General features: G+C 39.6%; 2 protein-coding genes, 1 long non-coding RNA gene, 1 other non-coding gene and 1 pseudogene across 9 annotated transcripts; 2 read left to right on the forward strand and 3 right to left on the reverse strand.

The window, feature by feature from the left end:
• The first annotated feature begins 62,795 nt into the window (after positions 1-62,795).
• On the forward strand, positions 62,796-70,383 carry LOC105493494 (uncharacterized). The gene is made up of 3 exons (XR_011608755.1): positions 62,796-63,077; positions 67,168-67,219; positions 70,227-70,383. It is a non-coding gene; the product is annotated as an uncharacterized lncRNA (long non-coding RNA).
• Positions 70,384-103,872: 33,489 nt separating this feature from the next.
• On the reverse strand, positions 103,873-150,084 carry LOC105493492 (solute carrier family 30 member 10). 4 transcript variants are annotated; one of them, XM_011761171.3, is made up of 4 exons: positions 149,538-150,084; positions 120,055-120,132; positions 111,335-111,574; positions 103,873-109,064 (listed from the first exon to the last, which is right to left on the reverse strand). In XM_011761171.3, the coding sequence occupies exons 1-4, from the start codon at positions 149,986-149,988 to the stop codon at positions 108,565-108,567; spliced, it is 1,269 nt and encodes a 422-aa protein (XP_011759473.1). In that variant the 5' UTR covers positions 149,989-150,084; the 3' UTR covers positions 103,873-108,564. The 4 variants fall into 4 exon arrangements, with proteins under 4 accessions (XP_011759473.1, XP_011759471.1, XP_070937014.1 ...); XM_011761169.3 differs by lacking the exon at positions 149,538-150,084 and adding an exon at positions 120,963-122,109; XM_071080913.1 differs by lacking the exon at positions 149,538-150,084 and adding an exon at positions 120,963-121,262 and having other exon boundaries at positions 103,877-109,064; positions 120,055-120,170.
• Positions 150,085-152,909: 2,825 nt separating this feature from the next.
• Positions 152,910-153,108, forward strand: LOC112428855 (small nucleolar RNA U3; annotated as a pseudogene).
• Positions 153,109-158,784: 5,676 nt separating this feature from the next.
• Positions 158,785-242,846, reverse strand: EPRS1 (glutamyl-prolyl-tRNA synthetase 1). Of its 3 annotated transcripts, XM_011761172.3 has the most exons (33): positions 242,670-242,846; positions 236,420-236,504; positions 226,920-227,019; positions 225,524-225,680; positions 224,408-224,547; positions 222,675-222,769; positions 217,430-217,556; positions 216,557-216,749; positions 214,614-214,785; positions 212,297-212,530; positions 211,310-211,394; positions 210,770-210,829; positions 210,447-210,467; positions 203,320-203,430; positions 199,646-199,782; positions 198,559-198,766; positions 197,729-197,841; positions 193,414-193,531; positions 189,020-189,379; positions 180,643-180,876; positions 179,228-179,490; positions 176,061-176,112; positions 175,060-175,269; positions 174,636-174,708; positions 173,243-173,322; positions 172,638-172,739; positions 171,966-172,121; positions 171,298-171,495; positions 170,429-170,602; positions 164,754-164,914; positions 163,669-163,747; positions 159,238-159,302; positions 158,785-159,142 (listed from the first exon to the last, which is right to left on the reverse strand). In XM_011761172.3, the coding sequence occupies exons 1-33, from the start codon at positions 242,713-242,715 to the stop codon at positions 158,992-158,994; spliced, it is 4,560 nt and encodes a 1,519-aa protein (XP_011759474.2). In that variant the 5' UTR covers positions 242,716-242,846; the 3' UTR covers positions 158,785-158,991. The 3 variants fall into 3 exon arrangements, with proteins under 3 accessions (XP_011759474.2, XP_011759475.2, XP_070937017.1); XM_011761173.3 differs by lacking the exon at positions 210,447-210,467; XM_071080916.1 differs by lacking the exon at positions 236,420-236,504 and having other exon boundaries at positions 242,670-242,845.
• Positions 179,593-179,696, reverse strand: LOC112428878 (small nucleolar RNA U13). Its single transcript, XR_003020940.2, has one exon. It is a non-coding gene; the product is annotated as a small nucleolar RNA U13 (small nucleolar RNA).
• Positions 242,847-260,154: the final 17,308 nt, after the last annotated feature.

The following is a 260,154-nucleotide window of genomic DNA, read 5'->3' on the forward strand; positions in this document are numbered from 1 at the left end:
TTTAAAAAAAGAGTCTAACAATATCAAGGAAAAATGAGCACAGAAACTTACAAAGGTTGTGCCACGGTGGTGTGGCATGTTGATAGAGGGGGAAGTCATGGGTGTGTGAGGACAGGGGGTAAATGGAAACAGTAGACTTTCTATCCAGTTTTGCTGTGAGCCTCAAACTGCTCTTAAAAATAAAGTATTAATATTTTAATGTTAAGAAGAGAAAAAAACATACAGATGTCCTACTCTGTATCGATCTAATATCCTATCTACTTCTCCTCTGTCCTCCCTTCATGCCCTCTTATCACCTCTTTGTCATTCCCATCTCCAGCTTGGAACACCTTTCCTCTTTTCTGACAATTGTTACAAGCCTCGTTCCATGCCCATCACGTAAAACAAAATTCTTATGCGAATTACATAGATTTGTAAAGCTCCTCCTGGAGCCCCACCATGTTTAGAGCCACCTGTCAGGCACATTCATTTCCTAATTGTTCATGTGTTTATTCTATTTCCAAGAATATGATTAGTTCTTTGAAAGTATTATGTTTAATTATGTTTCAGGATTCTTCCAGCACCTACTTAGCCAAACAACATTGTAGATGCTTGGTAAATAGCTGATTACCGACTTTAAGTTCTAGATAAACTGTAAAATTTAGCTTGAATTGGACCTCATGCATCTGAGGTCCTGGGATGTGGCCAGGGTCGGGTACGCATAAGGAAATGGTTATTCCGTCTAAAACAGGAATGAGTTTACCATGACTTTTAATCATTTACCATGGCCTAAGCTGGAGATTTTTCTTGTCTCATGCTCAAAAGACTACAAATTATCTCACACATTTGAAAAAAAAAAAAAAAGGACATTCTATTCTACCCCATTTTCATCTAAAAATTTAGAGCCATCGGCCAAGCTCAGTTCAAATAGCATGTGCATGAAAGCAACTGGCAGAATTGGGACAGATAGAAGAAATCAGTGCCCAAGCCAAGAAAGAAGGCTTTTCAAGGCAAGGTTCTGTGTCCTAGGAAGCCTAGGAATCTCACAAGACACTGCCACTTGCTATGGGACAAAGATCTCTGCTGTAGAGGAGAACTAGCTCTGCAGAAAAACTAACACGACGGAGAAGCCAGACTTGAATCGAGTCAGATCATGTTTAATGGAGCAGAGTCAGTTGAGGAACAATTTTTCCAACAGGCAAAGTTGGTCCTGAGCTCCCTTGCAACTCCCACCTGCACCTATCCTTCCTCTTCCTATCAAGCACCCTCCAGGTAGGTCTCCCTGCAGACTGATGGATTCCAGGGCTCCCAACAGGGCCCCACCCAGTCCTGCTTTGGTTAGTGATCACTCACATTCTCTAACTCTCATTCCACATATCAAATGCCCAGTTTGTGAAACATTCCCCACCACCCCCCCCCCATTTATAAAGCAATCGGATAAACTCTCTGAACTGTGAAACTTCTGAGCAAAAACGTTCCATAGAGATTATTTCATCTCAGTCCCTTAGACCAAACCGAGGCCACAGAGTTAGCGTGATTTGCTCTAGGCCCCCACAGTGAAGTAGTAGCCAACTGGGACCACCCTGAAGCCTCATGATTGGCTAACAATTGCACCATTGCTCTTCCTGCCACACTATTCAGTAACAGTCATCAGATATTCACTGAGCACCAACTACATGCCAAACCCTGTGCTAAACTGCAAAATTGGGATCACCAAGACATAAGAGACTAATTGAACCTCAATATTGTTCATCAAATCATTTATCATTCAATAAAAATTAAGTGAATATATGCTGTGTTATAGATTCTGCTTAAATGCTCATCCCAGAAATAGCTGAAATTGAATTATTGCAATGGCTTTGTACTGTATTCACTTAACTAATTTTGAGCTGAGATTCCCAACACTCCCTCCTACAGTTGGTGCAGGTTAGGGTTAACCTCAAGAGAAGTTTGCCCATGATTCAGAGGGCAGAAGCGAAGTAGCAGCCATTATGTTCTGAAGGTGGATGTAGGTACCAGAGGCTATGGTAGCAAATCTGTGGGATCAGCTTGTCAGTGTAAGCCTGCAGCCAAACCTGCAGCTGTCCCAGACACCACCACATTTCCTGCTTCAGGTTCTGCATATCAGGTTTGGAGGTGGTAGGGGATGGTGGTAGGTTCCAGACTGTCTTCTCAATTGCATTTGTTCTTTGCCTTCTGTGCTACTTCATGCCCAGCTTATTATTCCCCAGCTGCCAGCTCTGCAGAGGTACAGCAACTTCAGGTTCACTATCAGACCAGACAAAAAGATAACAGTCTTCCTTAGACTTCTTCACCAGCTCCCACAGTTGCATAAGATGGAATAATAAACCCCCTATTCCATATCACTCATACTGGATCTCTTTTTCTGACTGAACTTTGATACAGAAAAGCATCCTATTAAATATCCTTTAATTTAGTCTCTCTGAAACATGAGTAATGCATGATGAACTCATTTAAAAAAAAAAAAAAAACCTTGTAATTTCCTAGTGTTTACTTAAATTATTATTATCATGACCTTACCTAAACAGGTACAAATATTAATCAAAACATGTAACTATAAATGAAAATAAATTTTATAAATAAAATTTAAAACCAATAATATTCACATCAGTTACACTAATTTAATGTGCCTGATAATGTCATTGTGCTGAAATGAAGTCATGAATGAATCCACAGTACAGGTTCTTTTGCTATCCCAAGCCTGTACCACTGGACACTATGTGGTGTCTGAATACTCACGTCCTTTTCTGTGTTTGAATTACTGTAAAGCCTTCTGTCACACAGCTTTCTGGTATGTAATTTGGCTCACTTCGTGCAAACACATCACGCAGTTACCAGCTGAAACTCTAGCCTCTTTAGTAAATATTAAAAAGTTAACTTTACCAGAGCCCAGGTCTTCTTGTTCAACCCTCCCCACCCCCCAACCCCCACCCCCCGCCTCACATTGCTCCCTGGAGACCCCACCCTCTCCAGGCGTAGCTGGATTCCTCATCCTGGCAGCTAAGTCAATCTTTCCCAAGAGAACAAGGCATTCAGCCTCCTACGCACAAGAGTTGCTGGCCAAGAGAAAGTCGATTCTTTATTGGAGATGAGAGAGCAACACACCCAACCCTGCCATATGTTGGAAAATCCAATAAAAGAGTAAATAATGTCTTCCCTGATTCTTTGTAATAATCCAGAATAACCAATGGCCATGATCACTATGTAACTTCCAATCATCTGGAAATTGCAGCTTGGAAGAGCTAGCCCTGGTAAGTTCCACACTCACACTAAGAAGCCTGTGATAGGTGTGAAAACCTCAGCACCTCTACTGGGTCCCCTTTCCTGCCTGGAAAGCCACAGGGCATGTAAAGGCATGTCAGCTATACAAAGCACTGTGAGGCTGCTCTGAAGTTGTATTTAACCTCCATGCACCTCTGCAACATACTATCCTAACAGAGACACTTGCAAAGCCTCAGACACACATTACATTTGTGACAATGGCCATTTCCAAAGGCTAGCTTACTTGTTGCATTTCTATATGTGAAGTGTGATTAAAACTTGTGCTTAAATCTGATTCTTTTCTTCCTTTGTTTCCCTTGGCTCAAATGATCATCAGTGAAGCAATACAGCAGTTTATGGGACTCTGCCACCTCCCAAGATAAAATTATAAATCAGAGCTAATTTGTTCAGATGCATTAATGGATGGCTGGCTCACAATGAGCTCGAATGTAGCAAGGGCAGCACCAGATCTCGGTGACAACCAAGCCACCCTGGTAGGTTCTATTCTCACTCTCAAGGGAGGACGCTACAGGACTGGGACTCCCAAAGCCTCACTGTTAGATCCTCAAAACAAACAAGCACAGTTGTTTCCCTGAAAAATCTGCTGTCATTCTTGGGACATTCAGGCACCCCCTCTAAGGTTCATCCTCATTGTGGGAAGTTATTGAATGAGGTGAAGTCAATTACCAAAAAGAAGGATGATCACAGTCAATAGCTGACATGTTCCTCGGCTTTCTCATGTGCCAGGCATTACCCTTGATCTTTGGCCAACTGTCTCCTATTTCATATTCATTTTTCAAATAAACAGCTGGGGCTTAGGAAGGTGAGGCACTCTGCCTGCCCTCCTAGGTAGGTAGGTGAGGAAGCTGGCTCACTCTAACCCCAAAGCCCCACTCTTGACCACCAACTGCACCATTCTTCACTGAGAACAGTGGGTTTGCACAATTCCACTCTTCTCTGGTGTTTTTGAACCCTGTTAGAACTTTAAATCCCTTTCACCTGTGCATTTCTAATTAAATGAAAAACAAGCCTCCTTGTATATATTTTTTATATTTCTTTGGAAACATCTTTTTTATGTCTACAGCCAAGAGAGGTCTGAGCCCCAGTATGTGCCAGATGAGGTATGTCTTCTCTTTGCACATCATGCTAACATTTGCTTATTTCAGTAAGTGCAATGGCTAATCATGTGGCTGTTATGCTTACTCCTTCATACTGGTAGTTTTAGCCAAAATATTATTTAACCTGTAATCCTATGAGAGCAGGGACCATATCCTCCCTAATGCCCATCCTGATTCTTGGAGCAAAAGCCTGTATAAACGAATAAAGGAAGGGAGGGAGCAAAAAAGAAGGGAGAGAAATGCTTAGAATTCCACTGTTCCCTGAATGCCAGGTATAAAGATACACAGTAGCTGCCCTGCAAGAGCTCTAGTCAAATGAGGGAAGCAGACTTGGAAACAAATAATAAGAACACAACCAGAAAAAAACTATCAGGTCAGTGCAGAGTAGTACGAGAGCGAGGATGAGGGGATCTGGAAGGTTTCTCAGCGGAGTGACATTTGGCATTGAGGAAAGAGTGGCATTAGGCATTGGAATCAACCTCTGGGAAAAGCTGGAAGGAAGACAGGCAGGTGCTTGGTGGGCCATACCAGGCCCATTTCTACAGAGGAGAAAAAGATTCAGAGAGGTCAGCTGACTAGCCAAAGATTGCAGCTTATAAATCTTAGACCCAGCAGTCGGCTGCTCTTCTCTGGATGGTCTGGCCAGCAAGCTGGTCACTTAATGCACGCCCCTCTATTGTTCTTGAGAGTTGCCAGGTTTTGCAGATCATCTGATGATTTGGCCTCTAGGTGAACAAAGAGGAGTTTGTGTCCGTGGCAGGTCCTCTTCTCATTCTTTAGGCTCTCCTGCCCTCTTGTGGTTTTGCAGAGCTACAGCCACCTGAGCGGTCTTCATACATCAGAGAGAAAACATCTAATAATGAGTGCTGGATTGCAGCCCGATCCCTTCCCAGTTCCAAAACAAAACAAAACAACTCTTGAGCCAAGAATCTTTTAAAAATATTTATCAAAGAATACACTCATGTTTTTAACTGATCATGCATATTTTAAATAGCAAAAGGTCCAAATGGTGGTGGGAGGAAGTAAGAGGAGGCATAGGTATATCAAATTCTGTTTCTTTACACAGAGGTAGTGCATGCATGTTTAGAAAACCCAACTCAAAATGAGTAGACTGTCAATAAATATAAAAACTAAGGCGCAGAGTGGTAGGGAAAGGATTGCCCTAGACAAAGCTACCATTTTAAGTTCTGGACCCCAGTTGAACTGTCCACCTGGTGAGAGTTTTGCAGGGTGGAAACAATGCCTTCAGCCAGTTATGAAATAAGAAAAAGTCTGTTCCCTGAGAGGAGACATCTGCATGAAACCTACAGGCATGTGGGAACCAGATCTTAACCTTGGTTTCAATGCAAGTATTTGAGAAATGACTGCAAACAGCAGTAACTACCAGTTTTGTCTTTTATTATTCAGAATTCTTGTTAACTTCAGAGGAGTGCAAATGTGAAATGGACATTGCCCCATCCCAGCAGAGGAAAACATAACATACAGCTAACAGAGACAAAGACTTTCTATTGCCAGGAACAATGGCCAACACTCATCACTCTTGGTGGAGACAGTAGGAAACTGGGATTCAAACACACAGTGAAGAATTTCAGTTAGATGCAAGGGAGAAATTTCCACAGGGACTGTGAGTGATAATGTGGTATGTTGCAAAGAAAACCGAACTTAAAATATAGAACACTGGATCTTAGTTCCTGCTCTGCCACAAACCAGTCATGTGACCTTGTGAGAGCCATTTTACTATTCTGGGTCTCAGTCCCCTCAACTGCTAAAAGAGTATCACAATAAATCTCTAACTTTCCATTCAACCCTAAATGTTTATAAGTCAAATGTTCTATGATGCTTCCCTTTGGAGGCTGTCAAAGGAAGGAGAATATTTCAAGCTATTTCCATTTGTTTGGACACGGATGTAGTTGGAACCAGGAGAATAACTAAAATGGCTTCTTCAGATGGCCTCCTCTTCCAAAGTCTAGGGAATTTGGGGATGCTTACCAAATTACATTGTTAGCCTAATTAATTGATTTTAACACCTCAATGTTTTAAACCTCAATGATCATCTTCCAGAAAATAGAGCAAAAATTCAAAGCAATGGAAAGCGAAAAAAACACATAAGAAAATCTAAGGTACAACCCAAGGAGTTTAGTATCTATAGATAAATTCAGAGAGAACACAGAAAACAGATGAGTAGAATCATCAGCTAAATAATTCACCAAAAGTGAAAAAATAAATCCCAAACTAGAAGGCACAAATTTCAGATGGAAAGTACGCATTTTCATCAAGTGTTCACCCAGCACAATAGATGAAAATGGAAAGAGACACAAACTAAGGCATATCATTGTGAAATTCAAAAAAAAAAAAAAAAAAAGGAAATTCCCAGAAAAATATTACTGGGAGACCACAAGCTGACAGCTCTGAAGCAGACACAGAGAGCAACCAGTTCAAATTGAAACAGGTCAGAAGGGATCTAAAAGACACTTCCTCAGCAAAGTACGTGTAATAGAACACATGATGGACTCCAACAGACTGAACGAAGATTTTGACAATTGATAAAAATGGTTGAGGTCAAATTGGTAATATGTAAATAGAAACTGAAGCAAATCAATAATTAAGACAAGTTTATGAAGTCTAGAAAAAACAAAACGTTGTGCAAGAAAGGAAAAGTACTTGCCACCATTATAGACCAGTCCCTCTGTTTTGTATTTATTTTGTAACCATTGTATTGAGAGATTGGAATTTCAAATCAGTGGGAAACAAACAACATTTTAAAATCACTGTTTTCATTCACACTCTGTCAAATCTTCCTTCCCCGCTCAATAGTAAATCCTTTAACACCTCGAACAAGTGCCATAACTTTTCAGTTATTAAAATCAGCTCCATCCTGTTAATAACTCTGGACTCATACTTGATTCAAAACCTTTCCTCTCCCTCATTGCAAGTCAGACCTATGGCTTGAGGGACTTGGAGAGTGAAGGATGACACTTTCATTAGCGTACCACCTCTGTGCTCAGGTCTGGATTCTCTGGTGATGGGAACAAGGAAGGGAGATACGGGAGATTGGTGAACAGCAAATGACTCCTTACTTAACTGGAGTCGTTGCAGTCCTCTCTCTGGCCAACCCTGATTGGCCATTAAGGCTGGGCACGTGGGCAGGCACCCAAAGCCAACTCTTTTGTGAGGCTCATGAATATGTTGACTGGAGAGCACTGAAGGGGCCTTCTGACTACATGTTTTGTTGACATGGGAAATGCTACTCTGGCCACCTCTTCTATCCTCCCATATCCTGTCACTCATGCTGCATCTCTCACAGTCCTTTGCTGATGGGGTCCCCTTATCCTGTGTGTATCTCCCTCAAGTGGAGTAGCATCAAAAGGGCTCAAGCCCAGCCACCTCCACAGGTTCCACTCCATCCACTAGAGACTCACAGACCCCTGCCAGACTAACTGGTGGTTGTGCTGATCATGGTACTCTTTCTGCAGCCCTGTAGTCTCCCTCCCGTTCTTTTCCCTTTCCCAGGTACTCACGGACAGATCAGCAAGTCTGATGACTAAGGAATGAGATGCCAGTCTCCCTGCCCTGCACAGTCACACCCAATCTCTCCACAGGATTGTGGGGAGCCCCTTCACTTGATGATGGGGAAGGAGATCAACCCCTGTGCCACCCAAAGGGAGAGTGGCAATCACCTCTTACCATGAACACGGCACTCCTCACAAGGCTAGTGACCCAATTCCTGTGTCTCCCATTCCTTCTCAAGGCTTCTTATGTAAGGGACCATCATTTCCCTTCCCACCCCTTCATCCTGTGTTTGGAGGGTGGTAGGTGCTAACAGGGAAGTTCTGCCTCCTCCTTGTAAGCCCTGGATGGAGATGTCTGGCTCCCATTTGCCTATTCTTAAAAAATAGGATTACTTGAGCATCTTCCTTTCAGGTTGGGATTTTAGTCACAATTCTGGGACAACATGCTTTTACATCTGTTCTAATATCTGTCTCCCTGATTAAACTGTGAACTTCCTGAAGACCACATCTTGTGATCTCATGCAAAGGCCATATCTCATTTCTCAATGTATCCCAACCCCTAGCATAGCATCAGGCATATAACAGATTCTCAGTAAATATAGAGTAAATGAAGTGGGAGTGAAAGAATAATTCATAGGTGGATGGATGGATAGATAGATAGACAGACAGATAGACAGAACCTCTTTCCTGCTTCCATTGACATTGACAAATAAGAAACTACTACTGGTCTTGTGTGTTAATATCAGCCTCAGGCAGTAAGGGCACAACATTGACTCCGTCATTTAGGAACTCCCAAGAATTAATTGTTTCAAGTTCTCTTTCTGTCCTCTTGCACTCCTTTTCATCCTCATTCTCTTGGGTTTCATTAAAGAAACAATGTTATTTATTCTGTATTAAGAAGAAAAAACACTCTTTTTTATCTGAAATATCTGGATAATAAAATGTTAAATATCTCTGATATCACAGATAGCGTTAAGAATTGAGTCTTTTTTTTTAAAATGTCCACCATTCACATTTAAATGTGAGAGGATGGTACAAAATGACCCTTCAACAAATAACTGCCAGAATTCTATCTTGCAAATGTTTCCTATCTGGAAGGAGGCAAAACAAAAGCCTGGCTTTCCAATTGCTGAGACTTTTCATTTATTTCTTCTTAAGAATTCACCCTTTCAATAACATACTCCATCATCATTTCTGAGTATCTGAGCCATGAAGGACCTCAATGATCATCTTCCAGAAAATAGAGCAAAAATTCAAAGCAATGGAAAGCGAAAAAAACACATAAGAAAATCTAAGGTACAACCCAAGGAGTTTAGTATCTATAGATAAATTCAGAGAGAACACCGAAAACAGATGAGTAGAATCATCAAGAAACGTGGGAGGTACCACGGACACTTTTGCCAGTCTCCTGTAAGAGTAGGCAAGTAATTCCATTTGACTTCCTCATCTGTGAAATGAGGAAGTTGAACCTCATGAATCTTAAGATGCCTCTAAAATTCCTTAATTTTAAGATTCATCCAGTAACTCTAGGTACTTAAAAGCCATGGAAAATCTGATGACTGTAAGAGCTCTTCCTTAAACAGCAAATAATTTCTGGACCATGTTTAGCAGACCGATTAATGGCCCTCCAAAAATACCCATGCCCTAGTCCCTGGATCCTGTGAATATATTCCATTACATAGCAAAAGAGACTTTGCAGGTTGCTGACCTAATGCTAGAGATACTATCCTGAATCATCTAGGGGGTCCAATCTAATTAATTACATGAGCTCTTAAAAGCAGAGTAATTTCTCCAGTGGGAATGAGAGAGAGGTTGGCAGAAGGAGAAGTTAAGATTCGAGGGGTAGGAGAGACTCAATTAGTCGTGGGAGGGAGTGCCATGGGAAGCATGAGGAGGAATGCAGCAGCCTCTAGGAGAAAAGCCTGGTCCCTGGTGGGCAGCCAGCTAGGAAATGCGGACCTCCATTCTACAACTGCAAGGAACTGAGTCAGGCCATCAACCTGAAGGAGCTGGGAAGTGGATTCATCCCGAGACTTCAGAAAGGAAAGCAGCCCTGCCAACGTGTTGATTTCAGTCTTGTGAGACTCAGAGCAAAAGGACCACTAAGCCATGATGTGCCCGTACTTCTGACCCATGAAAACGATAAGATAATCAATTTGTGTCGTTTTAAGCATCTAAACTTGTAGCAATTTGTTACGACAGCAGCAGAAAACCAGTGTACCAACCATACCTTTAACATCTCCTTCACTCTTAATTAATGTTCTACTTGTTTCTGCAGAAGGAAAGAGATAAGAAAAGGATGTTCTACCATCATCTAGAGGATAGAAACTCAGCAGGCCCTACCTTTTTCTGCTTTTAGTTAACTGTATGTAAACAACCTCCTTGGATTTTCTCCCCTTTAAGCATTTATTGTCCAAAATTGTCAATATGAACCATTCTGAAATCAGTCTTTAAGTTAGAAATTTTTAATTAAATTATTTTAAGAAAAAGCTCATCATGTTTTGTTTTTAATTTTTCCAGTCTCTATGCCTCATTTTTTTCCATTTTGTGCCTTAATCAGAAGAAGGAGGAGGAGAAGGAGAAAGTGCTTTTATCATATTGGCAACCTTCATGCTACTCTCATTAAGAAACTTTTAGCGTTTTATTACGACTTCCTTTGGCCAAAGAATTATGCCTCAGTAAACCTACTACATGACATCATTCCTTCCCCAGAGCAGTGTTTATTCCTTACAGGTCAATGACTGTGTACCAGACACTGTTCTATGTGCTGGATTCACGTTTTTCAAACTATGGGTCAAGACCCTTTGGTGGGTTGTAAAATAAATTTAGTGGGTCATGACCAGAATTTCTGTAAATGTGAAATAGAATAGAACAGAAACTATCAGAGTATGTCATTAGTGAGAGTAAGCAGTGTTTCATGAAATTTTTGTTAAAGTCACATGTGTCTCTGTGTGTGTGTGCGTGTGTGTGTACATCTAGGAACACCAAATAGAAATGTAAAAAAAGGGAAAAGGATGTCCTACTGTATATTATGGGTTTAAAAAGATAAAAATTAGTGCTCTTGATTCATCATTTTATTTAATCCTCACAACTATACATAAGGTAGGTGCCGCTATCCTTGGTTTGAAGATAAGGAAACTGAGGCTGAAAGAGTTTGAGCAGCGTGCTCAGGATGCAGCAGCTAACAAATGGTAGGCTTGGGACTCAAATCTAGATCTGTCCAAGTTCGTGCTTCTTCCCATACCCCATATATCCTTCACAGAATTGAGAAACAAAACCAGAAGCCATGTTCAAAGCCATGTTCGCACTTTTTGATAAATGACACAATACAAAGAAAATGTATATAAATGTTTGTTTGTTTGTTTGAGACAGAGTTTCGCTCTTGTCACCCAGGCTGGATTGCAATGGCATGATCTCGGATCACTGCAACCTCCGCCTCCTGGGTTTGAGTGATTTTCCTGCCTCAGCCTCCTGAGTAGCTGGGATTGCAGGTGCCCACTACCACGCCCAGCTAATTGTTTTATATTTTTAGTAGAATCGTGGTTTCACCATGTTGGCCAGGCTGGTTTTGAAATCCTGCCCTCAAGTGATCCGCCCGCCTCAGCCTCCCAAAGGGTGGGGATTACAAGCATGAGCCACCGCGCCCGGCCATATATAAATGTTTAAGCCTACTATGTTCATGCTAACATAGATCAGCTCTGCCTTCTGCCTTATCAGAGTCATTTCACATGCAATCATGTTTAGGATGAAGGTCGGTTGGTGATATTTATGTGTTCTGTTACCATTTTACTCCAAAGCCTTTGCTGAAATTGGATATCCGGTAATGACAGCAAAGCCAATGAATTAGCAACAATATATTTTCCCATCGTTTCATTTACGGCTTATATGGAGTGACTATCTGTATCAAATGTTATTTGGGCTTCTCCTTTATTCTTCATCTCACCCTTCCACTGCTATGTTGATTTTTCTCAAACCACACTGCACTCCCTAAACCCTTCCTCCAACCTATCCGGAAGGCTGCTCAGCAGCTAGTTTGTAGAGCCGTGTGCTTTTTCCAGTGGTCAGCCACCTGGCCATTTTCAAGCTGTGCTCCTACAGACTCCAACTCAACCACATACACAGCAGTGAACATGGAGACACTGCAATCCAAAATATTATCAGCATATTTTGCAAATTGCGCAATTCCTTAGAAACAGCATGAAATTTTCTGATATTCCTCTCCATGTCCTACATTTCATGTCCCAGTTTGCTTCTGGCAATCTGAGTTCATGAGGTCATCAGGGTGCAAATCATTCACATGGAGTCATTATGCCGCATTAACATTTCTTCCTCATCATTCCTAATATTGGCATTAGAAACATACACAGAAAAGGTGTGCACGGCAGCTCACGCCTTTAATCCCAGCACTTTGGGAGACTGAGGAGGGTGGATCACTGGGTCAGGAGATCGAGACCATCCTGGCTAACATGGTGAAACCCCGTCTCTACTAAAAATAAAAAAAATTTGCGGGGCATGGTGGTGGGAGCCTGTAGTCCCAGCTACTCTGGAGGCTAAGGCAGGAGAATGGCGTGAACCTGGGAGGTGGAGCTTGCAGTGAGACGAGATCACACCACTGCATTCCAGCCTGGGCGACAGAGTGAGACTCCATCTCAAAAAAAAAAGGAAACATACACAGAAAAAAAATATTATAAGGGAATGTGATTTATATGTCCTGATATCATCGTCCTATCTTTCCTATGTTTTTGTGGAGAGAAGTGGAGGACATATTACAAAGAAACGTCTGAGAATAGTTCACAATTTTCCAAAGTCTCTGAAAATAATATAGTTTTTCTGTAGAAGCAAAATCAGTTCTTTTCCCTGCACTATGTGGCAAACAGAACGAGTGGTTGGCTTTTTTAGTGGTTTTACAGATCAGATCCAAGCAGATAAAAATGATTTTAAGTATCTGATTCCCCTTGCACTCCAACATTTGACTTCTGCCACTTGGTTAGAATTCAAGAAAAACTAAAATTTTACTGTGCAACCAGGGCTCGGATCACGGTAAGCAGCCAGACCACCTCACCCTGACAGTAATACCCTGGGAAAACCTGCACAAGAATAAAAGCAGACCTGTTTAAGGCTCAGTGATTGGCACTTGAGTTCTATGCATGTAAAAGGGGTAGAGCGTTTGTGGCATTTAAGTTATATTATGTTAAATACAGCTCTGATTTCTCCAGTGCTTCTCATGGGGGTTTCAGGGGATGAGCAAACCCCTTTTATGTAAACTCAGGAAGTCTTTATTCACAGCCAGAGACAAACTTAGCCCCACTTCAGAGCCAAAGAGCCTCACTGACTACAAGGTTGGCCAGCCTCAATGCCAAAATACACCATCTCCTTCATCCCTCAAGAGTTTCAGGACTGTAATCAATGAGCTCACCATAGAAAAAAGAATCCTAAACAAAACAGCATGGTACTGGTACCAAAACAGAGATATGGACCAATGGAACAGAACAGAGCCCTCAGGAATAATACCACTCATCTACAGCCATCTGATCTTTGACAAACCTGAGAGAAACAAGAAATGGGGAAAGGATTCCCTATTTAATAAATGGTGCTGGGAAAATTGGCTAGCCATAAGTAGAAAGCTGAAACTGGATCCTTTCCTTACTCCTTATACGAAAATTAATTCAAGATGGATTAGAGACATAAACGTTAGACCTAAAACCATAAAAATCCTAGAAGGAAACCTAGGTAATACCATTCAGGACATAAGCATGGGCAAGGACTTCATGTTTAAAACACCAAAAGCAACAGCAACAAAAGCCAAAATTGACAAATGGGATCTAATTAAACTAAAGAGCTTCTGCACAGCAAAAGAGACTACCATCAGAGTGAACAAGCAACCTACAGAATGGGAGAAAATTTTTGCAATCTACTCATCTGACAAAGGGCTAATATCCAGAACCTATAAAGAACTCAATCAAATTTACAAGAAAAAAACGAACAACCGCATCATAAAGTGGGCAAAGGATATGAACAGACACTTCTCAAAAGAAGACATTCATACAGCCAACAGACACATGAAAAAATGTTCATCATCACTCGCCATCAGAGAAATGCAAATCAAAACCACAATGAGATACCATCTCATACCAGTTAGAATGGCGATCATTAAAAAATCAGGAAACAACAGGTGCTGGAGAGGATGTGGAGATATAGGAACACTTTTACACTGTTGGTGGGACTGTAAACTAGTTCAACCATTATGGAAAACAGTGTGGCAATTCCTCAAGGATCTAGAACTAGAAATACCATTTGACCCAGCCATCCCACTACTGGGGATATACCCAAAGGATTATAAGCCATGCTGCTATAAAGACACATGCACATTATGTTTATTGTGGCACTATTCACAATAGCAAAGACTTGGAATCAACCCAAATGTCCATCAGTGACAGACTGGATTAAGAAAATGTGGCACATATACACCATGGAATACTATGCAGCCATAAAAAAAGGATGAGTTCATGTCCTTTGTAGGGACATGGATGCAGCTGGAAACCATGATTCTCAGCAAACTATCACAAGAACAGAAAACCAAATACTGCATGTTCTCACTCATAAGTGGGAATTGAACAATGAGATCACTTGGACACAGGAAGGGGATCATCACACACCGGGTCCTATTGTGGGGAGGGGAGGGGAGGGATAGCATTAGGAGATACACCTAATGTAAATGACGAGTTAATGGGTGCAGTACACCAACATGGCACATGTATACATATGTAACAAACCTGCACGTTGTGCACATGTACCCTAGAACTTAAAAGTATAATAAAAAGAAAAAAAGAATCCTAAAGTCATTACAAGTCCTCACAGGCTTCCTTCCTGAGCAAAGTGAAACCAGTTCATGTGCAGAATGCCCCCAAAATGCCATATTGAGAGGGTAGGATTCTTTCTGGACCTCAGCGCTTTCCATCAAACTCTCTAAGTGGCCTGGTGACAAGCTAGAGTCACCTTCAAGCAAATGGTTAAATCATTATAACTGACATGAATGAGACTATTTGACCAAGTATAAATCAAATCAATCAAATCTGATGTTCAAATTGATCAATAAGTTCAACCAAATCAGAAAAAGTCAGTTGGGAGTAAAAACACACCCTTGGTAAAATCCAGAAGGATAACAAATTTTCCAGGTATGGGAAAAAATAAAAGTTTTTGATACCAAATACTACTGGAGCATTTCTGGTAGCCAGAGAGTACATGACCACCAACCACGAGAACAGTCATTGCTTCAGTTGCTGCTGCCAGGGAATTCCTCTGACCAGGCATTTTAGGAAGCTGCCATCGCCAAAGTAGTGGCTGTGCTCTGACCTCACTCCCAAGCTGCCTAGACCACTTCATTTGTTAAATATACCCCAGAACTATCCTTACTTCTGAAAAAGCAGCATAATTGTAGCCAATGTTGATCTTGCAGAAGAGGCCAACAAATCAGGCTATACAAGTACTAATCCAGCAATCCAACTAATTAAAGAGCTTCTGCCCTCAAAGGGACGTGGAGACATGCTTAGAGGCCTTTGCAGGGACCTTGCAACTCTCTTTGTAGCAACACATTTCACAAAAGAAAAAAAAAAAAAACCGAGTGTAGATACATGTAGGGTCATCACACTAACTCTCTGCCTTCCTTCCTGTCTTCCTTCTACCACATGGGGATGAAAACAAAAAATGTAGCCTGTCTTAAAGCTAGGACTAAAGCTCCAGCTTTAACCATCACCTATCATCTTAACACAACCCAATTCTTCTAGCAACAAAGTATGACAGCTGCAACTGCCAGCAGACAATTTTACCCTTGCCTGACCTTGGCAACATTGAAAGAGCACTGCTTTCCCACTGATTTGATAGTCACTATTGGAATAATGATTCCAGATAATCACTACAAATAAACTTTCTCTACATAATAGTAGCCATTCCATTTCTGGTTTTAATGTTATTCACCTTCTTCCAAATAAACATCATTTCCCAATGCCTGGAAAGTTCCAACCTTGTTCCAAATTTATATATTACTTTTCCATTATCTCAGGGCAGCAATAATAATAATAATAACAGTTATAACATCTTCCTTCTCCTAGAAGAATCCTGGCCACTTCTTGCACTTTTCTGGTTTGGAATTCTCTGATGGGCTTATTTTTTTCTTCCTCCTCCTCCTTAGTGGAAAATGTTACTTCTAACTGCTGGATTTAATTTAATTTAATTTAATTACAGCATTTTCCACACATGCCCACAGGCTCTTGGTAATAGTTGCATTTTTAATAAATCTAATATATAATAATGACTTTGTTTTTAATTTTCCACTGAGAGTTGGATCCTGAGTTGAACACAGAGCTCCAGACAGGGGCGTCTGGTTCACTCCATGTGATTGGATTTCAGGGAACCAAGGGGCTCCTAATTGGAAAATGGCTGTGCTTTCACCCTCTATCCCCACACACCTGTGTTTAATGTCCTCAGCAAGCATCCCATAGGACATGAAATGACCACTTGTTTCAGTCAAAATGATCAAACTGGTTGAGCAGGCATTCCTCAGCCTGGACTGTGAAAGGAAAATGAAGGTAAGCGAGCGGTGCCTGGCCAAGACCACTATACTAAGAGATTTTGTGGACAGCACTCTGGTGGTGGCCTTTACGGAGTGACCCACTGCTCTCTGCCTTTATCCACAAGTCACTGGGCCAACTTAGAACTGTAATTAAACAGTTCAACCAAAGGATGAATTTTATGACTACTGACCTCTCCTTTGCAAAGACCGTGGTGGATATTCATCGGTAGGCTATTTTATGACTGTCCATGTTCAGTTCATTCAACTATATGGTAAGTTAACAATGTTTGGGGTTTTTTCCCTTGTCTTTCTCCCCAGTCCCATGTGCTCAGTAAAAAGCTCAGCACCAATAGGTTCCCAATAACATATAGGGCTACTTTTATTGGTTATTACCCTGTTTCAGGCACCATTCTGAGCCTGTTACCTGTACTATTTCGTACAAGTTTTCTTATGCTGTTGTCTTCATTCTGGGGATGACAGAATGGAGACTTAAGGAGGTTAAATATCTGGCTCAAGTTCACCCTCCTAGTAAATGGCAGAAACATCCAACTGCAGAGTCTAAGTTCTTAACCACTAGACTGAGGTCACCAACTAAAGCCTTTTATGGCAAAATCTGCACCAAATTTTTGTGCTTTACTTTCTTAATACATTGGGCATCCTCTTGGAGTCAAGTGTAAAATGTGATCCAGTGGACCTAAGCTATCTTAGTAACTGAGATCTGCCCATAAGAAATCTTCTCTGTGGATTCCAAGCAGCTACAAGAAATTTGGGCCAGCAAGACAAGCCAGTCTTCAAAATAGAGTGAGAGATGCTGCTACAATCTATCTCACTTGACCATTGTAGGAGATGGCTACTTCAGAAGGATGGTGTAACAGATAGCTCCACTGTGGTTCCCTGGTGGCCTTGCACGTGTCCAGATGGGCCGTGCAGGCAAAGGCTTAGACTGCAGCTTATCTATGTCTTCAATGAATGTCTCACAATCGTCCCTGAACATGAGTGCAGGGGAGGCTTGCGATGAGCTGCTGGGAGACCCACCTACCTCCCTCTCTCTACTGGGAGCTGTCACAAGGTTGTTTCTCATTGCCTCAGAGGTTCTGATGAGGTATGAAGAATTTGGGGCTGCCTCCTTCAAAGCAGAGATGCAGGATATAAATCCATTGTACTGTAATTCAGAACTGGCTCCTTAGCAAAGGGGAATCCCTTAAGTTGTGTTGCCATTGTCCAGTCCATTTTGTTTCTGTGGTGTTCCTTTCTGGTGTGTAGGATAAGGACTTCAGGGAGCCAACTATCTTCAGCTACTTTTCCTTTTGCTGTCTATGTAAGTAATGGCCTGAATGTAAAAGTGACTTGTTCTGCTTTATAAGTCAAATCACTCAAGCCTTGGCCTTATATAGCATTTTGTGTGTGTTTGAAGAATTGTCCCATCAAGTCGGTCACCTACAAGGACAATGCAATGAAAATTAGCCAAAAGGAATATATAAATAAGAGCTCCCTCATTTCAAGTGACACTGTAAAATGATACCAAAAAATTTTTATATATGTATAAATAGCACACACGTGCACACATACACACACATACACACATACACGCACATACACACACACAAGGGTCTATGAAAAGCATCCTGGGGAAAATAGAAAAGTCACTAACTGAGGGATTTGCCTCTGTGTGTCTTTTGTTAAGCAAGCTGGTGGTAATTTGGGGAAAGAAATGCAAATGCATTCAGTTTAACAAAATTAATATTTATTTTCTATAAACAAACCCAGTAGAATTCTCAGTGGGCACATATTTCCACATCAGAATTTAGCATTAAGTATTAATTCTGCATTTCAGAATCTGTGTAAATCCAAATGCTAAGATGTGTCTGAGGATGGATCCCATTTACTCATCAGGTCTCATATGGGCCATAACAATAAAAAGAACGCAGGGAACTCCCTGTTACATGGCAGGACTTGAGAATGGACTGTTCTGGTTAATAAATACACAGATTGCCAATTTTTAAATACTTATGTTCAAAGAACATGTAAAAGAGGATTAACACTAAGCTCCATGACCTTATTTTAAACTAGTTTTGATCATTCAAGACTCACAAGACAAAGTAAATGAGGAGTTATTAAATAATCTAATTACCATATTATTAGTTCATTTTCATGGTGCTGATAAAGACATACCAGAAACTGGGGACAAAACAGGGTTTAATTGGACTTACAGTTCCACATGACTGAGGAGATCTCAGAATCATGGTGGGAGGCAAAAGGCACTTCTTACATGGCAGAGGCAAGAGAAAATGAGGAAGAAGCAAAAGCAGAAACCCCCAGTAAACCCATCAGATCTCGTGAGACTTACTGTCACGAGAATAGCATAGGAAAGACCAACCCCATGATTCAATTACCTCTCCCTGGTCCCTCCCACAACATGTGGGAATTCTGGGAGATACAATTGAAGTTGAGAGTTGGCTGGGGACACAGCCAAACCATATTGCCATGGAATACTAAAAACAAAAGAAGAAGAAGAAAGAAGAAAGAAGAAAGGGGAGAGGGGGAGGGGGAGAGGGAGAGGGAGAGAAAATAATCTTTGTCCTGAAGACCAAAGCAATCGTTGGAGAGGTAAGATTTTCACTGATCACAATAGAAAACAAAAATGTTATCATCAAGGGCCTCGGAATTACCTCTGGAAAAAACAACTCTCATGTATCAGGTTGGCAGGAGCAGTTAAAGATTATCTGATGAAAGAATACTAAATAATAACCACATTTTTACTCTTTAATTCTTTCGAGTGTCTTTCCATTTCACTAAATTGATCAGCTGTTATAAATCTCAGCTATAATTAGCTTCAGGGACTTCATACACAAAGGAAAAGTGAAATCACTCCCTTCTACAAAATATAAATGTCTTTGACCCACCCTAATCTCACTGGTATATTCACACACACACACACACACACACACACACACACACACAAAGTTACTACAAAGTCATAAACCTTTCCAGTTGGACTCCTTAACTCTGTTTTATTAAGAATGATGTCATGCACTACTCCTTAGTTTACTTTTAAAAATTTTGCTTTTTTACGTTTCTTTCACCATAGAATCATCTAACAATAAAGATAGTATTTAGACTGTATTCATTAGAGGCCCATCCAGTTGGTTTCAAATACATGAGGGAGAAGGCCAGAGAGCTGGGGAGAGGCCAGTTGATTCGGATGAAAACAGCAATAGCTCCCATTTACGAAGCACTTCAACCTGCAGACACCCTGCTGAACCCTTAACAAATATCTCATTTAATTCTCACAACAAATCCGAGGTGTAGATTTTATTATCTCCAGTTAGTGATTAGGAAGCTGGGGTTTGAATGGTTTAGTAATTGATCTAAGATGAAAATGCTTCACACCTAGGTCTGTCTAAGTCTCTTTCCTGCTTTCATCTATTCCACAGAAATTGATTTAGAGAATAATTTCACTCAGTGGTAGAAATGAAAAAAAGTGCACAGATTCAAAACTTCAAATCCTATTAGCCAACAGGCAATTAGTTTACACCACGCAAATGTCTTAGCAGGAATTCTCATGAAAATAATTTTCCCTTCTCCACTTTGAATTAGTCTTTTGGAGCTTTTAAACTTAAAATCGTAAGTTTCCTTTTACTAAGGGTCAGCCCTGGAAAAATATCTTTCTAGCCCACAAAACGAGCTCCCTTTTGGGATTCCCAAGCTGAAATTGATTTCCTAGATTTACCAAGTGTTTATTCTCATTACTGTTTTATGTCCTCTGATTGAGGAAGTTCTCCCTTTCCAAAGACGTAGTATTCCCAACAAGATCCCACTGCTTCTCTGTGAGAAACGTGCCAGGAGAATTATTGCTATACCTTTAAATGCATTCTTATTTTTGCCAGCTAAAAGCAGAAACTTCAACAATGTCCTCCCCTCCCTCATCAGGCTTTACTTCTTTCCAAATGCATAATGGGAACCCACAGAGGGTAACCTGCTGATTCCCTTGAAGCAAGAGGCTCACAGACCAAAGGTTTAAATTTCTGTTATTTATCCTTTCTTTCACTGATGATAAAGTACATCCCCACAGTTATCTCTATCTCCTCACCCACCAAAGTAAAGAAACATAGGCTTGGGGCAGGGGGATGGTGGTTGGAGGCACTATAAAAAAGTACTAAATCACCAAAGTGGTGCATCTGCAGAGAGCAGAATGCTTCTAGACTATTGCCATCGTTACAACAACTATTATCTCAATAGATGTGTATAGAAAACACCAAGCTTAGAAAATGAAAGAAAAACTCAGATAATTAAAATGACTTCCCCATGGCCACATAGCTAGAAAATAGCAAAATATGGGTATAGTGTCTTATAGGCTTGAGGCTGCCTGACTCCACATCCAGTGTTCTCCCCAGCGTGTTCACCATAGTAAAGAGGTAGTGAGCATTCCCTCTGCTAAGTTCTGATTGGACCCATGGTTACATTATAGCAAAATACGGCTCTTAATAATTAGTGCCATTTAAATTAATACCCCAGATTTACAACAACCATCTCAGTCATTATATGTTATGATACTACTCTATCACTAAGTCCTTTGTAAACTGAAATGTAACCCTTTTGTCATTTCTCTATTCAAATAATTTCACTATAATGTCCCATTATTATATGATCAAGTTCAAATTCTTTGGTGAGTATTTAAAGCCCTTCATTTTTTAATTTTTATTTATTATTATTATTATTAGAGACAGGGTCTCACTCTGTCACCCAGGCTGGAATGTAGTGGCTCAATCATAGCTCACTGCATCCTTGAACTCCCAGGCTCAAGCAATCCTCCCATCTCAGCCTCCCCAGTAGCTGGGACTGCAGGTGCATACCACCATGCCTGGCTAATTTTTTTTTTCTTGGAGAGACAGAGTCTCAATATGTTGCCCAGGCTGGTCTCAAACACCTGGCCCCACAGGATTCTCCTGCCTTGGCCTCCCAAAGTTCTGGGATTACGGGTGTGAGTCACCACTCCTGGCTTCAAAGCCTTTCATTTATATTTGTTTGCTTTCTTTAACTTTATTTTAGGTTTGGGTGTACGTGTACAGGTTTGATACACAGGTAAACTCCAGTCATTGGAGTTTGTTGTACAGATTACTTCATTACCCAGGTACTAAGCCTAGTACCCAACAGTTACTTTTTCTGCTGCTCCCCCCTCCTCCCACCCTCCACCCTCAAGTAGGCCCCAGTATCTGTTGTTCTCTTCTTTGTGTTCATGGTTTCTCATCATTTAGCTCCCACTTATAAGTGAGAACATGCAGTATTTGATTTTCTGTGTCTGTTAGTTTGCTAAGGATAATGGCTTCCAGCTCCATCCATGTTCACATGAAGACATGACCCTATTGTTTTTTATAACTGCAGAGTGTTCCATGGTGTATATGTACCACATTTTCTTTATCCAGTCTGTCATTGATGGGCATTTAGGTTGATTCCATGTCTTTGCTATTGTAAACAGTGCCATAATAAACATTCACGTGCATGTATCTTTATGGTAGAATGATTTATATTCCTCTGAGTACATAACCAGTAATGGGATTGCTGGGTCTAATGGTGGTTTTGTTTTTAACTCTTTGAGGAATCGCCATACTGCTTTCCACAATGGTGGAGCCAATTTACACTTCCACCAACAGTGTGTAAGTGTTCCCTTTTCTCTACAATCTCACCGGCATTTGTTATTTTTTGACTTTTTAATAATAGATATTCTGACTGGTGTGCGATGGTATCTCATTGTGGTTTTGCCACTTGCGTTTCTCCAATGATCAGTGATATTGTTTTTCATATGTTTGTTGATCACGTGTATGTCTTCTTTAGAAAAGTGTCTTTTCGTGTCTTTTGCCCGCTTTTTAATGAGGTTATTTGTTTTTTCTTGTAAATTTCTTTAAGTTCCTTGTAGATGCTGGATATTAGACCTTTGTCAGATGCATAGTTGCAAATATTTTATCCCATTCTGTAGGCTGTTTATTCTGTTAATTGATGGTTTCTTTTGCTGTGCAGAAGCTCTTTAGTTTAATTAGATCCCATTTGTCAATTTTCGCTTTTGTTGTGATTGCTTTTGGCATCTTTGTCGTGAAATCTTTGCCCATTCCTGTGTCCAGGACGGTATTGCCTAGGTCATCTTCCAGAGTTTTTATAGTTTGAGATCTTACATCGAATCTTTAATCCATCTTGCTTTGATGTTTTATGTGGTATGAGGAAGGGGTCCAGTTTCAATCTTCTGCATATGGCTAGTCAGTTATCCCAGTACTACTTACTGAGTAGGAAGTCCTTTCCTTATTGCTTGTTTTTGTGAGCCTTGTTGAAGATCAGATGGTCCTAGATGTGCAGCCTTGTTTCTGGGCTCTCTATTCTGTTCCATTGGTCTATGTGTCTGTATTTGTACCAGTACCATGCTGTTTTGGTTACTGTAGCCCTGTAGCATATAGTCTGAAGTTGGGTGACGTGATGCCTCCAGCTTTGTTCTTTTTGCTTAGAATTGCCTTGGCTCTTCAAAAGCCCTTCATTTTTAAACAGGGGCTTGGGGGCACTGAATTCCTGTGGGTTCTCCTGGTTGACTAAGCTGGAGTAGACTGGTGAGTCAGAGGGACCTTCAACCTAGACATAAGGCAACTCTAAGCTGAATGACAGGTTTATTCTCTCTATTTTTGGTATATTTAAATTTTACAAAATGAAATATACTTTTAAAAATTATCCCCTAACAGTACAGTATTTCTCCAGCTCCAGGTTTTCATGTTCCACCTTCATCATATTATTATTTTATAATATATTATATAATATTTTTCTTTATATTGACTTTAAACTGGTCCACTATTTTACCAAGATTTACACTAATGATAATACTAATGTTATCACAGGTTTGATGAACTAGTGTTGTCATTTTCTAATATACATTAAGATCAGTGTATAACTATCAAAAGAAAAATATTTCTGCCAGTACGATTTATAGCAACTATTCAGATCAACAGCTATATACAGACCCTATTTTGGGAAACACCAATAGAAAAAAAGTTAACAGTCACAAGTCTTTCAATTAGACTGAAACAAAAGAAACACTGAGGAGAGGAGCAAATACTGCCTTTATAAAGTATGATGGGACCAAGCTGAGGAAGACCTCGAATGCCAAGTCCTTTGGTGGTAACATCTCAACTACTGAAGAAAGGAAATTATCAGCCAGGGAAATGGAATTATCAGAGCTACACTTGAGGGAAAGCAATTGAGTTGCAAGGTGTAATAGCTGAAATCTTGATCGTCCCCCACCCCCAAAATACGCTCCTCTCAGGATCTTCCCCTTTCAGTTAAGTGACAGTCCCTCCCTGCCTCCATTCCCCCAGTTGCTCAGGCTAAAATCCTTGTCTCTTTTTCTCAGTCATTCATAGCCCATCCATCAGCAAACCCTTTTGGTTTTACTTTCCAAATAGAACCAGCCTTTTCTCACCATTTCTACAGGTACCACTAACTACAGAAAAGCATCATCTTTTTAATTTTTTAATTTTTTATTTTTTAGGAGCAGGGTCTCACTCTGTCACTAAGGCTGGAGTGCAGTGGTGCAATCATAGTTCACTGCAACCTCAAACTTCCAGGCTCAAGCAATCTTCCTGAGTAGCTAGGACTACCGGTGCGTGCCACCATGCCCAGCTAATAATTTTATTTTTGTGTGTAGAGACTGGGTCTCACAATATTGCCCAGGCTGGTCTTGAACTCCTGACCTCAATGGATCTTTCTGCCCCAGCCTCCCAAAGCGCTGGGATTACAGGCATGAGCCACTGCACCAGGCCTCATTTGTCTCTTGCTTGTATTATTAAATAGCCTCCTAATGGCTTCCTGCTTCCTTCTTATCTCCCCTGCAGTCCTTTCTCCACAAAGCAGCAAGAGGTATCTCTTTTTTAAATAAAATACTTGGGTGTGTATTTTATAGAAACATATGGCCTTACATAATCTCAGCACAATTATCAAAATCAAGAAAATTAGCACTGATAATGTCCTTTAATAGCTCCCACCCACCCCAGTGCAAGATCCAATTCTATATCACATCAGCTATTTATCTGTTATGGCTCTCTGTTCCCTTTTAATCTGAAACAATTCCTTAGCCAATTCTTTTGTTTCTTAGCCTGAATGTTTATTAAAATATATATATAAACTGGTTATTTTGGAAAAGGCCTCTCAGTTTGAGTTTTTCTGATATTTCTCCATGATTAGGATTCAGGTAGTGCATTCTGCAGGGCGGGAAAACCATGAAAGTGATGTGGTGCCCTCAATGCATCATTTCCAGAAGCACACAACACCAGTTTGTCTATTTTTGGTCATATTAATGATGATTCTTTATGAACATCTGACAATTTTCTTCAATCATAAGTAAGTTCCTGCTTTCCCCTCTGTACTTCCTTTGCAGGTAAATACCTTTACCTTAAGATTATGCAAATAAATGTTCATCATCAAACTTTCAGTCACTAGTTTTAGCATCCATTGATAATTTTCTAAATTCACTGTCCCTTCTACATTTATGAATTGGCAATATAATGTAAAGAAAAAAATTTTTGTGCCTCCAATTTATTTATTTATTCACCCATTCATTCATTTACCTTAGTACAAACTCATGAACCTTAACTGAATTTATTGGTTTATAATCCAAATTTTATGCTAAAATTGGTTCATATTTGGTAAATAAAACCTCTTTAAGCTAGTTGTTATGTCCTGTTTTTCTAGTATTATTATTATTATTATTATTATTATTATTCTACTTTAAGCTCTGGGATACATGTGCAGAATGTGCAGGTTTGTTACATAGCTATACACATGTCATGGTGGTTTGCTGCACCCATCAACCCATCATCTACATTAGGCATTTCTCCTAATGCTATCCCTCCCCTATTCCCCAACCCCAGACAGGCCTAAAACCATAAGAACCCTAGAAGAAAACCTAGGCAATACCATTCAGGACATAGGCGTGGGCAAAGACTTCATGACTAAAACACCAAAAGCAATGGCAACAAAAACCAAAATTGACAAATGGGATCTAATTAAACTAAAGAACTTCTGCACAGCAAAAGAAACTATCATCAGAGTGAACAGACAACCTACAGAATGGGAGAAGTTTTTTCAATCTATCCATTTGACAAAGGGCTAATATTCAGAATCAACAAGGAATTAATCGAATTTACAAGAAAAAAACAACCCCATCAAAAGTGGGTGAAGGATATGAACAGACACTTCTCAAAAGAAGGCATTTATGCGGCCAATAAACATGAAAAAAAGCTCATCATCACTGGTCATTAGAGAAATGCAAATCAAAACTACAATGAGATACCATCTCATGCCAGTTAGAATGGCGATCGTTAAAAGGTCAGGAAACAACCGATGCTGGAGAGGATGTGGAGAAATAGGAAAGCTTTTACACTGTTGGTGGTAGTGTAAAAGTTGTGGAAGACAGTGTGGCGATTCCTCAAGGATCTAAACCAGAAATACCATTTGACCCAGCCATCCCATTACTGGGTATACACCCAAAGGATTATAAATCATTCTACTATTAGGACACATGCACACGTATGTTTACTGAAGCACTGTTCACAACAACAAAGACTTGGAACCAACCCAAATGCCTATCCATGATAGACTGGATAAAGAAAATGTGGCACATATACACCATGGAATACTATGCAGCCATAAAAAAGGATGGGTTCATGTCCTTTGCAGGGACATGGATGAAGCTGGAAACTATGTCCTGTTTTTCCAAAAAAAAAAAAAATGAATTTTTTATTTTGGAATAATTTTATATGTATAGAAAAGTTACAAAGATGGTAGAGAGCTTACATATATCTCTTACCCAACTTCCCCCACTATAACCATTTTACATTACCGTGGCACTGTTCTCAAAACTAGGAAACCAGCAGTGGTACATTACTATTAACTACACTCCAGACTTTATTAAGGTTTACCCCTTTTTCCACTAAGGCCCTTTCTCTGCTCCAGGATCCAAGGCAGCGTGCCATGTTGCATTTTGTCCTCATGTCATCTTAGTCTACTCTACTCTCACAGTTGTTCAGTCTTTCCTTGTATTTCATGACCTCAACAGTTCTGAGAAGTACTGGTCATGTAATTAGTATACCTCAATACAGTTTCATCATACTTTTTCATCATGATTCGACATGGGCTATGAGATTTGGGAAAGAATACCACAGAGACAAGGTCCTTTTGTCATTATATCAAAACGGGAAGTAGTGTGGTAGCAACATGACTTACTACTGGTGATGTTAAACTTGATCATTTTGGTTAAAGTAGTGTTTGCCAGTTTTCTCCACTGTAAAGTTACTATTTTCCCCTTTCTATTTCTACTCACTGGAAATCAGTCACTATGTCCAGTTCACACTTTTGAGGAGTGAGGAGAGGGTAGATTATCCACACATACTATTTGAAATTCTTCTGTAAGGAAAATTTATCTCTCGTCCTTCATTAATTTATTTATTTGGTTATTCAATTATTTATGTATAGCAACATAGGCTCATGTACATTTATTTTATACTTGTGTTTGTTATTATTATTCAATGCTACATTTTTTTAAAAAGTTACTGTTCAAATTCTTCCAGTTTTGGCCCCCAGGAGCTCTTTCAGGTTGGTACCTCTGTCACGTGCACATGCCTCCATGCTTTCACTTTTTGAGCACTTCCTTATTTCCTGACACTACAAGACTCTCCAGGCTCATCTTGTATTTTTCACGCTCTTGCCCTAGAATCAGCCATATCTCCAAAAAGCCCTGGCCCCTTTCACTGAAAAACAATATTTAGAAAGCAAGATCTGAGTGTTGGGCATGCTCATTGCTCCTGGAGTGGCACTGGCTCTACGCCAAGAAACTTCCTTTTAAACCATAAGCGAGAAAGGGATGGTGGTGAGAGATGAGGCTTGAACACCCACTGGGTTTTTGTTGTGCTGATCTCAGCAAGGGCCAAAGCAGTAATTTACATTCTAGATCCTCTGGGAAAACAGAATAAATCCCACAGATGATTTAGTTGGGAGAAAAACGTGAACATAGGTGACGGAGTGCATGCCAGAATTGAGAGAACGAGATGAAAAAGGAGTGTGCAAGGACAGGCCTGGTGTATGCCTGTGCCCAGTGAAATTATAAATCGCATGCTCTTCACACCCAAGTGTACCCATTTGGACAATAAATTACCTGCTCAACTTAGAAACTGCCTTGAGGATGAGATTTGTGATAGAGGAGCCACTGATTAAGAATATTACAGTGTTTTGCTGTGTCAAACAATGTAATCATTCCTTTGCACATTTTATAGAAATTTTATAAAGATTTAAACCGTATTTCAGTGTTTCTTAGATTTCAAATGTCTCTCTGTTAAATGTACTTCTTTTCTTTTTGGCACCTAACTGTCCTCCCCAGGGTAAGGCCTCCCACCAAAGAGGAAAAGAACTCCAACTGAAAAATCCATCTGCTACAAGAGATAGAAAGGAATTATTTAGGCAGATAGTATGAGTAACAGAGTCCTCAGCAGAATTTCCCTTTTAACAAAAAACAACCTCAAAATAATTTCTTTTCTAACAAAGAACAGCCTGAAAAGTCAAGCTGCAGACATAGATATAAGCAAGCTAGAAGCTTGCACAGGTGAATGTTGCCAGCTGTGCCAACAGGAAAGGGCTACCTACCTGAGGGCCAGGCATGTTCCACATGGAGGCTCCATCTTCCCTTTTCTTTGTCACCACGTGTACAGTAAGGAAACAGGCAACATGGCACGAGCCAAATAGAGAACTCTTCTGCATAATAAAAGATTAGAGTGGAGTGGCCAGCTTTTTCATGCCCTATGCAAATGGCACATCTAGCCCTAACCAGTTTTTCGCACCCTATGCAAATGACACACCTGGTCCAACCAATCTTTTGTGCCCTATGTAAATTGAACACCACCTCCTCAAGCTCATCTATAAAACCCACTGCATTTTGCCATGGACCAGAAAATCTACTCGGGACCCCTCTCTCTGCAGGATAGAGCTCTTCTCTTTCTTTCACATATTAAACCTCTGCTCTTAACCTCACTCCTTGTGTGTCCATATCCTTGATTTATTTGGCATGGGATGGTGAACCTTGGGCATTACTCCAGATGAACGATGTCGCTTTGCATTGTTTCTATAGTCAACTAACCTCATCAGTTTTGTTCAGTTTATAATCTCTGAACTTTTTCTACCTGAGGCCTTTTTGGACGAATAGGAGGAAAGAAATTTAGAAATTTACCTTCTTTTTTTTTTTTTTTTTTTTTTTTTTTCCTTCTTGAGATGGAGTCTTGCTCTGTCGCCAGGCTGGAGTGCAGTGGCACGATCTCGGCTCACTGCAACCTCCCCCTCCCAGGTTCAAGCGAGTCCCCTGCCTCAGCCTCCGAAGTAGGTGTGACTACAGGTGCACACCACAACACTCAGATAATTTTTTTGTATTTTAGTAGAGACGGGGTTTCACCATGTTGGCCAGGATGGTCTCGATCTCCTGGCCTCGTGATCTGCCCACCTTGCCATCCCAAAGTGTTGGGATTACAGGCGTGAGCCACAGCGCCCGGCCAAGAAATTTACCTTCTAACCATCTTTTCTCACTTACCCAATCCTCTTTCAGCCTAACTTGTATCTTGGGTAACATCTTAACCTTATGTCCACACCTTCCTCCACTGTGTGTCCTCGCTTCACTTCAACACACCATCTTGAAGGACACAGGCAGAGAGGGAAGTAAGCTTCAAACAAGGATCTAGAGTTCAAATTTTGACATTTGAAACCACTACTGTTTATGCAGCCAGAAAAAAAAATAAAGTTTTCATCTTAGATTTTAAAATGCAGAGCAAACTATACGGTGTAATTTGAAAACTCCAGCTGTCCACCCAACCAGAAAAAGGAGTCCAGAATTTCTTGGCAATGACAGAAATTTGGTGAACATACATAGTGGCTAATTTGGAATCTAGGTGAACACTCACTTTTAAATAGATTTTATGAAGCAATGCTTGCTCTAGAAAGTGTGGTCCTAGAAAATTTAATCAACTGCAAAAGAACCACTAGAGTTTGTGAAGGCTTGACAATTAAATGGTTTTAAATATTTGACTAAAAGGGTCTCCTGGTTTCTTTCAAAGTTGCACCAGCAAGGGTTACCTAAGTGCAAGCAAGCCCAGGTGACATTTTTATATTTCCAGGAAACTCTTGTGCCAGGATTCAGCCCTTAGAGAATGATCAAATCTTCATTAAAACTCCCAAAAGTAGGAATTGAGACCAAGAAATAAGACATTCTCACTCTACCAGTGTGTCTAGTGCCAGAGCTCAAACTGAGAGCTGCTCAGGAAAAGGTCTCAGACCTGGCAAAAGGATGTGTTGTAAAAACCCACAGCCCCCATATGTAAAAACCCATAGCAACCTGCCCCGTTTCCTGCAGAAAGAGGCAAGGACCTGCCCAGAGCCAGAGGTCAGAAGGTAGCTGCGGAGCAGCCCTGCTCAAGTGACCTCCTCAACCTGGGGCGTCCTGAGAATGTGGCTCAGAGCCAAGCCTGGAAAAATCTGGAGAGCACATCTGAGATTCAAAGTACAGTCCCTTCCTCTCACCAACTCCTTCTTTTGGGGGCCCGTGGTCAGGGGGGCAGTTTCAGAAAGCAGGGTCTTGCTCTGATACCCAGGCTGAGTGCAGTGGCACAATCATAGCTCACTGGAGCCTCGACCTCTTGGGCTCAGGTGATTCTCCCACCTCAGAATCCCGAGCAGCTGGGACTACAGGCATGCGTCACCATGCCTGGCTAATTTTTTTTATTTTTTGTAGAGATGTGGTCTTGCTATGTTGCCCAAACTGGTCTCCAACTCCTGGGCTCAAGTAGTCCTCCCACTTCAGCCTCCCAAAGTGCTGGGATTACAGGCATGAGCCATCTTACCCAGCCCCTTTCTTCAACCTCAGGGCCAGGCTCTACCCTGGAGTGACTGTACCAATGTCAGGTATCAGAGTCAATTGAAAAGACTTTTCATGCTTCACCTGCCTGCATTCACAATTCAGAGCAATAATTCCAAAGAGAGTTTCATCATCACCTCTCTATTTTTCACTGATAGTGTTGTCATTGTTGGGGTTAGGGCAAAGTGGGGCACAATAGCAAAGATATGAATTCAACTTAAGTGTCCATCGACAGAGGATTGGATAGAGAAAACATAGTGTATATACACAAAAGAATATATGTAGCCATAGAAGAGAACGAAAAGATGTGAATCTTTTGCAGCAACATGGATGGACCTGGAGGTCATTACCGTAAGTAAAAACATCTCAGAAACAGAAAGCCAAATACCTCATGTTCTCACTTAAAAGTGGATGCTAAATAATATGTACACATGGACGTAGAGTGTGCAATAATAGTCACTGGAGACTCAAAAGGGTGGAGAGGTGGGAGGGGTGAGGAATGAGAAATTAATTATTTGACGGGCACGACGTATGTTATTTGGATGATGGTTACACTAAAAGCCCAGACTTCACCACTGTGTAATATATCCATGTTAAAAAAAAAAACTGCACTTGTACCCTTTAAATCTATACAAATTTTATAAGAAAGTGAAGAAGCAGAGTTGTCAATGAGTGCCGACTGATAATTAGGAGACTCTTGTTCTGATACTAGTACAACTTACCATTGGATTTGAGGGATGTTGCTTAGATTCTTTGGGAGTCAGTTTTCCCATCTATAGAATGCGAGTCTGGAGCAGGTAAGTATAGTGTAATGGAAAGTCCACAACACCGAGTCACAATTCCTGGTGTGAAAACTAAACCACATAATTTAACCTTCCTTTGCCTTACTCTCATTTCATTTAAAATGGAGATAATAAGATCTGTGTTGTCTATTTTATAGGGCTACTTTCAGGGTCAAATCATGTGAGAGTTCTTTAAAAACTTTTCAACGATATGTAAACATACAGCTTTATTCCAACTCTTGCTGCTTTACCATTGTCTTCTAAGTTCCCTTTACATTCTAAAATCATGATTTCAAAGTCTTTCAACATGAAATACTGTCCATGGCATTCCCTTAACTCTTTCATGGTCTTTCATCTATTCAGCCTTGGAATGTGATCTTAGAACAAATGAACCAAAGACAACACCAACATCCACCTCTGCTTTCTCGCTCTTTTAAGTTCTAACAGTCGAGAATGTTAATGCTCCGTGTTACTTAAAATAAAGATTGTCCAGTAGATGGTGCTGCTGTCTCTGAAAATGGACTGAGAAACCAAAGCAACTTCACCTTCCCTACTAAAAAGTTTGGAGAATACAGTTGAGGCCAGTCGATGGAGAGCCTTGACTGGCAAAGAATGTTTGAGTTATTGTCTACTCAATGTGAGGTCAGTCCTCAGTGTGAGCCAAAAAAAACAATGATGAAAGGCTTTAATTGGAAAAGTTAATTTGGTAGAAAACCAAAGGATAGGATGTAGAAGACAGTGACCTGTTCAAGAGTGAAAAGACAGAAGGACCTTGAGTTTCCAGAGTCTATAGATAAGTAATAAAATGTATAAAATAATAATTTAAGTAATATTAATTTTTAATAATTTAATAATATCCACAATAATTATTATTATGAAGCACTGTTCTAATCTCTTTACATAAAGTTTACTATTTAATCTTCACAATAAAGCTATGAAGGAGGAATTGTTATTATGCCCATATTATAGAGTAAACTGAAGTTGTGTCAGTTGCCGAGAGTCACTCAGCTCATACACGGACTGAAGCTGAGATTCCCGTCTAAGCAGTAGGCTCCGGAGTGTGTGCTCTGGTGACCTGCACTAAAATGGCTTCATATTTTACAGCCTCCATGGCAAACAGCAATAACATTGAACAAATCATCAAACAATAACATTCACTAAATGGACGATTAGGAAAGAGAGCAAGATGACAGTCCGGCCTTTCCCACCCTGAATTTAAGGTGACAACAGCGTATACATCATTTAAACCACTGAAGTCATTTGGACCAATCAACATGGGATTCCCTTTTACAACTTTTCAGAATGGTTATTATATAGTCGAAAATGAAAGTCAAGGTCATTTTCTCCTAAGACCTCATCTTTTCCTTATAACTAAATCAACCTTTGTTTGTCAGGCTTAAAATCAAGGTGAAAGGTTCCTTCACTGTTTCCTCTATGTATGAGAGATAGCTTTGGCTCCATATCTGCTCACCCATCCACCCATTTTTTTTTTTTTTTTTTTTTTTTTTTTTTTTTTTTTTGAGACGGAGTCTCGCTCTGTCGCCCAGGCTGGAGTGCAGTGGCCGGATCTCAGCTCACAGCAAGCTCCGCCTCCCAGGTTTACCACCCATTTTTTTTTAACATAGCCACATCTTGACTTCTTACAGGAACAAGGACAAATTGGAGGTGGAGAGGGGAAAAGTCTAGTGCATAGCATTTTTTTTTTTTGAGGTAACAGTGTATTTTGTCATTTTTTCATTTGTATTTTCATGTGCATCTCATTGCAAAGTGTTCAGGTCACTTTTCTCCTTGAAGGCTGGGCTGTCTAATTAACATTAAATCCATAATGTATTGAGATAGAGTGAATTACAGGAACCTAACAGTAAGAGAAAGGAGAGAGGAACCCCTTATGAGTTGAACTGTCACTGAGCTGCCCAAATAACTACATATAAATAGGAAGTATAAGGATCTGAAATTCTCAAGAGCTGTTCTTTCAGCACTACCGAATGCAAATTCTTGGTATGTTCCTAACTAAGGACCCTAGACTTCCCAGTCTACTGAACTTGAGATCTTTCTGTTGAAAAATAAGAAATGTTATATATATTCAAATCACCTTAACATATCATTCATTCAAATGCATGCTCTGCTTCTTGCTAGCTATTTAACCCTGGGATAAGATACTTGCAGTCTTCTTCCCTCAGTTCCCTTGTCTATAAAATAGAACTGTCTAACTTGTAGGATAGTTTTTAAAAAAGTAAATGAATTAGTGTATGTAAAGCAGTTAAAACCATACCTGATATCTAATAAGTGAACTGTAAATTTTAACTCTATTTATGTTACTTAACATCTCATTTGAGTCACATAACAACCTTATGAAGTAAGATGGGTACACAGTATTATTTTCATTTACAACTAGATTTCAGAAAGATAATGGGACTTTCCCACAATCATACAGCTAGTAATTCTGTGAGAAAATTAGAAAAAAGGCACTTGACATATGGTAAGTGCTCAATCAGTGTTTGCTGCCACTGTCACTCAGCTTTGACAACGCTGTTTCAATCCCAGATTTTCTGACTCCAGTGCCAAATTAATTTCTTTCTTTCCTTTTTTTTTTCTTTTTCCCTGCACTCAAGTTTCTATGGTGAATAGGAATACAGTTTAGAACTGAAATACTAGCCAGACCTTGCAAGCAACATCATTACTTACAAGGTACTTCAATACCCAGGTTATCCAAGTCTTAACAAAATAAAATAAACTTGATGCCTCAAATTAAGACCAAGACTAAAAAAAAAAAAAAAAATAGATCACACAAAAGTTCTCGTGGGTATTAGGAGGGAGATGGCAAATAAGAGACAGGGCTAACGTGCAGTTCCCACTTGGACCAACAGAACAGTGTGTGGAGACTCACACCATTTTTCTCCAAGAACCACCACAGGAATGCACCAGGAAAACTGAAAGAATTCATGGATCCTTTGAAGGAAACAGCATGACATAGCAAATTTCATGAGACAGGCAAAAAACTGTGAGTTCCCAAAGTGTGAGAAGGGAAAAATCTTCCTCCAAACATACATCCCCATGGGGGAATCTGAAAATCCAGATCACAGGGGAAGGACTTAACCTTACCTGGAGCTGAAATGGATTTAGGGGGCCTCACAAAATATAAAAGTAGAAGCCGCAGCAGGAAGAGCCCTGTAGGGACTCCTAGTCTCCAGCTTGAGCCCAAGGAAGCCATCCCTGACTATAACTCACAGAGGTCCTTGGGAAAGACAGCCAGCTGAACTGGGGGATGGAGAGGTCACAGGGTGAAATGAGCTTCCAAATGAAATTTGTAATACTTTTGACCAGGCACACATTTTCTTGAGCAGAATCCGAGGTGTGAACAGAGACTGCTGCATATACAAGCACAGGAGGTGCTGCCAACATTGTGGGCAGACAGGGAGGGGCAAGGCCTGAAAGCATGCTTGCTTTCTCAGCAAAGAAACGTAAGGCCTGGAACAAGGTCTGAGCAGGGCACCCACCAACTGTGTGGCAACTGGGTGAAGTCTTTCACTACCAGCTATCTCCTAGTTTTCTGGCAAACTATATGACACAGCAGAGGCAGCTTTAATCCCCTCTGGAACATAACCCCATTGACCTTAGAAGCACACCCCTATCCCTGACAGTGGTTGTGGCAAGTCCCACCCAAGGAGAGCCTGAGCCTAGACCCATCTAAGCCTGCCCCCATCTGATGGTATTTCTCTGCCTGCCCTTGTAGCCAAACACAAAAGACATAAACTCTTGGGAGGTTTATGACCCCACCCATCACCTGAGAAACCAAAATACTTGCCCTGGCCAACTTAGGGCAAGCTTAGATCCCTCTACTACCATTGTAGGTGGTGCTCTCTTGAAAGTGCCACCTCCTGGCTGGAGGACAACCAACTTTGGCCATTATAGCAACTCATGACAGAATAACTCTACTCCCAGGACTAAATCCAATGCCTGCAACACCCTAGCTAACAGTGGTCCTGAGTGTGTCCACCTGACTTCACTACTAGCATAACCAGCATTAGAGCAAGCCAGCACACAGATATAAACACATCTACAACCAAGGACATTCACAGTCTACTTCACTCTCCTGCCACCTCCACCAGAGCAGGTGCTAGTATCCATAGCTGGGAAACCTGAAGATGGATCACATCACAGGACTCTTTGCAGACATTCCCCAGCACCAGCCCAAAGCCTGGTAGCCTTACTTAGTGGCTAAACCCAGAAGAGCAATAACAATCACTGCTGTCTGGCTCTCAGGAAGCCCCATTCCTGGGGGAAGGAAGAGAGTATCATATTAAGGGAACAGTTTGTGGGGCAAAAGAATCTGAACAGAAGGCCTTGAGTTCCAGACTTTTCCACTGAAATAGTCTACCCAAATGAGAAGGAATCAGAAAAGTAATTCTGTTAATATGACAAAATAGGGCTCTATAACACCCCTGAAAGATCACATTAGCTCCACAGAAATAAATCCAAACCAAGAAGAAATCTTTGAATTGCCAGAAAAAGAATTCAGACACTTGATTATTAAGCTATTCATAGAGATACCAGAGAAAGGTGAAAACCACCTTAAAGAAGTTTTAAAAAACAATAGAGGATGTGGATGAAAAATTCTCCTCAGAAATAGATACCATAAAGAAAAAACAATCACAATTTCTGGAAATGAAAGATACTTAGAGAAATACAAAATGCACTGGAAAGGTTTAACAATAGACTATAACAAGAAGAAAGAACCTCAGAACTCGAAGACAAGGCTTTCAAATTAACCCAATCAGACAAAGACAAAGAAAAAAGAATTTTTGAAAATAACAAAAGCCTCTAAGAAATTTGGGATTATGTTAAATGGCCAAAGCTAACAATTGGTGTTCCTAAGGAAAAAGAGAAATCTAAAAGTTTGGAAAATTTTTGAGGGAATAATTGAGGAAAACTTACCCAGCCTTGCTAGGACCTAGACATCCAAATACAAGAAATTTAAAGAACATCTGGGAAATTCATTGCAAAAAGATCATTAGCTAGGCACAGGTTATCTAATGTCAAGATGGAGGAAAGAATCTTAAGAGCTGTGAGACAAAAGCATCAGATAACCTATAAGGGAAAACCTATCAGATTAATGATAGATTTATCAGCAGAAACCTTACAAGCCAAAAGGGATTTGGATCCTATATTTAGCCTCCTCAAACAAAATAACTCTTAGCCAAGAATTTTGTATCCAACGAAACTAAGCTTCATAAATGAAGCAGAGATATGATCTTTTTCAGACAGACAAACAAATGTTGAGAGATTTTGCCACATCCAAGCTACCACTATAAGAAATGTTAAAAGGATTTCTAAATCTTGAAATGAAATCTTAAAATGCACCCGAACAGAACCTTTTTAAAGCATAAATCTCACAGGGCCTATACAACAATAACACAATGAAAATTTTTTTTAAAAAAGGTATTTAGGCAACAACTAGCATGATAAAGAGACCAGTACCTTACATCTCAACACCAATGTTGAACGTAAGTGGCCTAAATGTTCCACTTAAAAGATACAGAATGGCAGAATGGATAAAAATCCAACAAGCATCTGCTGTCTTCAAGAGGCTCACCTAAAACATAAGAACTCACATAAGCTTAAGATAAAGGGGTGAAAAAGATATTCCACACAAATGGAAATGAAAAGCAAGCAGGAGTAGCTATTCTTATATTGGACAAAATAGACTTTAAAAAAAAAAACAATTAAAGAAATACAAAGAGGGACTTTATATAATAATGAAAGGATTAGTCCAATAGGAAAATATCACAATCTTAAATATATATGCTCTAACACTAGAGTCCCAGATTTATAAAACAATTACTACTAGACCTAAGAAGTGAGATAGATGGCAACACAATAATACTAGGAGACTTCAATACTCCACAGACAGCACTACAGGTCACAAAGACAGAAAGTCAAAAAATAAACAATGGACTTAAACTATACCCTAGAACAAATGGACTTAACAGATATTTACAGAACATTCTACCCAACAACTTCAAAATTTACATTCTTTTCATCAGCACATGAAACATCCTCCAAGATAGACCGTATGATAGGTCACGAATCTCAATACATGTAAGAAAATCAAAATTATATCAAGTATCCTCTGAGACCACAATGGAATAAAACTGAAAATTAGCTCCAAAAGGAACCCTCAAAAATACACAAACACATGAAAATTAAATAATCAGCTCTTGAATGATCTTTGTGTCAACAATGAAATTAAGATGGAAATTAAATAATTCTTTGAACTAAATGATAATAGTGATACAAAACCTCTGGGATACAACAAAGATGGTGCTAAGAGGAAAGTTCATAGCATTAAATGTCTACATCAAAAAGTCTGAAAGAGCACAGAACATACAACCTAAGGTCACACCTCAAGAGCAACAAGAACAAACCAAACCTAAACCCAGCAGAAGAAAAGAAATAACAAAGGTCACAGCAGAACTAAATGAAATTGAAACAAACAAAAATACAAAAGATAAATGAAACAAAAGCTGGTTCCTTGAAAAGGTAAACAAAATTGATACCATTAGTGAGATTAACCAAAAAAAGGAGAGAGAAGATCCAAATAAGCTCAACTAGAAATAAAAAGGGAGATATTACAACCAATATCACAGAAATACAAAAGATCATTCAAGGCTATTATGTACACCTTCATGTGCACAAACTAGAAAATCTAGAGGAGATGGATAGATTCCTGGAAATATACAACCCTCCGAGATTAGTCAGGAAGAAATAAAAACTCTGAACAGACCAATAACATGTAGCAAGATTGAAACAGTAATTTTTAAAATTGCCAACAAAAAAAGAGTCCAGGACCAGATGGATTCACAGTTGAATTCTATCAGGCATTCAAAGAATTAGTACCAATCTTACTCAAACTATTCCAAAAGATAGAGAAAGAGTGAATCCTCCCTAAATCATTCTATGCAACCAGTATCACCCTAATACCAAAGCCAGGAAAGGACATAACAGAAAAAGAAAACTACAGACCAATATCCTGCATGAACATAGATGCAAAAATCCTCAACAAAACACTAGCTAGCTGTATCCAACAGCATATCAAAAAGATAATCCACCATGATCAAGTGGGTTTCATACCAGGGATGCAGGTATGGTTTAACATATGCAAGTCAATAAATGTGATACATCACATAAGCAGAATTTAAAACAAAAATCATATGATCATCTCAGTAGACACACAAAAAAGCATTTGACAAAATCCAGCATCACTTTACAATTAAAATCCACAGCAAAATTGGCATGGAAGGGACATACTTCAAGGTAATAAAAGTCATCTATGACAAATTCATAGCCAACATTATATTGAATGGGGAAAAGTTGAAAGCATTCCCCCTGAGAACTAGAACAAAACCAGAATGCCCACTTTCACTACTTCTATTCAACATAAAACTGGAAGTCCCAGCCAGACCAAACAGACAAGAGGAAGAAATAAATGGTAAAGAGGAAGTAAATCGGAAATAAATCGGTAAAGAGGAAGTCAAACTGTCGCTGTTCATAGATGTTATGATTATATACCTAGAAAACCCTAAAGACTTGTGCAAACAGCTCCTAGGTCTGATAAATGAATTCAGCAAAGTTTCAGAATATAAAATCTCCATGTACACAAATAAGTAGCACTGCTTTATACCAACAGCAACCAAGCTGAGAATCAAATCAAGAACTCAATCCCCATTACAACAGCTGTGAAAATAAAATAAAATATTTGGGAATATACCTAACCAAGGAGATGAAACATCTCTACATGGAAAACTACAAAATGCTGCTGAAAGAAATCATAGTCAACACAAACAAATGGAAACACATACCACATTCATGGATGGGTAGACTCAGTATTGTGAAAATGACTATACTGCCCAAAGCAATCTACAGATTCAGTGCAATTCCCATCAAAATACCATCATCATTCTTCAGAGAACTAGAAAAAAACAATCATAAAATTCCTATGGAACAAAAAAAGAGCCTACATAGCCAAAGCAAGACTAAGCAAAAAGAACAAATCTGGAGGCATCACATTACCCCATTTCAAACTATACTACAAGGGTATAAAAATAGGAATGTAGACCAATGGAACATAATAGAGAACCCAGAAATAAAGCCAAATACTTACAACCAACTGATCTTCAACAAAGCAAACACAAACATAAAGTGGGGAAAGAACATCCTATACAACAAATGGTACTGGGATAATTGGCAAGCCATATGTAAAAGAATGAAACTGGATCCTCATCTTTCACCTAATGCAAAAATCAACTCAAGATGGATCAAAGACTTAAATCTAAGGCCTGAAACCATAAAAATTCCAGAGATAATATCAGAAAAACTCTTGTAGACATTGGCTTAGGCAAAGAGTTTATGACCAAGAACCAAAAGGCAAATGCAACAAAAACAAATAAATAGATGGCACCTAATTAAACTAAAAAGCTTCTGTACAGCAAAAGAAATAATCAGCAGAGTAAACAGACAATCCACAGACTGGGAGAAAATATTCACAAACTATGCACCGGACAAAGGACTAATATCAATAACCTATAAGGAACTCAAACAAATCAGCATTAAAAAAAAAAAATCTCATCAAAATGTGGGCAAATGACATGAAAAGACAATTCTCAAAAGAAGATATACAAGTGGCCAGCAAAATAAGAAAAAATACTCAACATCACTAATTATCAGGAAATGCAAATTAAAATCACATTGAGATACCACCTTACTCCTGCAAGAATGGCCATAATTTAAAAATCAAAAAATAATAGATGTTGGTGTGGATGTGGTGAAAAGGGAACACTTTTACACTGCTGGTAGGAATGTAAACTAATATAATCACTATGGAAAACAGTATGGAGATTCCTTAAAGAACTAAAAATAGAATTACCATTTGATCCAGCAATACCACTACTGAGTATCTACCCAGAGAAGAAGTCGTTATATGAGAAAGACACATGGATATGCATGTTTATAGCAGCATAATTCACAAATATAGACTCAGCCTAAATGCCCATCAACCAACAAGTAGATAAAGAAAATGTGATATATATATACACACATATGTAATATATATACATATATAATATATACACATATAATATATATACATACATACACATATATAATATATACATATATAATATATATATACGCACCATGAAAAACTACTCAGCCATAAAAAGAAATGACATAATGGCATTTGCAGCAACCTGGATGGAGTCAGAGACCATTATTCTAAGTAAAGCAACCCAGGAATGTAAAATCAAATATCGTATGTTCTCATTTGTAAGTGGGAGCTAAGCTGTAAGGACACAAAAGCATAAGAATAATATAATGGATTTTGGGGACTCAGGGAGAAGGGTGGAGGGTGGATGAGGGATAAAAGACTACATATTTGGTACAGTATACACTGCTTGGGTGATGGGGACCACCAATATCTCAGATATTGCCGCTAAAAACTTATCCACGTAACTAAAAACCACTTGTTTCCAAAAACCCATTAAAATAATATAAAAACTCATACTCAGACCTCGGATTAACTTTATATTTTTGTTTCTTATTTAGAGGCAATGCATATTTTTTCTCTACACTTTCAGAAGCAGACCAAAAACATTCATACTGATAAGTAATGCATGGGTTTGTTTGTTTGTTTTAAGTTACATCCTTTTGGGTGTTGATGGATTGGAAAAATTAATGTTAAGGGGTGAGGAGAGTGTGGAAGAAAGAAGTGATGGGAAGAAATTAATAAAACTGGAAAGTATCAGGATACAAAATCAATGTACAAAACTCACAAACATTCCTTTACACCAGTAATAGCCAAATCATGAGTGAAATCCCATTCATAATTGCTACAAAGAGAATAAAATACCTAGGAATCCAACTTACAAGGGACAGGAAGGACCTCTTCAAGGAGAACTACAAACCACTGCTCAAGGAACTAAGAGAAGACACAAACAAATGGAAAAAAATTCCATGCTCATGGATAGGAAGAATCAATATCATGCAAATGGCCACACTGCACAAAGTAATGTGTAGATTCAGTGCTATCCCCATCAAGCTACTATGAACTTTCTTTACAGAATTAAGAAAAAAAAAAAAAAACTACTTTAAATGTCATACGGAACCAACAAAGAGCCTGAATAGCAAAGACAATCCTAAGCAAAAAGAACAAAGCTGGAGGCATCATGCAACCTGACTTCAAACTATACTACAAGGCTACCAAAACAGCATGATACTGGTACCAAAATAGATATTTAGACCAATGGAGCAGAACAGAGGCCTCAGAAATAACACCACACATCTACAACCATTGGATCTTTGACAAACCCTACAAGAACAAGCAATGGGGAAAGGATTCCCTATTTAATAAATGGTGCTGGGAAAACTGGCTACCCTTATGCAGAAAACTGAAACTGGACCCCCTCCTTATTATCTTTTTTTATATATATGCTTTAAGTTCTAGGGTACATGTGCGCAAAGTGCAGGTTTGATACATAGGCATACATGTGCCATGTTGGTTTCCTGCATCCATTAATTCATCATTTACATTAGGTATTTCTCCCCAGCCATCCCACACCCCAACAGGCCCCAGTGTGTGATGTTCCTCGCCCTATGTCCAAGTGATCTCACTGCTCAATTCCCACCTATGAGTGAGAACATGTAGTGTTTGGTTTTCTGTCCTTGTGATAGTTTGCTGAGAATGATGGTTTCCGGCTTCATCCATGTCCCTGCAAAGGACATGAACTCATCCATTTTTATGGCTGCATAGTATTCCATGCTGTATATGTGCCACATTTTCTTTTTCTTTTTTTTTTTTTTCCATTTAGGGTACAACTGTATTTAAATGCAGTGCAAGTTATTTATTTAAAATGTGCTGATTTGTAAAATATTGTGTTTTTTTTTTCTTTTTTTTATTCTTATACTTTAAGTTCTAGGGTACGTGTGCATAACGTGCAGGTTTGTTACATATGTATACTTGTGCCATGTTGCTGTGCTGCACCCATCAACTCGTCAGCACCCATCAACTCGTCATTTACATCAGGTATAACTCCCAATGCAATCCCTCCCCCCTCCCCCTTCCCCATGATAGGCCCGGTGTGTGATGTTCCCCTTCCCGAGTCCAAGTGATCTCATTGTTCAGTTCCCACCTATGAGTGAGAACATGCGGTGTTTGGTTTTCTGTTCTTGTGATAGTTTGCTAAGAATGATGGTTTCCAGCTGCATCCATGTCCCTACAAAGGACACAAACTCATCCTTTTTGATGGCTGCATAGTATTCCATGGTGTATATGTGCCACATTTTCTTAATCCAATCTGTCACTGATGGACATTTGGGTTGATTCCAAGTCTTTGCTATTGTGAATAGTGCCCCAATAAACATACGTGTGCATGTGTCTTTATAGCAGCATGATTTATAATCCTTTGGGTATATACCCAGTAATGGGATGGCTAGGTCATATGGTACATCTAGTTCTAGATCCTTGAGGAATCACCATACTGTTTTCCATAATGGTTGAACTAGTTTACAATCCCACCAACAGTGTAAAAGTTTTCCTATTTCTCCACATCCTCTCCAGCACCTGTTGTTTCCTGACTTTTTAATGATTGCCATTCTAACTGGTGTGAGATGGTATCTCATTGTGGTTTTGATTTGCATTTCTCTGATGGCCAGCGATGATGAGCATTTTTTCATGTGTCTGTTGGCTGTATGAATGTGTTCTTTTGAGAAATGTCTGTTCATATCCTTTGCCCACTTTTTGATGGGATTGTTTGTTTTTTTCTTGTAAATTTGTTTGAGTTCTTTGTAGGTTCTGGATATTAGCCCTTTGTCAGATGAGTATTTGCAAAAATTTTGTCCCATTCTGTAGGTTGCCTGTTCACTCTGATGGTAGTCTCTTTTGCTGTGCAGAAGCTCTTTAGTTTAATGAGATCCCATTTGTCACTTTTGGCTTTTGCTGCTGTTGCTTTTGGTGTTTTAGACATGAAGTCTTTGCCCATGCCTATGTCCTGAATTGTATTCCCTAGGTTTTCTTCTAGGGTTTTTATGGTATTAGGTCTAACATTTAATTCTCTAATCCATCTTGAATTAATTTTCGTATAAGGAGTAAGGAAAGGATCCAGTTTCAGCTTTCTACTTATGGCTAGCCAATTTTCCCGGCACCATTTATTAAATAGGGAATGCTGTCCCCATTTCTTGTTTCTCTCAGGTTTGTCAAAGATCAGATGGCTGTAGATGTGTGGTATTATTTCTGAGGACTCTGTTCTGTTCCATTGGTCTATATCTCTGTTTTGGTACCAGTACCATGTTGTTTTGGTTACTGTAGCCTTGTAGTATAGTTTGAAGTCAGGTAGTGTGATGCCTCCAGCTTTGTTCTTTTGACTTAGGATTGTCTTGGAGATGCGGGCTCTTTTTTGGTTCCATATGAACTTTAAAGCAGTTTTTTCCAATTCTGTGAAGAAACTCATTGGTAGCTTGATGGGGATGGCATTGAATCTATAAATTACCTTGGGCAGTATGGCCATTTTCACGATATTGATTCTTCCTATCCATGAGCATGGTATGTTCTTCCATTTGTTTGTGTCCTCTTTTATTTCACTGAGCAGTGGTTTGTAGTTCTCCTTGAAGAGGTCCTTTACATCCCTTGTGAGTTGGATTCCTAGGTATTTTATTCTCTTTGAAGCAATTGTGAATGGAAGTTCATTCCTGATTTGGCTCTCTGTTTGTCTGTTACTGGTGTATAAGAATGCTTGTGATTTTTGCACATTAATTTTGTATCCTGAGACTTTGCTGAAGTTGCTTATCAGCTTAAGGAGATTTTTGGCTGAGACAATGGGGTTTTCTAAATATACAATCATGTCATTGGCAAACAGGGACAATTTGACTTCTTCTTTTCCTAACTGAATACCCTTGATTTCTTTTTTTTTTTTTTTTTTTTCCAACATTTTATTATGAAATTGATATACAGAAAAGGTAAATGATACAGCAAGTAGTATGTGTCTAACCTAAATTCTACAATAAGTATTTGTTCACTTAATTCAACATTTTAAAAATGCATTTCCTAATTTTAGAATCAGACATTTTACCTCTGAACCACGTAAGAATTTCACATTTGTATAGTATTAGTTAAGATACAATACCCTTGATTTCTTTCTCTTGCCTGATTGCCCTAGCCAGAAGTTCCAACACTATGTTGAATAGGAGTGGTGAGAGAGGACATCCCTGTCTTGTGCCAGTTTTCAAAGGGAATTTTTCCAGTTTTTGCCCATTCAGAATGATATTGGCTGTGGGTTTGTCATAAACAGCTCTTATTATTTTGAGGTACGTTCCATCAATACCGAATTTATTGAGCGTTTTTAGCATGAAGGGCTGTTGAATTTTGTCAAAAGCCTTTTCTGCATCTATTGAGATAATCATGTGGTTCTTGTCTTTGGTTCTGTTTATATGCTCGATTACGTTTATTGATTTGCGAATGTTGAACCAGCTTTGCATCCCAGGGATGAAGTCCACTTGATCAAAGTGGATAAGCTTTTTGATGTGCTGCTGAATCCGGTTTGCCAGTATTTTATTGAGGATTTTTGCATCGATGTTCATCAGGGATATTGGTCTAAAATTCTCTTTTTTTGTTGTGTCTCTGCCAGGCTTTGGTATCAGGATGATGTTGGCCTCATAAAATGAGTTAGGGAGGATTCCCTCTTTTTCTATTGATTGGAATAGTTTCAGAAGGAATGGTACCAGCTCCTCCTTGTACCTCTGGTAGAATTCTGCTGTGAATCCACCTGGTCCTGGACTTTTTTTGGTTGGTATGCTATTAATTATTGCCTCAATTTCAGAGCCTGTTATTGGTCTATTCAGGGAATTAACTTCTTCCTGGTTTAGTCTTGGAAGAGTGTAAGTGTCCAGGAAATTATCCATTTCTTCTAGATTTTCTAGTTTATTTGCATAGAGGTGTTTATAGCATTCTCTGATGGTAGTTTGTATTTCTGTGGGGTCGGTGGTGATATCCCCTTTATCATTTTTATTGCACCTGTTTGATTCTTCTCTCTTTTCTTCTTTATTAGTCTTGCTAGCGGTCTATCAATTTTGTTGATCTTTTCAAAAAACCAACTCCTGGATTCATTGATTTTTTGGAGGTTTTTTTATGTCTCTATCTCCTTCCGTTCTGCTCTGATCTTAGTTATTGCTTGCCTTCTGCTAGCTTTTGAATGTGTTTGCTCTTGCTTCTCTAGTTCTTTTAATTGTGATGTTAGAGTGTCAATTTTTGATTTCCAGCTTTCTCTTGTGGGCATTTAGTGCTATAAATTTCCCTCTACACATTGCTTTAAATGTGTCCCAGAGATTCTGGTATGTTGTATCTTTGTTCTCATTGGTTTCAAAGAACATCTTTATTTCTGCCTTCATTTCATTATGTACCCAGTAGTCATTCAGGAGCAGGTTGTTCAGTTTCCATGTAGTTGAGCAGTTTTGATTGAGTTTCTTAGTCCTGGGTTCTAGTTTGATTGCACTGTGGTCTGAGAGAGAGTTTGTTATAATTTCTGTTCTTGTACATTTGCTGAGGAGTGCTTTACTTCCAATTATGTGGTCAATTTTGGAATAAGTGCGATGTGGTGCTGAGAAAATGTATATTCTGTTGATTTGGGGTGGAGAGTTCTATAGATGTCTATTAGGTCTGCTTGCTGCAGAGATGAGTTCAATTCCTGGATATCCTTGTTAACTTTCAGTCTCGTTGATCTGTCTAATATTGACAGTGGGGTGTTGAAGTCTCCCATTAATATTGTATGGGAGTCTAAGTCTCCTTGTAAGTCTCTAAGGACTTGCTTTATGAATCTGGGTGCTCCTGTATTGGGTGCATATATATTTAGGATAGTTAGCTCTTCCTGTTGAATTGATCCCTTTACCATTATGTAATGGCCTTCTTTGTCTCTTTTGATCTTTGATGGTTTAAAGTCTGTTTTATCAGAGACTAGTATTGCAACCCCTGCTTTTTTTTGTTCTCCTTTTGCTTGGTAGATCTTCCTCCATCCCTTTATTTTGAGCCTATGTATATCTCTGCATGTGAGATGGGTGTCCTGAATACAGCAGACTGATGGGTCTTGACTCTTCATCCAGTTTGCCATTCTGTGTCTTTTAATTGGAGCATTTAGTCAATTTACATTTACGGTTAAGATTGTTATGCATGAACTTGATCCTGCCATTATGATATTAACTGGTTATTTTGCTCGTTAGTTGATGCAGTTTTCTTCCTAGCCTCGATGGTCTTTACATTTTGGCATGTTTTTGCAATGGCTGGTACCGGTTGTTCCTTTCCATGTTTAGTGCTTCCTTCAGGGTCTCTTGTAAGGCAGGCCTGGTGGTGACAAAATCTCTAAGCATTTGCTTATCTGTAAAGGATTTTATTTCTCCTTCACTTATGAAACTTACTTTGGCTGGATATGAAATTCTGGGTTTAAAATTCTTTTCTTTAAGAATGTTGAATATTGGCCCCCACTCTCTTCTGGCTTGGAGAGTTTCTGCCGAGAGATCTGCTGTTAGTCTGATGGGCTCCCCTTTGTGGGTAACCCGACCTTTCTCTCTGGCTGCCCTTAAGATTTTTTCCTTCATTTCAACTTTGGAGAATCTGGCAATTATGTGTCTTGGAGTTGCTCTTCTCGAGGAGTATCTTTGTGGCCTTCTCTGTATTTCCTGGATTTGAATGTTGGCCTGCCCTACTAGGTTGGGGAAGTTCTCCTGGATGATATCCTGAAGAGTGTTTTCCAACTTGGTTCCATTTTCCCCCTCACTTTCAGGCACCCCAATCAGACGTAGATTTGGTCTTTTTACATAATCCCATACTTCTTGCAGGCTTTGTTCATTTCTTTTTCTTCTTTTTTCTTTTGGTTTCTCTTCTCGCTTCATTTCGTTCATTTGATCCTCAATCGCTGATACTCTTTCTTCCAGTTGATCGAGTCAGTTACTGAAGCTTGTGCATTTGTCACGTATTTCTCGTGTCATGGTTTTCATCTCTTTCATTTCGTTTATGACCTTCTCTGCATTAGTTACTCTAGCCATCAATTCTTCCACTTTTTTTTCAAGATTTTTAGTTTCTTTGCGCTGGGTACGTAATTCCTCCTTTAGCTCTGAGAAGTTTGATGGACTGAAGCCTTCTTCTCTCATCTCGTCAAAGTCATTCTCCATCCAGCTTTGATCCGTTGCTGGCGATGAGCTGCACTCCAGTGCCGGGGGGAGATGCACTCTTATTTTTTGAATTTCCAGCTTTTCTGCCCTGCTTTTTCCCCATCTTTGTGGTTTTATCTGCCTCTGGTCTTTGATGATGATGGTGACGTACTGATGGGGTTTTGGTGTAGGTGTCCTTCCTGTTTGATAGTTTTCCTTGTAACAGTCAGGACCCTCAGCTGTAGGTCTGTTGGAGATTGCTTGAGTTCCACTCCAGACCCTGTTTGCCTGGGTATCAGCAGCAGAGGCTGCAGAAGATAGAATATTGCTGAACAGCAAGTGTACCTGTCTGATTCTTACTTTGGAAGCTTCCTCTCAGGGGTGTACTCCACCCTGTGAAGTGTGGCGTGTCAGACTGCCCCTAGTAGGGGATATCTCCCAGTTAGGCTACTCAGGAGTCAGGGACCCACTTGAGCAGGCAGTCTGTCCCTTCTCAGATCTCAACCTCTGTGTTTGGAGATCCACTGCTCTCTTCAAAGCTGTCAGACAGAGTCGTTTGCGTCTGCAGAGGTTTCTGCTGCTTTTTTTCTATGTGCCACATTTTCTTAATCCAGCCTATCACTGATGGACATTTGAGTTGGTTCCAAGTCTTTGCTATTGTGAATAGTGCCCCAATAAACATACGTGTACATGTGTCTGTATAGTAGCATGATTTATAATCCTTAGGGTATATACCCAGTAATGGGATGGCTTGGTCAAATGGTGATTCTAGTTCTAGATCCTCGAGGAATCGCCACACTGTCTTCCACAATGTTTGAACCAATTTACACTCCCACCAACAGTGTAAAAGTGTTCCTATTTCTCCACATCCTCTCCAGCATCTGTTGTTCTCTGACTTTTTAATGATTGCCATTCTAACAGGCATGAGATGGTATCTAACTATGGTTTTGATTTGCATTTCTCTGATGACCAGTAATGATGAGCATTTTTTCATGTGTCTGTTGGCTGCATAAATGTCTTCTTTTGAGAAGTGTCTGTTCATATCCTTTGCCCACTTTATGATGGGGTTGTTTGTTTTTTTCTTGTAAATTTGTTTGAGTTATTTGCAGATTCTGGATCTTAGCCCTTTGTCAGATGGGTAGATTGCAAAATTTTTCTCCCATTCTGTAGGTTGCCTGTTCACTCTGATGGTAGTTTCTTTTGCTGTGCAGAAGCTCTTTAGTTTAATTAGATCCCATTTGTCAATTTTGGCTTTTGTTGCCATTGCTTTTGGTGTTTTAGTCATGAAGTCCTTGCCCATGCCTATGTCCCGAATGGTATTCCCTAGGTTTTCTTCTAGGGTTTTTATGATTTTAGGCCTAACATTTAAGTCTTTAATCCATCTTGAATTAATTTTTGTAAAAGGTGTAAGGAAGTGATCCAGTTTCAGCTTTCTACTTATGGCTAGCCAGTTTTCCCAGCCCCATTTATTAAATAAGGAATCCTTTCTCCATTTCTTGTTTTTGTCAGGTTTGCCAAGGATCAGATGGCTGTAGATGTGTAGCATTATTTCTGAGGCCTCTGTTCTATTCCGTTGGTCTATATATCTGTTTTGGTAGCAGTAACCCACTGTTTTGGTTACTGTAGCCTTGTAGTATAGTTTGAAGTCAGGTAGGGTGATGCCTCTAGGTTTGTTCTTTTGGCTTAGGATTGTCTTGGCAATGCAGGCTCTTTTTTGGTTCCATATGAACTTTAAAGTAGTTTTTTTCCAATTCTGTGAGGAAAGTCATTGGTAACTTGATGGGGATAGCATTGAATCTATAAATTACCTTGGGCAGTATGGCCATTTGCATGATATTAATTCTTCCTATCCATGAGCATGGAATATTCTTCCATTTGTTTGTGTCCTCCTTTATTTTGTTGAGGAGTGGTTTGTAGTTCTCCTTGAAGAGGTCCTTCACATCCCTTTTAAGTTGGATTCCTAGGTATTTTATTCTCTTTGTAGCAATTGTGAATAGGAGTTCACTCATGATTTGGCTCTCTGTTTGCCTGTTAATGGTATATTGGAATGCTTGTGATTTTTGCACATTGATTTTGTATCCTGAGACTTTGCTGAAGTTGCTTATCAGCTTAAGGAAATTTTTGGCTGACACGATGGGGTTTTCTAAATATACAATCATGTCATCTGCAAACAGGGACAATTTGACTTCTTCACTTACTAATTGAACACCCTTTATTTCTTTCTCTTGCCTGATTACCCTGGCCAGAACTTCCAACACTATGTTGAACAGGAGTGGTGAGAGAGGGTATCCTCGTCTTGTGCCAGTTTTCAAAGGAAATGCTTCCATTTTTTGCTTGTACAGTATGATATTGGCTGTGGGTTTTTCATAAATAGCTCTTGTTATTTCAAGATACTTTCCATCAATACCTAATACCTAGTTTATTGAGAGTTTTTAGCATGAAGGGCTCTTGAATTTTGTCAAAGGCCTTTTCTGCATCTATTGAGATAATCATGAGGTTTTTGTCGTTGGTTCTGTTTATGTGATGGATTACGTTTATTGATTTGCATATGTTGAACCAGCCTTGCACCCTAGGGATGAAGCTGACTTGATCGTGATGGATAAACTTTTTGATGTGCTGCTGGATTCAGTTTCCCAGTATTTTATTGAGGATTTTCACATCAGCGGTCTAAAATTCTCTTTTTTTGTTGTGTCTCTGCTAGGCTTTGGTATCACAATTATGTTGGCCTCATCAAATGAGTCAGGGAGGATTCCCTCCTTTTCTGTTGACTAGAATAGTTTCAGAAGGAATGGTACCAGCTCCTCTTTGTACCTCTGGTAGAATTCAGTTGTGAATCCTCCTGGTCCTGGACTTTTTTTGGGTTTATAAGCTATTAATTATTGCCTCAATTTCAGAGCGAGCCTGTTAGTGGTCTATTCAGAGATTCAGCTTCTTCCTGGTTTAGTCTTAGGAGAGTGTACATGTTCAAGAATTTATCCATTTCTTCTAGATTTTCTAGTTTATTTGTGTAGAGGTGTTTACAGTATTCTCTGGTGGTAGTTTGCATTTCTGTGGGAATGATGGTGATATCCCCTTTATCATTTTTTATTGCATCTATTTGATTCTTCTCTCTTTTCTTGTTCATTAGTCTTGCTAGCAGTCTATCAATTTAGTTGATCTTTTCAAAAAAACAGCTCCTGGATTCATTGATTTTTTGAAGGTCTTTTTGTGTCTCCATCCCCTTCCGTTCTGCTCTGATCTTAGTTATTTCTTGCCTTCTGCTAGCTTTTGAATGTGTTTGCTCTTGCTTCTCTAGTTTTTTTATTGTGATGTTAGGGTGTCAATTTTAGATCTTTCTTGCTTTTCTCTTATGGGTATTCAGTGCTACAAATTTCCCTCTACACACTGCTTTAAATGTGTTCCAGAGATTCTGGTACATTGTGTCTTTGTTCTCACTGGTTTCTTTTGAACCAAAGAAATTTCTGCCTTCATTTCGTTATTTACCTAGTAGTCATTCAGGAGCAAGTTGTTCAGTTTCCATGTAGTTGTGTGGTTTTGAGTGAGTTTCCTTTTCTTTTTTTTTTTTATGCTTTAAGTTCTAGGGTACATGTGCATAACGTGCAGGTTTGTTACATATGTATACTTGTGCCATGTTGGTGTGCTGCACCCATCAACTCGTCAGCACCCATCAACTCATCCTTTACATCAGATATAACTCCCAATACAATCCCTCCCTCCTCCCCCCCTCCCCATAATAGGCCCTGGTGTGTGATGTTCCCCTTCCCGAGTCCAGGTGATCTCATTGTTCGGTTCCCACCTATGAGTGAGAACATGTGGTGTTTGGTTTTCTGTTCTTCATGGTTCTAATTTGATTGCACCATGGTCTGAGAGACAGTTTGTTGTGATTTCTCTTATTTTACATTTGCTTTGGAATGCTTTACTTCCAATTACGTGGTCAATTTTAGAATAAGTGCAATGTGGTGCTGAGAAGAATTGGTATTCTATTGATTTGGGATGGAGAGTTCTGTAGATGTCTATTAGTTCTGCTTGTTGCAGAGCTGAGTGCAGGTCCTGGATACTCTTGTTAACCTTCTGTCTCGTTGATCTGTCTAATGTTGACAGTGGGGTGTTAAAGTCTCCCATTATTATTGTGTGGGAGTCTAAGTCTCTTGGTTGGTCTCTAAGGACTTGCTTTATGAATCTGGGTGCTCCTGTATTGGGTGCATGTTTAAGATAGTTAGCTCCTCTTGATTAATTGATCCCTTTACCATTATGTAATGGCCTTCTTTGTTTCTTTTGATCTTTGTTGGCTTAAAGTTTGTTTGATCAGAGACTAGGATTGCAACCCCTGCCTTTTTTTGCTTTCCATTTGCTTGGTAGATCTTCCTCTATCCCTTTATGCATCCCTATGTGCATGTTTGCACTTGAGATGGGTCTCCTGAACACAACACACTGATGGGTCTTGACTCTTTATCCAATTTGCCAGTCTGTGTCTTTTAATTTGGGGCATTTAGCCAATTTACATTTAAGGTTAATATTGTTATGTGTGAATTTGATCCTGGCATTATTATGTTTGCGGGTTATTTTGCCCATTAATTTATGCAGTCCCTTCATTGTATCGATAGTCTTTACAATTTGGCATGTTTTTTGCAGTGACTGGTACCAGTTGTTTCTTTCCATGTTTAGTGCTTCCTTCAGGAGCTCTTGTAAGGCAGGCCTGGTGGTGACCAAATCTCTTAGCATTTGCTTGTCTGTAAAGGATTTTATTTCTCCTTCACTTATGAAGGTTAGTTTGGCTGGATATGAAATTCTGGATTGAAAATTCTTTTCTTTAAGAATGTTGAATATTGGCCCCCACTCTCTTCTGGCTTGTAGAGTTTCTGCCGAGAGATCCACTGTTAGTCTCATGGGCTTCCCTTTGTGAGTAACTCAACCTTTCTCTCTGGCTGCCCTTAACACTTTTTCCTTCATTTCAACTTTGGTGAATCTGACAAGTATGTGTCTTGGGGTTGCTCTTCTAAAGGAGCATCTTTGTGGTGTTCTCTGTATTTCCTAAATTTGAATCTTGGCCTGCCTTGCTAGGTTGGGAAAGTTCTCCTGGATAGTATCCTGAAGAGTGTTTTCCAATGTGGTTCCATTCTCCATCACTTTCATGTACACCAAGCAAATGTAGATATGGTCTTTTCACATAGTCCCATATTTCTTGGAGGCTTTGTTCATTTCTTTTTACTCTTTTTTCTCTAACCTTGTCTTCTCACTTTATTTCATTAATTTGATCTTCAATCACTGATACCCTTTCTTTCACTTGATCAAATCAGCTATTGAAGCTTGTGAATGTGTCACGAAGTTCTCACGCCATGGTTTTCAACTGGAGTCCTGCTATCCTACACTGCCATGCACTCCTAGGAGCAGAGGCCTTGAGGAGGTCTCCAGGAAATCACAAACTTCCCACTGCTGACATATGCCTGAAATGAGGGATCCTAAGGAGCAAAGGCTGGGTTTGCAAACTTCATTCCTCCAATTCCCAATAAATATAAGAGGAAACTTGGACCTTCTTCAAATTGGCTCAGCTGTTATATGGGTTTTATGCAGGAAGCTGTTCACATATAGATTGCTCTTTGAAAGTATTTGAGAGTCTTCCAACAAAAACTAAATTCACACACAAAGTATGTCTTTTTCATCAGTCCCTTCCACCTCAGTATCCCAGGTTGACCCCTCCTTCCCTGGAGAATTGCTTTTAGGGATCACTTTAAGCTGAGTAAATTGGCTGACAGCTCTATCTCCTGGGTAATTCCAATTCAGCAGCTTTTATGGGCTGTTATTACATTGGAGTCTCACACCTAAGGTCAACGAGTCTGTCTCTTATTATCCTCAGTATTTGCTTTGGCAATACCTTGGTTGTAAGGCTAAACTACTTACACACAATCAAAATATAAAGTTTTATATATATTAAGCAAGGCTGAATTCACTATTCACAGTTAAAGTTCATCCCTACTTTAAGACCCAGGAAGGTAATAACTGGGGTTCATTGTAATGTCCACACACACATCCCCACTACCACCTCCAGTAGTCAACACACCATTCATTTATCCCAAAATACTTACTGATCATTTATGAAGTGGAATTGCAAATTTATCTCATTCTACAATTTGATGGTGCAAACGAAATATTTAAGAACATAGGCTTGAGTTTCAAACTGCCTGGTTTTGAATTCTGGTTCTATCATTTCATATCTGTGTGCTTTGGGAGAAATTTCCTAGCCTTTCTGTGCCTTAATTTCCTCATAAGCAAAATAGGGACAGCCATAGTGACTACTGCAGAGGGTTACTGTGATTCAGTCTGGCACATTCCTCATGCATAGTAAGTGTTCAGTAACTGTTAGTAAGCATCGTTATTATTCTTTATGTAATCCACACTTTCCTTCTGACTCCTCTTCTACTAGTTAATGGGAATAAAATAACTTAATGTCCATATGATTCAAAAACACTTTAAGTAAATGTCAATCTCTTTGGGAAAAACTGACCAGTCACTCAGATTTTAGTCTTCCATACCATCCCCACCTTTCTTCTCCAAGGCAACATCGTGAAGGAGTGTGGCTCACGGAGCCTGGTGACAGAGAGAAAGAATCAGAGTCCTAAGGCATGATGTTCTCCACCTCTTCCCACCTCCAGGGAGATTTGTCTTCTGCTCAGTTGCCAGAAGCCCTGTTGGACACAATGCTGGCATTTGCAACAGATGAACTCATAATCATTCCGTTGGTTTAGAGTCAGGCACTGCTCTCTGGAAGCCAGGGCCATCTTCCCTTCATGATTTAGTTACACCTACATGCTCCCTGGCACTACAGGCCCTCTGGAGGTCTAGCTGTGACTCCCACTCTGCCCTAGCCTGAACCATCTACCCTGCAGTTCATTGCTACAGAACCCCTTGCCCTGGTACACTAAGCCCCTCTAGCCCAAGTGCCCAGCACACCTCAGCTACATGTGGGTCCAATTCATGCCTCTATAAGCAAGGGAATCTCCAGAAAGCTATGACTTAAGGCTGCTCCTCTGTCTCACAACACTGAGTTGCTAAGCTGATGTTGCCTTTCCAAAGTTTGATGCAGGAGCAGCCCATGGGACTTTCTTCTTTCAGAGAGTGAGGAAGGAACCCCCTCATTTACTGGTGTTCCCTTTAGCTTATCTTACACACCTCTCCTTTCCAGAGCATCATCCAGAAAGGATGAATAAAAACCCACAAATCTAACTCCTCTCCTTGCTCTCTTCCCTTCCCTCTTTCCACAGCCCCCAGAACCTGAAAGTCCTCTATTATCATTAGAGCAAGGCCAGTGGCCATAGGGGGAAACTGTCTCTTCTTTCTAATACATTAATCCTAGGAGCCTGGGCCTTGACAAATTAATCAGATATAAAAGAATTTAGAAATATCATTATTACGCCAGAAGTTGAATATTCCTTCTCCCCTAGACAGAAAGAAGCCTCAGACCAATTAGCGATATCAAGGATGTAATTTCCACTGCCCTCATTAGAAGTGACCAAGTAATATTGAAAAGTAAGGATGTCTCAGAGTGCAGAATGAAGGGACAGAGGGTACAGCCACGAACCACTCTGAAGAGGAGAAGCAAGGCCAAATCAAGGCACACTCCTCACTCCAAGAGAATCTGTAAACATTTTTCCATTGGGATTTGAGAACTGTCATGAAACAGTGGCTGCTATGTGCCTCCTCTTATAGAATGGGAGTGTTTATTGTGGTTGTTTTGTTTCTATTCATCATTGCACATTGGGTATGTAGGGGAAGATAACATGTCTTTTTATTCTAAGGGCTTCAGACCAAAAGGAGATGCCTCCAAGAAACCACCATAGACCTGATATTGATCATAACATCCTGGATGGGGATGATTATATAAGACTTTGAGGAATCTTGAAAGGGCAACAAATGTGGATAAGATGTAAATAATTCTGACTAGAGGATATACTATGATTGATTGCCAAATTGGCCCTCATTCTCCCTTTCCTGTATCTACCTCCTTTGCATGTGACTTTGAGGACCCTCGCATCATAAAATGTGGTCTACTCCCACAGACGTTGAAACTGGGCTTGTCTCATGCCTTGCTTTGGCCAACAGAATGCAGCATAAGTGACACGTGCCAGTTCCGAGCCTAGGCCTCAACATCTATACTTCTACTCTTGCACCTCTCTTCTGCCAGGAGAATAATCCTAGGATGGCTTGCTGGAGGATGAGGGGCTATGTGGACCACAGCCAAGCAACTAAGTCCCCAGATATGTCAGCAAGCCCAGCTAAGATCAGCAAAGCTATCAGCACTGAGAGTCAGCACTGACTTGCTGCTGACTCTCAGTGCATGAGCAAGCCCCCAGTGAGCCCAGATAAGCAGAACTGCTTAGCCAACCATAATCATGTTGGAAAAAATACATGTTTATTATTGTTTATCACTGAGGTTTTTTGGTGGTTCATTATGTAGAATTATTGTGGAAATAACTGATCCTAGTGTTAAAATGCATCAGCAGAAATGAAGGGAACATACATAGAAGTGGATACTGAGGGTGTTATTCTGGAGAAGAGGGGACTGGGTAAGAAGAATATAAATGTGGTTTGGGGATAATTCTCTGATAAAGCACCACCCATCTGTTCTTCAGGATTCAAAGCTTCAGCAGGGAACAATAGTTGGTCCTGAGAGCTTGCTGGAATGGCTCTTTAAAGACTGAATTTGACAATAGCTGACAGTAAATGAAGTTGAAATGTGAGAATTTCTTGGGCACTGAAATAGAGAGATTAGAAGCCTTGGAGAGGTAGAAATGTTATTTAAAACCTGAGAACCTACCATATTTCCACATTCTCTTGGAGAACCCAAAAGACACTTCCCTTGCTAACACCGTAAGGAGTATACTGGTGAGAAGTTCAGCAGTGACTCTGCAAGCCAGAATTGGTGGTAGGACATACTGACGTGAACTAAGATTCCCTAGTATCCAATAAGAAGATGAAATTTCAGAATAGTGGATCCCAGGTAGCAGCACTTAACCACTGAAGCAAGATAGATATAATTGTACCTTATTGGTCAGCAAGCTCAGAGCAGCAGTCAAGTTCCATAAGACATAGGGATTTAGAGTAAAAGGAATAGATCACAGTATTCTTAGGGACAAGACTGACAGCTCCCAAGACATTGGAAAATTTCTGGTAATATAATAGGAAAAAATGAAGAGATGACAACCTACAGGCTCATAGCAGTTGCTCACAATGAAATATCACAGTTGCTCATCCAGTGTCCTGATCTAAATCTCTTCACAGGCCTAGAGCCCATTGATTGAGGACAAAGTCAGGTGCCCTTGAGGAACAACCCTGTAACCACTGCACAGATATGTTCTAAATATTCTTTCCATCCTTCCCCCAAGAAGACCTGCAATGATTTGACAGAGTAACTACAAACTTCCAAACAAAGTGGAAAGGCCAGAATTTTTTTAAGGACAAGTATACATAGGATCTCAGTTGTTTTTTCTACCAGCTGCTTTGAGCACTATGGTCCTCTGGTTATAACATAGGCTTATGGGGCCAGGCTCGGTAGCTCATGCCTGTAATCCCAGCACTTTGGGAGGCCAAGGAGGGTGTATCACAAGGTCAGGAGATCAAGACCAGCCTGGCTAACATGCTGAAACTCCATCTCTACTGAAAATACAAAAAAAATTAGCCAGATGTGGTGGCACGCACCTGTAGTTTCAGCTACTCAGGAGGCTGAGGCAGGAGAATCACTTGAACCTGGGAGACGGGGGGTTGCAGTGAGCTGAGATAGCGCCACTGCACTCCAGCCTGGGAGACAGAGCGAGACTCCATCCCAAACACACACGCACACACACATGTACACATACACACACAGAAAAAAAAACAAAAACAAAAAAACATACACTTAATGAAAGCCAAGTAATAAATGGAGTTCTGGCCCAAGTCTGTCTCACAGTGACTCCACTGGGACTATGCAATTTTCAGCTGGCAGAATCCTCACACTGGTTCCCTGACCTAGAGAGTAAGAGTTATTATGGCAGGAGGAACAACATGAGAGCCCCTGAAACTGAAAGGCAGCAAATCAGAAGCTATGTTGAATTATTGGAGGGACAGCCAAGATTGTCATCACCATCGAAAACCCGAATGATGCAAGAGTGGTGAGCCTCATTATAGCCTCATTCAATTCACCTATCTGACCTCTGTAAAAAAGGAGATGGCTGGTGACAGATAATGGTGGACTACCATAAACATAACTAGATGATAGCCCAAACCATGGCTGCCATGTTGAATCTGCATCTTTACAGGAACAATCAACACAGACCCTGTCACTTTGAATGTATTTGTCAATGTGATGAAAACTTACCAATAGCCAAAAGCAAGGATCAAAATCAGTTTATCTTTACATAGCTTGTTTCAGGGTAAAGTTAATTGTCCTGCTTTCTGTGATAATATAGTCTACAGGGATCTTGATCTTCTTAACACTTCACAGAACCTTGCCCTGACCCAGTACATGTATAATGTTATACCAACTGGACCTGCTTCACGGTAGACAGTTGGCACAAAGTTACTAAAGTATCATTTTCAGTTGTCTCAAACTTTTCAGGTATCAGAACTCTCTTTACACACAAAATGACTAAAAACACCAAAGATTTTCTATTTTTGTGGGTATTTACCATATTAGAAATTAAATTAAGGTATTTTAAAATAGTTTTTAAATTCTTTAGATATAATAAACTCTATGTATGTTAGCGTAAGTAACATATTTTAAGAGCGATGACCATATTTACACCCAAAAAATATTTGTAAGAAAGTGTCATTGTTTTACATTTTGGAAATCTATTTAATATCTGGCTTAATAGAAAACCGCTTTTATCGGCTTCTGCATTCAATATGTTGTTTTGATTGAAGTCTGAAGTGTATGAAAAACACGTGGCCTCACACAGATTTGCAGTTGGAAAGAGGAGATTTTTAATAGACTTTTCAGACAATCGTCAATATTCTTCATTGGTAAAACATACCAAAACACAATAAATGATCATTTCTGTATGGTTAGTTGCAATGCAGAATCTGAAACCATAAACAACAAGCTTTCCATATTCTGAAATATTAAAAATCATTTCCCATCTTGCACTTTAAACGAACCTTTTACCCACGTATAATTTTGTGATAACCTTGGTTGCATTAATCAGGGCTCTCTAGAGAAACAGAACCAATATATAGATATAGATATAGATATAGATAGATATAAACAGATTTATTATGAGGAATTAGCTAATGCCATTGTAGAGGCTGAGAAGTCCCACGGTCTGCTGTCTGCAAGTCGAAGAGCCAGGAAAGCCAGTGGTATAATTCCAGTCTGAATTCTAAGGTCTGAGAATCAAGGAAACTTGTTATGAATACCAATAAACTGGGAAAGATTGATTCTTTGAGCTATGCAGGTATTTCAAATATTGATGTATTTCAATATGCAATATCAACAAATCAAATTCATTAATATCCCCAGCACTCTTAGGAAAATACAGAAATACGGGATCAAGATGGGCGAAACAAGTTCTTCAGAATATTAATTTTTAGTTGAAAGGTTGAATTTTATCTTTGCTAATAAATACTGTCAGTTATTTTCCTTGAAGTGACATACTCACTTTTTTTATTTCAAGAACGTATCTGTGAAATACCGAAGTATGAGTAACCATAGTTTGTCTGTCAATCGTTCTTTCAAATAAAAAAGGTATTTCCTGAAATGCAGTAAGTGAACTGGCTAACTAGTTAGATTGCTACTTCACACCTTACATCTAAACAGATAATGTTTAGTGTTATTCAGGATACAGGGAAACAAGAATGCTAATAAACTGCCGCTGAGAGAGGAAATTGGTACAATTTCCAAAGGAATATTTGGCAATATGTATCAAAGACACTTAGATCAGAAATTGGTCAAAATAATTGACTTGGCTGGGCGCAGTGGCGCATGCCTGTAATCCTAACACTTTGGGAGGCTGAGGCAGGAGGATACCTTGAGCTCAGGAGTTCCAGACCAGTCTAAGCAACAATGGCAAAACCCTACCCCTGTCTCTCCAAAAAAAAAAAAAAAAAAAAAAAATTAGCTGGTATGGTGGCATGTGCCTGGATTCCTAGCTACTTGGGGGTCTGAGGTAAGAGGATCGCTTGAGCCTGCAAGGTGGAGATTACAATGAAGTGTGATCGTGCCACTGCAGTCCAGCCTGGGCGACAGAGTGAGACTCTGGCAAAAAAAAAAAAAAAAAGTTGACTCCTAAGAATTTTTCCTAAATAAATAATCAAGAAAGGAGTCAATAGTGTAAATAATGTTCATAGCAACATTTCTTTACAAAAGCAAAAACTAAGAAACAACCTCAATGGGCAGCCTCTGTGAATCAGCTAAGTAAATTATGGTACCTCTATACAACAGAATCATCAACACATTAAAACATACTGTTAAGTAAATACAGCAAGTTACAAAACAATGTGGTTTTTTCCCTCCCTGGGTTATTTAGAACCGCGTTGCTTAATTTTCAAATATGGAGAGGTTTTTCACATAATTTTCTACTACTACTATCTAATTTAATTTCATAGTAGTCAGATAACATACTGCGTATGAAATCAAGCTTTTTAAATTTAAAGAAACTTGCTCTCTTGCCCAGTATATGGTTTATCTTGATCAACATTTACGTGTGGTTGAAAATAAGATAAAATTTTTGAAGGGATGAAATGTTCCACAAATGTCAATTAGGTCAAGTTGGCTGACAGTGTTGTTTAGGTCTTCTATATACTTGGTGACTTTCTGACAATTTCTTCTATCAGTTGTCAAAAAGTAAATGTTGAGGTTTCCAACTACAATGTGAATTTATTTACTTTTTCAGTTCTGTCAGTTTTTCCTCTGTGTATTTTGAAGTTCTGTTATTTGCCACATACACATTTAGAATTGTGACGTCTTTTTGATTAATTGCCCCCTATACTATTATGCAAAGTCTCTTTTTTATTCCTGGTTATATTCTTTATTTGAAATCTATATGTCTGGTGCTAATGCGTGTCTGCATGGTATATCTTCTTCCATCTTGTATTTTCACCCTATCTGTATCTTAAAGTGTATTTCTTATAGATAACATACAGTTGACTCTGCTTTCTAATCAACCTATGGATGACCAATACCAAATTAATCTGTGTTACTAAAACTTAAAAATTATAGTCTCCCTAATCTCATTTGGGGTTGATACTATAATTCATCATAACTCAAATATATCGATGCCCAATATGTATATGAGGTAAAGACATTAATGACTAATCATGAATAATGGCTAATAAACAGAGCTATTTCTAACTAACCCTTTCAATTATTTAAAACAAAAGGCAAACAAAGTTCGTGAAACTAAACTTGTTCAAAACATAGTTTCCTTTGTGACTCCCAGGATCTCAGGCCAGCTTAATCCATTTGACATATTGAATTAACACCTTAAGTGAGTCACTGCATTTTGTAAATCAATTGACCATCTAGCCTAACATGATTAAAGTTAATCCCATTGGTAATGTTGACTTTTAAAATTCTGATTATTGCCCTACTTCCCTGTTTCTCTGAGCTATTTTAAAACTGTTCTGTGTATCAATCGTTCTGCTGTATCTTAATGGTTAATGACAGAGAATTTAATACACTCAAACTATGTCATCTAGGTCCAACCAACCAAGGTACCACCATCTCATGGGGAAAATGGCCTTAAACTGAGCTCATTTTGCAACTTCAGTGAGAAAACCTGACTATCCTGGGGTCCATGATTCCTTATAACAAATAGAGTCATTCCTAATGCAAATGTTACTTTCTAAAAGTTTGCTTCATCTTCCCATAGTAGTGGTGGCTAGTTTCCAAGGCTAAATCACAAAAACCTACCTAATGGAAAACAAGCCCAAAAAAGGAAAGTGTACATGCCATAAAAAGAAGTATTGTTATTTTGATATTAGTACTTAAATATATTGAGAAGGATAAAACTTCATTTTTAAATGTCTATTCATCTTAAACATCATGGCTGGGCACGGTGTCTCACTCCTGTAGTCCCAGCACTTTGGGAGGCCAAGGTAGGCAGATCACGTGAGGACAGGAGTTCAAGATCAGCCTGGGCAACATGGTGAAACCTCATCTCTACTAAAAACACAAAAATTAGCCAGGCATGGTGGCACGCACCTGTAATTCCAGCTACTTGGGAGACTGAGGTAGAAGAATCACTTGAACCTGGGATGCAGAGGTTGCAATGAACCAAGATCATACCACTGCACTGCAGCCTGAAAGACAAAGTGAAACTCCATCTTGAAAAAAGCAAACAAATCAGTATGGAATAATGAAAAGTTTAAATATAGAAAAATAAAAAGACAAATGGGGAGTTTTTGTATAAACACTTTTACAACCTTATGGACACTTGCAAGGGATTACAAGATTAATGAACGTTTCTTCATTGCACATATTAACTCTAGGCGTTTTGACTTTGCTTTTCCTAGACAGAAGTGTTGCCTAATAGTGCTGCTTAAATGACACAATTAAAAGAAAACACTCCAATTATATCAGTTACTCTTATTTATGTGTTTGGCAGCTAATATGTATTAAAACAAATAATTTTCTTAATTTTAAAATACGAATTTGAAGGTCTTATTAAATAAAGTACGAGGATTTTAGCTGAATTTCTATCCAATTTCAGTATACTCAAGGTTCAAAAGTCATTATGAAATCTGTTTTAAAACCCTATGTATCGGGGGGAAATCTTTAAACACACAAACACAAAATTTCCCATGAAAAGGATATCAAGAAAAGCTACATTTATCATAGTTTTATTTCTAATATATCCTAATGCTTTTTATAAACATGACAGAAAGTTATCTCCTAATATAGGGTTAGTTTATTCCTTTTCTCTGACTTTTGTGGAAGTAGAAAAATAAAGAGTATGCATGGCTGCCGTCACCATTGTTAATCAAGCACGAATCACTATGAAACTGGCTAATTATTTGCAGCCAGGTTCCTTCCACAATGAGTTCTAGGCAGCTCTTAAATGAATCTATTAGACCCTTCCCCCTCAAGATTTTAATCCTTCATAAACACAATGATGAAGATGTCTCAGTCATACTGAAACGAAACTAAAAGCCTATATTAGTTGGGGATCTATTTTCATATATAAAAGCAAAGTTATCAATGAATTTAAACTTTTGGTTTTTACCCAGATTATCCCCTCTGTAGTCCTGTCTTCTTGCCCAGCTGCAGTTAAGAGCTTCCCTATGTAGGTTTCCTATTTTGTTAAAACCAGGAAACTGATCTACAGAAGGAAAACAAACTCCACCAAAACACATTATAGGTTCAACTCAAAACAGCACTGCTTATGAATCCTCAGGGTTGCTGAACACAACTAAACTATTCTTCTTGCCTGTCATAAGCTTCAAAAGCACTCCAAATACTGCACTTCAGAAGCCTCAGATGCTGACCTTTGAAGGCTGAAATCTGATCACACTCCAGGCTTGGGAGTACTGAGCCTTCAGTTCTCACCCAAGGCAACTGAGGCACACACTGGAAGCCCTCATTTGTCTCTCTGGAAAGTGAATATTAAATCCTATGCTTTTTAGGACATATTATCTCCAACCTGGTTACATCTATTTCATCCTACCAGAAAAAGCCAGCGAATTGAAATGTTAAAAATAATGACTACTGAGCACTTAGCTATGTAAAGTGAAATATCATTCCAGGGCTACAGATATCATGGCAATATGGTAAGTCTTTTATTTTTTTATTAGAGTAATTCAAAAATGTTATATGACTTTATTATTTTATGATCCTTTGAACCCGTGGACCTCCTCCTCCCTTGTTACATGAACCCATTAAACCTTTCCAACATCACTGGACTCGTGGCAAGTTTCCAGTTCAGTTGCCCTACGCAGCGTACTTGTGATAGACATGGTGAAACTCTTTATCGGTGACCATCGAGTTCAGTTGGGAAGGTGGACTGGGTGGCAACTTTGCACTGTGATGTCTAGAATACTGGGAATGGTGGATACCTCCCTTCCACCACCCCCAAAAAAGATCACTTCCTCCTGAATGGGCAAGGACTGGGGTGAAGCAAGTAAGGCACTGAACTTGGGGGTAGCGGGGTTGGCGTGCAGAATTTAAGGATGTGTCTAAAAACTTAGTAATCAAGATAAATAACATTTTGATGCAATCTTTTCAAAAATAAAAAATTAACAGAGAAATCATGATGAGGGAAATATCAAAAATTTTAATAAAAACTGAATTAGAGCCTGCACTTGCATGATTCAGCCTCACTCTCCTCACCTAACGCTGGCCCTTCTGGACTGACCCAGTGATCCCAGAAATTTCACACTTCAGAAGCCCCTCTTTTTACATCATTGTCTATAATGAGCATGCAAATTTCTGAGAGGAAGCAGCGTATTAAATCTCAGCAAATTATAAACAATATAATATATTATAACATTATATGCTAGTGTTTATTAGCCTACCAAGTGCCTTCTAGAAAACAGATTTTGGGGGGCTGGAAAAAAACAAGGGATTACTGATTCTGTGTCTTTGGGGTACAACAAATGGGGCAGCAGCAAGTTAAAGCCCTTTCTGTTGCTGATTTGTCCAAGAATAAAGGCACCATTGCTGTTTCATACTCAAACAAGATTTCATTTGCTGTATATTCTAGATCCTGGACATATGGGGGGTCCTCCAGGCCACAGATAAGGTTTGGAATGAATTTCTGCTTTTTTAACTTCCAAAAGTCATTAGACTCTGTTGCAGCCCCAAGGAGAAAAGCGTAGAATTTTTCTCAGCAGATATATTCAGCCCTTATAGGTTTGGCAGCTGCCGTGTATTTATCTAACTGTGGAGGATTTGTAAAAACGCATCCAATTCAAGAGGACCTACAAAAACTTTCATTGCACTACAAGGTGAAGACTATGCAGTCATAAAAAAATATGATGATGATAATAATAAGGCTACCAGTTATTTTTCACCATGGCTATCACTTGCAAACAACTTCATAATTTATTGGATGAGTTATAGTATTTTATCTGAATCTGCAGTTCCTTAAAATGATAAACATGCTTATTTTAAACATCCAATAGATTACTTTTAAAAGCAATTGTAAGCAGTGACTCAGACCACCAATACCAAAAATTGTACAACAAATTAAAATTTTTTTAATAAATTTTGTTCAAAAATGTTTTTTATAAAAATCATCTCTGTTGCTTCAATGAGATTTCCTCTTCTATCTCTAAATACATATTCTCTCTCCCTCAAACAAACAAAAAAAAAGATTGTTTATTTTTAAATTAAATTCAGTACAAGTTTATATGTTAAAAATATCAAATAATCTCTTGACTGGAGATTTTTCTCCTTTCAAAGTGTCTAAAGATGAATGAACGTGGTGTTCGTTTCTTAACCTTTTCTGTTTTTATTTTTCCTGATCCTACAAAAGAAATTTACAAAGAACATATTAAATACAGATCATCTGAAAGTTAAGGCTAATTTTAAGCTTTGATGCTTAAATGGAAGCAAAGCTATTTTCCTAGGAGAGAGATAAATGTTTAACTCAACTCTGGAAAATTCATAGACTATCCCCAAAGTGAAATGAGTAAGGTCAGGTCATGCCAGTAGGAATGCAATCCATGACCATATATCAAGGAAAGAAGAGCTCATACTGATCATTTACAATCCTACAAAACTAAACTTTTAGACACAATATGATTTGCATATGATATAAGACTTCATATAAAAACATAAAATGATGCAGAACAAAATATGAAAACAAATTCAAGAGATAAAAGGATTGATGAGTGTCCCTACCTATGTTGAGAGAAATTAATTTACACATCCATGTTTTGACTTTGGTGTCCTTAAGGAAATAGAGGCAACATGTATGTGTATATAATATATACTTTTCTTACAGTAGAAATTACGTGAAATGAAGAGGATGTTTCAGGCTGATGAAGATGAAATTAAGGTGCTTAACAAATATCAATAAATGTAATACACTAATAGGCAAACTCTTTTAAAAATTATAGGCTGTCAAAACTCCAGGAAAAGAATTTCCTAGAAATTATTTAATGGAGGGGGATAAGCACTATTAAATTCAAAATTTGAGAAGACCTTGGACAATTTTTTTGTTGATTTTTAGATCACCTCTTATGCTTTCTTTATGTCAGCAACTTAGCTGGTTTCATATTACCATATACTAAACTTTTTCATGTCAAAAATTACTAAGATAATTGCTAATCAGTTGTTCATTCAAATGCTTCCTGTCTTTGTTCTTACACTATACGTTAATAAACGTGAATGAATGCTCAGACAAATTCAAGCTCCACACTTATATATGTGTAAAATAGCCCACTCCTTTTAAATTCAACCTTGGAAATGCTAGTTTTGCTTAGATTAATCCTTTGACAAACCTGTAAAATAGAAAACATGACATTAGCTCACATGGGACATAATTCTAGACCAAATTTCAGAGTCTGTAGTCACTATGTTGGCACTTAATTAAGGAATAGGCTCTTCAAAAATACCTTCCAAATCGATCTTTTCCAGAAATGTTTCTCTGCATCTTGAGAATTTACAAAGTTCTTGTGCCACTTATAAAAACAGAAGTATTCTAATTACTAACGACTAGAGTTTGAAAAGTTAACATTTGATATTAAAAAGTCTTCATTTTTTTTCCTGCAAGAATTAAAAAGTTAACTCCTTGTGACTGAATACATTAACATACTAATGTATTATGTTATAAATATGTTTTTATAACTGTTATAATCTAAACTATAATCAGAAAGATTATTTTATTTATGTATAAAAATTATCAAATAACTATTCCGATTTTTGGAAGACAACTAAAGGGAATATAAATATTGAATTACAATACAACTAATTAGGTAAGCTGATGAGTTGTTCACAATTTAAAATGTTGAGCCATTCAGTCATAGTCATTGTAAAGACATTTCGCTCTAGCTAAGGATATTCAAAACAAAACTAAGTATAACTCCACTATTCAGCTTAAGGGCATTAGATGAGAAAATGCGGAATATGTTCAAAAAATTTTAAAGGACTCTATTCAGTTTTGTAGAATGTATAAATTCAGGACTTCAGGAATAAAGAGAATACATAGAAAATTAACCTGAAAAGCGTAAATGGAGAGATGTTGACAAGGCTATTACAACTGACCATTCCTGAACTAAGAGAAAATTGTTCTGAGGATTACATATTTTTAGCTTTTAATGTCATGCTAACCTATTCCAGATGATACGATATTTCTCATGAGAAATACTAGATTTCTAAGGAAATAAACAGGTGTTTAAGAAGACATTGAATTTTATATTCTTTAATTTGTTTCTAATTCATTTTATACATTTAGAAAAAAATTATTGAACTGACAAATTCCACGTCACTTTCATGTTAATTTGATGTATAATTCGATGTATGTTATATGACACAAAATTGATACTATGAAAGTAAATAAATGTGCTCAAGTTAAATATTTAATCTGTAACATTCTCATTAATATTATACCAAATATGTTACTGGTTCTACAAGAGAAAGTTAAATCACTGAAAAAGTACATTGACAGTTTGGCAATGAAATGTTTTCTTTTAAATATATTTCAAGTTTGAAATTGAGTAGTGAGTCTCTTATTTATTAACTACAAATTGAAAATTGCCTCCTTTAAGTAGCATCAGGCAACCATGACTAATCTAAAAGTTTTGAGAAATGTAATGAGATTATGATGTCCGTAAAAAAATTGTAATTAAAAGTTTATTTGCCTAACATAATACTCCTACAAGCAATAACCACTATCAATGATTTATTTTCTTTTAGCCACTGCAGCAAAATGTTTGGATGATGTTCTCAGCTGCCTTGCAAATCAAAAGTAAATATCTATATAGCATTACATTTATCTCAATGCTGTTACTGGGAAACCAATAACCACATAAAATGAATTCATTTTTCTCTAATATAATGAAATACCTGCCTTATTTACCATGTTCATTATTTGGGTGATTTTTTTAATGGCATCTGCATCTTCACCCTGTTTTGTCTGTGAATTAAATTATGTCTCCCAAACAAAATTATATTTGTTCAGGGACTAGTTAAAGCTGAATGCAAATTTTCTATATTCTGAAACATGAAGAGATCTTAATACTCAAGATTTCAGTCTATCTCTTGGAAACTTTTTGTAGTCTTTCTAGAATAAAAGTACCATAAAAATTATTACCTTAATATTCGAAATTCTTTATAGCTATTGCTCTAGCTGATCTTTAACAGAAGAAAACATGAATGAAACAATGCCCTAAGATTAAATAATGTAGCAAAAAGTGCATGATGAACTCTAGGTCTCTTTTAAGTTATTTTGCTTTTCTCTCTGTCTGATGCCAGATTTTTATCTGACTTATTATGTGCACTTTTCTATGTGCACTTACAGTAAATATTAGCTGCTAAAATTTATAGATAATGATTGCCTTTCCACATTTAAATGGCAAATTCCAAACAGAAATCTAAAGGTAATTTACTGGCATTAATGCCTGCATCCTTTCTAACTCCTTGGGATTAAGGATAATAAGAAAGACTTTATCACAATAAAAGTGTTTCAATTTTTTCCAAAGCATAGATTGTGAGATCTGGGTCATCAATGATATTTAAGGATAATCAACATTTCATACATTTGCTGCCATCTTTTGAGAAGCCGTGTTAGCCTCATAGTCAAGAGTGTGAGCTCTGGAGCAAGACCACCTAGGTTCAAGTCCTGGCTCTGTCACCTACTAGCTGATTAATTCAGGCAAATTCATTTCCCTATGGTTCAGTCATCCTCATCTATCAAAGAGGAATAAATGATGATGACCTCATCATTCAATGACCTGCCTCACTGAATCAATGTAGGAACTGAATGAGTTTAAACTGTGAACACCTTAAGACAAGGAATGTCTGGAATGTACTAAGCACTCTGTATGTGTTTACTGGTTTTTAAATAATTATATGCTTTTTGTGAATTTGCACTTAATCTTATCAGAGCGGTAGTTTTATTATCCCAATCTTGCAGATGCTGGGTGTCATCACTCTGCCTTTGTTATCACTAGTCTTTAATACTTTATCACAGCAAAAGGCAATAAGCAGGAACTCCAACTTTTCTTTCAGATTTTCCTCTTTCCTTTGCAACTGATTACCTGTTTAAGTCTTATTGTGAAAAACCAGCAAGTAATAACTCACTTGTGCTTTTGCTTTTAGCAGCTGGGTTGGAGATAAGATGACCATGATTTACGATTTAAAAAAAAAAAGTGCTTAACCCAGACATGTTATTAACAAATGTGGTTACTGTTAAGACATGTAATATTTTTTTTTCTATTATCTTATTCACATGCTATGAAGAATTCTAGCTCAGAATTAGGGTTTTTCAAGGCATGAAATATCTGACAGTAAAGGATCAAAATTAAAAAGTATATACTCCCCTGTCAAATAATATTCCAAAATAATATTGGAAAGTATCAGATAGGAATGAAAGTATCATTCGTTAATTAATTCAGGAAATATTTAATGATTTCCCATTATTTGACAGGGTAAACTGGAATTCAAAGCAGACCTTATAGGAGTGGTAAAACTTTATTATAGTGTCTAGGAGAAATTTTGTGAGCTCAGATTAAACCTTTTCATTGTCACCAAGGAGTCAACCTAAAAGCCTGTGAAAATGATGTTCATTTTGTATTCAACCCTTACAAGGTTGTTATAGCGCTACAGTAACAGCTATGACTCCTGACCCCCACACCAAAAAGTAAGGCACATTGTTGCACTAAGTTGGTTAGGAATAGGAATGAATACATAATGGGGCAATACAAAGGTCCCTGGTCAACTTCACAGTCTGTCATCTAGTTGCTCCTGTTTTTAACATCTTCTGCAACCTTCGTGAAACAGAACAGATCATCGCAATCTACTGGTTTGTTTGTTGTTGGTGGTTTTTTTTCCTCTAAGAAAATGCCCATGGAAAAGTGTCTCACAAATCTGTTATCGCAATGCAAGATCACACCAAGTTTCTTTAAGAATCACAGTGCATTCCATCTCTCCCTGAACTAAATAAAGCCTGCCTTGGGAAGCAATTCAAAACTGGAATTCTGCTTCTACATTGCTCGGTTACCCAGGCAGCTGAAGCCTTTGAACAGGTCTCAGAAAGTCCCTCAAATACAGTCTTTTCAGGTCAAATGAGAACAGTTCTGTTAAGTCATACACTAATTCCTCTCTACAAACAGAAGTCTAGTTAATTCTCAGGGAACTAAGAAAAAAAAACAAAGATCCTCTTTCTTCCAGAAAAATTTTTTTCTTAAAAAAACTACACCATTATGGTTTTTTAACTTAAACTCTAAGGACAAAAAGTTTTTAAGACTTCCATTGTTGGTTAAAATAATATTTTATTATAATATTAAGCAAATATGCAAAAACATAAAATTAGGTTATATATTTTAGATCATTTATAGCTCTAAAAAGAAACACATATAGAAATGTAATGCCAGCAAAAAAATTAAGTGAATGACATTACTTTAATGTGATAAATCATATTTTGCTAAAACAAAATCCACTACCCACAATGTAAACATAGTGCTGATGTTATGATGAATTCACACTTCTGTATCTACCCTCTATGTAAACTGGAGTTCTGAAGTAAGGCTGCCTTAGTTCAAATCCCAAAGCTGCCACTTCCTATGTTCTGAATGTATGACGATAGGCAAATTACTTAACATCGCTGTGCCTCAGTTTCCACATCTGTAAACTGGTCATACTAATAAAAACACCTACTTCATAGGGCTCTTGTGAAGCTTATGGGGGGTAAGTGTAAGGTACCTGGTATACAGTTTACTCAACTAATATTAATTATTACCTTTTATTACCTTTAGCTCTGCATAATAAGTCTGCAAAGACTCAAGCCTCAATTCAATACACACAGCAGACAATGGGTAGTGGAATTTCAACTTTCTCAGGAAGAAAGGAACTAACCCAAACCAGGTTTTTTACACAAAGCCACCAGCCTGGTTTGCACACACAAGAATGAAGGCCGGAGTTACCACGAGAAACAAGCTGCTTTTTTGGAAAACAGATGAGGACGCACCCACCACCAGACCCTGCTCACAGACTGGGACTCAGACTGTAATTTCCCAACATGAAAGCCACTGAAGTAAAACTGCTTCTGAATGGGGGTCACCTGCACCATCAGTTTCTTTTCTACTGAATTATTTCCATCCACATAAAAGTATCACTTAATATTTCATATATAATATGTCTTTTATTGTAGTAAAGTATATGTAACATAAAATTTACGATATTACCATTTTAACCCTTTAACCATTTTTAGATGCACAATTCTGTGGCATTAAGCACATTCACATTGTTGCACAATCACCACCACTATCCATTTTGTTTTTCATCTTCCTAAACCAAAACTGAAGACCCTTTAAACACTAACTCTTCATTCCCTCCTTTCCCAGCCCCTGGCAACCACCATACTACTTTCTGCCTCTATGAATTTCACCAATCTAAGGACCTCACATAAATGGAATCATACAATATTTATCCCTTGTGTTTTTTAAACAAAATGCCTTCTCTTGACCCCATATCTTCTTCCAATCGTAGCCCTATTTTTCTAATCTCCACCAGAGTAAAACTTTTAGAAAAAGCTGTCTGTACTTGGCTCTACTTTCTCCCTTCTCATCCTCTCTCCACGTCATTCTAAAGGGACTTTCATCCCTAATATTTGTCAAATATTGACAAAGTCAATGATCAATGCTTTGTCCTTGTATTACCCAACCCAATCCACTCAGTAGCATTTGAAACGTCTGACCACTGCCTCCTCCTAGAAACACTATGCTCTCCATCCCTCCCTGACTGTAAACTTGCCTGGTTCTCCTCCTACCTCATGGCTGCTCTTCCTCCAGCATTTTTGTTGGCTCCTCCCCCAACTACCAGATCGCCAAAGGTCAGAGTGCCCCAGGGCTCCGTCCTTGATTCTCTTCTCTTTTCCATGCACACAGTGTCACTCAAAGCCTTGGTATGCATGCCAGTGTCAGTCCATTAACTGTTTGTTACCAGACTGCAATGACAGAAATACAGAAACTGACTAAGCCTTTAGAAAGTTCTAATCACAATTTGACAGTATATGTTTATAGTCTTGTATCTAAGAATAAAAAATTAGGCTTGAATTTGATAGTTTTTTTAATAGTTTATATTTCATTTTTATAATGATTTATACCATTGTATTTTACAAAGTATTGGTTTGCATCAGATTGGATTAGAAAAATAAAACTGGTCCTTCCCCACAGACAGTTTTGAGAAGCACTGATCCACATTATTTCCTGGGTGATCTCATCTAGCCCAATAGTTTTTAATAATATTTCTATGCTGATCATTCTCATAATTTATGTCACCATCTCTGACCTCTTCTGTAAGCTCCAGACTTGGATATCCAACTGCCTACTTAAAATCTCCACTTGGATGTCAAGCAGGCATACAAACCTTAACATGGCCAAAACAGAACTATTAAATAAACAAAAAAGAAGAGTCAAACAATAAAAATAGAAGTTTATTCTTTGAAAAGTCTCATAAAACAATCTGCACCAAATCACAACAGCAAAAAAGAAAAGGCAAAATAAGCAATATGAGAACAAAGGCGCTGGTAACTATACATCGGTAGAGATTTAAAAACATGAGTACACTGTGAACAAGTTTACTAAAATAAATTTGGAAAATGAAATATACAAATGCCTAAAAAATATAAATTACCATAATTGACTCAAAAGTAAAAATAAATAGAAAACCTGAACATACCAATAGCCATTAAGGAAACTAAAATGTCATTCAAAAATCTGCTCCTATCCCACACCAAAAGGGTATAGGCCCTAGACAATTTTACAAATGAATCTAACCAAACTCAAGCAACCGATATTTCATAAACTATAATTTATAATTGTCATGTCTTCCTGGTGAGTTGACATTTATTATTACATAATGTCAAAAACTATCACAAGAGATATAGAAAGACATTATTTCATCATAAAAGGGCCAATTGACCCAGGAAGATATGACAATTATAACTATATCCATCCCCAACATCACAGCACCTAAATATATAAAGCAAACATTGACAGAACTGAAAGAGAAATAGACACAAATGCAGTAATAATAGGAGACTTAAATACCCCACTTTCAATAATGGATAGAGCATCCAGGCAGAAAAACAATAAGGAAACAGCAAATTTGAAGAACATTATAGATAAAATGGACCTAACAGACATATGTAGAACAAACTTAAGAAGACTGTAATCATACCAAGTATCTTCTTCAACCACAATGAATGAAACTAGAAACAACAGCAAAAGGAAAGCTAGAAACTCCACAGATATGTGGAAATTAAGCAACACATTCTTGAATATCCAGTGGGTCAAAAGAGAAATCAAAGGGAAATTAGAAAACATCTTGAAACAAATGGACATAAAACAAAATGTACCAAAACTTACAGGATGCAGCAAAAAACGCATTACCAAGAGGAAAGTTTTGGCAATAAACCCCTACATTAATAAAGAGGAAAAGTCTCAAACTAACAAACCAACCTCAAAGAACTAGGAGAACAGACTAAGCTCAATTTCAGCAGAAGAAAGGGAAAAATAAAGATTAGAGCATAAATAAAATAGATAATTTTTAAAAATCAGCAACACTTTTTTGAAAAACATCAATAAAATTGACAAACCTTTAGCTAGGCTAAGAGAAAAAAAAGAGAAAACTCAGATAAAAAATGGAAGAGCAGTCATTACAACTAATGCCACAGAATTAAAAAGAGTAAGAGACTACTATGAGCAATTATACACCAACAAATTGGATAACTTACAAGAAATTGATAAATTCTTAGAAACATACACCCTAACAAGACTGAATAACGAAGAAACTGAAAATTTGAACAGACCTATAACCAGTCAGGAGATTGAATCAATAATCAAAAACCTCTCAACAAAGGAAAGTCCAAGACCAGATGACTTCACTGGTAAATTGTACCAGACATTTAAAGAAAATTTAACACCAATTCTTCTCAATCTCTTCTAAAAAAATTGAAGAGGGGAGAAAACTTTCGAACTCTTTTGAAGTCAGTATTACCCTAATGCCAAAGCCAGCCAAAGATATTACAAAAAAAAAAAAAGGAACCTACAGACCAATACCCCTGATAAACATAAATACAAAAATCCTCAACAAAATATTAGCAAAGGCCAGTTGTGGTGGCTCATGCCTGTAATCCCAGCACTTTGGGAGGCTGAAGCTGAAGGATTGCTTGAGACCAGGAATTTGAAACCAGCCCTGGCAACATACCAAGACCCTGTCTCCACACAAAAAAATTAAAAATTAGCAAGTCTTGGTGGCATGTACCTGTAGTCCCAGCTACTGAGGAGGCTGAGGCAGGAGGATCACTTGAGCCCAGAAGTTTGAGGTGACAGTGAGCTATGATCACACCCCTATGCTCCAGCCTGGGCAACAGGCAAGACCCTGTCTCAAACAAAAGGAAACAAAACAAAATATTAGCAAACTACACTAAACAGCACATTAAAAGGATCCTACACCATAATCAATTCCAATTTTTCCCTGAAATGCAAAGTATTTCAACATACAAAAATTAGTGTAATATACCACATAAACAGAATGAGGGGTAAAAACCACACGATCATGTCAATAGATATAGAAAGAGCATTCTGCAAAATTCAACACCCTTTCATGATAAAAACTCTCAACAAACTAGAATAGAAGGAGACTTCAACATTTAAAAAAATTATATATGAAAAGTCAGTTAACCTTATACTCAATGGTGAAAAATTGAAAAATTTTCCCCCTAGGATTAGGAACAAGACAAGGATGCCCAGTCTATTTCTTTTCAACACAGTACTGGAAGTTCCAGCCAGAGAAATTGGACAAGAGAAAGAAACAAGCATCCAAATCAGAGAGAAAGAAGTAAAATTATCTCTGTCTGCTGATGACTTGATCTTATACATAGAAAACTCTAAAGAATATAGACACACACACACAGAAACTGTTAGAACTAAGACAAATTCAGTAAAGTTGCAAGATACAATATCAATATATAAAAGTCAGTTGCATTCTACACACTAATAGTGAACTATGTAAAAAGGAAATTAAGAAAATAATCCTATTTATAATAGCATCAAAAGGGAAAAAAATGCTTAACAGCTTAACAAAGTGAAAGATTTGTACACTGAAAACCACAAAACAATAATAAAAGAAATTAGAGAAGACACAAATAAATGGAAAAACATGCCTAGTTCATGGACTGGAAACTTGTTGTTAAAATGGCCATACTATCCAAACTGACCTACAGATTCAATGCAATCCCTATCAAAATGCCAGTGGCATTTTGAAATAGAAAAAACAATCCTAACTCCTACGGAACCACAAAGGACTCCAGATAGCCAAAACAATCTTGAAAAAGAGCAAAGCTGGAAGCATTATGCTTTTTTTTCCCAAAAATATATTATAAAGCTACAGTAATTTAAAAAGGATGATAGTGGCATAAACACAGGCACATAGAATAATGAAACAGAATACAGAGCCTAGAAATAAATACAAAGCCTAGAAAAAATCCATTCATTTATGATCAATTGACCATGCCAAGAATACACAATGGGGAAAGAACAGTATCTTCAACAAATGGTATTGGGGCCAGGCACAATGGCTCATGCCTGTATTCCCAGGACTTTGGGAGACTGAGACTGATGGATCACTTGAGCCCATGAGTTCAAGACCAGCCTAGGCAACATGATGAGACCCTGTCTCTACAAAAAATGCAGAAGTTAGCCGGATGTGGTGGCCCAGGCCAGTGATCCAAGCTACCGAGGAGGCTGAGGTGGGAGGATTGACTTGAGCCTGGGAAGTAAAGGCTGCAGTGAGCCATGTTTGCACCACCGTACTTCAGCCTGGGTGATAGAGCAAGAGCCTGTCTCAAATAAATAAATAAATAAATAAATAAATAAATAGTGTTGGGAAAACTGGATATCCACATGCAAAAGAATAAAATTGGAACCTTAATTTATACCATACACAAGAATCAATTCAAAGTAGACTAAAAAATTACATGTAATATCTAAAAATGTAAAACCCCTATAAGAAAATATAGGGGAAAACCTTATGACAGTGATCTTGGCAATGATTTCTTGGATGTGACATTAAAAGTACACACAACAAAAGCAAGAATGGACAAGATGAGTCATATTGAACTAAAAAGTTTCTGCACAGCAAAGGGGACAATTTAACAGAGTGAAATACAGTCCACGGAATGGGAGAAAATATCTGTAAGCCATATATCCGATGAGGGTTTAATTTCAAAATATATAAGGAACTCCTTCAATTCTAGCAAAAAAAAAAAAAAAAAACAATTTAAAAATGAACATTTCTCCAAAAAAAGACATACAAATGACCAATATGTATATGAAAGGGCACTCAACACCACTAATCATCAGGCAAATTCAAAGCACAGCAGGTATCTCCTCACATCCATTAGAATGGCTATTTAAAAATAAATAAATAACATGCATTGATGAGGGCATAGAGAAACTGGGACCCTTGCATTTTGTTGGTGGGAATACAAAATGATGCTGCTGCCATGGAAAATAGTATAGAGGTTTCTCAAAAAAAATAAAAATACAACTACTATATGATTCAGCAATCATTTCTGGGTATTTATCCAAAAGAAATGAAATCAAGATCTTGAAGAGATATTTGCACTCCCATGTTTATCGCAGCATTATTCAAAATGGTCAAGATGTGGAAACAACCTAAATGTAAATGGATGAATGAATATGGGTTTTTTAAATGTGGTATAGACATACAAGGTCATAGTATTCACCCTTAAAAAGGAAAGAAATTCTGCCATGTGCAACAACATGGATGAACCTTGAGGACATTATATATGCTAAGTGAAATAAACCAGTCACAGTAGAACAAATACTTCATGATTCCACTAACATGAGGTATCTAAAAATAGTCAAACACATAGAAACAGAGAATAGAATGGTAGTTCTCAAGGACTGGGTGAGAGAGAAATAGAGTTGCTCTGTAACAGGTATAAAGTTTGTTATGCAAGATGATTGAGTTCTGGATATCTGTTGTACAGCATCATGCCTATAGTTATCTATACGGTATTGTACACTTAAATATTTGTTGAGAGGGTAGATGTCATGTTAAGTATTCTTACTACAATTTGAAAAATTAAAATGATTTCCACATAAGCAATAATAGTTGGGTGACATGTATTTATACTAACAGATAAGAATTTTTAATCTAAATTGATATGGTAATTTAAATAATTTTTATTTCTTTCTTATTTCATAGGAATAAAAGGTAAATATACAAATATGCAAAACAAAAAACAGTGAAAGCTGTTCATAGAATCAATAGAAGGGCTCAAGAAACAGCCCTAGACTGGGCTTCCATGAAAATCTACCAAAACTGCAGCATAGAACCTTGCTACAAAGCGATCTCTGTCTCCGCCATGTTTTCAGAAAGCCAATCTTCCATCTCCCACTCACATGAAAATTCAATGCCATTTCTATCAAAATCCCACAGGATATCTTTGCGTATGAAAACCTGTAAACAGATACAAAAATGTATTTGATAGTATAAAGATTCAAGAATAGCCAAGTCAATTTTCTAAACAGATTACCAGCAAACACTTTCACAGACAACTGAAGTTCAGGAACATTTTGAAAGGGAATTATCTAACTTCCAGTAGTAGGGAAAGTGTGAGAGAAGGAGCATGCCTTAAGATATTATTTAAATGCCTAAGAGGACCTTTGCTTCCAGCAAACGCAAACCAGGACATTCAGGTCAACTCTTCAGCTGAGGACAACTAGAAAAACGGAAATTTAAATCCGATTAGAAGCAATAGAGAACTATCAAGCAAATGCAGAATTACCACTTCAGGAGATGGGAATGAGAAGGTGCAGGAAAGTAAGCCCAGTGTTTGGGACTGCTTGTTCCTAAGAACTCCTAGGAAGTTTCGTGTCACTTTTGAAATTCTTGCGGTTTTAGGGGGACAGGTATCGGAGTGAGAGTTTGCCAACAGGGGAACCTGATAAACATCCCTTGCATTAGATTAGAATCTTGATAGGATCCATTTTGAAGTAAGTGTAAACCAAATGTAAATAGATTCTTACAGAAGGGCAATTCAGCTATGAATCCTCTCAGTCTGTAACACTGGATTGAGATGATCCAGTATTGTTAGTGACCCCTGGATAACTGGGAAAAGCAAAATTATATTTTTTCTGCGATAAAATAATATCAGTCTAGCATCAAATTATTTATACAAAAAATTTTTTTCCAAACACTATGAAGCACACAATCAAAAATAAGCAGACAAACAGGAAGACAATGCGATATGAATAAAAACCAAGAAGGAAAAAACTAGAGTATGTAAATATCAACAAGTACTTCAGTTATTATAGTTTCAGAGATAGTCTTTAAAATAAGTAAGTTTACAAGTTCAAGAAGATAAAAGACATGAAAACTTCAGCAGAGAACTGAGAAAAATATGTATGCATGTACCCGAAGAAACAAATGAAAATTGAAAAACTAAAAAGTAAAATAATTAAAATTGAAAACTTGATGACTGAGTATAACAGCTTTTACATACACTTGAAAAGATTAGTAATGAGTTGGAAGATAAATCATAAGAAAATATTCAAAATAAAGCATGGAAAGATAAAGAGATGGGAAACAGATGATAGGATATATGAAAAGCACAGCGAGAAGATTTAACATATGAATATACCTAGAAGGAAAGAAGAAAGGGAATGGAAAAGAAGCAATACTTGAAGACATAATAGCTGATTTTAAAAAATAGCAAATGACTGATTCAAACCTTGCAAACCTCAAATAGAAAAAATAAAGAGAAAAACACACTGGGTGTATATAGTATACACCTGTGGAAGACCAAAGAAAATGGGGATATCTCCAAAAGAATCTTTGAAGATATAAAGAAAAGGAAAGAAAAGCAACGAAAAGGTTGTCTTCAGAAAGGCAGAACAGCTGACATTTCAACAGAAACAACAAAAGATAAAAGACAAAGGAATGATATATTTAAGTTCTCAAAGAAAATGACTGCTGACTAATCTGATATAGGCATAACCAAAAAGATGCATGCAGTCTTATGTCCATCACAGAGCTATTCACAATAGCAAAGACATGGAATCAACCTAGATGCCCATCAGTGGTGGACTAGATAAAGAAAATGTGGTACATACACACCATGGAATACTATGCAGCCATAAAAAATGAGATCATGTCCTTTCCAGCAACATGGATGAAGCTGGAGGCCATCATCCTGAATAAATTAACAAAAGAACAGAAAACCAAATATCGCATGTTCTCACTCATAGGTGGGAACTAAACATTGAGTACACATGGGCATAAACGTGGGAACAACAGACACTGGGGACTACTAAATGAGTAGTAAATGAGGGTTGGAAAACTACCTATTGAGTATTATGCTCACTACTTGAGTAATAGGATCATTTATGCACTAAACCTTGGTGACATGCAATTTACTCATGTAACAAACCTGCACATGTACCCCCTCAACTGAAAATAAAAATTTTCAAAAAAAAGAAAAAAAAAGTAAAGACTTGTTATAAGGCTATAGTAATGAAGACAGTGTAGTGCTGACACAAGGCTAAACAAATAGACCTATGTACATATGGACACAACTTACGACAAAGACAGCACTAGAGAGTAGTGGGGTGTCTTTTCAATAAATGGTTCTGAGTCAACTGGTTAGTCATATTAGAAAATAGATGAAACCTGACCCAACCTCACACTATGTTCATATATTAATTCTAGGTGAATTATATATCTAAATGTGAATGGTAAACAAATCTTTTGAAAATATCATAGGCAAATCTCCATGATTTGGGGACAGGAAAATGCTTAAGCAGTACACAATAAACATCCACCATATAAAAGAAGGGAACCTAATAAATTGGATTAATTAAAATTAAGAACTTCTGTTTATCAAAATACACCATTAAAACAATGAAAAGGTAAGCATCAAATAAGAAAAGATACTTTTAGCAGATACATTTAGAATGACTGTAGTTTCTTAATTGCAAAGTGACCACATTTCTTCACTTTCCCCTGTGTTCCAGCCATTACTTTTGTATTCTAGCCAGCCAGGCTGTAAGGAATGGGGAAGAATTTGCACTACTATTTACGTTCCATTTTACAAAATTGTCACAAGACCACATCTAGCTTCAAGAAAGACTGGGACATAGATTTCATTCTGAGTATCCATATGCCCAGCTAATATTCAGGGTTATATCAAGAAGAAGAAAAAAGGAATGTATACAGAGGAATAACTAGCAATCTCTGCCGTGTTCTTAATTGGAAAGATTCCTTCCAGAGAAGTTTACATTGAAAGTGATACGCTGTGAGCAAGTGGCATAACTTTCCTCCAGCTCTGAGGAACTTTTTTGTCGCTGTTGTTTTTCTATCTTTCTTCCTATGTTCCTTTATCAAATACAAAAGTATTATGAACAATCTTGGGAAACCCTGTTTTTCTTTTTTTTTTTTTAATTATACTTTAAGTTCTAGGGTACGTGTGCACAATGTGCAGGCTTGTTACATATGTATACATGTGCCATGTTGGTGTGCTGCACCCATTAACTCGTCATTTACATTAGGTGTATCTCCTAATGCTATCCCTCCCTCCTACCACCACCCCACGACAGGTCCTAGTGTGTAATATTCCCCACCCTGTGTCCAAGTGTTCTCATAGTTCAATTGCCACCTATGAGTGAGAACATGTGTTTGGTTTTCTGTCCCTGCAACAGTTTTCTCAGAATGATGGTTTCCAGCTTCATCCATGTCCCTGCAAGGGACATGAACTCATCCTTTTTATGGCTGCATAGTATTCCATGGTGTATATGTGCCACATTTTCTTAATCCAGTCTGTCACTGATGGACATCTGGGTTGGTTCCAGGCCTTTGCTATTGTGAGTAGTGCCGCAATAAATATACGTGTGCATGTGTCTTTATAGCAGCATGATTTATAATCCTTTGGGCATATACCCAGTAATGGGATGGCTGGGCCAAATGGTATTTCTAGTTCTAGATCCTTGAGGAATCGCCACACTGTCTTCCACAATGGTTGAACTAGTTTACAGTCCCACCAACAGTGTAAAAGTGTTCCTATTTCTCCACATCCTCTCCAGCACCTGTTGTTTCCTGACATTTTAATGATCGCCATTCTAACTGGTGTGAGATGGTATCTCATTGTGGTTTTGATTTGTATTTCTCTGATGGCCAGTGATGATGAGCATTTTTTCATGTGTCTGTTGGCTGCATAAATGTCTTCTTTTGAGAAGTGTCTGTTCATATCTTTTGCCCACTTTTCGATGGGGTTGTTTGATTTTTTCTTGTAAATTTGTTTAAGTTCTTTGTAGATTCTGGATATTAGTCATTTGCCAGATGGGTAGATTGTAATAAAATTTCTCCCATTCTCTAGGTTGCCTGTTCACTCTGTTGGTAGTTTATTTTGCTGTGAAGAAGCTCTTTAGTTTAATTAGGTCCCATTTGTCTATTTCGGCTTTTGTTGCCATTGCTTTTGGTGTTTTAGTCATGAAGTCCTTGCCCATGCCTATGTCCCGAATGGTACTGCATAGGTTTTCTTCTAGGGTTTTTATGGTTTTAGATCTAACATTTAAGTCTTTAATCTATCTTGAATTAATTTCTGTATAAGGTGTAAGGACGGGATCCAGTTTCAGCTTTCTACATATGGCTAGCCAGTTTTCCCAGTCCCATTTATTAAATAGGGAATCATTTCCCCATTTCTTGTTTTTGTCAGGTTTGTCCAAGATCAGATGGTTATAGATGTGTGGTATCATTTTGGAGGGCTCTATCCTGTTCCATTGGTCTATATCTCTGTTTTGGTACCAGTATCATGCTGTTTTGTTTGCCTTGTAGTATCGTTTCAAGTTAGGTAGAGTAATGCCTCCAGCTTTGTTCTTTTGGCTTATGATTGTCTTGGCAATGCAGGCTCTTTTTTGGTTCCATATGAACTTTAAAGTAGTTTTTCCAATTCTGTGAAGAAACTCATTGGTAGTTTGATGGGGATAGCATTGAATCTATAAATTACCTTGGGCAGTATGGCCATTTTCACGATACTGATTATTCCTATCCATGAGCATGGAATGTTGTTCCATTTGTTTGTGTCCTGTTTTATTTTGTTTAGCAGTGGTTTGTAATTGTCCTTGAAGAGGTCCTTCCTGTCCCTTGTCAGTTGGATTCCTAGGTATTTTATTCTCTTTGAAGCATTTGTGAATGGGAGTTCACTCATGATTTGGCTCTCTGTTTGTCTGTTAATTGTGTATTGGAATGCTTGTGATTTTTGCACATTGATTTTGTATCCTGAGACTTTGCTGAAGTTGGTTATCAGCTTGAGGAGATTTTGGGCTGAGACGATGGGGTTTTCTAAATATACAATCACGTCATCTGCAAACAGGGACAATTTGACTTCCTCTTTTCCTAATTGAATACGCTTTATTTCTTTCTCCTGCCTGATTGCCCTGGTCACAACTTACAACACTATGTTGAGTAGGAGTGGTGAGAGACGGCATCCCTGTCTTGTGCCAGTTTTCAAAGGGAATGCTTCCAGTTTTTGCCCATTCAGTATGATATTGGCTGTGAGTTTGTCATAAATAGCTCTTATTATTTTGAGATACATTCCATCAATACTTAGTTTATTGAGAGTTTTTTGCATGAAGGTCTGCTGAATTTTGTCAAAGGCCTTTTCTGCATTGATTGAGATACTCATGTGGTTTTTGTCTTTGGTTCTGTTTATATGATGGATTACGTTTATTGATTTGTGTATGTTGAACCAACCTTGCATCCCAGGGATGAAGCCCACTTGATCATGGTGGATAAGCTTTTTGATGTGCTGCTGGATTCGGTTTGCCAGTATTCTATTGAAGATTTTTGCATCGATGTTCATCAGGGATGTTGGTCTAAAATTCTCTTTTTTTGTTGGGTCTTTGCCAGGCTTTGGTATCAAGATGATGCTGGCCTCATAAAGTGAGTTAGGGAGGATTCCCTCTTTTTCTATTAATTGGAATAGTTTCAGAAGGAATGGTACCAGCTCCTCTTTGTACCTCTGGTAGAATTCGGCTGAATCCTTCTGGTCCTGGACTTTTTTTGGTTGGTACGCTATTAATTATTCCCTCAATTTCAGAGCCTGTTATTGGTCTATGCAGAGATCCGACTTCTTCCTGGTTTAGTCTTGGGAGAGTGTATGTGTCCAGGAATTTATCCATTTCTTCTAGATTTTCTAGTTTATTTGCATAGAGGTGTTTATAGTATTCTCTGATGGTAGTTTGTATTTCTGTGGGATCGGTGGTGATATCCCCTTTATCATTTTTTATTGCATCTATTTGATTCTTCTCTCTTTTCTTGTTTATTAGTCTTGCTAGCAGTCTATCAATTTTGTTGATCTTTTCAAAAAACCAACTCCTGAATTCATTGATTTTTTGAAGGTTTTTTTATGTCTCTATCTCCTTCCGTTCTGCTCTGATCTTAGTTATTTCTTGCCTTCTGCTAGTTTTTGAATGTGTTTCCTCTTGCTTCTCTTTTAATTGTGATGTTAGGGTTTCAATTTTAGATCTTTCCTGCTTTCTCTTGTGGGCATTTAGTACTATAAATTTCCCTCTACACACAGCTTTCAATGTGTCCCAGAGATTCTGGTATGTTGTGTCTTTGTTCTCATTGTTTTCAAAGAACATCTTTATTTCTGCCTTCATTTCATTATTTACCCAGTAGCCATTCAGGAGCAGGTTGTTCAGTTTCCATTTGGTTGAGTGGTTTTGAGTGGGGTTTCTTTATCCTGAGTTCTAATTTGATTGCGCTGTGGTCTGAGAGTCAGTTTGTTATAATTTCTTTTACATTTGCTGAGGAGTGCTTTACTTCCAACTATGTGATCAATTTTGGAATAAGTGTGATGTGGTGCTGAGAAGAATGTGTATTCTGTTGATTTAGGGTGGAGAGTTCTGTAGATGTCTATTAGGCCTGCTTGTTGCAAAGCTGAGTTAAATTCCTGGATATCCTTGTTAATTTTCTGTCTCATTGATCTGTCTAATGTTGACAGTGGGGTGTTAAAGTCTCCCATTATTATTGTGTGGGAGTCTGAGTCTCTTGGTAGGTCTGTAAGGACTTGCTTTATGAATCTGGGTGCTCCTGTATTGGGTGCATATATATTTAGGATAGCTAGCTCTTCTTGTTGAATTGATCCCTTCACCATTATGTAATGGCCTTCTTTGTCTCTTTTGATCTTTGTTGGTTTAAAGTCTGTTTTATCAGAGACTAGGATTGCAACCCCTGCTTTTTTGTTGTTTTCCGTTTGTTTGGTAGATCTTTCTCCATCCCTTTATTTTGAGTCTATGTGTGTCTCTGCATGTGAGATGGGTCTCCTGAATACAGCACACTGATGGGTCTTGACTCTTTATCCAATTTGCCAGTCTGTGTCTTTTAATTGGAGCATTTAGCTCATTTACATTTAAAGTTAATATTGTTATGTGTGAATTTGATCCTGTTATTATGTTCGTGGGTTATTTTGTTCATTAGTTGATGCAGTTTCTTCCTTGCATCGATTGTCTTTACAAATTGGGATGTTTTTGCAGTGACTGGTACCGGTTGTTCCTTTCCATGTTTAGTACTTCCTTCAGGAGGTCTTGTAAGGCAGGCCTGGTGGTGACAAAATCTCTCAGCATTTGTTTGTCTGTAAAGGATTTTATTTCTCCTTCACTTATGAAGCTTAGTTTGGCTGGATATGAAATTAGGGGTTAAAAATTCTTTTCTTTAAGAATGTTGAATATTGGCTCCCACTCTCTTCTGGCTTGTAGAGTTTCCGCCAAGAGATCTGCTGTTAGTCTGATGAGCTCCCCTTTGTGGGTAACCCGACCTTCCTCTCTGGCTGCCCTTAACATTTTTTTCCTTCATTTCAACTTTGGTGAATTTGACAATTATGTGTCTTGGAGTTGCTCTTCTCGAGGAGTATCTTTGTGGTATTGTCTGTATTTCCTGAATTTGAATGTTGACCTGCCTTTTCTAGGTTGGGGAAGTTCTCCTGGATGATATCCTGAAGAGTGTTTTCCAACTTGGTTCCATTCTCCCCGTCATTTTCAGGTACACCAATCAGATGTAGATTTGGTCTTTTCACATAGTGCCATATTTCTTGGAGGCTTTGTTCATTTCTTTTTACTTTTTTTCCTCTAAACTTCTCTTCTTGCTTCATTTCATTCATTTGATCTTCAATCACTGATACCCTTTCTTCTACTTGATCAAATCAGCTACTGAAGCATGTGCATGTGTCAAGTAGTTCTTGTGCCATGGTTTTCAGCTCCATCAGGTCATTTTAGATGTTCTCTATGCTGTTTATTCTAGTTAGCCATTCATCTAATCTTTTTTCAAGGTTTTTAGCTTCTTTGCGATGGGTTCGAACATCCTCCTTCAGCTCAGAGAAGTTTGTTATTACCAATCATCTGAAACTTACTTTTGTCAACTCTTCAAAGTCATTCTCCATCTAGCTTTGTTCCATTGCTGGTGAGGAGCTGTGCTCCTTTGGAGAAGAGGTGCTCTGAATTTTAGCATTTTCAGCTTTTCTGCTCTGGTTTCTCTCCATCTTTGTGGTTGTATCTACCTTTGGTTTTTGATCATGGTGACGTACAGATGGGATTTTGGTGTGGATGTCCTTTCTGTTTGTTAGTTTTCCTTCTAACAGTCAGGACCCTCAGCTGCAGGACTGTTGTAGTTTGTTGGAGTTCCACTCCAGACCCTGTTTGCCTGGGTATCACCAGTGGAGGCTGCAGAACAGCAAATATTGCTGCCTGTTCCTTCCTCTGGAAGCTTTGTCTCAGAGGGACACCCGGCTGTATGAAATGTCAGTTGACCCCTACTGAGAGGTGTCTCCCAGTTAGCCTACTTGGGGGTTAGGGACCCACTTGAGGAGGCAGTCTGTCCATTCTCAGATCTCAAATTCCATGTGGGGAGAACCACTGCTCTCTTCAAAGCTGCCAGACAGGGATGTTTAAGTCTGCAGAAGTTTCTCCTGCCTGTTGTTCAGCTATGCCCTGCCCCCAGAGGTGGAGTCTAGACAGGCAGGCAGGCCTCCTTGAGCTGTGGTGGGCTCCACCCAATTCGAGCTTCCAGCCACTTTGTTTACCTACTCAAGCCTCAGCAATGGCAGATGCCCCTCCCCCAGCCTTGCTGCTGCCTTGCAGTTCAATCTCAGACTGCTGTGCTAGCAGTGAGCAAGGCTCTGTGAGCGTGGGACCCTCCAAGCCAGGCACGAGATATAATCTCCTGGTGTGCCATTTGCTAAGATCATTGGAAAAGCACAGTATTAGGGTGGGAGTGTCCCAATTTTTCAGGTACCATCTGTCATGGTTTCCGTTGGCTAGGAAAGGGATATCCCCAACCCCTTGCGCTTCCCTCGTGAGGTGATGCTCCACCCTGCTTCATCTCACACTCTGTGAGCTTCACCCACTGTCCAACAAGCTCCAGTGAGATGAACCCAGTACCTCAGTTGGAAATGCAGAAATCACCCGTCTTCTGTGTCACTCCTGCTGGGAGCTGTAGACTGGAGCTGTTCCTATTCGGCCATCTTGGAACCCACTCAGGAAACGCTATTTTTCACAACTGATAGTTGGATCATTGATGTAGAAGAATGTAAACTAAGGGCTGCATATATACTGAGCCTAGAAAATACTTTATATTTATCTTAGGAAACGCTCTTAAAAAAAGGAAACTGATGCTTAGATTTTAATGTTTCAGTAATCAGATTCATTCTTGAATTGATTGTGGTTCGTCTCTGAGTGCTAATATTGAGGGCATGAAACTGGTGCTATATTAGATATTTGAGAGCCTTCTGAGAGTTTAGAAAAATCAAATACATGAGAAGTAAGGTTAGGAGTTTTCAGCAATATAGCACAAGGAGAACTTTAGTCTCTGGGTATGCAAAGCAAAATCTTTAATCCCAAACATAAAATTCATAGAAATGTTTCTCAGAAACAAAGACAAGATTTCCTTCCATCAGATTATAAAACCAAAGTTTAAGACAAGTTCAAACATCTAATAAGATATTATATAAAAATCCCATCATTTTACTGACTTCTTTCATGCTAAATCCATCTTGTGATAAAATTGATAAGGAAGGAAAAATTAAAACACTCTAAATACTTGGAAAGCAAATAGAAAATGTATTAATTTATTTTAAATCAGTGTAATTTTTTTTTTCAACACCATCTCGCTCTGTCATCCAGGCTCGACATCAAGGCTGAAATTATCCTCCCACCTCAGCCCCTGAGTAGTTGGGACTACAGGTGCACTCCACCATGCCCAGCAAAGTTTTTTTTACTTTTTGTAGAGACGGGGTCTCGCTATGTTATCCAGACTGGTCTCCAACTTTTGGGCTCAAACCATCCTCCTGCCTCAGCCTCCCAAAGTGCTGGGATTACAGGTATGAGCCACCACAACCAGCCTGTAATTTTTTAAACTATATTATTTGCATAACATATGTAGAAGATTTGATCCAGTTCATACACTTAAGAGTAGATTTTGGCATCTGAATACCTGGGTTTGTTTCCTGGTTCTGCCACTTCACACATGTTGTTTTAAGCAAATTACTTACATCTCTGGCCTCAGCTTTCTCAACTAAAATTGGGGGAGGATGGAAGGATGGGTAATAAGAACACCAATTTAATATAAACACAATGACTCACTACTATTTTCATGAAGTGCTTGGAGCAGTAATACTCACTAAATGGACACTCTCTTAACTTCCTTTCCATCAGCTACCCATGCACCCACCTCTTTCTTCACCCTCTCCTCTTTGACCTGAAGATGTTTCTCCTCCTATGCTAATAGATCTCTTGATCCCATTTTACACACTAAGAAATCTGAGATGAGGTAACTTACTCAACCTAATAGGCAAGCCAAAATGAGATGAAATTTACTCAGCACATGAAGGAAGCAAAAAATCAAATTCCCATTGTGTTCATGGGAGATCTAGGCTAAGTTTCATTAAAAAACTTACCACCACTACCTCCCTGTGACAAAATGTCAGAGGTGGGATTTGAACCTTGCATGGAGGGCCTCCTGAGCTCATTCCATGGTTCCTGCTGCCTCCTGATTCCCCAGTCAGACAACTTGGCCACAGATTCTGTGACGTGGTCACAGACAACTTTTAAACTCCAGACTTGGGGGCTTTTACAAAATAGGAACTCAATAAACATATGTTTCATATGATGAAATAGTTGAGAATGTGGAATCACTAGGAAAAAAATGGTTACCCATACTGTAAATTGGCAGATATGGGAAAAGGAGGTTAGCTGGCCAGAAGTCCCACTTTTTTTCACCTTCATGCTTTATGTTGCTTCCCCAAAATTATATACAGAAGAAGTTCATTTGAATTTTGCATTTATTCAAGGAAGTTTCAAAACATATTAGAAATAAAGTCTGATAACTAGGTTAAACAGCAAAATTAGGAGTTATGACTAATGCAATTTTCTTTCTTTTTCTTTTTTTTTTTTTTTTTTTTTTTTTTTGGAGAAAGGGTCTTGCTGTAGCACCCAGGCTGAAGTGCAGTGGTGCCATCTTGGCTCAACGCAACCTCCACCTCACAGGCTCAAGCAATCCTCCCGCCTCAGCTTCCCGAGTAGCTGGGACTACAGATGCATATCACCATGACCAAGTAATTTTTGTATTTTTTGTAGAGACGGAGTCTCACGATGTTGCCCAGGCTGAACTCCTGAGCTCAAGCGATCCACCCGCCTTGATCTCCCAAAGTGCTGGGATTACAAGCGTGAGCCACTGCCCCTGGACTCCAGTGCAATTTTATAAAGCTTTCCCAATTAGTGAAGTGCCAGATGTTACAGCTTCTTACTGTAATGATTTGTTATATTTAATAAATTAGTCATATCTACACATACAAGCAGACCCAGCAGAAACTTTTCCTGAATCAGGACCTGACTTAACCATTCTTTCAAAAGCTTTTTCTGACTGAGCTCACCATGTAAATAATCTACATGCCATTTAGACAGACTATATGCAGCTTGGCCATGTTCTCTGTCTTGGTTCTTAAGTTGTTATTTTTTAAATTACAGATCCTTTGAAAACCTGATGAGAGCTATGGGTCCTCTCTGCAGAAAATATACACATGCACATATGCACAAATCTTGACATACGCTTTCAAGGACCCCTTGAAAGACCATCTGTGGACCCTTATGGAGCCCATGAACTCTCAGGTAAGAGTGTCTGTTCTAGTTTTGCTTCATGCATTTTGAGCATCTCTCCTCCCCACCCCACCCCCACCACCACCAATATACATACACATGTACACAGTGGACTAAAGATCCACTGAAGGTTTCTCTTGCATTTCATCTAATATTGATGAGTACATATGATAGGCACTTAAAACTCTTGCTATAATGGAAAAACATAATGAGATAGTGTGCCAGCATTTCGAATTACCCTTTTTTTCCCTGTAGCTTTTCACTAGCTTGCCCCAAAATTAATGAGATTTCATGTTGTGTTTACAAAACAAAACAAAAAATAAACAAACAAGGAGCCATCAAGGCTTAAATTGGACAGCGGAATCTCCCAGACTCTGACTCCTGTAAGATTTTGGAGATAAGCTTTAGGGAAGAGATCAGGAAAAGCACATGGAACTTGAAAGGGGAAAATGACCTGGCATCTGGTTAGAAGACATAGAGAATAACAACACTGCATGGTATGGCTCTTCACAGTTTTTAAAACGCTTTTACATACAGTATCTAACCTGATAACCCCCACCTTAACCTGCAAGGCGGGCAGGGGCAGATCTCACCCCTTCCTTTTATGGATAAAAAAAACTCAGGTCCAGAATGGTTTCATAAATACCACAAATAAGGTCACCCAGCAACCTTAAATGAAAGGGCAGAAACTTGAGTGTAGAGCTTTGGTCTCTAATTCTGCATTCCCTACATCATGGAAGAAGTCAAGAAGAATGTGGAATTGTTTTTTTAAAAAACCAAAAAACAAAAAGCTGGCACATACATTCATGGAGGAGGAGGTGGGCTTATAAAAAAGCCCTTTCAACTAAGATGCATGAAATTTTATTTCAGTCATTAGATCAGAGCATCTGGCTAGTTTCAAAATTCTTAACTAATCAACCCCTGTCTTTAAAATGCAATTGTCCATGTGTTCGTCACAGAGGTTTAATCATTTGTGGAGAATGAAACAGGCTTCTTTGTCAAACGTCATTGTAATCACTTTCGGATAAACAGTCTGGAGTCATTTATATTATTATTTATGGGATAATAAGTTCAAAGTTGTAAAAGCTGGAAATGTTTTACCACTAGAATGCTGCTGTAGGCATTTCCCATTTTGAACCACAGCTGTCCTCACCCACAGTCACATCTTGCAGGTCACAACCTTACTTTATGATGACCCACATAGTGACCAAACCAATTCAGAAGCTATCCATGTGAACCCTAAAAGGTAACCCACCCCTGTTTCTTTTCTGATGGAGATACAACCCCCTTCCTCTCAGTTCAGCTTCACACAAGAAATGTGTTGTCTTCCTGGCTGTGGTTATTCGATACTTTGTGCTCTTCCCCACAGTGGGGAAACTGACATCAAAGAAATTCGCCAGGCTGACCCTGTTTTGGTCACTGGTGGGGAACAGGAGAGAGTGATCTTTTCTTAAAGCACTTGGAGATCCTAAATGTCAAAATACGAACTATGAGAGGCCAGCAAAATGGAAGACATTCACGTGTATTTTTGGTAGACACCTACTATATATTGACAACCATAACTTTTTCTAAACCTCTCAATATTCACAGATCCTGATTTTTTAACAGATGAAAAGACTGAGAGTCACAAAAAGAAGAGGGAATTCATATGTGTTAAAACTTACGATAGGGGCTGGGCACAGTGGCTCCTGCCTATAATCCTAGCACTTTGGGAGGCAGAGGTGAGTGGGTCATTTGAGGTCAGGAGTTCAAGACCAGCCTGGCCAACATGGTAAAACCCCTTCTCCACTAAAAATACAAAAATTAGCTGGGCATAGTGGCATATGCCTGTAATCCCAGCTACTCCGAAGGCTGAGGCAGGAGAACAGCTTGAACCCACAAGACAGAGGTTACAGTGAGCCGAGATTGTGCCACTGCACTCCCCCGGGGTGACAGAGTGAGATTCCATCTCAAAAACTAAGATAAACATCCAGCACTTTGGGAGGCTGAGGCGGGAGGCTCACTTGAGTTCTGGAGTTCGAGACCAGCCTAGCCAACATGATGAAGTCCCGTCTCTACTCAAAAGACAAAAATTAACCAGGTGTGGTGGCACACGCCTGTAGCTCCAGCAGCTCAGTAGGCTGAGACAGCAAATTGCTAAAACCTGGGAGGCAGAGGTTGCAGGGAGCTGAGATTGCACTATTGCACTGTAGCCTGGGTGACAGAGCAAGATTCCATCTCAAAAAAAAGAAAAAAAAAAAAAAACTTGAGATGGGCATTTTACATTTTTTCTATCATTTTAATAGAGATTAAGTGCTGTGTCTAGAAACACATAATTGACCAGTTAACAGTCTAGCAGTCTAGCATTTAAGGTTTGCCTAACTCCAAAGCCCAAGTGCTTTCCATTACATAAGTTCTTTCTAAACTTCAATCATTCCAATACTATCTTCATTATTTATTCCAAAATCATGTACTACATACAGGATTTCTTAAGATCATGGTTCAGTGGGTAGAACATAGGTCTGAAGTCACCCCAGCTAAGTTCCAGTCCTGGTGCTGCCTCTTACTAGCTTTGTGACCTTGGCCAACTGACTTGACCTATGCCTGTTTCCTTATGTTTAAAATGGGGTTAAACAGTAGTACCTACCTCAGGGTTGTTTTGAGGATTAAATGAATTAATATATGTAATGCATGCACTGTAGTAAGTGTTCGATCCACGCTAATTAGCATTATTTCAGAATTTCTTTTAAATTAGGCTTTTGCTATGTCAGTAAATGTATTAAAGGGGGAGGTTTTTATAGCACAACTGAAATTAACAAGTTTGATGTGATAGTTGTATTTCCGTAAACATTAAAATAAGTACATAATATTCAAAGAAAAGACATTCAGTCAGGTATCACCTAAAACTCATCTCCCATACACAGGTTCTGTTTTGAGAATATGACCCCACACTAGGCTGTTTTCTACCCATAGAGAGAATATAGAATGTTGGATATTTAAAGCTTAAATGTAATCCATAGAAAGTAGTTACAAGCTTACTAGATTTATGCAAAATGAGAAAAAAGAAAGAAAACCAAAGAGGAGAAATGGAATACAATGGAACAGATGCCAAAACCATGTAGCAAAGGAAAGAAAAACCAGTTTTGGCAAGGTTCCTGTTTCCATGGGCCCAGCTATCTCGTGGGAAGAGCAGGTCCTGAAAGAACACAAGTAGCCTTCAAAACAGACCTTAGGCCTATCTCCTGACACTGGGGGCACAAAGAGGTCCTGTGTGATGGAACTACAATGGGGATATGAGTCCAGAAAGTATCAATGCAAGAACACAGGCAAAGAATTTAAGAGAAAAAAATCTTTAGACAAACAAACAAATCAGAAGGAAGCTAAAGGGAAATACAGTTAGCCAAGAATAAAATCAAAACACTCATCATGTGCCACAGCTGTACAAACAGAGAAGGATACCACAGCAGAAGAACAAGAAACACTCAAGACTCTCAAGAATAAGGCCAGGAAGCTCACAGCATGAACCATGGAATCCTAGGGTGGACGTGCTGGGAAGGAGATCATTCAGCCCACCTTCCTTATTTGACAGAGGGAGAAAAGAAAGCCCAGGCTGAAAAGACCTGCCCAAGACTCAAAAACCTGGGGTCCTTTCTCTAAAGTCAGATTCCACATCCAAAATGTGACAGCAAAATAAAAATTCATTGTTTCACCTGAGGAAAAAGTAGAAGTCGCCTAAATGGGTGAGAGAAACTCAAGACCTGATTCTCAAAGAGACAATCATTTAATCTTCTTTTAAAGCTTTTACTTCTCAAAAAAATGGGGTTTATAATAAACTTGATTGAAAACAAGGCTACACAAAAGCTGAAAGGATGGAGTTAAAATAGGAAGGAAGGAAGGAAGGAAGGAAGGAAGGAAGGAAGGAAGGAAGGAAGGAAGGAAGGAAGGAAGGAAGGAAGGAAGGAAGGAAGGAAGAGAGGGAGGGAGGTTGGGGGAGGGAAGGGGGAGGGAGGGAAGGAGGGAAAGAGGGAGGAAGGAAGGCAGGAAGGCAGGAAGACAGGAAGGGACGGAGGGAGGAGAGGACATAGGGCCACATGGTAAAAGATGTATTAAGTAGGCAAAATAAATCCAGGGCTTGTGGTACTTGTTAAGAACTTAAAAGATTAAGAAAGTACTTGAGGTTTCCTAATATAATGCAAATGTTCTATTATTACCCCCAAGCCTGATTTGCAGTAAAATTTTGCATAATAGTTTTAATCTATTTAAGTCCACTTTTCCACCTATAAAGTGGATTGAACTCTGCCTACCACCTTGCATGGAAATTTTAGTATGAGATGACAATGTATACTGTTTAGCCCCAAGTATTAATGAAGCTATAAAAACTCTTGACATAGATTTTTCCCTGACTTTCACAAAATATCTTTGTCTCCTTCAATATAAAACACAGAGAAATGATTTTAGGTAGATAAAACAGCCTATAGTATGGATATATAATATGGATATCAGTTTAAAATACTGTGATTCTTGAAATATGACTTGGGCCTGTAATCCCAGCACTTTGGGAGGCCAAGGTAGGTGGATCACTTAAGGTCAGGCATTCGAGACCAGCCTGGGCAACATAGTGAAAACCCGTCTCTACTAAAAATACAAAAATTAGTCAGGCATGGTGGTGCGCACCTGAATTCCCAGCTACTTGGGAAGCTGAGGCAGGAGGCGGAAGTTGCAGTGAGCTGAGATCATGCCACTGCACAACAGCCTGGGTGACAGAGCAAGAGTCTGTCTCAAAAAAAAAAAAAGAAAAAAGAAATATGACTTGGGAATCCATAAGAATTAAAGACAAGGCTGGAACAATATACACTCCCCATAGGCACTATCAATTGCTAATACGATTCCATGAACAGACTCCTGTTTGCCAATGAGGAAATAAGAAAATTACAGTACTGTGGATCAGTTAGGAATGCTTCTAGCTTCAAGTAACAGGAGGTTTTCTAACAATGTATTTAAAAGACTACAAGTTTACTCTTCTCCTGTGAAAAGAAGCCTAGAGATCAGCAGCTGCTGACTGTGGTTACACAGCCCAGCAACATCACAACCTGCATTCCTGTGATTAATTTCTTCTGTGTGTGTGTGTGTGTGTGTGTTTTTTTTTTTCTTTCTTTTGGTCACAAGATGGTTATCATAGCTCTGTGCATCTAATCTGCATTCAAGTGAAAAAGAAGAGAGAAAGGGAAATGAAAGTTCTATCTCTTCTTTTTGTGAAGAAAAAAATGAAAGCCTTCCCAGCACTCTTTCTTTCCCAAACCTAAAAACTCCTGCATTCTCACCATCAGCCAAAACTGCCATATGGGAATCCCGAACTGCAGGTGAGGCTGGGACAGTAAGCAGGTGGCATTTCCAGCCTTTACAGTGGAGGCAGGCAGGAGAAAAGGGAATTGAGAATGGGGATCTAAGTAGCCCAACAACAAATTTTGTTATAGTTAAATGTTTCAGCTCAGTGCAAACTACCTTTTCATTTAAGTGAGGGGCTGCATTCTCAAAATGTCTTTAAATGAAGTTGATATGGCAGATAAGCATTTTTGGTTATTCTTTTGTACCCATGCCTATTTTTTGTTGTTGTTTTTGCATCCTTTTGATGTTATTACTAGTCATTCATAAAACAGAACGCTCTCCCTAAACACTGCTGTTGGGTATCTAAAAGTTCCCCGAAAGGAGAACGTTTCACTGTGGGAGTAGAAGAGGACTTAAAATCTTATTTATGAAATTTCAATTGAAGGCAAAGGTGAGAATGAAAGGCCTAGTAAATATTATACATCCACTAAAATAAACCTGCAGAGAAAGTGCAAAATATAAGCAACAGTAATAATAGTTATATATTGTAAATAAGTAATAAAGGTGCTTTATTTTTTCATGCTATCATCACTTGCTTGCTAGAAAAGGTCCATGATCTCCTTAATTTTGAAAATAAGTTTGTTGGTCCATTTCGAATTGTTTTCTTAAACAGACAGTCCTCATACTGCAATGCACTTTTTTTTTATGAGCCAAATGTTGAATGCTTTTCCAAGGTTGACACATGGCTATGTTAACCCCTGACTTCCAGGACTCACCATTCAGTCTCACCCCAGGCCACACATCTAGCCTTTTATCCCCTTAGCTCCTCTCCTTGTCTCTGCATTCCAAAGTCCCTGACCTTGCCTACTCCTGGCTCTTCTCACGCACATGCAGTACCAAGGCCAAGGTTTCATTTCCCTCATTTGATTTTATCTTTCCTAAGACGTCCATGCAAAGGGCTTTAATTCTGCTCTGTCAACGATATCCTTGTCACTATTCCAGATACGTAGCTTCCTGTTCTTCCAAAATACCCTCACAGGAGTTGACACGCAATTTACATATTCTAGAATCCAAATTCTCCTAGATATTGAAAAGGTATACAGAAGCAAATCTTCTTATGTTAGAATTCAGTGGAGTAAGAACTTGTAGTTAAGGACAGATTTACTGTATATCTAAGGTACTTAGAGCTCTCATAGAGAAGAGCACCGTGGAGAAAGAGGGAAGATCACGACTCTGCTGCATGACCTGCCTCTAAGTGCATGACATGCTTTCCAGAGACCTGATGAGATCTCCATGAGGTGTGGTTGCTTTCATAAGAAGTAGGCTGTTCAAAAACATTAAAAAGTCCAGAGTTTTCGCTTGCCCAGCAGTTCAAAATGCAAGCCCTCTTTTATGACAAGGCAATTATGAATTCTAATGAACAACTTTTAGATAAGGGTGACAACGAATAGGCACCCCACATTTCAATAGCAATCAATAATCTCAGCTCTGTAGGACTCATTCCCTGGGATCAACTGAGCTTCGGCCTCTGTCTTCCACCATACGTTACTGCTTCAAGAAACCACTTCACCTTTTCTCCAGTTTGCTTTTCTCCTTCCGTGTTGTGATGTGTCAAGGCCAAATACTGAAGAGAATCCAGTGGCTAATAATATAAAGAAAAGAAGCATCACTCGTCAGGACATATTATATAGCATTGGTCTTTGAGGAGACTGGCTTGGGTATGCTGACCAACTGTGTTTAGATGAAGTTATTGTCCTCGATAATAGTTAAACCAACACGTTTTAATTAAACATAAATTGTGTGTCCATCCCTGTGTTGGGGACTTCATTGGATTCTGAAGTGGAGGGCATCACAGAATAGTGAAAAGGGCAGAGGAACTCGAATCAAAAACAGCTTGGTTCTAATCCTGGCTCCACTGTAACTGAGTTGGACAATCCATTTAAATTTTCTGAGCTGGCAGGGCGCAGTGGCTCACGCCTATAATCCCAGCACTTTGGGAGGCCGAGGTAGGCAGATCACCTGAGGTCAGGAGTTTGAGACCAGCCTGGCCAACATGGCGAAACCCTGACTCTACTAAAAATACAAAAATTAATTGGGCATGGTGGCACATGTCTATAATCCCAGTTACTTGGGAGGCTGAGACAGGAGAATCGCTTAAGCCCAAGAGGCAGAGGTTGCAGTGAGCCAAGATTACGCCACTGCACTCCAGCCTGGGTGACAGAGGGAAACTCTGTCTCAAGAAAAATAAAATAAAATAAGCTCTCTGAGCTTTATTTTCCTCATTAGTAAAAAGGGAACTGACTCTTCAGGGGTTTTGTGAGGATTAAATGAGATGGTACGTACAAGTCAAGTAACTCCCACAAAGAGGTACTGAGTCAATGTTATTGTTATTTTTATTATTAGTAGTAGTATATATTCTGTGTTCTCAAGAAAAAAGCTATTTATTTGAAGATATGAAATATGTAATCAAATATTAAATGGATTAGTAGTAGCAATAAGTGTCATTAGAACCAGAACTCAAGAAAATATCAGATTAATACTATTTTTAAATAACTTTTTCATGATATTATCTAAGTAGTATATACTCATTATAGGAAACTGTGGGCAGAGAGAGCAAAAAGCATAAAGAAGAAGTGTTTTAAGGACATTAAGACAAAATCCGGCTGGGCGCGGTGGCTCAAGCCTGTAATCCTAGCACTTTGGGAGGCCGAGACGGGTGGATCACGAGGCGAGGAGATCGAGACCATCCTGGCTAACGCGGTGAAACCCCGTCTCTACTAAAAAAAAAAACAAAAAACTAGCCGGGCGAGGTGGCCGGTGCCTGTAGTCCCAGCTACTCGGGAGGCTGAGACAGGAGAATGGCGGGAACCCGGGAGGCGGAGCTTGCAGTGAGCTGAGATCTGGCCACTGCACTCCAGCCTGGGCGATAGAGCGAGACTCTGTCTCAAAAAAAAAAAAAAAAAAAAAAGACAAAATCCACACATACCTAATACCAGAAAGTGTCAGAGTTATGCCAATGGTACTTAAAGTTTATATGATTTTCTAAAGGAAGTAAAATTTATCAGTAGGAGAGTAGATATTTAAGTTGATATGGCTGCATAATGGAATACTATATATCTGTTAATAAAAATGAGGTAAATCTTTATGTCTTATCTGGGAAAGATCATCAGAATATATTGTTAATTTTTAAAAGCAAGTTGAAGAACAAACCATATGTGGTTATTTTGTTCAACATGTTTTCCTCTAAGGTTCGGATTTCTCTCACTTTACTTGCTCCTGCACTCTTTTGTTCTACTGCCACTTAGTAATAAAAAAATGATCTAAGAGAGGCAAAAAGAACATATAAGGGAGGTGACGAAGGAAAGCAAGAGATACTACAGAGCCCCAAAGTAAAACAAACAATACTTTCTTATCAATGAGCAAAGAGGCTAAAAACATCTGCTCCAAATGTGATGGCCTGAAATGGATGTGGGTGTAGTAGCCTGAGTCCCAGGCCGTGTAAAGGGGAGATAGAAGTCCTGCCGCGCTACGTGCTGTCGCCTCTTGGGAAGCACAGATAACTCACTTGTAGCATTCTTTCCACTGAAGTGTTGAGCATCACTCAATAACTGTGCAGTAAAGCCCCAGTGGAACATTGATATCAAAGAACAAAGGAAATACCTGCTTGATGGACTGTAAGATGAGAAGTAAACTAAGCTTCATTCACTGTTTTCGTTCATTCATTCATTCATTCATTCATTCATTCATTCATGTGTTAAACAAACATTCATTGATGAGTAGACAGCCAGGATGATAGCCCGGCCCCTCACAAGTGGTGCGAGCTCCCGTGCTGTGATGTACACTGTGGCCGGACTCTCTCTGGCTCTGTTATTTGACACCATCATAGCAGTTACGATGACAGTAATGGCTGCAGTAACATAAGATTATTTCCTAGAAGTCAATACAAAGGAAGAAATAACCTTATGCCTCTGGCAGGCCTTCTGATCATGATACTTAAAACTTAAAAAAAAAAAAAAAAAAAAAGTCACATGATGCAAGGAAATAAAATGAAGCAAAATGAGAGAATGCAGGCTGCGTGCAGTGGCTCACACCTATAATCCCAGCACTTTGGGAGGCCAAGGCAGGTAGATCACTTAAGGTCAGGAGTTTGAGACCAGCCTGGCCAATATGGTGAAACCCCATCTCCACTAAAAATGCCAAAATTAGCTGGGCATGGTGGCTCGTGCCTGTAGTCCCAGCTACTCGGGGAGGCTGAGGCAGGAGAATCGCTTGAACGTGGTAGGCGGAGGTTTCAGTGAGCCGAGATCGTGCCATTGCATTCCAGCCTGGGCAACAGAGTGAGACTCCATCTCAAAAAAAAAGAAACAGAGAGAATGTATTTGATCCATGTCCTAAAATCAGGCAGCCATGCAGGCCAAACTATACTCAACAAAAATAGCTAATTTTTTAAATCACTATTTGCCAGGAACATGCATTATCTCATTTAATCTTCACAGCACCCCTGGGAGGCAGGTATAGACCTCACGTATAAAATGTGGAGGATACTGATGCCTCAAAAGGCGAAGTAACTTGCCAGGGTCACACAGCTTCTAGGTGTCCTTTCAGCCAGGATTTCAATGCTCATAGCCTGGTTCATTAAAATGTACCACAAATATATTAAGTACTGAGAAGATAATAAAAAGAAAAGTACACCCCCGGCATCTGGAAACTGATACTATACAAGACCTTGGTGTTGGTGGGACTGGCCTGGCTCTCACAGCTAAGCCATTGTATTCTCCTGTGGAGTACAAACCATCTCTCGGAACACTAGTACCAGACAAGAGGCCACTGTGACTGTGATGAAGTGAGGTGAGAAACAAGACCACTCTGTAATACCGTCTAAGCCCAGACAAAAACAAGAGCACTGCGCAAATCACTAAAATGCCAGACCCCCACCCCGGATAAAATGAGTGACAGCAGCCTTAGCCTCCCAAAGTGCTGAGATTACGAGTGTGAGCCACTGCAGAGGGAGGCAGAGGCAGGAAGATCGCTTGAGGTCAGGAATTCAAGACCAGCCTGACAACATAGCGAGACCTTGTCTCTAATTAAAAACAATCAAAAAACTCAGCCAAGAGTGGTAGTGAAATCCTGTAATCCCAGCTACTCAGGAGGCTGAGATGGGAGGATCACGTGAGCCCAGGAGGTCGAGGCTGCAGTGAGCTACGGGCCTGCCACTGCACTCTAGCCTAGGCAACAGAGCTAGACTCTGTCTCACAGAAAAAAAAAAAAAAAGTGACAACTGCTTCCAATTAAAACTTGAGCCTTGCTTCATTCCTCCCTGCTTCCCTCAGATACAGGATTTATTAAGATACCTAGTCAGTGTTATCCCCACTTGCTGACAACATCCAATCCAAAGCAAAGCCTCATTTCATTTAATCCTCCCCCAAAATCACCTAACATGAACCCAAATCCTCAAATAAGTTTGTGAACGCCCTCTTGCTGATATGCCCCATGGTTTCCCATGGTGTACCTTCTCCTCTTGGCATCAGTTATTAAACCCAACTCATTTAACCACAGGTGTGTTCGTCTCTAGCTGGAAGGCATTGACAGAATGGAGGTTCACTCAGAGTCAGCTGAAGCCTTCGCGGCCTCTGACTGGAACCCTGGACTCAGTAGCCCTCTAGCAGTGACATTACTGTTCGAGATGCCACCTGTGTAGGGCTGGGAGATGAGGTCCTGTTGAATCAAGCGCTGGTATTTTGTTGAAGCACTTCAGCGTTGAATTGTGTTTTCTTAGAAATAAGGTCCCTTGGAATTTGGGGGTGGAGGTGCAGGGTTCTGCGTCCAGGTCTGTATAGTTCTTTGCTACAGTCATGTAATACAGCCTCTGCTGTTCCAAATCTAATTGGGTGCTAACAGGCTAATCTACACCATATATTTTTGACATTTCACGAGTTGTGAGTTAACAATTGGAATAACTCTGGCTCAAATTTTACTTATTGATTAAAGTTGGCATGTAAAGAAGATTTGTTAATAGCATTCATAGAGCATTGAGAAACCCAGGCTCTGTGCTGAGCGTTCTGCATGGGTCATTTCCTTTAGTCTGTGCGACAGTCTCATGAGGCAGGAACTCTAATTGCCTCCATTCCACATATGGCACAAACGAGGCCCAGAGAACTTTTTAAATTCCCTGGCAATTTACTTTCACAGGTCAAATAACTAACAAACAATCGAGCTAGGATTTGAAAGCAGACAGATTTCAAGGCCAGAATGTTTAAACCTTAAGCTATAGTTCATAGTATGTATTGATTTTTATAATAAAATCTCTCTGTAAACACTTTCCTCTAACTTAAGATTAGTCATACCATGGGTCAAGTCATGTCTCCCCACTCAGGAAGTGTTATATAGTGCAATTTTTTTGTTTTTGTTTTTGAGTCAAAGTCTCTCTCTGACACCCAGGCTGGAGTGCAGTGGTGCCTCTCGGCTCACTGCAACCTCCGCATCCCAGGCTCAAGTGATTCTCCTGCCTCAGCCTCCCAAGTAGTTGGGATTATAGGTGCCCACCACCACGCCTGGATAATTTTTTTTATTTTTAGTAGAGATGAGGTTTCACCATGTTGGCTAGGCTGGTCTTGAACTCCTGACCTCAAGTGATCCACCCGCCTCGGCCTCTCAAAGTGCTAGGATTACAGGCGTGAGTCACTGCGCCCAGCCAATAGTGCAATTTTTAACAATGGAAAGTAAATGCTATAAAACATTCTCAATAATCTCGCCTTCCAAAAGAGTCAATAGTTTTTTTCTGAATGCTTTTGGGCATCAGATGACATCTGCAGACTCACAGTACCCCAACGTAGTCTTCTTTTGGTCCCAGTTTTCTGAGGCAGATAGGAGACCTGGTTGTTATCAGCACCACTGCAAGCCTCTATCGACCTTGGCCACTGGAACAATTTGCTCCCCCACCTTCGCCTTGTCCCCACCCAGCCCTGTGGTTATAAATCCCATGCAAATTTACTCTTGCATCTTCAAGCCTAAAAGAATCATGCAATGTGTCAAATATCTTGGCTCTATATTGGATTTCATTATTATGTCACAGCCACATATGTGAGCATGTGGTGAAAATATGAGATAAAGGAAAAGTCCACCCTCTTTTTTGCCTCACACAAGATGAGAGAAACCATGGCTCTGCTTATGCTCACAGGGTATGTCAATATCAGAGTGTGCTCTGGAATCAGGACACTAGTCAAGGAAGGTCGCAGTTGGTCATCCATAGGAAGTCAACTTTGGGGCAAAATGACACACTCACATAGAAAAGGAAGTCAGCCAGAAAGAGAAACCAGAAAAGAAATAATTTGGTAAATGTAATGTAAAAATCAAAAAGAAAACAAAAACAAGAAGAAAGTTTTTTGGCATAGAAGAAACAGACTACTCTATAATACTCTCTCCCTAGCTAATACAAAACTCGATTCACTAGCCTACAGAGAAAAAGCATCCTTGCACCCTCTTACATTCTAACTTCCTTAGGTATCTTTGTGCTCTGCTTGTCTGCTGAAGAAGATAAACCCTGGGGGTGGGGGTGCGGGGCTGGGGTGAGAAGGGAACCACAGTGACAGGCTGGGGAAGTTTGTCCCTTCTCCTGGAGCAGAGGGAAGCAAGAGGGTTGGCAAGAGGAAGTTTAGGGAGCTGGCCAAGAGGCTCCTGCAACAGCACAGGCTGAGGTGATACAGCTGAACCTAAGGAACACGCAGGAATGGGAAGGAGGCGCTGACTTGAGTCGTACTTTGTGGGGAGCATTAGTTGAGCGTAATGACGGGTTAGACATAGGATGAGCGTAAAGGCAGCATTAAACATGGCTGCAAGGTTTGAGCTGGTTTGTGGGGAAAAGCCAGGAGGTAACGGGGAATCTGGGGCAGCTTGCTTCCACTGAAAGGAACAGAGAAGAGTCAAAGAAAGTTGATTTTAAAATTAGGATAGGCTGGGCATGGGTGGCTCACGCCTGTAATCCCAACACTTTGGGAGGCCGAGGTGGGTGGATCACCTGAGATCAGGAGTTCAAGACCATCAGGCCAACATGGTGAAACCCTGTCTCTACTAAAAATACAAAAAACTTAGCCGGGCATGGTGGCCTGTCCATGTAGTCCCAACTACTTGGGAGGCTGAGGCAGAAGAATCGCTTGAACCCAGGAGGCAGAGGTTGCAGTGAGCCAAGGTTGTGCCACTGCACTGCAGCCTGGGAACAGAGCCACATTTGATTGGCCAAAACTCAGTGACTGGCACAAGTGTGGGCTACAGTCATGAGCTGTAGATCATGATGTACAGAGAAACCTTTAGGCTGAAGTTAAATATGTAAGGAGGCAGTTTTAGGCTAAACTTGACTTAACAACAGTGAGTCCTTCACTGATGGAGCTCAGCATCCTGGGCAGGACTGGAGATGCCAATGGCTCGGTGCGTGTTGGGTGAAAGGCTCTGTACAGAGCAACATAGAGCAGCTGAGGAAGACTTTTTGAGAAAATTGTCTTCTGAAAAATATTCTATTCTTGGCATTTCCCCAATTTGCCCTCTCACACTCCTCCCACCAAAGCTTTAGGGGCAACTGCCTAAAGAATTAAAACTAAGCTCTCAATTCAGAAGGTCCTTTCCCTCTTTCTCCACTCGCTGAACCACTCCAAGGCTGATTTCAAATGCCAACTCTCCTGTGAAGCTGTCCTTGACTCTTCATTCTTTCTTCTTCATTTTCACCCATGTTGCTTATACCACCATTTAGTGCTGTTTAGCATTGAATGATGTTTAATTAATTGACAAAATGGAGTTACCTAGATGGCAGGAGGCAGGATAAGAACAGGAAAAATATGAATGCCAGTTTGAAAGTGTGAAAGAATAAGATCCATTGACATTTAAATCTGTTCTCATATGCATTATCTCCTTTAATTCCTGCAACCCTGTGGAATAGAGAATATGGAATAGAGAGTCTGTACTCTAACTCCTGGGTTCAGTCCTCTGCTTCATACTACAGACTCTTATTGTTGAAAGAAATTGATGGTCTTGAAATGTCGTGTAGCCCCCTTTATTGCAGATGCTGCCCAGGGGTTGGCATGTGCACATTTGATCACAGAACGCATCCAGCACACGGTTATCTCAGCAATCACAGGTTATGCGTAGCTACCCTTAAACTCCCACTAAGTCGCACAGCCTTACTTAACTTCATATGTGGATTACAAACTCCTTGAAGACAAGAATCACCTGCACACACTTTGCAATAAGTGTATGCTGATAAATCAATTAATTGATAAAAGCAATTGAAAAAAACTGGAAGACTGTTCCTCTAATCCAACATTTATAAAGATTACAGTCAACCCATTGGAGAGATTTCAAATCCAGAGACCCTCTCCAAAATAAGCCAGGCCTCTCTATCTTCCCTGAATCCAAACAGCTTTCCCTTCTACACAAAGCCTACTGAGCCAAATCAGTCAGAGCCCAGGGCCAAATCGGTCCTTCTAGAAAACCAAATCAGGGCGGGGCATGGTAGCTCATGCCTGTAATCCCAACACTTTGGGAGGCTGAAGAGGGTGGATCACTTGAGGTCAAGAATTCAAGACCAGCCTGGCCAACGTGGTAAAACCCCATCTCTACGAAAAATACAAAAATTAGCTGGACATGGTGGCAGGCGCCTGTAATCCCAGCTACTCAGGAGGCTTAGGCGGGAGAATCGCTTGAATCTGGGAGGTAGAGGTGGCAGTGAGCCCAGATGGTGCCACTGCACTCCAGCCTAGGTGACAGAGGAAGGGGTGTGAAGAAGACTAGCAAAACAGAAAAAGAGAAATAGGCCCAAATTATTAAAATCAATCCAAGGAGTTACTGAATAATAAACTTACCAGGGTAAGTGACAAAGACAAAATGAGTTCCGCTACTTTTAGTTATCTGTTTAAGTGACAGAGACATATCTCAGTCATGTTTTTATTTTTTTAAAAAATTTTATTTACAGTACCATTGAACATCTTTAAAAGGTATGTTTATGTACATACATTACTGGGGGATTTGCATGCAATTATTAATGAGTTATTTAAACTTTATGTCTTAGAGTTTTGACAATTCTCTCAAATGTGAGGATTGCAACTCTAGCACAACTGCCTGTGAGGACAGGAGGAGAATTTTAAGCAACAAAACTCCACAATACTGTAACATAACCTCAGATCTCCAGGAAGAGGTCACTCTCCCTTGAAAATCATCCTTTCTGGATTGTTCTCATTAGAATGCAGAGCAGGTTCAGTGTCTCTGGCATGGCTTTGTACTAACAGGTGACAGTTGATCATCTATCAAACATTCAAGAAAGTTCCATGTAAACAAAAAGGTATGAAATAAAACACGTGAAAAGAGAAGCACCAGAAAATGACCCATCTGCATTATCTAAACTCCAGATGGGTAAGGACATGCAGATTACATTGAGGATTATTGTTCAATGCAATTTCCACTTGAGAAACTAAATTCCTGGTTTAACAACCTATTTCTACCTGTGGCTACTCGAGGGTAAATAAACTAAGAAGCACAAATACGCAACACTTTATCAGGGGCATGACATCTGTAGAGCAGGCATGCAGTCAGTGATCATTCACCCAAATTCAAAATTCAAATCAGGTCATGTTTCCTCATTTTTTCTATATCAGGTTTTTTTGTTTGTTTTGTTTTTTGAAGTCTTTTACTATAGGAATGTGAAGATATATTTAAAAGCAGGATACTTTAAAATCAGGAAATGTATTTTGCTCCCTTGAAGAAAATAGATATGATTTGGCAAAGGATAAAATTAGCTATAAATGATAAGGATTTTTTTAACATCTGAACTTGTCATTAGCACTAAGATGAGCTGCTTACAGGAACTAAGAAGAAGAAATATCATCAAGTTTAAAATTGATCATTTTAAATATGAAGGAGATTTTAAACATCTTAACCCCATCTATCAATTGTCCTGATAACTATCCAGTCTCATTTGGTAGTGGGCTCATCAAATTGAGGATATTCAGGAATTAAAGAGATCAGCACAGAAGAGTGAGACCAAATGCTTTTTTCTTCATTTCATTTACTGTTATAATGACTGATACGTATAAAGGGATTTATAAGGGCTTTTCATTTCAAATTACATTTTTCTTTAAATGTCCAAAGTTCCTGTGTGGAAACAACTGCAACTTTTATGAATAGACGGGTCTTGCCTTTAAAAATATGTTTTTAAAGAGCAAATTCTGCAAAATTAATTATTAAAAAGACTATGGGACTTTGGAGAGGCTTTCATCAACATTGTCCCTAAACTACCCTTAGTTCTACCCAGTGGCTCAGAATTTGGGGCAATTTTTTCCCCCAGGTTATATGTGACAATGTCTGGAGACATTGGTTGTCACAACTTGGGGGGACAGTACTGGCATTTATGAATAGAGGTCAGGCGTGCTGCTAAACATCCTACAATACACATCCACACATCAGGAGCAAGAACACATCCAATTCAAAATGTCAATAATGCCAAGACTGAGAACCCCCGGAGTAAGCCTCACAAAAGCTCTTATGACCTCACAGGGCAGCTGTCTTATTGTCATCTCAAATCTACCTCAGTGATTTCCTTGACATTCAAAACACCTATTCCTACTGACCTTTAGAGTTCTTGATTTACCACCACTGGAATTTGCTCTACCAATGGCAAAAAAAAAAAAAAAAAGGAACTAAATATGGAGAATATTCTTAATTCTTCCTCATATAATGTCTCTGTATTCTATTGATATTTTATCAAGAAGTTAGAGAGTAATTTTATTTTCTGTCAACAATGGATCCTGTCTGTGGATATTCATAATGGCCCAATATCATGTTAAAAAAAATTATATTTTCAAAAACAATGTTGAGAGTCAGAAAATGAAGCAGATATAGTATTTCCTATGGCCAATGCTACAATAATGTGGAAAGGACTGTTTCTATAGAAACAGAAGTGCAGTAGGGCCACATAGAAGGCCAGGTTAGCACACAGGACAACTGGTCCCTGCCCTGACACACAAAATATGCCATAGACTTTGAAAAATACGTCAGTTCTTTAAAAAATAAAAAGGTGGGGTGGGGTGGGGGGATTTCTGTAAATAAGTATACAGGAGCACCAAACTGAGTGCCAGTGTTTTTCTAATCTTAAAGGAAAACAGTGCTGTTTTGAATCTATTTATCAGCTGCTATTGCCACCAAGCAGGGTTGATTTAAAGGGAAAAAGAAAACTCTTGTATTTCCTTGGGAGAATTAAAAAGCAGGACAATTAAAGAGAGAGTTAAACTCAAGTGAAAATAGCATACAGCAGGCATCACGGTGCCACAGGTGGCAAATGCAAGCCACCCAACCCAATACAAAATTATTGCACTTAGCATGATTGGACATTCTTAAATGCACTCAGCCAAACTGTCCTTAAAAAGGTATTATTTCACATTGACTCCAGACCATAATCTGGCATAACTGTCTATCAAGATACTTTTCTGAAGTTAGGTTTAATTATAGTGGAATTAAGTGCCTTTTCTTACCCAGAAAAATATTTTAGAGATTAAAGAACAGTGTTTAAATGCAAACTAATATGCATTCCTTCAGCCAGTTGCACAAAAACTGTGAAATTATAATTTTACCTTTTAATAAAGGCAGAATGATGTGAAATCAAATTAGACCTTCAGATTAGGAAGTCAGAGAAAAATTTCTTTTTGGCTCTAAGGAATTTCAACCAATGTTTATGTAGGAGAATCTGGCCCACTTATCTCCATGCTGAGTTTCTTAGAGGATCCACTGTTTTGTGTGAGTGCATGCCACACTTTTAACACTAAAAATGGAAATTCTTACTTATTAACCCCTTTATGCTTATAAAGTGCATGTAGCCTAGCCCAATAAGCTCCCAGAAATAAAAACATTTTTAGGCATTTTTCTATTTACCTAATTCACAGCCAATTTAAACTCAGATAATACATTCTCAGGGAACAAAGAATTTCCTGTCCAGGCGCAGTGGCTCATGCCTGTTCTCCCTGTGCTTTGGGAGGCCGAGGTGGGAGAATCACTTGAGGCTAGGAATTCAAAGCCAGCCTGGGCAACACAGCGAGACCCTGTTTTTACAAAAAAGAAAAAATAATGATTTCCTAGCCTACTGATCAGAGCTGCTTATTTGTTTTAGCCTTCAAATTCAGGACTAAGATAAATTGTTTAAATATGATGTTTGTTCTAAAAAATTGTGGATGCTGCCTTCATTATCAACCCAGCACCTCTGATAAATCCTGTGCAGATTTTAAACAGGACTTTACACACTAAGAGACGGTTATTTTCATACAATCTCGCAGTCTAGCAAAGATGATACTAGTTGTCTAGTGATGCACCTCCCATTTTCTCATACCTGCGAGACTGTTCTGATTTAAATACTGATGCTGAACAATGTGTTAAATACATGACAGATGCTTCTCTACTGCCAATATTCTTTGGTTATGGGTCTGAATCCGATTACAAAAATTTTATTTGAACTTGGTAATATGGATCAGAGACATGAAAGAAAATTTTAAGTTTCTCAAAAACACATTAAAGGCAGCCACTAAGCTAATTCTCATTTCTTCCTTGGACATCAACTTTTCCATTGAGTCACTAGTTGACAACTATAATAAATATTTTAAAATATGTCTAATTAAAGAGAAGGCAGTCTAGCTTATTTATTTCACAAGAATTAACACTCAATGTTAAGGATTCTGCTATCCCAGGAATGCTCTTTTCTGGTAAATGCTGCATAGATCAATGCAATCGTATGAAAGAAAAGTCAAAGGACGTTTGGAAGAATAAGTAAATCATTACCAAAGCACTACATGGAAACAGCTCCAACTATACTGACTCTAAAAGACAGCTGAGTATTTGTGTCATACTGAAGAAAGCTGAAATATTCCCTCACTTCCATGTGAAAAACATGTATTATATATTTAAGCATTTGAAACATTCTATAGCCACAATTCATTTCACAGCAGAAAGTAAACATTAGTTTTCTCTCACCTCACAAAAATGTAGAGATGGCCAAAACCCCCCTACTAATCTTTACCTCCTCTAGAATGTTCTGAGAATATTTTCTACCGTAATAGTTATTCATTTTATATTTATCCAAAAATGAATCAAAGAAAAAAGATACTTCTTCAGTGTCAGAAATACTTAACTTGTCTCTTTTATGATCATTAAGGGGAAAGGGAAAAATACACTTATTGTGGTACTTTAGTTTTTTGAATGTATTTAAGCTATGATCTCACCTGAGCATTAGCTAGAAGTTCTAATCAGTTTAGAAACAAGAACTTCTTTGAACACTGTATCCACAGCTATTAAGCCCCAGTCCCAGACTTCAGTGTCCCTGATATATACACTAGTGCAGTTTGCTTTAGAAAATGCATGTTCAAGCTGAAACAAAGAGCAGCATGAGACACCCAGGGGAATGGAAAGGGGTTACATAAAAATTCACAGACACGTTTAACTAAAATCCCTAACAGCCAACCCCTAGTGAACACAGAGCATGCACGCTGCAAGTCTGGTCTGAGCCTACAACCCGGAAAGCTCTTTTTATGAGCCAAGATGGTGGTTCCAAAGTGCCTCGACTATACGGTCTGGTTATGTGGGTACCAGATTAAAAATGAGTGCTGTTGACATAACATTGGTCCTCCTGAGTTTTGTTAAGAGTTTGTCCGTGGTCACTCAGACAGCCGTCCAAAGACACTTCAATAGCCACTTGTCTTGTGTCTCTTCTACTGAGGCCATCACTTCCGTATGTGTCTAGAGAGGGCCCGCCATTGTGCTCAGCGCAGCCATTGACGTGGGCCAGAGGCAGTGCCCCGGGGGGACAACACAGCTGCTTAGCACAGCTCTTGGAGATGCAGGGTGAGTTGCAGAGCAACAGTAAGTCCTTCTGCTCCAGGGGTTCCTTCAAGTCCACATTTTCAAACTGGATGGTCACATTGTGGATTCCTGCACTGTGGAAGATTTCTCGAATTTTTGTGCTGGCATCTTGATATCCCCTGTCCTTAGGATACTTGATGTGCAGGGTGGCAATAATCTTTCCACTTACAAGTTCCCAGATGTGCACTTCATGTACACTGCTAATTCCGGGCACAGCAGAGAGTTTGCTCACTATAACAGAGAAGAGCAAACAAAAGCCAAGGTGAGTGCTGCATTTGAAGCATGGAACTACGGGAGGGATATGGTCCCGTCAAGCATTCTCACCAAAATGGCTGCATACTTACTAAGAACAGCAGGAAGAAATTAGTTCTACCTCTCTGGGTCCATTTGCCCTTAACCTTCTTTCTCCACACATTGTTAGCCCATACAAAGTCATTTAAGAAAATAAGTCTAACAACGACAAGAAAAAAGTCCCCAGGGTTGCTGAGTATACAAGGGAATGGACACTTGAATGAACTTCCCATAGTATTATAAAATGCAATTTCTTTTCTTAAAAGGGATGATTTGGCAACATGAATCAAAAAAACCTTTACTAGCAATTCTAGTGCTAAAAGTTTAACCTAAAAGAAATAACCAAATATTTATGTACAAGAATGGTTTGGACAATGCTCCTTGTATTCATTAAAAAGATGGAACCAACAAGGAAATAGTTAAATCAATTATGTAATGGAATAAGACATAGTTGTTTAAAAGTAAGTTGCATATTTAAGGATATGAGAAAATGTACATAAGGTATTTTTAAGTGAAAAAGCAATTTGCTAAACTGTGTATATGGTATGATTTTTCTTTTTACTGCATATAGAAGAAAATATTAACAGTGGTAGTTTCCACAGTCAAATTATGAGAGATTTCTGTTTTCTCATTTAGGCTCCTCTCTATTTTCTATACTTTCCAAAATGAGTATGTATTTAGAGAAATGGTATACAATACTGATTTGAGCAAAGGCTCTGCAGCCAGCTAGTATGAATCCGAGTTTAGACATTTACTAACTGCGTGACGTTAGGCAATTACCTAACCTCTTTGTGCCTCAGTTTCCTTGTCTGTATAATAGAAATGATAATAGTAACTTTTTGTATTATTTTAAGGGTTAAAATACATTATTATAAGTAAAGCACTTAGAACACTTACATTTCTAGCATGTGGTAAATGCTATGAAAATATTGCTATTGTTATTACCATCTTGCAGGGGTTTTTTGGTTTTTTAGAGACAGAGAGTCTTGCCCTGTCTCCCAGGCTAGAGTGCAGTGTCATGTTTATGGCTCTCTGCAGCCTCAAACTCCTGGGTCCAGTGATCCTCCCACCTCAACCCACTGAGTAGCTGGGACCACAGGCACACATTACAACCTTTACTTTTTTATTTATTTTTAAAAAATAATTTTTTATTTTTGTAAAAATGAGGTCTTACTATGTTGCCCAGGCTGGTCTTGAACTCCTGGCCTTATACAATCCTTCTCCTTCAGCCTCCCAAAGTGGTGAGATTACAGGCTTGAGTCACAACAAGTAACCCTCTATTGTTAAAAATAGCTGTTTTTAAATATATCACTTTATTAAAAACATATCCAGTATATATCACAAATTTCTTTGTATATGTTTATCTTATTTCCTCAATTGGGAAATGAACTAGCTCCTGGGAAGGCAAAGGCAATGCTGTATGTCTTCTCCTCTGTCTCCTTCCCTCTCCCACCACCTACTCTGCCTGCAGCTCTGGGCAGTGTTGTGAGAGACACAGTGACTTGCATGCCCGCATTAACTAGAAAGTAGGGTCTAGAATATGAATGATTTGTGTTTTTAGAATAAGGAAAATAAAATAAAGTTCCTGGCAGAAATGGCCTTATTTGGATTAAAATAAATCTTTGACATGAAATTAAGTAGCCCAGGAATAGGTATTATCCAAGCATTGCATTTTTGTTTTGTTTTGTTTTGTTTTGAGTCAGAGTCTCGCTCTGTCACCCAGGCTGGAGTGCAGTGGTGCAATCTCGGCTCTCTGCAACCTCCGCCTCCTGGGTTCAAGCGATTCTCCTGCCTCAGCCTCCCGAGGAGCTGGGACTACAGGTGCATGCTACCACACCCGGCTAATTTTTTGTATTTTTAGTAGAGACAGGGTTTCACCATGTTGGTCAGGCTGGTCTCGAACTCCTGACCTCAGGTGATCCACTCGACTTGGCCTCCCAGAGTGCTGGGATTACAGGCATGAGCCACCATGCCCGGACCAAGCATTGCATTGCAGTTGAGTCAGAGAATCACAGATTGCAAAGGACCTTTGGTACTTGGAGCTGAGTCATCTTAATAGGCTATAAAACATATGATGATGTCTCTACCACCTGGTGATTTAAGGTGTTTCAGAATACATAACTCAAACACTGCTCTTAAATAATGCCTGTCCTTTGGCCTGAATAACATTAAAGTGAGAGTGGTTCTGGATCAAAATTCAGTCTACTTACTCAGCTCTTCCATGTTGACTCCTTTGGGGACCATCTGCAACAGAATGGCAGCGGTCTCCTTGATGAGCGGGAAGGCAGATGACAAAATGATGATGACCATGAGGACAGTCAGGCTGGGGTCAATGTAACACTGCCAGTTACACGGTTCCTCACTCTTCAGGGGAAGCACATAGAATATGATGGCCGTGATGACCACAACCACGGACCCCAGGGCATCTCCCATCACATGCAAAAGTACACCTGCCAGGAAGAAAGAAAGACTACTGCAGCACAGATGCAAATCTGGAAGCCACGTGACACTCATTGGCTTGGATTTCCAGGTATACGAATATCTGTTACCATTTGGAGGTTTTTGGTTTTTGTTTTGGTTAGAGCAGTAGGATGAATCAAAATAATGGCAACTACTTCTTAGGAAACAAAACCCCAGGTCACCATCTCAGGACTCAGAGTACCTTGGAAGAGCAATAGCCTAGGAAGATTCTGACCTGCAGGAAGAATGCCTGTGCCATCTCACTGGGCCACATCGCTACCGCTCACCACCCATCAAAGGGCACTAAGCTGGAAAACAGAGGCTGTGCAAACAATTTCTTTTTCTTTTAGACAAGTATCTGTGCTTTACACTGTTTTAAACATGTTTAAGGGGAGAGGGAACAAGTTGTATTAAGAGAGTCTTTAAAACAAATTGTCTTTTTTCTACCTTGATCCGCTTTCCCCTTTCCCTGTAAGCATTTACCTAATTTGCTTTTAGTCTGTGGTCATTTAAATGGCATTTGGTTTAAGAGGTGCCCAAGAACAGGGACTCCAGCAACATTTCCGTTGCATAAACAGCTATTTATTACAATAAAATAAAATTAAAATTCTACAGATAATACTAAAAATTGTGGGTGCCTTTAATTAAGGGAATTGTTTCTACAGATACTGATTATGATATAGAACATATTCATTCCTCAGCAAAGATTTGAGTGCCCAATTGTTAGCCAAAGACTAAATTGGGATTTAGTAAGTAAATTAGGTAAAAATTTGGTCAGAAAAATTATAAAATATAAACACAAAGTTTTGGGTTTTGGTTTTGGGGGGTTTTGTTTGTTTTTACAGAAAGCAACATCAGAATCTTGCAATTCAAAGTATAGTTTGCAAACCAGTAGCATCAGCATTGCCTATGAGCTTGTTAGAAATACCGCATCTCAGGCCCCACCTCAGATCTGTAGAATCTGAACCTGCATTTTAAAAAGATGCCCAGATGAGGCCAGGTGCGGTGACTCACTCCTGTAATCCCAGCACTTTGGGAGGCCAAGGCGGGTAGATCATCTGAAGTCAGGAGTTCAAGACAGCCTGGCCAATATGGTGAAACCCTATCTCTACTAAAAATACAAAAAATCAACTGGGTATTGTAAGGGCACCTGTAATCCCAGCTACTCAGGAGGTTGAGGCAGGAGAATCATTTGAACCCAGGAGGCGGAGGTTGCAGTGAGCCAAGATAGTGCCATTGTACTCCAGCCTGGGCAACAAGAGTGAAACTCTGTCTCAAAAAAAAAAAAAAAAAAATGCCCAGATGATTGGAATGCACATACTAGTTTCCAAAGCACTGCTCTAGAAGAAAGCATATATGTTAAGAAAGGTCGGCTTTGTCTCTCCATGTATTCCACAGACTTATGCAGTAGAATTAATAATAATACAAATTACTAACAACTTACTCATGGCTAAGACTAAACAGTCTCACTTGGAAGGTGCTTTAATTGAGCTAATTCCTCCTCTTGGCAACACCTCCACAATTCTAAATAACATCATAGGTAAAATGGCATTCTGTGAACACTAAATGTAATTTGAGGCAATTGCCTCAAATTTTCCCCAAAAACTACAGGAATAAAAAGAATTCCCATATGTCCTTTTGACTGAGTGTTTACTTATGATAATAAGATCTTGATTCAGTATACACATTAACATTCCCATTTTCTAATGCTGTGCTCCTTTCTCACAACACCCCACTCCCAAAGGAGATTTTAACTCCCCAGTGCCTGTCCTGAACCACCGAAGGGAAACTCAAAAATACTTTGTTCCTCTACAAGGAGCTATGAATCGAAGCTTTAACTTGCTTCAGGACAGTACAAAATGCTACCATAAAAATATGAAAGCTTAATATTTCCTATACACATGTGACATCATGTTTACTGCGTGAGACAGTTTTTTATTCGCTGATTGTCTCATACATGTTAGATCCATTTCCTCCATAAGTAACATGAGGATCAGGGTCATACTCCAAATTGCCTTTGTTTATGTAATAGCAATGTAGGCATTCAATAAAACAGTAGCTTCTGGTTGATTATCATAACTCCTATGACATACAGTAACTCTTGTCTTCAATAATAATAACTATTATTATTGTTACGCCAACTAACACATATGCTCCAGGCATTGTTTTAAGCGTGTTATACTTACCCATTACATCCTTTTAAGGACTGTAAAGTGGTTACCCTTGTGAAAATAAGTAATGCAAAATCTAAGCTGTTGGAACTCTAAAGTATTTTGAGCCTTCAAGGAATGTGAATTACAGGGCCTGAGCTACGTGACAGGCAGCTGTAAGCTGTTGTATGTCTGAATCCAGTCTTTTTCCTTACCTGCATTGCTCTGTAAAATGTTGTAAATGGCGAAGGGCCCCAGGGAAGACCCCCTTCTCTCTTACTGTTGATTTTCATCCTCCCTCTTACCTTTTTCATACAAGACACCATGGCTATCACAGTCCCTTAATATGGAATGTTAAATACACTCTTTTAAGTTGGAAAGGAAATGAAAACCAGCTATAAAGAAAACAAGCCACTTGGAAAAGAAAACAAATTGTAGCTAATTTTTTTAACTCCTAAACCAGGCTTGTATACAAAATGTTGTAACCCTGCTAAATTTCTTTGTCTTATATATAAGCAAGAATTTGGCTTTTAACTTTGGAACCCTATCCCCATTTCTCTGGAGTGATGAGTCCCAGAATGGCCATTGCCAGCTTTTCACTTGAATAAACTCCTGAAAATTGGAATCTGACCCTTTTGATTATTTCTGGCTGGTACTCTCTTCATTTTACAAATGAGGAAACTGAGGCACAGAATACCTAAGTAACTTGTCCAAAATCACACAACTAAAAAGTGATAACTGGAGATATCAATCTGGGTAGTCTGACCAGAGATCTGCTGTGCATCCTGCCTCATGTAAGTTCTACAATTCAATTTCAGCTTTTCCTTCTGAGAAATCCCACTGTTACTCCCTAAGAATTACATAAAATAGTAACTTTCGAACTTGTTTTTCCCATAATCCACAGTAAGAATTGTGTTTTGCATCCTAGCACAGAGATACCAATTGAAATAAATAATTTATGGGAAAGCAAAATTCATCCTTATATATGATTTCTTACTATTATCTATTCTATTTCATTCCATTATAATTAATTTTCTACTAAACTAATTCTAGGGCCCAAACTGTCATGGCCTTCAGTTTGAAAAACTGTTTAAAGCAGCATCCCACTCAATTCCTGACATTTAATAATGCAATGTGTCTTCTAGCTGCCCATGAAAAGATGAAGAAGGCCTGGTCATGACCATTAACTACAGTGCACTAGCAAAATTCTGTGGGGTGTCTGTGAGTGTTTGTGAGTGTGTGTGTGTGTGCACGTGTGTAACAGAGAGAGAGAGAGACAGAGACCGAGAGAGAGAGACAGAGACCAAGAGACAGAGAGAGAGAACGAGAGAGAGAGAGAGAGACCGAGAGAGAGAGACAGAGACCGAGAAAAAATGGGGTCTCCCTCTGTCGCCCAGGCTGGAGTACAGTGGCACAATCATAGCTCACTCCAACTTCAAACTCCTGGGCTCGAATGATCCTCCCATCTCAGCCTCCCAAGTATCTAGGACTACAGGTGTGTGCCACTGCACCGGTTAATTTTTTTACTTTTTAAAAGAACTTTTTATCTTTTTTTTTTTTTTTTTTTTTTTGCAGAGACAGGGGTTTGCTATGTTACCCGGGCTGGTCTCAAACTCCTGGCCTCAAGTAATCCTCTCACCTCAGCCTCTCAAAATGGAAAATTCTGAGATAAATACATGGATAACCTCCTCAGGGAGGAAAAGAGTCTCGTGTGATGAGAAATCTCAGGAAAGTCTTGTTGAGAGGTAGGTAATATGGGCAGGCCTCCGGAGAGGAGGCAGACTTCAATAGGCAACCACAGAAGGCATTTCAGACAGAAACACCTCGTGGGAGACTCAGATGAGGAAACTGCAGATGGAGGACGTGCTCGTGGGGCAACACCAGAGGCTGACGCACTAAATTTGGACTCACAGACCCTGACGCTGTTGCTGTAAGCCATGGACCTTAGGAAAGTCAACCTCTTTGAGGAGCAAGATTCTCATCTGTGAAATGAGGTAGTAATAATATCTGCCTCACCTCCCTCAGAGGCCAGTTCTGTAGATTATGTAAACAAATGTCTGCAAACCCTCTGAGAATGACCAAGAGGTGAAGATAATGATAACGGGCACCATTTGTTGAGTGGGTCCTCTGTGCTGTTCTAACCACCCATGTGATCCGCACAACACAGTGATGTTGGTCGTATTATCTCCATCATATAGATGAGGGGGCTGAACATTAAAGAGATTAAGTTCCTTGCCCAAGGTCACCTAGCTAGGAAAAGGGAGAGGCAGAACGCAAACCAAATCTGCCTGATCACAGGGTCTAAGCCCTCCTCACCTCACTACAGATGTACATTAAATGTTGATGGGTATGCAGGGAGACAGTGAAGAGCTGATGGGGGAGGTGAGGCCATGAAGGGGTGAAGGGAAGGGCAGAAATGTCTAGAAAGGAGTATTGGCATGGAACAGCAAGCTCTTGAATGTCAGCAGTGTTTAGACCGTATCCTGCATGCAGTAAAGGCTTTGAGCAGACTCCGATGTGATCACATCTATGATTCAGAAAGATAAATCTGGCAGCATTATCTGAGACACAGAGAACACCACTTAGTAGACAACTCAATCACCCGATTAGTCACAATGCTCTCAAGGTAGCTTTGCAAAGACAGCAAACCTCTGTACTTGGCCCTCATTTGCTGTCTTTAGATTAAAACGAAACCCCCAAAAAACTGGCATATAACATAAATTGGCAATTTGACACAAGTTGAAATCTGATGTGTCCCAGCACTTAGGAAAGCCATCAGTGCTGCTGAATTTGTTGAATGACTGGAAATAGTGCATTTGCACTGGACAAATGGTAATGAAAAAATGAGATCTTTCTTATTGGAAAAAAGTAAGAATCACAAAGAAACATCTCATCAAAGGGGATTTCTTTTCAAGGGATGTCAAGATGGCTATTCATCTATTTATGTTTATACCAAACTTTAAAAAACTAATTGTCTTTCTGACATATTGTTACAACATTTTTAATATATCATGTCTGATGCTATTAAATAAAATTGACCACTACAAAGCACATTGATGAGAATTTTAAGAGGATTGTGTTTTTACTATACTTTACACTAGAAGACAGAGTGTGATCCTTAGAACTCATTTTTTTGCCGGGCACGGTGGCTCACGCCTATAATCCTAGCACTTTGGGAGGCCGAGGCAGGCAGATTACCTGAGGTTGGGAGTTCAAGACCAGCCTAGCCAACATGGCAAAACCCTGTTTCTACTAAAAATACAAAAAAAAAAAAAAAATTAGCCAGGTGCAGTGGCGTGCGTCTGTAATCCCAGCTACTCTGTAGGCTGAGGCAGGAGAATCGCTTGAACCTGGGAGACAGTTTGCGTTGAGTCGAGATCACGACACTGCACTCCAGCCTGGGCTACAGAGTGAGACTTTGTCTCAAAAAAACAAAAGAACTCATTTTTGTTTATTCCCACTGGAATAAGAGAAACGGTAAAGAAAATGAAGAAATTGTTTTTATTCACAGAGATCCCCGTAGGCTGTTTCCTCTGCAGATCTGGAGACTGGGACACAGTCCTGCTTTCTAAAGCAGTTGCTTAAATGTTAGAAATATAACCATTCAGTGGACTGTGTACTAGAGAAGCAAGCCCTCCCTGTCTGGAGTCTAGAGGCAATGTGTGATCATGGAAAGGGCCAGATATGTGATGTAGGAGCCCAGGATTCCAGCCTTGTCTCTGCTTGAGCTGTGGTGACTTGGGGAAGTCATCAAACTCTCTGCACCCTGCTTCCTCATCTGTGAAGTGAAAAGTCCATTTTCCCTAAGGTCCTTCCAGTTCTACCATTCTGTGATCCTTCCCTGAACTGTGGCTCCAAGATAAGAACACAGCACCAAAGGGGAGGCCAGCTTCACACTTAGCCGGGAATACGGAAAGGCTCCTATTAGCCACAGCACAGGTACTTGTCAAAAGCAGCAGGAATGATCTCAGCTAACACGGAAGCACTGTGGGTTGAGCCCAGCAGTTCCACCCACTAATTAAACGATCATTGTATCCACTCAGTAAGATTGTTGTGACTACCAGTTTACTCATTCATGACCAGGGACAAAGTATGTACTCAATAAAAATGTTAGCTAGTTTTCCTGCTATAAGCCTAAACACTTTATATGTTTCATTTATTTCAAAGCAATCCCATAAGGTGTGGGTACTGTTATTATCCTCATTTTAAAGATGAGAGGATTGGAGGCTTAGAGAGGTTCAATAACTTGCCCAAAGTCACATGGTTCTTAAGTGGCAGAGCCATGATTCACACTCAGGCAGTTTGAAGCCAAATCCCAATCTTTCAACCACTGCACTGTTCACCTCTATCAGCAGTTGCAGGTGCATTGGTGTCAGTACCTGTAAACCAGGGCCCAGCCAGGAATAGCAAGGCATTCTGCTACTGACATTTTTCTACCAAGAAACTTCAATAGCTTAGGACTAAAATTTGGCAAGTTCATATGAGTTTCCCAAACAAGATCACTATATCTTCGAGGGCCTACTCTTCTTCTTTGCTTCAATCCACCTACCTATTCTCTTTCTCAACTTTGTAACATAAGAATGAGGATAGTTGGCCGGGTGCAGTGGCTCACGCCTGTAATCCAGGGCAGCTGAGGTGGGCAGATTGCCTGAGGTCAGGAGTTCGAGACCAGCCTGGCCAACATGGTGAAACCCCGTTTCTGCTAAAAATACAAAAATCAGCCAGGCGTGGTGGTGCGCACCTGTCATCCCAGCTACTTGGGAGGCTGAGACACAAGGATCACTTGAACCTGGTAGGTGGAGGTTGCAGTGAGTAGAGATGGCGTCACTGCACTCCAGCCTGGGAGACAGAGCAGGACTCCGTCTCAAAGAAGGAAAAAAATGAGGATATTTAACAGAACAGGCTTTGAAAAGTTAAAAAGTTAAAGCCTCTGATGGTGAACTCCACCTTAAAAATTCTGTATGTGTATGTGTGTATATATGCAGAATCTAGCTCAGTCTCCCAGGCTGGAGTGCAGTGGTGCAATCTCGGCTCACCGCAACCTCTGCCTCCAGAGTTCAAGCAATTCTCCTGCCTCAGCCTCCTGAGTAGCTAGGATTACAGGCGCCCACCACCACGCCTGGCTAGTTTTTGTATTTTTACCAGAGATGCGGTTTCGCCATGTTGGCCAGGCTGGTCTCGAGCTCCTGACCTCAGGTGATCTGCCCATTCAGCCTCCCAAAGTGCTGGGATTACAGGCGTAAGCCACCGCACCCACTGCAATGTATATATATTTTAAACTGGACCTTAAAAAAGAAAGATAGAGGATGATGATTTTTTTTTCTTTACGGACTATCTTTTAAAACTAAGCTCTTTCAGAGAGCAAATTCCCCTGTTGCCTTTAAATTTGTTTGATTAATTTAGAAATTTTTAGGAGCTCATATGTTATTGTTGTTATCTTCTGGATTTTCCCTATAGGTTCACTCTGAGAATTACTTTGTAAAACAGATGCGAGACACTCAAAGTGAAGGTGTCTCCAGAATTATTAATTTTTCATTATATTATTTCCATCAAAGCCCCACCCACAGGCTTTCCCCAAACCACAGGAGAGTAGAAGGTTGCTTAATCCTTGTTGGAATTCTCAAAGTCAAGACTGGGGATTAACCCCTTCTGGAATCACTCTAAAGCAAAGTCTGTGCTCAAGAAGTTGGAAAGGAGAGATGTTGGATACAATGGTGTCCAGAGAGAAACACATCTCAAAAACCCCTGGGCTGACCCTTAGTCCAGTGCTTCTGACCTTGACCACATGGTGAGAAGAATGCTATGAGGTGCTTGCCCTGGGCCTCACCAGAACATTTCCTTTGGTCCTGGGAGTGGAGGTTTTAGTGAGTCAACAGTCCCTTCACCAAAGCAGATTTCTGGCAGAAACAACTGATGCAATAGGGTCACTCAGCAATGCCAGATAGGGCACAACCTTGGATAGCAGCTCACCTACTCTTTTCCTACCTTTATCAAAATCAGTTCAATAGGTTGCATGATTTGTTAGCAATATCCATGGACCAATAAAACCAAGTAAAATAGTTACATAACATTGATATGTGCAGCTCTGGAGCAGGCAGTATTAGCATGGATCTAAGTGGAGCTAAGATAAATCATTAGCAACCAGTTTCTCCCTCAGGATCAATGCAGTGATTACGAAAGAGAGTCAGGTCATAGTCTATGCATGTAACTGGCCTACTTTCAAACACACCTTTGCTTTATTAAAAGTCAAACAGAAATGAACAGCACAGTCCATATGTGTCATAGAAAGGGATTTCAAATAGGCCCAAAGTCAATCCTACCTCTGATATTCAGAGCTTCAGATTTTTTCTCTTTTTTCATCACCTCTTCTGGCTCATTCTGGGTGTTGAAGGAATCACCTGCATTCAAAGAAGAAACCTTGTGTTGTGTATAAGTTCTACAAACAAACAAACAAACAAACAAAAAAAACCAATGGACTCAAAATAAAGTTTTGTTATTTTAAATTCCTACTAGCTTAAGGGAGACTCTTCTTCTGCACACCCACAGCTCAGAACAGTACATTTTGGCCTTGAAATAGCCTTGTGATCCACCTTTGGACTTCATTCACACATCATTTCAAGTTAAAAGAAAAAGAGGGTGAATGGGAGCCCACATGCAGCCCCCAAACCCGTGACACCCAAGAAGACAAGTGGATGGGCAAAGAGGGAGGGAGAACAACAAAATTCAGATAGCAAGTAATGAGAGGGAGGAGGGGTTGGAGAGTGCTGCCTGTTGCCCAATAATAATGATTGATTTCCCAGAAAATTGATACTCATATAGAGAGAACAGGGTAAGGGAAAAGAGGCTAGGGCTACCCGAGGATCCAGGAGAAAGAAGAAAGGATGGGGAATACGTTAAATTGGCAGAAGAGAAGTAAAGCGGGACTGTAAAGGGAATGAATTTTTTTAAAAAACAGAGAGAGAGAGAGAAAGAAAGAGGGAAAGAGAGAGAGAGAGAAAGAGAGAAAGAAAGAGAAAGAAAGAAAGAAAGAAAGAAAGAAAGAAAGAAAGAAAGAAAGAAAGAAAGAAAGAAAGAAAGAAAGAAAGAAAGAAAGAAAGAAAGAAAGAAAGAAAGAAAGAGAGAGAAAGCAAGCATGCAGAAGAAAAAGAGGGCGTGGGGTGAGAAGAAAGAGACTGGTGGGAGGGGGAAGGGCGGGCCAAGCGGTCCAAAGGATGCAACCGAAAGGCACCTGCTACGTTTGAGAACACGGTCGCCCCCTTCTCTCGCTTCCTTTCCACCGAGGTCCCCCGCAGGGTTACGGCCGAGTCCGAGCCTGGGGCTGTCGGGGCCGCAGCGCGCCGCGGGTCCTCTGCACCCTGAGGCCCCCCGAAAGCGCTGGGGACGTAGTCCTCCGCCAGCTGCTGCCGCTGTTGCAGGCGGCGACGGCGGCCCCGGCGGCAGCACGCGAACCAGGCAGCGCAGTCCTGGAAGATGAGCAGCCCCACCACGTTGACCAACAGCCCCAGGACGCCAACGATGAGCACCAGCTCGGGGTCATCGATGCGCTCGGGCCGGGCCAGGCGCAGCACGGCCTCCACGAAGATGGTGAAGCAGAGCGCGGTGAGGAAGACGGCGTTGCTCAGCGCGCCCACCACCTCGGCGCGGGCGTAGCCGTAAGTGGCGCTGAAGCCCCCGGTGGGGCGCCGGGCGATGTAGCCGGCGCTCAGGCCCACGCACAGCGAGATCAGGTCGGAGAGCATGTTGAAGGAGTCGGAGAGCAGCGCGATGGAGTTGCCCAGGTAGCCGGAGACCAGCTCCGCCACGAAGAAGGCGACGGTGAGCACCAGCATGAAGAGCAGCCGGCAAGTCTTGCCCGAGTAGCGGCCCATCTCGCCACCAGCCGCGGGCGCCCGGCGCCGCCCAGGGGAGCGCAGCCAGCCCCGCGCGTAGCCACAGGTGGGGGGCGCGGCGCGGATACGTGAGGTCCGGTACCCGCCCCCCAGGTTGTCTTGCCGATACTGTCCGGCCGCTTTTTATAACGCGAGGCTGAGCGCCGCCAGTCCCCGCACGTCCAGAGTCTAAAGGAGTGGTAGCGGCTGTATCTGAACAGCCGGTGCGCCGCCTCCCGCGTCCCTTTTCCCCTCCCTCGCCGCCTGGGCCTGACTTGGCAGGTGGCCACGAGCCGATGCCTCTCTTTCTGGGACAGGACAGTGCAGAGAGGGGCGCTGCAGAGGAGAGGGGCGTGCCTGGATGTCAATCTTCACAGACTCCCTCCCCCATGCAGAGATGGGATTCACCAGACAACCCGCTTCTCCTGGCCCTCAGGGTCGCCAGTGTCCTGCTGACTCAGTGATAAGGGCCTTGGCTGCTGTGGGGTGTGTTGGCTGCTGTGGGGTGTGTTCGCTTCGGTGGACGGGGACACCTTCGAATACGTGCCCAGAGGCACCTTGCAGTGCAGATTCCATGTTAATCAGGTGCAAAGTCTCAGAGCACAGGCTTGGGGAAACCCTGCCCTTGAGGGTGCTTCCTGCTTTTCATTTGGTGAAATGTGAGCTCATCCCTCACTCAGCCCTCCACCCTCATTCCACTAACCCCGGGATAAAGCTATTTAATCCTCTCTTGTTCCTCACAGCCATCATAAACGGTGCAGGATCGTTCCTATTACCGACTCATGGCACAGGATCGTCCCCGCTCCCCTTCAGGATCTTCGCTGTCAAGGCCTCCTTCCCTGGGTGGCAGGGAATCGCAGGCAGCCCTCAGGAGAGCAGAGCCCACTTCTGTAAGCATGCACTCCTGCACAGCACTCGAAGGCTGGTCTACTCTGTGGTGGACACAAGTCCCTTGGCCGCCAAAGAAACCAGGGCTGACCTCCTCTGTGTACTTGTCTCATTCTCCATTGAAGAGAATATTCTACTCACCCCCAGGTGTCCCTGACAGCATGACCTGTTACGCAGTACAATCGACTGACCTACATGAAGGTTTATTCCAAATAAAGACTCATTTATTTATTTATTTTATTTTTTGAGACAGAGTTTCCCCCTTGTTGCCTAGGCTGGAGTGCAATGGCGCGACCTCGGCTCACTGCAACTTCCGCCTCTCGGGTTCAAGTGATTCTCCTGCCTCAGCCTCCAGAGTAACTGGGATTACAGGCACCCGCCACCACGTCAGGCTAATTTTTTTGTATTTCTAGTAGAGACAGGATTTCACCATGTTAGCCAGGCTGGTCTCGAACTCCTGACCTCGAGTGATCTGCCCACCTCAGCCTCCCAAAGTGCTGGGATTACAGGCATGAGCCACTGCGCCTGACCAAGACTCTTCTATTGACAACAGGCTCTGTTCCAAATAAAAGTTATCCAGAAGGTAACTGTCTTCAGGACTCAGGAAGAGGCTGAGGAAGGGACCCTTGAAGAAAGGTGTCTGCTGCTGGTCTCTTCCAGCAGTGGAGGTTTGGGAGGCCTGGCTCTTAGGTTTCTTTGTTGGTTTCTTTTGTTATCTCATTATCTCATCCCACAGAGGATTTGAAGGTGCAGTTTGGTCATCTCTATTCTCCTTCCCCGTCCCCAACCCCTGAACTTTAACCATTTCTGAAAAATGCACATGTAGTTTTGGCTTTGGAAATGAATAAAAATGTCTTAAAAAAAAAAAAAAAAAAAAAAACACCAGAGGCCAGGCGTGGTGGCTTACACCTATAATCTCAACACTTTGGAAGACCAAGGTGGGAGGATCACTTGAACCCAGGAGTTCGAGATCAGCCTGGGCAACATAGGGAAACCCCATCTCTACAAAAAATGAAAAATTAAAAAAAAAAATTAGCCAGGCGTGTGTACCTATGGTCCCAGCTATTCAGGAGGCTAAAGTGGGAGGAAGCCTTGAGCCCAAGAAGTCGAGGCTGCAGTGATCCGTGATGGTGCCACTGCACTCCAGCCTGGCTGGCATAGCAAGGCCCTGTCTCAACCCCACATACCCCTAGCCACAGAACCCATGAGCAGAACATCCTAACCTCTAGCCCTGTTCATTGTCCTTAGCCTTGTAAAACATAACCTTGTCTTTCGGTATCTCTGAGGTCCATAACAGCCATGCTAAAGCATCCTTGATCCAAGGATAAGCCTCCAAACTCAGAGGGCTTATTAAATATTCGCACCTCCAGGAAAATATCCTTATACTGAAAACTAGAGAAAATTGATCATTGGAAGTATTTTCTAAAAATCAATATAAAAATAATTAATAATGTAGAAGTAAGAAGATACAGACTACAGTATTTTTCACTAGTGTAAAACGGGAATAATAATAGTACAGGGAATATTAAATGAGTTAATATGTGTAAAATGCTTAAAATAGTGCCTGGTACACAGTAAGCACTCCATAAATGTTCTTTTATTGTTATCTACAGCACATGTGTGATGGAATTACTATTGAACAACAGATGACACACTCTAATAAACAAAAGAGATTTATCAGAGTACTGTACCCATTACAGTTTCTGGCTTAGACTGTCTTCAAACTGTAAAGCCTCTGAAACATTTAATATGACAGCAAGCAAAACAGTCAAAATAAGTGAGGGAGGCCTTGTGGAACTAAAGTTGACAAACTAAAGCATTCCTTGCTAATTGCATTTCTTTGTCATTCACCACTGAAAGAAAACCTGAAATCAGCAGAAATGTATCACTGGAGCAGATTGCCCAATTATTTTCCTAACCAAAGGCAGATAAGAATTGTGTCACTGCCCCAGGAGTGCAGTGGATGGAACCAGAAAGCCTGTGGCTGAGGAAGCTGCAGGAGCTGGAAGTGGCAGAGGCAGCCTGCCTGGGGGCCCCATTCCTGACTTTAAGAAAGGGTGTTTCCAGGGGCCTGTCATGGGGAGGGGGGAGGGGGGAGGGGGGAGGGATTGCATTGGGAGTTATACCTGATGTAAATGACAAGTTGATGGGTGCAGCACACCAACATGGCACAAGTATACATATGTAACAAACCTGCACGTTATGCACATGTACCCTACAACTTAAAGTATAATAATAATAAATAAATTTTTAAAAAAAAAGGGTGTTTCCAGATGATGTCAATAAAAGGCACTATAGAAAAATGTTTATACTAAAACTATACACAGACACACACACACACACACACACACACACACACAGTATATATAATCTAAGTTAATTGCTAAAAATACAGGCTGCATTTTATTTTTATTTTTTTAAAGACAGAGTCTCACTCTGTCACCCAGGCTGAAATGCAGTGGCCCAGTCTCAGCTCATCACAACCTCTGCCCCCCGGATTCAAGTGATTCTCCTGCCTCAGCCTCCCGAGTAACTGGGACTACAGGTGTGTGCCACCACACTCAGCTAATTTTTGTACTTTTAGTAGAGATAGGGTTTCACCACGTTGGCCAGGCTGGTCTCGAACTCCTGGCCTCAAATAATCTGCCCGCCTTGACCTTCTAAAGTGCTGGGATTATAGGCGTGAGCCACCACACCTGGCTGGCATTTCATACTTAACAGCAAAATGTGAGGTTTAAATAGCTTTTGTTTATTGATCTCTTACTCTGCCCAGCCCTGTGATGAGGGTTTTATAAGCATCATCTCATTTCATCCTCATCACAGCCCCATAAAATAAGTACTATTTTACAGGAAAGAACCTGAGATTTTAAGTAACTTATCCAAGATCACACAAGCTGTAAATGATTGATAGACTTGAGATCTGAACTAGGCATCAAACTCTAGAGCTTACACCCTTTCTTCCAGATTATACTAACTCAATTTTTTTTTTTTTTTTTTTTTTTTTTGAGACAGTCTCGCTCTTGTCACCCAGGCTGGAGTGCAATAGCATGATTTCAGCTCACTGCAACCTCCACCTCCCGAGTTCAAGCAATTCTCCAGCCTCAGCCTCCTAAGTAGCTGGGATTATAGGCGCCTGCCACCACGCCCAGCTAATTTTTGCATTTTTAGTAGAGATGGGGTGTCACTATGTTGGTCAGTTTGGTCTCCAACTCCTAACCTCAAGTGATCTGCCCGCCTCGGCCTCCCAAAGTGCTAGGATTACAGGCATGAGCCACTGCTCCTGGCCTTTAATGCTTCTTTTGTTCTAAACAAATGAAATGGTTTTTAAAAGTTATCTTGGTATTGGTGCAAAATTTGATATGCTACAATTCATAAATTCAGAGATTATGACACTAAAAATAATTTTTGTACTGATATTTGACCAGAAATTAACAATTAGTTATTTTTTCAGAAACTGAAAAAACATGTTTTTATTTTTAGTTCTACTTGACAAGAGATGACATTGCCTTTGAAGAAGAGAATGGACATCTTTCTAAAGCACCAAATTCTTACTGTGGATGAAGTCAGCTCCTCATTGGTCAATTTATATAAAGTGTACATCTGTAACACTTTGTACAAAGGTAATTTTTGTACCCCAAAAGTATGCATATTGACCCTCCAAGTTTTTTAGAATCGATTAAACTTAAGACATTCTTGACTTGAGTAACCATTCTTTTTTTTTTTTTTTTTAATGATAGAGGCATGAGATGTGCAAAAGATTAAAAATGAGTCCGTGAGGCCAGTGAGGTGGCTCATGCCTGTAATCCCAGCACTTTGGGAGGCTGAGGCAGGCAGATCACCTTAGGTCAGGAGTCTGAGACTAGCCTGACCAACATGGAGACACCCCATCTCTACTAAAAATACAAAATTAACCGGGCGTGGTGGTGCATGCCTGTAATCCCAGCTACTCGGGAAGCTGAGGCAGGAGAATTGCTTGAACCTGGGAGGCAGAGGTTGCGGTGAACCGAAATCGTGCCATTGCACTCCAGCCTGGGCAACAAGAGCAAAATTCCGTCTAAAAAAAAAAGAAATTCAGGTAGTGGTCAATACTAATTTGAATGGGCTATATTTATAAGGGAGTTGTGACTTGCAGCCCACCTAGAAGGAAGCAGCTCTAGTATGAATATAAAGCTGTGCCTATCAGCCTGCAGTGTCCTCACCCAAATGCCACCTCCATGGTTTCTTCAAAACGCCACTTGTTCTTGCAACGAAAGAGTATGTCTCCTAGTAGCCCTGGCCCAGGGAATGTTAGGAGCACGAGGACAGCAACACATGATACCACCTACTTATTGAGAAAATACCAGACTCTAAATAATTTTAATTTTGCAGTCACTTTGAGAAAACTTAAAAGGCAGAGTAGCGCTGCAGTTAATAATTTGAGCTTTGGAGTCAGACAGATTTGGAACTAAATCTGAGCTGTGCTTCTTACTTGCTACTGCTCTTGTGACCTGGGGGGCATGTTCCTTACTAAACCTTCTCTTTCCTTACCTGTGAAATAGGGATAATAATAGTATCTACCTCATGGGTCGTCATGAGACTTAAGTGGGAAAAGGTATATAAATTGCTTAGGATAGTGCCAGGTTCATAAGAAAGGCTCAGTGAATGTTAACCAAAAATAACCATCACCTGGAGTTTTAAATCCAAGTTTAGAGAGAGAGCAGAGTATTTTCCTTCACCAAAGGATTCGCTAAGGATTACTTTTAGAGAAAATATACTTTTAAGGATTTGTTTACAGCTCCATCTTGGGAGCAGTGAAATTTATGGAGACATAAGATAAAACATGTTTAAGTTTCTGCAATTAGAAGAGAAGTATAGGCCAGGTGCAGTGACTCACTCCTGTAATCCCAGCACTTTGGGGGCCTGAGGCGGGCGGATCACCTGAGGTCAGGAGTTCAAGGCCAGCCTGGCCAACATGGTGAAATGCCATCTTACTAAAAATGCCAAAAAAAGGCCTGGCACGGTAGCTTACGCCTGTAATCCCAGCACTTTGGGAGGCCGAGGTGGGCGGATCGTGAGGTCAGGAGATGGAGACCATCCTGACTAATACAGTGAAACCCCATCTCTACTAAAAATACAAAAAATTAACCGGGCGTGGTGGCGGATGCCTGTAGTCCCAGCTACTCAGGAGGCTGAGGCAGGAGAATGACATGAACCCAGGAGGCGGAGCTGGCAGTGAGCCAAGATCGTGCCACTGCACTCTAGCCTGGGCAACAGAGCCAGACTCCATCTCAAAAAACACATATATCAAAAAAATTAGCCGGGCATGGTGGCGGGCACCTGTAATCCCAGCTACTTAGGAGACTGAGGCAGGAAAATCGCTTGAACTCAGGAGGTTGCAGTCAGCTGAGATCATGCCATTGCACCCCAGCCTAGGTGACAAAAGTGAGACTCCATCTCAAAAAAAAAAAAGGAAAGTATAGTTTGAAAGACGATAGTTCCACATGTACAAAATATAGGAACCGAAGTTACCATCTGTTGAACACATGGATGTAAAAAGATGACATCAATTTTTATATAACACCAGGATGATGTCTTTTTTTTCTCAAAGTATTTCAGAATGCATTAAATTTAAGAGCTTCTTGACTTGAGGTGAACGCTATTATTTTTCCATGACATATGGAATGATAAAAGCTGAGTAATGGTAAACACCACTTTGAATGGACTGCTGATAAAGGAGAAATACTTCCTTGGGCTATTAGATTCATTTGAGAGCAAAGAGGCCAACTGTGGTATCTGGGGTCAGCTTGTCATTTTTGTCACTATACCACTGCTCTATGTGTTTCTTACCATCTCCAGGTCACAAGGACAACTCCTGCGACTCACTCATAGAGAAATCCTGTGCTTGGGGTTTGTCAACGGGACGAGGGTAAGTGAAAGCACAAAAATGAAAGGGGTTATGGCTATTAGGAGGAACAGGGGAAAGGGTTAAAGGCAGAACTGGCAGTTTAAGAAACACTTCTCATTCAAAGTTCATCATCATTTACTGATATCATTTGGGGTCTGATTCCTCCTGATGGGTGAATAATGAGAGGGAAACATCAGCTTTTAGACTATTTCCAATTCAAATGGAAGCAAAAAGAACTACAAGTTGCAAGAAATAGAGAAAAACTCCCCCCTTGATGTTGATTCTAGACCTCATTGTTTCAACTGTAAGTTACATCATGTTATTTCATAAGTTACAAAAAGGTTTCCTATGTGTTATTTGATGCCATCAGAAACAATCCAACACAGAGGGCAACCTTCTTCACGCTAGATTTCGCCTTATGAACATGAAAAAAGGCATCTGCCCAAGAAATTCTGGAAATAATTTTGTGTGGAGGGGAAAGAGGGTCAAAACCAAATGTATTAATAAATGTCCTTAACTTTATTTGCCAAATGCACTGGTTAAATATGTAGGGGGAGAACATAGGCTTTGAAGCCATGCAGATTTAAAATCTAATCTTGCTTCTATCAGCTCTTCGCAAGTGAGCAAGTCACTCAACTTCTGAGCCTCTGTGTTTTCATTTCTAAGCTAGATATAGAGGTATCACTCTCTCAAACAGTAGTTATGAGAATCAAATGAAAAAGCTTATGTGAAGGGCCTTGCATGGTTCCTTTAGTGGATAATCAACAAACATTGGCTCCTTCCATTGATTTCTGGCTGTCATCATACCCAAAACTATCGTTGACTTCCAGTTGTGGAATCTCCTTCATAGTTATCTAGAGTATCCTCCTTTTTATAAAGTCATGTATGTCCCCTTAATCTAAATAATCTACTTAGCTAATTATCTTAAAACAAATTAGCTATTGACTAATAAAATATTATATGAATATAAAATATTGATTAATAATATGTTACAAATATAAAAATATTTAAAATAAAATCTCTTGTAAATCTAAACCCAAACCCCCTTCTTATCATTGACATCCTTCTTTTTCCATCATGACCTGCTTGCTAGTCATGTGGCAGAAGAGTAGAGAGAATCAGGTATCTGGACTGGGAGACACTATTACTGTCACAAAATGAGAGGCTGTTTTGAATATCGAAATGAGGTCTGGAAGAGAACTAAGATTCTTGATCTCTGGACGTGAAGTTATTGTACAACTTGGACCAGTTACAGAATTTCTGAGCCTTAGTTTCCTAATCTGTAAAATGCAAAGAAGAGCCTCATACTGCTTAGTGTATCTAGTTGGTTTGAATATCAAATAAGATAATGAAGGTTCAAATATATAGAAAAATAAAAGGCCTTATTGCTGTAATTATGAAGCCATGGACCCACAACCAACATGAGTTCTAGAAAGCAAGCACTGTATTTGTGGCCACCAGTATTTAAATGAGTCAGCTAAAGTTTCAGATTGCCTGGACCCCTTCCTGCTTTCTTGTGGTAAGATATCCTGTCCCCTTTGGCCCCTTGGATACAGAGGTAGGCATGTAAGCCAGTGACAGTCCCTCATCCCCTGGTCACAATGCTTGGTTCAAGAGATGGGCACTTGACCCAAGATGGGCCAGAGTTCTTCTTTCGGAATTTTTCAAATGAACCTGGGAGACAGGCTTCATTTCTTGTCTGGTCATTAAACATGAGGATGTGACTTGGAGCCCCTGGTAATCGTGTCTCCCCCTGCTTCTTTCCAATACCCTTCAAACTGCAATAGGAGAGGAAGCAGAAAGAGCTGAGAGGCAGTGACAGAGAATCTTTGCTTTCCTTCTTCAATTACCCTCCTAATTTGACTTTTGAACGCTGCGCTCTCCTGGTTTTCCTTTTATTTCAGTGACAGTTTCCAAAACACTTACATTCTATTGTGTACCTGTAATTCTGAAAGTGGCTTAGCCACAGTTCTATATTTAAATTGATTTGATGCTCACCAACAGTCTTTTCATACCATGGCTTTCCGATTTCTGAGCTCATCTTGATTCACATTTTGGTTGACTGGATTTCATCTAGTCTTTTTTTAAAAAAAGAAGAGCTCTTGTGTTATCTACATATATATATTTGTTAATGTCATTATGTTGCCATTCATAAATGAGCAAAACTTACATTATATGGGTATGAAATTCATAGGTTCGTGTTTTATTTTATTTCTGAGAACTGTATAGACATCTCATCGTTGTATCTTGACATTGCATGTTGCTGTGGAAAAATCTGAATACAGCCTGATATTTGTTCTCAGGCTTTTTCTGCCTAGATTCCTGTGGGATTCTTTCTTTATCTTTAATATTTAGCAACTTCTCCAGAATGTGGGTATGGATTATTCCATGTCAGTTTTCCCTTTTGATATGCAAAGTTTTATCTTCGTTTAGTTCAGAAAAAAAAATCTTATATCTTCGAATTTCTTTCCTGGGGCACTTGTCTGCTTTCTACATCAGGAAATACCTAGTGTGTATATGCCGCATGTCTGCTCTTTGTTTTCCATATCTATTATATTTCTTCTAGTTGCTTTAAATTCCTTAATGAGGCCAGGCACAGTGGCTCATGCCTGTAATCCCAACGCTTTGGGAGGCCGAGGTGGGCGGATCACTTGAAGTGAGGAGTTCAAGACCAGCCTGGCCAACATGGCAAAACCACCAAAAATACAAAAATTAGTCAGGCATGTTGCTGTGTGCCTTTAATTCCAGCTACTCAGGAGTCTGAGGCACAAGAATCGCTTGAACCCGGAGGCGGAGGTTGCAGCGAACTGAGCTCACAACACTGCACTCCAGCCTGGGCGATAGAGCAAGACTTAGTCTCGAAAAACTAAAATAATTCCTTAATCAATTTCTCCACCCTGTCTTCTATATTACTGATGGTTTTCAATGGTGCTTATTTTATGCCTCACTGCTTCCTATATGTGTTTCATTTCTGTCATGTTTGTTATCTTTTCCCTGGCCACCGGAATTCTGACAGTTCATGTTCATTGTTTTATCTGAAAATTTCTTCTGTCACCTGGGGTAATTATTATTCTTCAATGTATTTTTTCTTCTGCCTTTTTTGCTGGTTCCTTTTTTAACTTCTTCTTTGTAGTATCTCTGTGTAGTTACCATGTTGGATCTTTGCTGATTATCATGCATCTTTGAGTGGGGCACTTATATCCAAATCTGCTAACAGTGGGGGAAGGGGTTGAGGGAGGAACCCAAATATGCTTCTTCCCATCAGGATAAGTCACTCTGGCAGATGGTCTACATGGTTCACAATGGAGTTGCCCAGCGCAGTTTTTGATTTATGTTCGGGGAACACTCCATTCTCCCAAGCTTCACATTTCCATGAGGGCACCTCCAAAGGACCATTACTCTAGACCTCTTTCTACCACTCCCCTGACTTTTCCCAGAGGCAGGATCGCTTCTCTGTCCGGTAAGCTTGGGAGAAAGAGTGGAGCATGCTCAACTATCCTCCTCTGGGACTTCTTTTTCAAATTTGCCTTCCCCAGAGACCTGCAATCCAGCTACATGAGAGAAGCTAACTGGGGCAGGTTTTGCCCTGTGGAGGGAGGCCTGGGACTGGGTGAGGAAGTTTAATTCTGGGGTGGACTATTAACGAAGCTCTTTGCCACTACACTTCTAAGCCATATCCTTCAATATCAGTAATCAGGTTAATATTTTATGTTCAACTGTCATCCATATCTTATGTATCAATTGCTTCCAAACCTAGGAGAGTAAGAAATGGGTACTATTTATGTGTCCCTGAAGCCCTAACATATTGGTAAGTTGGCAGGAACCTTGAGAAAGATAAAGATGAGTATTTAGAGGCCAAAGTAACCCATGGAGATTGAGCCTGTGGTAAGCAGCTGTCAGGTTTTAACGCTTCAGTAAGAGTGAGTCAGGCACTCAGGCAGTATTTCAACCTTGGCACGTTGCAGCAGCTTATTGCCTACAGAAGAATGCTACTGTCATAGCACTGTGCTGTTTTAACAGACCTTAATAAGCATGAGTTTTTAAGACCAATTTTTATTATATGCTTCAGTATTACTGTGCAAAGAAAATGAGAGAGAGTAATTTGCTCTCAGAAACAACAAGCAGACTAAGCTAGAGGATTGGAGAGTTTTCTTGGGGCTAGAAAGAAACAAAAAAGAAAAATGCCCACATATCTAAATACTCTTAAAAGAGGCATGAATTAGATGAAACTAGGGACTAGGAACCAAATAAATCTTTCAGAAGCAGGAAGGCAATATTTCAGATAGTTGCCTGGGATTTGGAATGCACCTTTACCATCAGTGGGAAACAGATCCAGGTAGCTATTAAAAGCTACCCTCTCAAAGCTGTGAATGCCATCCAAAATAAATGCAATTGGGGAATACAACAGTTATTCCATGCCTGTCCTATTATTATATGTAGTGTGTGTGAGAGCAGGTCATTTGTTTCTTTTTCTTTCTTTCTTTTTTTTTTTTTTTTTTTTTGGAGACCGAGTCTCACTCTGTTGCCTAGGCTGGAATGCAGTGGCATGATCTTGGCTGGCTACAACCTCCACCCCCCGGGTTCAAGTGATTCTCCTGCCTCAGCCTCCCGAGTAGCTGGGATTACAGGCACCTGCTACCATGCCCAGCTAATTTTTGTATTTTTAGTAGAGAGGGGGTTTTACCATCTTGGCCAGGCTGGTCTTGAACTCCTGACCTCATGATCCACCCGCTTCGGCCAGCCAAAGTGCTGGGATTACAGGCACGAGCCACCGTGCCTGGCCCGTTTGTTTCTTTACTTCACAGATCTTCAAATCAAGAGGTAGATAACTCAAGGAGCTGTACCTGAGGAACTGTCCCGGAAGAGCCTCTTTAACCATGGACCAATTTAAGGTGACAAGATACTAGACTTGGAGCTCATGCCACATGGACTGAGATTTTAAGGATCTTGGGGAGGAGTGAGAGTCTTTTGCATGTGGAAGTGATGAGAATTATAGCCAATGCGTAAACCGGGCTGATTGTTTTTTCTAAAGATGGCCATAATCATATCTCTACTCCACGTTCTCCTAGTCCACATGTTCTTCTAAAGGATGACCTTGATACGCCTTCCATTCAAAGGCCGACTCTACAGGCTTGACACTCCTTCCATCTTGTCACTTGCTTGCAATCCATAAACTCTAAGGTTGAATCAGAAAATGCAATGGAGCTTCTACCTTGTTTGATGGAGCACTCATGCTTGAAACCCTGAGCCACCACATCCAATGTCCTTGCACCCTAGTGTGAGGAAGCCAAGACACAAGGAGCAGTCACATGTAGGTGGTCCAGCCAGCAGTCCTATACATTGAGACTTTCCAGCCTGGATGCCAGACCTATAAGTGAATGAGCCTTCAAGTGACTGCAGCCTGAAGCCATCAAGTCACCCCTAGCCTTTGAGTCTTCCCAGTTGAGGCCTCAGACATCGTGGAAGCACACAGCCTGTTCCCACTGTGTGCTTTCCAAATTCTAGCCCACTGTACCCGTGGATTCATAAAACAATTGTTATTTTATGCCAGTACATTTGGGATGGTTTGCTATACACTAACTGGAAGAGAGGACCACCGTGTGAAAGATTGGGAAGCCATACGAAGGGTCTATAAAGTTTGGAACTAGTAGAGAGGAGAAGACAGTAGATACTGGCATAGAATATTTAAGGTATTATTAGATGAGCTTCAAAGCAAAACAGTTATTGTGGGGCAGGGTTGTCCCATGTCCTGAGTGAACAGATTAAAAAACAGACAGAGGTAGGAGTCTCCTGATAGGCACAGGAAGGCCGAGACATACTGAATGGGATTTAGGCAGGACAATAATAGTTTGAGTCCAAGTCTGGGTTGATTTTTGGTTTAATTGGAAAATGCCTTTCAAGTGAGACTATCTAACTGAGAGAGGTGAGGGTTGATCAGATTTGTTTGGACAACAGTTGCCTTTGGCAGACTCACAAAACACTGACTTCATTTCTCTCACTGAGATTAGAAAAAAAATCTGTTTGAATAATAAATATCTGACCCAGAAAACCATGACAAAGTAAAAGGAAGAAAGTCCAATGAAAACGCCAGCCTACATGAGATAGAGAAGGAAAGAGACCAGCTTACGAACTTGAATAAACCATTAACAACCTAACTGAGCCTTCCTGAGAGAAGAACACAGAAGGAAATAAAACATGAGAAGCACGTTCCAAACTTCAGAATGAGAGATTCAGTTGAATGATATGCTTGCAACCCTCAAAAGCTGTGGAAAGATAATGTTTGGAAGAGCATAAAGCAGAAACAAGACAAACTTGAAGCCTTCAAAACAACTTCAGCTCAGGAGTTTGCTAAGGCTGAACTTCAGATGGAAACAAATGTGAGCATGAGAGAGCAGCAGGATCAGGAGGCAGGATTCACGGGTCTAAGCAGTCCTAGAGCTACAGGCAGTCGCAGCAGTGAGTGTAGATGGTGCCCAAGTGTAGACAGAGCCCGAAAAGCAGGGGCTCCAAGTGGAAATGGAATTAAAGACCTTTCTTCCCTTCCTTCCTTCCTCCCTCCCTTCCTTTCTGCCTTCCTCCCTTCTTCCCTTCCTTCCCTCCCTGCTTGTCTTCCTTCCTTCCTTCCTTCCTTCCTTCCTTCCTTCCTTCCTTCCTTCCTTCCTTCCTTCCTTCCTTCTCTCCCTCCCTCCTTTCCTTCCTTCATCTCTCTCTCTCTCTCTCTCTCTGTCTCTCTCTCTCTCTCTGCCCCCCACCTCCACCTCATCTCTTTCACATGCTGATTGGAAATGTACCACAACTAAAATCTACAGCCCAGGATGTCACTGCAGCACACATCTAAATTTCCTGCAAGCAGGAAAGAATGTTTTCAATGTCACTTACTGAGAAAGGATACCATGTGTTTACCAGACAGGAAAACTTGGTGCCATAATCGACCTCCTGTTGTGAAAGCTCTGCCAGTGGAACTTAGTACCCAGGTCTTGGCCCTGGCCAGGTCTGGCACATACTGGCTGGTATCTTGGAGAGGCAACAACCAAGAAGACTTCTTTCCTTTCTGAGTCTCTGCTGTGGCCATGAAAAGCAATAAAGATGACCTGGTCTATAGTAAATGCTAAATTCTGGGAATCTAAATTTTCCTATAAGTGTTCTAGCTCTGGGATAAGGCTTCAGACTTTTTGAAATCTTCAGAAAGTGTGGCAGAAAATAAAAAACATACTCAGAGACCAAAAATGAAGTAAAAGTCAAAATCCAGAAAGGTAAGTTGGAGTCAGAATCTGACTTAAGAGCATATGTCCAATAAAGACAAATGCTCTAGCTTTGAGTTTTGACAGCCACATGATCATGGATAGTGTAAGAGACAAAACTGAGATCCATGTGAGATGGAGAGTTGGACCAGAGATCCCCTTACAATCCCCTTGATTCCTTGGTCAAAGGTTGAACCAAAATGAAATGAACAATCAAATAAACAAAAACCCACTGCCCCAAAGGCGACAACAAGGAAACTTCAATCTTTTAGCCTTGACTGTGGACATGGGGAAAACTACCTCCCATGGGAAGTTGAAACTATAATGTGGTCTTCATGTGGTAATGCAGTCTAAATTCATGCTACATATGTAACAATAATAACTCAGGTAAATATTTTTTTTTTCCGAGACGGAGTCTTGCTCTGTCACCCAGGTTGAAGTGCAGTGGCGCGATCTCAGCTCACTGCGACCTCCGCCTCCCAGGTTCACGCCAGTCTCCTGCCTCAATCTCCTGAGCAACTGGGACTACAGGCACCTGCCACCACGCCAGCTAATTTTTTTGTATTTTTAGTAGAGATGGGGTTTCACCATGTTAGCCAGGATGGTCTCAATCTCCTGACCTCGTGATCCGCCTGCTTCAGCCTTCCAAAGTGCTGGGATTACAGGCTTGAGCCACCGCACCCAGTCAAATAATTTTTAAAGTATTTACAAGTTGGTAATACCCTCAGGCACCTGACAGACGCAAATGTAAATCTTCTTGGAAAAATGCACCAACAATCTATTCTTCAAAGAATTCCCTCGATAAAGCTTTGTTGAACATTAATTCACAATCAAAAATAATGAAATGGCTGGGCATGGTGACTCATGCCTGTAATCCCAGCACTCTGGGAGGCTGAAGAGGGAGGACCACTTGAGGTCAGGAGTTCGAGATCAGCCTGGCCAACATGATAAAACCCCGTCACTACTGAAAATACAAAAACGTGCCAGGCATGGTGGCAGGGGCCTGTAATCCCAGCTACTTGGGAGGCTGAGGCACAAGAATCACTTGAACCCGGGAGGCAGAGGTTTCAATGAGCTGAGATCATGCCACTGCACTCTAGCCTCAGTGAATGAGCGAGACTGTCTCAAATAAATAAATAAATAAATAAAAATAATCCTGAAACACACAAAATGTGAGAAAGTAAACCACTTGAGAGAAGCAGCAAAAATAATAAACAGAATCAGACATGCAAAAATTGCAGATGTTGAGAATACCAGATACATAATATAAACTAAGTATGTTTAATAGAAGGGAATAAAGGACTGGAAAGTATGAGTAAAGAACAAGTCATCATAAATGAAAAGTAGATTAGTTGAAATTGAAAACTCAATAGAAGGTGCCCCTGCTCCTTCTACTCAGGATGCTATCAGTGAAGTCATAATGGGGACCCTGATCTCCTGCACCTGCTCAGCAGTAATGAAGCACCCCCCATCTCAGGGTGTCAACAGAAGCTAAGTGGGAAACCTGGACTTCCATTCTCATCTTAAAATAACAAGCAGCACCCCTTCCAGTAGCACAGTGTCAGAGAAGACCTGCTCAAACAGAAAATTTAATAAGTTCCACAGCCTCATAACCCAAAATGTCCAGGATTCAATAGAAAATCTACCATCATAGCAAAACTAGGAAAATTTTAACCTGAGTGTGAAAAAAACACTAACATTGAGGTAGCAAAATGTTACAAATTTTCTGGCAAGGAGTTTTAAAGTAGACATCATACAAATGCGTCAACAAGCAATTACACATACATTTGAAACAAATAAAAAAACAAAGTCTCAGAAAAGAAATATAAAAGGAAGAATGAAATAGAAACTTTAAAAATGAAAACTACAATAACTGAAATAAAAACTCAATGGGAGGCCGGGTGCAGTGGCTCATGCCTGTAATCCCAGCACTTTGGGAGGCCAAGGCGAGTGGATCACGAGGTCAGGAGATCGATACCATCCTGGCTAACATGATGAAACCCCGTCTCTACTAAAAAATACAAAAAATTAGCAGGGCATGGTGGCAGGCACCTATAGTCCCAGCTACTCAGGAAGCTGAGGCAGGAGAATGGCGTGAACCTGGGAGGCGGAGCTTGTAGTGAGCTGAGATCGCGCCACTGCACTCCAGCCTGGGTGACAGAGAGAGTGAGACTCGTTAAAAAAAAAAAAAAAAAAAAAAAAAAAAAAAAACCCTCAGTGGGACACTCTTAGCAGTGAATACAAAATTTAAAAATTAAAAAAATGGGCTCCGTATCAGAAATGGGGAAGACAAAGGAAAGAAAGTACTCTATCTGAACAACAGAGAGAAAATAGAATAAAATAAGTCTCAGGGACCTGTGTGTAACTATAACAATTATAAATGGGAAAAGATAAAGGGAGGTAAGGTTTCTACATTTTATTCAAACTAGCAAAGTATTGACAGCATTAGCCAGTGATAAGTTATGTATGTGCAGTCTAATACCTAGAGCAACTACCAACAAAGCTCTACAAAGACATTCTCAAAAGCACTACAGGGAAATCAAAATGAAATTCTAAATAATGTTCATGGAAGCCAGGAAACAGAAAATAGAGAAATAAAACATAGAAGGAACAAACAGAAAATGAAAAGTAAAATAGCAGTCTCAAGCCCCAACCTTCAAGAATTGGATTAAATGTAAATGGTCTAAACACACCAGTTAAATGACAGAAAATTGGCAGATAGACTAAAACACATATCTAACTATATCCATACCATGGAATCCTTTTTAGCAATAAAAAACAACAACTGATACATGCAACAAGTTGGATTAATCTTAAGAGCATTATGCTGAAAGAAAAAAAGCCAATTTCAAAGGTCACATATGTATGATTCCATTTATTTAACATTCTTGAAATAAAAATATTATAAAGATGGAAAACAGATTATTAGTTTCCAGGGCATAGAGATAGGGAGTAAAGGTAAGGGCGGCTATGACTACTAAAGGGTACCATGAGGGATATCTTTGTAATGATGATTTTGGTGATGGTTACACAGATCTACACTTGTGACAAAAATCTCATAGAATTATATAACTCATTGTATGAATGTAAATTTCTTGGTTTGGATATTGTACTATCATTCCATTGGGGAAAACTTGACAAAGGGTACATGAGACCTCTATCTACTATTTTTGTAACTTACTGAGAATATAAAGTTATTTCAAAATAAAATTTTAAAAAACTGAATGGGCAGATTGATGAGAACCAAAGTTAAAAAGCAAAAACTAGAAATAAGTGAAGGTAAATCTGAAAAACCATGTAGAATGCAACACAGAACAACAAAAAAGAGCAAAATGTGAAAAAAGAAGTTACGAAACATGGAGGACAGAATAAGATCAAACATTATCTAATTAGCATTGAAGAAGGAGGAAGTACAAGGAACAGGGGAAAGCCAAAACTAGAAGAGATAATGTTTGAAAAATCTTCTGGAATTTATGAAAGACGTAAATGCTTAGATTTAATCCGCAGATGGGATTCTTTTAAAAAGGAGTTCACATATGGAAATATGATTGCAAAACTAGAGAACATCAAAGACAAAGAGAACATCTTTAAAAGGTGAAGAACATGAAAGTCTTGGTGCTAAACTTATGCAACTTTGGATGGCCTGAAGGAATGGCATCGATTCTAGTGGAAAACAATCCAGACTAAAACTGCTGAAGGAACTCCAACTCCACCAGGCATGAAACTATACTCAAACTGAGACTATGCCAAAAGAGGAAGCTTGGGGGTTTTATGGTTTTACTTGCCTTTGGCCTTGCCTTTAGATTAATAACTGGTGGTTTTGATTTCTTTGGCTATTAATGCATAAGTTCAAAGATATTTAATTTTGAAATTTAATTTTCTGTTATAATTTGATATTAGGAAGGGATTCATATTGCTAAAATTTGGGGCATTTTTATATTGCTGACATCGAATTGTTAGCATATCTTGATACTATCAATTTATGTCACTACATAATTTACAGTGAGCAATATTGAACATTTAGGGCTCTCAGAGTTAATTTAACTAGTATACTTACTCTTCTGACCCATTTCAGTCATTGAGGGTATCTAAATTGCCAAACCTGGTCCAAAGGATGATATCCAAAGGAAGCAGTGGTTGATATCAGGAGCACAAGCTTTATGGAAATACAGCAGTACAGTCCTGATAAACTGTTTATCTAGTCCTTCCGGGGAGCCAGGAGTGAAGGGAACATAAATCTGCAGAGTGTTGGGGGAAACTGCCATTCCTCTTGTCTTGTGTTTCCGTGAGACAACCACCAGTGTAGCCTCCATTCCCTCCCCAACCCCCATGTAAGTAGTCACTCTGAGGGTGGAAGGCTCTTCTCTCACTGGTGGGTTAGGTTGAAGAAATGGATTAAGCCTGGCTCAGCCCTTCCTGGGCTTCCTCCTTCCAACTGCCTGCCCACTGAGAATGTACATTCTCTCTGTTCCTGGGCCCACCCCTGCTCTTCCAAGTATTGTCCTCTGCTTGTAAGAGGATAGGTGAGTTTACTCCTCAGAATAAGTATTAGGAAGCCAAATTGTGACATCCAAGCTACACTCTCCAAAACAGCTTTTACCAAACAAACACTGAGTTACTATTTTCATTGCCATCGGACTATCTTTTATTCCTTATTTATCAAGTAGTTCCAGATTTATGAATGAAGTTGTTTATTGGCCCCCAAAAGTCCGAAAAATGTGCTCAATTGGCTCTGGTCAGCATGTGTGGAGCTAGTTGCTAGTTCCCCTCTTTCCTCTCCTTCATGACGTTAAGACAGTTTCTTCAGGTAAAGAATTCTACAGAAAACAGATGGTCCATTCAGCCAGTTGCCCCTTCAACCTGACTTCTCTGCTGTTGCTCTGTAAGAAGCCAGCCCCTACCTCCCATTGACCTGATGTAAGGATCATCTTTATCTTATTTCCTATTAAGTTGATACATTTTTAAAGATATCATGGCAGATGAAGAACAAAAGCATGGGTATACTTCAATCAAAATCTACATCCTCAGAGTGCAGTGGCTCATGCCTGTAATTCGGGATTTTGGGAGGCAAAGGTGGAAGGATTGTTTGAGGACAAGAGTTCGAGATCAGCTTGAGCAACATGGTAAGACCCCCATCTCTACAAAACAATGAAAAAAATTGGCCGGGTATGGTTGGCAGGCACCTGTGGTCTCAGCTACTTAAGAGGCTGAGATGAGAGGATCGCTTGAGCGTGGGAGGTTGAGGCTGCTATGAGCTGCGGTCATGCCACTGCACTCTGGCCTGGGTGACAGAGTAAGATCCTGTCTCAAAAAAAAAAAAAAAAAAAAATTACCTCCTTGAAATTCTCTAAAGACACCTTTTCAGGTGTAGACAATAAATATCAGGATATGGACTATGGAAGACATTCTAAGGGTAAGGAATTTCTAGATATTATTGCCTGTCATTAAAAAAGGATGAGGTCAGGCGCGGTGGCTCACGCCTGTAATCCTAGCACTTTGGGAGGCTGAGGCAGGTGGATCACCTGAGGTCAGGAGTTCAAGACCAGCCTGGCCAATATGACAAAACCCCGTCTCTACTAAAAATACAAAAATTAGCTGGATGTGTTGGCACATGCCTGTAATCCCAGCTACTTGGGAGACCAAGGCAGGAGAATCACTTGAACCTGGGGGGGCAGAGGTTGCAGTGAGCTGAGATTGCACCATTGCACTCCAGCCTGGGCGACCAATATGAGTGAAACTCCGTCTCAATAAATAAATAAAAATTTAAAAATTTAAAAAGATGAAAATCTGGTATATCTCATAATCATCAGAGACAGTTGTATACGATGTCTTTAAAAAGCCACAATGACCATCGTCTCCATCAAAAGAACAAGAAAGAGGCAAGAAATTACAAATATATTGTCTACATCTTGTAAACAGCTAGCCAATAAGAAAACCAAAATAATAAGCTTACTTTCACCCTACCTTCCTGAAAAAAATTAAGCTTCTCAGCAAAGAAAATGGGAGTATCATTATTCACTAGGCAGGACTGCAGGAAAATGTTCAAGAGGCAAAGCATCTGTTGGCAGAAGAGAGGAGTAGTAATACGAAGTCCAGTTCTAACATCAACTTCGGGTTAGCCATAAAACGGTTAGTGCCTCTGTTTCTTCATCTGTAGCTTGGAAATTACAGTCTAGTATATGAACCACATTTGCATTATTTCAATGAGCTACATATTGATATTGTATTACCATTAAGGCAGTTTAAAACATATAGTTTTAAAAGTACAAGTAATGGCCTGTTACAAAATGCCATCTTGAGCACCGAAAGATGGGGAAGCTAACATTTACAAGAGCCTTTTTAAAAATTTGGCTGGGCGCGGTGGCTCACGCCTGTAATCCCAGCACTTTGGGAGGTCGAGGCGGGTGGATCACGAGGTCGGGAGATCGAGACCATCCTGGCTAACACGGTGAAACCCCGTCTCTACTAAAAATACAAAAAATTAGCTGGGCGTGGTGGCAGGCACCTGTAGTCCCAGCTACTCAGGAGGCTGAGGCAGGAGAATGGCGTGAACCTGGGAGGAGGAGCTTGTAGTGAGCTGAGATCGTACCACGGCACTCCAGCCTGGGCGACAGAGTGAGACCCTGTCTAAAAATAAATAAATAAATAAACAAACAAATAAATAAATAACACATAGGCTGGGTGTGCTGGCTCATGCCTGTAATTCCAGCACTTTGGGAGGCCAAGGTGTGTGGATCACCTGAGGTCAGGCGTTTGAGACCAGCCTGGCCAACATGAAACCCCGTCTCTACTAAAAAACAAAAATTAGCCAGGTGTGGTGGCGGGCGCCTGTAATCCCAGCTTCTCAGGAGGCTGAGGCAGGAGAATGGTTTGAACCTAGGAGGCAGAGGTTGCAGTGAGCCAAGATCACGCCATTGCACTCCAGCCTAGGTGACAAGAGCAAAACTCCGTCTCAAAAATAAATAAATAAGTAAATAAATAAATAAATAAACACGTCGTGAAGATGTTGTTATTTATCAAAAGAAAAACAGATTCTTATGATGGCTCACCACAGCCTTGATAAGAGGGTGCATCTGTCCTCAGGCTCACGTGATCCTCCCACCTCAACCTCCCAAGTAGCTGGAACTATAGGCATGCACCACCACATCTGGCTAATTTTTCTTATTTTTGTAGAGATGAGGCCTCGCTATGTTCCCCAGGCTGGTCTCAAACTCCTGGGCTCAAGTAATCCACCCACCTCAGCCTCCCAAACTGCTGGGATTACGGGTGTGAGCCACCACCCCTGGCTGTAAAGTGATTCTTTAAAATAGGTGTAATAATACCTAAGATGAGGCTCAAAGTTGTTAAGTATCTTTTCCAGTGTCAGAACCAGTGGATGAGGGAGCACATGTATTTTCCTTTTTTTTAAGTTAATTTATTGTGTAGTTCTTTATTTACTTTTAGAAATAGGGACTTGCAGGCCGGGTGTGGTGGCTCACGCCTGTAATCCCAGCACTTTGAGAGGCTGAGACAGGCAGATCACGAGGTCAGGAGATCGAGACCACCCTGGCTAACACGGTGAAACCCTGAGACTAAAATACTAAATAATAAAAATATAAAATAAAAAAAAAAAAATAGCTGGGTGTGGTGGCGGGCACCCGTAGTTCCAGCTGTTCAGGAGGCTGAGACAGGAGAATGGCGTGAACAGGGAGTGGAGCTTGCAGTGAGCCGAGATTGCGCCACTGCACTCCAGCCTGGGCGACAAAGCGAGACTCCGTCTCAAAAAAAAAAAAAAAAAAAAAAAAGAAAAAAAAGAAACAGGGACTTGGTCTGTCACCCAGACTGGAGTGTAATGGCTTGCTATCATAGCTCTTTGCAACCTCAAACTCCTGGATCCAAGCTATCCTCCTGTCTTGGCCTCCCAAAGTGCTGGTATTACAGGCTTGAGCACTGTGCCCAGCTGAAATATGTATTTTTGTTACTGGTCTATGCTCCTTCTGGTTCATCCCACGAGAGATGCCACTAACCCATCATCAAAACAATACGTTTTGTATGGTTTGTAGAAATACTGATGGATCTGCTGTAACCATATATATGATTAACAATGAGAGTCTTGGCAAGCATAAGGTGGGCTGCCAGTTTGTGGATGTGAAATAGAGCAAAGAACTTGTCTGCCGAGGGATCTTACTAATATTTCATTTGTTCCTCATCCCTTCAGCTCTTTGACGATCACTACCAGCCGCCACCACCACCACCAGTGTTACCATTTATTGAGTGTTCAGTGTATTCCAAGTACTGTATTGAGCACTTTACACAAATTTCATTCTTACAACATCCCTAAGAGACAGATATTACCAGCTTTACAGATGAAGAAACTGAGGTTTAGAAAGTTTAAGTAACTTTTTGGAGGTCACCTAGCTACTGGAATTAGGATTCAATTTATGGCATGTTCATTTGCACATTTTGATATGCCCTTTTGTGACTATTGCCAAATAACTTTCCACCGTCCATAACTGTTTTCCTCTCTGAGGGGAGCCAAGTAGAGTAGAGTCTTTAATTAAGGGCCTGAACTCAAAGTTTTAATTTCTTTGTATCCTACCATTAACTAGCGGTATGATTGTGGATTTGTCTCTGAACCTGTTTTCCTTGTCTAAACAATAGAAATAAATAGCAAGTATTCTCTCTAGCTAATTATTTTGTAAAACATACAGTTCTTCAAATGTATGTGATACGATGCTGTAATTATTCTCTCTATACTCTGACAAAGCCTGACAATGCACAGATGTCAATATAAACTCATTTTTCATTAAAATTTACCTGATATCAGTCATAGCAGCCTCTGCACATTGGAAAAAAAATTTACTAAGAAGAAAGAGATGGTCTCTTTAGCTCTTTTTTTCTTCAGTTGAATTTGGTTTCACAAATGTGAAATAGCACCTATTTTTCTATCTTCCTTTAATCTTTCTTATTCACTCCCCATAACTGATCCAGACCTCTTCACGGGGCAACAAGAGAAGTGAGAGGTTAGGCAAGCTGTCAGGAACGTAGCAAAAGATCTGTGAGGGAATTTATTAGGCCTCTCCCATGGGACAGACACTGTGATCTGTGGTGTATGCATTCTTATCACCAAATCCTCATGTGGAAGTTAATCGATCAACAGCTGTGATGGTGCTTGGAAAACAATAGTTACTGTCAGATATAGACAAAATGCAAAGTAATAGCTTGTGGGAATTAAGCATCATGTTTCTTTAAATTATTTAATAATTATCACAAATTCCCAATCATTATCATTCTGCCTCTGATCTAGAAAGGGAACTCAGGTAACCTATGCCTAGAAAACCTTCCCTTTTCTAGTTGGAAAAGCTACCTTCAATTATGCAGCTTCTCAAATTTTATTTACTCCAAAGTATTTGCTGCTGGCAGAGAAACAGCAAATTCCCCTTTGCCTCTCCTAAAATTCTTGGCCTTGCCTACTCTGCTTGTCACTGAATAAAATTTCCTCTATAACAAAAGGAAACCTGACTTGTTTCAGCATCTACAGGACTATCCATGTGAAAAGCCCGTCAGGCTATAGTACTGAGTCTTAACTAGAAGCTTGCAGGAGCAACTAATCAGCAGTGCGTTAAAACTTTCTGCAACAATACACTTTGCTTATTACTGTGCTGTCACTGCCTCTAGTGAGTTGGTTGGAGAAACATAATGCCAGAAGGGAGACTGTGAGAAAGAGAGGGAGAGAGAGGGAAAGCAAGCACAATTTGGAATCAAAACAAAACTTGGCTGGGCACGGTGGTTCATGCCTGTAATCCCAGCACTTTGGGAGGCTGAGGCGGGCAGACCACTTGAGGCCAGGAGTTCGAGACCAGCCTGGCCAACATGGTGAAACCCCATTTGTACTAAAAATACAAAAATTAGCTGGGCATAGTGGCACACGCCTGTAATCTCAGCTACGTGGGAGGCCGAGGCACAAGAATTGCTTAAACCCAGGAGGCGGAGGTTGCAGTGGGCCAAGATCACACCACTGCACTCCAGCCTGGGCAACAGAGTGAGACTCCATCTCAAAAAAACAAAACAAAACTTAAATTCAAAGGAAAGTATTATAATTATATATACTTATAAATACATATATAATTATAAAATAATTAACAGATATTTCTGATATAAATGATATAAATGGCAGGCCTGATCTATCCTAGACAGAAAAAGATGCAAAATAGAGCAGAAGCCATCCTACTGGAAAAGTGAGCTGTACAAGATTACCTTTAGCTTAAAATAAACGCCACTGTATAGCAAGGTTATTCATACAGTACAAGGCAAGGGCATGGAGGGTTTTAGTAGCTCGATTCTAAAGAGAACTCAGGTCTGAAAAAATAACTAACAATAAGACTTAAACATGAATAATAACAAGAAAATCAAGGAAAATCAAATAAAGTAAGCAAGGAATGGGAAAAAGTGTAAACAGAACAAATTGAGTCCCTCAGCCTAGAGAAAGAAACTGGCTCGTGGTAAGTATCTCCTGCGATCTGGACCTACATGTTGTTTTCACCCCTTCAACCTTTCCCCTACTCCCTTCCCCGAAACATATGCACACACAGAGCCATCGACCATTGTGGACTTTAACCCTATTTTGTTTGTTTGTCTTTACTTAATGCTTGTATTTTTACTTTTTTCACTTTGCCTCTCATTTTACCCAAAAATACTGGCTCTACCATTGCTTGAACTTCCTCACACCTTTTAGAGTCAGGGGTGGCCTCCCACCGGCTAGATCTGGATCTAAAACTTTCCAGTTTTCTCATCTCAGCTAAATCTTCCAGACGTTCTTTTCTCCCAGGTTTTAAAAATTTTCTGGTTCTGTATGTCTGAATGTATGTCAGTATAACTTTTTTCATGAATCCCAGGGATAAAGTCTTACCTATATATATAGTTTGTTCTATTAAATTTAATGTAAAGTTAGTAGTCTTGATTTTTTTTACTTTCCGTGATCTCAAATATCAAATATTATGAATTCAATTTCTACACCAGATAGATAAGCAGAACAAGTAAAAGATCCACAGAACCTTGGGGAGACTGAAGGCTTGTTAAGCAAAAACCTCTAGTTAGAGATTCCACTAAAGAAGTGTTACATTACTGGATTCTGATCATGAAGCCAGGCAGTCCCAGCAGTTGTTTTATAGGTACTTCCATGTGCTATAAGCTAGGGTTCTAGGCTTACAGAAATTCTTTATCTTAAGTTTAGGTTGAAACTTTTGAAATCAAGAGTCTTTCCCTCTCATAGTTTATAACTCCTGTTATAAATATGGATGGATTAATCATATTTGTTCTTAAAATGTCAGCCAATTGATATCAGGTTAATGTCAATTTATGAGGTTCATCTGATGCAATATTTATTCTTTTCTTTAAACTAATTTAGATGATGGGAAGAATACCAAAATGTATGGTTCAGAAAAGGTGATAAATACATAACTGTAGACATAAATACTAACAAGTCAAACAGCTATCCTAAAGGAACTTGGCAAGCTTAAACACTAAAATTTCTTTTTTCTTTTTCTTCTTTTTTAGTGACAGGGTCTCACTCTGTCACCCTGGCTGAAGTGCAGTGGTGTGATCATAGCTCACTGCAGCCTCAAACTTCTGGGCTCAAGTAATCGTCCTGCCTCTGTTTCCTCAAGTCTAGGATTACAGGCATGAGCCACTGTACCCAGCCTAAACTTTCTAATAGAAGAATTTGACAACACCAAAAGCTGCCCAAATAATAATGGTAACATAGAACATGTATTTTAAAGCATGAGTCACATGTATATTGTACCTATCACTTATTTAAAGTAGAACACTATATAGCATCAAATACTTCAAAAGAAGCTAGATACTCTAGAATTAAGCCAGTAGAAACCCATATGGCTGGACTGGACACTGTGGCACACACCTCCAATCCCAGTGCTTTGGGAGGTCAAGCGGGTGGATCACTTGGGCTCAAGAGTTAGAGACCAGCCTGGCCAACATGGCAAAACCCTGTTTCTAATAAAAATAAAAATTTTAAAAAAAAAAGAAGAAAAGGAAAAAAAGAAACCCACATGGTTGGAGTAAAACATTTGTCTTAAGCCTCTTGTTGTTATCTCAGCATGAACATACACATTGGAAAATACCACTTCCCAAATAAAAGCTTAACTAAGACCTACCTATCCAGTAATAATTCAATTTTATAAAAACAGAACTATGGTATGTACCAAGTTTCATATTGGTCAGAGTCAGACCGTTTACCTAAATTGCTTTTGTTATATGCAGGTAAATATTTTATGTCAAGAATAAAGGCAAAATTAGAACTGTTATGTAACAATCAAAAATATAATGGTAATGTCAACACTAATCATTTGAAATCATCTCTCTTGCCTTAAATTTATACTTAGCAATAAAAAATATATATTTGTCTTATATCAAATATGTGAATTTCATGATCTGGAAGCTCTGGTAGTAATTTTCACATGATGATTGATGTAGCCATAGCATAGAGTCTCAATTTAACAATGAATTTTTCTTTACAAAAGATGAGGCTCAAATTCAGTGATTCATTAACTCAAATAAAAATCTAGACTCTAGTTTCTAATTTATTTTTATATTTACCACATCCTACAGATACTCTCATAACATATGTTCTACCAATAGGAAAATTGAGACAGAGGTAGGATAAAGCATCAGCTCCAACTGACATAATTTATAATGGTAGAAAAGACAGGGAATCAAATAAAAAATGCAACTTAGCCTCTGAGGTCCCCAGACTCAGTTATATAATACTCCAGCTACTGAGAGAAAACTCTTCAGCATCAAGTAAGGAAATATTTGAAATTTTTAAAAATTCATATAAGTTATTACAATTAAATACTGGATTATCATGTAGTTTAAAGGCTTGCATTGTGATTTAGAAAATAATTTATATTTATCAAGTGCCTACTAAATACTAAATAAGTTACTTAGCATTTCTCTCTGTTCTTATTAACTCCATGTTACAGGTAGGGAAACAGGCTAGGTGAAGTAACTTGACTATTGCCCTGTGCTAGAACCATAATTTGAATCTATTCATGCTATGTGACTTCTTTTATAAAAAAAGCACTGAAAATTTCTCTTCTATAAGAACTTTCTGATACATATGTACTTACAAACAACTCTTGTGGCAATAAATTAAAGAAACATGATTCCATCTTAAAAAATAAGCATCTTTTAGATGTATTGTTCTCTTCCAAGATTTAATTCCATTCTTTTGACAGATAATCTAGTACGTTTGGTACTCACACTTAAGTCTCTCCTAAAGATTCACATGTAAATCGTCCTGTTTCTCAAACAGAACAGATGTATGCAATAAATAAATGCAAATATTTCCTTTCAAAACATAGCCACATTTACTGGACTACCTTCTTTATTTTTTCTCTCTCCATTTTATATACCATTCCTCAAATATATTCCTAACAGTTAATCAGCATACCTGATTGTCTGATACTGTGCTCTGTGTAAGTCGGTTATGTAGCCCAGTAGCTTTAAACATATTTTATGGAGACATTAAATTTTTTTCTAATTCAAACATAGCCATGTCACATCTGGGTAAACAACAGTGAATCACTTAAAGGAGACTGCCACATCCACCGTCTTTCCAATTGCTCTCTCTGTGGCTATGATTAGTGCCTTTACTTTCCCTCTGCCTGCCTGAAGACACTTTTTCATTCCCTGTGAGTAAAAATTCAAGAAGTCCTCCCAACATTGAAGCAACTTGCTGCCACCCTCACAAGGTACCTCAAACTAAAGGCAACTCTTCTGAGAAAGGTCGATTGTAAAATCACAGGGACAAGAGGCTGACTCAAAGACTCGGGCCCCTTTGGATAGTACCATAAAGGCCCCCTCAGACAGCACCCGCCAGGACTCTCACCAAATTTACTGCCACCCTCTGAGTAGCTATTTACCTGCTTCCATGTCTCCTTGGGACTTGGGTGCTGCGCAGTAACAGCAGTCCAAGAAGATGACATAGTTAAGAACATTGAAGAACAGACCGATAATTCCAGCACTGAGAACCAGTAACGGCTCCTCTGTCTTCTCGGGATTGATGTACCTTTTGATGGCTTCAACCAGGATGCTGAACATCAGTGCCACTGCAAAAATGGTGTTCCCAAATGCTCCCACAACATCTGCCCGAAGAAAGCCGTAAGTGCTCTTCTTGTGCTGTTTTATGTTGCTGGCCCTTACACCAAAAAAACCTATGATCATGGACAGTAAGTGGGAAAGGACGGCAAAAGCATCAGAGGCCAAGGAGAGGGAGTTGCCAATGTAAGCGATCACTAGTTCCATCACGAAGAGGAGGATGCTAACGAGGCACATGAGGATTAAACGGAAGCTTCTTCCGGAGTATCGCCCCATGGCGGCTCGGTGCCCTGGCAGTTCCTCTCCCTTTCTTGGGAAGGCTGAGCTGCTAGGGGAGCAGCTATAGATTCAGTGATTACAACTCCTGGGTAACTCTTCCCTTCAGACCTCCGGCGCTTGTCATATTTGGAAATCACCTTTTATAGGTTGCTATAAAGCCATAAAACAGTTTAAAGGGCAATTAAGCAAGAGATGTCACGTGTGCCAGGATTTATGGAAACACAAGATACTGGCTTCAGATATGGACTTGAGAGACTTGTGTGTGTGTGTGTGTGTGTGTGTGTGTATGTGTTTCATTACAGACATCAAGAGCTTCTGTGGCCTTGAATCATGTAGTTCATCAGTGACTGTGGCCTCTCCAGCTTCCATGCTCCGTGTGTGCAGCAACAGCTCAGGTGAAGCAAGTCATTCGACATAAGCAATTACATCTTGTCCACCTGGCGTGCAGTTTTGAATGTCATTTACTGTGTGAAACAGGGAATATTCTAGCCGTCACTAACCCAGAGAGCAGACCTATAGCAAGTGAAAGCTAAAAGTGAAGCCAGGGTGATTTTTCCACTGCTCCGCCCACTGACCTGGAATAAACAAGTACCCTACTTCCAAACATTCTCTGTAAGACGAAATAAATATTCCTCATATTCAGGAAACCTGTAAACTGGAAGAGCTGAAGATGTAATTCCAGTTAGTTTCCAGGAAGACAGACAAGTAATAATGATTTCACTGACACAAGGAAGTTTTTGTTTTTATCTTTAAAAAATCTTATCTGTCAAACACTCATAGCCCTTAAAGTCCTATCAATTTCTAAATGACTGAAACAGCAGTGGCCTCTATTGTTGTGAGCAGCCTATTGGCAATCTTTTAAAGAAACAGAGTGATACTATAATCTCTTTTTCTCCCGAATGTGATGTTAATTTTATATGTCAACTTAACTGGTCATTTGGCCAATGACATGCAAGACTTTCTGGCTTTGTCTGTGAGTGTGTTTCTGGATGAAATTAACAGTTGGGCCAGCAGAGTGAATGAAGGAGATTGCCCTCACTAATGTGGGTGGGCCTCCTCCGATCAGTCGAAGCCTGAATAGAATGAAAACGCTAAGAGGTAGCTCTTCCTGCCTGACTGCCTCCAGCCTGGGATGTTTGTTTTTTCCTGCCTTCAGACTGAAACTGAAACATGGACTCTCTCTGGGTCTTGAGTATGTGGGTCTTTGATTTGGGCTATACCATCGGCTCTCCTGGGTCTGTTGCCTACTGATTCACCATCAATCTTGGGACTTCTTAGCCTTTTAATCATGTGAACTAATTGTTTATAATACCTCTCTCTCTCTATCTCTCTCTCTATCTCTCTCTCTATATATATACACACATATAACTATCTGTGTATCTTGCATACACAGTCTCATTGGTTCTGTTTCTCTGGAGAACAGTGGCTAATAGTCTTTGACTAAAACCTGACAATTTAGACAGTAGCCCTAACAGTTCCCATAGTATCACATAAATTATCTCCAACTCAGTTAATATTCTGACAGTTAGACTTCCAATACAACCACATTGTGAAGATTATTGCTCTAAGACTAGCTCATTCATCCATTCATGCCACAAATACTGAGTGCCGACATGCTGGACAGAGTTCTAGGCTCCAAAGAGACAGCAATCAACAAAACAGGCAAAAATCTCTGCCCTTATGAAGCTTGTATTCTAGTGATTGGTGGGGGGAGATAAATGACTAACAAACTGAATTATGAAATGTATTGAATATTAAAATGGTGATAAGTATGATGAAGACACATAAAGCAGGGGAAAGAGTGTCAGCAGAGGTATGGATTGTAATTTTAAATAAAATGGTCAGGGAAGAATTTACTAAGATGTTCTTCGAATAAAGATCTGAAGGAGGTAAGAAACTAAACCACACAGACATCTGAAGGAAGATCTTTCTGGGCAGAAGGAACAAGGAGCATGGGAATTCAAGGGACACTAAAGAGGTCAGCAGGGCTGGAGAGGAGTAACGAGGGGGAGGAGAAAGAGAAGAAGCCAGAGAGGTGATGGAGCAGGGGCAGATCATGTGGGGCCCTGAGATGGAAGAATATTGAGCAGAAGAATGAGGAGGTCCTGTATATGTTTTAAAGGAACCACTGGATGTGTCTGAGATTACATGAAAGCAGAGACCAGTTAGGAGGCTCCTGCAATAATCTAGATGAGATTGTGGTTTAGACTAGGTGTAAAGTGGAAACACCAAGGCAGGACTGGCTACATAATTCATGCATTCTACTGTAAAACGAAACAGCAGGTTCCCTTGTTCAAAAATTATCAATAATTTTTTATTTTTTTGAGATAGTCATGCTCTATCACCCAGTCTGGAGTGTAGTGGAACAGTCTCTGCTCACTGCAACCTCCACCTCCTGGTTTCAAGTGATTCTTGTGCCTCAGCCTCCCAAGTAGCTGGAACTACAAGCATAAGACACCACGCCCAGCTAATTTTTGTATTTTTAGCAGACACAGGGATCCACCATGTTGCCCAGGCTGGTCTGGAACTCCTGGCCTCAAGTGATCTGCCTGCCTTGGCTTCTCAAAGTGCTGTGATTACAGGGGTAAGCCACCATGCCCAGCCAATTATCAAGAATTTTTAAGCCAGGCTTGATGGTGTGCATCTGTAACCCCAACATTTTGGGAAGCCAAAGTGGGAAGATCGCTTGAGGCCCAGAGTTCAAGATCAGTCTGGGCAACATAGCAAGGGTCTGCATCTACAAAAAAAAAAAAAAAAAAATTTAATTAGCCAGGCATGGTGGCATGCTCCCTGTTGTCCCAGTTACTTAGCAGACAAGTAGGGGGGAGGATTGCTTGAGCCCAAAAGTTTGAGGCTGCAGTGAGCTATGATTGTGCCACTAAACTCCAGCCTGGGTAACAGAGAAAGACTTTATCCGCCTGCCCCCGCCCCCAAAAAAGGAAGAAGAAGAGTTTTTAAATGGCGCAGCCCCAGAATCCACAAGGAGGAGGTTCAGTATTCTCTCCTGAGCGTGAAGTTGGCTCTTGGCGTTGCTTCACTGCAACTGCTATTTGCCATTGATGATTGTTCCTCTCTTCCTCTGAGAGAGTAAGAGGGAGAGGATGAAGTCTGAGTGGTTTCTCTTAAAATAAATAAATAAATAAATAAATAAATAAATAAATAAATAAATAAAATGGTGCAACCACTATGGAAAACAATATAGCAGTTCCCTAAAACTTAAAAATAGAATTGTCATATGATTCAGCAATTCCACTTCTGAGTATAAAAACTTGAAAAGATTTGACAGCAGGGCCCTGAAGACGTATGTGTACCCCATGTTCATAGCATCACTCACGATAGCAAAAAGCAGAAGCAATCCAAGTGTCCATCAACAGATGAAAGAATTTTTTTAACGAGGTCATATACATACAAGGACATATTATTCCACCTTAAAAGGAAGAATTCCAATACACGCTAAAACATAGATAAACCTTGAGGACATTTGCTAGGTAAAATAAACGAGCCACAAAAAGACAAATATTGTGTGAGTCCACTTGTATGAGGTATCTACAGTCAAGTCCAAATTCACAAAAATGGAAGGGAGAATGATGGTTGCCAGGGGCTGAAGGGAAGCTGACACGGGGCAGTTGTTTAATGGGTACAGAGTTTCGGTTTTGCAAGGATAAAAAAAGATGAGACTGGTTGTACAACTTTGTGGATATACTTAACACTACTGAACTATACACTTAAAAATGGTTACGACAGTAAATGTTGTGTCATATGTATTTTACCATACTCCAATTTTTTTAAATTATTAATAATTTCAAGACAGCAACAGCAGAGCACTAAACCAGACACAGAGCCTGGTGCAACTGCTCAGGTCACACACACATGAAGCTGGCTGGTATCCAGGAGATTTTGAAGTTAGAGTCAACAGCATGTGCTGAGTAATTAAACGTAAGGTATGAGAGAGGCAATAGTCAAGACGGCACTAGGGGCTGGGTGCAGTGGCTCATGCCTGTAATCCCAGCACTTTGGGAGGTCAAGGTGGTTGGATAGCTTGAGCCCAGGAGTTTGAGACCAGCCCGGGCATCATGGTGAAACCCCTATCTCTACAAAAAATGGAAAAATTAGCCGGGCATGGTTGTACCCCTCTAGTCCCAGCTACTCGGGAGGCTGAGGCACAAGAATTGGTTGAATTCGGAATATGGAGGTTGCAGTGAGCCGAGATCACACCACTGCACTCCAGCCTGGCGGCAACAGAGTAAGACTCTGTCTCCAAAACAACAACAACAAAGATGGCACTAGGGTTTTGACCTGGAAGAGTGATGTTGCAACTGAGATGAAGATAAGATGAAGTTGACTGTTGCAGGAGCAGCATGGAGTGAGGGGTGGAAATGATGTTAAGTTTGGGGTATTTATTAGATATCCAAGTTGAAATGCTAGTTGGGAGTTGAACAAGCCTGCAGTTCAGGGGAGGGTGAACTCGGGAGTTGATAATTGATAATATTAAAAGCCACAAGACTGGATGAGGCCACCAAGAAAACGTGAAGAGAAGAAAGTATGAAGAGGTGAGAAGGAAGGACTAGAGAGAGAAAAGAAAAAATAGGAGAGTATAGTGTTTTGAAGGCCAAGGAAGAATGTGTTTCAAAGAGGAGGGAGAATCAGCTGAGTCAAGTGCTGAGAGGGCAAAAACAAAATGAGGGCTGGAAATGCCAATGGGATTGCACATTATGGAGGCCATGGGTGATCTTCACAAGAGTGGTTTCAGGGGAGTGCTGAGGGTAAATGAGACGGGGGCTCAAGAGAATGGAGAAGAGAAATTGGAGCTGGCAAGTACAGATAATCCTTTCAATGAGTTTTGCTCTACACTAAAAGGGATGTGGAGACAAGAAAGGGTATTTTTAGGCTGGGAAAAATAACAGCATGTTTGTAAGCTGATGGAAAGAACCAGGAGAGAAAGAAAACCTGATGATATATAGGGGAGAAATGCTGATGTGCCACGACTGAGAAGCAAGAGGGGATGAGATTTAGTGCGCACGTAGAGGGGCTGGCATCCATTCTGAGAACAGACAGTTCACCTGAAACAGCAGAGAAAGTGAAATGTATAGACATGAGTAGGTAGGTAGATGTGGTGGGAGGTCCCAGATGTTCTATCCTTATTGCCTCTGTCATCTCAGTGAAAGAATTCAAGATGATCAACTGAAAGTCAGAAAAAGGAAGCATTTGTATTTGAGGAGAGAAAGGTATGAAATAATTGTCTAGAAGAGTGAGAGAATGAATCAGGGAAATATGGTACAATTACATATTTACCCACATATAAAGTAATACTGATATTATCATCATCACCAGTTCCTGCATCCCTCAATCTCCTCATCAACAGGTATTTCATCACAAAATTTGGTTTTGGTGACATACTTCAAATATATTTTGAAATATCCTTATTACATGATGCTTTTTAAATATTAATAAAATATTTATATCATTTCAGTACTATTGATGTTCCAAACTCATACATTTTCCAGTAAAATTGAACAAAGACATTGGTTTAAAATTGCCTACTGACCACAAGATGAATATGGTTCTACCTGTTATTTTAAGCCTGACGGTGTGGCAGAGTAATTTTCCAGGCATTACCTCAACTACAAAGTTCTCAGCATGTTGCCACCGGTGACGGGGATAATCTCATGATTAGATAATAAGACCCTCTTAGTCAGGGTCACCCAGACTATGGCCTCTTACTGACAACACTTAGCCCAATTCAGTGCCCCATCTCACTTTCCACCGAGTGACTGCCTAATTTGGCATCTCACACAGAACTACTGCAAGGAGATACAGCCACTTTACTCACCACTGTGTCCTCTGGCACTGTGCACAGAGCAGGCACTCAAATTTGTTAAATGGCTAGCACTTTCTAGACATAGTAAAAGTGAGAAGCAAAGGACCAAAGTTATGTTTGAAAATAACAGGGTAGTGGTAGCTACTTCCCCCAACTTTTTGACGGTACTGGCAACCCCTGAACACCACGGTTATATGGCAGATAACTAATAACTAGAGTCAGATGTAAATAGGGTAATCTGTCCACTCTCCATTCAAAATGCCTTCCTCCTTGCTTGCTTTATGAATGTTCTGATGCTGCTATTCTCAAGACTTAAATCCTCTTCACTGGCAAGCCAACCATTATTGTCCAATTCTCATTAAGGATTCATGTGATTTACTGGCATAATGAAAAACTGTATTAAACACACTCTCATGGATGAACTAGAAATTGCTAAGATGTAATGTAGTACACTAGCCCCAGTGAATGGAGTCAGTAGTAAATATGCCTTGACCTGCTTTCTTTTTGCTGCAAGGAACACAAGGCATATAATCACAAACTATCAGTCATACATCTAGTTTACAGCTGTCACTTGCAAATAAAATCGTGTTCATTTCATTCAGGTTCATGCACTCTTTTGAAAAGCACAGACATCCAAGAAAATATTTTGATATTTTAGCTGAACCTCAACTTATGAAAAAAAGCCAATTTGCCAGAGGTACATTTTGGGTAAAGGATTCCCTGCTTAACAAAAGTACTTAATGTAGAGTTTCTTTAAATAGTGACTTCCTTTAAAGCAGCAAACTTCAAGCTTTTCTGTGGTTAGTGCTACTCATCTGAAGTTTCAAAACGTAATACTAAGGATTTGTCTTTGCACCAGAGATGGCCACCTCCTCCAAAATGGCCAGTGGCTACAGGGAAAAATGTGAATAATCTCTAATATACTTTTCAGGCTTTTATCATGGACTGGTTAAAACAAAAAAGCCTTGTCCCCTAAAAGCATTTATGTTGGTTTGCAGAAAAACAATTAGCAGCTAAAGTAACTACTATAACTAGAATTATATATTAGAAGCAACTTCCAGTTGACCCTACATAATGGTCATAACCAACAGCTATTTATTCTGTGCTGGGCATTAACTGCCTTCCTCTATGAGGCAGAGTAACTGAGATAGCTGTTAGACTTTTCTCCATTTTATAAATGAACTTAGGCAGTTTACGTCGACACTAAGAAGGCAAAGCATTCTGAACTGCCATAAAGGAATACAAAATTATGATTCTGAGTACAAAAATGTGACTATATATATTTCAGTCAACTGAAATCAATTTCACTAACTTAGGTATATGAATATACATACTCAAGACATGAGTCTTGAAAGCATGCTATTTAGTTTGCTTTCAACTGACAATTTCCTACCAATATTAAGAACAGTTCTTGTGTTCTTATACAGTTTGTACTTTTGTTCTTTTGCATCTCTTGTTCCCTCTACCTGGAATGTCCTTCCTCCTTCCTCTACCTATTGAAATTGTACTCATCCTTCAAAGCACAGCTCAAAATGCAAGTCCTTTCTGATGCATTTTCCTATACTGGTGTATTTATCACTACCAAGTGTAAAAGCATATTGGAAGAGATTTACCAAGTGGACTGGAAATATTGGTAAAAGATTGACCAACTGGACTAGAAATGGGGGAGGAAAGGCATTTTCCCAGCAAAGGGCACAGGCAGGAAATAGTACGTTGTTTACAGGAAACCCCAAATTGTTAGGCTTTGAAAAGGAAACTAGATGGGCTAGTTTAATCTTTTAAGTGATGGTGAACCACAAAGGGGTGTTAAGGGGAAGAAAAAATTCTTAATAAACTGTTAGGAAAAAGAAAAACAACACTGTGAAAATTTGGAGTGGACTTGTGATGAGACTGGAGTCCATTGCAGTAATCAGCACAAGAGGTACCAAGGCCTGCAGGCAATCCACAGGTTTTTGGAAGGGAAGACTCAGGAAGAATGAGAGATAGTAACAACATGTTCTGCTGGCCGAGTGAGTATGGATGATGGTGTTGGAGGGACTGCCCAGGGGGGATCCCAGGTTTCTGGTTTGGGTTATGAGGAACATTTTGGCAATGCTAATCTTCCAGGCAGGAAATACTGTAGGAGGGGGTCTGGGGGTAAAGGGTGAAATGAGGTTTTTGGGACATGTTGACCTGAATGGCTGATGGGACACTCAAGAGAATTCAGTATGCAGTTGGAATAGGTCTAGAACTCAGACCTACAGATAAAAATATTGGAGTCATTAGCCTATTAATGCTATTTGGAACTGTGGGATTAGATGAGGCTGATTAGGTACGAGAAGACAGCCAAATATGGAAGTTTAGTAAACCAATGTGGAAGAGGCATACCAAGGAAGAAAAGTCAGTGAAAAACTTGGAACTAAACAGGGTCAGAGATGTAGGAGGGCAGGTCATAGGAATAATTAAAAGAAAAAAAAAAGTATCAAATGCAACAGAGTGATATGGTAAGACATGAAACTAAGAAGTCAACATGAGCTATGCTCAGGAGTATCCTTCATGATTTCAGTGAAAACAGTGCTACGGTGGGGGCAGAAGGGTGAGGAAAAGTAGAAAGTAAAAAGTAGAAGGGAGGAGGGTTTATCACTCTTTCAGACAGAAACTGTAACCCTTACTTCAAAGACCTGATAGTAACTAGAGAAAGAGAGAAGTTCAAGGGAAATCTTTCTTATTGTTGCTTTTTCCATTTGTGGGTTTGCTTTGTTTTTTAAACAGAAAGATTCAGGGCAATTTCAGATTCTGTATTAGGAGCTATGGAAAGAAAGTGCTTCAAGACCTATCAACGTAGGGTGTAACCGGCGGTTCAGGGTCTGAGACGTGTTGGGAGTGCTTAGATCAACAACAGATATCTGGCTTTCAATTGTCTTCATCCCTTTGTAGAAATTTCTTCGTAGTACATAATGCAGGCATTTCAGAAACAAATGAATACAAAACCCATATTAGTTCATGATATTTATTACTGGGGTTGTTTACCGAAAAGTATTTTATCCACTGTTAACTTAGGCATAAGAATAATTGTCTCGTGTGACTTCATTTTAGAACTTTTACTTTTTAAAAAAATCATAAAACGGTCTGTATCTGAGAAGATACTAATTTCAATGTTTTAAAAAGTGAGGGGAGTTGAAGAGGGGGGTTTTGTTCATCCCTCAGTAGCTGCGACCAAATAAGGTGTAGAACTTGGCAGGGTTCTTGCCACAGACACATTTGGCTCCAGGCTGCAGTTCACAGAGTGGTTTGAAGGGGATGCAAAGGCTTTTAGCTCCCATGGATGGAGCACCAGGTTCAAGATCTTGATCCCTGAAATTAATAACAAATAAGAATTCCATTCATTTATGGTGCACATTGCTATTCCTTTCCATTGCAATAAAGTTTTACCAGTTAATTAGGATTACCTGGCAGTGGTCTTTTTGATCCAGTCCTCACAGTCAATTTCCCCACAGAATGGAATCTGAACAATCTAATTATGAAAAGGAGAAGTATTCAGTATTTATAACTCCTTCAATTCTATTCTGTAGAAGGAACATTTGAGTTCTATATTAAACTTGCAAGCAAAAAGGATAGGTCTCCCAGTCTTTTTTCAGGCCATGATACCTCTGCAAACCTGCTAGGAACTTTGCTCAGTTATAAAAGATAGGAAAAAATGTTTTTCCACTCTCCAAAACCCACGCTCACAGCACAACAAGACACAACAAAGACATCTTTGCAGTACCCTCAAATCTCCCCATAAACTGGGCTACAACACAGTGGCTGAAAAGAATTTGAACTCCAGTTATATCTCCCTCATTTCAAACCTGGACTACACCTGCTCCACCTATCTAAATGGTTATGAGGAGGATAAAAGGAACATCAAAAATAGGAAACTGATTTTTAACGTGTTGTTAACAATAACAATTAACAATCAGGCAAACTTCACTTTATGCCACAATGTTCCTAACATGTTATAAAGGTAAGTGGATCATTTTTAAAGTCCAAAAATAATTTTGTGTAAGGGAAAAAAAAAAAAAAAAACCTTTTAATTTTTCTTTCTTAGACTATGTAAAACAAAGGCCGAATCAAGATACTTGGGATTTTAATTTTTAAAGTCACCACGTGTTTGAAAATCGCTAGCTCTGGGTTTTCTTTAAATAAAATGTGGATGTTACACTAGACAAGTATTAAAACAAAAATTTTTTTTGAGACACAGTCTTACTCTGTCACCCAGGATGGAGTACAGTGGCACAATCTTGGCTCATTGCAACCTCTGCCTCTTGAGTTCAAGCAATTCTCGTGCCCCAGCCTCCCAGCATATCTGGAATTACAGGCATGTGCCACCATGCCCAGCTAATTTTTGTAATTTTAGTAGAGATGGGGCTTCTCCATGCTGGCCAGGTTGGTCTCAAACTCCTGGCCTCAAGCAGTCTGCCTGCCTCGGCCTCCCAAAGTGCTGGGATTACAGGCGTGAGCCACTGGATCTGGCCAACAAATATTAAAATTTCTCCTAGTTGTGAATGCTAATTTTTAAAGCATGTCTACTTCAAAATGAGGTTTATCTGCAATGACAATTATGTAGTAGCCCTACAAAATATTCCTGGAGAGTTAATGAGGGGAATAGCAAAGTTGTGAATATCTCCACATATTAGAAATACAGTGTGAAGCAGCTGAAAACCTAGAGACCTATGAAAATGGAGACCCAAGAGACATCAGCAGTAACAGCAACATGCTTCCAGCTTCCTCAGCAGGTTCTCATCAACTATTCCCAGCCACACAGTCCATACTCGAGTTCCTCCTGCAAACCCTTCCTTGCACTTGGGATTTCGTTTAACATGTTTCAAAAGACATCTCTTAGAAGTGAATAGGGACTAGGAAATTACAGAAAAACAAGTAATTCATTAGGTGAACATTAATGCAGGGTGATGAAGCGTTCGTTATCTAGGTAACTTATGCTCCTTCAGTAAAATGTATTAGCCTAATTCCCAAAGTTGATGAACTGTCTTTTTGGTAATCTGGGTTAACACAATAAAGAGGTGGTAAATTTTCAGGTAGGCACCACACAGTGCCTGGCTTTTTAAAAAGACCAAACAAGGCCTGGTGCAGTGGCTCACGCCTATAATCCCAGCACTTTGGGAGGCCGAGGTGGGTGGATTGCCTGAGGTCAGGAGTTCGAGACCAGCCTGGCCAATATGGTGAAACCCTGTCTCTACTAAAAATACAAAAATTAGCTGGGAGTGGTGGCACGTGCCTGTAGTCCCAGCTGCTTGGGAGGCTGAGGCAGGAGAATCGCTTGAACCTAGGAGGCGGAGGTTGCAGTGAGCCGAGATCATGCCACTGCACTCCAGCCTGGCAGCCTGGGTGACACAGCGAGACTCCGTCTCAAAACAAAAACATAACAAAGAAACATAGACATAGTCAGTGTGATGGTGCATGACTGTAGCCCTAGCTACTCCAGAGACTAACATGAGAGAATCACTGCAGCTCAGGAGTTGGGAGTCCAGCCCAGCCAACATAATGAGACCTCGTCTCAAAAAAAAACGGATTAATAAAAAAGAATAAAAAAGACACAATCTTTTGTAATATGTAATATCTCAAATTCCTTAGAAAATGTCAATAACAAGAAATGGCAATACTCAAAAATCACAAATACAAGAGATTAGTAAGGGATGGCAGTAGTAAACAATAAATATTATATACACATAGCATTTATTTTTCATTGAATTAAGATTCTCCCTTGGCAAAATGTACTAAAATCAAGTCCTAGTAAAATCAGATATAATTTTTCATTTATACCAATAAAGAAAAGTAGAAAGATCCAAACTTTCCCCTACATTTAAGTTCCAAAGATCTCTTCTTCCTTCTCCCCTCCTAGCAGATACAATTTTATTTACAACAACCTCAAAGGTTGCTTGATGGTCAATCAATACATCTACTAAGCTGACCAACATAAGTTGAAAAGGGGGATGGAACTGCCTACTGAATAAAAGAAACAAAAATTTGTTTTCTGGTCCTGTGTTCTTTGGACATAGAGCTAAAATACCACAGCTTCTACTTCAGAATAGTTATTGAAATCTCTACAGTAATTTATCCAATATTAGAATAAAAGACATGATTCCAGCAATACCTGCTGGCATTCATTTCTTTGAAAGCCATGTTTTAACTGATAGTTACTCTACTGATTTATTAACTCTTATGCAATGTCTTTAATAGACTGCTCAAACATGACTACAGTATTTCTACAATAAAGGAAAATTTTAAATTCAATAATAGAACAAAAAAATCATAAATTAGAGTGAAAGAAAAAACACAGTGCTACGGATGGCTACCCACTGTCTAGCCTTCTATTAAAAGTAGGAAGTTTGAGGCCAGGCGCGGTGGCTCACGCCTGTAATCCCAGCACTTTGGGAGGCCAAGGCAGATGGGTCACTTGAGGTCGGAGTTCAAGACCAGCCTGACCAAAATGGCAAAACCCCATCTCTACTAAAAATACAAAAATTAGCTGGGTGTCGTGGCAGGCGCCTGAAATCCCAGTCATGCGGAAGGTTGAGGCAGGAAATCGCTTGAGCTTGGGAGATGGAGGTTGCAGTGAGCCAAGATCTTACACCACTGTACTCCAGTCTGGGCAACAAAGCAAGACCCCATAACAAAAAAAAAAAAAAAAAGGAAGTTTGAGTCAAGTGAAAAATTACAGAACCCAGAAAGGTGAAAAAATTACAAAAGCAATAACCCAATAAGGATAGAAGGCTAAATACTGAAGAATTACAGATCTAAAGAGGATTTTGATATCTATTTTGTACTCATTTTACAGAATAGTAAAATGAAAGCCAGAGATTAATTTTCCCAGTTTAAGAAATAAGAGACATATTAATACGTTATGACCATAAAAATTAAAGCTTTACATAAATTCATGCTCCTTCTCAGCATGGATTTAAAACATAAAAAAAGATACAGAGAAAAATGCTTTAAACCTAGTCAGAAGAGGGATCTAAATTCTGTAGAGTTTGGGGTATTCATTTAGACACTGGCCCATGGTTTTCTCACTTGTAACCTGAGGACACAGGATTGGTTGTATTCAAACATGTATACCAGAATACTAAAGACCATAAGTGATTCATTCCAATAATTAAATAACTTTGCAAAACTGAAATTCTTCTTTATGAAAATTTAAAGTTTCAGCTCGAAACAACTGCATATACCCAATATATAAAGCCAATTAAATCTTAAAGAGCCATTAACTACCTAATTAGGAAAGTCTATGGAGTTCTAAGGAGCCAGAGAGCCCCTCATTATGAAAAACAGGCTTAGAATAAGCAACACTTTTCTTCTCATTATTCAGAAAGTTCAATCAATTGAGAGCTGAGTATGTACAGTCAGGGAATGGAAAGAAACTGACTTTTCATCTTGCTTTAGGCAGCCGCATATGACAGCTCTAAAGCTAGAACAATGGTTACTTTAGGAACTTACAAGAAACTGAGATTTTCAATAATGAAGAAATAAGGAGACATACAGAATCAATGTTCTTTAGAAAGTAGCATATCAAACATGGGGAAAAAACTTACATAATCCGTTCACGAGTATTACCCCAAAATGGTATAATGTTGTAATGCTTTAGAAAAGCCAGTAGAAAACAAAGACTATATATATACACACACACACACACACACTATATTTATATATGACATATAAGTATAAAACAAAGACTATATAGATTATATATTTATACATATATATAAATGTTGAGTAATGTACTATCTTTTTATGTGATTGGCTTTAAAGGTATTAATACCATGCATAAATTCAATGAGTCTTAAAATACAATTTACTGAAATATTTTTATTTCAGAAGTCTCTGACCTTTCCAGAATCTAGTATCTTCTGAAAGTCTTCCATTGTATTAGCCACAACCATATGAGTCTTAAGGTCTTCAGAAGCCCTACCAAACAAAATTAGAAAACAATACATAATTGTTCTCACAAATATGACGAAGTTGTATGAAACACATAAGCATAATTTAATGAAAAGATAACCTGGAAGTCAGAAGGACTCAATTTTAATCTCAAGTCTGTCACTCACAGTGACCATCAGTATATCAGAGTTACCTTATCATTGCACTATTGTGAGCCTTAAATGCATGGGAAATTTGTTAAGCACACAACAGGTGATCATAACTTTTGTTACTGCTGTTAAATCTCTAATGACCAACATTCTTTTCCTGGCATTAACACATTACCTATGGGAGTCTGTGTTATTTTTTAAACCTCCCTGGTCTTAAATATTTCCAGATTCAGAGGAAATATATATAAAAGATATATATATATATATCTTACATCAATATATAAGTGCCCTCATATAAGATGCAGGCATTACCCTCTCTTCTAGTGCCTCTGCCTTGATTGCCTTGAGATCTGTGATTCTAAAAGACTCTCTCCATAGGTGAGGGTGGCCCTAAGGCCTTCCTCTATCCCTCATTCCCAATCCTAGTCAGGAGGTTCTCAGCCTTGGCTATATTATAATCCCCTGGGGGAGCTTTTAAAAGTATAGTTTCCAGGTCCTCTCCAGTCCAATTAAATTAGTATCTCTAGGAAGGCACTGGTAGTTACTAAAGCTTCCCAGGTGCTGCGAATGTGTACCCAGCAGATGACAGTCAATATCTGAAGCCCTTGAATTTATATCTCATAAAAGCCTAGATCTAAATTAACCCAAATTAGTCCGGGGGACAGAAACTTCATTGTTGCAAACCTAGTAGGAAGCAGATGGCACTTAGAAAAATAACCATAATACAAGTAAAAAACCCAGAGAGTGGTGAATTAAGTAGTATGAGGGTTCAGAGAGAGAGAACAAATGCTTCCAACTGGGACAACCCCAAAAATTCCTTGGTAAAGATCTCAAAGGTGATGGAAGATTTGGAGAGAGAGACATAAGCAATTTTAAGAAACTACCTTGTGAAAAGGGTGACATGGATGTCTTCCAAAATAGCTTGGAGTTTAGTCTCTGCCTCATTTTCAGCAACTGTCAGCTTTTCTCCAGTATCTCGTCTGACAGCTACAAACTGACAGCTCTTCATATCACGTGGCCCAACTTCAAGTCTAATGGGAACTCCCTATAAGATAAAAAAAGGCAGTTAAAATGATATATGAATGTCTCCAGTTGAATATACAGATGTAATTCATGGCCTATCTACAACAAATTATAAAAAACCCAAAAAACAAAGGCAAAGCCAAAAAACAAGAAAAAAAAAACACAAAAAAACAGGTAATACTGCTGAGATACTATAAAAACCTACTCTAGTAAGAAGGTATAAACCTAACACAAAAAATCTACTGCCCTAGTGGTTCTGAGCTAAGGAAGTTCTTCATGGAGAAACAGAGAGAGTAGTTTCTAGATCAGCATTCCCAACTTTTACAAAATAGCATCCAGAAAATTTATTTGCACAGGAATGGGGTTAAACAAAGACTTTTTGAGGCTACAAGCCACTGAGGGGATCAGTACCATGACACATTTTTGACTCATTCCTGACACGGTGGTATTCTCTGGTTGAAAAGTCCTCATTCTGGATACTCTATCTTTAGCATGCATTATGATCACCTGGAAGGATTGTTAATGCCCAGATTTCAGGGTCCCGCCTCCAGAGTCTTTTATTAGAGTAGGTTGGGGATGGGACCTGAGAATTTGTTTTTTTGTTTGTTTGAAGACAGAGTCTCACTCTGTTGACTAGACTAGAGTGCAGTGGCATGATCTTGGCTCACTATAACCTCTGCCTCCCAAGATCAATTGATTCTCATGCCTCAGCCTCCTGAGTAGCTGGGATTACAGGCACCTACCACTATGCCTGGCTAATTTTTGTATTTTTAGTAGACACGAGGTTTCACCATGTTGACCAGGCTGGTGTTGAACACCTGACCTCAACTGATCTGCCCGCCTCAGCCTCCCAAATTGCTGGGATTATAGATGTGAGCCACTGTACTTGGCCAAGAGTTTATATTTCTAACAAGTTTCCAAGTGATGCTGACACTGCTGGTCCTAGGACTCCAGTTTAAGAACCACTCCCCTATACTCTTTGGTTTTTCCAAAGCAACTTAAGCATGGACTGTATGCAAGTTTAAGACTTGGGAATGTTCAATCTTGTGAATGTGTATCCTGTAAGGGGATTAAAATCCTTAAAGGATTAGGGAAACACCACATTTTTCGGGCCCAGAACCTTATTTGATAAATAGTAGATTTTAAATAATTTTTTTTGAATGAATAATCCTCTAAAATTAATGGGATTTTCCTAAGTTAGGTGCTTCCATATACAATTTAGATGCCGGGTGGTACACCCAAAAAATGCTATAGGAAAAATTTTAAATATTACTCTAGAAGTCCTTATTTACCCCGAGGGAAGACTTATTTTACAAAATGAGATTTTTAAAAAAAACACACACACACACACAATGGAACAAACTGTTGTATGCTAAATATGACGTTATTTTATTGCTTTAGTTTATTTATCCAATATATTATACTGGATGTATTACATGCATTTGTAAGATACAGTGCTAAGTGCAATGAGATTTAAAAGATGAATAAGAAATACATCTTGTCCTCAAGAAGCTTCATGCTTTGTAGGGTAAATAAGGCACACATATAAACAACAAAAACTAATAAGAAAGTCAGCAGTGAGAGAATATTCCTCAGCTGGAAGAGAAGAAAAGTTACTGGAGAAGATAAAAATTAATAAGGAAATTATTCATCATAATTAAAGAACATTCTATAAAATAAGTGACCTATAGTTACAAAAATGCCTATGTCATAAATGACAATGAAAGTCTGAGGAACTACTTCTGATTAAAGAAAACTAAAAGGACATGACAGCAAAATGCAATAGGACTGGACCCTACACCGAAAAAGGAGAGAGCCATTGGTAGCCCACAGCAGGGTGTCTGAGCCTGAGTCAGGCGAGAGGGCATCTGCGCATGAGAACAACCTTGTATAGAGTGACAGAGCACATGAAGGATAAGGAGCACATTCATACAGAGGAGTGGGTGGCAATGGCAATGAGAGATTGGTGGCATACAGGGTGACTAATCTAATAAATTCATGTACTAAGGATAATTAGAAGGCCGGGCGCGGTGGCTCAAGCCTGTAATCCCAGCACTTTGGGAGGCCGAGACAGGCGGATCACGAGGTCAGGAGATCGAGACCATCCTGGCTAACACGGTGAAACCCCGTCTCTACTAAAAAATACAAAAAACTAGCCGGGCGAGGTGGCGGGCGCCTGTAGTCCCAGCTACTCGGGAGGCTGAGGCAGGAGAATGGCGTGAACCTGGGAGGCGGAGCTTGCAGTGAGCTGAGATCTGGCCACTGCACTCCAGCCTGGGGGACAGAACGAGACTCCGTCTCAAAAAAAAAAAAAAAAAAAAGGATAATTAGAGCTAGGTTTTTCATTGTCAGAAAAGGGAATTACGAGCACAAAATGGAGAAAAACTAGAATGCATCCTGTGGTGGTTTTTGTTGCTGCTGCTGTTGTTGTTTTTCCTGAGACGGAGCTTCACTCTTGTCGCCCAGGCAGGAGTGCAATGGTGCAATCTGGTCTCACTGCAACCTCCGCCTCCCAGGCACAAGCGATTCTCCTGCCTCAGCCTCCTGAGTAGCTGGGACTACAGATAGCCGCAACCAAGCCCAGCTAATTTTTGTATTTTTAGTAGAGACGGGGTTTCACCATGTTGGACAGGCTGGTGGCAAAATCCTGACCTCAGGTGATCCACCTGCCTCAGCCTCCCAAGGTGCTGGGATTATCGGCATGCGCCACCGCACCGGGTTCACCCTGTGGTTTTTTTATTGGAATTTAAAGTATAGATATAAACTCTTGGTTTTCAACATATATAAATAGACATGGAAATATGGTGGTAAAAGTGTACATGTATCTGTATGTGTGTATGGACATTTACATATATATACATATTCAGTAGCTCCATCTACTGAGAAGGCCTGGGAGAAGTGATAGCTCAAAAGCAATGAGCATACCCAGCACTAAACACCATTCTCCACTCAAAAGAACCAGAGCTTCTTAGAGATATGGCAAATTCCTGGGCCAGGGTAGAAAAAGTACAAGATAAGCCTACAACATCTTGTGCCAAGCAGCAAGGAGTTCTTAAAGAATGATGGAGAATGTCAAAAGGACACAAAAGCCAGCTTTAAGGGATCATAATGGTCAAACCGGAGACACTTTGAGCATCAAAACAAATAACATTAGTAGCAGATTCTGTAACCCAGTGCTTAATACTAGAAACCATGGATCCATAAAATATGAATTAGCTAATAGAAAGGCTAATAAGAAATGTGTTGTGTCAAGATCACGATAATCAACGAAAACCTGAGAAATGATTGCAGACTGAAAGAGACTAAAGATACATAATAACTACATACAACACATAGTTCTGAACTAGGTCCTTCTGCTATAAAGAAACACTAGTCAGACAGCTCCTGAAAGCTGAATGAGGGTCTAGAATTAGACTATAGTAATGTATGAACATTACTATACCGACTTGTGTTGTATTATGTAGGAGAATATGTTGGTTGTACTATGTTGGTTGTGCTGTGATTATGTAGGAGAGTATATTTGTAGGGTGACAGAGCATCAGGTTAGCATCTTATTTTCAAATAATTCAAGCAGGAAAAATTAATTATTTGTATTGGACTTGCTTTATTGTAAGTTTGTGACTGTTGCATGAAAAAAAAAAATTTACAACCCAGGTAGAAGAAATAGCACAAGCAAAGACATAGAGGTGGAAAAAACAGGCTGTCTGTGAAGAGAGAAAAGGGCATATGAAAGGGGATAATGAAAAGCGAAAGTTGGAAAGGTAATCTGAAGCCAAATCATGGAGGAGGCAAATATTTTGTTGATAGTTTTCTTCTAAAACTAGTTACAAATTTAACTGTAAAAGATGTGTGTTTTGCTTCAACAGCAACACAAAATTATCTTACTCCACATAGTAAAAAGAAAAGTAGTTAATTTACTCAGATTATTTTCCCCTTTAGATTTTCATATTATAGGAAGGGGTACCAAAGAATTACAGGAGTTGCTGGGTTCTGGCCTCACAATCAAACCATATTACAGCTCATTTACTAATCTGAATAAGTTTCAAAATGTGTGTATACATCGCTCACACACTTTGGTCAATCACTGTCAAAGAAATACAAATCCAGAGCTCCTAAAATATTTTTTCTTAGAAATTATTTGACTAAATGGAACTAAAATGGCATTAATCTAATACCTTCCACTAATATCTTCCACTAGATAGTGAACTCTCTTTCTCAATGTTCTTTAACTTGAGGCATCAAGTTTAGAACTTAGGTGCTTTATTTTCTTTCCTGAGGAATACAGACAATGAAGCTGTAGCAGACCCAACTCATACTAAGCATACCTCCCCAACATAGTGTAGGCTCACTAGGGTACTAAAAGAAGAGTGACAAAGACAAAGCCAAGTCAGTTTAAGGATGAGAAATGAATAAAAGAGGAAAGGGTACAAAGAAGAATTCAGGAATGAATGTGGATGGTTTTTTTCTTTTTAATCCCGCTAGTACCCAGCAATAAATTTCTCCTTTAACATTTTATAGCCCAGGTTAAGTAGAAATTACTTTAGAGAAACTGCTACTGGCATCACACAATACCTATTTATAAGTAAGCAAAAAAGAGTGCAATTAAAAAGGAAATGACATGGAATAAAAATTCATGTTTAGAAGAGCATGTAAAGAAGCTGGTATATTACATAAAAGAGAAGCAATTATCAATATAATTACCATTCCTTGGCAAAGGAAATTTACCTCAGGGGCCATTTGAAACAAACAAGATGATAAATATTAGCAACTTTAGGAACCCTAGATGTATAAATACTTAATAATCCCAATATTGCTGAGCTTCCATAGTTTGAAAGCTTGCAGCTGCAATCTCAATACATTCTCTCATCCCATCGCCTATAATATCAGTTTACACAGTCTTGATTCCTAATTTCTAGATCCAGTAAGATTCCCTCTTTCAGCGTAAGAAAAATTGTTAAATCCCAGAAGTTTATAAAACAAAATTAAGGGCACAGACAATCTATTAATGACAATGTGCAATAAATGAAAGTTATATTACAAACAATAAAGCAGAATGTAGACTGGCTTTAATAAAATAAAAATCAACAAACTGGTATGAAACACTTGGTGTGAAAACTCAAGAACAAAATTAATCTCAGATGTTTCACTATTAGCTATAACAAAGACAGCTAAGTGATGTCCATGCACCGTTATTCTGGTGGTCTATGTAAATAACTTATTTATTGTATGAACTCCTGGCATAAACATTTTAGTATACCAGCTGCGTGAGGGAAATCATAAACAAGGGCTCAAGATCATTTTTATTCCAACAGCATAAAAATAAGCTTCCACCAAAACTATTTTAAATTTAGGTATAACTATTACAAAGCTATGAACTGTGTCAGTGCTCAACAGTTTAAGTGAAGAAGAAAAAAAGCCCCCACTATCAAAATAGAGGAAAGTAATGAGAAACTTCAAGTTTTATAAAAACATGCAGAGGAAAATCTAAACTCAAATTGCAGATGTTGAGGGTAAAAGATACAACTGAGGAATTTACCTTGAGCTCCCAGTGATTGAATTTCCAACCTGGAGAATAATTATCTCGTAAATCAGCTCTAACGCGGATGTTACCATTGAGTAACCGCCTTCGATAATCATTGCATTTTGCAATCAACGCTTCTTTGTCTTCTTCAGAAAGTGCATTGGTAATGCCACACGGAATAATCACCACCTAGAATTCAGCACAATGCCCCAAATTTATGCAAAGAAACAGATACAGAAGCTCTCAGAAGTCGAAACCTACTAGTGGCTATTATTATTAACACAAATCAGCTGTGTGATTTCTAATCCATATATAATGTCTACTAATTACTTGCAAATCACTTACCCATCTAAATGCATTTTCAGCTGACCTACTATATTTCATTTAATCTATTTTACACACACACAAACACACATATATATTTATTTTTTTTACCCCAACCTCCCTCCCAAGTAGCTGGGACTATCAGTGCATGCCACCACACCTGGCTAATATTTTGTAGACTGGATTTTGCCATGTTGCCCAGGCTTAGTCTCAAACTCCTGGGCTCAAGCAATCTGCCTGCCTTGGCCTCCCACAGTGCTGGGATTACAGGCGTGAGCCTGCATGCCCAGCTCATTTAACATATTATAAACCGTTTTTTAAAAATGACTTCTAAAAATGTTTATATAAGTAGCTTAAAAATTAAAAGAGTAAGAGACAATAAATAATGTAAATGATACACACAGTTACAAAACACTAGGGTCCAGATTGCATTCCACATTGTTTTTATTATCAGAGAAATCTGCCTGAATGATATTCAGAAAATCATCCTTTCGAATTTCCTTTAGTAAATATGGCTTGTATTTTGTAAAATGAATGATAAACAGGAATATTTTCCTTACCTGAACACATGCTACACGGGGTGGTAATACTAAACCCATGTTGTCTCCATGAACCATGGTCATAACACCAATAGTTCGAGTCGTCAGGCCCCAGGAGTTTTGATAGGCAAATTGCTTCTCTCCTGGTGTCTTTGGATCTTCAAAAACGATTTCAAACATTTTGGAAAAATTCTGCCCTAAATGATGTGATGTTCCTCCCTAAAGTAGAGAAAGATAAGCTTTATTTTTAATAAACTATTACACCCTTGAAAATGATTACTGTAAGATCACATGCTTTAAAAATGGCACCAGACTTGTCTTTTCTCCCTTTTTTTACATTAAATAAGGTTTTTAATTATAAGCATAATTACCATAACAAGAGATTAAGATTAGTCAAAAAATACTATTTACAAGTATTTTGCTCTGGGCAGCTCCTTTTATAGCAGAAATTTTACCTACAACAGTTAAAAAGGAAATCATATTTTAGTAGTAATTCAGGATATGTATCATGACTTAACGAACCATGGAGACAGAGGAATGGGATAGATTTGCTTGAAATTATTATACAAAAGTACACTAAACATTTATTTTTTAAAAGAGTCTACTTCCGTGATGACAGAAGAAATTATTGGATCTGTCCATGGACTGTGCTTACAGTGACTTATGAATCCTATGTGGCAGTTTGATACCTGGATAGCTCTTCCACTAGCAGATATAAATGCTTCTACTGTAGTTGTATAGTCTCCTCCTGCAAATTTTTCCTTTTCCGTCTTTCTTCCTCTTACAACAGGAATTGCCAGGAGTTCTTCATATACCTGAGCATATAAGTCAAGTATCTGCAAGACCTGTAACATTTTAAATGTAAATGTGTTCAAATTTAGGGTACATTTATTCATTAAGATCTATAAAACTGCACTACTTAAGACTAATTGTGTGGGAAAAGCAATTCGAACAATAAAAACTTCTTTTTATGAAAAGGTTAAAGCAGCCAGTGTGAATTTATTAAGAAAGATACTCAACGAAGCAATGTAAAAAGAAGTCAAATAACTTTTTAAAATGTATATATAAGTTTAGAATATAAGAGAAAATAAATGTTACGAAAGATACACAATATCAAAATGAAAATTTCCTGAAAAATAATTTTTTATACACATTAAAGCCCAGAAGTATTTTCACCTAAAAATTTAAGAGCCTATTTCCCTTATTAATAACATTCCAATGAGCAGTTACTTAAATCCATGTACATTTGAATTAATTTGATTTTGCTTTTAACAGGTGTTACATACATTTTAAATAACAAAATTGCAGAGCCTGAACCAAAAAAATGGAACATAGTTAATATGGAAAATAACTTTTTATACCTCTTCCGCTGCCTCTTCCATGGTAGCAAAAGCACTGTGCCCTTCCTGCCAAAGAAATTCACGAGTACGTAGGAAAGGCTGAGGGTGCTTGAACTCCCAACGCTGGAAGAGGCAAGAAAACAATTTAGTCATTATAAAGAGCTTTTCAATTTTTTTTTTGGAAACAGGATCTTGCTCTGTCCCTCAGGCTGGAGTGCAGTGGTGCAATCATGGCTCACTGAAACCCTCTGCCTCCCAGGCTCAAATGATCCTCCTACCTTAGCCTCCCAAGTAGCTGGGCTACAGGTGCACATCAACACACCTGGCTAATTTTTAGTAGAGATGTGGTTTTGCCATGTTGCCTAGGCTGGTCTCAAAATCCTGGGCTCAAGTGATCTGTCTGCTCCACCTCCCAAAGTGCTGGGATTATAAGCATGAGCCACCATGCCCAGTCACTTTCCAATTTTTATTACCATTTTATATAATAAGTAATCAAAAATCACAATTTATCTTAAATACTTCAAAAATAGTTCCATACTCCCAATCCTTTGAAAATAAAAACAATATATATATATTTTTTAAAGAACATGAATAATAATAGAATATAAGAGGAAGTGAATACCTACCACCACATTGCACCACTGATTGAGCTTGATGGGCAGGTCTCTGTGTGACTGCACCCATTTTGCATATGCAGGATACATTACTGAAAGACATGGGAAAATAGAGACAGTCATTTAAGGCTTTATTTCTCCTTTAAGGCTGTAAGTGCTAAACCAGCAAGATAATTAGTAGGAATTAAAATGTAATAAATAAATTTGAAAAATAAAATGTATGTTTGTGTAAATATATTTCCAATGTTTATAATAAGTGAATAGTATTATCTATTTCATAAAGTGTATTACTCAAGGATACAAATCTAAAGTTGATCATATTTTGCATTCTTCACAGAAGATTTTACATTCTTCATATAATAGTTAATGTACTTTGACAGTTTTCACGTTTGGTTTTTAAAAACAATAAAGGTCATGTCCTACGTTAAGCTCTCTGCATTCATTGACCTGTTCAATTCTCGCATTCAACCCATAAGTAAGTATCATAATCTCAGTTTTATGTGGAAAGCTGAGTTTATAGAAGCTAAACAATTTGCTGAATCCAGCAGTTATGTATGAGAAGCAGAATTAATTTATATCTATCAGATGCACCTATTCAGTGTATGAAAGCTCTTGCAATGAATTGCAAAGTGAAGATATCTGTCTTAGAATAGCCTTCTCATGATCTATAATTAGGAAACCAAAACAAACACAACTTTGCCAAATAGTCTCAGAGAAAAAAACTGGTATCACAATATTAATAATGTATTATACAAAAGTATCACTAGAAATATCAAATAAGAACAAACAATCCTGAACTCTACAGATGAATGATCACTTTGAAAGACGCTGTAAAGCCCAAAACCTCAACTTTTCCAACGGCATTATCATTTACCATATGTAATTTTAGAAAAATCATTTAATCTTTCAGAGACTTTTCTTTACCTGCAAAATGGAAATCACAATAACTGCCCCTGCCTTCCTCACAACACTGTTGTAAGAATAACACAAGATGATGTAAAAGTACTTAGCGACCTATGAACACCCTACGTGAATGCAAATCTAAATGTATTATTAAAATTTAAAAATAATTATGGCATAAACATTTGTATTTGCAATATTACAATCAATTCCAACAATAAAAATTATTCTAAGAATAAAATTCCTTGAAAAGTCCTAAAAATTTACAGCATAAAAGTGAGTAAATTAAAAATCCTATAATTTAATGATAAAGAGCTCTGCAATGACTATTAGAGAACAAAACTCTAGACAACCTAAGTCTGCATTCAATCGTTATCAACACTCATGAAGTTTTGTATTGTCAACAGGGATTATACCTATCACAAAGCGAAAGCTGAGACTCAACTCTAGAAGCTGTCTCTATTGTTCATTGAGCATTCTCCTGCTCTCTAAGGCCTGTTCTCACCTGTTTCACTAGTAGGACGAATGGCAATTGGTTCTGCCAACTCGGTTTTGCCAGATCTTGTAACCCAAGCAACCTAGTAAGAAAAAATCATTTTTCACACATTTTTTTTCAATAGCATTTTGGAGCAACAGTACAAATGCAGGCAAATTTCCTCTGTTTTAATTTTTGCTATATCAATTTAGGCAAGTTAAAATAGTTGCTGCTGTTCACTGTGAGGAAAGGTATGCACTTACTGACCTTCTGAATATTAAAAGTCAGTTAATTAATGTGACAAAATCATTACTTGCTATAAAGGTAGAAACAGAACTTTTTAACAAAAATGGCTTTACATTTTTCAAAATCGGTTGTTAAACTCAAAAGTTGAAAATACATTTTCAAGTTTGTCAGAGAACACTGCAAAAAAATAAAAAAGAAGCTCTCTTACCTCCGGGGCAAAGTCAGCAATATGAGTCTTCTCTTTCTCTAATGCACCTTGAGACACAAACATGGGGAAGTAGCAGTTTTCAACACCAAGTTTCTTGATCCCAGCATCAAAAAAGTCCTTGATGGCTTCCCAAATGGCATAGGCCCAGGGACGAAGAATATAACAGCCACTTACATCATGGTATTCAATCATTTCTGACTTTGTGATGACCTTTTTAAAAGAAAAATAGTCTTTAAAGCTTACATTCAACCAAAATTCTAGTGTAAGTGGCAAGAGTATGATAACCAAAATTCAAATCTGGAGGCTTCTACTGTTGATACATCCCCATAATGTGGGAGGTCATAATGGAAGTAAAACAGACCTGACTATACTGAAAAACAACATATAACAGGGTTCCAAACTCTCAATAAAGCCTGAATTCCACCGGGCGTGGTGGCTTACACATGTAATCCCAGGACTTTGGGAAGCCGAGGTGGGTGGATCGCCTGAGGTCAGAAGTTCGAGACCAGCCTCAAATATGGTGAAACCCAGTCTCTACTAAAACTACAAAAATTAGCCAGGCATAGTGGCGTGTGCTTGTAGTCCCAGCTACTCGGGAGGCTGAGGCAGAAGAGTTGCTTGAACCCAGGAGGTGGAGGTTGCAGTGAGCCAAGATCACACCACTGCACACCAACCTAGGTGACAGAGTGACACTCCCATCTCAAAAAAAAAAAAAAAATTGAATTCCAATCCTGTCTCTGCTATTGACTATATCTTTGTGGCCTTGAATTAATCCCTTTACTTGAACATTTAAAAAAAAAAATCACTATCTCATGGTACTACTTTTCAATTCAGGACTTCATGTGAACATGTTGAAAAATAGTGTCATATTAAATGACTACAGTATGTATTAAAGGCATTATATAACGTTATTACTATTGCCTTTGTGGTGTATTTTAGAATCTAAACATAAAGCAGCTATTGAGACTTAAAACATAAAAATCAACTGAATGCATACTCACCTGAGAATACCAATCAGCAAGATTTTCTTCTTTTTTTGCCTCAAGACCCAACCTGCAGATACGAAAAGTAAAAGATAAATCTCTTCATTCCGCAACTGCTTTTAGGTCGAATGAAACCTCTAAAGTTCAAAATAGATTAGTTTTTCTTCAGTATGAGTTATTTCCATATTTATAACTTCTCTATATTCATCCCCAAGATAATATTGTGTTTTCTTGTTTTGTTTTTAAGACAGGGTCTCACTCTGTCACCCAGGCTGGAGCGCAATGGTGTGATCCTGTCTCACCGCAACCTAGGACTCCTCAGCTCAAGAGATTCTCTCGCCTCAGCCTCCTGAGTAGCTAGGACTACAGGCGCATACAACATCTGGCTTATTTTTTTATTTTTATTTTTTGGTAGAGTCAGGGTCTTGCTATGTTGCCCAGGCCAGTCTTGAACTCTTGGCCTCATACAATCCTCCTGCTCCGGCCTCCCAGAGTGCAGGGATTACAGGCATAAGCCACCATGCCTAGCCCCTAAGATAATGTTTTTAACCTAAAAAACAGTAGAAATGCCGGGCACAGTGTCTCACACCTGTAATCCCACCACTTTGGGAGGCCAAGGCGGGCAGATCACCTGAGGTTGGGAGTTTGAGACCAGCCTGACCAACATGGAGAAACCCTGTCTCTACTAAAATTACAAAATTAGACAGGCATGGTGGCGCATGCCTGTAATCCCAGCTACTTGGGAGGCTGAGGCAGGAGAATGAATCGCTTGAAGCAGGGAGGTAGAGGTTACGGTGAGCCGAGATTGCGTCATTGCACTCCAGCCTGGGCAACAAGAGCAAAACTCCGTCTCAAAAAAAAAAAACCACACAAAAAACAAAACCAAAAACAGCAGAGACATCTCTTAAAAAGTTGTGAGACATTATCCACAAAATCTAGGAAAGCCAAATGTAACAAAAGCTATGATTCTATGCTTCTATGCAGACATCTCTTTTACAAGGTTCTTTTTAAGGTAATGAATTTGTGATAGAGACAGAGCCTGTTCACACCTACTCTCCCACTAAAAAAGAAGAATCTTATGCCAGTTAAAATTATAGTAAGATCACCATTTCGCTGAAAGTAAAACCTAAAAAGTAATAAAAACAATGGCTATAAATACACACATATATGTGTGTGTACTTATGTGTGCATATTAACCAAATTTATACAAGTTTTTCTTTTTCTTTTTTTGAAACAGTCTCACTCCATCACTCAGACTGGAGTGCACTGGTCCGATCTCAGCTCACTGCAACTTCCACCTCCCAGGTTTAAGTGATTCTTGTGCCTCAGCACCCCTTCCCCCACCCGAGCAGCTGAAATTACAGGTGTGTGCCACCATGCCTGGTTAATTTTTTTGTAATTTTAATAGAGACGGAGCTTTGACATGTTGGCCAGGCTGGTCTCGAACTCCTGACCTCAACTGATCCGCCCACCCCAGCCTCCCAAAGTGCTGGCATTACAGGTGTGAACCACTGCGCCTGGCCTTAAGTTTTTCTTTTAACTAGAATAAAAGTTGCAGAGATAGACGCTTGTAAAATAAACTGGGTCTGTAATAAAAAATTATTTCAGACAATAATCATTTTTTTGAAATATCAACAATTATTCAGGATAGAGTATGGTCTCTTCTTGGAGTTTAGAAACAAGGTTTTACTGGCTAAAAATTTTAATGTATTTGCATTCTCCATTGTTTCACTATGACATACCTCAATAAAATAACTCTATGATGGCCGGGCGCGGTGGCTCAAGCCTGTAATCCTAGCACTTTGGGAGGCCGAGACGGGCGGATCACAAGGTCAGCAGATCGAGACCATCCTGGTTAACACGGTGAAACCCTGTCTCTACTAAAAAATACAAAAAACTAGCTGGGCGAGGTGGCAGGCGCCTGTAGTCCCAGCTACTCGGGAGGCTGAGCCAGGAGAATGGCGTAAACCCGGGAGGCGGAGCTTGCAGTGAGCTGAGATCTGGCCACTGCACTCCAGCCTGGGCGACAGAGCTAGACTCCGTCTCAAAAAAAAAAAAAAAAAAAAAAAAAACTCTATGAAACCTAGCACTTTCACAAGCACCAAGAAAGTAAAAGGTGAAAAGTTCTACACTCTCTTCTACCCTGCTATAACTCTGGCTATTCAGTTTAATAGTCAAAAAGAAAAATATCTGTTGCATTCTCTTGTTTAAGGAGACACTGTGTATATGATATGAGAGCTAAGAGGCAGCAAAATTTGATACTCAGCTAAACAAATGTAAAACCAAAGTATCTCAGTAACAGTTTTTTCTTCTTATTAAGCCATTAAGGAAAACCCATCATAAAGTTCACTCTAATTGTGGAAAGAGACAAAAAATTACAATCATGCGTCACTTAATAACATGAATATATTCTGAGAAATACGTTGTTAGGTGATTTCATCATTGTGCAAACATCATAGCTTGTTATACTTCAATGCCAACATCAAGTGCCATATATCAGGTTTCTATACATGCTCTGTTATGATGTTAGGGACCAATGTTACATAAGTAGTCCACTGTTGATTGACACATCATTATGTGGTGTATGACTGCACATTATTCACACAGATTAGAAGATCCTTAAAGAGCCATCTATTCCACTGTTTTGTCTTTAGTCAGTTTTGTCTTATATTTAAACTATCAATTTTTAAATTGAGAATGAAGCTCTCACTTAGTCCCCATAAAAGATCTTCATTTGAAAAAAATCTGCCTAAGGTGCAAAACAGTGTGTATAATTAGGCTACCAATTATGTTTAAAAAGGAGGAGAGAAAACATGTATGTATATTTGTGTGTGATATATATATATATATATCTGTATTTACTTGAATAATAAATGAAAATCACCAACAGACACAGAAGAAACTGTTAACAGTGGCTACCGATTGATTACGGTGGTGGGGAAAACTGGAAAGATGGGAAACACGCACAGGAACTTCTTATATTCTGAGATTCTTGAACCAAACAAATGGGTTACCTATTTTAAAAATTAAATGGAAAATTAATAAATGCTATCTGCTGACATTACAGTTTTAGCGTTCTCTAACTTAATGTGATAAACTAATCAAAATTTGTTTTAAAAAATATTAAGAGTTGAATTCATTCAAAGCTCTGCTTTGCTTCAAATGAAGTTTCTGCAATTCATTACCTGGTCTGTTTCTTAGGGCCCTGCCCTTCTCCTGCTCCACTTGATGACAGTCCACCTCCTTGGTTTTTAGAAGGGTCTTTCCTTTGGCCATCATTTTGTTTCTGAGGCTTATTCTGCTTTTCAGATTTATTTTCTTTTTCTTTCTTCTTCTTATCTTTGTCCTCAGCTCCAGTGGCTGACACAGGCTTATACTCTACTCCTATCAAAGACTTGTACTGTGCCTTTAGCTGAAGGAGTTCTTGTACAGCTATATCTACTTGATCCTTTAGTTTAACAAAAGAGGAAAAAGAGAAGACAGTATTTAATTCAAGTCATTGTCTAAGCACACTTAAATACAATGCTCAAAGTTTTCTTTTATCCCCCAACATCAGACGGGTAATGTGCCCAGGTGGTAATAAGGTTTGAGGGAGGCATATCTCACATATGAGTGTGAAAACCCAACCATCACACTTAGGAACTACAAAAGGATCTGTCCAAAGTTTAAAAGCAGATTTGCAAACACAATTAAAGACAGGGATTTGGGGACAGAAGGGTTTGGGGTAGGTGTTACACCAACTATTGAAATTATAAAGATTATTATAAACAGGGATAGAATTGTGCAAACTGTGACTGGAAAATAGCACGGTCTATAACTGCACTATCCAAATAGTAGTCATGTGGTTCATTTAAAGTAAATAAAATTAAAAATTCACTTCCTAAGTCACCATAATCACATTTCAAATGCTCATGTGGCTAATGACTACTGTATTAGACAATACTGTTATAGAATATTTCCATCACTGCAGAAAGTTCTACTAGAAAGCACTGGTACCTAACATGTATTCCATAGGAATCTAAGTTAAAAGCCATTAAATTACATAAGTTGAACATTTCACAATTATAAAGATGAGATAATGATTATCAAGTTCTAATAAAGTTAAATTTCAAAACTACAATGACTGTCTTCCACTCATGTGAATCTGTACAAAAAAATCTACTCCTAAAAAGATAACAGAATTAGCACAGACTACTAAGAGCTCAAAATAAAACCTACTATTTCAGTTTGACAGAGCTTTAGGAGAAAGAATGAAAAACAAGGTAAATATTAAGGGCCTTCAATGGGTGAGCACTGTGCTAGGGTCTAGGTCACTATTCTGGATCTTACAGATTGGAGGGAAACAACTTAACAATTAAAATACAGTCTGTTTAAGTACTATGTCAGTGATGGGCTGTGTCATATGAAAACATCCAGTCAAATCTAGTTGGGGTAAGAAACAATCAACAAAGAAAGTTTCTCTAAAAGGCAAGGTAGGAGAATTGAGAATTGAAATATGAGTACAAGTTAGCTAGATTTGATGGGGCAGAAAACACTTGAGGCAAAGAAAATACTCTGAAATGTAAAAAACAAAAACACATAAACAAAATAACCCACTAACCTTAGGGGCTTTTTCAGTTTTAAGTTTCCGAACTACTTCTCCTTGAGAAGCTACTTTGTCAAAAAGTAATTTGGCTTCTGGTGTTTCTAAACCAGCAGGTTCAGAATTTCTGGTTGGGCTTGAATCTGAACTTTGAGATAATGGGGGCTGACCAGGTATGTACTCCTTCCCAGTTTTTTCTTTATATTGAGCTTTCAGGGACAGTAAGCATTCTACAGCTTCATTTATTTTAGCCTAAAACAAAAGAGAGATAGAGATATTTATAAAACTTTGGAAATTTCTGGAAATTTCAATGCCATTTAAAAATTTTTAATTATCAAAAAATCATTCCCATAAGTTAATCATGGGGAAACCTACGTTAAATCATCAGCCTAAAATAAGAGATAAAGCTAAAGAAAAATTAAAAACATCGATTATATATAAGCCAAAGAAATAAACAAAAATACAGTTCAACATACAACAGTGTAACTTTCTATTTTACGTAAGTCAACAGACAAATAATAGAACATCTAAGTAAACCGTCAGTGTCAAGACCTGGGTCTATAAATAGTGAAGTCAGAATTTACAAAATCAGAATAAAGATCAGATCAATGGCTTTGCCTATACAAACCTTATTTTCCACTGCTTATTAAACAGAAATTAAAGACAACTTCGGGAAAAAGGGAAGTTTGGGTCCAACTAACGAATAGTTACATCAATTTCACAAATTGACAATGAGATGAGAAAACATGTTGAAGTTTTTAGACACTTACCTATATATTTTAATCTCTGATACTTTAACATAATAATAAAAAAGAATGATACACTCAGCCCAACCGAGACACTTGTGACTCTCTAGCAGAGAATGACAGCAACACAGGCAAAGGACCCAAGCTGGACACCTTACCTGAAATGGTGCTACTATCTCACTACAAACCAGTGTACCACTGGGAACCTCGAGGTATCAATCAAAATAGATAGGAAAAGTGTCTCCACATCACCCTATCCAATCTTTACTGCTACTTTCTAATAATGCTCCAGATAACTAAATGAAACCAGGCAGAAGCCATGAAGAATACTCAAATGGGGGTCAGAGGAATGCAGGATACCAATGGTATACCTTCAAAAAATTTGCATCTATGAGGCAGCAAAGCACACTTCCTTGTCCAGCTACTTTATAACGTCTTCTGCCATTAGAGCGTCACACCAGGCACCACATAAAGGTAGTAAAATTAAGAGAAAACGTACAAAGAGAAGATGAGAGTAAACTGTCTGATTTGTACTCTTGATTTGTCTCTGGTTTATTCTGTTTTTAGGAAAGAGTTTTCACAGCAGAAACTACTTTATCTTAAGAAAAAGGGCCAAGCTGGCCGGGCGCGGTAGCTCAAGCCTGTAATCCCAGCACTTTGGGAGGCCGAGACAGGCGGATCACAAGGTCAGGAGATCGAGACCATCCTGGCTAACACGGTGAAACCCCGTCTCTACTAAAAAATACAAAAAAAAAAAAAAACTAGCCGGGCGAGGTGGCAGGCGCCTGTAGTCCCAGCTACTGGGGAGGCTGAGGCAGGAGAATGGCATAAACCCAGGAGGCGGAGCTTGCAGTAAGCTGAGATCCGGCCACTGCACTCCAGTCTGGGCTACAGAGCGAGACTCCGTCTCAAAAAAAAAAAAAAAAAAGAAAAAGGGCCAAGTTAATCAGACATACGAGAATCAAGGGGGAAAAAAGGGCAATTTCCACCAGCTAAAATAAAAATGGAAAAGAAGGAACTTCCCTGCAACTATTTCTAGAAAAAGACGACTATCTGAAAGAAACTCCACTTTACACTATAAGCAGGTATTCATTAGAGCTTAAAGTCAGATGGCACACTTCTCACACAGAAAAAAAAAAAAAAAAAAAACCCGTTTGCCAAGATTATATTGAAACATTATAAAGGAGAAAATTAAGATGAGCAAACCACTCTGTTACTGAATGAAATACTCTTAATAAAGCTATATATTCATACATTTCCCCTCCCATTGGGAAATGGAATATTTTAGATAACGAAGTAAATTGCTCAGGTTATTTTTCCAAAAAGAGTGAAATTATACTAATTACCACCATGCAATCTTCCCTGATGATTCAGAAGGTATCTAAAGATTCTTGACTTTGAATTATAATATGAAAAGTATCATTATCATTTTATGGCATATTTAGTCTGTGCCAGACACTATACTAAATGCTGTACAAGGTATATTATTTAACTCTCAAAACAACCCTTACAGAAGTTAAGTTTAGAAAGATTAAGTTCCTTCCCCAGAGTTACACAATAAGTAGTAGAGCTAGTATTTGAATCTCGGGTTTATTCCAGAGGCTGTGATCTTGACCACTACGGTTTGCTTAGCGTTACAGAAAACAATGATCTAAATGTGCACTTTATTCCTACTAACATGCTATGAAAACTGCTTTTTGAAAGAGATCTTTGAATAGTTCTCTGAATTTGTCTCTTAGAATATACAATGAAGAACTGATGGGTGGAGAACAAATTATCTCTTAATACTAGTTTTCTGGATTAAAAGACATTTACAAAGAGAAACTGGGTGGTATACTATTATTTAGTACAATATCATACAACAGCAGAAGCTGAAAGAGCATTGCTAGTAGAATTTAAGTTGTTAGTGGACAAAGACTGTTTTAAACTTACCTAACGTATGCCAATACCAACAAAAAAGGTTTTCAGCAAATAACTGCTGATGTGGATTAATGAGAAAAAGAAACAACCTACACAAGACTTTGGTAAAGGTTTAAGATGGGAATTTGAAATAACTAAAAGTGATGCTAATATTATGACTAAAAACTGGAAAGTTAAATAAAATGGAGAAAATGGACAAACTTCTGATTACATTCGGAATGAGTACTCAAACAGCTATTTTTTCAGCAGCCACTAGATGTAAACGTTTCTCCATGGGGAAAGGAGTGAACTTTTAAAAACAAACAAACAAAAAAACCTGGAATGTTATCCATTTGAAATAATAGAACCTTTCAAAATAGCCTGGGTATCTCGATTCTAAATGCAAAAACTTTTCTCAAAAATACTTTTTTCAAACTTTTTTTTTTCCAACTTTATTACCAGTCACTCACTTTTGCTCCTTACTGGCGTATCTAAGAGAACTATATCTACACACATCAGTAATGATGACTCCTGAAAGCAGAGATTCTCACTTGGTGGGGAGGGGGATGAATGAGTGGTAATCAGAACAGAAAATCCTTCCAAGTAAGTGAGGGAAGAGAGTGATGATGCTTGTACAATATTTTTTAAAGTCTGCTAGGAGATTTAGTAAACTAAAAGTTCACAGGTTTCAAAGAAAGACATTTTAAGAAAATAATTAACCGATCATGTGTAGCTTAAATACCTACACCTGTAAGGAATAACCAATTACTGAAACATGATTCTAGGAGCCAATACAGCATAGGGTAGACCCCAGATCTTGATGTCAAACCTAAATTAGAACACAACACCTGTTCTCCTGCTGATCAACTAGGCTGATTCGTTTACCTAAATCACAATGTACCTGCTACTTTTCTCTGATACAGATCAATTAACACAAATTCTGAAGATTTTCCAGAAGATCCCCAAGCTGATGTAAGTCTTGTGAAGTATCCTGAACCACAATCCGATGTAAGATGCATTTATATTTGTTTAGATCAAAATCAATTTTGCATTAAGTACTAAATACAGATATAGCTGGAATTCACTACACACGTTACAAACAACATCAAGAAAAAGATAGGCTTTTTTCTTATTTCCTTCCCTGCAACATTTATCTTTTGGCCTGAGACATCTTAAAGCTATTTGGGGCGAGAGTGCAGGGTGGCAGTTTTCTAGAACAACCTGCTTAATGGACAAAGGGGTACAGTGATGTATGTCCTTTCCTGATACACTGTGATTTAGGTTTTAAAAAACAGTAACATTGGTGTAAAAAATAAAAGAGCAAAGATTGCAAGATGAATTATTGGGGACATAAAATACAAGGTGCCATGAATTAAAATGCTGCAACTACAGAAGCAAATGGTGATTCAACCCCCCTCCACATAGACTGCATATGGCATAAAGAGAGAACATTAGTGACAAAAGTTGTGAATTATTTTTATTTAATAATCATTTGATTTTGTTGTTACTTGATTTTTAAACAACTGTTAACTATAATGGTTCTCAAAACTCTTTCTTCCAAAAGGGCTTCATAATAAATATTTAGGCTATGTGAGTCTCGGTTGCAACCATTCAACTCTTTAACTGTATCATGAAAACAGCCATAGACAATACGTAAACTAATGACTGTGTCTGTATTCCAATAAAATTTCATTTACAGGCTGGGCGCAGTGGCTCACGCCTGTAATCCCAGCACTTTGGGAGGCCAAGGCGGGTGGATCACCTGAGGTCAGGAGTTCGAGACCAGCCTGACTAACATGGTAAAACCCCATCTCTACTAAAAACAAACTACAAAATTAGCCAGGCGTCGTGGTGTGCACCTGTAATCCCAGCTACTTGGGAGGCTGACGCAGGAGAATTGCTTGAACCCGGGAGGAGGAAGTTGCAGTGAGCCGAGATCTCGCCATTGCACTCCAGCCTGGGCAACACAGCGAGACTCCATCTCAAAAAAAAAAAAAAAATTCATTTACAAGGAACAGGTATACAGCCAGACCCAGCAGCTCAGGCCTGTAATCCCAACACTTTGGGAGGTCAAAAAGGGAGGATGGCTTGAGTACAGAAGTTCAAGACCAGTCCTGTTAACACGGTGAAACCCCATCTCTACAAGCAATACAAAAATTAGCCAGGCCTAGTGGCATGTGCTTGAACTTCCAGCTACTTAGGAGACTGAGATGGGAGGATTGCTTGGGAGGGTGAGGCTGCAGTAAGCCATGATTGAGTCACTGCACTCCAGCCTGGGCAACAGAGCAAGACCCTGTCAAAAAAAAAAAAAAAAAAAAGAAAAGAAATTTGTTTTAAAGTGGCTTTAATTTTTAAAGTAACTTAATATTAAGTGTTATTATATCTTTGGTGTATTCTCTGTTATGCGCCTCACACTATATCAACTTGATCCATTATTTTATGCAGCAACCCACTGAGCAGGAGAAAAAGAGTAAGAGGAGCAAAAGATGGTAGACTTGATGGACTTCAAGTTTTTATTACTTGCTCGTCTTTTTGCTTATACTTTGCCTTTATGCTTAAAAGTTATTTCATAGAAGCATCTATCTGATCCTGAAGCAGGAAAGAGAAGATTAAAAACAAAACAAAACAAAAAACAGAGCAAGAAAAGTCTAGTTGAAGCTGGTAACCTAACACTTCAGCTGGTCACCTTCCTTACCTTTTAACATGACACAGTAAAATAACCACCTTTGTAGAAAACTGAATGGTTAAGAGGCTTAGGCAAATTATTAATGCAAAACAAGCACAGACTTGCTAAATAATGATAAACTAGTAAAACTATAACTCTCTAGCGCTTTCAATGGAATGCCCCACTGTCACCACCTCTCAAGGTAAATAACATGGGAATCAGTCAGTATTTTAATCTAAGCTTTGTAAATTTCAGGAAGTTACTTTCATATTCAGTTTCTCCTCTGTTGCTAAAACAGGCAAATAGAAAAAGTAGCATTCTTTGAATATTTTTGTACATGGCTCTTGGGAAGACTAAAAAGTGTATGGTACATAGTGCCAGATGCAGGCTAAATGCTAGTGCCATTCCTAATAACTGGGTTCATTCTTTAGAAGAGAAGAAACATTTACTATTACTAGCATTCAGAGAAAAAATACATGTAGTACAACAGGTCCTTGAAGAACATTGTTTTGTTTGATGTCATTTCATCATAACTTTGAAGAGGAAAAAAACGTTGACTCCCAGCCAGAGCCACTGTCTGTGTGGAACATGTGCATTCTCCCCATGTCTGCGTGAGTTTTCTCTGGGAACTCCAGTTTCATTCCATATCCCAAAGCTGCACACATTAGGTGAACTGGTGAGTCTAAATGCTCCCGGTCTGAGTCTCGGTGTGTGTGAGTGTGCCCTGCAATGGAATGATGTCTTATCCAGGGCTGGTTCCTGCCTTGAGTCCTGAGCTGGCCACCCAAAACCCTGAACTGGAATAACTGAGTAAATAATTATCTTACTTGTCGTTATTAATCTTTCTTAAATGTATATACAGCTCACATTTGTTTCCATTAGAAGTGTTGGGTCTTTATTTAGAGGTCTGTGTAATGCAAAAATAATAATTTTAAAAAGAAAAAGAAGACAAAATATTACAAAAGAAAAAACGAAGACAACAACAACAATAATAAAACACAAGAAGTTTGTGTAATGTGATGTTTTTGGGATCAGAAATGTGCCAAGGTAACTTAATTCTTGTTTATCTCAATTAGCCTATTGTTGTTATACATCATTTTGCTTAACGTCTCAGTTTCCAAGAACCTATGAACAACATTAAGACTTAATATATTTTGAAACACAGATATGGTATAAAGTAGGCAGCATTCAATAAATGTAAGTCAGACTAAACTGAAGTCAGATTTATTTCAGTATCACATTTATTGGTATTTAAATACCTAATAAATTACCTACCCAATTACCAAAGAAATTTAGATCTTTTTACCTTAAGCTGACTTTTCATAACCTTAACAGTGTTATTTTATGAAAGCATGATGTAACCCATTAACCCAAAAGGATGGGTGATGGATTCATAGTTGACTGTTACTCCAAATATAATGGTTTCTGCTGTTACTATTCCACCCATAATTAAGCTGACAAAAATTGTCACATAATCTCAATATATTCTACTTACAACGAAGAAATTTGAAGACCAAAGCCCTTCCCTTCAAATTATACCTAGAGAGAAGTACATATTTAGTTTCCAGCAGATACAGTGCAAAATGCTCCCAACCTCCCCATGAGGTAGGAAACATCGGGAATTTATATCCTAAACTCATACATCCAGCAGCATTTATTCCTCGAAGCAAAGCTGTTTTAGATAATCATGGTTCTTCGGGATCTCAACAGGCTATTTAGGTTGGTGCAAAGTAACTGTGGTTGTTGCCATTAAAAGTAACGGTAAGAACCACAATTACTTTTGCACCAACCTAATAAAGGCTTTCTCACAGTTCACAATGGAGTGACAGAAAAACATTAACTCCTGGGAGAAGACCTCAAAATGTGAGGTCAAATATTCATGATTGAAAGTATCTTAGGTGGCAGGGTTTCATGTCAGATGCTAGCCACTTATTGATGAGGTGAGGAACTTACTGAATTCTCCAGCCTGAGCCTAGGACCCTGACAGGACAACAGATCTGACATTTTAGAACAAATCCCCTTCCTGCCACGTAAGTCAAGCCTCGTGGTGTACCATACCTCTCTGTGTATGTGCCACAGTCTAAATTCTACAATTTTTTGCAGCTCATCAGGGGCTGACTTGTTTCTTGTTGCAGTACTATTTATCCGATCACATCTTAGAACTATGCTGCTGTTTGAATAGGACTACCTACCTTCATTATTAAGTATGATCTTTCACAGTCTATACAGATGCCATTCCCTTTGTCTCTTACTTACATCAAGTAAGTCCATTTCACACTAGGTGCCACACCCACTTGGCTAAATGTTTTGCCTAAGGACATACTGAAACAAGAATATAATTTATACTTCAGTCAAAATTTCATATAATTTGAAGGCCCTGCTATGAAAAGTTGGAAATAATCACAGGTCAAAAACCTCTTGACAATCCATTTGTTATTCCCTGAATATACCTTGTACCTTCTGACCTCTACCTCTGCTGGTACTGTCTTCTACACCAGGAGTTCTCAAAGCATGGTGGTCCCTGGGACAGCAGCATCAGCATCACCTGAGAAACTTTCTAGAAATGTGTATTTTCCACATGCTCTGAATCTACTGAAGAAGAAAGTCAAGGGGCAGAGCCCAGCAATCCATGTTTTAGCAAGCCAGTAATTCTGGTGCACAGTAAAGCTTGAGAACCATGGTTCCACACTTAAGCGTGCCTTGTTCTGATCTTTGTTCCCCCATAATGGCTGATTCTACTTCAGGATGATTTTAAATATCCTTTATAAATTGTTTCCGCCTTTGTTGCCACTTAAAAACACAAACCCTTCACATAGCAACTTATACATATCACAAAGGATTACAGTCACATCACACAAGAGTACAGTGAGTCTGTATGTTTCCTTCCCCAGTAAGCCACGCCTCAACTAGATTATGAGCTTCTTACATATATTTTCGGTCTGACACATAGCAGATATCAATTAATGTTGATTATTACATCAAAATATGAGCAGTCTATGTTTTATAAGAAGATGAGACTACCCTAAGCAATTTGAATTCACACACTTAGTGAAAATGTGGTCTTGACTTTCTCTAACATACTGACCTTAGGGGCTTTTTCAGCTTTTAGCTTACGAACCACCTCCCCTTGTGCAGCAACTTGATCATACAGAGATTTACTTTCCAGAATACTTGCTGACGAATTAGAAGAAATATTCTGTCCTATTTCAGCAGGAGGGTTTCCAGGTTTATATTCCTGGCCAGTTTTCTCCTTATATTCAGCTTTCAAAGACAAAAGCTGTTTTACAGCTGCATCTATATCTTCCTTTGGTGCTTTCTTGGCTTTTAATTCACGAACCACATCTCCTTGAACAGCCACTCTATTGTAAAGGACCAAGGAATCCTCAGATGTAGTACAATTATTATTCAGAGAAGGTGTTGGTCTTTCCTTAAAAGGAGCCGAGGTCTACCAAGAGAGAAAATCAAAAGTAAAATAATTAATTCATATTAAATGTTTTCCCACAAAATTATTTCAAACTGATTGTTTTATAATGTTTCCAATTTAAAACAAAAACTTTAAACTTCAATCCCTTAAAAAGCTTAAATGAATAATCTCATTCCTAAGTATTTATCCTAATGAAAAATGACAGGAGTAAACAAAGATAGAGGTACACTTTTACTATAGAAAGTGTGTACTATAAAGTGTACTATAGAGTGTACTATAGAGTAAAGTGTACTATATTTTACACTTTTACTTTTACTATAGTAAAAACCTGAAAATGCCCTAAATCTTTGTCATTAGGGGACTAAAGAAATTATAACATATCCATCAGGTCTGAGAATAAATCACTGCTCTACCATATACTCACTGTGCAACTCTGAGTTAGTTATTTAAGCTGTTTCCTTACTATAAAAGGGGGATAACCATATTTAACCCATCAAGTTGATGGGAAAATAAAAAGTAATCTGTGTAAAGCTGTTAGTCACAAAGGCTGAGAAAAAGTGAGTATCAATAAGCATTAGCTATCACTATTAATTTTTTAAGAGATGAAATATATCTAGATTGTTGATAAGGCAACAGCTCCATGAAATTCTGTGATATAATTGTAACTCATCATTGTGGAACAGTTTCATTTGTGTAAAATTATAAGTTTAGAGGTATATATTTGTATATAAGTAAATGCAACAAATCTAGAGCTATGTTCACTAAAATCAACCGTGAAGAGTGAATATACTACTTTTTGCATGCTTTCTGCTGCCTACACTGCATTCTTCCCTACTGAAACCTTTCTAACATTAAAACCCAGCTCACATTATACCTTCCTTACACCTTTTTCCTTTAAATGATCTGCCACTTAATTTTTCAGAATAATCTTACCCATATTCACAGAGTCTTATGTATAAATTTCAAAAATTTTCATCTCTATTCCAGAATTCTGACCTGCTCCCAGACCCAGCATTTTCAATGTCTTCAAGACATCTTTACCTAAACACCTAACAGGCATCTCAAGCTGTATCACAGTTGCATTTCACACAAGGGTTAGGCTCTCAAGTGGGCATGTCAGTAAAAAAAACCATCACTCAAAATTTCCCCCCATAATTCCTTAAATCACTCATAGTATTTTTAGTGAGGTTCTATATATACACTCATAAACTCTAATATGCATATATAAATGCATATTATACATTAAAGAAAGAATACAAATCATTAGCCACCCTATATCAAAAAAATATATTTGTTCAGCAACCTTTTTTTTTTTTGAGACAGAGTCTCGCTCTGTCGCCAGACTGGAGTCCAGCGGCGTGATCTCAGCTCACTGCAATCTCTGCCTCCTGGATTCAAGCTATTATCATGCCTCAACCTCCAGAGTAGCAGGGATTACAGGCCTGCACTACCACACCCAGCTAATATTTGTATTTTTAGTAGAGACGGGGTTTCACCATGTTGGCCAGGATGGTCTCAATCTCCTGGCCTCGTGATCTGTCTGCCACGGCCTCCCAAAGTGCTGGGATTACAGACTTGAGCCACCGCACCGGGCCTGTTCTGCTACATTTAATTTGCAACATAAATCATCACAATCATGGTTAGTAAATAGGGGAACATATAAGTGAAACATACACTCACACACACACACACAAACACTGCTTTGTATGTGATTTTTCCCAATGTATTCAAGTTTTATGTCAAATAAAGAAGCATGCAGGAACAAGCTTTTCATAATTAAAGAGAAAACTTTAGAAATACATTGACAATCTGAAGAAAAACCCAAAAACCTTTTGTATAAGTGCCTTCCTTTAATGAGGATGGTGCTTAAAAAACGTGTTTTACCGTCACATTAAGCCATCTGATGAAACAGTACATGGGGATGGAAACTTCAAAGACATATTCTCATCTGCTAAAGCTTAAAAATAAAAACAAATCCCAAAAAACTGACAAAGCAGGCAATACCCTGGATGAGAATTTAATTTTGATAGTATCAGCCTCTGTTGGAGACAAATATCCTCAAAGATCTACACATCACAGGGAAAAGCATTATTATTCTTCAGGTTTAAAGCTGCAAAGTATCTCTGACTGCAGTACTGGGTATAAGTGCCAGTCAACTGTACCTGAATTTTGAATTTCTATTCAAAAGTGTGCAGGTTTCAAAGCATGTCCACACTTTTTTTTTACTTTCCTCCCACCAAGAAGGGGGGTGTCTGTGCACTCTCCTGAATCTGAGCAAGCTTGTTACTGATTTGAGCAACAGAGTATAGCAGAAATGATGCTACGTGAGACTTCCGAGGCTAAATCATAAAATGGAATGCTCCTTTTACCTCATCTACCGGACACTTACTTTTGGAGGCCTTAAATGACAGGTAAGAAATCTTATTACCCTGACACTGCCATGCTAGAGAGGCCACTTGCAGCTATTCCAGTCAACTATTCCACCTGAGCTCCCAGCCAACACCAGTATCAACTTGGCATCCAGGTGAGGAAACAATTTTAGAATCCAGCCCAGGCCAGGCGCGATGGCTCATGCCTGTGATCCCAGTGCTTTGGGAGGCCGAGGTCGGCGGATCACCTGAGGTCAGGAGTTCAAGACCAGCCTGGCCAACATGGTGAAATCCCATATCTACTAAAAATACAAAAAAAATTAGCTGAGCATGGTGGTGCATGCCTGTAGTCTGAGCTACTTGGGAGGCTGAGGCAGGAAAATCGCTTGAACCCGGGAGGTGGAGGTTACACTGAGCCGAGATCATACCACTGCACTCCAATCTGGGCAATAGAGTGATACTCCACCTCAAAAACAATAAAATAAAATAAAAACAGAATACAGCCCAGTTGAGTCTTTGACAGCCCAGTTGAGTCTTTGATGACTGCTACCCAGCCACCATCTGACTGAAACCATATGATATACACAGGTTTTCGTGGTTTGCCTCAACTCTGTTTTTCTTGATAAATCAGCTGTTATTTTTAGTATGCGATTTTGCAGAACATGAAGTTTTTCAAGAACACATATTAATTTATAGCATAATATCAGTTATCTTTCTAGGATATGTAAAAAATGAGAGGCACAGGTGGGAACTGGGACCAATGAGGGAAGGGCAACCAAATTTCCCATCTCATGCTTACTCCATGAGTTATTCAATAATACATAGCAGCAATTTTCAAGGTGTGGTTCACAGATCCTAAGGGATATATAAAACCCTTTTAAAGGTGATCTGCAAGCTCACAGCTATTTTCACTATATTAAGATATATTTTGTCTTTTTCGCTCTCATTTTCTTATGACTGTTCATGCAGGTTTTTAGAAGCTTTTTGTTGTTATCTTTACCTTAGAAGGTTTAAGTCAGATATTAAAGAGATCTGCAAAAATTTAAAGCCATACCACTCAAACTAAAAGTTTTATTTTGGAAAATTTTTTTTAATAAAAACTTTTTTTATGTTAACATGTAACTGGATTTATTATTTTTACATGAATTAAATCCTTTTAAAACTTCTCAATTTTTAGTATGATAAATACTGATAAATATAACCCACATAAACAAATAATTTTTAAGAATATAAGGGAGTCTGGCCAGGCACGGTGACTCATGCCTGTAATTCCAGCACTCTGGGAGGCCAAGGTGGGCAGATCATCTGAGGTCAGGCAGTTTGAGACCAGCCAGGCCAACAGGGCAAAACCCTGTCTCTACTAAAAATACAAAAATTAGCCAGGCGTCATGGTGCACACTTGTAATCCCAGCTGCTCAGGAGGCTGAGGCATGAGAATTGCTTGAATCTGGGAGGCGGAGGTTGCAGTGAGCCCAGATCGCACCACAGCACTCCAGCCTTGGGCAACAGAGCGAGATTTTAAAATCTTATATGAAAGGATAACAACAAAATGCAAAGAGCAGATTTAATTGTCTACTTCAGTCTCCACAGTAAGAAAGATAATCATTTGTAAAGAAATATATTCTAAACTCTGGTATAGAAAGACCATTTATTTTTATAGACATATCTGTAAAAGTCATTACCTACCTCATTTTTTGTGGCTTCTACTTTGGTCTTTTCCTTTGACCCTGATGTTGGCATTTCCTTTGTGTGTCCATCAGGAATGTATATCAAAACGCATGGGGCTTCTTTGCAACTATATGGGCTAAAAAGAAAATAAAGGGACAAAATAGTTCATATGAACAAAATTATGTGAACAGCAATAAACACTGAATTCCTAGATAAATTCAATGGCACTAAGTTAATGCTTTTCTTTCTTTTTTGAGACAGTCTCACTCTGTTGCCCAGGCTGGAGGGTGGTGATGTGATCTAAGCTCATTGCAACTTCCACCTCCTGCGTTCAAGTGATTTTCCTGTCTCAGCCTCCAAGTAGCTGGGATTACAGGCACACGCTACTACACTAATTTTTGTATTTTTAGTAGAGACGGGGTTTCACCACGTTGGTCAGCCCGGTCTTGAACTCCTAACCTCAAGTGATCCGGCCACCTCAGCCTCCCAAAGTGCTGGGATAACAGGTGTGAGCCACAGAGCCTGTCCAGTTAATGCTTTTTGAAGTATAAAATAGTCCATTCTCTTATTCAAATCAGAGGCTCTTCAGAGAAGTTCTACAAACAACAAATGCAAAAATAAAAATTGACAGTCCTGGCCGGGTGCGGTGGCTCACCCCTGTAATCCTGGCACTTTGAGAGGTCCAGGCAGGTGGCCTGCCTGAGCTTAGGAATTTGAGACCAGCCTGGGCAACACAGTGAAATCCCATCTCTACTAAAATACAAAAAATTAGCCAGGCGGGCACCTGTAGTCCCAGCTACTCGGGAGGCTGAGGCAGGAGAATCACCTGAAGCTGAGGCAGGTGGATTACCTGAGGTCAGGAGTTCGAGACTACCTTGGCCAACATGGTGAAACCCTGTCTCTACTAAAAAAAAATACAAAAAGATTAGCTGGGCATGGTGGCGGGCGCCTGTAATCCCAGCTACTTGGGAGGTTGGGGCAGGAGAATCACTTGAACCCAGGAGGTGGAGACTGCAATGAGCTGAGGCTGCACCATTGCACCCCAGCCTGGGCAACAAGAGCGAAACTCTGCCTCAATGAAAAAAAAAAAGAAAAAAGAAATTGACAGTCCTTATTATAAACTTCCAATCTATGAACTTCTATCCATATGAACAAACTAAGCCCAGGGCAAAATTACATCTGCTATGCCTGCCACTAGAAAGGGCGTTAGTGAATGTTGTTGATACTCTTGACTTCAAGAAAATTTGTCTACATACCACACCTAATCTGCTTATAAGCAGAAACATTTCTGCAAAATGTTTATTTATTTTAAAATATTTAAGGGTGGGTATGGTGGCTCACATCTGTAAACCCAGCACTTTGGGAGGCCACGGCAGATGGATCTCTTCAGCCGAGGAGTTCAAGACTAGCCTGGGAAACATGGTGAAACCCTGCCTCTACAAAAAATACACAAATTAGATGGGTGTGGTGGTACATGCCTGTAGCCCCAGCTACTCAGGAGAGACTGAGGTGGGAGGATCACCTGAGCCTGGGGACGTCACGCCGCTGCACTCAAGTCTGGGTGAGAGTGAGACCCTATCTCTTAAAAAAATAATAATAATTTATAAGAAATTCTCAATTCCAAAGGATAATCAGCAAAATTCTATTGCCACTTTTTGGCAATTATGAATAATGCAGCTGTAAACATTCACATACACATTTCTGTGTGAATGTGTTCTTTTCCTTTGGCAAATACGCAGGAATGGAATTGATGGGTCAAATGGTAACTCCGTGTTTAATTTTTGAAGGAATCATCCAACTGTTTTCCAAAGTAGCTGAACCATTCTACAACCCTACCAGAAATACATATGGGCTCCAATTTCTCCACATTTCTAATCCTTGTTATTGTCTTTTTTTATTTCAGCCATCCTAGTGGTATGCAATGATATTTCATTATTATTTTGATCTGAATTTCCCTAACAACTAATGATGCTGAGCATCTTTTCATGTGCTTACATTTGTACATCTGCTTGGAAAAATGTCTATTTAAATCCATTGTTAATTGGGTTCTCTTCTAGATACAAGTCCTTTTACACACATATGTGCAAATATTTTCTCCCATTCTGTGACCTGTGTTTTCACTTTCTTTGAAACACAAAATATGTTAATCTTGACATAGTCCAATTTATTTTTTTTCTTTGGTTGCTTGTGATTTAGGTGTTATATCCAAAACAGCATTGCCGAGGTTACAAAGAGTTACATTCACGTTTTCTTCTAAGAGTTTTATAGTTTTAGCTCTTACATTTAGGTGTTTGATAAATGTTGAATTAAATTTTGTATATGATACAAACAGCACCCAACTTCACTCTTTCGTGTGTAGCTGTTCAGTTCTTCGTGTGTAGCTGTTCAGTTTTCAACTATTTGTTGAGAAGTTCAAAAACTTTCTAAGAATAAAATGAGAATCTACTCTGTTATTTTAGTTGGTGGTACCACCACCACTACGAAATACTTAAGGAGGGCTTAGTAACTATCAGGCACTGTGCTACACTGTATGCATGCATGAGCTTATTTGACTAAAGGAAATGTTATATTAAAATGAATAAGGTTACTCATATGATGAAAAAGCCACAAGGCCATTCCAGGAAAAGGCATCAAGTGCTTTAGAAAAGTCCCAGGCAATTTGGTACATATGTTAAACAGAAGGGATCAGGGAGAGAAAACTCCAACAGGTATGGCTCAAGAGACGCCATAACATGAAAAATCTTGCATGTCAAACTAAAAAGTTTAGCTTTTACCCTGAAACTAACAATATTTTTGTTTGTTTGTTTTGAGAGAGTCTTGCTCTGTCACCAAGGCTGGAGTGTGGTGGTGCAATTATAGTTCACTGTAACCTTGAACTCGTGGGCTCAAGCAATCCTCCTGTCTCACCCGCTTGAGCAGTGAGGATTACAGGTGTGTTTACCACTATGCCTGGTTAATTCTTTATTTATAATTTTTTGTAGAGATGGGGTCTCACTATGTTACCCAGGCTGGTCTTGAACTCCTGGCCTCAAGTAATCCTCTTGCCTCAGTCTTGCAAAGTGCTGGGATTATAGGCATAAGTCATAGTGCCTGGCCAACTAATAGAGATTTCTTAACAGTAGAGGAATGTGATAAAACTGTTACTCTTAAATTTTCAGACTGGTGGGCATGTGAAAACTGAATAGGAAAATAGGAAAAGGATGAAATTGGAGGCAAGAAGATACTTGAGAGCCTATTTTGGCAATCAAGGAAGCAATGCTATAGCCTGAAATAAGGCAGAGCAGTGGATCCACAGAGATGGACTAGATGGGCAACACAAACAACAGAGTTTGTTGACTGAAAAAAGGGATGAAGGAGAAGAATAAATCAGAGATGACACCTAGATCCTGGAATTTTGAACACGTTGAGTTTGAAATGCTTGAAAGAATCTATTCAGAGATATCTAAAAGGCAGTTCGATTCACAAGACTAAATCTCAGAAGAGGCATTTTGACTACACAGTTACAGAGATACCGCTTAGAAAAACAGCAGAGACAAATAGAAAAGAAATAAAGGGACAAAAATTTACAAAGTTCTCCTTCTAATAATCCTATTATTTCATGGTTAAAAAAATACAAATATTGGTTATTTTTTTCCCTCTAAATGTACCGTTTGTACCATTTATCTAGTGAAAATACACTACAAAGAAAAAGATAATGGTAATAATTTTCACCCAAAGATAGGTAATATACAGTACTGAAATTTTGTTCTTTATACTTGGGCTGCAAGAAAGTTAATTACAAGTTGGTTTAGTTTCAGAAATGAATAATTTATCAATGTTCAATGCACGTGTTGTTTCAAAGATCCCTTGTTAAAATAAATTACTTAAGGCCAGGCGCAGTGGCTCACGCCTGCAATCCCAGCACTTTGGGAGGCTGAGACGGACAGATCACGAGGTCAGGAGATGAAGACCATCCTGGTTAACACAGTGAAACCCCGTCTCTACTAAAAATACAAAAAAATGAGCTGGTTGTGGTGGCGGATGTTTGTAGTCCCAGCTACTCAGGAGGCTGAGGCAGGAGAATGGCGTGAACCCGGGAGGCGGAGCTTGCAGTGAGCTGAGATTGTGCCACTGCACTCCAGCCTAGGTGACAGAGCGAGACTCCGTCTCAAAAAATAAATAAATACATTACTTTAAGTCTAAAATGTTAAATATAAAACAAAGAAAACTGAGAAAGAGACTGAGAAATAAAACTGTCAGGTACGTTATTTTAGTGAAAGTTCAATTTCTAAAATATCACTCACTATAATAACTTTAAGCATTTTCATTTAGATGTTCAGTTACATTTACTTACCTAACAGGTTCATAAGGTTGATCACATATGAAGAAACCTCTTCTCTGGAGTTGTATAATATCTCCTTTTTTCAAATCCTTAAGGCAGGGATCCCCTAGCATTAGTTCTTCATGCTGTAAAGATCATATAAAACCAAAGTACACTTTCTCAAAATCAGAGTAGTAAAACAACTCTAAAATGCAAGCAGTTTCCACTAACTAAAATATTCCCATTTTAAACAGATATGTTAAGAAGCTCACTACTTGAGCACACACAATGAAATGGTGAAGTGTTAAAATAAATGACAATTCAATTTATCACATTTTTAAAAGTTAACCTTCATAAACTGGCCTCAAGAAACATTTTAAATAACTTGACTGGCATTACTGAAGAAATAATTTTCCTGCTATAAATATGAAATATGATGCAAGGAGCACATAACAGACTTAGCTGAAAGGCACGCTGGCGTAGCGCTTAAATACAAGGGTCAGATTTGAATCCCAACTCTACTGTTTACTGTTTGTCCTCAGGTAAGTTACTTAACCTCACTGTGCTTCAGTTTCTATCATCTATAAAATGGAAACATTACTTACATCTTTTTTTATTTTTTTTTTTTTTTGGTAGAGCCTGTTGCCCAGGCTGGTCTTGAACTCCTGAGCTCAAGCAATCCACCCACCTTGGCCTCCCAAAGTGCTAGGATTATAGGCATGAGCCACCATGCTCAATTTACATCTTTTGATTTAAATACAATTCTACACATCTTATCCATTTTATCTGAGGATCCGAAATATATAAAATTTAATTCTAAAGAAAAATTTAAAAGATGAAATATGGTTTCTTTGGAAGGTTACCTTACTGTTCTTGTTGACATACTGCTTAAAGTCCTCATCTTTTCCTAGCACTGGCTTTGTGATCAAGTGCTCATAAGTGACACAGATTGCTGGAACAGGAGGAGCATGTGTAGTTTCTGCAAGCCAAGTGATCTTAGTGGTTTTCTTGTAGTCCTTGTTTTCCAAATTCAGCTTTGCATCAAGAGATATGATTTTTCCATCTGTATTTCTAGATAAAAGATTAAAAGTATTCAAAGAAATATTAACCACAGCTGCCATAAATTCACTATTTTATTCTATAATTATTTTATATTATTATAAAATAGTTTATTTTGTAATAAATGGATAAGAAATTTTCTTTGGAAAAATTCCAAATTAAACATTTATTTGAGCTTCTAATATGCCAGACATATACTGGTTAATAGATAAATACAACATAATCACTGCCATTGAGATACTAATAATCAACTAGAGAACAGATTCACATATAATTGATGAGGAACATGTAAATATTTATTAACTTAAAGTCACCTGCATTAAGCATTATAAAATCTGAATTACTATGTTTAAAAACATCTGGCAGTTACTTGCAATCATATGTAATAACAACGCAATTAAGATCTCCGAGTTTGCATAAATCAATCTTCAGCATACTATGTTTCATTTACAGAATCTGAAGATCAAATTCGTAAGTGTAGCACACTATAGTAACTAGAAAGTCAAGTTCATTATTAACCAATTTTAAAGTAAATTTTAGTATAAAGATTATCTTATACATATAAATTCTGTCTAAAAGATCCCCATATCAGGCAACTGTATAGAGTCCCTTTTTATCATGTAATTTCTCATTAAAGCATTACAACTATTTTTTATATCCAGATGTAGTAATTTTCATCACCACAAATAAAAGACATCTTGATAGCCTGTTAATAAACTGAAGCATATATGGAAAAAAACTTAATTTGTGTCCAGAATTTGCAGTAGCTACGTCTGGCAGATTTACTAGTCAGTAACATGTATAGGTCTGAATTTGATAATGTTTAATAAGTAAATACAAATAAAATGCTTTTCTCCCATGTTTATTTGAAAACAAACAAGAAGTTCTTACTTGTGTATTTTTGTAATGTTGAGGTTGCCCCAATTTATAAATGTGACCATCTCACCCTCTGAAAAAGTCTCTGCATCAGCACCTTCAACAAAAACTTTGGGACTATACCACACAGGCTTCAAGCCAACCTCAGGATTCTGATCGACAAAGAAAAGCAGAGTGTCCGTTGAAACAACAACTTATTGAACCCAGTATGCAAATTTATAAATCCATTCTATTTTTTAACCACACAAAAGTCTTCTGTGTTACTAAACTGTTAGCAGTTCACTGCTGTATTAGGAAGAAAATGCTTTACTCTTTCTCCATCTATGTATTTTAACATAAACATATTCCCAATTCTGTTCTTACCATTTAAACAATACATACTCGGACTCAGTAGAAATTAACAGTTTGAATTCCAGCTCTGTGACATCAGATCAGCAACCTGACCACTAATATTAATGAAATTAGATGAGGTAGCCTGCCCCTAAGATTACTTCCAGCCTAAAAGAATCATTCATTGATTTCATAGCTAAGACAGTATAATTTATCACTTAGTATCTCTTCAACTAGAATCTGCTTCCTATCCTTAGAATCTCACTGCTTCGCCAGGTGCGGTGGTTCACACCTGTAATCCCAGCACTTTGGGAGGACGAGGTGGGCAGAGCACGAGGTCAGGAGATTGAGACCATCCTGCCTAACATGGTGAAAACCCGTCTCTACCAAAAATACAAAAAGTTAACAGGGCATGGTGGCTCATGCCTGTAGTCCCAGCTACTTGGGAGGGCTGAGGCAGGAAAATCACTTGAACCTGGGAGGCAGAGGCTGCAGTGAGCCAAGATTGCACCACGGCACTGCAGCCTGGGCGACAGAGCGAGACTCCGTCCCCAAAAAACAAATAAATAAAAGATTCTCACTGCTTCTGCAGCAAAAGAGAAAATAAGTCATTCCTGACCAGTGGCTATGGGACATTATAGGACAACAGATGCCACCTGGAGGAAATTATGGACCTTTCAGATTTTAGAAGACAAACTTTAAACAAAGTATTATCTATATAGATATAGATAAGTAAATTTTCTGCCTTTCCAGTGTGTATGATATGTAAAGAAAAAGAGATGAGGAGAATAAAAAGTGCCATAATTTCAGTTTTTACTTGGCAGAATTTTTTTTTAAAAAGTGCAAGAAGGCCTTTTGAAATAAACATTAACCAGCATGTGTTTAACAACTGTTCAATGAATTCACCAACGCATTTGAGAAAAATCAGTATGTTTTAACAACCAATAACATATTAAGCTTAGAATAGAATACTAACAGGCTAAATATAAAACACTTTGCGAGGGAAATGTCATATGAAAATTCCACAGAGCAAACTGAGCAATCCAGTCACAATTTAAGAGTGTGCTTCCTTAACAATTAGTTCTTATTTTTAGCAATGAGCAGTACTTAGTAATTTAATTTTTTAAATTTTATTTGAGGTAGAGTCTTGCTCAGTCACCCAGGCTGGAATGCAGTGGTATAGTTATAGCTTACCGCAGCCTTGAACTCCTGAGCTCAAGTGATCCACCTACCTCTGAGATTACAGGCAGGAACCATAATGCCTGGCTAATTTTTTAATTTTTCGTAGAGACAGAGTCTTGCTACGTTGACCAAGCTGGTCTCGAACTCCTGGCCTCAAATGATCTTCCCACCTCCACCTCTCAAAGTGCTAGGATTACAGGCATGAGCCCCCAGCCTAGTAATTTAATCTAACCTATCTGACTACAACTGTCATTTTAAAAAATAAGCACTCTTCAAAACTTTTATTCTCATGATTCAAATTTTAAAATATTCAGTATGCTTCAGATTTATGCTAACTGTACAGTAGGTGATATGGCAGATCAGATACTACTACTTACCTGGTCAAAACAATCAGATGTAAAGAAAGGCAAACCCAAATCAATCAAGTAAACGCACACCCCAAATCTTACTAGGATTCAAATCTTTCAAATTAAAAAGTAGCTAATGACATACATGGGGAGATAATCAATCATATAAGGCTACAATTTAGAACATGTGTAGCTCTTTGCAATGCATATCATCTTATATGTAGGTTAGTTTACCAACACAGTTATAAGCTTGGTTACTAGTATATGAGTTAGTCTGTGAATGTAATTTTCAGTATATAATAAAGTTTTTTATAGACAATTTGTAAAAGCTGAAATAAAAGAACTCTTTCACCAGCCTACACAACATGGTGAAACGCTGTCTCTACAAACACCAGCCTGGGCAACATGGTGTAACCCTGTCTCTACAAAAAAGTACAAAAATGAGCCAGGTGTGGTGGCATGAACCTATAGTCCCAGATATTCAGGATGCTGAGGTGGAAGGATCACTTGAGCCCAAGACAGAGGATGCAGTGAGCTGAGATCATGCACCAGAGCAAGGATCATCTCAAAATTAAAAAAAAAAAAAACAAAAAAAAAACTTGTTTTACTTCAACATTGTCAGTTAAGCAGTCATAAGAATTTGGGATGACCATGGCTTAACAAAGAAGTACTCTATGGTACTTGTATTTAAGATTTCTATACAGGGCAGGGCACAGTGGCTCATGCCTGTAATCCCAGCATTTTGGGAGGACGAGGCAAGCAGATCATTTGAGGCCAGGAGTTCAAGACCAGCCTGGCCGCCAACATGGCAAAACCCTATCTCTACTAAAAATCCAAAAATTGCCAGGTGTAGTGGTGCACACCTGTAATCCCAGCTACTCAGGAGGCTAACGCATGAGAATCACTTGAACCCAGGAGGCAGAAGTTGCAGTGAGCCAGAATCATGCCACTGCACTCCAGCCTGGGCCACAAAGCGCAACTGTCTCAAAAAAAACAAAAAAAAAATTCTATTCAGAATTTAGATGGACACTTCACTTATACTTTCCAAACAGAGGAAATGGCAGTGTAAGAGACTCTGAAGTCAAGCTGTGATTCCACAATAGTAGGTGTAATGTTTTGGCTTCAAGACAAAGGTGACAGTGAATACCCTAGTTAATAGAGAATGCGCCTCAGATTCCATATAAAGATAGGAGTTTGAATTATAACTCATCTTTCAGAATTACTCTAGGAAGAGATAAATTCTTATTACACACTAATATGCTAACTCTATAGAATAAAAAATAAGCACCAACTGAGCATAACAGTTCTGTGTGATGTAGTGTGGACTGTTACTAAAATAAACTTTTTTAAGGCAAAAAATCCACAAAAAGTTTTACTTCAGTTAGTGTCAAATCCCAACAAACAATGTTGAATAGAAAATCATCTCGGCCGGGCGCAGTGGCTCACGCCTGTAATTCCAGCACTTTGGGAGGCTGACGCAGGTGGATCATGATGTCAGGAGATTGAGATCAACCTGGCCAACATGGTGAAACCGCGTCTCTACTAAAAGTGCAAAAATTAGCTAGGCGTGGTGGCGGGTACCTGTAATCCCAGCTATTCAGGAGGCTGAGGCAGGAGAATCGCTTGAACTCGGGAGGCGGAGGTTACAGTGAGCCAAGATCGCCCCACTGCACTCCAGCCTGGAGACACAGCGAGATTCCGTCTCAAAAAAAAATAAAGAAAAAGAAAATCATCTCAAAATCATGCCATTGCCATGAAAGCACATTTTCCTTTTTATTTCCTGCTCCTTCTTTTAACAGAGAAAAACATGGGCGAAACTGTAAGAGTGACCTTTGGGTGTTTGGCTACTTCTTTCATCTCCTCCTGAGCTTCAGGTACATTCACTGGGATCACTTCTTTCTTCAGTAATGCAACATACCGTGGAGCCACTGGGTCAATAACCTGCAACAAATACATCCTCATGTTAAAACACTGAGATATCTTATAGAGCACCACAAATAAAATAAATAATAGCACAGGAATACTAACTGGTATTTTTGTTACTGCATTTACTAATTTTTTTTCATCTGTTAACTCTTTTCTGATATTTACCATCAAGCAGAAAAAAGAGAAACAACTGTAAACCAAGACTACACGAAGGATTTAGAATTCTTTCACAAGAATAGCTACTGGCAGGTGAAAAGAAACCAATTAAAGCATAATATTAGAGTTATTTTGAAAATAATTTTAAGATCTGATATTAGAAGGTAAGGAAAAGTTATCCAGTGGGGTTGTATCTTAATCCTAAAGGTAAATGTGACATTCAATTTTATAGTTTGGAGAAGTCCATTTTAAGAGAATACAGATATTTTTGTTTCAGTATTGTTTTATTTAATCAGGGTTAGGGTAACACATCACCGTCAAAAGCAGAACAGCATTCCGTCACTATAATAAGGCAATTCTATAGATTAAAAGTATAAATGGTATTTCTACTATATGCTATATATAGAGGCCACTATATATAGACCAATATATTCTCAGTATATTCCCAGTACCTAGCTAGGGCCTGTCTCATATAGGTTATCAATAAATATTTGCAGATTGACTGAATAAATGGTCATACACATTATGCTCCAACCTATTCTACTTCCAAATCACTAGTAGCATCCCCTTCTGGAGCTGATGTATTTTTCTCACTTCACAGTTCAGTGTAAAATTAGTCATGATGACCAATCACAAGAGCAATGTTTAGACACTATATATAAAGCACATGTGAGAAAAATGTATATGAAAGCAAACAAAGAGCTAAGTAATACAAGTTATTTTTTCTCATTAGAAGAATGCAGAAAATGGTGGTATAATTAAATTTGTTTTTATTTTTCCATTGTTACCATTATTGGGTCGGTTTTTTGTCAGTGTCGAAGGTAGTTTTCAGCTTCTGAAAAGAATATCGTGGAAATTCTGAATGAACTCAGAGAGGAAGCCATCGTCAGAGAGGTCATTCATGCAAAGTCTGAAAAGCTATTGAACTTCTCCTCATCTGCTAATCCTCATCTGCTTATATTTCATGCTAATACTAAATCAGTACCAGCCTTTCTCAAGTTTACTGTTTCACTCCTTCCTCGAGGCTTAAAGGTCATTCTTACCAGTTAAGGATTTCCCCTTTCAGCTTCTACTGGGCTGGAATAATCAAAGATTTAATTCGTGACTGGCTACTCAGCTCAGTATTTAAGTCAGTAAGATACAATTTCTTTAAAAAAGCTGAAACTAGACAACCCTGCCCGAGAAACTTAGTTCATTGCAGCTGCTTCCTCAGCTGATAAAAGGAACAGAAGAATGTTTCCTATACTTGACTAATTTTAATCATCACTTGGGGCAGTTGTCAGCACAGATTCTGAGACAACTTACCCCCGAAAAAATTGTAATTTTAATGGTCTGAAGTAAATTTCAGAAATCTAATTTTTAACAAGCATTCCATAGGATGGTTAGGATCAGGCATATTTGGAAAACTTGGATTAAAAGACTTAAAAGGTATTTTTAGCTCTAAAAATATGCAATTCTAAAAATCTCTGGATCAGTGGTTTTCAAATTACGCCAGAGTCCTAAAGATTTCAAAGAGGTGCCCTGGTAGCACTAAGTGGAGGTGGAAGGACCAGAGGGCCTCCTGATCCCCTTCACATACTTCAACCAGAACAGCTATGTTTTTGTTTTATTTATTGGGGTTTAATCCTGGTAGCATTAGGTGGAGGGGGAAGGACCAGAGAGCCTCCAGATTCCCTTCACATACTTCAACCAGCACAGCTATGTTTTTGTTTTATTTATTGGGGTTTAATTTTCAAGAAAACTTTCACTGGAAGGAAGTCTCCTTATTTGCAGAGTAGGGAGAGAAGTCTCCACATACTTTATTAGCTGGGAACAGATGCAAGGGGGTTGAGATGCGAGTTGGGAAAAACTATATTATACTACTGAAATACACACATTTGAAAACTAAAGCAGTCAATGAGGGTTCATAGAGATTGATAATAGCTCTAAAGTGAACATCTTAAACCTGTGACTCTTCTGCCTTGACTGAAAAGTTAAAATCTTAACACTTAAGTAAAAGCAAGAAGAAAATTAGTGAGGCTAATGCAAAGTAAGCTCTTGAAATGTCTCCTACCTCTATCAAGGAAAAAACTATTTATAGATATATTCTATTTAACTGTGATACAGAAAAATAAAGTACTAAATTCCTATCAAGATGAAAACTCAGGCTAAGAAAAAAAGGATCACGGTATTGTCGAAGGGATACTGTGATAACTAATCACACGTCTCCTTTCCCGTCATCCATTTCTCCCTTTTCTTTACCCTGTACAGTTCACTCCTAAAATAAGGCCCTTTCTCCAAAGAATCATGCAAACAAATCTAGCTAATTTTTTTTAAACAGAAGCTGCTTTAAAAAAAAAAAAAAAGCTAAGTTAGTTAAGAGTAGGAGAATGTCCAAAGAATGATGATTTAGCTCTGCCAGTAACATTTAACTTCACAACTCCATGGTGCTAAATTTTGTTAACCGATGCTTCACTTAAATCTTACCTGCAGAGCTTGAGAAGAAAGACAGAGCAAGCTAGAAAACAACAAAGCAGTAATTAGAGGTTGAGAGTGCCATGAACTCTAAATAAGAGGGATATGTACCTTAAGAGTTGAAGGGAATGGGTTTCAGTGTATGAAGACATCATAAAGGTCAGCAATAGAAACAAAAAGTAATGATCAGAATGATTTCCTTTTCACTACCAGTTGTCTAAAAACAATACTATGTTTTAAAGACAGTGTTTAATGATTAAAGATCTCGCAGGATTTAAGAGAAAAAGCAGACTGAAAATACTCATCAACTTTCACCCTTTCCCAACTGCCCACTTAAAAGAAATAAAAGGTTTTGTTTTGTTTAAAGGCACAAATCCAGAAGGATTAATATAATAAAAGAAGAGAAGGCTGGGCACGATGGCTCACGCCTGTAATCCCAGCACTTTGGGAGGCCGAAGTGGGCGGATCACCTGAGGTCAGGAGTTCGAGACCAGCCTGACCAACATGGTGAAACCCTGCCTCTACTAAAAATACAAAATTAGCCAGGCATGGTGGCGGGAACATGTAATCCCAGTTACTTGGGAGGCTGAGGCAGGAGAATTGCTTGAACCCAGGAGGCGGAGGTTGAAGTGAGCTGAGATTGCACCACTGCACTCTAGCCTGGGCGACAAAGCGAGACTCCATCTCAAAAAAAAAAAAAAAGAAAAAAAGAAAAAAGAAGAGATAACAGCAACAAAATTCTGGACGCTGAAAACACAGAAGCATCCCCTCTCCACTTCATATAACCAGGCAACAGCCTCTCCCCTCCTTGACAAAAGAATGGAAGTTTACTCTGTGAATAAGAGGGTATCTAGATCCTGGCAGATACCAGAAAGAGCCAAAGGAAAGGGTACTGCACGAGAGACAAGAGGAATAAGTGAATGTATGATAGTAGATGTATAAAACCCTCAGCAGTCTTCCCCCATTTGACTCCAAAACCTGGCAGCCAGGTCTTCACACTTCAGGAAGGCGATTCAATGAAGCCCCTCTGGGAAAACTGCCTAATCCTTGAGAAAAGATATAAAATTACTGACATGGAATTTCTCCAACAAACTAGCCCAGCCACATCATTGTACAGCGAAGCTCAGTTGAAAGCCCAACTCTCATTCTTCAGGCTTCCAATCACTCTTTATTTCCCCACATTAAACATAAGCAGATAACCAAGGCTCTAACCAGACATCTGAGAAATGCCTTTAATGTGAAAGAAACCAAAATAAACAAACTGGGGAGAAGAGACACTACTCTGCAAAAAACCCTACTAGTAATACCATGAAATAAGAATAGAAAGTTATTTTGAAAATTCAGAGAACAAGAGAAATACTGGAAGTATAATAGCATAAATAAAATTCAACAGAAAGGTGAGAAGATAAAAATTAAGTAGATCTGTGATAAACCAAAAGACAAGAAGGAAAATAAGACAGAAAACAAAACGAGGGTACCAGTCCAGGAGGCCCAGCATCTTCCCAAGAAGAGTTCCAGAGAGAAGAAATACATAATAGAGAAGAAAGAAAAAGAATTTAAAGCCAGGCACAGTGGCACACACCTGTAATCCCAGCACTTTGGGAGGCCGAGGCGGGTGGATCACGAGCTCAGGAGTTCAAGACCAGCTTGGCCAAGATGGTGAAACCCTGTCTCTACTAAAGCTACAAAACTTATCCAGGTGCGGTGGCAGGCACCTGTAATCTCAGCTACTCAGGAGGCTGAGGTAGTAGAATCACTTGAACCCGGGCAGCAGAGGTTGCAGTGAGCCAAGATCATGCCACTGCACTCTAGCCTGGGTGACAGAATGAGACTCCATCTCAGAAAAAAATAAAACAAAAGAGAAAAGACAAGACACGAGAAAGAAAATAAATGACGGAAAGGGAGAGGGAAAGGGAGAGAATTCAAGAAAATTTCCCAGAACTGAAGGAATGAGTTTCCAGACTGGAAGCCATATGTTCTTCCAATGGATGTGGATGAAAACAGACCCTCACCATGGCCTATCATCATGAAATTTCAGACAAAAAACACAGGTCAGATACAAGGTTTCAAAAATTTTCTTCATCCCATGCTCCCCTTGTCAGGGAGCTACCAGAGGTATACAGTAGGACTGAGTGTCCAAAGAATGATGTATTACCTTCAGGAAAGCAAGAAGGTAATATAAAAAAAAGAAGATCCAAGAACAGGGCAATGTTCTGTAATGTCCATTATAGAACAAAAGCAAAGGGAATCCCTAGGAAGATGAAGAGACCTAGGAAGACAGCTGTGCCTCAGAAGCCAATGGGCCATGAATCCAAATCAGGTTACAGAGCAGCACAGAACCCTCTGGCAGAGATGTCTCCAAAATGAAACTCAAAGTACACCTAAGGCATCTGAATATCTTGGTGGGAAATTTCCACATCTTGTGGAGACAGATTTAGAAAACTACGCAGGGGTGCTGGGCGTGGTGGCTCATGCCTGTAATCCCAGAACTTTGGGAGGCTGAGGTGGGCGGATCACGAGGTCAGGAGTTCCAGACCAGCCTGGCTAACATGGCGAAATCCCATCTCTACTAAAAATACAAAAATTAGCTGGGCGTGGTGGTGGATGCCTGTAATTCCAGCTACTCGGGAGGCTGAGGCAGGAGAATCGTTTGAACCCGGGAGGTAGAGGTTGCAGTGAGCCCAAATCATGCCATTGCACTCCAGCCTGAGGCAAAAAAAATTTTTTTTTTTTCTTTTGAGACAGGGTCTCACTCTGACACCCAGGCTGGATTGCAGTGGTGTGATCAGGGCTCACTACGGCCTTGATCTCCTGGGTTCAAGTGATCCTCCCACCTCAGCCTCCCGAGTAGCTGGAACTACAGGCATGCACCACACCAGGCCCAGCTAATTTTTTTTTTTTTTTTTTTTTTTTTTTTTTGGAGAGATGGGGTCTCACTATGTTGTCTAGACTGGTCTCAAAATCCCAGGCTCCGGCGATCCTCCTGCCTTGACCTTCCGAACTCCTGGGATTAGAGGCATGAGAATCTGGCTTTTTTTTTTTTAACAGAAAAACAAAAACAAAAAAAGAAAAATAAGCGAATGAGAGGGAGAGACAAAGCAAGACAATCAACTACAAGCAAACCAAAAAGTTAGGAGAAAAAGGCCAAATTATTTATCTTCCATCATGGGAAGTCAACTAATATGTCTAAACATAACTGAAAAAGTAGTGACATATATTTCATTCAGCAATATAAGCAATAGGCTGGGCACAGTGGCTCACGCCTGTAATCCCAGCACTTTGGGAGGCAGAGGCGGATGGATCACAAGGTCAGGGGTTTGAGACCAGCCTGGCCAACATGGTAAAACCCCATCTCTACTAAAAATACAAAATTTAGCCAGGCATGGTGGCACATGCCTGTAGTCCCAGCTACTTGAGAGACTGAGGCAGGAGAATCGCTTGAAACCGGGAGGCAGAGGTTGCAGTGAGCCTAGACTGCGCCATTGCACTGCAGCATGGGCGACAGAGCAAGACTCTGTCTCAAAAAAAAAAAAAAAAAAGAGAAAGAGAAAGAAATGTAAGTAATAAATACCAAAAGAACTATCTAGAAGAAATGAAAGTGTTTTCTCCAGGGAAACTATGAAAGAAGATGGAGGAATGTGTTATTCATCTTAACAGACCCTATAGAACTATTTGACTACAGTAAAATATATTTCAGATATCTGAAGTGTCCATGCTTAACTTTATTAAAACTTGAAATCATTAAAAATTGTATTGTTAATGAAAAGTACACCAACGTTAACTTTGCCAGCAAATTCTACTCATATTTATTATTAGTAACTGCAGCAACAGAAAGAACCAATTAACAATTCCTTTATGTATCAAAAACTAAACACGAAAGACCAAAATAAAACAAATTCAAGACACATGCGAAACAAGCAACTATTTCTTGAGGCAAGACATCAGCACCATCAAGCAGCAATCCCAAATAAGAATTTACAGAACACAATCACAGAAACCATAATTTAAAACATGGCATTTGAATGATTTGCCTTATTATAGTGTCCAAGCATCTGCTTTCCAATTAGTAATTAACAATGTCAATAGGCAGTGTTCCTCATTTGACTTTAAGAAACAGTTAAAAAAAAAAAAAAAAGAGCTGGATTCAGTAGGACAAAGGAACTGTAATTAATGAAACTTCAATACAACTCAATGAAATATATACTTTTAAAATTCTATGTCCTCTCAGCACACAAGGGAATGGGGTAGAATGGGGTTATCCCAATATTCCCTTTGGTACTAAGAAAACCAGAGGACATGGTTTTTAACACCAAGTCTTTTATATACATGTGATTGTGCTTCAAAGCCATATAACATCTCAGGTTTTAACATGTAATATGCTAAAAGCTATGTTTAAGGCAAATAAAAGCATTAAGTAATACCTTCTTACAGAGAGCTCGCAGCTTGAAAGCAGAAAAATGAAATGCAGAGTGTTCATAAAAAATTTAAGGAAAAAACTATTACTGTTCCCCATAATTCCAAGTTTGTTTGTTTCAATCACTGTTACTTATTTGGAATAGTTAATAGGCTTAATTAATGCTCTTCATGTATTTAAAAAAGGAAAACATTCCATTTTCCTGAAAGTCTGCAAAATGTTAATATTCTTCACAAACTTTTCTCTACCATGAGCACAGTAATGACTTCTACTTGTACATTATTTGGGACTTAGGCATGAAAAAAGAAGACAGAGAGTTAAAATATATACCTTTTTGTTAAACGCCCAGATTTTGTCCCACTCCATGTTCACAACTGAACGTGAGGAGCCCTAAAAAACAGTAACATGATTTTAAGGGCAAGAAGTATTAATTAGAACTTTACCTTTATTTCATGCTAAGCATGTTTAGAAAAAAAAAAACCTCGATAAATACTTACAAGTTTACTTCTAGTGAAATGTAAAACTCAGTGTATACAAACTAATTTGGTTACCCTTAACAGTTCACTGCAAAGGTTCAGTCTACAGACTGGTCACAGTCAAGTCATATAATTCACTGCTAAAAATACTTCAGCTGCCTTAGTCCAAACCTAGCGTAGGAGTTTAGGACATTTTCAATTTTTCACTATTATAAGCAGTGATAAACTTTTTTTTTTTTTTAAAGTTTGTTAGAAAAAAAAAAAAATCTGCCCTTGGCTCGTAAGGCACAAACAAGGAATAGAAAGAACAATAGAGATAATAAAGACCAAAGGGACAGTAATAGAAGTACCTGAAATTTCAAACAGAGAAGCTGGAAAAGAAACTATAACGCACCTGAGCAGCAATAAACTGTTTCAGTCCTTCAACTGTCATCCCTCTTCTCAGTACACCACGAACCGTAGGAAATCTTGGGTCATCCCTGGAAATATGTACATTTTAAGAACCAGGGAAATGTTGTAATGTGTAGATGTGGAGAGTAGAAGATACTTAATGAATAATAAATTATATTGAGCTTGTTAAACATTTGGCTAAGAGCTGGTTATACGAATTAGGTAAATTGCAATACTAGTAAGCCCAAGTTCAAGGAACAGGATAACTGCTGACTTGTCAAATACTGCAGTAAAATAAATGCACTACTGGAAACAGTAGAAGCACATTTGGAAAAAAAGACACAATGGTGACATTTTCAAATATGGAAATCCCATGCATTAATACATTTTTATTTAACAAACATTTTCAAGGTCGCTATTCCACACAGGACCATGAGAATCAGAAAAAAGATGGTATCCTGTCATTCACAAATGAATGTACTTTATAAAGCCCTTTGGAATAAAACAAAATATATGTAGGAAATAAATATTTTGCAGGGATTTGCAAACCTCGGTAAGTATGCAGTAATACCCTTTTAATGGAGCTCAAGATAAACTTTTACATCTTCACTTCGACTCAAGGGTATTTTGACCTTCTTGGGACCTAGCCAAAAAAGAAAAACCTCAGCCTCAGTAGAGAATAGAGATCAGTAACCAAATACACCAATGACCAGAAAGTCAAAATTATTTTTCTATTAAATGCTAAGACCTGCAGAGGATGTGCCCTCATGTGTGTTTTTCATTTCATGATCCCCAGTGGGCACTCCATATTTGTGGCATTAAAACAAGAATGGGGAGCCCTAATGCACTGGTTGAGAAGAAGACAAGAATTCTATATGCCTATCCATTCCCCCTCGTCCCGATCACCTTCCCTATCTCTCAAGCAGTTTAAAAATCACTGATAACTACTACGTCCTTACTTCTTGTCAATTCTAAGTAACATTAAACATACCATCCATCTACTAGTCCTTCATTGACAAACCATGTGAGTTTTCTTTTGGATAGCACTGTGTTGTTGAGATTTAGCCGACTATATTCCCAAATATATGGTTTTCTTATGCCTAAAGCTTCAATAATCCAGTAAAACTGCTCATCTCTGTCATGGTATTCTGTTGTTCTCAGGGCATGCGTAACACCTTCGATGCTGTCAACTATGGGGCAGGCAAAATCATATGTTGGATAAACACTAGAAAAAAGAAAATAAAAATAAATAAAACATTTTACCCTTTCTCTCTTAGATTAGGCATTATAAACAACAATACTAATTTAAAATGTAATTCTTTACAAGTTAACAGATTCTTAAAAACCAAAAGGTTTTATGACTTATAATACTCAAAGTATATCAGAACATTATCAGCCTTTGAGAACAATGAGTCAGTTATCAACTTAGCAGTCAAACAAAAAAGCAAATTTGCAATTTAATACAAAATTAGGTATTGGTTTGGCAAATTGTATAATCATAATATTTCTGTAATGGCCAATGTACGGCATGGTAAGAAGCAATAAACAATACATGTAATAATTTTAAGGAAATTTAGCTTTTGAACATCTTTTTTTTTTTGAGACGGAGTCTCACTATCTTCAGTAATCCCTTACTCAAGTAAATCCCTGAGAGTCTTAAAAGTAGTCAAACACACTCAAAAACAGTGCTCCATTCACTGTGTAAAAGAAAAAAAAAACAAAAACCGGTAACAGACCAGAAAATTATTACGTTAAAATTACATTTAAGATGAAATAGTCTTAAAAACAGTTTCTGACTAAGATAATGTATACAATTTATATGCAGTATCAATTTGAAATAAAAAAATATACATATTAGTGCAAATATGCTTTCTTTCTTTTTTTTGGAGACAGTTTCACTCTTTTACCAAGCCTAGAGTGCAGTGGTGCAATCTCAGCTCAGTGCCACCTCCGCCTCCTGGGTTCAAGTGATTCTCAGCCTCCCGAGTAGACAGGATTACAGGCATGTGCCACCACGCCTGGCTAATTTTTGTATTTTTTTTAAAGTAGAGATAGGGTTTCACCATGTTGGTCAGGCTGGTCTCAAACTCCTGGCCTCAAGCGATCCACCCGTCTAGGCCTCCCAAAGTGCTGGTATTACAGGCATGAGCCACTGCACCCAGCCAATGCTTTCCTTTTTGTTTATCTAGAGAAAGGGTTTCACTCTGTTGGTCGGGCTGGGGTGAAGTGGCATGATCACAACTTACTGTAACCTTGAACTCCTGGACTCAAGCAATCCTCTTGCCTCAGTCTTCCAAGTAGCTAGAACTACTGATGCATGCCACCATACCTGGCTAGTTTTTTTCTTTTTTTTTTTTTTTTAAATTTATTTTTTTGGTAGAGACAGGTTCTTACTATGTTTCCCAGGCTGGTTTCAAACTCCCAGCCTCAAGAGATCTTCCTGCCTCAGCCTCCCAAACTGTCGGCATTACAGGCATGAGCCACTGTGCCCAGCCATTATACATTGTAACCTTTAAGATACAACTTGATTAAGATACTATTGTATTATGCTTTGCGATTATTTGATACTGAAAATGTGTATCCAAAGTCACTTTTCCAAATGTACTTAAAGGATTTGCTTAGTAAAACAAGGAGTAATCCTGGTAAAAATAGTATGTATGCACATATAATTAACGTGTGTTTGTCTATATATGGACAGACATGTCAGCACCCATGAGTTTAAAGTCAGTCACATCAGCTAACCAAGTAATCATTTACATTTACCATTCTTTTCAGAAGTTTTAATTCAGCATTTATGTGTAGTAGGCTTCTTCAAAGTATTAAAAAATATATTTTATGGTTTACTTTATAAAGTAGGCTTTTTTTGGGGAAAAGGTCCATTTAAAACGAAGATCTGTTAACCTACAAATCCACATAGAAAACTAATCTAAACACATGTTACTTTCTTGTATTGTTCATACTTCTGGAAGTCTTCAATATTATTACTTTTAGGAATCAATTTGTGCAAAGTAGACTCAAAGTTTATTACAGGAAGCAAAGTATCTTCATCTAAAGATATACATCGCAGTTTACCTAATCAATACAAAAAAAAGACTCAGGACTTTCACAGATACAAGTGATCTTAGAAATAATGTGGTATAACCTTAATTGACAGGTGAGTAAACAGCCCCTGAAAGGCCACCAGCCAGTTAACCCATGAATGAACAAAAGGCTAGGTTTCTTGACCATTTTGCTTCTACTCCATGTTTAGAGAAGATCAAAACAAAAGCACAGAAGGTCACCTAGCATACTGAAGGAGATATACTTACTTGTATTTATTTCCAGTTCTTGGATGTGGTTGAATTTTGCAGCGATAAAGGGTTGGATCTCTCATGCATCCATTGTTACTACTCATGTCAATTTTTGCTCGCAAACAACAGGACTGACCAAACTGGCTCCCTTTTTTCATTTCTTCCCACATTTGTAGGTTCTTCTCAATAGCTATAAAATGATAATTATATCACAGTTAACTCATCTGGTTAAATTGAAATTATTCTTATAGTGCTATAATTTGATATAAAATTTCATGTTCTTGTTTTATAACCACCCTGTGTTAGTTTAAAAACACTGTAATAGTTCCAGTATCCAGCACCAAGAGCAAATGCATCATTTTTTAATGAAAGATGTTTCACAATACATTTAGGAAATACAAATATGTTTTAGAAAAGATAACACTAATACATTCCACTCATGTAGTATTAATTAAGCATAAAAAAAAGTACAAGGCCTGAAGGCTCCGCTCACCGAGTGTTTCCCTTCCCATCATGGTACAACGGGCCAGCCCCTTCTCATCTCCCTCAAATTTAACATTCTACCTTTAAAGCAGAAGCGTTCTCTTCTTTTGCCACCTCATGCCTAAGGGACAGAATGGCTTGGTCTGGCCCTAAGGTCCCACAGGCATTGGCACTACAGCCCGTGCCTGTCTAAAGAACACATCTCAGGCTGACAGTCTGAACTCATGGGCTCCCTGAAAGCCCCTTCATCATCCCAATGAGAAGCAGGATACTCTTGGATCCAAGAAAATAAGAGGTGATAGAAAACAGACAGTGATACAAGAAAGAAAAGAGTTTAATACTAGAAAAAAGGACTCCATATTCTAAGTGGCAATGGTTCCACCTATATCACAGTATCTAGCAAAAACCTGCCCCATATGCATACGAACTGTTAAACAATAATTTTCTGTGGAAGCTACTAGAAATATAAGACAATTGCCCTCAAAGAATCAAGATAGGTCTAAAAGTCCATTGGTTAGCCACCTTTGAAAATGTAGAAAACCTTTTCAAAATAAAAAAGACTCATTATAACTATTTTAATTTACTAATGCTTCCCAAATGTAACACTCAAGATTTAATATAGTGTGGTTCTGACAACATAATTACAGAATGAAAATAGCCCAATTTAGAAGTTCAGGAGAGAAGTCATGAATAAGAAAGATATGCTCTTTAGTCAAGTGACAGTTCAGAGATATAGGTTAGTACTGAGCTTATATTATATATTATATTCACATTTACCCACATGCCAAAAGGAAGACGTGGGTGACAACATTATCATCAAACATTGTATTATAGAAAGGCTAAGTATTTGAAGTAAGAAAACTGTAAAATGTTGCAGAAGGAATCCTTCAAATTGAATGAATACAATGCAAAAGACTACACATAATAAGTGAGACATGAAGGGCATATTCATATGTGGTTGTGATGTTAATAAAATAATAAGAACATAAAGATAGAGAAAGAAAAAAGATTTCTAACACAAATGAGTCCTATACCCAAATATGTTTAAACTAGCAGCTTTTGCCTGGCATGGTGGCTCACACCTGTAATGCCAGCACTTTGGGAGGCCAAGGTGGGCAGATCACGAGGTCAGGAGTTCGAGACCAGCCTAGCCAATATGGTGAAAGTCCGTCTCTACTAAAAATACAAAAATTAGCAGGGTGTGGTGGTGCGCGCCTGTCGTCCCAGCTACTTGGGAGGCTGAGGCAGAAGAATCACTTGAACCCAGGAGGCAGAGGATGCAGTGAGCCCAGACTGTGCCACTGCACCCCAGCCCGGGCAACAGAGTGAGACTTTGCCTCAAAACAACAACAACAACAACAACAACAACAACAACAACAAAACAAAAAAACGAGTAGCTTTCACAAAAAAGAAATCACATTCAACTAAAGAAGCAGAATATAAAAATATCAATTAAAACATAAAACAATGTGCCTTACGGTTTTTCCTATGTTTGGATTCTATCCTCTGCTCACGTTCTGCTTTCATTTGTTCAGCAGGCGTATCGTCCACATAAGCCTTTCCTTCTTGAATTAGCTTCTCTGCATACTTCATTATAGTTTCAAAATGATCCGAAGTATAAGTAAATTGATCTGGTTTGATATGCAACATTGCAACATCTTCCAAGATAACCTGTAATAAGAAACCAAAATAACCATCGGTATATCTTTTGCATTTTTTCGTGCATTTTCAACCCTTGATACTGCATTTAGGCAAATGTAATATAAACCATCAGTCTTATTTAGCCTGAAAACAGTTCTGGAAGTTACATGATATTAGATCAAAAAAGAAAAAAGAGATAGATACTCATTATATTAGCCTCCAAATTTCCAGCTGAGAAAGCTGATCTCATGATGGAGTTTTCCATTTACTTTGGAAAAGCTGGTCATTACCGGGAGAACTGACAATCATTTGCCCTCTCTTGGAATACACTGCCATACTTCTGAATAAAGATAAGAGGCTAGGAAACCTTCACATTTTCCAATACCTACTTAGTGTTTATTTCATTCATAAACTTAAGATTATATGACCAAAAAACCTGCCTCCAGTGACCAATTCATTTAATAAATTGGTACTATAGGAAAACATATCATTCAGGTAAATTCTATAAATGGGGAAAAGAAAAATAAATTTTAAGTTTTTTGGTATGGGAGCTCGACATTTCTTAGCTTAGGTCTCAGACATGGAATATATAGATAAGGAAAAAAGTAGCTATGAGAACAAAATTTATTTTTATACCATGAAGGTATTAGGTAATCCTGTAACTTTAATTAACTTTTCTGACAAAGGGTCATCACTACACTTTTAATTACCTTCTCAAAATCTTCCTTTTCTTTTTCAGGATTTGTGTCATCAAATCTCATGATCAGTTTCCCTTTAAAGTTAACCTGGTAGTGCTGGTTCAGAAGAGCAGCTTTTGCATGCCCAATGTGTAAGTAACTAAAACAAAAACATTTCACAAAGAAACTCATTAACATGTTTTAACTAAATACTTAAACTTAACCTTTTTGAGGAGATGAGAACTAAACAAAAATCCTTCCAATTGGTACCCAAGTCATATTTTATTTTCTAACAAAAAGTACTGTGATAGAAAATCTGACCCTGACAGGAAGAAAAAAAGACTACAACATATATAAAACAATTATAAGAAACAACTTCATGTGTAAAATCTCACAGAGGGGACAAGTATTTACAAACATTGCAACCTTAAGGAGACTCTCCTTTTTCTTTTTATCAAAAAGAATGGTAATTTAATTAAAGTAAAGCTGCTTCAAAGTTGTTTCCAATGCTACCTTCCACTGTTTGTCTTTAATAAGACCTGCTACTACTGAGAACTGGGTGCCCACCTATGCCACTGGAGAGAAGCTCTTCTGAGACTGTCACTGTGATGGCTAAATGAAAAGAGCACATGACAATTAGTAAAAGTCACTTTACTTCTCTAGGCTTTGGTTTTCTCAGATGCTAAAATTTTTTTTTTTTTTTTTTGAGACAGAATCTTGCTCTGTCACCAAGGCTGGAGTCCAGTGGCATGATCTCGGCTCACTGCAACCTCCACCTTCCAGGTTCAAGCGATTCTCCTGCCTTAGCCTCCCAAGTAGCTGGGACTACAGGCACGTGCCACCACGCCCAGTTAATTTTTGTATTTTTAGTAGATACGGGGTTTCACCATGTTGGATGGTCTTGATCTCTTGACCTCATGATCTGCCTGCCTTGGCCTTCCAAAGTGCTGGGTTTACAGGTATGAGTCACCATGCCCAGCCAAAAGAGTGTTTTTTAACTTTAATTTTTTAACTTTTATTTTAGGTTCAGGGGTATATGCGAAGGTTTGTTATAGAGGTAAACTCATGTGAGGGAGATTAAAAATAAAAGAATTTTAACTAAATAATCCCAAAGGTCTCATCAGCACCAACACTCAATGAATCAGAATCTACAAAAACACTGTTCTGCTGTTCTTATGAGCAGCTGACAATTGTAAGGAAGAATATACATCAGAGGCACTGTTGATAATATTACACATCAAGATCCTCCTCCTATCAAGTACATGAGTAAAAGAAAAGATGTCGCACCACTATGTTGAAATACAGTTGATTGGGCTGGAAACAAGGCATGAAGCAAGGAAGTTTAATCAGCTTTCACCAACTTGTATTAGTTTCAAATTATAATGATGGTAGCAGTTGCACAGTTTTTTTATTGTGGTTATTTTTCTGTTGTTTTTTTATTTTGAGACGGAGTCTCGCTCTGTCGACCAGGCTGGAGTGCAGTGGCGCCATCTCCGCTCACTGCAAGTTCTGTCTCCCAGGTTCATGCCATTCTCCTACCTCAGCCTCCCAAGTAGCTGGTACTACAGGTGCCCGCCACCACACCCGGCTAATTTTTTGTATTTTTAGTAGAGATGGGGTTTCCCTGTGTTAGTCAGGATGGTCTCGATCTCCTGACCTTGTGATCTGCCCACCTCAGTCAACAGTTGTACAGTTTTAAGACAGTTACCTAGTTTCCCACACAGCTCTGATCTCAGTTGACATCAATATGGGAAGGGGAAAAGTACAACCTCTTGTATGAATTTATATCATTTTTAAATCAATCAAGTTTTTAAAAGTCATTAGCATCCCAGATCAATGATTCAACTTTAAGAAGGGCTTGGGCTGGGCACGGTGGCTCACGCCTGTAATCCCAGCACTTTGGGAGGCAGAGGTTGGCGGATCACGAGGTCAGGAGTTCAAGACCAGCCTGGCCAACATGGTGAAACCCCGTCTCTACTAAAAATACAAAACTTATGCGGGCATGGTGGTGGGCGCCTGTAATCCCAGCTACTCAGGAGGCTGAGGCAGGAGAATCGCTTGAACCCGGGAGGCAGAGGTTGCAGTGAGCCAAGATCACACCATTGAACTCCAGCCTGGACGACAGTGCGAGGCTATGTCTCAAAAAAAAAAAAAAAAAAAGACAAAAGGGAGGGTTTATACACAAAGGCTAATGCAAACAAGTACAATGCAATGTATTTACGGCTATTCAAAACTTTCTACATATAATAAAGGGCTGTAGGCCTGGCATGGTGGCTAACACCTATAATCCCAGCACTTTGGGAGGTCGAGGCAGGCGGATCACCTGAGGTCGGGGGTTCAAGACCAGCCTGACCAACATGGTGAAACCCTGTCTCTACTAAATATACAATAAATAAATAAATAAATAAATAAAATAAAAATAAAAAAATAAAGGGCTGTGATATCCCCAGATGAAATCTTAGATCAGAAAAGAGACAGTAGGGAAAAACTAACAAAATCCCAAAAAAGGATGAAGTTTAATTAATAATATATTAACATTAGTTCATTAGTTGTGAAAAATGTACCATAATAATGTAAAATGTTAATGTTAGGAAAAACTGGGTGCAGGGTACATGGGAACTTTCTGTACTATTTTTGCAACTTTGTGTAAATCTAAAACTATTCTAAAATTAAAAATTTATTAAAAATAAAACTAAATGAAGGGCCATAAATTCCCAGGAAGAAAAATACTGTGATGTACTTTTAACTGAGGGTGTTGCGCCCAATAACATGTTATAACCATTGTCAAGAAGAGACTAACAATCAGTACCTATTATTTTACAGTTAATGTGCTTAGCTTTAAAATATAGAAATTAAGAAAGGTGATGAGATCAAAACATTATTTCAAAAATGTTATTTCTAAATCTGAAATAACATCTGCAGGTCTAACAATTTCAAACCCCAAGAAAGCTAAGAGGACTATAAGTCACAAAACAACTAAAACCATCAGTTAAAAAGTCAATCTATATCAGAATAGCTAAACACACACACACACACACACACACACACACACACACACACACACACACACAAGAATCATGCTGCATGAGTTAGCAGTGATGCTGAATTGGGCTTCTGCCACATGTAACAGATACATGTAGTATAATTTTTAATTATATGGATTCTAGAGCCAGATGGTAGAGGTTTGAGCTTGGCAAGTTACTAAAACGTTGTATGAATCTGTTTCTGAAACCATTTGTAAAACAGAGATAACAATAGTGACTTCCTTAGAAGGCTGTTGGGATTAAATAAGTTACTATAAGTAAAGCACGTGGTAGCACCCGTACATAATAGGTGCTATGTATATGTTAGCTAAGAATAAGAATAAAAGGCTAAGCCAAGCCTTCTGGCCTTTCATTTAAGACACAGAAAAGAAAAAAAGAAAAAATAGTAATTAAAGAAAAACTCTTTAACAGTATAAGAAGAGATGATCAAAATTATGCATAGTAAGAAAAACTAAATACTGATTTATATTCCAAATCCCAAAGCTGTCTCATGAGCATAGTCTCTGAAATTGATATAATTTATAACAAAAAATATTTTATACTGTAAATATACAAACATGGGGAACTCACTATTCCAAGAAATGACAGTGACACGAAATATGAAAAGATTCAAAAAAGACAAATGTTCAAGTGGTACAGCTACAAATGGCCACTGCCAAAAAAAAAAAAAAAAAAGGTGGTTTTATAGGCAATTAAGGTCAACAGGACAATCATGACCTCTCATACCAAGTGCACAGTAGCAGAATACTGGACGGCAGGAACGCAGGATGTCTATAGGTATTAAACCATGTAAGGTAAATATTATTTATAACTGAATCCACTTAGTCAATTACCAATCAACCATTTAATGATCAAGTCTGTGAATTTTCCAGAGTCATCACTTTTGTTTCATCTCCTTCTATCTACCCTTTATTTCACCTCCTGAATCAGCAAACATAGAAAAGCAGAGACAAAAATGTGATATTCTGAAAGTAATTTTACTGTTAATGATGCTTATGAAAGTTTGTGAAGAAGTATTAAATACATAGTTAAAAGAAAATTGTTTCTGTATCTTCCAGTTTCTACTGTGTACTACATAAGGGTGAGAACTGCGTTATGGTGATAGAATACAAAATCTGAAAAAATTAAATTTGGAAATCCTAAATTTGGAAAAAATAATCACCTCAATTATAAAACATGGCAGAACATTTTCCTAATGGTTAATTTTCTAAGTGAGGCTAACTGCTTTAATAAGAGGTATTTTATTATATTAATATCATTGGAAGGACGCTATTATAAAGCTTGTCCAGTATGCTTCAAATAGGATGACAGGTGTGCAAAGACAAAGACTTCATTTTCAGCCCTGGGGAATGGTGGGTAAGGCCTGAAGCAGCCCCAGCCTGGTGATCATCATACAGAACAGTCTTTTTCCCTAATGAGCTATTCAAATACTACTTTCCATGGGTGCCAAGAGATAAAGGGGTTGGGACACCTAATGGAAAGAAAGGAATAGAAACAGGCTTTTCAGGACTCCCCTTCCTTTATTTGGGGGAAAAAATAACTTAAAAACAATGCTGGCTGGGCACGGTGGCTCACGCCTGTAATCCCAACACTTTGGAAGGCCGAGGCGGGCAGATCACGAGGTCAAGAGATCGAGACCACAGTGAAATCCCATCTCTACAAAAAAAATACCAAAAAAAATTAGCCAGGCGTGGTGGCAGGCGCCTGTAGTCCCAGCTACTTGGGAGGCTGAGGCAGGAGAATGGCATGAACCCAGGAGGCAGAGCTTGCAGTGAGCTGAGATAGCGCCACTGCACCCCAGCCTGAGAGACAGAGTAAGACTCCATCTCAAGAAAAAAACAAACAAACAACGCTATCATAACTTGAACTGCTAATTAAAAGGACTGCTCAGGGTACAAACACAAATCCAATTAAATGAAAGCCCAAAAATCTAAAACTAAAAATGAAATTTAAGGTTTTTTATTTGTGGATATTTTGTTAATTACATTTACAGTTCTGTCAGGATAAAATTAAAATGCCGTCTCTTTTACTAAGTTCACAAACTAAAACTACAAATTAAATCAACATTAACAATAATGTAAAAACTATTAAGATGTTTAGAATTTTACCTATCACAATTAAAATCTTACGTTCTTCTATAATATTAACCTATTAATACTTTAAGTATTTAAGCACTGTTTTAAAGCTTTCCCACTAAATATATTCAATTATAAATGTAAGTTACATTTTCTTACCCACTAGCCTCTGGAGGAAATCTGACGGTAACCTTTCCCATCTCCGCACCTGGAAGCTCAACAAATTTCCCAACATCTTGCTTTTTCTCAGGTGCCTGAAAAACACAACCACCATCACAACAAAAAGTCTTATGGTTAAATGTCTAAGAACACACTCATTCAACAAATGTGCCAGGCACTACACACACTGGTTATGAAAAACATGACGACTAGAACATCATCCCTGTACTTGAGGTTGCAAAATCTGATAAGAATATAACTAAAACCAAATACCAGTAATAGAGATATGTTCAGGGTACTGTTAGATCACTCAGTTGAAATTAATCAGCAATATCTAAGTTTATCAGGAAAAGCTTAAAAGGAGTTAAGAAACAAGCTGGACCTCAAAGATAAGTAGAAATGTATCAGATGGAGAGTATATGGGATGCTGGGTACAGTGGTTCATGCCTGTAATCCCAGCACTTTGGGAGGCCAAGGAGGGCAGATCACCTGAGGTCAGGAGTTTGAGACTAGACTGGCTAACATGGTGAAACCCCATCTCTACTAAAAGTACAAAAATTAGCCAGCCGTGGCAGCGTGCACCTGTAGTCCCAGCTACTCAGGAAGGTAAGGCAGGAGAATCGCTTCAACCCAGGAGGCGGAGGCTGCAGTGAGCCGAGATCGTGCCACCACACTCCAGCCTGGGTGATGAGCAAAACTCCGTCTCAAAAAAAAAAAAAAAAAAGAGTATATGAAGTATTCATTCTAAGTAAATAAATAACAGAGTAGGTAAGGCACGAAGGCAGGAAAAAGTAGTGCAATGTCCATTAAAAGTTAGGAATGCATATTGGGTGGGTAGGGAAGGAAGCTGAAATAGATTAAGTCAAAAACACAGAGGACCTTTTAAGTTTGGCTTTTAAGTTTTAGGCAATGGGGAGTCAGTCCTCAGGGATAACAGGACCACGGATTTGTGCTTTCTAAAGTGATACCCTGAACTAGAGAAAGATGAGACAAAAGGAAGTTTAGTTATGAGATTATGGTATTAAACCAAGCAAGGAACAATTAGGCCTCAAAAAAGTGCGATAGCACCGAAGGACAGAAAACAAATCTACACACATGAGAAGTCATAACAGGGCCTCATTGAGTAAATGTGAAATACAGTGAAGGATGAGTAAAGATTTGCAGCCAAAACAACCTGTGTTGTTTTGTGGACTGTGCTATCTTTATCCAAGTAGACAGTAGTTTTCAAATTTTACATTAGAAAACCTTAATTAAATCAAAACTGTACAACACATTCCTAAAATGTAAAACAGATCGAAGTGGAGCAAGTCTGGTTGAGAAAAGAACCTTTTGTACTGTGCACTATGTCACGTTTTCCTACAAAATCAATGAAACAGTGCTGCAGAATCCCAGGACTTGATGCTCAATGGTTCAAAAACCAGGAGATTCAGAAGAAAGAAAAAATTGCAAAGGTGTAAAATTATGAGGTTTTATTTATATGGAGTTTGAACTGCCTAAGGGACATATATTGGATGATCAAAATCTTTAGTTATATAAAGATTAGGGCTTTATATAGCTGAACAGTTAAAAGTGAAATGAAGATATAAAAATGTCAGATTCTTGCAAGAAGATCCTTTTAAATTTATTAAAAGAAAATAAACTTTATGATTAGGAATAATTGTCTTTTCAGACCTAGGGCCTCAGACAGACTGAAATGTCATTTTTTCTTTTTTAAGAAAGAAAAAAAGGCTTACCACTCGAGCTTTGGTTGTTGAAACATCCCACTTGGTACCTACTGACTGGAAGGTCTGCTGGGCTTCAAGAAAGCCAAACCAACGTTTTACATGAACTGGAGCTTTGTTCTGTTTCAACTGTTCTTGCCATGCAGCATTTCCTATGAGCAAAGATAGTTTTAAACTATTCAATCAATCTGCAGCTTCAAAAGCAAAGTTCCAGTTGTGACTAACTGAATGAGATGGCTTAAAGTTGTGCTTCTAAGGAATATGAAATTTAAGTATCTGGGTATACAATGAAATGTTTTCTAAAACAGTGAGCTCTCTGTGTCCATGAGTTCCATAACCGTAGGTTCAACCAACTGAAGATGAAAAATATTCAAAGCTGGGCGTGCTGGTTGCCTGGAACCAGGGGAGGGTGGATGATTGATTACAAAGAGGCATGAGGAACTTTTGGGGATGGTGGATATATTTATTATCTTGATTGTAACCATAGTTCCACAGGGGGGTGTGTGTGTGTGTGTGTGTGTGTGTGTGTGTGTGTATATATAAAAGTCAAAATTTATCAAATTATACATTTTTAAATAAGTGTGGTTTCCTGTATATCAATTATACCTCAAGAAAGTTGTTTTTGAAAAAATTGGCTTTCCAAGTTGGAAAAAGCATATTCTTACCTGTTGCAAACTAGTTGTAGAAGAAGGAAGTGACCTCTAAGAAAAACCACAACTCCACATCACCCCACTACTCCCTAACCTCCCAATCACATACTCGCTGAGCAATAATGGCTTTTTTTCAAGTCAGAGACAAGTGTCTGGAGTAAAATAATAGCTGAAGTAGGAGAGGTGCTAACATAAATGGGATAGAGACTTCTTTATCAGGAACAAGATCAGCTTCAAAGGCAAGAAGGAAGTTGGGGTTGTGAGACAGATGACGGCAGAAAAAGACAGGGAATTCCTGTAGCTGGATAGGAATAAAACAGCCAGGGAGGTCATTCCTCTGTAATAAAGTCTTAAGTTACTGTCTAAACATATATATACATACACATATACATACATGCATACACACAGAAATATGTATAATTCTTATCCAGCAAAATATTAAACGATTAAAACAGAGCATTTTAGGAATTATTGATACCTTTTAGGGTGGCCCAAACACATAAATCTGCTAAACTCAAGGAGTTTCCAACTAAGTATGTTCTCAGAGACAGGCAATGATTGAGTTCATTAATTGCAGACGTAAAGGAATCACATGAAGATAATTTTGTAGCACTGAACTCCAACCAGTGATCAATCTGTGAACATAAAAGATAGAAAAGAAATGTACTCCAACATATAAAAAGACTATAAAAAAATTCTAGTTAACTAGAGCAATAGTACACTCTTACTATGCTTTTCCTTTCTCAAATTATACAATTTATCATTATGTGGATTAAATTCTCATTGCCTAAAATCTAAAATGGAACTTAAATAAATGCCACATTTATTTTGCTATGCTTTCTGCTTTTTTTTTTTTTTTACAAGAGTGTGGAGGGGCACTTCAGGAAAGAATAGGAAAATAAGAATTTGAGAATTGGTACAGAAATAAGTGACCAACCTGAATGAACCAAAGGGACTGTACCCAGCCAAACAGATTCATTTACTTGAAACATTTAAAAGTTAGTACTTAGAAACCATTCTGTGTACTTTGAATTTTATGAGATTTAGGAAGGTTAGAGCAGAATACAAACAGGAAAAAAAGCAGCATCTAAAAAGCAGTACTGTCATCTACTGCATAATGACATTTCAGTCAATGACAGACTGCATATATGACAATGGTCCCATAAGGTTATAGTTATATCTATGTTGTCTATGTTTAGATACACAAATACATATTGTGTTACAATTGCCTACTGTATTGAGTATTGTAACTTGCTAGTATAGGTTTGTAGTCTAGAAGCACTAGGCTATACTGTATAGCCTAGGTGTGTAGTAGGCTATCCCATTTAGGTTTTTGTGGGTACACTCTATGATGCTGATAGAATGATGAAATTGCCTAATAACACATTTCTCGAATGCATCCCATTGCTAAGAGGCACATGATTGTATCAAAAGTTAATTTACTGATATAATTAATTAAACAAGGCATACACTTAGAAAAGAAAATGAGATCCAAACTATGCATGTTACCCTGGTCAAACTTAACTTTCCTAGGCTTGCTGCCTTATCCGTAAAGTAAGAACGTTGGATGAGATGATCTATACAGTCCCATCTGGCTATGAAATGCTAGGAATCTGTGAAGGCAAAGATGGCACTAAACGCTCCCAAAAGAACAGCTGGTAGGGGATTAAACATTCAAACTTAGGAATTACAAAAAAATAATTTTCTTGTGACAACAAAAACAAGATGAGCATTCCATACCTTGGTCTATATAATTAACACTCTGTTAATATCCTTAAGTAGAATAGTTCATAAGCCAACAATAAATGATGAGGTTCCCATAAAAAAACAGAAGCATAAGACAAAACACACACAACAAAATGTTCATTGCTTACCTCAGTGTGTTCCATCAGATTACAGCCATATAACCCAGCTGTAGTTGCAACTCTAGCCAAGTAGCGAAGTATGGAATTCACATCTGTGAATATCACATTTCTAGAATATAAGCATGAGATAAAATATTACTGCTGCTCTAGCAAATCAGTAAGTCATGAGACTTATGAAGAAATGTAAAAATGGAAACCTTATTATATTTACCATGTATTTTCTACTATAGTAAAAAATAGATCTGCTAATTTGTTTGTTTGTTTGTTTCAGATGGAGTTTCGCTCTTGCTGCCCAAGCTGGAATGCAATGGTGTGATCTTGGTTCACTGCAACCTCTGCCTCCAGGGTTCAAGCAATTCTCCTGCCTCAGCCTACCAAGTAGCTGTGATTATAGGTGTCCACCACCATGACAGGCTAACTTTTTGTATTTTTAGTAGAGACAGGGTTTCACGACGTTGGCCAGGCTGGTCTCGAGTTCCTGACCTCAGGTGACCCACCCACCTCAGCCTCCCAAAGTGTTGGGATTACAGGCGTAAGCCACTGTGCCCAGTCTGCTAATTTGTTCTTTACATGTCTATTCAGAGGTGCAAATATGAAAATATAACTGGGATATTGAGAATAACAGTGATTTAAAACAAATCAAGGCTAGCCAGGAGTGGTGACTCACACCCGTAATCCCAGCGCTTTGGGAGGCCAAGACGGGCGAATCACTTGAGGTCAGGAGTTTGAGACCAGCCTGGCTAATATGGTGAAACCCCATCTTCTACTAAAAACACAAAAATTAGCCAGGCCTAGTGGCATGCACCTGTGCTCCCAGCTACTCAGAAGGCTAAGGCACAAGAATCGCTTGAACTCACAGTGAGCTGAGATCACGTCACTGCGCTTCAGCCTGGATGACAGAGAGAGAACCTGTTTCAAAAAAAATAAAATAAAATAAATCAAGGCAAAGGAGCAAAGAATATATTGCTAATAAAGAGGCTAAGAAGGCAGATCAAACCTCGTCCAAACCCATCACAGGCCAGGTGCGGTGGCTCATGTCTGTAATCCCAGCACTTTGGGAGGCCGAGGTGGACAGATTACTTGAGGCCAGGAGTTTGAGACCAGTCTGGCCAACGTGGTGAAATCCCGTCTCTTCTAAAAATACAAAAGTTAGCTGGGTGTGGTGGTGGGCACTTGTAATCCCAGCTACTCAGGAGGCTGAGGCAAGAGAATTGCTTGAACCCGGGAAGTGGAGGTTGCAGTGAGCCAAGATGGCGCCACTGCACTCCAGCCTGGGCAGCAGAGCAAGACTCCATCTCAGAACAAAACACGAAAAACCACACAGTGTTGGTGGGAGTGTAAATTAGTCAAACCACTGTAAAAAGCAATATGGCGATTTCTCAAAGAGCTAAAAACAGAACTACGATTCAATCCAGCAATTCCATTACTGGCAATACACCCAGAGGAATATAGTTCACTCTACCATGAAGACACATACATGCAAATGTTCACTGCAGCACTATTCACAATAACAAAGACATGGACCTAAATGCCCAGCAGTGACAGACTGGATAAAGAAAATGTGGTACATATACACCATGGAATATCATGCAGCCATGAAAAAAAAAACAACAAGATCATGTCTTTCGCAGGAACACGGATGGCGCCGGAGGCCATTATCCTTAGCAAACTGACACAGGAAAAGAAAACCAAATACTGCATGTTCTCACTTATAAGTGGGAGCTTAATGATGAGACCATATGAACACAAAAAAGGGAACAACAGACACTGGGGTTTAAGGGTGGATGTTGGGAGGAGGGAGAAGAGCAGAAAAAATAACTATTGGATGGCTTAGTACCTGGGTTACAAAATAATACGTACAACAAACTCCACATGACACAAGTTTACCTACATAACAAACCTGCACATGTACCACTGAACCTAAAATAAGTTTTTAAAAAATGAATAAATTTATTTTTAGCAACAACACAAAAATACTGCAATGATAAAACAACAGGATACTAAAAAAGGAGTATCCAGAATGTAAAAAAACAGAACACTCAGATACTAAAAATATAATAGCCAAATTTAAAAACCTCAATAGAAAAATGGGATAATAAAGTTGACGAACTTTCCAGAAAGTAAAGAAAAAAAAAAAAATGGGCCAGGCATGTTGGTACACAGCTGTAGTTCCAACTACTCAGGGGGCGGAGGCTGGTGTATCGTTAAGCCCAGGAGTTGGAGGCTGTAGTGTGCTACAATTCCACCTGTGACTATCCATTGCACTCCAGCCTGGACAGCATACTGAGACCTCCATCTATAAAAATAAAAATAAAGAGGCCAAGCACGGTGGCTCACATCTGTGATCCCAGCACTCTGGGAGGCCAAGGTGGGCAGATCACCTGAGATCAGGAGTTCCAGACCAGCCTGGACAACACGGTAAAATCCCATCTCTACTAAAAATACAAAAATTAGCTAGGCATGGTGGTGCATGCCTGTAATCCCAGCTACTTGGGAGGCTGAGGCAGGAGAATCGCTTGAATATGGGAGGCGGAGGTTGCAGTGAGCCTAGATTGTGCCATTACACTCCAGCCTGGGCAACAGAGCAAGACTCCATCTCAAAAACATATAAAAAAATAAAGAGATGGGGCCAGAGCAGGGGTTCACGCCTGTAATCCCAGCACTTTGGGAGGCCAAGGCAGGCAGATCACCTGAGGTCGGGAGATTGAGACCAGCGTGACCAATATGGAAAAACCCCGTCTCTACTAAATATAGAAAATTAGCTGGGCATGGTGGTGCATGACTGTAATCCCAGCTACTTGGGAGGCTGAGGCAGGAGAATCACTTGAACCAGGGAGGCAGAGGTTGTGGGAAGCCGAGATCGCGCCATTGCACTCCAGCCTGGGCAACAAGAGTGAGACTCCGTCTCAAAAAAAAAAAAAAAAAGAGATGGAAAAATGAGGTGACAACTTAGAAAAATAAAAGGACTAATCCCAACACCCACATAAACAACAGAAAATGGAGAGAAAAACATTTTTCAAATCTCAGAAAAAATTTTTTCAATTTCCGAAAGCAGGATTTCCAAGTTTCCACAACGAAAAAGGCAACCAAATGCCCAGCAGAACAGATGAAAAATAGACCCGAACTAAAGCATATGATTGTAAAATTTGAGAATACTGACTCCTAAGGGAAGATTCCTCCAAACTTCCTGAAGTCACATAGAAAAGTTCAATACTCAGAAAGTTTCAGAAGAAAATTACAAAGCAAACAAACAGCAATTATTCCATGAAAAACTAATAGTTTTACATGAAAAGCAATTATACCATGTGGCTCAGCAGTAAATAAAACTTACATGGTCATTATAATGTAAATACAGAACGGTAATCAAACGACAATTATGGTACAACTACACTGGGAGAAAGGGGGAGATAGACAGCAGAAGTTTATGAGTATGGGGTGACTGTGTGTACGGAATGGCAACAGGGGAAAGTGTTTCAGCTTTATCTTTTTTTTTTTTTGAGATGGAGTTTCACTCTTGTTGCCCAGGCTGGAGTGCAATGGCACAATCTCGGCTCACTGCAACCTCCACCTCCCAGGTTCAAGCTATTCTCCTGCCTCAGCCTCCTGAGTAGCTGGAATTATAGGCATGCACCACCATGCCAGGCTAGCTTTGTGTTTTTAGTAGAGGTGGGGTTTCTCCATGTTGGTCAGGTTGGTCTCGAACTCCTGACCTCAGGTGATCCATCTTCCTTGGCCTCCCAAAGTGCTGGGATTACAGCTCCCAAAGTGCTGAGCCACCACACCCAGCTCAGCTTTATCTTTTCTTTTTTTTTTCCTTTTTTTTTTTTGAGACAAGGTCTCCCTCTGTCATTCATGCTGGAGTGCAGTGGTGTGATCTTGGCTCACTGCAACCTCTGTCTCCTGGGCTCAGGTGATTGTCCTGCCTCCACGTCCCAAGTAGCTGGGAGTACAGGCGAAGCCATCATACCCAGCTAATTTTTGCTTTTTTTTTTTTTTGTAGAGACAGGATTTTACTATGTTGCCCAAGCCGGTCTTGAACTGCTGAGCTCAAGCAATGCACCCGCCTCAGCCTCCCAAAGTGCTAGGATTACAGGCGTGAGCCACCGTGCCTGGCCCAGCTTTCTCTTTCTTAGTGGAAAGATATTGTCTAAAACTGGAAAAATAAGGAGAAACAATACTAGAATGTTACAGACAGAGGTCAATACAAAAGAATCAGCTCAAAAGGGTTGAAATGTTTGTTCCTATAGAGGAAAAAATAGAAGATGGGAGGTGAATGGTGCTTTTTACTAAAATACTTACAGCACTATGCCGCTAAAGTATTTGCATATGCAGCTTTCGTTTTTTGTTTCATTTTTTAGAGATGGGGTTCTACTTCTATCACTCAGGCTGGAGTACAGGGCACAATATCGGTTCAGTATACCCTTCACCTCCCAGGCTCAAGCAATTCCCAGGCATCAGTCCCCCAAGTAGCTGGGACCAGAGGAGTGTGCTACTACTCTTAGCTAATTTTTGTAATTCTTCTAGAGGCGAGGTTTTGCCATGTTGCCTGGCTGGTCTCAAACTCCTGAGCTCAGGCAATCTACCCACCCTGGCCTCCCAAAGTGCTGGGATTACAGGTGTGAGTCACGAAGCTCAGCGATAGCTTTGATTAAAAAAAAAAAAAAAATTGTAATGAGACTGGGCGTGGTGGCTCACAACTATACTCCCAGCACTTTGGGAGGCTGAGGCAGGAGGACCACTTTAAGTCAGGAGTTCAAGACCAGCCTAGGCAACATAGGACAACCCTGTTCCTACAAAAAATTTTTAAAAATTAGCCAAGTGTAGTAGTACATGTCTGTAGTCCCAGCTACTCGGGAGGCCGTGGCAGGAGGATCACTTAAACCCAGGAGTTTAAGTATGCAGTGAGTAGTGAGTCGTGATTATGCCACTGCACTCTAGCTTGAGCAACAGAAAAAGATCCTATCTTAACAAAACTCTCCAGCACTTTAGGAACCCAAGGCAGGAAGACTGCCTGATGCCAGGAGTCCGAGACCAGCGTGGGCAACAAAGTGAGATGCTATCTCTACAAAATATTTCAAAAATCAGTCGGGTGTGGCACATGCCTGCGGTCCCAGGTACTCAGGAGGCTGAGGCAGGGGGATAACTTGAGCCCAGGAGCTCAAGGCTGCAGCGAGCTATGATAACACCACTGCACTCCAGTCTAGGCGACAGAGTGAGACCCCATCTCTAAAAAAAAAAAAACAACAACCACATCAAAAACTTTTAATGAAAAAACAGACTAGGGCCAGGTACAATGACTCATGCCTGCAATGCCAGCACTGTGCAAGGTCAAGATGGGAGGAGAGCTTGAGGTCAAGAGATCGAGACCAGACTAGACAATAACGCAAGACCCTGTCTCTCAAAATTAGCTTGGCGTGGTGGCACAGACCTATAGTCCAGTTACTTGGGAAGCTGAGGCAGGAGGATGGCTTGATCCCAGGAGTTATAGGCAACAGCGAGTAATGAGCGTGCCACTGCACTCCAGCCTGGGTGACAGAGCAAGGCTCTATTTCTTAAAAAAAAATTTTTTTTTAATAGACTAATTTTGTCAAGACATTTAAATAACATGATCAAGGCCGGGCACACTGGTTCATGCCTGTAATCCCAGCACTTTGGGAGGCCAAGGCGGGTGGATCACCTGAAGTCAGGAGTTCAAGACCAGCCAGACTAACACGGTGAAACCCCAACTCTATTGAAAATACAAAAATCAGCCAGGTGTGGTGGCGGGTGCCTGTAATCCCAGCTACTCAGGAGGCTGAGGCGGGAGAATCACTTGAACCCAGGAGGCAGAGGTTGCAGTAAGCAGAGATCGCACCATTGCACTCCAGCCTGGGCAACAAAAGCAAAACTCCCTCTCAATAAATACATAAATAAATAAATAAGATATTTGGAACCTTGCAGAAAGACATTAATTTTGAACACATAAAAAGTTTACCTTTGCAGCTGGGTGCAGTGGCTCGTGCCTATAATCCCAGCATTTTGGGAGGCTAAAGTGGGTGGATTGCTTGAGCCCAGGAGTTAAAGACCACCCTAGGCAACATGGCGAAATCCCATCTCTACAAAAATACAAAAATTCACTGGTGTGGTGGCATGTGTCTGTGGTCCCAGCTACTCAGGGGCCAGGAAAAAGGGGAGGGGACACTGAGGGAGGGGAATCGTTTGAGCCCAGGAGACCAAGGCTGCAGTGAGGATTGAGAGGGCAAGAGGCACACAGGACAATTTATTTAGGTTAGTACTTTGAGAATACAATTACAGATTAATTTCCTTTGCTCATATTATGCACAGTCGCCTTTGTGATTATCACTACAAACAGTTTATAAATTTTGTGACCAGCAAGTCAACAGTAAGAGTAAGTCTGGCAAAGACGAATTAGTGGCTTTCAAGTGAAATATGTACCTACTATTAACAGAAGCCAAGCATTTAAGTAATGACTATTTTTCTGTCTTGGGGCAGTACTTTTATTAAGGCAAAAATCATTAGATTAATTCATTAAAGTTAACTTACAAGACAATACTAGCCTAATTCCAATCACTGCAGGTAGGAGAAAGTAACATCACTATAGATATTACATAAATAACATCTGGCTTTTAAAATCAACATATTTGAATTAGCGACATTCTATGTATTACAACTCTTTTTTTTTTTTGGAGACGGAGTCTCACTCTGTCGCTCAGGCAGGAGTTCAGTGGCGCGATCTCGGCTCACTGCAAGCTCCGCCTCCCAGGTTCACACCATTCTCCTGCCTCAGCCTCCTGAGTAGCTGGGACTATAGGCACCCGCCACCATGCCCAGCTAATTTTTTTTTTTTTCTTATTTGTAGTACAGATGGGGTTTCACCGTGTTAGCCAGGGTAGTCTCGATCTCCTGACCTCATGATCCACCCGCCTCGGCATCCCAAAGAGCTGGGATTACAGGTGTGAGCCACTGCACCCGGCCTATTACAACTCTTAATAACACTATGCCACATTCAATTATTTTTAGTCAACAAAGAACTATAAAGCATCAGGAAAAAGAGTGGTAGAGAACGGAAATCCTCCTCTTGGATTATTTTCATTTTTCCCTTTGAGGCTCAACAAGGGGGACTGCAGTTCTCCAACTCAAGAAGCTGCATGGCACTTCTTTCAAATCTATTCCTAAGTTTTTTTTCATGAGAAAATGATACCAAGCTGGTAATACCTCTTATTTTGTATACTGTATCCCTTCCCTAATACAAGTCCTTCTTATGTCAGTTTATTAGGGGCCTTTAACATTGTGTTGAAACATTTCAAAATCTGCGTCCTGCTTGAAAATATATCCTTGAAACCCTCTTTCAATTTGGTCCAGATTCTTCTATCTGGCAAAGTTTTTTAGTTCTTTTTTTGAGACAGAATCTTGCTCTGTTGCCCAGGCTGGAGTGCAGTGGCACGATCTTGACTCACTGCAATGTACATCCACCAGGTTCAACCTATTCTCCTGCCTCAGCCTCCTGAGTAGCTGGGACTACAGGCACGTGCCACCATGCCCGGCTAATATTTTTTTGTATTTTTAGTAGACACGAGGTTTCACCAAGTGAGCCAGGCTGGTCTCAGACTCCTGACCTCAAGTGATCCACCCATCTTGGCCTCCCAAAGTGTTGATATTACAGGCATGAGCCACCGCACCTGGCCACATACCCTGTTTCATAGGGGAGCAGAAAGATAGGGAATGTAGATAATTCTTTAGCGCAAAAGTAAATCATCAGAATAAACGGACCAGGAAGTGGGCGCAGGGAGGTGAGAGAGCAACATTAAAGGAAGATAAGAAACAGAGCTGCACAGGAACAAAGACTGTCTTATGATACGGATAAAGTCACCTAGGTAATATCTTAAAGCTGCCCTCAGAAGAGCAGGTGAAGTCTAAGCTGGGATTGACTGACCTTTCCAGATTATTTGATGAGATCCCTAAGGAGGGGATTTAAGTCAACTGCATTTCTTTTGGAAAGATGCTTTCTTGGTCACATGAGGAGATTCTAGAAAGTCCCTCTCTACGTGATGGGGGAGGTGGGCATGGAGGGCTGTGAAAGGAAACAAGGTTAGAGGTACCCTGATTCTGAGGTAGCTTCTAAGGTCTCTCAGCATGTCAAAGTGCCAGTCTTTGGGATATCACTTTCTGAGGCAACATTCCCCTGTCTGAAACTTCCCTAGAAGTTTCAGTTAAAAGCTGAGTTGGTGGTTGTACAGGAAAAAATCAATAGCTAGGCGCCAAAGGATTCCATTAAACCAGTCACTCATTTCTGGGAATAGGCCAGTCCAATTAAATAACTGTGCCTCATTTCAGGAGCTGGTGTTGCAGATGGGCTCTCAAAGTTAGACCTCTAGTTCCTTTTAAACAGATTACATGGGGAATCAGTTTGCTGAAAAATTTAAGTCTCTAGATTCGGTTATTTTAGAATAAAGAAAAGCATACTTCTTTCTAGGGACAATCTACCTAATTAGTAAGTAAAACAAGCATACAACATTTGATGCTGAATTTTTTTTTGAGACGGAGTCTAACTCTGTCACCCAGGCTGGAGTGCAGTGGCACGTTCTCGGCTTACTGCAACCTACGCCTCCCGGGTTCAAAGCGATTCTCCTGCCTCAGCCTCCCGGGTAGCTGGGATTATAAGCACGTGCCACCACACCCGGATAAGGTTTTATATTTTTAGTAGAGACAGGGTTTCACTGTGTTAGCCAGGATGGTCTCGATCTCCTGACCTTGTGATCCACCTGCCTCGGCCTCCCAAAGTGCTGGGATTACAGGTGTGAGCCAGCGTACCTGGCAATGCTGAATATTTTTTTTTTTTTTTTTTTTTTTGAGACGGAGTCTCGCTCTGTCGCCCAGGCTGGAGTGCAGTGGCCGGATCTCAGCTCACTGCAAGCTCCGCCTCCCGAGTTCACACCATTCTCCTGCCTCAGCCTCCCGAGTAGCTGGGACTACAGGCGCCCGCCACCGCGCCCGGCTAGTTTTTTGTATTTTTTAGTAGAGACGGGGTTTCACCGTGTTAGCCAGGCTGGTCTCAAACTCCTGACCTGGTGATCCGCCCGTCTCGGCCTCCCAAAGTGCTGGGATTACAGGCTTGAGCCACCGCGCCCGGCTGAATATTTTTTTAAATGCCATTCAGAGGCCAGACATGGTGGCTCAATGTCTTTAACCCTAGTGGTTTGGGATGCTGAGGCTGGAGGATGGCTTGAGGCCGGAGGACGGCTTGAGGCCAGGAGTTCGAAACTGGTCTGGGCAACATAGTGGTATCCTACCTCTAGAAAAAACATTTTTTAATTAGCCAGGTGTGGAGGCATGTGCTTGCAGTCCTAGCTACTTGGGAGACTGAGATGGCAGGATCCTGAGTCCAGGAGCTCTAGGTACAGTGAGCTATGATCATGCCAGCGTGGGCAAAAGAGGCAGACTCTGTCTTAAAAAAAAAAAAAAAAAAAAAAGCCAATCAGTACTGAAGATAAAAAGATGAAAACACTTACTCAGAAACACGAAGAATATTCTCTTTCCCTTCTTCAATGGAAATGCTGACATCGTCTTTCACATGTTCTACTGCCAGCAAAGCTCCTATAAATAATATGAAAAGATTTTTTATCTTTAAAAGCAATGCAGTATTTATAACTTGAATCATAAAGCAATCAGGATGAGTCAACAAACCAATATTAAGTCCTGTAAGGACTTTCTCAGTAGTCTGTAGACAGAAAGTATAGTCTTTTGTCTCAGAGCAGCAACAAATCAGAATCCAGAATCCATTCACTAGCATATCCAACTGGTTTTGAATTTGTTCAGCTTTCAGTTAGAGACACTGAAATTAATCTGCTCCTCCCTTCAGAGACAAAAAGAAATTAATATAGTGCCAGCTGCGCATGGTGGCTCATGCCTGTAATCCCAGAACTTCGGGAGGCCGAGACAGGCGGATCACCTGAGTTTGGGAGTTCAAGACCAGCCTGACCAACATGGAGAAACCCCGTCTCTACTAAAAACAGAAAATTAGCCAGGCATGGTGGTGCATGCCTGTAATCCCAGCTACTCGGGAGGCTGAGGCAGGAGAATCACTTGAACTCAGGAGGCAGAGGTTGTGGTGAGCCGAGACTGAGCCATTGCACTCCAGCCTGGGTGACAAGAGTGAAACTGCGTCTCAAAAAAAATAAATAAATAAAATAAAAAATAGCATTGTGCCTTATATAAAAGCTTTTGTTAATATGTTGACCTTGGATTTTTAAAAAACTAAAAAAGAAAAGAAAAAAAAAAGTTATCATTAATAGTATTTGAGTGACTATTATGCCGTAGTCACTATGCTAAATGCTTTACAGTTATAATTTTTCATCTTTGGGGTAACCTGTAGAGTTAGATTAGAAGGACATGGTATCTCACGCCTATAATCCTAGCACTTTGGGAGGCTGAGGTGGGAGGACTGCCTGAACCTACAAGTTCAAGACCAGCCTGGGCAACATAGTAAGACCCTGTCTCTACAAAAAAATACAAAAATGAGCTGGGCATGGTGGTACATGCCTGTGGTCCCAGCTACCCAAGGGGCTGAGGTGGGAGGGCTGCCTGAGCCTGGGAAGTCATGGCTGCAGTGAGCCGTGATTGCACCACTGCGTTCCTGCCTGAATGACACAGCTAAACTGTCTCAAAAAAAAAAAAAAAAAAAGAGTGAGATACTTTCATCCCCATTTTACAGAACAGGAAATAAGGCTTAAAGGAGTTAAATAACTAGCCTAATGTCCCTGACAAAATATATGGTAGTTAGGATCTGAATGCAAGTCTAATGCAGTCCACAGTTCAAACTCTAAAACAGTGTAATATGGCCTCTTGACACTTAATTGATTCATTAATTCTCTGTCCCTTAATTTGGTTAAGATGGACAGGCTGGGCATGGTGGCTCACGCCTATAATCCCAGCACTTTGGGAGGCCGAGGTGGGCGGATCACCTGAGGTCGGGAGTTTGAGACCAGCCTGACCAACATGGAAAAACCCCATCTCTACTAAAATTATAAAATTAGCTGGGCGTGGTGGCACACGCCTGTAATCCCAGCTACTCAGGAGGCTGAGGCAGGAGAATCACTTGAATCCGGGAGGCAGAGATTGTGGTGAGCCAAGATTGCGCCATTGCACTCCAGTCTGGGCAACAAGAGTGAAATTCCATCTTAAAAAAAAAAAAAAAAAAAAAAAGATGGACAACTAGCACCCAGATACTGATTTATGAACACCATGCTCCAGTGGAAACAGGGTTGTGGCAAGGAAAGTACAAAATAAACCTGAAAAATCTTACTGTGTTAGAAAGCAAAGGAGTACTCAAAGACAGAGAAGAGATACGTTGAACGGACACAGAGTCTGCCAGTTATGGTGGCTCAGGCCCATAATCCCAGCACTTTGGGAGGTCAAGGTGGGAGGATTACCTGAGATCAGGAGTTTGAGACCAGTCTGGCTAACATGGTGAAACCCCGTCTCTACTAAAACTACAAAAATTAGCTGGGTGTGGTGGCACATGCCTGTAATCCCAGCTACTCAGGAGGCTGAGGCAGGAGGACCACTTGAACCCAGGAGGCAGAGGTTGCAGTGAGCCAAGATCATGCCACTGCACTCCAGCATAGGCAGCAGAGTAAGACTCTGTCCCCCCGCAAAAAAAAAAAAAAAAAAAAAGGCCAAGCACAGTGGCTCATACCTGTAATCGCAACACTTTGGGAGACTGCGGCAGGTGGATTGCCTGAGCTCAGGAGTTCGAGACCAGTCTGGACAACAAATTAGCCAGGCATGATGGCATGTGCCTATAGTCCCAGCTACTTAGGAGACTGAGGCAGGAGAATTGCTTGAACCTGGGAGGCGGACGTTGCAGTAAACCGAGATCGTGTCACTGCACTCCAGCCTGAGCAACAAGAATAAAACTCCATCTCCCAAAAAAAAAAAAAAAAAAAAGGACATAGAGTCCAGGTTGGAGGGGCTTCCACTGGCAAATCAGGGTACTGACCATCAAAATAAAGGAGATCAATTTTAGCACACCTACACAATGAAATTTTATCCAGCAAATAAAAAAGTGAACTACTGGCCGGGCAATGGTGGCTCACACCTGTAATCCCAGCACTTTGGGAGGCCGAGGTGGGCGGATCATGAGGTCAAGAGATCGAGACCACCTGGCCAACAGGGTGAAACCCCATCTCTACTAAAAGTACAAAAAATTAGCTGGGCATGATGGCGGGCGCCTGTAGTCCCAGCTACTCGGGAGGTTGAGGCAGGAGGATTGCATGAATCTGGGAGATAGAGGTTGCAGTGAGCCAAGATCACACCACTGCACTCCAGCCTGGTGACAGGGCAAGACTCCATCTCAAAAACCAAAAAAAAACAAAACAACAAAAGTACACTACTGTCACAGACAAAAAGATATATGAATTTCAGAAGTATTATCCTAGACATATATGAGAATATAAGAATATATATGATATGATTCAATGTATATGAAATTATAAAAAAAGCAAAACAAGAGTGACAAAAAGATGAGTGGCTACAAGGTGCCAGCGATAGGGAAAGGAATGACTGCAAAGGGGCATGAGAGAACTTTCTGAAGTAATGATGACTGTGGTGTAGATTACACACTGTATACATTTGTCAATCACTTAAAATTGGTAAACTTAATTGTATACAAGTTATAATTCAATAAAACTAATTTTTAAAAATAAAATAATTTTAAATAGAAAATAATACAAATTGTAACTTCTTGAGTATATTTTGCTATGACTTTTTTTTTAAATGGGAAAAAGAGAAAGCTCTCCTCACAGAAAAATGCCAACTAATACATATAGAAGGAATGGTAGAATTGGAAAGTCACCATTTTGCAAACATCATAAAATCATAAAAATCAAGTTAGGTAGGAAGCATCATTGGATACTGAAACTAGTGGGTGAAGGTCAGATGCAAAGAGGAACGTTTACATGATTCCAACGCATCTGCCCATTAAAATCAAGGTTAGAATCATTAGTAATGGGAAAATTAAATTCATGCACCAACTGATGGGCTGCAATGAAGAACAAGGAATAACTATGCTATTCCTGCCAAAGACACAGAGCCTGAATCTAGACACCAGGAAATATCAGACAACTTAAACAGGGGATATTCTTCAAGTTAAGTGGCCTGTAATCTTCAGAAAGGTCAAAGCTATGAAAGCCAAGGGAAGACTAGTAAACCATTCCAGACTGAAAGAAACTGGAGAGAGGTGACAACTAGATGCAAACAAAGCATAATACAGGATTTTGATCCCAACACTATGGAGGGTCTCGTTTTAACAAATAGTGATAGAACAAGGATGGGGTCTGTGCATTAGATGGAAGCATTCTACCCAAGTGTACTTCCTGATTTGGGTGCTCGTGTGAGATCATGTGGAGTTTCCAAGTTTGTTGGGGATGTACACGGGAGTTATGCTGAGGTACTGAAGCCTCATATCTACAGTATGCTCTTGGGTGGTACGGGGGGGAGAAAGGTCTTTGTTCTAGTCTTGCAGCTTTGTTGTAGGTTTGAAATTAACATTAAATATATAACATGATGAATGCATATAAAATAGGAAAATTCTAGCAATGCAACCTATTTTTAAAAAATGTTTCATCTACTTATATTACTTAAAGATAAAATGTAATTGAATTAAACAACTGGGAATAATTAAATCAAAAATTAAAAAGAAGGGGGAGAAGCAATTAGAAAAATTATATATCTGATAACCGGCATACAGTTCAAAAGGACAGACTTAAGAGTTTCATAGAATACTGGCAGAATTCTGAGTTCTGTAATACACTACGGAAACAGGTTCACCTTCAGGGTGATTTTCCAAGTAACGAAAAATGTATCAGGAGGTTGGGGATGGTGGCTCACACCTCTGGTCCTGGCACTTTGGGAGGCCAAGGCGGGCAGACTGCTTGAGGTCAGGAGTTTGAGACCAGCCTGGCCAAGATGGCGAAATGCTGTGTCTACTAAAAAATACAAAAATTAGGCGGGCGTGGTGGTGCGCACCTGTAAGCGCAACTACTCATGTGGCTGAGAACAAGAATCGCTTGATCCTGGGAGGCAGAGGTTGCAATGAGCTCGGTCTCAAAAAAAACAAAAAAAAAAACAAAAAAACCACACCAGTATCAGGAACTTTAAACTATAGTCTCATTTAACTCTGGCAACCAATCCTATGTGAAAGACATTATTCTCCCTTTCTTAAAAGAAGGAAACTATTGGGAGAAGCTAAATAAGGAACCTGTCAAGGTTTCACAACTAATAAGTGGCAGCCAGGATTGGACTCAGGTCTGCAGGAACAAATGTGTTTGCTCTCAAACATGAGGGCACTCTAGTGCCTTTCCAGCCCAAGAATCAAACCCATTCCTTTTAGAGTTCATTGATTTGTTGTGCGGTTAGTCCATTACTGCAACCAATACGCCAAAACATTATCATCTTTTAAATCTTAAAATGGCTATCAAGTTGTGTTTTTGTTCAACAGCCTTAAAACATCACCAGAGAACATAATGAATAATTTCATCAGCCCCACGGGGCCAGTTGTATATAAAAGTATGGGCTTATTGAACACTATAAAGCACTGTATGTCTATTATCATACATACGCATTAGCAAATATTAGGTCAGGCCGGGTACCGGGGCTCACGCCTGTAATCCTAGTACTTTGGGAGGCCAAGGCAGGATGGTTTGAGCCCAGAAGTTTGACACCAGCTTGGGCAACACAGTGAAACACCATCTTTCCAAAAAAGACACAAACAGAAAATTAGCCAGGCATGGTGGCACGCGCCTGTAGTCCCAGCTACTAAGGAGGCTGAGGTGGGAGGATCACTTGAGCCCGGAAGTTCGAGATTGCAGTGAGCCTTGAAAGCGCCACTGCACTCCAGCCTGGACGACAGAGCAAACCCTGACTCTCAAAAGAAAAAAAAAAAATCGTCAAACTACTTAAATTCTTTTGTGTAAATTTCCCAAAGTAATGAAAAAGCAGATATTCTAAGCAATCCACCAACAATAACCTTGGTCATGTCGCAAAAGTCATTCCAAACCGAACTTAAGATGTATCAGTAAGGTGACAGATCCAATGTTTACTCTGAAATATACTACACATCCACAGGGTGCAGTAAAAGCAACTGCATCAGTCTACAGTGTACCTGGGTGTTTTCCCCAATTACCCAACACCTTTAATTAAAAATAAATGCAGCCTCAGTTGAAACCCTAAATGCTAATACGCTCGCCTGGCTTCTTTCTTCTGAACTCGATAAAACGTAAGGAAAATTTGACTCAAGTGAACCGAGGATTTCTTCTGAGAGGACAGGAAAGGAGGTAAGAAAAAGGCTTAGTCGGAGAAAAAATGCTAAAAGAGAAGTGACGATAATTGGATTTTAAGTTTTAAAAACGTTATTTCCACGAGCAACTCTCGGTCTCCGGGGGAAAAAGGGAGAGGTGAGTTGACCGGGAGTTCATCCCTCTGAGAAGAAGATCCGAAGCGGAGTCTCGTGTTGCCTAGCCCGGGCTCACACCGCGCCTCCCTCCAAGCCCGGGAAAAACATCTTCAGGAGCAGATGCACCTGCCGGGGACAGGGGGCGAAGGGAGCAGAGCCTCCTCCACGTACAATTCTGGGGCGTGGGGCAGGTCCAACTTCCCAGATGGTGACCACCACTGCGGAAAGCCGGGGCGCAGCGACCTTCCTCGCCCCGCACCCTCCCTGGCTGATGCAACCCACACAGGTCACTGGCCTCGGTCCCTTACCTAAGGGAGGGTCTCCTGAATTCACGGTCAGACAGAGCGTCGCCATCTCCACCAGTCCGCTGGTCTACCTGTCAGTACGCCCGGCTGGTGCCAGAACCACGCAGAACCCCGCGAAAGCAAGAAGATGCAACGTGTGCGCGTACCCGACGCCGCCGCAGCCTTCGCTCCGCCCCTGCGCCGCAGCTACTGCCGACACCGCGCACGCGGCGGTGCGTCATAGCCGCGCGCCGTCTTCGCCCCCGCCAGCAGGGTCTAGAGCCTGCCACCCCGCCTCTTGGCCGCCAGGGGTAGAATGGCCTGCGTGGCCTTTTGTGCTGCGGTGGGAAGGACGCTGAAGTGGACGGGACTTTACGACACTTCGTAAAGTCAGCAGGTCGTAAAACAGCAGGTTGTAAAACCATCTTTAAGATGGGATAGACGTGAAGCACGAAACAAAAGCATGCACTATCTGTATGTAAACATACAGAAGAAAAGTCCTGGAAGCATACACACGATATGCCATGATTACGTTGGGAATGGAAGAAGTTTTTTCTGTTTTTTTTTTTTTTAATACAGTTCCCCCAGCCTTTTTTTCCGCAAAAGAGGAACGTATTTTCAAGAGATTTGCGTATTGAAAATAATGGTTAAAGGAAATATACTTATAAAAGACTCTTTAAAAATCACTGCAGAGGCCGGGCGCGGCGGCTTACGCCTGTAATCCCATCACTTTGAAAGGCCGGAGGCGAGCGGATCACGAGGTCAGGAGCTCGAGACCAGCCTAACTAACATGGTGAAACTGTAGAGACGGGGGTCTCTACTAAAAGTACAAAAATTAGCCGGCCGTACTGGCGCGTGCCTTTAATCCCAGCTACTTGGTGGGGCTGAGGCAGGTGAATCACTTGAACCCGGCAAGTGGAGGTTGCGGTGAGCTGAGATCGCGCCACTGCACTACAGCCTGGGCAACAGAGTGAGACTCCGTTTCAAAACAAACAAAAAATCACTGCAGCTAGGCACGGTGGCACGCTCCTGTAGTCTCAGCTACTCAGAAGGCTGAGGCAGGATCGCCTGAGCCAAGGAAGATGAGGCTGTAGTGGACTCGCCGTGGACTCGCCTGTGGGTAGCCACTACCCTCCGGCCTGACCGACAGGGGGAGACCCGATCTAAAAAACAAAACAAAACAAACCTACCACGCTGTCCCCAATCACAAAATCCGCAAGTATTTTTTTTCAGAATCTCATCTGATTCGCCCTTTCAAATCCTTTGTGACGGACGTGCATGCATGAGCTCCAGGAATACTCCAACTTGTATACACACATTCGTGTGTGTGAGCTACACACATATTTCAAGGGCTGGCGTTAAAGTTCGGGAGCCAGGGATCGATTCCAAGAACCATCTCAACCGCATCCTCGCCCACACTTTTTCTTAACCTCCCCAAGACATCCTTGTTTTCAATAGGGAGGGCCCCTTAGATTACATCTCCCATGAGACTTGAATGCTTAAAGCAACTATAAGGAGTTATCTGTATTTGCCCCTGCCCCTGCCCCAGTAAACCACCACCAAAGATGGCTACATTCAGTACAGTACAGTCAGCCTCCAAAGCCAGCAAGAACTGCATCAAAACAAGAACTCTCCCCTCTCCTTCCCTTTCTATCAGAATCTCTAGCGATGGTGATAGGGAAGTGCTGGGAAGGGAACACCGTGGTCCCTTTAAATGATACAGAGGTGGGGAAAGAAAGTGCTGAGTAAACTCCCGCTCAAAAAAAAAAAAAAAAAAAAAAAAAAAAAAAAAAAAAGAAAGTGCTGAGTAGAGGAGGGCGTGGTCCCTGGCTAGGGCTCCACCCCCATGGACCTAGATGAAGACAGACATTTTTTGTTTTCCTGCGCAAATGTTGCATTTCCCAAGAACACCCTGGCCTGCCACGCCCCCATTCTGTGCCTATGAAAACGCAAGACCCTAGCAAGACAGAAACAGAGGCAGCTGTACATTGAGAGGAGCACATCAGCAGAGGAACACTCAGGCAGCTGGATGTTGAGAGGAACGCACAGATAGGCACCTGCACACCCGCAGGCCACCAACCTGCAGAAGCAGAACACGCGGAGTTTAGCTGGAGTAGTCAGAGGACAGCCCAGGCCGCTGAGCGGCCGACTCCGGGGGAAAAACTTCCCACTCTATCCCCTCCTGAATTCCTCTGAGCTACCTCTACTTAGTAAAACCTTGCACTCAGGCTGGGCGCCGTGGCTCATGCCTGTAATCGCAGCACTTTGGGAGGCTGAGGCGGGCGGATCACGAGGTCAGGAGATTGAGACCATCCTGGCTAACATGGTGAAACTCCTTCTCTACTAAAAATACAAAAAATTAGCCGGGCGTGGTGGCGGGCGCCTGTAGTCCCAGCTACCCGGGAGGCTGAGGCAGGAGAATCTCTTTAACCCGGGAGGTGGACGTTGCAGTGAGCCGAGATCGTGCCACTGCACTCCAACCTGGACAACAGAACAAGAGCCCATCTCAAAAATAAATTAATAAATTAATTTAATTAAATTTTTTTAAAAAATTTTAAAAATGATAAAACCTTGCACTCATTCTCGAAGTCCAAGTGTGATCCAATTCTTCCGGTATATCAAGGCAAGATCCCGGGATACAGAAAGCCCTCTGACAAGGTAGAGGGTCTAATTTAGCTGGTTAACACAAGCTGCAGACGGCAAAACTAAAAGAGCACCTTGTAACACATGCCCTCTGGGGCTTCAGGAGCTGTAAACATTCACGCCTAGACGCTACTGTGGGGTTGGAGCCCCACAACCTACCCATCTGTATGCTCCCCTCTAGGTTTGAGCAGCCGGGCACTGAAGAAGCAAGCCACACACCCACCCCTGGGAGGGGGACAAGGGAACTTTTCCTGGTTCAATGGGATCCATAATCAAATTTAATCAAGTTCTGAAAGTGATTAAATGCACACCAAATGGTGGCTCTCTGCCTCCTTTCCTGGAAATTGATTTCTCTTTTCACACCTTGCTAGCTCTTGTAAACCAAATATAAAATTCAAAGGCCCCCAACCATCTGAATAGACTTCCTCCTCGGCCAGGGCACTCTAAAATTTAACCTGAAAAACTGATTCAGGGCATTTAGGGAGGTGGGTGTTGAACATGCCTCATTATGCCTCTCCAGCATTAACATCAACACAGACCTTAAGTCTGATAAGAAACATTTACAGTCTATTTTCTCTGTAGCCGGCTACCTAGAGGCTTCATCTGCGTGATAAAACTTTGGTCTCCACAACCCATCACAACCCAGATATTCCTTTCTATTGAAAAATCTTTCAGCCAACTGCCAATTAGAAAAATTTTAAATCAGCCCAGTCGCAGTGGCCCACGCCTGTAATCCCAGCACTTTGGGAGGCCAAGGCCGGGGGATCACCTGAGGTCGGAAGTTTGAGATCAGCCTGATCAACATGGAGAAACCCTGTCTCTACTAAAAATACAAAATTAGCTGGGCAGGGTGGCACATGCCTGTAAGTCCAGCTACTCAGGAGGCTGAAGCAGGAGAATCACTTGAACCCGGGAGGCGAAGGTCATGGTGAGCGGAGATCACGCCACTGCACTCCAGCTTGGGCAACAAGAGTGAAACTCCATCTCAAAAAAAAAAAAGAAAAAAAGAAAAATTTTAAATCTACTTATAACTTGGAATCCCCTGCTTCAAGTTGTCCTGCCTTTCTGGACCTAGCCAATGTATATCTTAAATGGATTTGACTGATGTCTCATGTCTCCCTAAAATGTATAAAACCAAGCTACACCCTGACTACCTTGGGCACATGTTCTCAGGATCTCCTGAGGGCTGTGTCAGGAGCTATGGTCATTCATATTTGGCTCAGAATAAATCTCTTCAAATATTTTACAGAGTTTGATTTTTTTTTCTTTTTTTTTTGAGATGGAGTTTTGCTCTTGTTGCCCAGGCTGGAGTGAAATGGTGCAATCTTGGCTCACCACAACCTCCGCCTCCTGGGTTCAAGCGATTCTCCTGCCTCAGCCTCCCAAGTAGCTGGGATTACAGGCATGCGCCACCATGCCCAGGCTAATTTTGTATTTTTAGTAGAGACATGGTTTCTCCATGTTGGTCAGGCTGGTCTCAGACTCCTGACGTCAGGTGATCCTCCCACCTCGGCCTCCCAAAGTGCTGGGATTACAGGTGTCAGCCACCGTGCCCAGCCCAGAGTTTGATTTTTTTCGTTGACGCTCTCAAGATTCTTGTTTGTTGAAAACATGTCTTAGACATCTTCCATTCTTAACAGTGCCTAGCAAATTCTGGAGGTTCTTCCTACTCTATCACAATGGGTATCCTGGAAAGGCCACAAGCAATAGATTGCATGTATATAGGGGGCAAGAAAGGGAAGTAAAACAAAATTTATTTTGGAAAAATGGAATTAAACATTATGAAACAATGAAAATAAACGTGCATCTTTGGCTTAGAAAATTTAGATTTTTTTAACTGTGTTAATTCTTAGAAAAAAAAATTAAACGTTGAATGTTTATATTTGTTGTTTGATTTTTGCTGAGCAAAGGTGATGAAGCCAGAACTGTAGGCCAAGACTTAAAGAGCTGTCCTGCTGGAAAGCACTTCCACAGTGCCTGGAGACTGCTTAATAGTAAGACTTTGTGTGTTTTTGTCTATTAGTGATTCACTAACTACCTAGAATAATAGGTTTTATTTATTTTATTTTGGGGCAAATACAGGAATCTTGGCTTGCTCTTCTAGATGCTAATTTTGAAGTATATTAGGAAGCCAGGTACATAAGAGACATGCAAAATTGAAGACAGAAAGTTACCTGGGATCTTACCCAGTTTTTTTGTTTGTTGTTTGTTTGTTTGTTCCAACAGTGTCTTGCTCTGTTACCCAGGCTGAAGTGCAGTGGCATGATCACAGCTCACTACAACCTTGACTTCCTGGGCTCAAGTGAGCCTCCCATCTTAGCCTCCCGAATAGGTGGGACAACAGGTGTGTGCCACCATGCTCGGCTAATTTTTGTATTTTTGGTAGAAATGGGGTTTCATCATGTTACCCAGGCTGGTCTCAAATTCCTGAGCTCAAGCAATTAGCCTGCCCAGGCCTCCCAAAGTGCTTGGGTTACAGGCATGAGCCACCATGCCCAGCCCTTACCAAGTTTAAAATGTATTTATTTACTTATATTTTCTTTTTTTGTTGTTTACTTATATATTTATCTTGTTGAATGGAATTATAAGATTGAGTGAATTTCTTAATTTTGATTTATAATTTGATTGCACTGTTGTCCAACAGACTGTTATGATTTCAGTTCTTTTGCATTTGCTGAGGAGTATTTTGCTTCCGATTATGTGAAAGATTTTGGAGTAAGTGCCACGTGTTGATGGGAAGAATGTATATGCCATTGTTTTATGTTCAAGAGTTCTGTAGATATCTACCAGGTCCATATGATCCAGTGCTGAGTTCAGGTCCTAAATATCTTTGTTAATTTTCTGTCATGCTGCTCTAATATTGTCAGAGGGGTGTTAAAATCTCCCACTTTTATTGTGTGGTAGTCTAAGTCTCTTTGAAGGTCTCTAAGAACTTGTTTTATGAATCTGGGTGCTCCTGTGTTGACTGCATATCTGTTTAGGAGAGTTAGCTCTTCTTGTTGAATTGAACCCTTCATTTACCATTATATAATGCCCTTCTTTGTCTTTTTTGATCTTTGTTGGTTTAAAGTCTATTTTGTCAGAAATTAGGATTGCAACCCCTGCCTTTTTCTTTTTTCCATTTGCTTGGCAGATTTTCCTTCATCCCCTTACTTTGAGCCTATGTGTGTCATTTCATGTGAGATGGGTCTCTTAAGACAGCATACCAGTGGGTCTTGATTTTTAGCAAGCTTGCCACTCTGTGTCTTTTAATTGGACCATTTAGTCCATTTACATTAAGGTTAGTATTGTTATGTGTGGATTTGATCCTGTCATCATGATGTTAGCTATTTATTTTGCAGACTTGTTTATGTGATTGCCTTATACTGTCATTGGTCTGTGTACTACTTCAGTGTGTTTTGTAGTGGCTGGTAATCATCTTTCCGTTATTTATTTGGTGCTTCCTTCAGGAGCTCTTATAAGGCAGGTCTCGTGGTAACAAATTCCCTCAGCATTTGCTTGTCTGGAAAGGATCTTATTTCTCCTTCACTTATGAAACTTAATTTGGCCAGATATAAAATTCTGAGTTAGAATTTCTTTTCTTTAAGAATGTTGAGACCAGGTGCAGTGACTCATGCCTGTAATCCCAGAACTTTGGGAGGCTGAGACAGGTGAATCGCCTGAGGTCGGGAGCTCAAGACCAGCCTGACCAACATGGAGAAACACCATCTCTACTAAAAATACAAAATTAGCTGGGTATGGTGGCACATGCCTGTAATCCCAGCTACGCAGGAGGCTGAGGTAGGAGAATCACTTGCACCTGGGAGGCAGAGGTTGCGATGAGCTGAGATTGTGCCATTGTACTCCAGCCTGGGCAACAAGAGTGGAACTCTGTCTCAAAAAAATAAAAAATAAAAAGAATGTTGAATCTTGGCCCCCAGTCTCTTCTGGCTTGTAGGGTTTCCACTGTGAGGTCCACAGTTAGTCTGATGGGCCATGTTGCACAGGCTTTCTTGAGCTCCCTGGGCTCAAGCAAATTGCCCACGTTGGCCTCCCAAAGTATTGGGATTACAGGTATGAGGCATTGTGCCCGGCCATTATTATGAAGTTTCAGAAAGGTTCCAACACAGTTTCCTCTGCATCACAGACAGGCGCTAACTAAATATTGTTGAGTAATCAAATCCTATATAATATAGAGGAGGAAGCTGAGAAACCCTAGGATTTAAAAACAAAATTCTTTTCATAAATACTGTATCTTACCACATAATGCACTAGGGATACAGAGAATCCTGTAATCATTTACTCAACAAATGGATAATCAAATAATCCGGTTTTGAACACCTTCAGTGACTGAAACTTAATATTGCCCAAGACAGCCCCTCTGTTCTAAACTATTATTATTATTAGATACACCTATGCTTTTCTATACCTCTATTTTCTATCCTCTAAGGCTATACAGAACAGGCCTAAGATCCTCCATGACAATCTTTCATATATTTCAGGCCATCGTGATGTCTTCCATGTCTTTGCTATCTAGGCCAGATGTCTCCAGCCCTTTTAGCAGTCCTTCAAATGATAACTTTTAATCTATTCCAGCTGCCCTCTTCCAAACATACTCACGTTCATCAGTGTGTCTTTTAAAATGTAATACTCAGAACTCAACAAAATGTTCTGGGTGTGGTGTGATCAGGGCAAAGTAGAGGAGGAAGTATTGTCACTTTTATTCTGCCCATTACAATTCTGTCAACACACACTACATTAGCTTTTTACAGCCACTTTACACTGTTGACTCATATTAAAATTTTAATAAACTAAAATTCCCATTCTCTAATGAGCTAATGTAAGACACTGCATGTGTTAACTTACCTTGGGTTGATCCATGGTAATTTGATAAAACTTTCTCATCTTAAATATGCTTGCTAGATTTTAATGCTTGAGATCTTTTTAGTTCTATCTCTATTATTCAGTACATCTCCCATTTTCAAAGCAATATGAAAGACTCTGAAGACTGTAAAAGTAGAGCATTCCAAGTCACCAATAATTGGTTGAGTCTGTAAATGCATTAGTTCAGAAGAGAGAGATCATTCAGTGGGGAGGTCAGAGATTAGTCCTAGGAAGTAATGATAATCTTCCCATTTGTTTGAAGTTTTACTGTTTTATTACTCTTCACAGTCCCAGATACATATCATTGACGATTTTGAGAAGCATGGAATCATCAAGGAAATGGGTATAAAAACGACCAAAAAGGATGTACTGTAGTACACCAATAGAATCCTACTTTCAGGATAGCAGGAGTTATAGCACAAAGTCTTAGGTCTTAGAGTTACCATCTTGTTGGATGTTTTTACTAGTTCTAATCATTTTTTAGTTATGTTGGATTTTCTAGGTAAATATCATTTTCTTCCTGTCCAAAATTTACATGACCTATATCTTATCTCTTTCATTGACTAGAACTTCTACAATAATGTTAAATGGGAGCAATAATAATGTTGAATAAGAGCGTATTTGTTTTGTTCTTGTCTTTTGTGGAAATGCTGCTAATGTTGCATTATCAAGAATAGTGTCTGTAAGCCGGGTGCGATGGCTCATGCCTGTAATCCCAGCACTTAGGAGGCTGAGGTGCGCAGATCACTTGAGGTCCGGAGTTTGAGACTAGCCTGGCGAACGTGGTGAAACTGCGTCATTTTACTAAAAATATAAAATTAGCCTGGAGTAGTGGTGCGTGCCTGTAGTCCCAGCTATTCAGCAGTCTGAGGCAGGAGAACCACTGGAACTCAGGAGGCAGAGGTTGCAGTGAGCCTAGATGGCACCATTGCACTCCAGCCTGGGCAATAAGAGCAAAATTCGGTCTCAAAAAAAAAAAAAAAAGTGTCTGCTAGGTTGGCTGCAATGGCTTATGCCAGTAATGTCAACACTTTGGCAGGTCCAGGTGGTAGGATCACCTGAGACCAAGAGTTTGAAGATACAGTGAGCTACGATCATGCCACTGCGCTATAGACTGGGTGACACAGCAACACCCTTTTTCTGAAAATAAAAATAAAGAATAGTGTTTGCCGCTGGTTTCTTATATATTTTTAGGTTAACAGGATTCTTTTTTTTTTTTTTTTTCTTTTTGAGACAGATTTCTGCTCTTGTCTCCCAGGCTGGAGTGCGATGGCGTGAGCTTGGCTCACTGTAACCTCCGACTCCTGGGTTCAAGTGATACTCCTGCCTCAGCCTCCAAAGTAGCTGGGATTACAGGCACTCGCCACCACGCCCAGCTAATTTTTGTATTTTTAGCAGAGATGGGGTTTCATCATGTTTGCCAGGCTTATCTTGAACTCCTGACCTCAGGTGATCTGCCCACCTCAGCTTTCCAAAGTGCTGGGATTACAGGCCTGAGCCACTGTACCCAGCCCTGGATTCTTTTTAAAATCAAGAATGGGTATTGGATTTTCACTCCTTATTATTATGTACATAAACAGGAGATACAGAGATGAAAGGCAAAGTCCCTGTCCTCAAGAAGCTTTTTTTTTTTTTTTTTTTTTTTTTTTTGAGACAAAGTGTCACTTTGTTGCCCACGCTGGAGTGCACTGGCATAATCTCGGCTCACTGCACCCTTCACTTCTCTGGTTTAAGCGATTCTCCTGCCTTAGCCTCCTGAGTAGCTGGGATTACAGGTGTGTGCCACCATGCCTGGCTAATTTTTGTATTTTTAGTAGAGACAAGATTTCACCATGTTGCCCAGGTTGGTCTCGAACTCCCAACCTCAGGTGATCCACCTGCCTCAGCCTCCCAAGGTGCTGGGATTCTGTGCTGGGATTACAGGCGTGAGCCACTGCACCTGAAATTTTTTTTTTTTTTTTTTTCAGACAGAGCAGGCTGTAGTTCAGTGGCATGATTATAGCTCACTGCAGTCTCAATCTACTGGGCTCAAGCGATCTTCCCACCTCAGCCCTCCAAGTAGCTAGAACTACAGGCATGCGCACCATGCCTAGCTAATTTTTTTATTTTTTGTAGGTATGGGGTCTCACTATGTTGCCCAGGTTGGTCTTGAACTCCTGGACTCAAGTGATATTCCTGCCTCGACCTTTCAAAGTAGTGGGATTACAGGTATGAGCCACTGTGCCTGACCAAGAAGCCTACAGACTTTGGTAGGCCGAGGTGGGTGGATCAACTGAGGTTGGGAGTTGGAGACCAGCCTGGCCAACATGGTAAAATCCTGTTTCTACTAAAAGTAGGAAAATTAGCCTGGCAGGCATGGTGGCACACACCTGTAATTCCAGATACTGGGGAGGCTGAGGCAGGAGAATCGCTTGAACTCAGGAGGTGGAGGTTGCAGTGAGCTGAGATTGCGCCACTGCACTCCAGCCTGGGCAACAGAGCAAGAATGTGTCTAAAAAACAAAACAAAACAAAAACATAAGGTAAATAAAAATCGCTACACAGTGAGATATATGTAGCAATAGAAATATGTTCATATTAAAAACATTTTGGGGTCGGGGGCACGGTGACTCACACCTGTAATCCCAGCACTTTGGGAGCCCAAAGCGGGTGGATCACTTGAGGTCTGGAGTTTGAGACCAGCCTGATTAATATGGTGAAACCCCATCTCTACAAAAAATACAAAAATTAGCTGGGCTGGGTGGCACAAGCCTGTAATCCCAGCTACTCTGAAGGCTGAGCCAGGAGAATTGCTTGAGCCCAGGAGGCAGAGGTTGCAGTGAGCCGATATTGCATCACTGCACTCCTGCCTGGACAACAGACTGAGACGTGAGACTCTGTCTTAAAAAAAAAAAAAAGAAATGAGAATAAACATAATAAAGTTTGCAGAAAGTACAGATAGCTCAGATGGAAGATGATTATCCGTATTGAGTGAAGAAGGAAAGACAAAATGGTAAAGGAAAGCTTTGGCTAAAAGATGGCATATTTGACTGGGCACAGTAATATACCTGTAATCCTGTATGCCTGTAATTATACCTGTAATCCTAGCACTGTGGGAAGCTGAGGTGGGAGGATCAGTTGAGGCCAGAAGTTTGAGATCAGCCTAGGTAATAAAGCAAGGCCCTGTTTCCACAAAGAAAAAAAAATTAGTTGGGTGTGTTGGTTTATGCCTGTAGTCCTAGCTATGTGGGAGGTTGAGGCAGGAGGGTCACTTGAGTCCAGGAATTTGAGGTTGCAGTGAGCTATGATCATGCTATTATATTCCAGCCTGGGTGACAGAGAAAGACCCTGTCTCAAAAAAAAAAAAAAAAAAAAAAGGGGGGGTATATTTAAGGGGTGGGGAAAAAAAAGGGTAGAATAAGAACATGAGCTAAAACCTGAAGTCATGAAGCTGTGTGTACTTGGAAAACTCTGACCAGTTTATCATTGCCAGAATATAACATCTTTTGGAAGTGAGGGACTAAAAGGCTGGAATGTAGGCAGACTAAATTATGAAGAGTTCTATATATCATGCAGAGGAGCAAGATTTTATCTTTTGATAGAAAGTCAGTGAAAAGTTTTAGGCAGGAGCAGGAGATATGATTAGGATCACATTTTACAAAGATGACTTTGACAATAATACAGGAGATGGCTTGGAGTGCACAGAACTGGCATTAGGGAAACCAGTTATGATGTTATTACAACAGTCCATATTAGAGAAAATAAAAGATGATGGCCTGAGCTAAGGCAGTGGAATAAGATCTGAGAATAGAGAACAAGTTTCAGATATATTTAGGAGATAAAATCAATAATGACAGATGAGATGTTTGGGGAGGCGATGGTGAAAGAAGCAGTTTTTAAAACTTTTTTTTCTTATTGATACAGAGTCTCCCTCTGGCATCCAGGCTAAAGTGCCGAGGCACAATCTCGGCTCGCTGCAACCTCCACTCCCAGGTTCAAGCAATTCTCGTGCCTCAGCCTCCCAAGTAGCTGGGATTGCAGGTATGTGTCACCATATCCAGCTAATTTTTCTGTATTTTTGGTAGAGATGGGGTTTCGCCATGTTGGCCAGGCTGGTCTCAAACTCTTGGCCTCCAGTGATCCACCATCCTCAGCCTCCCAAATTGCTGGGATTACACTGCACTCAGCTGAGAAGCAAATTTGCCTCGGTTTATTCCTAGATTTCAGCTGGATAAATGGGTGGATGGTTATGTCATTATCAAAGGAGAGAAGACAAGAGAGGAAACGGAGTTGGCAAATTATTTGGTTCCAGACTGATTTTTTGAGATGTCTGTAAGATATGTAGGTGAAAATATCCTTTACAAATTGTAGATTATAATAATATAATAAAATCTGGGGCTCAGTTGAAATATTTTGTTGAAGGTGTGAGTAGTTATTAAAATGGATGAGATAAGCCTGGAGAAGAAGATACAGAGCTATGCTATACAGTGTGGTAGGCACTAGCCACATATGACCATTTATTTTTCCTTTTTTTCTTCTTTTTTTTTTTTTTTTGAGATGGAATCTCACTCTGTCGCCCAGGCTGGAGTGCAGTGGCACGATCCCAGCACACTGCAACCTCCGCTTCTCAGGTTCAAGTGATTCTCCTGCCTCAACCTTCTGAGTAGCTGAGATTACAGGCACATACCACCACACCCAGCTAATTTTTGTATTTTAGTAGAGACAGGATTTCACCATGTTGGCTAGGCTGGTCTTGAACTCCTGACCTCAGGTGATCCACCCACCTTGGCATCCCAAAGTGCTGGGATTACAGGCGTGAGCCACCATGCCTGGCCTCATTTTATTTTTTCTAACAGCTTCATTGAGATATAATTCACATACCATAAAATTCACCTATTTAAACTGTACAATTCAGAGGTCAATCATCACCACAATTACTTCTAGAACATTTTATCATCCCCTAAAGAAACTTTTTACCCTTTGGCAGTCACTTCCCATTTCCCCTCAACCCTTAAAATATTTTTAAAAAATGTTTAAGGGGCCGGGCGTGGTGGCTCATGCCTATAATCCCAGCACTTTGGGAGGCCGAGGTGGGCGAATCACGAGGTCAGGAAATCTAGACCATCCTGGCTAACACGGTGAAACCCCTCTCTACTAAAAATACAAAAAATTAGCCAGGCGTGGTAGTGGGTGCCTGTAGTCCCAGCTACTCGGGAGGCTGAGGCAGGAGAATGGCGTGAACCGAGGAGGCGGAGCTTGCAGTGAGCCGAGATCGCATGACTGCACTCCAGCCTGGGTGACAGAGCAAGACTCTTTCCCCCCCAAAAAGAAAAAATAAGTTTAAGGATATAGATGACCCCTACCTGCATCCCCAACCTCATTTCTTTTTTATAATTTTTAATACCCAAGTTCTGCCTCAGGATCTATCCCAACCTCATTTTATAACACTCTTCCCCTTGTTCATTTTACTTCAGCCACTGTGACTTAAGTTCTTTTTGTCTTCTCAGAGATGTTGTTTGCTTGCTGTTTCCACTAGAAATCTCAGCTCTTAGTGTGCCTGACCAGACATCATCTCCACGGAAAAGATACTCCTATTTTACATACAGAAGATCCTCTTTCAGCCCTCCAACCCCACCCCAGTTGCTTTCTAGCTCATCTTCCTGATTTCCTTTATAGCATTTACCACAATCTAAAATTTTATTTACTTATCTGTTTTGTTTCACAAGAACACGTGCTCAACAAAGGAACAGACTTATGGTCACTGTTACATCTACTGTTGAATGTTCACTACCTGGCTGGGCAAGGTGGATCATGCCTGTAATTCCAGCACTTTGGGAGGCCGAGGCGGGTGGATCACCTGATGTCAAGAGTTCGAGACTAGCCTGGCCAACATGGTGAAACCCCACCTCTACTAAAAATTCAAAACATTAGCTGGGTGTTGTGGTGGGCACCTGTAATCCCAGCTACTCGGGAGGCTAAGGCAGGAGAATCTCTTGAACCTGGGAGGCAGAAGTTGCAGTAAGCCTAGTCAACAAGAGTGAAACTCTGTCTCAAAAAAAGAAAGAAAAGAATGTTCAGTACCTATGTTCAGTGCCTAACACACAGTAGGTGCTCAATAAATATTTGTTCAATGAATGGAGGCCATGGTAAGAGAAAAGATAGTGTTTTAGGGGAACTTGAAATGGTTGAGCATGGCTACAGTATAGGTTAGGGTCTGAGATGATGCTGGAGAAGGAAGAAGCCATTAAGAGCTTCATATATCATTATAAGGAGTTTGCATTTTATCCTGAAGGCAAAGGAAAGCCATAAAATATTTTGAATAAGGGGAATGGCATTACATTTGATTTTTAAAAATCACTTTGGGCCTGGTGTGGTAAGTCATGCTTGTAAAATCACAGTGTTTTGGGAAGCTGAGGTGGGCAGATCCCTTTTGAGGCCAGCTTGTGCAACACGGTGAAACCCCATCTCTACAAAAAATATACAAAAAGTAGCCGGCGTTTTTTTTGTTTTGTTTTGTTTTTGAGATGAAGTCTTGCTTTGTCACCCACGTTGGAGTGCAGAGGTGTGATCTTGGCTCACTGCAACCTCCATCTCCTAGGTTCATGCAATTCTCCTGCCTCAGCCTTCTGAGTAGTTGGGATTATAGGCATGCGCCACCACGCCTGGCTAATTTTTGTATTTTTAGTAGAGACAGGGTTTCACCATATTGGTCAGGCTAGTCTTGAACTCCTGACCTCAAGTGATCCACCCACCTCAGCCTCCCGAAGTGCTGGGATTACAGGCGTGAGCCACCATGCCCAGCTTAGCCAGGCATTATTGCACACACCTGTAGTCTCAGCTACTTGGGGTGCTGAGGCAGGAGAATTGCTTAAGCCCAGGAGGTCAAGGCTGCAGTGAGCTATAAGCACACCACTGCACTCCAGCCTGGGCGACAGAGTGAGACCCTGTCTCAAAAAAAAAATCACTCTGGAGATGACGTGATAAATGGATTATAGATAGATGGGTTACAGTGTAGGCAGAAAGATTAGTCAAGACACTGCAGGGATCTAGGGAAGAAATAATGGGGTGTAAGGGTATCAATTAATGTAATTAATGTAGAGGCAATAGTAATGGAGAGAGGATTTAGACTCCTACATATCTCACTTACATAAATTGGGTTTTCATATAGGAACCTGAAGAAAATACCTTTATTCTCGGCCAGGTACGGTGGCTCACGCCTGTAATCCCAGCACTCTGGGAAGCCGAGGCAGGTGGATCAGGAGGTCAGAAGTTCGAGACCAGCCTGGCCAACATGGTGAAACCTGTCTCTACTAAAGATACAAAAAATTAGCTGGGTGTGGTGGCAGGCACCTATAATCCCAGCTACTTGGGAGTCTGAGGCAGGAGAATCACTCCTCCTGGGAGGTGGAGGTTGCAGTGAGCCGAGATTGCGCCATCGCACTCCAGCCTGGGTGACAGGGTGAGACTCCATCTCAAAAAAAAAAAAAAAAGTTATTCTCTTAGGGCTGGGCGCAGTGGCTCAAGCCTGTAATCCCAATACTTTTGGAGGCTGCAGGCGGATCACCTGAGATCAGGAGTTCGAGACCAGCCTGGCCAACATGGTGAAACCCCATCTCTATTAAAATTACAAAAATTAGCTGGGCGTGGTAGCACATGCCTGTAATCCCAGCTATTCAGGAGGCTGAGGCAGGAGAATCACTTGAACCCAGGAGGTGGAGTTTGCAGTGAGTCGAGATTGCGCCACTGCACTCCAGCCTGGCGACAGAGTGAGCGCGAGACTCCGTCTCAAAAAATGTATACATAAATAAAAATAAAGTTATTCTCTTGTCACACTTAGATTTTTTAAAAATTAGGTTTAGTCCACTATTTACAGATAGAGAACTCCATTCACAGAGGAAAGTAGATGGATTCGAGGTGATGATTTTCTAACTTGGCCAATTATCAAGATCACCTCGTGGGTTTGTAAAATAATTTCAGGAGGGGTCAGGGCAAGAGTGAAGAACTGTTTAGACATAATCATTCAGACAACTCTGTAAGGCATCTAGGTAGGTTTTGGGGTATATAGATCTAGAGTTTGAGAGTTCTAAGATAAAGATTTTGGATTAATGATCAAAAGCATCACAAAAGCCACACAGGTGGATTAGATCATCTGGTGAGAAAGGAGGTTAAAGCATAGGCCAGGTGCAGTGGCTCACACCTATAATCCCAGCACTCTGGGAGACAGAGGCGGGAGAATTGCTTGAGGCTAGGAGTTCAAGACCAGCCTGGGCTGTATAGCAAGATCCATCTCTACCAAAAAAAAAAAAAAAAAAGGAAAAACAGAAAAGGAGAGAGAGACTAGAACAGAATCTTGGTAAACAGTGACATTTAAGGGAAGGAAGACAAAGAGAAAGCAATAAAGGAGACTGAGTAGGAGTGGCTGGTGAAAAAAGAAAGCCAGGACAATGAGTTATAAGAGGGAGTGCTCAAAGGTGTCAAGGCCACAGAGACCTCTTCCTGCTAGATTATGACGCTTCTGTAAAATAATATTATATTACCTTATCTAGTGAGTCCTAGAGTTAAATGATTATCAAAGTCCCTGAATTTCTTAAAATATACAGAAGCAAGCTGAGCGTGGTGGCTCACGCCTGTAATCCCAGGACTTTGAGGAGGCCGAGGTCAGGAGATCAAGACCATCCTGGCTAACACAGCGAAAACCCATCTGTACTAAAAATACAAAAAATTAGCCAGAGGTGGTGGCACGTGCCTGTAGTCGCAGCTCCTCCGGAGGCTGAGGCAGGAGAATCGCTTGAGCCCAGGAGGTGGAGGTTGCAGTGAGTCAAGATCGCACCACTGCACTCTGGCCTGGGTGACAGAGACTCTGTCTCAAAATAAATAAATAAACACACACACACACACACACACAGAAGCAAAACTGTTGGGATAAACCCTGTGAATCTGCATTTTATTTTTATTTTTATTTTTTGAGACAGAGTCTCGCTCTGTTGCCCAGGCTGGAGTGCAGTGGCACGATCTCAGCTCAGTGCAACCTCCGCCTCCTGGGTTCAAGTGATCCTCCTGCCTCAGCCCTCCCAGTAGCTAGGATTACAGGCACGCACCACAATGCCTGACTAATTTTTGTATTTTTAGTAGAGACAGGGTTTTGCCATGTTGGCCAGGCTGGTCTTGAACTCCTAACCTCAGGCGATCCACCCACCTCGTCAAAGTGCTGGGATTACAGGCGTGAGCCACAGTGCCTGGCCTGTGAATCTGCATTAAAAAAAAACTTCCTAGGTGATTCTGATATGCAGTTGAGTTTGGGAACTGTTAATTTAAATCACTTGTTTGATTTGAAAACAGAGAAATTTAATTAAAAGCAATGGATAGAGACCTAAAAATAAAAATCTAGGTATATTAGCAGAATAATTTTGATAGTTTATGTTATAATCTCTCATTGGAAGGAACAGAAGCAAGTACTTAGCATTCCACAATTAAGCCTTATAATGATGCCATAAGAATAAACTAATCCCCAAAGTCAAGAATTTATCATTTTCAAACACTTTTTTAAAAAGTTGGTGAATAACAAAGAGCTAGGATTAAATAATTTATTAAAAAAAACTTTTCTCATAAATCTGTTTCATCAGCATATATGATAATATCATATGTATTCTTAATTGGAGTAGAAACATTTTTTAAATTACTGTGAAAAACAAGAGTGAGATTCCAGGAACGATTGTGCCCTAAAGAAATCTGGTTTAGGCCGGGCGCTGTGGCTGACGCCTATAATCACAGCACTTTGGGAGGCTGAGGCGGACGGATCACGAGGTCAAGAGATGGAGACCATCCTGGCTAACATGGTGAAACCCCATCTCTACTACAAATACAAAAAAATTAGCCGGGCGTGGTGGCAGGTGCCTGCAGTCCCAGCTACTTGGGAGGCTGAGGCAGGAGAATGGCATGAACCCGGGAGGCGGAGCTTGCAGTGAGCGGAGATCATGATGCCATTATATTCCAGCCTAGACTACAGAGTGAGACTTCGTCTCAAG

Source organism: Macaca nemestrina, chromosome 1 (assembly GCF_043159975.1).
Source record: "Macaca nemestrina isolate mMacNem1 chromosome 1, mMacNem.hap1, whole genome shotgun sequence".
Taxonomy (NCBI): domain Eukaryota; kingdom Metazoa; phylum Chordata; class Mammalia; order Primates; family Cercopithecidae; genus Macaca; species Macaca nemestrina.

Bases quoted from the DNA above. Each gene is read 5' to 3' on its own strand.
- LOC105493492 (XM_011761169.3), bottom strand. From the start codon at position 121,602: ATGGGCCGCTACTCGGGCAAGACTTGCCGGCTGCTCTTCATGCTGGTG. The intron at 111,575-120,054 runs GTAGGATTGACT...TCTTCCTGGCAG, and splicing joins TGAAGCTCTGAATATCAGAG to GTGTACTTTTGCATGTGATG. The intron at 109,065-111,334 runs GTAAGTAGACTG...TCTCTGTTATAG, and splicing joins AGTCAACATGGAAGAGCTGA to TGAGCAAACTCTCTGCTGTG.
- EPRS1 (XM_011761172.3), bottom strand. From the start codon at position 242,715: ATGGCGACGCTCTGTCTGACCGTGAATTCAGGAGACCCTCCCTTAG. The intron at 193,532-197,728 runs GTAAGTAAATGT...TTTTCTTTTTAG, and splicing joins CAACCTTATGAACCTGTTAG to CCCATATAGTTGCAAAGAAG. The intron at 189,380-193,413 runs GTAGGTAATGAC...CTCTCTTGGTAG, and splicing joins TAGAAGCCACAAAAAATGAG to ACCTCGGCTCCTTTTAAGGA.